This window comes from Colias philodice, chromosome 3 (assembly GCF_061535455.1).
Source record: "Colias philodice isolate Cphi_HAF_F1 chromosome 3, ilColPhil1 Martin Lab GWU primary, whole genome shotgun sequence".
Taxonomy (NCBI): domain Eukaryota; kingdom Metazoa; phylum Arthropoda; class Insecta; order Lepidoptera; family Pieridae; genus Colias; species Colias philodice.
This window is the reverse complement of record NC_143088.1, coordinates 8,648,754-8,932,811: the sequence shown is the minus strand read 5'-3', so window position 1 is coordinate 8,932,811 and position 284,058 is coordinate 8,648,754. Positions and strand designations below refer to the sequence as shown.

General features: G+C 34.0%; 21 protein-coding genes and 4 long non-coding RNA genes across 43 annotated transcripts; 14 read left to right on the top strand and 11 right to left on the bottom strand.

Annotated features, from left to right (window-relative positions):
• Nucleotides 1-2,567: 2,567 nt before the first annotated feature.
• Nucleotides 2,568-7,789, top strand: LOC149489880 (collagenase 3-like). The gene is made up of 6 exons (XM_089715084.1): nucleotides 2,568-2,631; nucleotides 3,158-3,320; nucleotides 4,847-4,895; nucleotides 5,068-5,154; nucleotides 6,420-6,551; nucleotides 7,562-7,789. The coding sequence occupies exons 1-6, from the start codon at nucleotides 2,568-2,570 to the stop codon at nucleotides 7,787-7,789; spliced, it is 723 nt and encodes a 240-aa protein (XP_089571210.1).
• Nucleotides 7,790-11,089: 3,300 nt separating this feature from the next.
• Nucleotides 11,090-16,481, top strand: LOC149489879 (matrix metalloproteinase-19-like). The gene is made up of 8 exons (XM_089714658.1): nucleotides 11,090-11,296; nucleotides 12,501-12,633; nucleotides 12,911-13,012; nucleotides 13,314-13,479; nucleotides 14,307-14,358; nucleotides 14,619-14,708; nucleotides 15,853-15,984; nucleotides 16,279-16,481. Exons 1-8 carry the CDS (start codon nucleotides 11,210-11,212, stop codon nucleotides 16,468-16,470), a joined length of 954 nt encoding a protein of 317 aa, XP_089570784.1. The 5' UTR covers nucleotides 11,090-11,209; the 3' UTR covers nucleotides 16,471-16,481.
• A 4,662-nt stretch (nucleotides 16,482-21,143) lies between these two features.
• On the bottom strand, nucleotides 21,144-39,434 carry Tmem43 (Transmembrane protein 43). Its single transcript, XM_089714677.1, has 8 exons — nucleotides 39,269-39,434; nucleotides 39,070-39,174; nucleotides 38,490-38,716; nucleotides 38,156-38,349; nucleotides 36,603-36,778; nucleotides 26,959-27,187; nucleotides 25,613-25,718; nucleotides 21,144-22,310 (listed from the first exon to the last, which is right to left on the bottom strand). Exons 2-8 carry the CDS (start codon nucleotides 39,172-39,174, stop codon nucleotides 22,193-22,195), a joined length of 1,155 nt encoding a protein of 384 aa, XP_089570803.1. The 5' UTR covers nucleotides 39,269-39,434; the 3' UTR covers nucleotides 21,144-22,192.
• LOC149489878 (uncharacterized) lies at nucleotides 23,584-24,316 on the top strand. The gene is made up of 2 exons (XR_016318361.1): nucleotides 23,584-23,828; nucleotides 24,132-24,316. It is a non-coding gene; the product is annotated as an uncharacterized LOC149489878 (long non-coding RNA).
• A 2,206-nt stretch (nucleotides 39,435-41,640) lies between the features above and the next one.
• LOC149489876 (uncharacterized) lies at nucleotides 41,641-42,582 on the top strand. Its single transcript, XR_016318354.1, has 2 exons — nucleotides 41,641-41,959; nucleotides 42,392-42,582. It is a non-coding gene; the product is annotated as an uncharacterized LOC149489876 (long non-coding RNA).
• Nucleotides 42,583-44,174: 1,592 nt separating this feature from the next.
• On the bottom strand, nucleotides 44,175-45,021 carry LOC149489875 (uncharacterized). The gene is made up of 2 exons (XR_016318396.1): nucleotides 44,677-45,021; nucleotides 44,175-44,409 (listed from the first exon to the last, which is right to left on the bottom strand). It is a non-coding gene; the product is annotated as an uncharacterized LOC149489875 (long non-coding RNA).
• Nucleotides 45,022-45,065: 44 nt separating this feature from the next.
• Nucleotides 45,066-50,318, top strand: LOC149489874 (transcription termination factor 5, mitochondrial-like). The gene is made up of 8 exons (XM_089714653.1): nucleotides 45,066-45,308; nucleotides 45,399-45,636; nucleotides 45,765-45,925; nucleotides 46,319-46,659; nucleotides 46,931-47,062; nucleotides 48,490-48,608; nucleotides 48,845-49,075; nucleotides 49,857-50,318. The coding sequence occupies exons 1-8, from the start codon at nucleotides 45,173-45,175 to the stop codon at nucleotides 50,107-50,109; spliced, it is 1,611 nt and encodes a 536-aa protein (XP_089570779.1). The 5' UTR covers nucleotides 45,066-45,172; the 3' UTR covers nucleotides 50,110-50,318.
• Nucleotides 50,319-53,786: 3,468 nt separating this feature from the next.
• Nucleotides 53,787-60,580, bottom strand: repo (homeobox domain-containing protein reversed polarity). Its single transcript, XM_089714657.1, has 3 exons — nucleotides 59,957-60,580; nucleotides 57,484-57,607; nucleotides 53,787-55,440 (listed from the first exon to the last, which is right to left on the bottom strand). Exons 1-3 carry the CDS (start codon nucleotides 60,310-60,312, stop codon nucleotides 54,787-54,789), a joined length of 1,134 nt encoding a protein of 377 aa, XP_089570783.1. The 5' UTR covers nucleotides 60,313-60,580; the 3' UTR covers nucleotides 53,787-54,786.
• A 9,997-nt stretch (nucleotides 60,581-70,577) lies between these two features.
• On the bottom strand, nucleotides 70,578-78,924 carry LOC149489872 (uncharacterized). The gene is made up of 15 exons (XM_089715081.1): nucleotides 78,734-78,924; nucleotides 78,296-78,517; nucleotides 77,764-77,979; nucleotides 77,088-77,231; nucleotides 76,195-76,320; nucleotides 75,740-75,960; nucleotides 75,594-75,651; nucleotides 75,322-75,478; nucleotides 75,092-75,162; nucleotides 74,790-74,924; nucleotides 74,295-74,454; nucleotides 73,646-73,789; nucleotides 73,219-73,375; nucleotides 72,637-72,823; nucleotides 70,578-72,355 (listed from the first exon to the last, which is right to left on the bottom strand). Exons 1-15 carry the CDS (start codon nucleotides 78,922-78,924, stop codon nucleotides 71,455-71,457), a joined length of 3,090 nt encoding a protein of 1,029 aa, XP_089571207.1. The 3' UTR covers nucleotides 70,578-71,454.
• A 3,113-nt stretch (nucleotides 78,925-82,037) lies between these two features.
• Bcs1 (mitochondrial chaperone BCS1) lies at nucleotides 82,038-84,682 on the top strand. Its single transcript, XM_089714655.1, has 7 exons — nucleotides 82,038-82,454; nucleotides 82,539-82,678; nucleotides 82,761-82,973; nucleotides 83,459-83,597; nucleotides 83,921-84,115; nucleotides 84,250-84,387; nucleotides 84,501-84,682. Exons 1-7 carry the CDS (start codon nucleotides 82,132-82,134, stop codon nucleotides 84,619-84,621), a joined length of 1,269 nt encoding a protein of 422 aa, XP_089570781.1. The 5' UTR covers nucleotides 82,038-82,131; the 3' UTR covers nucleotides 84,622-84,682.
• Nucleotides 84,648-97,781, bottom strand: LOC149489870 (uncharacterized). Of its 3 annotated transcripts, none has more exons than XM_089714651.1 (4): nucleotides 97,645-97,781; nucleotides 88,220-88,357; nucleotides 87,716-87,847; nucleotides 84,648-87,301 (listed from the first exon to the last, which is right to left on the bottom strand). In XM_089714651.1, the coding sequence occupies exons 2-4, from the start codon at nucleotides 88,340-88,342 to the stop codon at nucleotides 85,229-85,231; spliced, it is 2,328 nt and encodes a 775-aa protein (XP_089570777.1). In that variant the 5' UTR covers nucleotides 88,343-88,357; nucleotides 97,645-97,781; the 3' UTR covers nucleotides 84,648-85,228. The 3 variants fall into 3 exon arrangements, with proteins under 3 accessions (XP_089570777.1, XP_089570775.1, XP_089570776.1); XM_089714649.1 differs by lacking the exon at nucleotides 97,645-97,781 and adding an exon at nucleotides 88,747-89,040; XM_089714650.1 differs by lacking the exon at nucleotides 97,645-97,781 and adding an exon at nucleotides 88,450-88,690.
• Nucleotides 97,782-100,583: 2,802 nt separating this feature from the next.
• Nucleotides 100,584-105,097, bottom strand: LOC149489869 (uncharacterized). Of its 2 annotated transcripts, none has more exons than XM_089714648.1 (7): nucleotides 104,916-105,097; nucleotides 103,845-104,060; nucleotides 103,417-103,536; nucleotides 102,843-102,980; nucleotides 102,234-102,354; nucleotides 101,955-102,067; nucleotides 100,584-101,869 (listed from the first exon to the last, which is right to left on the bottom strand). In XM_089714648.1, the coding sequence occupies exons 1-7, from the start codon at nucleotides 104,937-104,939 to the stop codon at nucleotides 101,126-101,128; spliced, it is 1,476 nt and encodes a 491-aa protein (XP_089570774.1). In that variant the 5' UTR covers nucleotides 104,940-105,097; the 3' UTR covers nucleotides 100,584-101,125. The 2 variants fall into 2 exon arrangements, with proteins under 2 accessions (XP_089570774.1, XP_089570773.1); XM_089714647.1 differs by having other exon boundaries at nucleotides 101,955-102,070; nucleotides 104,916-105,096.
• A 2,493-nt stretch (nucleotides 105,098-107,590) lies between these two features.
• On the bottom strand, nucleotides 107,591-111,066 carry LOC149489868 (uncharacterized). 6 transcript variants are annotated; one of them, XM_089714643.1, is made up of 4 exons: nucleotides 109,396-111,066; nucleotides 108,706-108,873; nucleotides 108,477-108,630; nucleotides 108,195-108,381 (listed from the first exon to the last, which is right to left on the bottom strand). In XM_089714643.1, the coding sequence occupies exons 1-4, from the start codon at nucleotides 110,783-110,785 to the stop codon at nucleotides 108,333-108,335; spliced, it is 1,761 nt and encodes a 586-aa protein (XP_089570769.1). In that variant the 5' UTR covers nucleotides 110,786-111,066; the 3' UTR covers nucleotides 108,195-108,332. The 6 variants fall into 6 exon arrangements, 5 of the variants coding, with proteins under 5 accessions (XP_089570767.1, XP_089570768.1, XP_089570769.1 ...); XM_089714645.1 differs by having other exon boundaries at nucleotides 108,775-108,873; XM_089714641.1 differs by lacking the exon at nucleotides 108,477-108,630 and having other exon boundaries at nucleotides 107,591-108,381.
• Nucleotides 111,067-115,968: 4,902 nt separating this feature from the next.
• On the top strand, nucleotides 115,969-128,789 carry Nct (Nicastrin). The gene is made up of 15 exons (XM_089714652.1): nucleotides 115,969-116,188; nucleotides 116,354-116,455; nucleotides 116,911-117,106; nucleotides 117,575-117,778; nucleotides 117,867-117,968; nucleotides 118,132-118,222; nucleotides 118,333-118,402; nucleotides 118,552-118,656; nucleotides 119,561-119,802; nucleotides 120,294-120,561; nucleotides 120,659-120,813; nucleotides 121,160-121,390; nucleotides 121,829-121,931; nucleotides 122,293-122,518; nucleotides 128,377-128,789. Exons 1-15 carry the CDS (start codon nucleotides 116,143-116,145, stop codon nucleotides 128,399-128,401), a joined length of 2,166 nt encoding a protein of 721 aa, XP_089570778.1. The 5' UTR covers nucleotides 115,969-116,142; the 3' UTR covers nucleotides 128,402-128,789.
• A 3,820-nt stretch (nucleotides 128,790-132,609) lies between these two features.
• Nucleotides 132,610-145,757, top strand: Cndp2 (Cytosolic non-specific dipeptidase 2). Its single transcript, XM_089714654.1, has 9 exons — nucleotides 132,610-133,033; nucleotides 133,350-133,547; nucleotides 134,920-135,181; nucleotides 135,882-136,029; nucleotides 138,130-138,230; nucleotides 139,464-139,594; nucleotides 139,911-140,033; nucleotides 143,658-143,816; nucleotides 145,341-145,757. The coding sequence occupies exons 1-9, from the start codon at nucleotides 132,626-132,628 to the stop codon at nucleotides 145,389-145,391; spliced, it is 1,581 nt and encodes a 526-aa protein (XP_089570780.1). The 5' UTR covers nucleotides 132,610-132,625; the 3' UTR covers nucleotides 145,392-145,757.
• Nucleotides 145,758-150,676: 4,919 nt separating this feature from the next.
• Nucleotides 150,677-164,852, top strand: LOC149489865 (serine protease inhibitor 88Ea-like). Its single transcript, XM_089714640.1, has 8 exons — nucleotides 150,677-150,863; nucleotides 155,482-155,779; nucleotides 161,403-161,570; nucleotides 162,298-162,559; nucleotides 162,669-162,767; nucleotides 162,889-163,019; nucleotides 163,641-163,767; nucleotides 164,421-164,852. Exons 1-8 carry the CDS (start codon nucleotides 150,859-150,861, stop codon nucleotides 164,579-164,581), a joined length of 1,251 nt encoding a protein of 416 aa, XP_089570766.1. The 5' UTR covers nucleotides 150,677-150,858; the 3' UTR covers nucleotides 164,582-164,852.
• Nucleotides 164,853-173,862: 9,010 nt separating this feature from the next.
• LOC149489863 (uncharacterized) lies at nucleotides 173,863-233,407 on the bottom strand. 4 transcript variants are annotated; one of them, XM_089714630.1, is made up of 3 exons: nucleotides 233,040-233,407; nucleotides 203,712-203,745; nucleotides 173,863-179,187 (listed from the first exon to the last, which is right to left on the bottom strand). In XM_089714630.1, exon 3 carries the CDS (start codon nucleotides 178,771-178,773, stop codon nucleotides 177,055-177,057), a length of 1,719 nt encoding a protein of 572 aa, XP_089570756.1. In that variant the 5' UTR covers nucleotides 178,774-179,187; nucleotides 203,712-203,745; nucleotides 233,040-233,407; the 3' UTR covers nucleotides 173,863-177,054. The 4 variants fall into 4 exon arrangements, with proteins under 4 accessions (XP_089570756.1, XP_089570754.1, XP_089570753.1 ...); XM_089714628.1 differs by lacking the exon at nucleotides 233,040-233,407 and adding an exon at nucleotides 224,585-225,172; XM_089714627.1 differs by lacking the exon at nucleotides 233,040-233,407 and adding an exon at nucleotides 224,589-225,172.
• On the top strand, nucleotides 191,687-195,262 carry LOC149489864 (uncharacterized). Its single transcript, XM_089715080.1, has 3 exons — nucleotides 191,687-194,381; nucleotides 194,782-194,847; nucleotides 195,243-195,262. Exons 1-3 carry the CDS (start codon nucleotides 191,687-191,689, stop codon nucleotides 195,260-195,262), a joined length of 2,781 nt encoding a protein of 926 aa, XP_089571206.1.
• An 865-nt stretch (nucleotides 233,408-234,272) lies between the features above and the next one.
• On the top strand, nucleotides 234,273-249,571 carry msn (serine/threonine-protein kinase msn). 4 transcript variants are annotated; one of them, XM_089714623.1, is made up of 22 exons: nucleotides 234,273-234,558; nucleotides 234,734-234,799; nucleotides 235,379-235,586; nucleotides 235,968-236,144; nucleotides 236,597-236,828; nucleotides 237,402-237,530; nucleotides 238,031-238,258; nucleotides 238,764-238,837; nucleotides 239,177-239,261; nucleotides 239,558-239,675; nucleotides 240,102-240,122; nucleotides 240,215-240,311; nucleotides 240,545-240,674; nucleotides 241,644-241,749; nucleotides 242,970-243,914; nucleotides 244,966-245,088; nucleotides 246,420-246,621; nucleotides 246,871-247,091; nucleotides 247,381-247,571; nucleotides 247,886-248,012; nucleotides 248,289-248,423; nucleotides 248,531-249,571. In XM_089714623.1, the coding sequence occupies exons 1-22, from the start codon at nucleotides 234,493-234,495 to the stop codon at nucleotides 248,777-248,779; spliced, it is 3,930 nt and encodes a 1,309-aa protein (XP_089570749.1). In that variant the 5' UTR covers nucleotides 234,273-234,492; the 3' UTR covers nucleotides 248,780-249,571. The 4 variants fall into 4 exon arrangements, with proteins under 4 accessions (XP_089570749.1, XP_089570748.1, XP_089570751.1 ...); XM_089714622.1 differs by having other exon boundaries at nucleotides 246,240-246,621; XM_089714625.1 differs by lacking the exon at nucleotides 242,970-243,914.
• On the bottom strand, nucleotides 249,563-252,629 carry Pdrg1 (Pdrg1 prefoldin-like subunit). The gene has a single exon (XM_089714626.1). It carries the CDS (start codon nucleotides 252,413-252,415, stop codon nucleotides 252,020-252,022), a length of 396 nt encoding a protein of 131 aa, XP_089570752.1. The 5' UTR covers nucleotides 252,416-252,629; the 3' UTR covers nucleotides 249,563-252,019.
• Nucleotides 252,630-254,889: 2,260 nt separating this feature from the next.
• Nucleotides 254,890-262,446, top strand: LOC149489860 (uncharacterized). 4 transcript variants are annotated; one of them, XM_089714635.1, is made up of 9 exons: nucleotides 254,890-254,997; nucleotides 255,354-255,547; nucleotides 256,005-256,130; nucleotides 256,268-256,451; nucleotides 257,357-257,473; nucleotides 257,996-258,067; nucleotides 258,330-258,458; nucleotides 259,359-259,501; nucleotides 260,787-261,156. In XM_089714635.1, exons 2-9 carry the CDS (start codon nucleotides 255,367-255,369, stop codon nucleotides 260,795-260,797), a joined length of 963 nt encoding a protein of 320 aa, XP_089570761.1. In that variant the 5' UTR covers nucleotides 254,890-254,997; nucleotides 255,354-255,366; the 3' UTR covers nucleotides 260,798-261,156. The 4 variants fall into 4 exon arrangements, with proteins under 4 accessions (XP_089570761.1, XP_089570759.1, XP_089570760.1 ...); XM_089714633.1 differs by lacking the exon at nucleotides 260,787-261,156 and adding an exon at nucleotides 262,336-262,446 and having other exon boundaries at nucleotides 254,963-255,223; XM_089714634.1 differs by having other exon boundaries at nucleotides 254,963-255,223; nucleotides 259,362-259,501.
• Nucleotides 262,447-264,548: 2,102 nt separating this feature from the next.
• Nucleotides 264,549-266,167, bottom strand: RpL30 (ribosomal protein L30). The gene is made up of 4 exons (XM_089714638.1): nucleotides 266,057-266,167; nucleotides 265,917-265,960; nucleotides 265,543-265,688; nucleotides 264,549-264,741 (listed from the first exon to the last, which is right to left on the bottom strand). Exons 2-4 carry the CDS (start codon nucleotides 265,935-265,937, stop codon nucleotides 264,567-264,569), a joined length of 342 nt encoding a protein of 113 aa, XP_089570764.1. The 5' UTR covers nucleotides 265,938-265,960; nucleotides 266,057-266,167; the 3' UTR covers nucleotides 264,549-264,566.
• A 1,083-nt stretch (nucleotides 266,168-267,250) lies between these two features.
• On the top strand, nucleotides 267,251-276,387 carry Hacd1 (3-hydroxyacyl-CoA dehydratase 1). Of its 2 annotated transcripts, none has more exons than XM_089714636.1 (4): nucleotides 267,251-267,761; nucleotides 269,052-269,169; nucleotides 274,451-274,695; nucleotides 275,643-276,387. In XM_089714636.1, exons 1-4 carry the CDS (start codon nucleotides 267,667-267,669, stop codon nucleotides 275,896-275,898), a joined length of 714 nt encoding a protein of 237 aa, XP_089570762.1. In that variant the 5' UTR covers nucleotides 267,251-267,666; the 3' UTR covers nucleotides 275,899-276,387. The 2 variants fall into 2 exon arrangements, with proteins under 2 accessions (XP_089570762.1, XP_089570763.1); XM_089714637.1 differs by having other exon boundaries at nucleotides 267,255-267,761; nucleotides 274,466-274,695.
• LOC149489858 (uncharacterized) lies at nucleotides 269,938-270,809 on the bottom strand. Its single transcript, XR_016318352.1, has 2 exons — nucleotides 270,777-270,809; nucleotides 269,938-270,727 (listed from the first exon to the last, which is right to left on the bottom strand). It is a non-coding gene; the product is annotated as an uncharacterized LOC149489858 (long non-coding RNA).
• A 747-nt stretch (nucleotides 276,388-277,134) lies between the features above and the next one.
• LOC149489856 (uncharacterized) lies at nucleotides 277,135-280,954 on the top strand. The gene is made up of 5 exons (XM_089714621.1): nucleotides 277,135-277,335; nucleotides 278,935-279,121; nucleotides 279,198-279,350; nucleotides 279,829-279,980; nucleotides 280,702-280,954. Exons 1-5 carry the CDS (start codon nucleotides 277,253-277,255, stop codon nucleotides 280,898-280,900), a joined length of 774 nt encoding a protein of 257 aa, XP_089570747.1. The 5' UTR covers nucleotides 277,135-277,252; the 3' UTR covers nucleotides 280,901-280,954.
• Nucleotides 280,955-284,058: the final 3,104 nt, after the last annotated feature.

Sequence of the window (284,058 nt, the reverse complement as noted above, 5' to 3'; positions counted from 1 at the left end):
CAGCCTACCGATTATCCGAGTGTGGCAATATAAAATATGTATTGAAAAAAAAAAGTTTGCTTAAACGCGTTAAATTGCGTTAACGCTATTTTATCTAACTCTAACCCCCATTTGGAATCAATAGAAAGCATTATCAGACTTAAGACTTTATCATCACTATCACTACACAGTATAAAACAAAGTCGCTTTCTCTGTCCCTTTGTACGCTTAAATCTTTGAAACTACGCAACGGATTTTGATGCGGTTTTTTTTAATAGATAGAGTGATTCAAGAGGAAGGTTTATATGTATAATAACATCCATTAAATAGCGGAGAAGTACTGTTATTTTTGAGGTTTCTAATGTGATGTCGTAAAAAATTAAATTTTTTCCGCTTACATTGCAAACGCAGGTTGAACCTTACGAGTTTTATCAAAATAATGTACTAAGTATTATACACATTGAAAAGGTCTACAGAAAAGTTCGCGATGGTATATGTCTATCTCTTATGGATAACCCACAATAACTTTTTTTTGTCATTTACTTTTTACGACAAATAATGGCTAATTTTCGAAGCGATTTTAACCAATACAGCATTGATCCTTAACCAATTAAATACCTTGAATACATTGTTCATTTAATAAAGATCTATATGGCCCTTTACACCGTATGATTTAAGTGAATATTTTCGAAGATATTACAGATTTAAAAATTTGCGGGACGTAGCGTTTGCGCGGCGGTCCCGGCCGGCCGCCCGGCTATATATTTTACTAGCGACCCGCCCCGGCTTCGCAGTCTTCGCACGGGTGCAATGGCGGCCGGCCGGTACCGCCGCAAACGCTACGACCCGCAATTTTTAAAACTGTAATATCTTCGAAAATATTCACTTAAATCATACGGTGTAAAGGGCCATATAGATCTATATTAAATGAACAATGTATTCAAATGATTTAATTGGTTAAGGATTAATGCTGTATTGGTTAAAATCGCTTCGAAAATTAACCATTATTTGTCGTAAAAAGTAAATGACAAAAAAAAGTTATTGTGGGTTATCCATAAGAGATAGACATACACCATCGCGGACTTTTCTGTAGACCTTTTCAAGGTGTACAATACTTAGTAAATTATTTTGATAAAACTCGTAGGGTTCAGCCTGCGATTGCAATGTAAGCAGAAAAAATGTAATTATTTACGACATCACATTAGAAACCTCAAAAATAACAGTATTTCTCCACTATTTATTAGATGTTATTATACATATAAACCTTCCTCTTGAATCACTCTATCTATTAAAAAAAACCGCATCAAAATCCGTTGCGTAGTTTCAAAGATTTAAGCGTACAAAGGGACATAGGGAAATAGGGACAGCGAAAGCGACTTTGTTTTATACAGTGATGATAGTGATACCCGTGCGGAGCCGGAGCGGGCCGCTATGTTTTTAATTTTTATATACAACGTTCACAGTTTTTCTGTCTAGTGTATTTTTAGTATCAGCATTGCACCCGTGCGAAGCCGGGGCGGGTCGCTACTCGCTAGTAGTTTATAATATAGGTTTCGCCTCAGATCAGTCTCCTTCAATTTGCAGATAATAGTTACACATTGAATTACTGTAGTTATTTTATATATTAGTGCTATAATAGTTATAAGTATGTGTGAACCTGAACGACATAATCATTTAATTGAATAAATAAATGTTTGAGTTTGTAACAAAAATAACATTATTTTCTGCAAATATTTTTCGCCCATTTTGTTTTTTTTTATTATTAAAATAAGTTTCTGTGATTTGAATTATTATAAGAGCGCACAAAAATTAGATTATTTTTAATTATTACTCTTTTATTGTAGGAATACTTGACCCAATACGGCTATCTGGATGAATCGTCAATACAATGTAAACATAAATATTGCAAAGTTCCCAGCAATACATTGAGGGATGCTCTCAAATCATTACAACATTTTGCGCACTTGGAGGAGACTGGTAATATTTTCAGTCAATTTGTTGTTGATTTTAAATAAAAGAAAATAAGATTTATGCATGATTTACGCTATACTGTGTCGCTACCGGGCCGTGCCCCATCCTGGGCTCGATCTAAAATCCATCGTGGTTCTGGGTCCGGACGGGGCACGTTTTTGAAATGTGTACCTATAGATATTGTTTTATTTGTTTCCCTGCTTCGGCACGGCCCATCCCCAGCACGATGTGGCTCATGCTTTAAGGCCCCGACACAAAAACTTCTTAGAACATGCATAATATTCATTGCTTTTTTATTGGTAAGCACTTATTTTATTTACTTATTTCAAAAATATATTAGTTATTCATTTAAAAATGAATTTTTGTGTCTAGTAAGTATATAATATAATATAAAATGAATGTTCGTACTTCCTTAAATTTATTCTTTAAAATCGTAAACTATGCATCTGATCATATATGACGATCTTTAGGAAAGCGCTATGCATGAGCGCATGAAGCTATCTGAGTTGGAACAACCTTTCCTCGACAGTGAACCACAGGCATGCACACTGCACAGGTACTTGTCTACAGTTATTATTAACGTTTCAGGCGAGCTAAACTACAAAACCAAACATTGGATGTCATTGAGCAGATGCGCGTATCGCGACGCACAAAGGCGTTCCAAAAGATACAGTATTTTTGGTAATTTCTGTTATATTCTTGTAATTCAAATCGATATAATATGAGCTTAATTCCGCTTTAAATTTAATTTAGGTGTATCCACACACAAAAGATTCGCACGTAACAAAAGCTTGGTAGTAAGTACCTAGATTTATACCTATAGCTTATGTAGATGTACAGCACGGCAAAGTTCATCATCATCATCATCATCAGCCCATATACGTTCCCAATGCTGGGTCATGGGCCTCCCGTAAGGGATCGGGCAATAATCCACCAAGCTGTCGTCGAACTTTTTTGATTCTTCGACATGCCGGTTGAAAATTAAATTGAAAAATCAATTTATTTACTGCACGCCCTAGCCTGGTCTCGAACCCCGGTCTTGTCGATTTGAACTTTGAGATCCTCACCACCACTCATTTAATCAAAATCCATTCAGTAGCCTTGGATAATTCAGTTTAAACAAATATGAGAACATAAATATCACACTAGATATCTACTTATTCCAAATTCTAATATGAATTTTGTATAATTCATTTAAATCTTTCAGGAAAATGGCCTAAGAAATTCATTCAATACATGATAAAGTACACACCGAAGATGGATACTCGTTACGTCGACTCTATGATTGCCATGGCTTTCATGATATGGTCTCCCTCTTCTGGAATTACTTTTGTTAAGAGAGACAAAGGACCCGTCGATATAATAATTGAGTATGATATGCGCATTTAATATTAATATCACTGAAGAGGACCTTTACTTGTTATTTAAAAAGTAGTTACTGAGATTATCATGTTAAATAGACAAACAATCCGCTTAGCTTTATAATATTAGTAAGAACATATAGATAATAAAATCCATTCTGGGTTCTATTTTAAATACAGTGTGTCTGTCTGTCTGGTGGGCACTCACAGCAAAACCACAGGACCGATGTGCGAATCAAAATATGTAGTTCAAAGGTAAAATTTTTGGCTGTGTTTCAAATTCAGAGTGATATAACGTAATAGCATCTAGCGTCACGGTTAGCTGAGTTGGTCAAGCATCCGCCCCGGATTGGCGTGAAAGGATGTGGGTTCGAGTCCCGCCTTGTGATCGATTTTATTCTATTATAAATTTATACGTTATAGCATCTCTACAATTTTTGGAATGCCTTATGCCACCGGAAGGAAGTTAGCGCGGAAAGTTTTTTTTTTTTATTATTAATATCTCAAAAAATTGCTCCTTAAATGCTCCATCAGAATCAGTAATTGCTCCACTTCTATAATTATTAGTTTATTTATAATTAATTAAAAAAAAATACAAATACTGAAAACTCGACTTCCCTATAGAATGAAAATTCGTGTTTTAAAAAAAATTTGTATGTATTTCAGTCGATTGTTTCATGTTTCGCTGTCAAGTTGCTATCGTTTGTGTTAGCGGGAACTATGCGGGTTTTCCTTTGAAAACGCGGGCGAAGCCGCGGGCGGTTTCTAGTAAATAGTCTATAGAATATATCGCTGCAGTGCTGATACATGTAAATATGGCCCTTATGCGTCGCAACGACAATTGATGACGTCACAGCGCAGTAGTTAACTATGCAAACATAGTTTTTCAGTTAATTATTGTAAAAATTATCAAAATTAAATATTTTTTTTTGTAATTGATAGAGCAAATCGGGAGCAATTTTTTTGTAAAAAATTTTTTTATGAAAAGTGAATATTTTTCATTCTATAGGGAAATCAAGTTTTCAGTATTTGGATTTTTTTTAATTAATTATAAATAAACTAATAATTATAGAAGTGGAGCAATTACTGATTCTGATGGAGCATTTAAGGAGCAATTTTTTGAGATATTAATAATTAAAAAAAAAAACTTTCCGCGCCAACTTCCTTCCGGTCCTTATGCCACAAATATTTTGTTATTTTACTAGATACCAACCTAAGACTAAGACCTTTTAGGCTACTTTTTATATTCGGTATCCGGTCGAATAGGACAAGCTAGCGTTCGTAGCGGTATCTTACAACTATAGTAAGATAAAACCTTTTTTTATGTATTTCCTATTATTATCTATCTTTTTGCGGGCGGGCAAGAGATGGCATGCAGAGGTGAGAGGTCCTATTATAAGGGTTTTGCTTTTTTCTTTTTGGATCCGGAACCCTAATTATGAATAATAATTTATATGGGATTTGATTCACATCTTTACCTGTGCGAGCTGATGTAATTCATACCAAAGCATGCTCGACTCCCGATTTTTTTTCAGGTTTGGCAGTTTAGAACTTCACAAAGGTAAAATTGTGTTTGCGAATACGGTACGTTCAAGTCAGTAGATACCAACTAATGATATTCAAGAATTTATAACTTAAATATTTACTTTTCCCTTTTTTTTCAAAACTAACTAACTAGTTACGTTAACAAAATTATAAAAACTTACAAAAAATCTGATACATTAATAAGTGTGAATTATTTTTCATTACCTATCAGAATCATGCACAAATTACCAGAATTAGAATCAATGACGAGGTACCATGGCGCGAACATTTCAAATCAGATGCACCGAGCTTTTTTCAAGTAAGGACAGTGAATATTACCTATATAGCGTATAATTATTAATTACTGAGCTTAAATCGAGATATACTACTGTTGGTCTTAGCGTGATGATATAATATAGCCTATGCCCTATACCTATAGCCTTCCTCGATGAATGGGCTATCTAACACCGAAAGAATTTTTCAAATACGACCAGTAGTTCCTGAGATTAGCGCGTTCAAAAAACAAACAAACTCTTCAGCTTTATAATATTAAAGTATAGATCTTAGTATAGATTATGATAATATTAGTGATGAAAGGGGATTTTATCAAATGTTAATCAACCGGAGAGTTGAGTTCTTATTTTATGTTCTAATAAAGAAAACTAGGATATGAAGGCCTTTTTACATACGATGCCAATGTCATCTGCATCGGTATAAAGCTTATTTCACGCTACACCGTGCAATAATGGATATTGCACGGTGTAGCCTTTAAACGCGGTGTCTCGTCCAGCCCCCGGACGTGCACGGCCAGTTATTTTCATAATGTTTATGTCGTGGCCATATCGTAGGTTTGCTCAATTCATGAAATTATCGGTAGATTGTCTATTGGCCACATCATGATGTGGTTTGAGCAGATATATGATAAGAAATCGTTTCTCGATATGGCGAACTAAACGCGCGGTTTTTTCATGAAATGATCAAAATTCTTTGATCATATCGTAAAATAGTTACATTAATTATTGGTAGAGGCGCTGCAAGCGCTGTGTTTATGTGATAAGATGGCGGCCGCTTGCGAAAATTTTATTATTCGTAGTAAAAAACTTCATAGTTAATTCATTTAATTACAATATGAAGAAAGTCATAGCAAAGAATTTACGACGAAGAGTACTATGGAAACTGCGGATATCTTATATTGAAGAAAAAATGCGTCAAAAATCCTATAACTATATGTATCTACTATATTATTATAATTGATTCTTTTCTAAAAAGCGATTCGCTTCTGTCATTCGCCGGCCGCTGCCGCGGCACTAACTTGAATGACAATAATCAAATTCTATAAATATTCAGATTTTTTTAAATATTTTGTACGATCTGGCCAAATGTGGATGACAATATCGTAAAACATTGACGATGTAACGATGTGGTCAAACTATGTTGGCCACATCATGAATGGCGACCATTTCACGAAATGATCAATCATTTCATGAAATGAGCAAATTTACGATATGGCCACGACATTTCTATATTCGTGCAAGTGCAACTCGTTAAATTATTCGGATATGCACATGAAACTTACCGTTTCAGGTCGTCGCCCACGAAGTAGGCCACGCTATTGGCTTGGGTCACACCGATGTCGTGGGTGCAATGATGTATCCCGTGTACGATTATGGAAGAAAAATATATACACTTCACGAAGATGATGAACGCGGCGCTCAGGTTAATTATTTTCTTCTCACAACCTTTGACGTCACTACAACTCGTCTTTCGGTTTGACATATCTATACAGGGCGTCCCAAGAAGTATTGATGAACTGAAGCCAGGAGGTAGAGGACCTAGAGGGCTATCCGAATCACCCCCATGTATGTTATGCGATTTTTCGTAGTTTCGGAGTTATGACTTTTATCATGTTAATTAAATTTTTGCACTTACCACATTTCATTTCAATTTTTCGATTGAAGCCTTCTGAATAATAAAATTAAATTTTTAGGGTATCTACCTGATGGATAGAGCAAGTTTTTAAAAGCCAAACGGAAAACTTTTTTTATGTGATTTTTTTTACGGGCCCTTGAAGTTGTGAACTTACTGGATAATTTTATCTTTCTTGGCATTTAATTCTTTTTTTTTATTCCATTCAAAGATCTTACGATAGTAAATGTTACCATACTGAATTGGCCTATCTTTCAGCTTAGCACACAAAAAAATCAAGCATCTACCGCAATAATTGACGTCACCATGAGTAAAAATCTCATCGTACTCGGCGATAAGTGAAAAATTGAAAAAAAAAGTCATAACTCCGAAACTACGAAAAATCACATAACGTACATGGGGGTGATTCGGATAGTCCTCTAAGTCCTCTACCTCCTGGCTTCAGTTCATCCATAATTCATGGGACACCCTGTATATTCTGTATCACTTTGATATATCTATATTATTGCATCTTTATATAAAAAAGAAAGTCATGTTAGGTAAGTCAACACTTAAACTGAACGGATTTTAATTATTTTTGGTTCCTTTATTAATTATTTGTGTCCACTTGGATAAGGCTACCTAATCACTTTTATTAAATCAGAAACTTAAATAGCGACGAACAGCTAGTATGTTATAGGTATTTCTCCTCTCAACTGCCAAGTAAAACTTTTGATAAGTGGAACTAGCGGGTCATTCATTTTAAAATCCACCTTTTTTCTAAGTTTGATAATTTTAATTTTTAATGAATGTTGTTTCAGGTCGCCTACAACATCCAGGTTGGTTTAGTTTCGTATCCAGGCAAAATCTTTGAGGACGATTTGAGGAGTAAGATGAAACACGCATTTGGGATAGATATCAGGGATCCTAAGGATATGAAGTTTGTGACACGGATTGGATACGGATATAGGGATACTGGATACGGATACGGATATGAAATTAATTGGGATTATCCGTTAGTTTCGGATTATTTCGGTTACGGATATTAAAATTTTAAGGAATTTCAAAAGTAAAATACAAATACCTAGCTAAAATAATGGTTTTATTTATATGTTACCATTTGGTAGAAATTACAATCAGTCTGTGAGTTTTGAATTACAATCAGTGCGTATTTAAAATGAAAATTATTTTAAATAAAATATATTGAGGGATATCTTATGTACCTAAAATAAAACTGTAATGCGCGCGGCTTGTGTGTCGGCTGCGCCCGGCCGATCAAAACAACAAGTCATAACGGTAGTTTTCCAATTTACAGAGCATAATGCGACTCAGTGCCGCACAATAAGGATGCCGCGCTGTCACAAATCTGCGCTACTCAAATTTAGGTATTTAAGGCGTTACCCGGCAATTTCGACTATGTTCAACCTCTATAAAGTCTGGTCCAACATAAAGCACAATACCGAAAAAAATATATAAAATAGGATGGTCTTTGATCTTTAATTACTCGCGAGGACTTTTTTCCAAAGTTAATAGATTTCTAGAAAAAAAATGTGCCGTGGTCATCGATTTTTCCGCAAATACCTACTCTATAAACTTCGTAACCTGCTGACTTAGAGCTCTGAAAATTTTATGTTTAATAAATTATCAGTTACACAACAGTCCCTGACGAGGATTTTTTGTTTCACTGATTTATAGTATCTTTTTAAATACAAAATGCGAGGAAAAAAGAAGGTGCAGGGGGAGAGGTTTGAGATCCGTCAAGTACCCTCAAGGTTATTAGCGCATGTATAAGCCTTAACGTCGCAACGTGGTTCGCGGGAACATCACGCTCACGTAAACATAGCGCATTCCATTTTATAGACCATCTTCATACTTGATATTATTTTTAATTTTTAAATTTTATTGAAATTGATTCCAGAACATTAGTTATAACGAATTTTAAAAATTCATTTTCTTACTTTTATTAGTAGGTACAATAATTATTATTCTGATAAGTATGTTAGTTAGTAACTAACTTAAAAAGTGTGAGTGTTTTACTAAACCTCTAGGAATTGTATGCAATATCTAAGCTTTTTAAGAAATGTTTAAAATACTTTTTTAAGAATTATCATACATATTATGTTACCAGCAATGTATTAAATCCGGCATTGTATACAATTCTTAGAAAATATGCATGTTATTCCGAGATACGGTCGGAATTAAATAAATTAGATTCGTCACATTGTCCCCAAAAACCATGAAATTGACACCCATGACGAAAAGATGTAAAATTTTCGTCGGCGCCATCTTGGATTTTAGTTTTAACCTCATATTGGTTAATAGCTACCCTAAAAACCATGAAAATGACACCCATGACGAAAATATGTAAAATTTACGGCGGCGCCATTTTAAATTTTAGTTTTGACCTCATATTGGTTAATAGCTATCCCAAAAACCATGAAAAGGATACCCATGACGAAAAGATGTAAAATTTTCGTCGGCGCCATCTTGGATTTAAGTTTTGTCAAATTGCTTTACCCCACCAATCCGTTCAACAACCCATAAAAAAGGGGATCACAGTCAACGTAATTTTTAAAACATAATTTTAAATTACAAATAATCGGAATATGAAACTTATACAGTTTACTCTTATAAAGTATCAAATATTTCAAATCACGAAAACGACAGTGCACGCACAATAATCTTTTTCTAATTCGTTTTATTTTTTGGGACGAGGAGCGATACACCCGTCCTTCCAAGAGCGCTTCTGAGCGCGGTCTGACGACCCGCGAGAGCAAAATGTATGAAGAAATCGACAAGTATTTTTAATTTAGCTAATAATTGAAATAAAATTTTGCTTTAGATACAAAAAAATTATCAGAATCTATAAAGGACTGTATATCCCTCAATAATTTATAGGTAAGAAGATAGATTAGGCTTTTAATTTTCTTAAAATGGTAAGATAACTTTTTACTGTGATGTCGCACTTGCATTGAGCAACAGCGGGGTTATTTTAAAATTTTCTAGTAATTAAACACCTATTTATTGGTTTTAATTTGGTTTTAATGATCATCATGTTAATCAAATTTTTCACTTACCACATTTGGATTTCAATTTTTCGATTGAAGCCTTCTGAATAATAAAATGAAATTTTTAGGGTAGCTACCTGATAGATAGAGCAAGTTTTTAAAAGCCAAACGGAAAACCTTTTTTATGTGATTTTATTTTTTTACGGGCCCTTGAGGCTTGAAGTGGTGAACATACTGGGTAATTTTATCTTTCTTGGCATTTAATTCTTTTTTTTATTCCATTCGAAGATCTAACGATAGTAAATGTTACCATACTGAATTGGCCTATCTTTCAGCTTAGCACACAAAAAAGAATCAAGCATCTAGCTCAATAATTCACGTCACCATAAATAAAAATCTCATCGTACTCAGCGATAGATGAAAAATTGAAAAAAAAACGTCATAACCCCGAAAATACGAAAAATCGCATAATATACATGGGGGTGATTCGGATAGCCCTCTAGGTCCTCTACCTCCCAGCTTCCGTTCATCACTACTTTTTGGGACACCCTGTATATGTATTTGAAGGTTGTCCGAAGTGATTCAATATCATTCTAACAGCTGTAACAACAATCGTAGTGACTTTGAAGAATTTACCTATCCCTCCTTTTTTTATAGTGGGGAAATCTTCCAAAGATACCCACGGCCCCCGGGGATGGAGCCGTGGGTTATGTCGGATTCTTACCGACTAAAACCCTATCCCTCCTAAGACGGTATCTATTTACTTATGGAGTTCCCCCAGATAGTACTCGTCGCAGAACGTGTTCTGTGAGTCGATTCGACGAGACGATCCGTGGATTCTGGGAGCATCTTGCAGTTCCTTACGGTTCGTATGAAGAATGCAGAGTCAAACCGCTTTGTCCGGATACATGGAACCAACATCAACAAACTACAACAACCTACATGAATATAACAGTTTTGATTTGTTTTTATAATTTCTAATCTATCTCTTATAGAGATTGTGTCGTAAGGACTACAAAAATCAGGGCACCAATGAACTCTTTTCCTAATTTTTTTTCACATCAAGCTTTTTAAACTGGTTCAGTGTCGTGGTACCTGATGACCTGTGGAACTAGTCCCGCTCTTATTTATGTTCCTGAGCCTAATGAAGTAATGAGTATTTCTGTTTATTTTACTTTCATTTTATTATTCACATTTATGAGTAGTTAATAGGTATAAACTATACGCAAATATTTCAAATTATCCTTGTTATTTAGTTCCATGATATAACAGTGGTGTTATTATATGGTCTGGGTCAAACAAATTGGATTCGTCATAAACAGGGAATCTGTTATTTACAAACTTGTTTTGTAGGAGGAAAAATAAAGTAAATACGCGTCGCTTTGACTTCTTTCTGTTTACATAAATAAGACTGCAGCTTTGTATAATACCTAGTTAGGTACAGACCTCTTGAAATCAAACATGAGGTTATTACTAGTGACAGTGTTAGGTGTTTTATGTGAATTCAGTCTCAGTTTATATATTTCATCGAATGATAAACAATATGCGGTGAGTCATACATTTATGTTAATCAATTAACTGGGATCGTCTGATGGTTTTTAGAATTAAGAGTTTTCAAACTATGTATTCTTTGTTGGAAATTCAAAATAAAAAATAAAAATAAAATAAATGGTCGAAATCACGTAGAAATCGACCTTCTTTTTCTAACATGTACTGCAATATTATACGAGAAGACGAGCCACTGATTTGACGCATTCAAATAATTGAGTTTTTACCAATGTTTTTACAGCATTTTCTTGTCTGGAACATTCAACTGTAGAACAATAATACACAGGTTACAGGTACAGGTTCTACAGAACCCACTTCGGGCACGAGCTCTCATAAGGTTGCCTAATATATTATGTGTATTTTTCATTAATTGTCATTTTAACCCTTGTGAGAGAGACAAATAAAGGTTTTATTTATTTATTTATTTTAATAATAATAAAAATTATACCTTCAACCGAGTCCCAGTAAGTACAATCAATACTTATCTATATGAAATGGCAGAAGCTAAAGTTGCAATTTTTTAAATAAGATATATATTTTTTTTAATGTTTTCATTTATAAGCTTTTGAAATGATCAACACAACATAATCAGCTGTTATAGTTACATGTTTGTTTATCATATCTTATATATAAAAATGAATCGCAAAATGTGTTGGTAAGCGCATAACTCGAGAACGGCTGAACCGATTTCGATAATTCTTTTTTTATTATATTCCTTGAAGTACGAGGATGGTTTTTATGTAGAGAAAACGTAAACATGTACCACGGGCGAAGCCGGGACGGACCGCTAGTACCTAATAAGTTCATATAGGACTCATAAAGTCACTAATTAGTTATTTAAGTAATTACCACGGATTCCACAGATTTCAAAAAAATAAATAATGTAACGTCAAGTAAGTCACTAATATTATTGGTCCCAAGAAGCTTATATCTAATACACTGGAGATTTCAGTATGAACATTAACTTGTAACAAGAAAATATGACCTTGAATGACGCCTGTATGTTTTTTTATCCCTTTCACACCCACTTGGCAAGTTAGGCGGCTGAAATCTCCAGTGTATTAGGTATAAGCTTCTTGGTTGGTCCACAAGATAAAGGCTATCCTAATTTGGGCACCAATGTATCTTGAGTTAGTACTTTTTAATAGGTATGCCCAATAAATGGTATCTATAATTATTAAAATAATATTCCTTTATATCACAGCGATACTTGGTAGACTTCGGTTACCTGAGTAGAAAAAGTTTGAGCTGCAGTAATGGACACTGCAACGTTGACGATTCAACCTTCGCGAATGCCCTCCGATCTTTTCAAAATTACGCAAAAACTTCAGCAACAGGTAAAATTGTTTGACAACTGTTATTGAAAAAGTTATGAAATTACAATTAAGTAGTTATTGAAAAATAAGCTAAACCGCCTTCTTATGGTCATGGCCTCAAAATTTTAGTGGCACCAACCGGGAGGCAATAGCTTTGAGATAAAAAAATAATCCTCAAAATCGGTTTACCCAGTCGAAAAGTCTGAGGTAACAAACCCAAAAAATACAGTCGGATTGAGAACCTCCTTGAAGTCGGTTGAGAATAGAGTGAGATTTTATTCAATTCTATCCGTTTTAGGAACACTAGATAGCTCAACCAAATATTTGATGTCTCTGAGTAGATGTGAAGGCAAGGACATCTTGAGGGGTAGACGCCGCTCGAAGAGGTACACAACGAATGGTGAGTTGTTAACTTATTTCTGTTTAAACACTGTTAACTTATATCCGTACTAATATTATAAAGCTGAAAAGTTTGTTTGGTTGAACGGACTAATCTCTGGAAGTACTGTTTCGATTGGCCTTTTTTTATTCTGAATCTACCACGTTTAGGAAGGTTATATTTTAATATCAATTAAATAATCTTCCCCGATAAACGGGGCAGAGAGGCAAACGCTACGTTATGTTGAACTGAAGAAGCAATGACAAATGTTGCATTAGTTTTTCTTTGATGCGTTATTGATTTATAAGACCTTCTCTTATAGGACATTGGCCCAAGAAGCACATCACATACAAGATCACCCAATACTCATCCACAATGAGCAAGCAAGAGGTGGATTCGTTAATATTCTTAGGATTCTCCGTCTGGTCTGAAGCAAGTGGAATCACTTTCACGAAGAGAGACTCAGGGCGCACCGACATAGAAATTAGGTAACGAATTTTTACAGTCAGAAACAATAATATGGTCGAATAAGACCATCATTAATTAATCTATTAACTAGTTGACTGGCCGGTTGGCTTGGTTGGTAGTGGCCATGTGTGGCCATGCCTTCCAAGCCAGAGGTCGTGGGTTCGATCCCCACCCGGGGCAAATATTTGTGTGATGAACATTGATTCATAAGTTATCTCAACCATGTAACAAACTGTATTTCTGTGTATGTACAATAAAGAGTATTCATTCATTCATTCATTCAGATGTTTGCTCTTTGTCTGGGTGTTAATTATCTATATAAGTATTTATTTAAAATTATATTATTTTGTATGTTTATCAGCCATCTGGTTTCCATAACACAAGCGAAAGCTTAGTATGGGATCAGATCGTGCCGTGTGTGAAAATTGTCCCGAAATATTTATTTATTTAATGTATACTAATATTATAAAGCTGAAGAGTTTGTTTGTTTTTTTTGAACGCGCTAATCTCAGGAACTACTGGTCGTATTTGAAAAATTCTTTCGGTGTTGGATAGCCCATTTATCGAGGAAGGCTATAGTATCATTACGCTAAGACCAACAGGAACCACCGTAATATCACATTTAAACAATTTTATGAAGTGTAATTAAAAGAACTCTTATTATTATTAATTAATGTGTATATTTAAAATCAACATATGCACATAATTGCATGTTACTCGCTCTCCTTACTCTTCAATAAATCGAAATTAAAACCACGTTTATTTCCGCTTTATTTCTAACGCTAACTTAAATACAATTTTAAGCTCCACCACTAGTTCAAAATACAAATAAACTGCTTTATTTCAGATTTGGTAATTTACCCGCAAAGCCTGACAATAGAATTGCGTTCGGAAACACGGTACGTATAAATCTACTACATATATAAAAATAAGTTGGCTTTTCCTTCCTGACGCTATAACTCCAGAACGCACGAACCGATTTCCACGGTTTTGCATTCGTTGGAAAGGTATCGGGCTCCGTGAGGTTTATAGCAAAGAAAAGGTGTGTCTGGTGGCGAAACGGAGTTCGCCCGGTTTGCTCGTTATAAAATAAATATCACTAAATTTGTTTTTTTTTTTTTTTTTTTTATTGAAGCCTATTCTGATTTTTATTTTACAGAAAACAAAACATCAAGCCAGCGTTATAACATTAAATGACGACATACCATGGACACAGGATTTCACTAGAGGAGAACCTAATCTTTTCCAAGTATGTTTAAGTGTTTTTATTAAATTAGGCTTGCGATCTGTTGACGAATGTGTAGGTTCTTCTAAACTGTATCCAAATTAATTAATAAAAATCTTGATACTCTTTCAAAACATTAACAAACTTTAGCGTTGGCGTCTCATTTTTCACAATAAGTAGGTAGTACCTTCTTATCTACTGCTGCAAGTTGCAAGCTGCTGTACTTAGATATTTTTAGATTAGATTTAGGTTTTTCTTATCGGGAATTCCTCTTGGTATTTCATAATTCATACCTACTGAGATGTAAGAAAAGTTCAAAAAACCCATTCTTCATCTTGGGAAAATTAATTTAATAGTAGAATTGACATTTGAGAAATATCAAATAACTATGTATTAGGTAATTAATTTATGTGTTGTATTTTCCTGTTAATCATATTATATTAATAGCAAAGTTGCGGTCGGTATAGGTAGGTACTCTAAACATGATGAGGATCAACAATTTTTAACAAAGAAATAAAAAAAATATTTAAGAAGTTAATAATAATTATTAATTAACATTATGAATAAAATAATAAGTTGTTACCAACAAAAGCAACATACAACCTTCTTATCACCAATTTTGATGCGAAAAATAGACCGTACCTTATAGTAGGTAACAAGCTAAATTTAATTATGAAATTACAATTCACATATAATCGCTTTAACCTTACACTTCAATAAATACTTAATAATAATTATAGAAAGTCAAGATTCAATCGCCAAAATCCATGAAACTCAAACTTTGCATTATTATTTTTAAACGTCACAATTTATAATTAGGTACCTAACTCTTGTGTCACCTGTTTTTGTGACGTCGTCTATTTTTTTTGTTTTCTATTAATCATAATATATTCAGTTCTTGTTATGTGAGCTGGTAGAATCTTTATAACTTTCATTTTCAACAACTTTATTTATATAAGACAAAAATTTCATTAGTTTGATGAATATGATGTATTTTCCAGTATTTTCTGAGCATTTAAACCTGAATCTTGCTTGATGTATGATTAAAGTGATATATACGTTTCAAAATTACACAAGTGAAGTATCTATATGTATATTTGTTTAGAGAGGTACATACTCATCCAAAAAAAATTAATTAACATTATATGATTTTTTTTTATATTTTCAGACAGTATCCCACGAAATAGGCCACGTTATTGGTATGGGACACACCGACGTTACCGGAGCTATGATGTACCCTATTTATGACCTTGGGATCAAAATATTTTCACTGCATGAAGACGACATACAAGGCATTAAGGTAACCTCTTCATTGATATATGTATTATACAACACTTATATAATGCCAAATTTTAAGAAAAACTATATTCAGATCCGAAACTTTAATTAATAGTGCCTATAGGATCTAATTAAATTTCAATGAAAAAATCATACATTTCACATCATCCCCACAGTAATACAAAAGCAAAACATAGATAGCTACTGTAAAATAATCAAAATATACTAATGCTGATATTACATTGATCATTGAATAAAAAGTGTCTACTTTCCATATACCAGTACAATATCTTATCAATTACTCTTAAAATTTCAGGATAACTACAAAGATCTGAATGTAGTATCGTACCCAGGTCGGCCAATATACCGCAAAAACTCGAACCAACTCAGGAATAACTATAACAACTTTAAAGACAGTTTCACAAACACATTTAGAAATACTTTCGGAGAGGATGTGGACATAGAAGACATAGATTTACCCAAAGATTGGTTCTCTGGTGGTTTTTAAACAGCCCCTTTTTTGTATGGTTTAATGACATTCGAAAAGCATTTATTAGACTATATCATTGATGTAAACAGCCCCCCTAGACAAGTGGCTTTCTATTAGCGTAAAGTTGAATAGAATAGATTATGAATGTATGAGATTGACGTAATCAATCGTCGTCGTCGTCGTAATCAAACGTCAATCTCATACATTCATAATCTATTCTATTCAACTTTACGCTAATAGAAAGCCACTTGTCTAGGGGGGCTGAAGTGTGTGACTCACACATGATGTTTTAATTAAAATAAACGCATTTAAAAACAAATAATATGGATATGATTCATAGAACATACAATTTAAAGTCATTTAAAGTACAGTTACATAACTATAGGGAAAATTAAGGAAAAATATACTATTTCATAATTCGAATGACTGTACAAATGCATTTAATATTATTTTGATATAATATTATAAGAAATATTGCCATTTCCCTAAAATATTGCATTTCTATAAGCTCTTTAATTTTATGTTCATACTAGCTGTGCCCGCGACTTCGTCCGCGTGGAATAGTGACTGTATAGTAGTTACTACTTAATTTTTGAAGTGAAAACTTCTTTAGCGGCGTTGAGCACTTTTTCTGTAATGGGTATAAAATCTTAAACTCGCGTCAGGACACGTGACCTGATCGAAAAAGCGTAAGACGAATACCATTCCAAAATATCAAACATGCTCAACGTTAATAATCAAGTATTCACTTCTGCCGGCACTCCCGGAGTGCAAACCGTCTTTTTTATTGAATTGAAAGGAAAAACACGTACTACCATAAATAATACAAAGAACTGTTAGTAAAATTTATTACTAAACTGAGCTAAAAAATAAAAAAATAAATACCTAATTAATTTTCTACGTAAAATTTATTTTTAGGCACCAGAGGGGAAGGGAGCAAATTTATTTTTCTTCCTTCCTTGTATGGATGTTTTTGATAATAAATCGTGAAGCAACTGAGCGCCGAGACAAACGTCAAAACGCAAAGGAATAGAATCCGCTATCGATACTAATAATTGACATAAGCGTATGATGTTTTGCTAAGGATTTGTTCACCCTACCAACGACGACGACGACCACAAACAAAATTTTCATCCAGTCGCAATTTAACAAAATAGTGCTAAACACAATTAGAATAAAATATTAAAATTTCCTGTCGTTCTGGTGCTTGGATTTATTTTTTTTTGAGATCAATGAATGAAAAAATAGATTTTTCGTAGAAACGATAGCTCCTAGAAAATCGAAAAAAATCTATTTTTTATTAATTGACCTCAAAATTTTTTTCTTCCGAGTACCAGTATGACGGGAAATTTTAATATTTTATTTTGAACGAATTTGGTCTGGATGAGAATTTTGGTCGTTGTCGTCGTCGTAATTTTGGTAGTGTGACCGAACCATTACTAAAATGTGATGAGCTTATGTCAATAATAATTAGCGATAGCAGTTTCTATTCCTTAGCGTTTATTCTAATCTCTGCCGTCTCAGCCTGCAGATCTTTCCTGTCTCACGCCTGTAGTAACTAAACCGTTTAGACCGTGCAATAAAAATTAATAAATACCATTTTAAATATTTATAAAAATAAAAAAACAAAGTCGTCGGAGCTGCCATACCATCATTATCATATCATATATTATATTTGTTTTTATAATGGTACATAATTTTAAAGATCGTCGGGAAGTTTGTAAAATTATTATTTATTCCTTTACATTCGTTGCGTTGCTTTTTTTTAATTTTTAAATTTTTAACTTCGGTTTCTTATTTTCAAGTAAGCGAGACCTACCTCCATTTTACATTCCTACATCATATTGATATCTATAAGTTTGTTGCTCCTTGACATCTTTCACGGTTACGGTGCCCGTAACCGTGCACAAATTGTAATGGACCACAGTGACAAAAGAAGTGGTATCTTTAGGAAAAAAAATTGCCAAGGGCCAGGCCTATGTGGCTTTGAGTAGAGTTCAAAATTTCCAGTGTGTGGCTATCCTCCCGCTCCCATATCCCCCTCTTCTTTAATAGACTTTCAACCCATTCCCTTTCCACCCCTAGTAAATGGGATAACCGATTTTGATGTAAACCATATTATCTAATTGTACCTATATGTACACGTCATATCCTGTCGTTTGATGCTCCATTTGGTTTATTTATCTAACCACTGTCACCCCTAAAGTGCCCTATATGTAATAAACGGATGAACCGATTTCGATAAAACATTATTAATTTTAATTCACACGTTGCTCTTTCATATTTTGATATATCTACCGCTTGAGTATATTATTTGACAACATTCCATTATTGTTCATTCCCACTTTTACCGCTGTAATCTAATAGAAGCTGTAATGGATAAACCGAATTGGATAAAAATATAACTAATATTTTTTCCCACATTCCCACTTTTACCCCTATAAAGGTATAATAAATGGATGAACCGATTTTGATACACTTTATCTAAGAACCAGCGTCGGAAAATATGCTGCCTAACATCAAAACCGCATCTAATTCGGATTACACACACAACACACATACACATAGCGGTCAAACACTTATCACCCATCTTTTTGCGTCGGGGGTTAAAAATATAATACGACATAATTTAAAGGACATTTTATGTAGAAAATTTACCTAGAAGTAAGCATAATTCTAATTTGACCCCTCCCCCTACTACCTCAGCTTAAGTTAAATTTTTAACTACAGTTTTGGGTTTGGGATCGATTTAATAATTTAACCCCTGCTAATTATTTTTTTTACATATTTTCATTGTACAGACATCACTTTTCTAGAATTTTATTATATGTATTGATGATTGATGATTGATGATTGACCACGCGCAAGGATACTAATTTCCACTACATCGGTACATCCTCACGCAAATCGTCAATTTTTATTAACATTGAATCTGTTAATAAAAAAAAATCAAAAGATAACTGTACCTTATTTTATTAAAAAGCTACTAACAAATAAAGTTTTATCAAGAACTAAAGTGACCTTCTTTGGGCGTTTAATATAGTCTTGTAAAAGTTATACCTACATAAAAATAAAATTTCATCATTTTCTTATTTTGTCATACTTAACTTTAACTAATTAAAAACATGAGTCTAACAAAATAATTATAATTATGAAGAATAAATACAAAAGCTACAACTTACCTTTTGTGGGAACGCAAGAAGGCGAAAATTAAAAAAAAGCCGAAGATTTATAACAATGTAACGAATGAACACAATCACTGTTATCTACTATTACCTATATTAACTGTAATGGTGTCTTGTTTGATATCAAATAATAAACATCTACCCTCACTTATAAAAATTTAGTACATATATTCACATGAAATATAAGCGCACCTGAAATGGACTCTGAGAAGATATGAATTATTTATTTAACTTTAAAAAAAAACAACCTCACCAACATCATAATATTTAAATTATGAATTTCCAAGAAGCGTTAATATTATGTAAATTGATTTGATTTTAATGAAATCTCATAGATGGCGCTGTTTTAAATTTGTCTTTATACTACTAAGATTCATTATACTGTTTCTCTGCCAAAATTACTTAAATGACGTAGTTTTTATAGTGTAAAGGTAGACAATAGCATGGCTTACTCAAAAACAACATTTAAACATGAGTCTTTAGATTGTACGCTATCGTAGTACAGAGAATACGTAAGAAAAATAAAGGTTCACAGCTCCTCCCCCGCAGGTGATAGCTTGATAATATGTAGCCTATAGCCTGACCCGACCTGTTAGTAATATTCATGCAAAATTTGAAGTCAATCTATGCAGTACTTTTCGAGATTAGCCCGGTCAAACATACAGACAAACAGACAAACAGACAAACCGACAAACAGACAAACAGACAAAAATTCTAAAAACTATGTTTTTGGCTTCTATATCGATTATAGATCATGGATTATGTATTCTTTTAAAAAAATATTCAATGTACAGTTTTGACTTTCCTACGATTTTATTATATGTATAGATTAGAAAGTGCAAGTATAAGTATGATTGTGTTCGTATTTTGTAAGGTTAAAAAATAAAAGAAATAATTAATTCAAGATATTTTATTTAAATGCATCGGAAAATTGTATACAGTATTCTTATATCAAAATCTCATTTACGCAATGATCCACACATCTGAAGCATCCTTTCATAACAAACATCACTTTAATGGTTATAGGTTCATTACACACTAAATATTATGGTCAGTGCATTGAGATAATATTACTACGTATGGAGGAGACACCACGAACAGAATCTGTGCGCCATTTTTATGCTCTAACAGCTAACTAAGTTTTAAAAATTATTATCTAGTTAGGTACTTACCGATAAAAGTTATTCCTTTGCACTTTTCCGTATTATTTGTATTATTTGGGCAATATCGTAATACACAAGAAGGCATATTTGATGCGTTTCACTTTAAAACAAATAAAAAATGAGCGTGCAGTTACGCCATATGGCGTATGTTGAGCGGAACATAAGTGATGTAGGTGGTGTCGTCTCCATATGTGTATCTCAATGGGTCAGTGTTACAAATTCTGAAAATAAATTTACTATAGCTTGACCGCAACCGCTGTACCGCGTTCCTAGGTATGTGCGGTGAGGCGGGGTCCGGGTAAGAAAGAGCACGAGTTAGAAGTTAGAAAGAATTGGAATTTTATGAGAATTATAAATAACTACATTCATAGTAAGTAGTTAGGTAGTGAATAAGTATAAAGCATAGTTACACAATGCCCATACAAAATTGTACACGAGTAATAGCAGTATAAAAATACCAAAGGCATTAGTGTCAATGAAGATGATAATGATATGTAATACGTCACCCCTTCGCAAATGTTAAGTTTTTATAATAAGTACACAATATTTATATGATAGCCTTTACATTATTCGAGGCTATTAATCTACCTGAAAACCGAATTTAAGCCCAATCGGATAAAGAGAATAATTATACCGAGAATAATTATAATAATTATCACAACTCACAACCAGTCACAAATGCATGAATAGACACAATGCGTGTTAATAAATATAATATAATTATTTTGAAAATAACACTTTCATATTGAATATAAATAACAAAAAAACTTTGAAAGATTACAATGACCAGACAAAAAACACTTTACAACATAGTAATTTTACATTGTATTTATAATATTTAAAATACCTCAAAATTGTAGGATCAATTTCTTAAAAGACTACAAGTTACAAATATCTATAACTTAAAACATCAGTAGCACAGGATACACTTCAAGAACTTAACTTAACTTTTTGAGTCCTTTAAACCTATCACTTTATTCTTTCCACAGATTGAATATCTTTAAAAAGATACACAACACAGCTTACATAAATATCACTACCCACTGTACACATTTATAATGACAGAACAGAACATACATTCAATGTTATTTATTGAAGTGAAACTTCTTTATCGGGGTTGGACAAAAATTGAGTGTAACATTTTTGCGTTACGCAGTACGCGTGACATTTTTGCGTTACGCCGTACGCGTGACATTTTTGCGTTACGCCATACTCGTGATATTTTTAAGGTCATAAAGAAGTTTCACTTCTTACGTGTGTACTCTAGTACACGCATAAATTTATTTGTACACAAATACACATTCATCGTTCAACAAATTGGTACGCAACAAATGCGTACATGAGTGCCATAACGCACATCTCGACGAGGTGCGGTATCGCAGTGCGCATGCGTCAGCGGTCCTCGTACCGCGCGCGGCGCGTGTCGCGCGAGAGGAGCGTGGAATAGTGCGCGATTGGTAGTAACGCGCCGCCAAGCGCTAATGCGCCGAACGTGGCTTTGTGGAACAGCCTGCGTGCAATGGAAAGGCTAAGTAATTTTTAGGAAAAAATTGGTTGTTTGTAAAGTAGGTTTACGATCGAGATGTTTACGTGTTAACATAATGCAGTGGCAGCGCTCGAGATGAGACGGGAGATCGGTCCGTCTCTCTCTCGTTATACCTGCGATCGCGCTCGTGAGGTTTTGGTGTGACACGAGTTTCTGAACATGTCACCCGACTAAAACGATTTTAAAAACGTTATCACGTCAAAAATCATTTTGTTTTTTACAGGCCAAAAACACGCCATCTCTGAATTCACGGATAACTCCACCCATCTTCATTACTATCCCATACTATTCCCCTCTATGCTAATGGAAATACCTATAACTTATGTTATGCACGTCTATTCGCACCGTACTTTAACATCGGGCATTGCGCCTGCTCGTTTGCCTTCCCATAATATAAAAAAGAAAAACGCTTATATAAAGGTTACCAACACAACATTCGATTTTCAAAAAAGGCACAATAACGCAAACAAGATTGTAAGTCAAAATAAGATAGCGTGATTCGGTTATCTCTAATGTCTTGAGCGAAAAAGAGACAACTGAAGACAATTCTGGCTACATAGCCACATTTCAAAGTGTGGGGAAGTAATTGGAGAATCTGATAATAATTAATTATTATGATGAGAATGTTTAAGCTTTTAGTAAAAAACCCACTGTAACACGATACCAGGATAAAGATATATAGATAGGTTTCGATTTTTTATGTCATTTTATCTCAACAAGGCTTTTATCATTATGATGTAATCACAGGTTTTTCACCGTTATCGAAACTAAAATCTACATATTACGAGGCTCCATTTGCATATTCTGATTCAAGAATAAAATTATATGTTCAATATAAAGTATAAACCATAAATCAATTTCAAACACATAATCATAATATGCCGTATTTATTTTTCCTGTATGCAAAATGAGTTTTATTTAAATTTGAATTGAATGTTTTTTTTTGGCTACGCGTACGCTGTGTGGACGTCATATGGTTCAAATTATAAACTGGTACATACGAGAATGAACGTTGTTTTTTAGAAATTTACGCAATGCAGTTCACATTAATAAAATAAAATATTCTTCATATGAGAACAGAGCTTAATTTCGCGTGCTTAAATACGTTACAATATAAATAACGATTAATTGTAAATAAATTATGATATACACAGATACAGAATAAAATGCATAGTAATTATGTCGGGATTTTCTAACTTCCCCTGTTCGTTGTGACATCATGGTTTTTACGTATTGCTTTTAAAAAACCACAGAACAGTAAAGTAGATAGAAGTGTGATGTGGGCGTGGCCCACGTGTCACTTGTAAGGTAAGATCACCTAACTTGCTCTCAGTTGTGCGCAGAAAAATATTCGAGTCGGTTGTCAGCTGTCAAACCTTTTTTCCGTATTTATTCATTAATTAGGACGTGTTGTTCGGTATAAGAGTGCAAAAATGATAGCAGACGAAATAATATCAGCAATGGAGGCATTTCATACCATCGGTAAGTCTTATTTTTATTTATTTTACATATAATATTTTATGTTATATCTTCGCTTGTAATTTGTCAAAATTGTATACAAATATCTAGTCAAAATGAACCTTAATCCGTAAGAAATTAGTACTATTATAGATTGAACAGCAAACAAGAATTTCTGGAATATTATTGCAATAAACAAACGAATGTCGCTTTAGTGATGCTTGTGGCGCATATCGACAGTATCGATACTTTAGAAAAGACAAACATTATAAATATTAAATTTTATTTTATTTTTCCTTAGCTTTCATTAGTCCAATTTATTTACAGATTTCCCAAAGAGGCTAATTTAAAAGAGAAATGGATAAATGCAACGTGACGAGTTAACTGAATGCCGAACAGCACTAAGCAGTCTAACAAAGGCCATCGATACAGCAAACCTACGGCAGTTCCAAGATTTAAAATAATGCATATTTTCTGTTTGTATTTTGTAAATATAGATTAATACTATTCTATTCCGTTTTTTATTTAATAATAATAATATAAAAAGACGTACTTAGTAGTAATAAACATACTCCAAAATGTGACACATTATACTATACTCGTATAATAGAAAGAAAAAAAATACACAAAAAATATTTATTTGTGAATTATCGATATCTCGATATCGATAACAAGGCTGACATCCCTCAGGGCATAGCATCAGATAAATATCAAGTTAATGTCATTAATGTTGAGTGACACAAATTTCAACCTTATCTCTATGTGTTGAGGTTCAAAGTTATATCTATCGAAAACTAACGCCCTCTGTTGTGGAGTAGCTGAATGTTTTTCGAATTTGGAATTTCTGTGCAATGAGAAACAAAACAGCTAATATACCTAGAGATGTTATACTAAAATAAACCGTAACATGGTGCGTTAGGGTACATATTGAAATGCTGAATTTATAACCTAAGTCAGTTTTTACTCAAATTAAGCTGTCCAATCAAAGGCATAGTTTACTTGTAGTGTACTGTATAACTATCGGTTTAAATGTGTGGGTTTGGCGACACTGGTTTTCATACTAATTATGACATTATCGCACTTCTATTTGTTTTTATTGTTCTGTGTAAAAAACCGAAAGGTTAAGTATATTTAATTCTAAGCAAATAATAAATAATTTGGAAAATCCAAAAGTGCACGCCTCATAATTTTTTTTTTAATAATTATTTATTAATTATTATTTTTGTTTATTTAATAACAATTAAACCACATCGAATCAGACCCTGAAAAATGAAAGGGTTCTATTCCTGAGCATACTCAAGCGTAAGAGAAAAAAAAGACTCGATTAGTAAAGTATTTCGGTCGCTATCGTGTTAACAAGAAAATCCTCCGCACATACAGACACGGACGTCCAAGACAGAACTTTTTTAAACTGTTTTTTAACTAGTTTAAATAACAAAAATGACATCAAAAATATCATGAATGTTAAAAATAGTGTTTTTTCTTAATATGTGTGTGTATGTATTATCTTACAAGTGCAATGTATGATACATAAAGACATTTTAAGTTTGAAAAATCAGATGTTTTGCGCGAAGTGACAGTAGTACCCACCTCAACGCTTCGCTTATGAGGCGTGCAAAAATACAACGTAACGTAGATACTTGATAGAAATTACGGAATTTTTATCTATTCTTTAAATTTTTTTGTTAAGCTATAAGCTAAAATTTTGAACTTTATGTTAAAAAATCTGGATTTTTTTTGCATAGAATATACTTATAAATGTATGTATGTCTAGAATGGTAAAGATGTAAAAATTTCAATATGCTTACCAAGGAATGGAGATTATAAACAGGGTGTAAGAAAACGACAGAACCAAGTTGACCCAGAGTCGCGTACACCGTCTAAGGTTACTGGACACCCATTTACATTGGAGAACTGAAAATATGCAGTTATTAAATTATTACAATAAAAATATTAACAGAAAATTACAGGAACATAGAAAACTGTATTTTGCTTACTGCACATTTGCATGGTGCGCAGGTTTCAGTTGTGGGAACTATAGTAGAGCCATTTTAATAGGCAACATTTGACATTTCAACAAAATTCAACAACATAACCTAGTAGCGACGACATAGAATAATATATTATTTCGTTTTGTTAGAACTGCACATTTGCTTAACTATTTTCAATTGCGATTACAAATTTATAATAATAATGACCGAAACAAGTCATTTTAAGATTTGATTTTACTGATAAACCATTGTAAATACATATAATAAACAATTTCTGATTTAAAGAACTGACGTCGCTACAATTTTGTGTCAATAAATCTCTTTTCTTTTTAAATACCAGAGACGTTACTCTAAAATTCGAAATCTGACATCTAGAATCGAATGCATTGATGACTTGTGAATAAAAATCACCATAAATTAATAAATGCATTGCGTTTTTTTTTAATTATGTAGGTACTTCCGTACTTGACTTATTTTGCTCGAAAGAAAGTATACAACTGGGACAGGGATTCGCCTGATGAATTTTAAAATTGATATGTGTTTCAAGTTAGATTGAAAAATGTTTCAAGTCCGTATCGATTAATTCACTTCAATCGATGTTTTTAAGAAGGTTACCTCTCTTCAAAGATAAAATTGATATAGACGTCAAATGTTGCCTATTAAATTGGCTCGACTATAATCAAATTTATTTGTTATCCTCCACATTGTGTTGTATTTTTCTATTTAAGTAGTACGAGTCAAACTTAGCACTGAGAAAGGTACTCCCACAGAAGATCGGCGTCAAATACTAGCATGCGAATTCTAATCTGTATTGTGCAATGACTGGAGCATTTGGAGGCATCCTTCCCAGCCCATACTATTTATTAGCCCATTATTCCAGTCGTCAATACTTTCCTTATCCCTAATCCATTAAAAGCAGGCAACGCATTTGCGCAAATGTTTTTAGGCAGTGGTGATGGAATATCATCAGGCGAACCACCAGCTCAGGTGAAATTCAAAACGTATTTTTTCAGAATATAATTTCTTCCGCGAATTGTAAATTCTTTGAAGGCTTCTCTAAGGCTTACAATAACAGTAAAAACATCATAAATATTTCTAAAAGCATCTTATAAATGAAATAAAAACAACAAAATTTATATATGTAAGTATACAAATGTACTCACATAATGTTAGCCATTCTGGGTGTAGGGTCATGATAGCAGCAAACACTTGCACAAAGCCGAGCAGACGATATTTCCATGTGTGCGTGTTTGCGTCACGTTTTTCCAAATCGTAAAGCTGTTTTAAATTGTATGAGCCCTTTCGCATTAGGGAAATTGGATCAGCAGACGGGAAGTTTTTGGGAGAATATGGTTGTAGCGTGCCTCTTTCCACTAGTCCTACCGCAGTGTACTATAAATAAATTTTATTAAATAAAAATTATAACTGACCAATACACAAACTCACTTTATTACTTTTTATTTCTTGTACATATTAGCATACATATTTTTCGCCTATAGTGCAAGTAAAAAGTATGGCCGCACGCGCGAAGCGACGTTGCTGCATCGTGGAAACAGTTTTGATTGTAACCACGCAATTCGCAAGATGCAAGAATTCCTGAATAATAGGCGAAATGAGTTTTTTAATAAATTAAATAAAATAAGAATACCTATGAAATGAATTAAACATGACGATATTCGAAATGTACGATAAAATCCACATTATCAGCGCTAATGAAGAATGTTACTAGGTGTTACGGACGACAACCCCTTGTAAATAGTTTCACCATGTCTTAAGTATTTTTTAATGTATAAAGTTCCTTCGTGTGTTTTTATTGTAGAATAGAGTAACGTTTTATAGTGTGTTTTTGATTATCTTTTTATGTGATATTATTGTATGTAATTAGAGAGTTTATAGTACGTTGTTATTTTGCTATATTTTATTATTATATCGAGTCTATGTAAAGTATAACGTAGTAAATTCATTTGTTAGACGCACGCGGCACTTTTACCACCGTCGGGTGTATACTGTGTAAAAATGCACCACTAGCCTACGGGGTACGGCGTCTTACCCACCGTCGGGAGTAATCCCTATAGTTTTGTATAAGAGAAACGACTTTTGACCGCATAACACACACCACTCCGCACAGTCAAGAGCTCATCACTTGAGCAACAGCAAGAAGCAAGAAGTCTCATGGTCAACAGTCGTCGCTCAGCGTACCTACTACTATTGTATATAGTAATAAGAAGCTATTGTACGTCGTTATTAAGAAGAAATTGTACGTCGTTATTACCAAGAAATTGTACATCGTTATTAAGAAGAAATACAGTCCACTGAATTAAGAAAAGGCGGGTTTTATTACATCCCCAATTGGCCCCCCATAGAGGTTGGTCCTTCGAGCCGGATCAATAAGAAACCGGTACGAGCGTTAAGAAGACCTGGTTGAAGACCGAAGAGACCCAAGTAACATCAAGATCACCCAACGGTGCGACGGGCAGGCGTTTGCAGTGCAGAGCGGCGCAACGAGTCAGCGCAGCGAGCCAGCACAGCGAGTCAGCGCAGCGAGCCAGCACAGCGAGCAACGCAGCGAGTCAGCGCAGCGAGTCAGCGCAGCGAGTCAGCGGCATCGTGGTGATCCAGCTTCAATTAAAAAACGCGGTTTTCACCGCGCCTCTAATTCACAGCACCTAACGGTGTCAAAGGCTGTGAATTCAGAGCTTAACGCTGTTGCAAGACAGTGGTGCAGTGCGTGGTGTGACACTGCCGGTTCAGTCGAAAGGCGCAACGGGCGTCGAACCGAAAAGCACTGCTACGCCGGTAAGGTGTTGGACGGTATTGGGACCGGACTGTAGGTACTGCCAAAAGCACCGGACACTCCCGCCGGTGACAGAGCACCCAGTACTTTCCAGCACTCTCTGCCGGGTAGGCCCTCCCTTTCCTATCCTTATATTCCATCCCTGAAGGAGCATATCTCGGTGCGAGCCGAGCCCTCCTGAAGGTCTGTTAGGGCCAGTTAGGCAGGTAGGGGGGCACCAGCGCCCGAAGAAGATGCCAACAACGCGCAGTCAGACTACGGGGGACGCGAATAGGGTACACGCCGAAGGTCCTGCGTCGGCATCGACCGACACCTTTGAAGTCCCGGACACACACGTTGGGGTAGGCACGACGACACCCGCGATGACGACACCCGCGACGATAGTAGGAACGCAAGCTAGGCGCACCGCGGCGCCATCGGTTAGATCACAACGCTCGACAGTGAGCGTAACGGCTAGGATCAAACGGCGAGAGTTAGAAACCGCGGAAAAGCTAGCTGCATTTAGGCGGGAAGAGCTACGCATCGAGGCCGATTTAGAACGAAAACGACTCGAGGCGGACGTCGTCGATATTCGGGAAGAAACGGATAGGGAAAGCGTTGAGGGAGAGATTATTAAACATCGCGTGAACGATTGGTTAGAGCGAAGCATGCCACGGGGGGAGCCGGAAATCCCCAGAGCCGCGATAGGAGCAGAGGCGAAGACGCCGCGGAACCACTCGCCAGAGGCACGGCGGAGTACTACAGGGATTCGTGAGCTGACGTCTCGTCGCGTACCGGATAGGCATAGGGACCAACGATCACCGTCGCCGCGGCGACAGAGCGATATAGAAAAACTCGCGGTTACGTTAGAGCATCTAACGAGGAATCGACCGACATCAAGGCAAGCTATGGAGTTGCCAGGCTTTAACGGGGCCCCGGGCGAATGGCTACCGTTTAAAGCAGCGTATGTAGAAACAAACGCGCAGTATAGGTTCACGGCAAGCGAGAATATAGCACGCTTAAGGTCTTGCTTAAAAGGAGAAGCGAGGCAAGCCGTATCCGCGTTATTGTTTACAGCGAACGACCCGGACGTTATACTAAAGACATTAGAGCAATGTTTTGGGAGACCGGAGGTTATTATAGACGGCGCTTTAGAGGACATTAAGCGTCTGCCGCGTTTAGGGACCGCGCCCAACGAAATAAATCAGTTCGCGATAAAGTTGCAAAATATAGTTACGATAATATCGTGTCTAGATGAGCGAGGATACTTGCAAAACCCGATGTTAGCGCGAACGGTAGTAGACAAGTTGAGCCCGCACATGCGGTCACGCTGGTGCGATTATGCGGAAGACCATGGAAATTACGCGGAGCCAGAGATTACGACACTATCACGCTTCCTTATGCGAGAGGCGGATAGGAGTCTAAGGCACACTTTCGCGTCCTCGGGGCTCGCTATAGGCGGTCGAAGCATCGGTAGGTATAACGAGCCGGCACAACGTAACGAACGCAAACCGATGAAAGTATACGCCACCGCGGCGGTGGAGAGTAAGGACGTATGCTTTTGTTGCGGGGCGGAGCATAAGACGTTTACGTGTAAAAAGCTATTAGCGATGCCAGTTCAAAAACGATGGGAATGGGCGAAAGAGACACACGTATGTTTCCAGTGTCTGAATAGCAAACACAGACGTTTTCGATGCAAAGCAAAACGCTGTGGCACGGAAGAGTGCCGGGAAGGTCATCACGCGTTATTACATTTACAAGAAAAGAAAAATAGCGAACGTGAAAGCGAACACAGCGAGGACGTAGCCGTACATACGGCGTCCATCCACGCCACGACGGCTCTCAGTAAAGTACTACTTAAAGTTTGTCCTATCACCGTCAGAGGCGCTGGCGGTGAAGTAGAGACGTACGCGCTACTGGATGAAGGGTCCACAGTCACCTTGATAGACGATGAACTCGCAAACATCGTGCGCGCACAGGGGCCAACGCAGCCGCTAAGTATAAGGGGTATCTCGTCTGCTACGAATGAGAACGAAAGCAGGAAAGTAGAGATTAGTGTACGCGGCCGCGGCCAGAGCGATTTCAAACAAATAAAAGCGCATACGATGAGAGACTTGCGTATCGGTAGTCAGACGGTGCGAGCCGAGTATTTAGTACACTCGCACCTAACATCGTTAAGGTCACGTGACTTGTGCTACGAAAACGCGACGCCTAAAATACTAATTGGAACGGACAACTGGCACTTAATCGTTTCGCGACGCTTATTGGTCGGCGGGAATGACGAACCGGCGGCGTCACTTACCCAGTTAGGATGGGTCATTCATGGGACCGCGCCGCGCCGATCGATAACGCGGGACGATGAGAGGGTGTTACACGTCGTGAGCGATAAGGAATTTCAAAGTAACACAGAGGACGAAAACCTGCGCGATAGAGTGGAAGCACATTTCGGAATAGACGCGTTAGGTATTTCAATGCGTGTGAAACCGTGCGAGTTAGATGAACGCGCGGTACGAGCCTTCGAATCGTCGGTCGCGCTGAGGGACGGGCATTATGAGGTGGGACTGCCTTGGAAGAATAACGATATAATAATGCCACCTAGCTACGAAGCGGCCCGGCGACGATTACAAGGAATCGAGTTGAAAATGGATAGATCGCCGTCTTTTAAAGCGGATTATACGGCGCAAATAGACAGGCTCATCAAGGAAGGATACGCCAAGAAGTGTGAAGGCAGCACGCACGCGACGCACGAACTAGATACGCGACTTTGGTACTTACCGCATTTCGCGGTAACGAACCCGAACAAACCGGGTAAGATGCGGCTAGTATTCGACGCAGCAGCGCGCGTGGGAGGCCGCTGCCTCAATGACGTATTATTGGATGGGCCCGACTTGTTACAATCGCTCAACGGCGTATTATTTCGCTTCCGGGAACGACCCGTAGCAGTATCGGCCGACATAAGAGATATGTTTTTGCGAATAAAAATACGTCCGGAAGACGTGGCGGTGCAGCATTTTCTGTGGCGAGGGGACGACCGAGTAGGTCCGCCGCAGAAATACGTCATGACATCCATGATATTCGGAGCGAGGAGTTCGCCTTTCTTAGCACACAGCGTGCGTAATAAATGCGCTCAAGATCATCAAGAATCCCACGCACTAGCTTACGAGGCCATCACGCTTAATCACTACATGGACGACTGGCTGGATAGCTTCAGCTCCGCGGAAGTGGCCGCCCGCACCATACAGGAGGTTAGAGAAGTCTACGAACGCGCGGGTTTCCATCTAGCAGGATGGAGCGCGAACATAGAGGAGTTACTCGCACCTGTATGTAGAGAGGATAGAGCCGGCGCTCCGCGTGAGCTAGGTGCCAACGCCCACGCATATGAAAAAACGTTAGGCATCCTGTGGTTATCGGGTAGCGATGAGTTAGCATTTAATACGGCAATGAATAGGATTCCGGGCGACATTAAGAACGGGCAACGCGTACCAACCAAGCGAGAGGCGCTAGCGACGGTTATGGCGTTATTCGACCCACTCGGCTTGTTGAGCCCGTATACGGTCACAGCCAAGATTATGTTGCAGGGGCTGTGGCGCAAACAAGTCGCGTGGGACGAACCATTGCCCGTCGAGGAGGCTGAAGCCTTCAGCGAATGGTTATCAGATATACGGTACATAGAAGCGTTGAGGTTGCCGCGCTGTTATGAAAAGAAAGAGATAGCAAGTAGGCAATTACATGTGTTTTGCGACGCGAGCGAGCAGGCGTATGCGGCGGTCGCGTACTGGCGATTTGTGAACCATGACGGCAGCGTGTCCGTGGCGCTGATCGCAGGAAAAGCCAGAGTAGCTCCCATGAAGGCGCAAACGATACCGCGGCTCGAGCTGCAGGCGTGCCTAATAGGCGCACGCCTAGCGGAGTCAATTATGCGCGAGCATCGGGAACCGTGCGAAGCTACATTCTGGAGCGATTCGAAGACAGCACTGCATTGGATTAGGAACGAATCCGCGCGATACACGCCGTACGTAGCGCACAGGCTCACCGAGATCACCGAGTTAACAAACGCAAAGCAGTGGCGATGGGTACCAACAGACAAGAACGTAGCAGACGCCGCCACACGAGCAGGAAATACCGCACTTACGAGCACGAACAGCTGGTTTAGGGGACCGCGATTCTTATTAGAATCGCCCGAGACGTGGCCCCAAGAGAGCGTAGGAAAGCCAACAACAATTTCATGCGAAATCGTAGCGCACGCGACAGTAGTAACACCGTTGATAGACGTAACGCGGTTCTCAACGTATACCCGATGCGCCCGGGCGTTAGCGCGCGTTTTATTGTTCGTCGCTAAATGCCGTAAGCAAATACGAACTATGGACGTAACGTTGATGGAACAGGCAGAACGGACATTGTTGAAGCAGGCGCAACGAGAGAGCTTCGCAGATGAAATCAAGGCGCTCGAGTGCGGCAGAGGCGTCCCGCGCACTAGCCGCGCGTTTAAGTTGAACGTGTGTATAGACGAAGACGGGCTATTGCGCTTGAGAGGACGGATTAACGCAGCCGACGTTCCTGAATTAAGAAAACGGCCGGTCCTACTCGACGGCAAGCACCCGCTCACACGTCTCATCGTCATTAAAGAACACGGTGAAAACGCTCACATCGGTCGCGAACACGTAGTAAATAATTTACGGCAAAAGTATTGGATAATAGGTATACGCGCCGTAGTAAAATCGGTTATAAGTAAATGTGTCACATGCACGGTGAAGAGACGCAACCCAAGTGTGCCCATAAAGGGCAACCTACCGCGGGTACGACTAGACATGTATTCCCGTCCATTCGCGAGTACAGGAGTAGATTGTTTCGGCCCGATGACGGTCACGGTAGGTAGGCGCAGAGAGAAACGGTGGGGAATGCTATTCACGTGCATGACAACGCGCGCGATACATTTAGAGATCTTACACAGCCTGAGTACGGACTCAGCCATAATGGCACTACGTAGGATGGCCGCGCGACGCGGGTGGCCAGCGGTTATAATGAGCGATAACGGTACTAACTTTCGCGGCTCCGACGTCGAATTAAGGCGCGCCTACGCAGAGTGGCTGCCAGAGTTGGAAGGATGCGCACTGGGAAAAAGAACAAAGTGGAGGTTCATCGACCCGGGCGCACCCAACCAAGGGGGTAGCTGGGAGCGGCAAATCCGTACGGTTAAGAGCGCATTGACGGTTGTATTAAACGAGCAGGCACCCCGGGACGAAGTGCTACAAACGTTAATGAACGAGGTCGAGTTTACGGTAAACTCGCGACCGCTTACGCACGTCTCAGTCGACCCTGAGGACCCGGAAGCGTTAACTCCGAACCACTTCTTACTAGGAACGGCAGACGGTATGCCAGTGATAGGTTCCAGTAACCGGTTGGACAAGCGGGCTTGGAGGGTTGCGCAAGCGCTAGCCGACGCTTTCTGGGCTAGATGGGTGAGGGAGTATTTGCCTACGCTTACACCGAGGGGAGACGCGGTACGGTCGACACCGAACGTCAAGAAAGGGGACGTGGTGTTGATAACAGACGGCATATTACCGCGCAACGTGTGGCCTTTAGGGCAAATAGAACGTGTGTACGAAGGGACGGACAAGGTGGTGCGCAGCGCCGACGTAAGGACCAAGGGGGGGATTTTTAGGCGACCCGTTAGGAGGTTAGTCGTCCTCCCGTTAAATGAGGGCTCCGAGGTTCTGCGCCGGGGGGAGGATGTTACGGACGACAACCCCTTGTAAATAGTTTCACCATGTCTTAAGTATTTTTTAATGTATAAAGTTCCTTCGTGTGTTTTTATTGTAGAATAGAGTAACGTTTTATAGTGTGTTTTTGATTATCTTTTTATGTGATATTATTGTATGTAATTAGAGAGTTTATAGTACGTTGTTATTTTGCTATATTTTATTATTATATCGAGTCTATGTAAAGTATAACGTAGTAAATTCATTTGTTAGACGCACGCGGCACTTTTACCACCGTCGGGTGTATACTGTGTAAAAATGCACCACTAGCCTACGGGGTACGGCGTCTTACCCACCGTCGGGAGTAATCCCTATAGTTTTGTATAAGAGAAACGACTTTTGACCGCATAACACACACCACTCCGCACAGTCAAGAGCTCATCACTTGAGCAACAGCAAGAAGCAAGAAGTCTCATGGTCAACAGTCGTCGCTCAGCGTACCTACTACTATTGTATATAGTAATAAGAAGCTATTGTACGTCGTTATTAAGAAGAAATTGTACGTCGTTATTACCAAGAAATTGTACATCGTTATTAAGAAGAAATACAGTCCACTGAATTAAGAAAAGGCGGGTTTTATTACATCCCCAATTGGCCCCCCATACTAGGTATGCCAAATCCCTTGAAATTGTGTCTCAGTAAAGCCTGTATGTATACAAATACACTAGTTTTTGTCGTAGTCAAAAATACCAAGTAGTTTTGATTTTATACGCATTCAAAGTTTCGAAAAATATCGAGTCCCGCTAATAGTCACGTGACCGCTTGTGACGTCACGTCACAACGCGCCTCGCGGCCGCGCCCCCGCGCTTAGTATCAAGTCGGCAGCGCTGTAGTAGGTGTTATAGCTTGCGCAGTATTTTGATGGGTTTTCATCCGCGAAACTCGTTAATAGTCCAATAATAGTAATTACTAATTATTATTCGTTTAATAAAATAACAGTCATGCCAAAGTTTCATCTTTATTTAATAGTTTCTCAAAATATTCTATACAATTGCGTTTTTGCACTGCTGATCTCTGAGGTTTATCTTCATTTTCCTGTTGACATTTGAATTTGTGTGGAACTATACCCTGTTTTTGTTTAATTCTTCTCCCGACCAACTTATATTTTAGTATAGTTCTCCATATCATTCTCAACTTAAAACAAGAAAAAATCTTACTAGCCATCTACCTTTTACTTAGCCCATACGAGCAGAGCAGAAGCACAATCTAGTATAGATTAAAACTTGTATAGAAAACAAAGGATAACGCAAAACAGCTGCAATGTTCTCAAAATATTATAATATGTAGTACTATGTAAGAAAACGGAAAATTCTGACACCAAAGGCACCTCTGACCATTTTTTGTTTACGTCCTTTGCAACTATAAAAAACAATTTATCCGGCGAATTGGTAGTTGTATTTTTACATTTAGGAACAACACATGATTTTCTGGTATTTAGATTGGACATTTTTAAAAGTATTTAATTATAATTTCGACGGCACGGGCGTGCGATCGCTAGCGGACTGAGTGAGCCAGATTGAGCGTGTTGTGGTGTGACGTCACACCATCACCGGGCGTTTACAACTTGTTTTACTTCTAAATCGGAAACTAATTGACGTATCGAAGTAATTTTTTCACTAGTATTATTTATTTTTGACAGAGAATATGGATTGCTAATAATCAAAATTATAGTAGAGCCATTTTAATAGGCAACATTTGACAGTTCAACAAAATTCAACAACGTAACCTAGTAACGACGACATAGAATAACATGATATTTCGTTTTGTTGTAACTGCACATTTGCTTAACTTTTTTCAATTACGATTACATATTTATAATAATAATGACCGATGCAACTAATTTTAGGATTTGATTTTACTGATAAACCATTCTAAACATAATAAACATTTTCTTATTTAAAGAACTGACGTCGCTACAATTATGTGTCAATAAACCTTTTTTCTTTTTAAATACCAGAGACGTTACTCTAAAAATCGAAATCTGACATCTAGAATCGAATGCATTGATTACTTGGGAATAAAAATCATCATAAATTATTGACATGTATTTCAAGTTCGATTGACAAATGTTTCAAGTCCGTATCGATTAATTCGCTTTAATCGATGTTTTTAAGCAGGTTACCACCCTATGAAGATAAAATTGATAGACGTCAAATGTTGCCTATTAAATTGGCTCAACTATAGTGAACATTCTCCATTCGCAGTTATTAAATGTTTACTTTTTTGTTTCAATGCCAATGCACCTATCCTTTTCTATGGAATAAAAACTACTTACAATATCATCTTCTCGACCAGCATAAGAGAAATGTATGCGCAAATCACCAATCTCATGTTCCAGTGGACTATTACCATGGTAGTAAAAACCTGAATGTAGCTTTATATCATTCCTTTCTGGTCTTGAATCTGACCATATCTCATAATAATCATTTACCTTCCTTTTCACATCCAATCCTTAAATATAAAAGACAAGAGTATTAATAAAATTCAAATAAAATAAAAATATTAATACTAAAATATATTGTTGCTAATTGCAAATGGTTTATTCATACAAAAGAGGTGGTGGCTCAGTGGTTAAGACAATATAGTAAAAAATTTGGAAGTTTTGAGTCTTAATAATCTTCTATAATATAAAAATGAATCGCAAAATGTGTTGGTAAGCGCATAACTCGAGAACGGGTGGACCGATTTCGATAATTCTTTTTTTATTATATTCCTTGAAGTACCATGATGGTTCTTATGTAGAGAAAACATAAATATGTACCACGGGCGAAGCCGGGGCGGACGCTAGTGTAGTAATAAAGTAATTTGGAAAATCCAAAAGTGCACGCCTCATAATTTTTTTTTAATAAATATTTATTAATTATTATTTTTGTTTATTTAATAACAATTAAACCACATCGAATCAGACCCTGAAAAATGAAAGGGTTCTATTCCTGAGCATACTCAAGCGTAAGAGAAAAAAAAAGACTCGATTAGTAAAGTATTTCGGTCGCTATCGTGTTAACAAGAAAAAGGATCCGCACATACAGACACACGGACGTCCAAGACAGAACTTTTTTAAACTGTTTTTTAACTAGTTTAAATAACAAAAATGACATCAAAAATATCATGAACGTTAAAAATAGTGTTTTTTCTTAATATGTGTGTGTATGTATTATCTTACAAGTGCAATGTATGATACATAAAGACATTTTAAGTTTGAAAAATCAGATGTTTTGCGCGAAGTGACAGTAGTACCCACCTCAACGCTTCGCTTATGAGGCGTGCAATAAAATGATTGATTTTCAATTTTACTACAACAGGGTTTTAGGTGTCACATTTTGTGAAACATTTTCTTTGCTAGCATGGAAGATTATGGCCATTCATAACTTTCATAAGAGGCCGGCTAAACATCCCTTTTTGCATTGAGTAATAGCACAATATAAAGATACAACCAGTACGAATCTTCATACAAAACATTGGAAATGGCTCACACACACAAGCAAGTGTGTTCACGAGAATCATAAGGGTTGTATGTGTTGTATGATGATTCCCTTCAGATACAACAATCTATATATTGCGGTAATAGGTTCTTTATGACCATCCTACTACTATTATAAAGGCGAAAGTTTGTAAGGATGGATGTATGGATGTTTGTTACTCTTTCACGTTAAAACTACAAAACCGATTGCAATAAAATTTTGCATACATATAGAGAGTAACTTGGATTAACACATAGGATAGGTTTTATCCCGGAAATCCCACGGGAACGGGAACTATGCGGGTTTTACTTTGAAAACGCGGGCGAAGCCGCGGCGGAAAGCTAGTAACACATAAAATTCAACTTACCTAAATACATCCATCCAATTTTCACATTTTCAGCAATGTGTGTTTCACTAAAGAGTGGCATTGATGTAGGATTGTGATGTCCAGGACGAATATAAAACAGAGCAGAATCAACAACATAATCTTTCCACTCTTTACGGTACCAGTATGTCTTCTGTGATTCTTCAGCTGGTTCACTTAGAAAGTTCTCTGTATCTCTGAAAATGTATGTACTTACAAAATATAAGTTACCTTGTTTCTCTTATTTGAAATTTGGATATACATACTTTGGTAAAGCAAAGGTAGATTATTTGGTGAAAGATTGTTTGGACATAACTATAAAAGCAGTAATTCTTACGTAGTTTCTTCAATCCATTGGTACATCTGTACACGCTTCCTTAACTTCACCGCCTGCACTTGTATATTATAATCTGGTTCTGATATTGGCTCTAAGATTCTCAAGGGACCCACTATATGAACAATCTTATCTTCATACCGCGCCGCATCGTCTTGCGTATGAACATCTATACTCTGAGCTGCAGACATTAGCTCTTCCAACATCAAGTTACTTCTTATTGCATGACCCTAAAGCAAAAGAATGAAATACAGATTATTATAAATAAATAAATATTATAGGACTATATTACACAAATCGACCTAATCCCACAGTAAGCTCAATTAAGGCTTGTGTTGTGGGTACTAGGCGACGATAAATATAATATTTAATAAATACATATATAGATAACACCCAGACCCAAGAACAAATAATTGAGTTCATCACACAAATATTTGCCCTGACCGGGGATCGAACCCGGGACCGTCGGTTCAGTAGGCAGTTACTTTACCACTGCGCCAACCGCGTCGTCAAATTATTATTCCATTCATATCCGTATTGAATCTTATGATTGAACCTTGACTATGAAATATATGATACATACCTCAGCCCAAATTAAAAAATAAGTTACACCACAAAATAATATAAGACTCATTATAGTAGTTATCCAAGTTTGTCTGAAGTGATTTGCCGCGGCAGACCAAGCCATCTGAAAGCAATATTTTTTGGGAAAATTATCTTATAAATATTTTACAATAATAAAAGCTACATGTTATTGAAAAATTTTATTATTGATTACCTACCTTGATGTTATTTTAAATTGTTGATTCTGAATTATTAGTGCGTTATTGTTGCTTGCTTGGAAACTGGATAAAGAGCCAACTATTTACAGAATTATACTTCATTAGTACGTCGGCATTTTATAAATCGTATTTTAATTTCTTCAAATTTTTATCATATTCATTTGTGTATATATTTAATTTGACAGATGAAGTCATGATCGGCACAGAGCATGATGATCAGTGATCTCATGCCAATCTCATCTGTGCTCATCATTCATGCTCATGAAAAGTATTAACTTCCAAAATAAAGCGAGCCCCTAGCTTAAAATTAAACATAAATGCTATAAAATATAATAGAAATAGGCCCATACCTACATACACATAATTTTTTAACAAAAATAATTACACATGAAAAGAATATGGAAATAATTTTATAGATGGCAATATTATGAAATTTCTCAATGGAGGTGCGACAACACTGTCAAGCTCAGAGGAATAAACCTCAGAGGAATAAACCTATAAGAGTTCTTATATTGAGACAGAACAAAATACATATTTTCTAATCTACTTTCTCTTAGTCAATAACAGCATAAGTCAGATTGAGATAGCGATAGAGTATCTGCACTGTCTTCAAACGTAGCGCGCCGGCTATGTTTTGTTTGCCTTCCAGCTGGAGGTCTCGGTGCGTCAAGTGTTTTTAACGAAATATTTAGAAAATATAAAGTGTATAGTGTTTCTTTTTATTTGTCAGTGTGCTAAAATGACTATTGTATGTTTAGCTACCGGCTATTACTAGTCGAATGGGAGTTTTGGATGAAAACAATGAAAAAATATCTTTCCATCGGTAAGTGATTTTCAGCAAATTGATAAATATTTATGTTCTAAACCTATTTGAAGGTTTTATCAAGCGCTTTTTTATAAGTTTATGTTGTAACTGTAACATTTACCCACTTTATGGGGTTGTGGAATACAAAAGAATTAAATAATTTTTAAAAAATGTCACAATATTATCACGTTTGGCATTTTGTTTACCACCGTAGTGTTGTAACACATCTAGCGTATATTATCGATTTATGACAAAAAATCTATTTCATATTAACGTTGATTTATTTATTTTGTTTCTTATATCAGATTTATATGTAGTTGTTGTAGCAAATAATAGATGTAAATTTTCTACAGCAGGAAAATAAAAAATACCACGTGGTTGTTTTATTTGACTTATCTGTTTAGTTTGTTGTTTCTCTTTTAGATTATTAATAAATTCATTTTGTTTTAGATTTCCAGAGCTAAATAAAAAATGAGTATAAAACATGAGACGTGTAGATTGGACGCCGTCGAAATTTGCTAGATTGTGTTCACTGCATTTCGAGCCTGCGTGTTATCAAGATGGATACTCTAGAAGAATTGTGCAATCTTACGCTTAAGTTTTTTTTTTGTTCCTTTAGATAATAAATACATTTGTGTGTGAGTGAATTTTTATTTGGAAATTTTTTTACACATTTACTTTAAATGTGTAACTATGTGAAAATTAAACGGTTGATTAAATGACAGTTCTCATTGATGAGAAACTACTATTGAAATACATACTTAATATACATGCGTTTTCAAAGAAAAACCCGCATAGTTCCCATTCCTGTGGGATTTACGGGATCAAAAGTAATTTTTCCAAATTTCATTGTAATCGGTTTAGTAGTATTCGCGTGAAAGAGTAACAAACATCCATCCTCACAAACTTTCGCTTTATTAGTAGGATGTAAGGAAAATGTTTTCTTTAAGACTGTCCTTTTATGAACTTGTTAAAATTCATGCTGACTGTGCCTTTCTCCTCACTCCTTTAACTTTATTGATATCTTTATTTTAAATTAGTTACATTTCAAGTTTTAAAATTTATTTTAAAATATACTAGCTTTCCGCCCGCGTTTTTAAAGAAAATCCCGCACAGTTCCCGTTCACGTGGGATTTCCGGTATAAAACCTATCCTATGTGTGTATGTACAAAATTTCATTGTAATCGGTTCAGCGGTGAAAGAGAAAGTTATCCATTCTCGCATAATTTCGCATTTATTATATTCGTAGGATTAAACAAATAATGTATTCAACTGAAATTTTGTTTTTTTTTATTATTTATTATTTCACGAAACCGTAAATGCAAAATGCATTCACGATTTTATCGATTGAAGCACATCCCATCACTATCACCTTCTATCTATCTAAATACGTACCTATAGTAAAAATGGTGCCATGACTATGTTGAAACGTAGCTTGTAGTCTATAGCTATCTCATTCTTTCATACGACGTTTTTTTTAGATAGAGAGAAACAAATATATGTAAATTGTATACGCTCGATACAAGTACTCTATAGGTTTATTCCTCTGAGGAATAAACCCATAGAGTTCTTATATTGAGACAGAACAAAATACATATTTTCTAATCTACTTACTCTTAGTCAATAACAGCATAAGTCAGATTGAGATAGCGATAGAGTATCTGCACTGTCTTCAAACGTAGCGCGCCGGCTATGTTTTGTTTGCCTTCCAGCTGGAGGTCTCGGTGCGTCAAGTGTTTTTAACGAAATATTTAGAAAATATAAAGTGTATAGTGTTTCTTTTTATTTGTCAGTGTGCTAAAATGACTATTGTATGTTTAGCTACCGGCTATTACTAGTCGAATGGGAGTTTTGGATGAAAACAATGAAAAAATATCTTTCCATCGGTAAGTGATTTTCAGCAAATTGATAAATATTTATGTTCTAACCCTATTTGAAGGTTTTATCAAGCGCTTTTTTATAAGTTTATGTTGTAACTGTAACATTTACCCACTTTATGGGGTTGTGGAATACAAAAGAATTAAATAATTTAAAAAAAATGTCACAATATTATCACGTTTGGCATTTTGTTTACCACCGTAGTGTTGTAACACATTTAGCGTATATTATCGATTTATGACAAAAAATCTATTTCATATTAACGTTGATTTATTTATTTTGTTTCTTATATCAGATTTATATGTAGTTGTTGTAGCAAATAATAGATGTAAATTTTCTACAGCAGGAAAATAAAAAATACCACGTGGTTGTTTTATTTGACTTATCTGTTTAGTTTGTTGTTTCTCTTTTAGATTATTAATAAATTCATTTTGTTTTAGATTTCCAGAGCTAAATAAAAAATGGGTATAAAACATGAGACGTGTAGATTGGACGCCGTCGAAATTTGCTAGATTGTGTTCACTGCATTTCGAGCCTGCGTGTTATCAAGATGGATACTCTAGAAGAATTGTGCAATCTTACGCTTACGTTTTTTTTTGTTCCTTTAGATAATAAATACATTTGTGTGTGAGTGAATTTTTATTTGGAAATTTTTTTACACATTTGCTTTAAATGTGTAACTATGTGCAAAATTAAACGGTTGATTAAATGACAGTTCTCATAGATGAGAAACTACTATTGAAATACATACTTAATATACATGCGTTTTCAAAGAAAAACCCGCATAGTTCCCATTCCTGTGGGATTTACGGGATCAAAAGTAATTTTTCCAAATTTCATTGTAATCGGTTTAGTAGTATTCGCGTGAAAGAGTAACAAACATCCATCCTCACAAACTTTCGCTTTATTAGTAGGATGTAAGGAAAATATTTTCTTTAAGACTGTCCTTTTATGAACTTTTTAAAGAAAATCCCGCACAGTTCCCGTTCACGTGGGATTTCCGGTATAAAACCTATCCTATGTGTGTATGTACAAAATTTCATTGAAATCGGTTCAGCAGTGAAAGAGAAAGTTATCCATTCTCGCATAATTTCGCATTTATTATATTCGTAGGATTAAACAAATAATGTATTCAACTGAAATTTATGATTAATTTTGTTTTTTTTATTATTTATTATTTCACGAAACCGTAAATGCAAAATGCATTCACGATTTTATCGATGGAAGCACATCCCATCACTATCACCTTCTATCTATCTAAATACGTACCTATAGTAAAAATGGTGCCATGACTATGTTGAAACGTAGCTTGTAGTCTATAGCTATCTCATTCTTTCATACGACGTTTTCTTTAGATAGAGAGAAACAAATATATGTAAATTGTATACGCTCGATACAAGTACTCTATAGGTTTATTGCTCTGAGCTGTCAAGTATCAACAGCTGTCAGCTGATAATATTATGTCTGTCCTCGGAGCAATTAACAAGCCTGGAGAAGTAACAATTAATTGAACGTTTCTTATATAGTGGCTCTCTTTTATTCAATACCCTAATTAATGCGATAGAAAGAGACAACACACTGTTATCTGCTTGGCATTCAAATCCACATGTAGCCACTTTTTGTTCTAAAAAGGTAGTGCTTGCCTTTACTTTATCGAATACTAAAATATCGATAAATAAAAAAATTAAGTTATAAAATTGCTTGAAGATAATTTAAGATTCGTTTAATTTTGAATTATGGATCGGTAATTTCAAATTTTAAGATTCGTTTAATTTGGAATTATTCATTTACGATGCGTATTGACTGCCTTGCATTGTATGGGAGTGGTATTTATAAAAAAATATTATTAGGTAGTTATTTCGGTTTAGGTTGTTTTTATGGTTTCGTAAAAGGTACGTATTTTTTCCTGTTTTCATAGATTCATTCATAGAATTATACGGAACCCTTCGTGCGCGAATCTGACTTCCACCTAGTTGATCTTTTTACAAATCAATAGTCGTATCCTACTAATATTATAAAAGCAAATATATATAAGAATGGACATATTTTGATACTCTTTCACGTAAAAACTACTGAATGAGTTTTTATGGAACTTTACAATTATATAGTTTAAACATCAGAATAACATATAAGCTACAATTTACCACAGGAAAATAACTCATTCCCACAGGAAAAAATTGGTACAAGTTTAAAATAAATTGCTTCAAATAAAACAAATAAACATTTATTTTTTTAACAACATTTTATTTCGATACTTAATTACCAAATTACAATATTTATTATTTAAAATAGATGCCACCTTAAACTTGTGGCACAGCATCTCTGCAAAGCACTTTACTTTTCTTCCCGTCTGATTCGAAATGATTTGAACAAGGCCGAGAATGTTTTGAAGGCTTCCAATTTTTCCTGTGCTATAGCTTTAACTCAAACATCTTTTAATTGTTCTCAAGCCAGAAACCTGCAAATAACAATAAAATCCATACTTAAATACCTTTTTTTTCTCCTAACCTAAAGCAGTCATTATCAATGAAGTACTTCGTTCCTACTCAAGTATCGATAATTGCACAACACTATGGAAGTTATATTTTGCATTTTTTCTAAAAACTAAGCTGATTATGATTTCATTTCAATGATTACGGTTAGATAAAACATAGATGATTAAGAAAATAAGGTAAATTAACTTATTTATCATACAATTAACAAAAAAATTGATCAAAACACTAACCTGTGAAATGACAAATTTCTATCTTCGTCCGATTTCACATAACTACGGCTTTTACAGCCGTAAGCAACACAAGCCATGTTATCTTTAGTCAATTGTCTTTTCATAAAATAACAAATTAAACTAAAACACTCGTTTTTCACTTCATAAATAATAATTAAAATCAACATGCGTCCGTGACCAGACTGGTCACTGAAACAAATTGACATGGGCACATGTCATTTCAAACTGTCGAACTGACATATATCTGTCCTCTTTTTTCGCATGACATTTTGCCATAAGCCAAAAAGGCCAAACTAGTGCTATATTGTTCAATTAATTGTTACTTCTCCAGGCTTGATAATTGCTCCGAGTGTCTGTCACTGTCAGATTGTTTATTTTTATAGGTTTTGAACTTCTTGGTTTTGAATAATGAAAATAATGATACTATTGTCTTATAAAATAATGACTTGTGCCTTAAAATAAACGAAATTTGTTACCAAGTGGAGACCGATTCAAGATGCAGTTAAAGAGAATTTCATTGCTCATCGCCAAGCAAACTATCAAAAGCCAATACCGGTTCCTAAATACACACAATACTGTTTTCTTTAATAATTTTGAAATACCATTTGTAAATTTATACCAAAAAATCACAGGTAAGTAAGTAGTTATAAACTTTTAAAATTCGAATAAAGTGCCTATGCTTGAGTATAACCTAACCAAAAATATACTTATTTTAATTATAGGCCAAACATTATCTTCAAAATATCTTGAAGATTTGAGGAAAAAAGAACCAAACATAGCTCACATGACTACAGAAAATTTGCATCTTACATTGGATATACTTAAAAAGTTTGGAATCTCTCCGGAAGAAGCATGCTGCAATCCACATTTATTTTGTATGAATGTTATATCTATGGATAATTATGGAGAAATTTTCAAAGAATGTGGGTTTACTAAAATAATTCCTAAATATTTAATAAGGTATATAGATGTATGTTATTAATATTATATTACAAAAAATTGAAACAAGAAGCAAACAGCTTTTATTAATTTTATTCTAAAGTAAAATGTATAGACTATAGAGTATAGAGTTAACATTTTTTTTTCAGATATAATACAATAGTCAAATCAAGAACAATATCCTATTTGAAAAAAGAAGGTCTTCTCAATAATGAGTCTAATTTAGAAGAGGTTTTACTTGCCATATTTCAAGAGTGGCCGGATCAACAGAAATCCATGAAAAATTTTTCTGATGCAGATACAAGTATTTGTAAGTATTTTAATGTAGCTGATGTTTTGTATCTATTCATTCACTTATTACTTAAACTAGAGGTCCGCCCCGGCTTTGCCCCTGGTACATATTTCGCAATGAAAGGTAGCTTATGTCCTTTCTCGGGTATCAAAATATCTCCATACCAAATTTCATGCAAATTGGTTCAGTAGTTTAGGCGTGATTGAGTAACAGACAGACAGACAGAGTTACTTTCGCATTTATAATATTAGTATGGATTGAAGACCATTTATCAATTATTAGGATATAATATATTTCTCCCAAAGATTCTTACATTATAACATTAATTTTCAATTATTAATAGAATCACTTTCTTTGTTGAGTTGGTTCTATTTTGTGTTATTTTTTCCTCAAAGTACTTTAATTTTGCAGTGACTATACGAACAAGTGTTTTAGAGAGATACCTTGAGTGGAGACTACACATAAGCAATGAAGATTTTGCAAAATACTGTAAAAATTATTTGCCTCTAAGACATAGGCCCATGTCTGATATTCGACAAGCCATAGATATAGCTGAAAATATCATAAAATTCGAATTGAAAGTTATAAGAAGAAATGGTTTTATAATATCATCTGACCCTGTCAACACAAAGCTAATTTTAGAAAATGTTGACACATTGGGTGGGATTGAAATTAAAGAAGCAATACGACTGGAGCCTGCTATATTGAAAAATAACTATAATTCACTATTGGAAATTAGGGATTTGTTAAAGGTTAGTTCCCTTGTTAAATAATATATACTATGTATACTAGCGTTGTATATGTTTTAGTTCTGTATGTTTCTGCTGCGGACATAATCCATTCTGTTTTAGTTTACATAATTATTTTTACATTATTCGAGAAAAATTTTATAAGGTTTGATGTCGGCGCTTGCTTATATCTTAGTTTATTTTATGTCAATGTGTTAAAACCCAAACAATTAGAATTAGAAAAAAAGAATTAGTAAAAATAAAAAATAATATAAAAATAAATGCTTGGTTGCAGCAATACGAAATAACAGAAGAAGCGCAGAGGCGATGTTTGAGGGTGTTCTGTATGAATCCTGCTTCAGTGAGAGATCGTCTCAACGAGCTTGTCAATATGAAGGAGTATAAAGTACTAGCAACAAACCCTAGAGTAAGTAAGATAGCTGCTATCCTTTGAAAAAAAAGTATGTAATGTTTTCTATCCATACTTAATATTATAAATGCGAAAGTAACTCTGTCTGTCTGTCTGTTACTCAATCACGCCTTAATTACTGAACCAATGTGCATGAAATTTGGTATAGAGATATTTTGATACCCGAGAAAGGACATAGGATAGGTTTTATCCCGGATATCCCACAGGAACGTGAACTATGCGGATTTTTCTTTTACTGCGCGGTCGATGCCGCGGGTGGAAAGCTAGTTCTTTATAAATTTATAGTAACATGTCATACAATAAATAGATAATTAAACGAACTATCACGCTCAAAATTTATCTGAGGCAAAACTCAGCCTACGCGTGTATGAGGCAGAGTTTTTTTATGAGCAAAACAATAGACATTTAACATTCCTGAAACGAAATAATGTGGTTATTGCAACACAACCGTTTTGACGACGTATTATTTAGCGATTGTGTTGTTTTTTAAGAACCTATGTGATTTTTTTTATGAAAGTATTTAAATTCAAATCTGTTTATCTTCTACAAGTCTGCAGTATACCCTGTATTATCTGAATCTAATAATTCGTTGTGAGATAGAAAATTGATTTTTAAAAAAAAATTTAAATGAAAATAATACTACACAACTTCGTCAAAATGTTTTCGTTAAATTTTTATCAATAGAAAGCATTGAGACCTACTTAGCTGATAAAAAAATAATTGAAGTATTTCGTTATTAAAAGGTACTAACTATGTGAAAATAAAGTAAAATAATTTGGAAAATCCAAAAGTGCACGCCTCATAATTTTTTTTTAATAAATATTTATTAATTATTATTTTTGTTTATTTAATAACAATTAAACCACATCGAATCAGACCCTGAAAAATGAAAGGGTTCTATTCCTGAGCATACTCAAGCGTAAGAGAAAAAAAAAGACTCGATTAGTAAAGTATTTCGGTCGCTATCGTGTTAACAAGAAAAAGGATCCGCACATACAGACACACGGACGTCCAAGACAGAACTTTTTTAAACTGTTTTTTAACTAGTTTAAATAACAAAAATGACATCAAAAATATCATGAACGTTAAAAATAGTGTTTTTTCTTAATATGTGTGTGCATGTATTATCTTACAAGTGCAATGTATGATACATAAAGACATTTTAAGTTTGAAAAATCAGATGTTTTGCGCGAAGTGACAGTAGTACCCACCTCAACGCTTCGCTTATGAGGCGTGCAAAAAATTACAAAAAATCTCGGCTCTCTTTGTTATCAAAATTGAACCTTGTGTAACGACGCGACGCAATGAAAGATGAATTCAACATTAATACAATTTATTACGAAAATAACAATATTATTGTATGAAATCGTGTCGAAATAAAATCTATATATTGGATTAATATATGTATAGATTTTTCTCAACAGGTACTTACATTAGTTGTTCACCAAAAGAAAGTGATGAACAGACTATCAAAAATTCAAACTGCTAAAAAACAGTGTTTCAGTTTGAATCATCTTGTTTCGGCACACAGAATATTCAATACGTAAGTATATTTCGTATAAAAAAATTAAGAATTTTTATATTTGATTTTACGCGCCTAACTGCATTAAAGTGATTAGGATTGTTTTTTTTAGTCTTGATTCACATTTTACTTAATAACAGTAATATTTAAAGAGTTAAATGCAGAAATTTTCTGTCTTTTAGGACTAAAAATTAGGAATTATTTTAGATGGATATAATTTTTTAAATATTTTTATAGTCAAAAACATTTCTTTGCAGATACATCAATAGTTTTGGCAGCAAAGTCTGCAGCCGAGATATTGTAATACTAATAACAACATCATTGCAAGGAAGTAAGATGAGCAAAAAAACTATTTTATGTAATCTCAAGCGTCATAAGTACTGGCTGCATACTTCCTTGCACAATATATACGAAAATATTTGTTTGTTGAAACAACATTTTCCGGATCAAGTGATATTGGATAACTGCCATTTACTCGTGTACCCAGCGTAAGTTTTATTGTATACTTTTAGGCAAATGCTTGAGCTTTCAATGGGAATATGTTAGCTATACAGGGTGTCCCACTATTGGTATACTAAGCGCGAAGGAACTTGTAGTTTTGCATACACTGATCACGTAAAAAATACATAAACAACAAAATTACGTTAAAATTTTTTTGATATTTTTTTCCTGAAAATCCATGTTTTCTTCTCTAGCTTCGCGCAGCCGTCATATACCGCTTCTCTAATGTAAGCATTTTGTCTATGAAAACATAATCTTAAACGATAGCTCACGTGCTAGTGGCAAAAATGGGCGGGTTGCTTGCTATGGGTGTACACATAGAGTTTTAAGATTTCATCTATTTGAAAAAAAAATGCGTCTGGAATTTTTTAAGTATTTTTTTACGTACTCAGCGTATGCAAAACTATAACCTCCTTTGAGCTTAGTATACCAACAGTGGGAGACCCTGTATAGTTAATATGTAAAAATTAAAAAGTCAATTACCATTTAAGTCAAGTAAAAGAGCGTGTGTGCCCAGCACACGTGTCAGAAGCAAAACTTCTTTGGCAAAATTCAAAGATACCAAAATCGTCGCCTTACTCCATGATGTGACGGCATTGCCATGACGCGACCTTGAAATTTTACTCTCAACGCGAATAAAGAAGTTTCACTTCGATAACTTTTGCATATAATTTAGTATGAGACTAGATGGCAATTTGTGGAAAGGATTATTATTTTGATTTCTAATACCTAAGCGTTAAATTAAAAATTGGAAACTTTTTATTTTAGGTTAGAAATAGAAAAACATATCAAACACCTTCAAAAAATTCGAAACGGTGATTTGATGGCTAGAGAAAAATTCAAAACTGAAATAGATACGTATTACGCCAATTTGAATTACTCCAAGCTTTCCGATAGCCAGATTTTAAGTTTAACACTTTATGAAATCGAGAAAAAATATCATTTTAGCGGCGATGGAATTTGGAATAAGCAAGATGGCACGAGAGAAGAAAAACTAATAAAAAAATCTCAACAAAATTAGTACATATAACTGTATAGATAGATATAGTTGTTTTGTATAAAGTTGTAAGGAATTAAAATGAAATAAAATACGAAATTAAGCATATTTTTTTATTTATAAAATCTCTTATTGCTTTACAAACTTAAAATAAATATGAAACCATACTGTTTCAATAAAGTACAAAACTAAAATTTATTTTAGCTATTAAATACCCTGACTTATATAGAGTATTACATTTATATATCATACAAGTTTCTTTGGATTCAAAAACTTCAATTTTAAGATAAGCAATTAATCATATAATTTATATAAAATAAATGAGATATATATATCTACTATAATTTAGTCTACGTTTTGGCACAGAATTCACTATTCTTAAATGTATTTACAATGCTTAAAAATATGCTATTTAATTGTAAAATCCACTAATATTTAATTTAACTTATCAGTTATCGATATATTTTAAGGAATGGTATTGTGAAAAATCCTCGTCCTCGCGCTGGCCCTCACAGCGTATGGGGAGCGTCCCCCGGGTGGCGGATGGGGGAGTGGTCGGTAGTACAGCCTAGCTACACTACCGGCTAAGGCCGATGGCCTCGCTGACCAAAGTAGGGTGTGGTCCTCCAGCATTTCGGGGGTTGTGCGGGGGGCTGACAACCCTCCCACATAAAAAATCCATTGTTACGAAACCGACAGCAAAGAAAAAGATAAATAGACCTGGACTCAATTACGACAACCATTGGCGTGGAATAACGGATAGCCGATTTGCCTCATGGAATGTTAGAAGCCTTTACCGACCCGGTGCCATATACCAACTGACTACAGAACTTAAGCGATACGATATCAGCATAGCCGCGCTGCAGGAAGTAAGATGGCCTGGAAACGGGGAATGTGCTTTGGATGACGGATTTATGCTGTTTTATAGCGGCAACTTAAAGGGGAAACATACTAATGGAACTGGATTTATGGTAGCCAAGAAAAACGTCCCAAGTGTCCTTCGGTTTGACCCAATATCAGAGAGAATAAGTGTACTACGATTGAAGGGAAAATTCTCCAATATCACAATCATTAACGCCTACGCACCAACTGAACTCGCTGACGAGGAGACCAAAGACAGTTTCTATGACGACTTAGAGAGTGTATATGACCAAGTACCTCAATACGACGTGAAGATAGTTCTAGGTGACTTTAACGCCAAAGTCGGGAAAGAAGAGGTGTTCGTACCGGCCATAGGTAGACACAGTAAACATGATCGATCAAACGATAACGGCATTAGGCTTATTAGTTTCGCCACCTCGAAGAATATGGTCATCATGAGCACTGTGTTCCCCCATAAAAATATACACAAGGGTACATGGAAGTCTCCTGACGGTCAGACAGTCAACCAAATAGATCATGTCCTCGTCGATAATAGACACAAAAATAGCATAAAGGATGTCAAAACCTGTAGAGGAGCTGATTGCGACAGCGATCACTATATGCTTATAATCAAAATAGTTGCTAAAATAAATATAGCAAATTCAGACTCGAAAGGCACCGGACATACAATAGAAATAGAAAACACCAAAGACAAAGAACTTGCAAGTAAATTTCAAATAGAGCTGCATAACAAATTTGATAGTTTAGAGATAACAGAAGATGTCGACGCTACTTGGGAATCACTAAGTACAATAATCAGGGACGTAGGGATGCAAATATTAGGAAAAAGAAAGAAACGGAAGAAGAGAAAATGGTGGACCGACGAATGTACTAAGTCGTTTGAAGAGAGAAGGAACCTCAAAGTATTGGCTGAACAAGACAGTCAGTGGAAGGAGAGCTATGAAGAAGCCCGATCAAAAACAAGAAAAGTTATCCGAAAAGCAAAACGGCAGCATATGGATAACATAGTCACCGATATGGAATGCTTGCTCCAAGCCAATCTGGGTAAGAAATTCTACCAGGAGATAAGGTCAGTCAAACAAGACTACAAGCCGACATCGCAAATCCTAGCAGATTCCAACGGTAATCTCGTTACTGATTCGCCCACACTTAAAACCATGTGGCAACAATACTTTGAAGGTCTCCTTAACTGCCCGCCTCCTGAGCAAAGAGTGGAAACCTCAATCGAAACGATAGGTGAAGTAGAAGTTGACCCTCCAACCTTTAAAGAAGTGCAGGATGCCATTTATAAACTTAAGAATCACAAAGCACCAGGTATCGACAAAATACCAGCCGAATTGTGGAAGTATGGCGGTGAGACCACACAAAAAAAGCTGTTTGAGCTCATAAAAAGAATCTGGGATCTAGAACGCCAGCCGAAGCAATGGAACACGGGGATAATATGTCCAATTCACAAAAAAGGAAGCCGAAGAGAATGCTGCAATTACAGAGGCATTGCGTTGTTACCATCGGCGTATAAAGTTCTGTCATACGTCCTGCTGCGGAGATTGCAGCCACTTGCAGAAAACATTGTGGGAGACTACCAATGTGGCTTTAGGCGCAATCGTAGTACAGTAGACCAAATCTTTCTCTTAAAACAACTTATGGAGAAAAAGTGGGAATACGCACAGAGTATTCACACGGTCTTCGTGGACTTTGCTAAGGCGTATGACAGTGTGGATAGGAATGCTTTATACAATATCCTCAGGAATTTTCAGATCCCTTCAAAATTGGTCAGGTTAGTTGAAATGGCCACAAAAGAAAGCAAAATGGTAGTTAAAGTTGGAGCGGAACTCACAGATGAGTTTGCAGTCATAAGCGGTCTAAAGCAAGGAGACGCTTTGTCACCTCTACTTTTTAACCTTGCACTCGAATATGTCATAAGAAAAGTCCTCTGTCTTAACGGTGGAGTGAATCTAAACGGACAGCACAAGGTTATTGGATATGCTGACGATCTTGCAATGGTAGGGGAAACAAAGCAGCAAGTGACAGAAGCTGTGGCATGCCTCAAAGAAGAAGCCGCAAAGATTGGGCTGAGTATCAACGATACAAAAACGGAGTACCAGCACATGCGCCGATATAGAAATACAAGACAAAAGCGTGAAGATCTTACCGTTGGAGACTCCATCTTCAAGGGTGTAGCCACATTTAAGTATCTTGGATGTCCTGTAACCGACACTAATAGTAGAGAAGAGGAGATCGAACTTCGTGTCCAAAACACTTTGCGGTGTAACGCAGGCCTACACAAGATACTTGTGTCCAAACTATTAAGCAGACGTACAAAGTTCCGAATATACAAAACTGTGATAAGGCCGATACTTATGTACGGCTGCGAAACCTGGACGCTCACCCAAAAGGAAGAAATGAAACTCCTCGTAACGGAACGCAAAGTACTCCGAAAAATACTAGGCCCGATCCGCTCAGGTGACGACAGTTGGAGAGTGAGAACAAATAAGGAGCTAGAGACACTTTTCGACGAACCGAACATCTTAGGAGAGGTGAAAGCGCACAGGCTACGATGGTTAGGCCACGTAATGCGAATGGAAGATGATCGTGCTGCTAAGCGGGCTTACTTGGGACGTCCTTCAGGCCGCCGGCCAGTCGGCCGCCCTAAGTATCGCTGGGTAGACCAAGTAACCAACGATCTAGTGGCACTGCACAGAAGAGACTGGGAAAACATCGCTCCGTGCCGGGATAAGTGGCGTCTCTTGCTGTCGGAGGCCAAGACCCACTTTGGGGTCACCGCGCCAGATAGTAAGTAAGTAAGTAAGTAAGTATTGTGAAAAATGTATTAAATAGATAACTACATAACTCTATACCTAGTTATAAATTATGAAAAAAAAAATGTTTCGTCAAGTAAGGTGTTAGGGAGGTACTACTATGAAAAATCAAGATTTTTGATAATTTAATTATCTATATTCACAAATGCCAATTTGAATAGTGAAAAAAAATTAAACTTTACAACAAAAAAATTATTAAATAATACGTTGTTGGGTAACGAAATCTCTGAAGACATTTTGTTATGTTTTTACACAGGGTGTCCCAAAAAGTAGTGATATACTGAAGTTGGGAGGTAGAGGTCCTAGAGTCTAGGTCCTAGGTTTTTATTAGGTTATTATTTTTAAGAACTTATTCCCAATGTAAGATTTCTGTTAAAGTTATACGTGCCTAAAACCTAAAAAAAAAACTCAAATTGTTATATGTCCATGAATAGTAATAAGTTCCTACCTAATATAAAAATAATACGAATACTATAACTAGTTAGCTTTACGCAAGAAATTCCTAATAAGGCACAAGGAATGCACGGTGATGATTTAATTCTTATATAACATTTTATTCGATATACCTACGGTAAGTTTTAAATTAAATAAACTAGTTACCTAATGAACAGTTTAATTCTTTCGGTCTTATTGATAGACTTAACCAACTTAAATTATTATTGCAAATAAGCTTTGTTTTCAATTCGACTACCAATAGGTATTTATTTAGTTAATGAGATGATAATCTTTTTTTTTAGAAAGAACTTCAGCGAGAAGTAGGTTACTTTTCAGTGTTTTTTCACATTTCTATAAGTAAAATATATTTACGATAATACCTATTCATTTGTAAAAAAATATTTACTGCTCTTGTCACAAGCTCTGAAAAAACAAAAAATAATCATTTGTTCAAAATGCTGTTCCATGATTATTTCAGTTCCAAAGAGTCTTCCAATGAACAAAGAGAATAATACCCTTTTTCGAAATTAGTTGAAACTATCAGACAATTTCGAAAAAGAGTATTTCAATTCAAAAAAGGGGGCAGTGATGTAGTATATGCTTGGCCGGGGCTAGGTTCCATTTTAACGACTACAGGCTGCGCTAAGTCAGCGTGGCGATCCATGTCATAGTGTTTGTCGTGTTGGACAATCCCACATTTGTCATAGTCTTCTGGAGGGGCGCCATACCGCGGCTCTTCTTGCATCGCACACGCGGAGTATTTGTCTTCGTGTTCATGGTTACGATATTCCAACTTCTCCTCGTGCCCATGAGCTTCCATTTGTGGGGAATGAGCTGCTATCATTGGGTAATCTCGAACACCCAGTGGAGGTGGACTTCCTTCACCGTATTCGTAGGAATGTCTCGGAGCAAACATTTGACCGTCGTGACCGTTGAGAACTGTAGTATAAGAATATGCTGCCGGTTGAGTGTTAAATGCTGGGTACCCACTGCTACCAGAAGATAATAAATGATGAGAAGATAATTCGTAAGAATGCTGATACGACCATGAGTCCGCCGGAGCTGGCAAGCCATTCTGAGGAAAAGCAGGAAGATTCCCTCCAATTCCGGAAAAGCCACCGCTTAAGGTTGTGGAGCTAGGTGAACTGGAACCAATGTATCCAGTTTTGCGTGGCGGTTCCCGTTTTCGCCACTTTGCTCTTCTATTCTGGAACCATACCTAATAAAAGAGATAAAATGTTAAATATTAGAATGGACCTTTCGATGAATGTCGCTATATTAGTCCAAGATCCCAGAGCGATAAGACATAACTTATTTTCTAAAAGATGAAACTTTAAGTTCTCAGTAGTGTCTCCTGTACTATGTATACCTGCGTGTTTGTGAAGTTTGCCCAGTGACACCTGGGCAGGTACCAGGTGAGAAAGGTGACTAAAAATAAGAGTTACTTTACTTAAATTTAGATGGCTGATTTTTAGATATATTATATAGAATATCATTCTCAAATGGTATCGCAAGTATCAGACACTTTTCATGGGCCAAAACTTTTGTCAGACGCTTTAAAGCTCCACTTCCAAAAATAAATAAACTTTACTTATTTTTAAATGTCTGATTTTTTAATATGTTATCAACATAACTATTACAAAATTATATTTAATCAGTCAGACAAATTGGAATGACCAAAAATCCACTAAATACAAAAAATATTCGGCCGTGAGTACGAACGCGAGAGCATTATGCATGCGTTTCAGAGCGAGTATATATATATGTGTATAGACTATAGATACCCGGATCTCCTTCTTTAACTCACATTCTGTTTCAGTCTACTGTGTATGTGCGCGCAATGTATAGTATACATTATACCCGGCGCGGCGAATCATGATTCCTATGACAGCTCGTCTTAGTGATTGCTCGTATGATGGGTCGTGTCGATACTTTACTATTTTATAGGCAAAGGCGTGATTTGCATTCGGCGACGTTGGTAAACATGTTTTTACAAATATTATAAAATTAATTTTAACTAAAATTTTTGACGTCTATTATGTTGTTGTTGTATTAATTTAAGTTTTTTAGCATAGATTAAGTAGGTAAGTAAAACGAAAGTTTTCCAAAGCATAAAAATGCGCCTTATCATTTTCACGTAATTTTTAATCCGTTTAACACAGTGTATATTATTTTATCATGAAAATGGAAGCCCCCATTTAATTTGTCTAAAAAAATTATATTATCATAAGTAAATTAACGCGAGCGGTAATGAATGAATTAATTACGCTGCGATCTTCTGTTCCATTCAATAGTGAATGAACTGAAGCTTAAGCATGGAAAAAATGTGAACTCGTTTCCATTATCGAAATTGGTTTATCGATACTTTCCGCACTAGTCGATAAATGCCAACGATGTAAGTTTTGTAGGACGTAAACGCAAAGTCAGATTGATATAATTTCTCGTAAATGTTAAGAATGGTTATAATTCCAACGGAATATCATTGTTATGGCATAAAGCTACATAAAAATTAATAAATGCCATTTTTAGACGCCTCCAATACGTTTCTAATTTAATGTTGACGCCATTACAAGTTTGTCTCTTGAGAATAACTGCCAGTGTCATAGGAATCATCATTCGCCGCGCCGGGTATATTGTATACTATACATTGCGCGCACATACACAGTAGACTGAAACAGAATGTGAGTTAAAGAAGGAGATCCGGGTTACTATCTATACACATATATATACACTCGCTCTGAAACGCATGCATAATGCTATCGCGTTCGTACTCACGGCCGAATATTTTTTGTGTTTAGTGGATTTTTGGTCATTCCAATTTGTCTGACTGATTAAATATAATTTTGTAATAGTTATGTTGATAACATATTAAAAAATCAGACATTTAAAAATAAGTAAAGTTTATTTATTTTTGGAAGTGGAGCTTTAAAGCGTCTGACAAAAGTTTTGGCCCATGAAAAGTGTCTGATACTTGCGATACCATTTGAGAATGATATTCTATATAATATATCAAAAAATCAGCCATCTAAATTTAAGTAAAGTAACTCTTATTTTTAGTCACCTTTCTCACCTGGTACCTGCCCAGGTGTCACTGGGCAAACTTCACAAACACGCAGGTATACAAAGTACATGAGACACTACTGAGAACTTAAAGTTTCATCCTTTAGAAAATAAGTTATGTCTTATCGCTCTGGGATCTTACTCTATATTATTAAAACTAATTATCAGACATTGATCTTAAGTTATAGAAGTGTATTCTTACCTGAACTCGTGATTCCGATAGATTTAATTTTAGAGCCAACTCTTCTCTAGCGAAGACGTCGGGGTACGGCGCGCGCTCAAAAGCCCTTTCGAGCTCTTCAAGTTGATATGCCGTAAAAGTAGTTCTGTAAACAAATTAAATATTGTTATTGCATGTAGGAATTTATGAATAAATTGGTCTTATCATCCCGGGGTGAATCTATCTACCATCTGACGCGTGCAATATGGCTGCGGGCACACGCGCAGAAATTGATTGAGCGTGAAACTAAATTCACCCCTGTTGCGCGTGGGCACCTCTAATTGCCTGTCAATTGACGACACTTGAAATAGTGTAACGGTATGCTATTCAATTTAATAAATTTTTAATATCAAAAATTATAAATTTATATTTTCTACAAAATATACTCTAAATGTTCTCTTATAAATCCGCCCGAAATTTTAATTAAAAATATCAAGATAAGTCAATTGGCTCCCTATTGACATACGGGTAATTATGCCCTCGACTTTCGATTGAATAGTGTCGGCGCCTGCATCTACAGCTTTGTTAAATCTAAGACGGGGGACCAATGATTATCTTTGATCATTATTTCCCCTTCATTGACAATTTTATAAGCCATGATTCACGCAGTTTTTGATTTTAAATCATAATATACTCTTAAATATGTTACTGACGTGTATATTATTTACTAGCAGCTCCGCGCGGTTTCAACCCCGTGGCTCCACTCCTGTTGGCCGTAGCGTGATGATATATATACATATAGCCTTCCTCAATAAATGAGCTATCTAACACCAAAATAATTTTTCAAATCGGACCAGTAGTTCCCGAGATTAGCGCGTTCAAACAAACAAACAAACTCTTCAGCTTTATAATATTAGTATAGATTTATTTATTATTTTATTTATGAACCTAAGTACATAGATATACCTACCGCCATTGTTTGCTTTTGTTTCAATTGTTCAAATTAAAGTTGTCAAGTGATATAAATAAAAATGAATCTCTCGATTTGCTCCTGAATGCAAATGTTTTAAAGTTTTGTATAAAAAGGTGAAAAATATTCTGGTCATATAAAAACAAGAAAATAATTTAAAAAGTTCGATGTTCTTTGCGGTAACATATAGAACAAATAATATTAATATCTTACATATTTGTGGAATATTCAATAAAAAGCCATATGTGACTTGGTTTCAACAAATCATCGCGTTAGTTATGGGCCACTTGAAACGCAGTAGCCCTTTAAATAAATTCATTGTCCTACAGAGGGTGCATTCGGAATACCGACACATCATCCCTATTTAAACTTGTTGATATATGAAATTAGTAGCCAATAAAATTATAATATGAATGAAGTAGGCATCTTTTTATGCTACTCAAGTAGCTATGTTTAATGAATTTGATGATGTTTATGTTTGAATATTTATTTTATGTTTCGCACAACCATTTAAAAATCGCATAGCAACTTTAGTGCTGTTTTGTACGATTCTTTTTTTTAAATTTGTTATTTATTAAGTAGGCACTATTGCACGCCTCATAAGCGAAGCGTTGAGGTGGGTACCTACTACTGTCACTTCGCGCAAAACATCTGATTTTTCAAACTTAAAAATTAAAATGTCTTTATGTATCATACATTGCACTTGTAAGATAATACATACACACACATATTAAGAAAAAACACTATTTTTAACGTTCATGATATTTTTGATGTCATTTTTGTTATTTAAACTAGTTAAAAAACAGTTTAAAAAAGTTCTGTCTTGGACGTCCGTGTGTCTGTATGTGCGGATCCTTTTTCTTGTTAACACGATAGCGACCGAAATACTTTACTAATCGAGTCTTTTTTTTTCTCTTACGCTTGAGTATGCTCAGGAATAGAACCCTTTCATTTTTCAGGGTCTGATTCGATGTGGTTTAATTGTTATTAAATAAACAAAAATAATAATTAATAAATATTTATTAAAAAAAAATTATGAGGCGTGCACTTTTGGATTTTCCAAATTATTTTATCTTTAGTTTTCACGATTTTGAGAAATGTTTACGTGTCAAAATACAAAGCTAATTAATAGTTTTTGGTTCAGGTGTAAATGTAAAAATAAGGTTAATATAATTACATAGTTACCCAAAAATGATACTTGATATTATTTTTTTAATTAGGTAATCCAATCATAAAAAATAGAAACATATGAAATAAGTGCCAAATTTTTTATGTGTGAATTACAATCAATAATCATGAATAAGGTCAATTTAGATATACAAATTATCATACTTTTCCATAAAAATTGCGTTTGTATCAAACTTCACCATGTCTCTATAAAAGCTCGTTAACTCTAACTTAAGTAAGCTAACGTAAACATAATAGTGTACGTACTTCGTAATTATTAAATATGTACTTAAAATTATGAATTTAAGTTATTAGTTTCAGTAAGCATTTGTATTTTAATAATTGTTTTATAAGAATTTTAAACACAATGTCACTCACCTGGTCTTCTTCTTTTTAATGCCATTATTTTCACTCTTTTTCTTATCACTTTTCTTCGTGGTCGGTGGTGGAGGCGGAGGTGGGTGTGCCGCGTGTTGCGTAGGCGCTTCAACCTGCTGCAGAAGTAGCGGCTCGTCTTTTCTCTTCTGGTCACCACTAGACGCGAACACTGGTAACTCTTCCCGGTACTGCAGTTCACCTCCAGCTCCAACCACCACTTGCACTTGTCTGTCCTTGCCAAACTCGCTGAACATGTGTTCCTCGAAGGTAGGTTGGTCCATGGATCCCGGCGCTGGCTCGAAGGAGCACTCGTAGCGCGGGCCGGCACTGCCGGCTGGGTCCCCGCACACGTACATGTAGCCGTCGGCGGCGGGCGCCTGCGAGCCCGCTACCTCCGCGCCAACCTCTCTCGGCTCCGTCGCGGCGGCCTCGACGCCGCAAGCACCTACGTCGAGCTGCGTGAGCTCGACCTAAACTCAATTTATCGACGACGATATTAAACAATTTAAGTTCATTTAGCCGAACCCTCGGAACCGAGCCCGCGCCGTTCGTTTCGTCGTGTCCGTCCCGGTTAAATGGCTTTAATCAACTTTAACGAACTAACCGAATTTGCTCTACGGTTGGTCAATTTATATTACCATAATACGACGCTTAGAGGAAAACTCGCACCAATGAGTGCACTGACCGAGAGCACCGCGTGTTATGTTGGAAACGCTATTCTATTTCGTATTGAGTTAACTGAAAGGGGACATTGGATCGTATGGAGTAGGCGCTTACGACTGTAACGTAGTGGAGAGGGGGAACCAATAAGGATTGCGCTCAGCCACTCCCCTAAGTCGCTACAGCGGTGTACCCTCGATGTATCGTGTCTCGAACTGCGGGCTATCTCCGCGGCCGCCGTTGCCTTTCATATTATGAACTATGAGCACCATGCGGGATTCCCACAAACACATGAGATTTTGCTCCTATCATGTTTTAGGGAGCGAACACCCACATCATTATTTCAAAAGTCCACTAGGCATTATAATAAATCCGTATCGATAATACTGGTATGTCTGTTACATGATTTATAGCCGTGAGAAAAATATTGTTTGTAAAAAAAAACAAAATCACTTAAATTGAGATTTCGTCTGGAGAAAATATGCAAGACGAGACAGCGTAGAGGCAACGCGCGCTGCGGCTACGGCGTGCGCGCTTCGATTCCGCTGATTGACTCCGACATTGCTTAATTATCAATTAACAGTTATTGCTGGGGATTATTAATAAAACATTCGCCCTGACTATTGGCACTTAGATTAACGTTGAGGGAGTAATGGCGCATTTCAACAATTTCGGTTGTTATTTAATTGAAGTCAATTTAGATGATCAGAGTCTATTTAGGTTGGTGCTGGCACTCGCCAACGGGATCTCTGCTTCATTGGGCTCATTGGAGACTTTCAGACAACACGAATTGCACTCGTTGATGCACTTGTGCATCTGCAATTTGTGTTTTTGTTTAAAACGTATCACGAGGAATGTCTTACGTCAATTACATACGGTTCTTGCATTGAGTGACTCAAGTCAAGTCAAAGTTTTGGTGATGGGTTGAAAATGACTAACCACTATCCGGTTCAGTGTCTAAGGTGTTTTTAATTATATTGTGTAGTGTAATTAGTAGTTATAGGTGATAAAGTGCAAGTTAGAACTTTGGAATAAGCAAAAAAAATACTTTGGAAAAAGCTTTTACAGGACACAGATAAATGTGAGTTACATTTTCTTCTTTCTAATGAATGCCTATTAAATTTAAAGCGTAATGCAAGATATAAGAGCGTATATGATAATAAGCAGATCTTTTTGTCATACATTTACGGAATATAAAGATCTGAAACATTTTTATTTAACTTATTATGCAGTCTTCGCTTTGGTGCAATATACATACCTTTAATTACCTACCTTCTACCTACCCACGGTAAAACTTTAGAAAGACATTGTTACTATGACTTACCTATCTCTCAGTAATTCATAAACAAATGCCTTCTCTTATTTTGGAGTAATTCGTGGATTTTTTTTACATTGGTCGTTATATAATTCAAATCATAGAACATAGAGTCATTGTAGGGAAAATTGTTTTTTTACGCCCTGTTGTAGCTACAGGAAAACTTCAGGATCGTTCTCGAGTCTCAAATTACACCTTGTAAGGTAAACAGCTATAGGTACCAGCTAGTTGGTACATATCTAACTCTTATGGTTGATAAAAGCTTTACCTATATTAATATCTAAGTTATGCAATCTTCGATTTATTTGTAGATATGTATACTTCGTGGATACCTACAGCTTTTTTCTGGATATTCCTTAATAATTTAAACTCGAAGATTGATCGTATCGATTTCAATAGGTTGTTTCGTTTAATATGCGTTTCCATACGTGAAGCTCCTATATGGAGCCTCAATCCTCACGTTTACTTGCCATTTTAATAGATATTGTACATATTGTAAATGTGTACCATAGATCAAATAACTATACTTACCTTATTTAAAATATTTAACCATACCTACAAAAAAACCTACATATCTCTCAAAGGTCAGCAGAACAATCGCAAAGTCCCTAACGTTGCATATGGGCGTCGGTGATAACCTAACGTCGAGTGCTCCGCCCGCTGCATTGCTTGTTGTCGTATAAAAATTAGAAATAAAGATAAACATAAATAATAATAAATAGTAATAGAAAGATTGACATTACTTCTATCTAGCGAAAATATTCCTCCTTGGTACAGTGGTTATAACCATTAAGTTAGAACCATTGGTCATGGTTCTTCTGGCAGGACACAGATGACAGAAGGCTGATCATCTTCTTGTCCGTACAGTACAGTACGTACGTATAATAATCGCAATATTCAGAAAGCTATTTTTATTTCCCGGGTCAACCCAGAAAAGGCCCGGGTCAAGCATATTTTTGCGAGTAGGTATCTATTATTAGCGGTTAGCCCTAGCTTCGCCCGTGGTAAATAATATACTAGTATAGTACATATTATATTATCTGTGATAGGGCCTATATAACACGGGACTACGCGCATATCGAAAGGTGAAAGAATATTTGATATCGGTCCAGTAGAGTTCCTGTAGTTTCTGAGACAACTATTCCGCTTTATATTATTTATGTATTATTGCCGTTGCGACACAAAAAATATAAAAATAAGTAATAAGTACAATATCTAGGTAGTAACTTAATACATAAAAATCAGTAATAAGTAGATAGGTCTTAGATCATAGATCTAGCAACTAAATACCTACATACTGTAAAGAAAGATTTATTCGATTTTTTTTGAAATGCAAACAGTCCTCTGAAATCAATAAAACAGAAATATATGCTAAATCTCCCTTATAGCATAGACTAATATATTCAAGAAGACTTACAATCGCCATAGTAAAAAACGTAACTCGTTTCTCAGTTCCCAATTTTGTCGATAGATGTCACTCACAGTAGCATTTGGCATTTTTATAAGCTTTTTTATACGTTTAAGAACTAGATGTCGCCTTAGAGCATTAAGTCGGTTTAATGAAGCTAAGAGATGTCGCTACAAAAAAAATCAATGTGCCAAATAGTATCTTGACGTAAAATATAATACGCAAAAAACGTAAACTATAACGTAAAATATAATACGTAAAATATAATACGCAAAAAATATTTTTATTTAAATGTTATTTTTTGCTCTGAATCGCGCAAGCGAAATGTTTTCGCTACAGAGCATATATACAACTTTCCGCCATCAATAATCGGGGCCTTTACGGCCGGCCGGTCGAGTAGACTAGTCTCTCCCTTTTTCGATTGAGGAAATCCACCTCCCTACCTCCAAATCATTTTGTTTTAGTTTTAAAGATTTAATAAGCGTAAAATAATACTTTCTTCATTTTTGTATTTTGAGTAAACGTAACACTAATAACGGTTAGTTTGACCAGAGGCGACTCGTGACAAAATTGTATGGGTGTTTAATTAAGTATTGAACTAAAGTCTAAAACAAAGAAAATACAGTAGCGTAGTAAATTCATTACAAAAAAAAAGCACCACAATAAGGGTGCTATTACAGATTTTTAACAAAAAACGCTATTTTACGGTACAATTTTAACTCAAAGCATGTTCGCTGTTCGAGAGTGACTTCGTGACCACCATGGACTTAGATCATTAAGTAATCGATAACACTCGCAGGTGTTTCCCCTTTTGTCGAGGTATAAGATTATTCGAATCGAAAAATCTTATGCTTTCATAAAAACTACTTGCGTAATCGATTACAAACACTCTGCGTTTTCCTAGGCTAAAACATCGAAAGGACGTCTGCGAGTGCTCCGCTAAAAATGCCGTTTTGCACTGTCAAGCCTTGCAGAAGCAATTCAAACATGTCGAATATTAAAAAAGATGGAATAACCTTTCATTTGTGTATATTTTTTTAACGTACATTTCTAATTTAATGCAATTTCTAATAATCGTCGATGTATCGTTTAGCGATATGATCAAGACAAATAATCGAGTCGTTTACTCGATCATTGATGTGGCCCCACGAGACTATCATGGAAAGAAAATATACAAATTTAATCTTTATGAACTAAGAGATAAAGTTGAATTTAAAACGCGATAATGAACCGCATTCCTTACGAGTCTATCTTTTAGCCCCTTGACCACCGAGCGGCCCGATCGGACCACGGCCCACGACACAATAGATTTTCTATTGTGTCTGTGATTCCGGGGGCTGAGGCATTAAAGAAATACAAATTTAATCTTTATGATCTAAGTTATAAAGTTGAATTTAGAACGCGATATTGAACCGCACTCCCCACGAGACAACTTGGAATGAAATACAAATTTAATCTTTATGAACTTAGGGATAGAGTTGAATTTAAAAACTCGTCGCTTAAAAGGTCATAAATTTTTACGACTTTCGTGACACAAATTATTTTTGTGAATGTGTGATTGTGTTTCAATAGTGTGAGTTACCTTCCCCGCACCAAAATCAGCAGAAAGTTTAGTTAGAACATTTGCCAGCGTACTCCATCCATTACTTAATGATCTAAGACCATGGACCACGTTGCTATGAACTGTTTTTGTCAAAGAATTACTCGAACAATTAGAGCATAAATTTCAACGTAAGATGTATAGGTGCCCGTAGCTGTATTGATGAGTCTCGTACTTAAAAACCGATAGATGCTGGTTCAAATCATTGCCGTACATATTTTTTTTTTTCCTTTCCCGTATTTTATGGTCATATAAATAATACTGTTTACAAGGGAATAATTAAGAAGAAAAAAGATATAGACATTTTTTTTAACAGAAAATAAAGAATTTAAATAATATATATTACTAGCGGTCCGCCCCGGCTTCGCCCGTGGTACATATTTACGTTTTCTCTACATAAAAACCATCCTCGTACTTCAAGGAATATAATAAAAAAAGAATTATCGAAATCGGTTCAGCCGTTCTCGAGTTATGCGCTTACCAACACATTTTGCGATTCATTTTTATATATAAGACTAGCAGTCCGCCCCGGCTTCGCCCGTGGTACATATTCACGTTTTCTCTACATAAGAACCATCCTCGAACTTCAAGGAATATTATAAAAAAAGAATTAACGAAATCGGTTAATCCGTTCTCAAGTTATGCGCTTACCAACACATTTTGGGATTCATTTTTATATTATAAAGATATACACTACTCTGATCACTATGTCGAATGTTTGTAGTGGGCACGTAGTGGGTGTCGAAATCTTATTAAAGGTACTCTCTTCCTTAAGATGCTCCACAATCCTATATAAGTTACTCTATGATGCTCCACCACCGCGTTGCTATGAACTGTATTTATCAAAGAAATACTCGAACAATTAGAGCATAAAGGAGAATGACCACGGGTGGTATCGGTAAAATTTTAGTTGTGCCACGTATTCGTGATATTGTTAATTCCTATTTGTATTTATAATGATCATATGTATCAATATTAAGTCTTAATGATACCGGATAAATTGAAATAATAGTAAAAGTTATTCTTTTGAAACATGTATGAACTATGACCACGTATGGAATCGGTAAAATACTAGTTGTGTCACGTGTTCGTGATATTGTTAATTCCTATTTGTATTTATAATGATCATATTTATCACTATTAAGTCGTAATTATACCGAATAAATAGAAATAAAAGTAAAAGTTTCTGTTTTGACACATATATCTCTCTTGCAAGCGTCCTGCGTCATAGGTATGTCATAGTTGAATGAATGTGTTCGACGCATTGTTCGACGTTATTTATTTTGAATTATAATGTTTATTACGATTTACTTTTCACATTTGTCTTGTAAATTAAAATATTACCTATGTAATAAATGTAAAACTTAACGTTCATCGTTAGTATAAACTCGATAAAGTATTTTTTTGAAGCGTTGAATAAAACTATTGTTTTATTTTTATTGTCGTGAACTGCGGCTTATTTACATAAAAACTTTAATCGTTTCTAAAAGTACTAACATCAAGCTTTAAATTGAGCTATATTTCATCTTGACACAATAAGTTTGATTGCGATACCAAGTGCCATAGTCACTTGGGCAATCTCCTTTCAATGTAAGACGTATAAGTGCCTGTAGCTGTGTTGACTGAGTCTCGTACTTTAAAATCGATAGATGCTGGTTCAAATCATCGCTGTTCATCCACATTTTTTTTTCTTTTCCCGTATTTTATGGTCATATAAATAATACTGTTTACAAGAGAATACTTAAGAAGAAAAAAGATATAGACATTTTTTTTAACAGAAAATAAAGAATATATATTATATACACTACTCTGATCACTATGTTGAATGTTTGTAGTGGGTGTCGAAATCTTATTAAAGGTACTCACTTCCTTAAGATGCTCCACCACCGCGTTGCTATGAACTGTATTTATCAAAGAAATACTCGAACAATTAGAGCATAAATTTCAATGTAAGACGTATAAGTGTCTGTAGCTGTGTTGACTGAGTCTCGTACTTTAAAATCGATAGATGCTGGTTCAAATCATCGCTGTTCATCCACATTTTTTTTTCTTTTCCCGTATTTTATGGTCATATAAATAATACTGTTTACAAGGGAATACTTAAGAAAAAAGATATAGACATTTTTTTAACCGAAAATAAAGAATATATATAATATAATTATATTATATACACTACTCTGATCACTATGTCGAATGTTTGTAGTGGGTGTCGAAATCGTAATAGAGGTACTCACTTCCTTAGATGCTCCCTAAAAACTAAAATAATAATTCAAAAACACCGGAGTTTTTAAAACAACGCCCTCTAGATGTAATAATTGAAAATCGATAGTTTGCTGTTTCCTTAGTTCTAAAATTGGTCACTAGGTGGCGCTTTTAAAACTACAAATTAAATAATAAGCTCAAATGAGAGCGCCATCTAGCAATAAGCTGAAATTACGGGGTACGATCTCTAGTATGACAATCATCAGTCCTCTTTAGATTCTATTAGTCCATGCTTATAGGGAGTAACTTAATACATACTGTAAAGAAAGACTTTTATTCTGGTATTTTTGAAATGCAAACAGTCCTCTGAAATAAATAAAACAGAAATTATATGCTAAATCTCCCTAATAGGTAATTATTATTCTACTAGAAATTATACCTATATTAAGAAGAGCTGGAACGTCAACACATTTACACATTGCACATGTTAGGCCGGGAGATACTGACACAAAATTTCGGGTCATTTGTAACAGGATGGCGGTCTAGAGGGGTCTTAGTACGCAATGACAAAAAGAAAAATGATGGTCAGTGGGCGTTATTTTATTTTTTATTTACTTATTTTATTGTTTTTTTTAAATCAACGCATCGCGTCGGTATGGGGGGCTGTAAGTTACACTGGAAAAGTATGGCATGACACTACCGCCTACATCTTTTTTATGGGCCATCGGTAAATTCTAAAATTTTTGTGTTACAAATCGTTTGACTTTCGCTATTTATCCGAGGAGTTCGACTAACGCCCACGCGACTAGTCCGCCGGTACCAGCGTTCTGACCATCATTTTTCTTTTTGTCATTGCGTAATAAGACCCCTGTAGAACCGCCATTCTGTTACAAATGACCCGAAATTTTGTGTCAGTATCTCCCGGCCTATGTGTAGCTTTTATTTTGCAATTGTTTATAAATACAGGGTGAATGTGTGTAGTACGAATATCTAAAAATCTATGAAGAATTTTGTGATACAGTAAATGAAAGAATTTGATTTTGAATAAGAAAACGTCCGTTATTTAAATCATTATCAAAATAACCATCCGTGTGTTGGGAGTGAGCGTACACGTCTTATTTGTATTGTTTTTATGACCTGAAATTTAATTATTATTTGATAATTGAATGATTATTAATCCTTTTATCCAATTGATTATTATTAGAATAAATAATTAAGTTCATCAATTGATTTACTTTTAAATTATAATTTTACAGGTAAATTATGAGAGCTTTCATAATTATATTTGCATATATTTATCTACAACGCACCATTTTACAATTCAAGTCTAAAATGAAACTAGAGTCGCATTTATTTTTGAACATACTGTAAGTGAAATTGCATAAGTGTGAAAACTGTGAACATGCCAGCTTTCCTTAATTGACCGATACCTACCTTTATAATTCATCTGTCTTCGACAAGTTTTTCTCAAATCGCTCCTTCGTTTTTTAAAAACTTAGGTCGATACTCGATAGTGACAAATAAACAGAATTCTCGGTGTGAAGTCATTCAATAGATACTTATAGCTGCTCCCCGCGGTTTTACCCGCATCAGCAGTTCCTGGTCGTTGCTTGATATTGTGTAGACTATATTATTAACTAACATTCCGCAGTCAATTTACTATTAAACATTAAAAAAAATTAAATCTAGTAGTTCCTGAGATTATTCGAAACAAAATCAATTTTTAAATACCTACATGTATGATACATAGTGAATATTCTAATCATTCAGTGAATACTTCAAGTGTCTACGTCACAGGTCTACGTATTGCGGTTATCAATATCGATCAAATTAAGATTTTTAATAAATAAGCTTTATAGATTACAGGAGAGAAATTAAGAGAAAAAAAATGAAATAGCATGTTATCGAAGGGCCCGGTAAAGTAAAAAATATTTTACACTCTAATAAAGTGTAGAGTTAACTTAGGAGTTAGGGCATAGAGATAGTATTTACTACGTACTTAGGGCCGATTTTTCAATGCTTGGATGAAACTTAATATCCGTCCAATAAAGTATTAACACGATAATATTTAAATGTCACGTAAACTTTCAAATACGGGCAATTAGAATACGTTTTTAAAATGGTAGTTTTATACATTATTCGACGAATAAGTTTTATCCAAGCATTGAAAAATCGGCCCTTAGAAGCTTAGCTACGTAAATTAAAATGGCTGTTTTCCGGCTTTCTGTATAAAAAAATAATTTCTGGTTCACGATAAAGGCACAATTACAATAAACCTGCTAATTGTAAAGAGTTCAATAGAACTCAATTTTTAAAACGTTAAAAATATTACGTATTAGACCGGGAGATATTGACACAAAATTTCGAGTCATTCGTAACAGGATGGCGGTTCTACAGGGGTCTTAGTACGCAATGACAAAAAGAAAAATGATGGTGTGAACGCTGGTACCGGCGGCTTAGTCGCGTGGGCGTTAGTCGAACCGTCGGAAAAATAGCGAAAGTCAAACGATTGTATGTATGGAAGATATAAATCAATGGAATATTTTCCGTGTATATGTGTATCTCTAGCATTCTGAATCAACAATGATAAATTGGTACCTACAAAAATAAAAACTATTACACTAAATATTTTATACGATGTGTCATAAGTGTGTGTTGTACCTTATGTAGTCATAGATGATTATATTTTACTCTATCCCTCTTAAAATAATACATGCACAAGTCAGTTTCAGCTATCTACATCTTAGAGCATACAAAACTTTTAAATTACGCAGTCAGGAATAGTATCGATATGACTTCCTCAAAATTGTCGCACATATAATAAACAGGATCAACTGCAGATTCTACTATGTTACATTGTGTATGCATGTTCTATTGTGTTTTGTCTGCAAGTACATGACAATAGCAGTACGGCTGAGTCATGTGACCGAGCGCGTAGGCGCTTCACATAAAATCTCTCTGTGGCCGGCAACGTCGCTGAATCTGCCGCCCGCTCAATTGGATCCAATTGCTTTAATTGATTTCAATTGAAATGACCTCGTGCACCGGCTCCCACTTCTAGCTTGACACTTTTACATCTATCTTTTTGGAGCTGACATAAAAGCTATGATATACGTCATTGCAACTAATGATACCAATGTAGCGTTTGTTGTGTAACTTATGGTTTGGTTTAATTAAAGAACTGTATATTATTCGGTATTTGAAGATAATATATCATCTACATTAGCCATAACAATTTGAAGTCTTACTAAAATAATAAATAGTTTTTAATTGGCAACAAAAACACATGTACATGAAACAATAACAACATAGTAGATATGTATTGTATCGGGAAGGCACAGACTCCTGAAACACAGCGAAAGCTATATTGGGAGTCTGGGGTCTATATATTGATGTAAGGAACCTTGTTCAATAAATGATTTTAATTATTTTTTATAGTAGTTATATTTAACTGCATTTTGAACAATGTCTCTTATGCTAGGAGTGTTATAGGAGACATTCATCCATATAGACATTAATTTAACTGTTTGATATTAAAGATTTATCGTTTTATTATTTAAAATACAACCCATTGTAGAATGCTCTTATCAATAACAAATAGCCAGTTAATTTTTCAGTCAAAATATTTTTATTTCTGTGTTCGCGCTTAAAAATTCGGTATTCATGTAATTTAGTAAAACTAATGCTTTAAAGTGAGCTTTATCGAGAGCGCTTAGGTACTTCTAACTCTTTAGCAAACTTACAATTCGTTTAATTAATAAAATTCACATAAATTAATTTCTATAAACAGGATATATAAAGTTGGCGCGATGACGAAAAGTCTAAAAAGCAGCGACATACTTTTTGGCACGTGTCCTGTCCGGTGCACAATTGAAGTTAATTAGGAAATAGCGGCGCGATGAGCGTTAGGTACGATCATCTTGGAATATGTGGGCAGATGTGTAAACTCGTTTATAATGTACATCGTTTTGTTTAGTCACTTCATTATGTTTGGAATAGCCCTTTATAATGTTTACTTAATTCATTTCGGTTTGTTATTTTTATACAAATACTAGCTATCCGCCCGCAGCTTCACCCGCGTTGTCTATGATTTAACAAATTATCACTTTACAAAAAATTGGCCATTCCAATAAAAAATAACGTAAAAATCTAGCGCGTTGTTTTAAAGAACTAAACCCATAAATAATAATCATAGATATAGGAAAAGAATTAAATCATTGCTTTATTCCAATTGTGTAATTAGGATATCAATAAAATGACAATAGTTACACCTATTATTCATTTATTTTCAAATAACTAAAATCAGTAGTTATCTACCGTAAAGATAGATGAGATTTCTTCTGTGACTTCTTATTTTTGCCACTCCGCCAGAATCGCATAAAATCATTGCTGCTACTGATATGTTCGTCGACCTCTTCAATCGTGGTTAAATGACGACTAGAACCAACACCGATAACACTCTGATGGCTCTCACTGTCATCATCTTCATATCCTGGTGAAGGAATTGTAGTTATATCTTCGTCGAATCTTAAATGTTTAGACAAAACTGGTTTAGGTTTCACTGCGTGAACTTCAGCCACCGTAGTCTTCTGTATTTTCTGTTTCTTTGCAACTGAGGTACTAGGCTCGTATAAAGTACTGTGCAATTCTTTTTCTTCTTCTGTAACGAGTATTTTATGAGAAGCATCGTCCTCTTTTTTATTTACAAATAAATTTGACTCATCAGATGGTTTAGGTGATATTTTTAGGTTTCGAATAAGTTTTAATATGTTCAGTTCACTGCTGTTATCACTGAATGCTTGATCTAAGTCTGATGAAATATATGCTTTATTTCGTGTTCGTGTTTGATAATTCTCATTTCTATTACTAGTGTCTCGTATTTCTAAACTGCTTCCAGTTTGCACCATCGCGTCCTTAATTACGGGTGTAATATCACGCAACTCATATTCCGTGAAGGAATATATTTTTCTAGGAATTGATGGCATGTTCAACATGTCGTGAGCAGCTGGATCATCAATGCACTCCTTGGCAATTGTTTTCTTCTTAAATAATATACAAGACAAAAGAAACGATTTTAATCTGCTACAACGCGATGTTTTTGTGTTCATTTTCATAAATTCCTCATCATCGTCGAAAATATTGGCTTGATAGAATAATTTGGAATAATCGTCAGTGTTATCATTGGGTGAACGCATAATTGAATCCAAATACAATCTGAAAGATACATATTTTATGATTTTAAAAGCCTGTTGTTAGCAAGAATTGATTATTTTTAATAATAGGCTTCTAAATCAAATGTTATTTGCTTAAAATATTTAAAAAATATATCTCAACAATCAGTAGAGTAAAATCTAGATCAGCATCATTGATTGATTAACATTTGGACACTGATTTATCTTTTAGTTACATATTTCAATCGATTTTAATCTTTTTGTTTACCAATTCTCTAAATAGTCTAAACAGTTACTACATTTAGATTTTATAAAACATTTTACGTGTTTTCAGATGTGTCGCTATAAACGAAGAACGCTTCGGAGACCCTGGGGACGCATCTCTTGAGCCAATAATGAATTGTGTACAATATGGTTAGAATAACTGCGAGGAAGGTGCAGGCAGCCAAACATACATTGTGCTGGAGACCTAACGACCAGCCGCAGCGGAGACGGTCCTCGTCATATATGTCTGAAAGAATGAACCAATAGATATCTATATAAATATACGTTTGTAAGGAAAATCGTAGTTTTATTTCAACCCGGCAAATCTTTTTTCGTATATGCCTATTTATTAGATACAATTTCTTCCTCTGTTTTCAAGACCAATGAAATAAACTAATATTTTGTAACAAAATGAATAGCTGATGGCATATAAGTATTAAAAATTTAGTAGGTATTTATAATATGTATCAGTATCCCACTGATTTCGGCTGAAAGTTGGTATGTCTTGAAAATTACTAGAAATATAACGATTAGGTACGATAAAAGAATATTTTTCTTTGTGTTTGCTTGTTTATAACTTCATCCCGATTCAAATCAGAAACCTCTTTGAGTATTAACTAAACCATTTAAAAATACTCATACCATAAGCCCCACAGTTTGGCACACCGTCGCATTCGTTCGTCGCATCAATGCAAACCCTAGTGCCTGCAACCTGACACTCGAGATGCGCTGGCGGACACCTGCCGACACTGCTCATGAGAGTGCTTGCTGGTGTCACTACTAGTGTCATTCTGTCCATCTGACAGGAATGGAGTTAGTTCGTTATAGAATTTTAAATCGTTGGTAAGTTTATAATTGAATTGGGTATTTGAAATATTAAAGTATCAAAATTGGAATGTGTAATACTTACATTACATTTGGTTTTACATTATAATTTCATAATACGTTAATTATAAACCATTTCCTTTAATCACTTAATTGATTTCCATTATTATCAAAAAGTATTTTTTATCATTTTTCTACTCTTGATTCTTAAATATTATAAATTAATTTTTAATATTTTACTAACCGTAAAATTACTTATAGCTATAACAATTCTGGACGAATTGAACAAATAAACTTGACGAGCCTTTGGTTCGTTGTAATCGCATATATTGAATAGCGCCGAGCCTACGTACTTTCGTAGATACCGTAGCGCTACACGCCCTTGTATCTGAAAATAGAAACCTATCAATGAATTATTCAAAACATCTCATTATTAGTAGTTAGTAGATACTATTTTATTGCCATTATACAAGGCTACTTTTATTTATTATTTAGCGACTTTTTGCACCTAGGAGATACCTTAAATCTTGATAGAAAACTCTAAATGAGCTTAACACACAATTGGACAAAACTTTAAGTAACTAGTTATGTAAAGTTTTAAGTATAATGTAATGACACAATGTTAGTTATACCTAAACGTTGAATGACAAACTTGTTAAAATACTTAATCTACATAAATCTTATATGAAAAAGCTGTATAGAAACATTTTTATATGCCAAATGCTGAAGTATAAAACGTAGCAGTTAGGTTATCAATCTATAGATATGAGGAGAGCAACATAATTTGATGCTTTAATAAAAATTACAGGCACTAGGCAGATAGATCTGCATGAGTACTCTATTAATCTTACGTCATTTATGAGTAAAGTAGGTACATTACTTAGTTTCCATACCTCATCATCTTCCAGTTCCACTAGCTGTGCAAGATCTTGCATATCCGAGTATCTATATACTTTCTCAGTTGTTCTTGTCATAGATTTCAGAGTAGTGAGATTTCGTGGTCGTGCGTTCTCTATTTCTAATGCTTTGATGTAACGCTTTTTACGAACATGACTAAAATAAAGAATTATTAAAACATTCGAAAGAAACAAGTGAGTTTTTATTGTTAATTAACCAAATTAAGACTATCATAATATATCAACTTCATCACACTGATCATTATGTAAAAGCGTACTTGTCCTTAATATTGTAATTATGTCTCCGAAACATAAGCCTGAAAATGGTGCCAATAATTTTACATAATGGGCCTTCTTTGTTAACATCTTACTATATTTTTTGTTTAATTTAAGCCACAAAACATAGCATTTGTATTAAAATAATTACATATCTATTGTGCTACGTAACTAATCCGTCCTATACAATAAAATTAAAATTTATATTTCAGTTACCTTGTCACATTATCTTTTTGTTTAGGCAGCGACTCTACATTATATTTATTGAGTAACACTGCAATATCCGGGGCTGCTTGCACCACATTCTCAAACGATTTGTGATTTACTAGAGATCCACTTTCATGTTCAGTTCTAAAATAGTTTAAATTAAACTTAAATAAATACCATGGCATATATAAAACAAGATAGCGAATTTAATTCTCTTTAATTATTTTTCGAGAATTTTTCTAGCAAGGTAATTCAGAAATATCTTAAATACCTAGTATAATAAACGTTATTAATAGAGAATCGATACATACGTTTTCGAAGAAGTAAAGAAAATTTTAACCTCGTCCATAGAATCTGAAATAAAAAAAAATTCACTAGAACTCTTTTTTCAAGCTTTAACTTTACCAACATTGTGTATACTTTTATGAAGGGAAATGATACAAAATTAATTTTTATTTTTTAATAAATAGGTACTTGTACTTATATACTTAGGTAATATTAAAATCTATAGACATAAAAAAATACCCGAAGACTCTCCTACAGACGTAAGGGGTGTCTCCGTTGTTTGCACTGTTGATATATTCTTTTTTAAGCTGTTCTCTATATTTTTTGTCATGTTATCCGAAGAAATATGTTCAAGTAGTGTTGATTCTCCAGATGATCTACTCGTTTCTGAATAGGCACTAGGAATAACTTCGCTATAAGAAGGGTGTTTTTTTAACGATTTCAGCCATGTTTATTGTATTTGATACTACATCAAGCCACCAAATCACACAATTTTATACTCAAAAAAATGTAACAATTACATCTTACCTTACTGAATACTCCGTCGGAATGCTACTGTATGTGTGTGTCAAAAGTGTAGAAGGGTCTGAAAAAAAGAATTAATAGATATATTTACAATTAATTTGGTTTTATACATGTAACAATTACGTATCTCTAAAAATATGTCAGTGCACCTGATTTAGAAAACGGATTGGTTGCATTTTCAGTAATTATTTGAGAAGCAGCCGTGAAATTAAATGATTCCATAAGGTCCTCAATAAACTCCCACGATTTTCCACTTTTAACTGCACTATTGTTGTATATAAGAGATAATACATTTTCGTGAATAGTTGGCAAGGGAGTAAAGGTCTCATAAGATTTTGTTGTGGGAGTAGAAAGCCTGGAGTAGTATGGCCTGTAGGTGCAATCAAAGTTGTCAAAAATTATGTCCGTATGATTTATTTTAAATTTTAAGGCTAAGAAAGGAGAGACTATTTTTAACCATAGGTATATCTTAATCCACGGTCATAAAATGCATTAATTATTTATGGCTTTCGTAGATAAATTTTTAAATAACTAATGAAAATGGCATCACAAAAAATGAACATTTGTATAGTTAGCTATTAGTAATTAGTAAATTAATAATCACCTCAAATTTCTAAGTGGCGTCGTCTTTGCTCGAAATAAAGATTTATTTTTCCTTCTAAATTTTAATCGCTTCGTGACCCTGTATTTTCTGGTAACTTTTTTCTTATATAACGTGTTGTATGAGATCCTAAGAAATTAAAAGTACTTATAGCAAATTAGGAATCGCGGTACCTACCAGATTTGAGTGAAGCTCTTAAGCGATTTAAATAGACACTTTACAAAAATAATTAATTAGGCTCTATATTTAAGTTAGTTATTTTCAATGAGGTATGTAAACACGTAGGTATATGAAAAAATCTGACTTTCTAGTTTCTACCATTGTGTTCTTCATTCACAATAATTTAGATATACCAATGGTACGCCTTAATTAATTCACTTTATGAGCAGCTGAGTAATAATATGATACTAATTTTCTATCCTTTTTTGTTCATTTCTTTTCAATTTCAATGTGCAATACCTACTTGATGAGTTTATTTTACAGTGGCGCCAATCCCCTTTCATGTCGTTTCGTGAACACAATAATAACTTTTGTAGCAGTAATAAAATGTTGCTGTTGATAAAATTGCTCCTAAATATCTCTACACCCAAAGCACTTAATGTGAATTAAATGACAATGTTTCATAAAAATGATATTAGTTTAATATCGAGCACTGCCACCAATAAGACGTTATCACGTAAACATCTCTATCGTAAACCTACTTTACAAACAACCAATTTTTTTTTTGTACAAACTTTCTAGCTGTGCTATGTGGTGTCCCGTGTCACTCGCGCTGGAAGCGGCGGGCAAAAGCATGTTCTTTAGCTAATTATTGCCAAATATCATCAAAATCTGCCCTGTGGCTTTCGGAAGAAAAAGTAAGAAACATCTATCAACAAAATATTTGTAAAGCTAACCTTGAATCTGGCGTGAATCCTTGATAACTGTAATCAAGCTCATATTTCGGTTGTAAATAATTTCCACGACGTTGATCCTCTGTTTGTTTCTTAATTGAAAATTGTACAAGAGGTATAATGCTTGTGTCATAACTAACTCCATTTCTGAGAAAATAAATACATTGTGAAATAATCATATTCAACTTGGAAGGAGGAATTGAAGTGATACTACAAATTATAGGTAGGTACCCGAGAAAGAGATAATGAAATAGACGCATACTAGTCGCAAATAATATACTATAATATCTAGGAATGTTTAAAAATATTTTTTTGCCATACACGGTTCACCTCAGTTTGCCCATCAAGCTTTTATTATTTATAACAGCTTAGATTTCGCTTCGTATCATTTTCATATTCATTCATCGAGATATATGTACGTAGTACATACTATCTCGATGTATTCATTTAGATTTTAGACCATAAAGAACTAAAGAAGAGGTTATTCAGTTAAAGTCTTTTTTGTTTTAAAGCACTCGCCATCACAGGATGTTGAATTTTGAATAGACTTTAACTATAATCCAGAGGTGGCGCTGTTCGGTGCAATGACACCGCACCATGCATATCGCCCTACAGGCGCGGACCTCTGGATATTTCCTATAAACTTTGAAGAATTTTTTTAATATTGCGTTATAAATACCTAGGCGTCACATCATAAATCAAATCAAAAAGTTCATCAGTATCAAGCCTTCTATGGGAAGAAATCTCGTCCAGTCCCAAATTACCAGTAATATTAACTAAAGGCACATCTATTCGTATGAAATCTTCCTCTGTTTTAACATCAGTAGTACGCGAGAAAAGAGGTTTCATTGAATCTGTTTCTTGGTCATCATATTCATATTCATAATCTGTAACACTTTTTAGAACATAAAATATTAACACTACATTTTCTTGTAGTTAGTCACTACAGTTTCATGTTCTACAATATTTTCTCAAATTTTAAAGATAAAAGAATGGAACGTGATAATCTAGCGTCTAGCGCGATCCTAATTGAACTTGATTCGTAACTGCTACAAATGTTTTGTGTGTTTCTTCTTTCCAAAAAACGTTGTAATTTTGAAATCAGGGTTTGCTATTATGGACATTATTTGTGTAAACACTCTCCATAATAAGTGGATAATCATTTCAAAAAACCTCTTAGGTGTATGTAAAGCAATGGAAATAAATCTTACGTAGTTTTTTCAGTCTCAGGTGTAGTTTTTAAAGTGTAATATTTTGTATAGTTTTGCGGTTGCAGTTTTATCATATTATCGGGGATAACACCCCAGTATCCTCCAAACGTTTCTCCAAGTTCATAAATTAACAACTGGTTATTGTTAACTAGACACGACTTCGCCAAACTTCGTTCTGATAATAACTGAACTACTAAAATTAGATTGTTGCCAAATTCAGTCCTAAAAAAACACAGAATTAAATTGAAACATGAAATTAAATAAAAGCAAAATATACTGGCATAATACATTGGTATGCAGGTACTTCGTAGCCCTATATACTATATTATACTTGTGTATGGAAAAACTATGCCTAAGTTTTATATAATAGAGAATACCGGATAACTTTAAGGTAGGTAGAGCAAACTACGGAGTAGGTAATATAATAAAATACGTTACCTAACACTAATAGAGCAACTATACGGCATTTCTAGTTGAGAAAAGTGCAATATTTGTGAATTGGCTTCCACCACATGTTTACCAAGGAATACAGAAGGTACAACACGCCGTCTACAATATTCTGACATATCTTTCTGGTGAACGAATTTTCGTACCGCTATAGCTAAATGTACTTCTTCAAAATTTAACATACAATTTAATAGTATGAGATAAATGTATAACATAATGCTATATTTTTACTTAAGCCTAAACTAGCTTAGACTTAAACCACGACCACATAGAGTGGAGCGACTAACGAGTTGAGGTGGCATTGACTGTGAAACTTTTCTTATTAAAAAAAATGAATTCTAAATGTTTGCAGATAGATACAGTATAATTATTGTGAAAGTATAATTTATTTCCACGGTAAGAAAATTGTACAGTAAACCAAACAAGTAGGTATACTAGGCTAGGATTAGATACCCTGACATCTTGTACAAGTACCTACTTAAATACAGTGAAAGTAAAACTTGATTAAATAAATGTTTCTTTTTCTTTCTAAAAAAATAATAATAACAAATAAATCGCTGCTAGATTTTATTTTATTGTGTCGTTTTGATATCGATTTCGTTAACGGCAACAAAAATACCTAGTCTAGTGAGTAACAAATTTATGGGCTAACAGAAAACTTCAAACAGTAAATTAAGATGACCTGACGTCATTCGTTGACGATAGGGGTCGCGTGACCCGCACCATCAGCTCGTACAATAGGGAGATCTGTGTACCCGCTGTGGTAAATAATACCTACAATGTTGTATTATTAGACGGAAATAAAAAACAAACTTCACATGATACTTTTTATCGTGCGTTTTTAACTGGTTGCAATAAATAATAATAGCAACAGCAGGCAAAATGTACTGAAGGATATCGTTAAGTATTCGTAATCAGAATGTACCTATGTGTTATGAAACAAATAAACGATTTTTATTTTTTTTACCTATACTTAGTTATTATTAAACGTCTTTCCCAAAAAAGAGGTTTTCAATTAGGAGCGTAACCATTTTTAGGGTTCCGAACCTCAAAAGGAAAAGGCAGAACCCCTATATAGTCTGTCTGTCTGTCTGTCAAGAGACTTTTTCTCAGGAACGCCTGGAGGTATCAAGCTGAAGTTTATACTGTCTACGGTTCCTTGAAGCGAAAGACAAAAAAATCAAATTTATACGCTAACGCAATCAAAAGATTACGCCGGAACGCCGTTTATGCTGCAAATTTTCGCAAATTTCGACATTCGCAAGAGAATCAAAACCTACAGGGTACTTCCCGTGAACACAGAATCTTGAAATTTTGTTAAAAGTAACGTCTTATAGTACGGATAAGGGACCGATGAAGGAAACATTTATAAAAGCATAAATTTTGCTAAAAGTTACAACACAATATGAAATAGGTTTGTTCGGAGCTCTTGGTTGGTCGGTCGGTTACTAATTATAAATGAAAACATGTTAGGATTAAAATTTTATTACAATTCCTAAGTTTTTTTTTAATAATTTAGTAGATAAATACGTACCATTGACTTATTAGATATACAGGGTGTCACACTATTGGTATACTAAGCGCGAAGGGACTTATAGGTTTGCATACATTGACCATGAAAAAAATACTTAAACAACAAAATTACGTCAAAAATTTTTTGCTAAATTTTTCCTGAAAATCCATGTTTTCTTCTCTGGCTTCGCGCAGCCGGCATATAACGCTTCTCTAATGTGAGTATTTTGTCTATGAAAACATAATCTTAATCGATAGCCCACGTGCTGGTGGAAAAGCTGGGCGGGTTGCTTGTTATGGGTGTACACATAGAGTTTTAAGATTTCATCTATTTGAAAAAAAAATGCGTCTGGAATTTTTTAAGTATTTTTTACGTACTCAGCGTATGCAAAACTATAACCTCCTTTGAGCTTAGTATACTAACAGTGGGACACCCTGTATAACTAACTGTGCTAATCTTTATATATAAAAATGAATCGCAAAATGTGTTGGTAAGCGCATAACTCGAGAACGGCTGAACCGATTTCGATAATTCTTTTTTTATTATATTCCTTGAAGTACGAGGATGGTTCTTATGTAGAGAAAACGTAAACATGTACCACGGGCGAAGCCGGGGCGGACCGCTAGGTAATAAATGTCTCTCATAATACACATATATTTAGCAAACAGTACGTATAAGTGGAACGAACTGAAAAAAAATATATTGCACATTGAAGTATTATTATAGAGAGGACACCACGAACAAAATCTGTGCGACAAGCGCGGCGGCGCGGGGCGGCTAGTGAGTCATAACACTTTGTAGATATTCTTTCTGCCTCTTATTACTTATAAATTAAAACCAATCAATGTAACAAATAAATATTGGTTTGAGACGATTGACTCTAACTCGTGTTACAAATATGTAGTGTAGTAACGATGTCCTCTCTAGTACGTAGTACATAGTAACTCAATGATATTGCAGCTTTTTTTATAATATTTTTTTAAGAAACCCAGTCAGCGTTGATGACTATAGAAATTATAATGGAACAGATAGAAAGGAAAAATAGCCAAAATCAATATAGGTAATTCATATACCTACTAAATGTGATTGTAGTGTATACTAGTGGTCCGCTCCGGCTTCGCCTGTGGTATCATGTTTACCTTTTTTTCTCCATAAGAACCATCCTCGTACCTTAATAGGGAATATTATAAAAAAAATTATTAACGAAATCGGTTCAGCCGTTCTCGAGTTATGCGCTTACTTACCGACATATTTTGCGATTATTTTTTTATATTCTAGATTGGCTTTCCGCCCGCGGTTTTGACCGCGTTGTCTTTAACAACAAATTATATAATATACTAAAACCTTTCTCTTGAACCACTTTAACTATCAATAAAAAGGCATCTATCCCTTTCACAGTTCAAAGATCTAAACATACATAGGGACAGACGAACAGACAGCGAGAAACGATTTTGTTTTATATACTAGCTTTCCGCCCGCGGCTTCGCCCGCTTTGTCTAAAACCTTATAAATTATATACCTACTAAAACCTTCCCCGAGAATCACTCGATCACTCTATCTATTAAAAAAAACGTATCAAAATCTGTTGCGTAGTTTTAAAGATATGGCACACATAGGGATATAAGTACAGAGAAAGTGACTTTGTTTTATACTATTTAGTGATTTTTTTGAATTTATCCTCGCCATAAATACCGTAAATTCTCTACGTGTATAGGAACGCCTGAATCACTAATGACATTTGACAGATAAAAGAATCAGCTGATTGTCAGTGGTCATATGTCATATTTAAAACTTGAGTGTTGAGTCTCCTGTGGCGTAACATTTTATATTTTTATAATGAAATAACTATTTCCTGATAGAAATCGAAAAAATAATTATGCCATTAACGGAATATGTGGCTTCGTTGTCCCAAAACCCCTATTTTGGGGCAGGGTTCGGTCTTTTTGGTGTCGGAGCTGGTGCCGCGATTTTACGGAAAGGATTTCAAACATCTATGATGTTATTTAGAAGACATTGTATGATAACACTTGAAGTTCCGTGTAGAGATAAGTCTTACCAATGGTTGTTGCAATGGATTACACAAAAGGGTGCAAAGCAAACACAGCATTTAAGTGTTGAAACATCATTCCTGCAAAAAGATACAGGACAGATAAAAACCAAATATGACTTTATACCAAGTGTTGGACAACATTTCTTTAGGTAATATTGTTATACATAAACATATTTGAAGTCTTAAAATTCCTCCCCTAACCTTACAAAATTATAACTTGTAAAATACATCAGATATCGTGGCGCATGGATAAAAGTCGATCGTGCAAGAGAACAGCAAACTCTTGACTTACACCTGGGTATACCATGGGAAACAGTGACTCTCACATCCTTTGGTAGAAACAAACAACTTTATTATGACATTCTTGAGGAAGGTAATGTTGCATAAACATGTTATATTCAGACAGAATATTATTGTACTATATTTTTATTTAAATTCTGATTTATTATTTCTAGCTAGAACAATGGCATTAAAGCAACACGAAGGTATGACTATAATGTATACAGCCATGGGATCGGAATGGAGGCCTTTTGGTCACCCCCGGAGAAGGAGGCCTCTACAAAGTGTAGTGTTACGTAATGGCTTAGCTGATCGCATTTTAGCTGACTGCTTAGATTTCATTGATAACCCCAGCTGGTACACAGAGAGAGGAATCCCATACAGAAGAGGTATTTTTATAATTTATACTTCGCAGTTTCACCCGCGTGGTTCCGCTCCTGTTGGTCTTAGCGTAATGATATATAACCTTCCTCAATAAATTTAAGGCTATCTAACACCGAAAGAATTTTTCAAATCGGACCAGTAGTTCCTGAGATTAGTGCATTCAAACAAACAAACAAACACTTCAGCTTTATAATATTAGTATAGATACATAATTATGTTTGTTTAGTTAAGAGAAACCTGTAAGAAATAGACAAAAATGATATAATGTTAAATTAAATACAAACAAAGTTTATTGCAAATATCTGGGACATCGGAACAAATTTTGGAATTTTTTTTATTATCTAAACAAGGGTTCATTATTCCTAAAAGGCTATATTTTTATTTGTCTTTCTTAAGGAGTACTGTTTTCAATATGAAGAAGGAAATTTTGTTATTTAAATTGTTATCAATATGTTAATGATCATAAATCCCTTATTTAAATATTTTTCAGGGTATTTGCTATTTGGACCACCAGGCTGTGGAAAATCATCTTTCATAATGGCTTTAGCTGGTGCTTTGGAATACAATATTTGTGTTTTAAATCTATCTGAAAGAGGCCTTACAGATGATAGATTAAACCATCTCTTGAGGTGAGAAAAGATTTCTGTAGAGTTGAATTGAACATTAACATTTTCTCATTTAATGTAAATGAAGCGTTACAAGATGCATATAACAAATTTACTATTTATTAAAAACTGAAACTTTTATTACATCGTTTCAAACTTTTTGGTCTGTGTAGCGCATGTCGCGTGTATCGCGGCTGCCGAGTAGGTATACGTACTCGGCAGCCGACCGTCACGCGAAATGCGCTACACAAAGCAGTGTTCGGAACCGTTCGAACAGTTTCACTTTTACCGTGGTTTCATAAAACCACACAACATTTTTTATTATAAAATTAAAAATATGTTTCCAGTGTCGCCCCCCAACAGTCGATCATTCTTCTCGAAGATATAGACGCGGCTTTTGTATCTCGTGAGGACACCGCCGTTCAAAAGGCTGCCTATGAGGGACTAAATAGGGTGACCTTCAGTGGTCTCTTGAATTGCTTAGATGGTGTAGCGTCTACGGAAGCAAGAATAGTTTTTATGACAACAAATTACTTAGATAGGTATGATACTGCCCATATTTTATAAAGACTTGACATGATGAATTTCCTGAAACTATTATACGCAAGGACAAACAAATAACTGTAAAAAAGCTCTTTTGATTTCTTTAATGACATGTTTTTTTTTTTAATTTTAGACTTGATCCAGCGCTCATAAGACCAGGCCGAGTGGATATGAAAGAATATGTTGGCTATTGTGATGAGGGTCAAATAGAGCTCATGTTCCTACGGTTTTATAAAGATGCAGCAGATCATGCAAGGACTTTTGCTAAAAAGTTGGTACTATGTTCTCTTCAGGCATATTACAAAAATTAAGCAAATCAACATTGAAATTTTTTCTGGATTTTTTTTGTTTTCTGGACTGCTAATAAAATTTTATATATTTCAGGGTCTTGGAGAAGAGAAAGGATGTCAGTCCGGCACAAATTCAGGGATACTTTATGTTCCATAAACATTCAAGCCCAACTGAAGTGATTGAAAATGTAGATGCTATATGGACACTTGGATGATAAAAATAATTACTATAGTTGTACATTATGTAATAAATAATAAGATGTTTATTTAAAAAAACTAGTTTTTTTTATTTTATAATAAAACTAAATCACTTATTCACATAATATGTACTTCACAGGTTGCATCAAACTTTATAGAATTTGCATGATGTTTCTCAATCCTTATCCCTTAGGTCTTATAAATTAATATAATTTATTAAAATAACCTTGGTAAATTGAGAAGTACATCTGAACAGCCGACAATTTTTATAGATACATATAAAATTTAAATTTAAAGGAAGTTGAAAGATGTTGGCTCTGTAGACTAGCAATAAAAGTCAATATTAATTTTCAATGCAACCAATAGAGTAAAAAAAAAACAACAATTGTTCGTAAAGTAAATCACATATTTGTTTCTGAACAAAAGTAACAATTGAAAAACTTAATATATAGAGAACTTAAAACATATTCAGGTCATAAGAATCATACATTCTTTGCAACTTTTCGTTGCTACAGATAAACAAAAATAAATTCACGGAATATGTTATACATATACCTACTGGAGAACAATAACAACAGACATATACCCAAGATATATCATGGTCATGGGTAAGAATCACGTCTTTTAGTTTTTTCGGAACACAATAGTCCTCAGTAAGCTTACAAAATATCCGGTGGCATCGTGCAGTTGTTTGCTAATTTTCTTTGCATTTTCCAGGAACCTTTCTGCGATATCATCTCTAAATAACTGAAGAATTTCCCATTGCCAATGCGGTGGCAATGACTTGATATCAATTTCTGAAGTAACATCTTTTATTTTGATACAAAACTGTTTTGCGTTACTAAATAAAGCCATACATAGTGTTACGCCAGCTTTATTATCTTGGTTAAATATAGACTTGAATTTGATCAAACATATAAAATCACTAGTTATAACATCATTAGAATTCATCAAGATTAAATTGTGTATTTGTAACAAATTTTTTAAATATAAAAATGGCGAAGATGTTTTCTGGTTTGGTATTTCAACGGTGTGCATGATCACATAGTCATTACCTAGTAAATTCTCTTTAGTTTGCGGTTTATTGGAAGACGTTGGAACTTCTAAGGGCAAATGTTTATTGGATTTTCCCTGAGCATTCTCTGATACAGGCACATTCCATTTGGCAGCTTGTGTGAAACTTGAACCCATAAAATTATTAGATGATCTTTCAGGCATTAATTGTGACACCGGTTTTACTTTTATCCGAGGCACAAATGGTTGTGTAGTACTAGCTTCGATACTAGATTCTTCTGGCCTTTTTTCTGCCACACTTTGATTCTCTTCAGTGTTTAATTCTGCTAAGGATACAGTACTTGTTATTATGGGCATGTGTAAAAGTTCACTGCTACAGCTCGAGAAAGGACCAGAAATCATTTTTACATTTTGATTTTCCAGCAAATTACTTTTCTTTGGAAGTTGTTTAGGATTGGCAACAGGATTAGGGTTTAAAAGTTTGTGCGAATTATAATTATTATCATTTACCATTTGAATTAAGGTTGCTGGTAATGCTGAACTAGAAGGGGGCATGTTATTAATCGAAAAATGCCTGTCCATTGTATGAACCTTTTCCAATAAACTATTTAGAGAATCATTTTCTTTCACTTTTGTTACTGCACTTATGCTTTTCCATCCAGCATCTTCATTTAACTTTCGATTTTCTTTTAATTTCGTTCTTACATAAACTAAATCCAATTTTTTATTGTTCCAATGAACAGCCAAATGTTTATTCTCCAAATAGCGTAACATTCCATTACAATTAAACCTTTTTTTGTTGATTACTTTCCTTCCCATACTAAGAATTTTATGTTGAAGAAGGTCATCTTTATTAGATTTATAATTTTCAGAAGAATCATTTCTATTAATAAACTTTTTATAACAGGCTGCTATATTGTGACTTATTAAATTCAGTTTCAGGTGGTCCTCGACTGCTGTGTTGGCATTAGATTTAGTGTCATTCCCATGATCGTCTGAATCTGAAGAATCGCCAATATCAACACATTCAACAACATCATTTGCATTTTGATGTGGTCCATCATCCTTTTTGGTAAAACCTTCTAATATGACAGTCTCATTGGAGCTCTCGGATATCAATTGTAACCTCTTTCTTTTTTTTTTATTCACAATATCATCATCAGAAGGCTCTGGTGAACTTTTTTTTTCAACATCAGAACAATATTTCGATTTAAGTTTGTATAGAATGTTGTAATCTGAATTATATTTTTGTAATATATTCTCACGATCAATTGCTACCGTATTTTCCATTCCTGTTAAATTCAATTTTTTATCTATACGAGGTATAACTATAGAAAAGTTATTCATTAAGTTTGAGTATTTCGCCAATAAGCTTTTATGATGTTCTATGTGCTGATTACTTTTTCTATCCTTATAAGCACTGGAACAGTATCTACAAATGAAGAACTTATCATATTTTTTTCTCCATTTTCTTGAGGTTTTTGACTTTTTGATAATTGAGTAGCTAGATGAGCAAGATTCACATTCTGAATCTGGATTATTTTTAGCATCATGAATGGTTTGCTTCCTTTTTAATGTTAATTTAAAAGATTTGGGAATAGGGGTTGATTCTTTAGTTTCAGGTTGAGACTCAGTTTGTTCAGTCGAAGTTACAACATTTTGTTGTGAAAGAGCAGAATTATTCTGAAATTTAATAATATCAATTATAAGTGAATACAAGCAAGCAGTGACTAGTTTGAAATCAAATAATTAAAAAAACTGAACAAAAAAGTGTAGATCTTAATTTATCATTGGTTTGTCTTGGTTTATTGGGAGCTCAATCATTATTTAAATTAATGAAATAGAATTATTTACTGAGCTCTTAGCCATTTATATATGTATTGTTAATAAGAACATAGTAGAGTGAGAAGTAATGAGGAATTTGATATAATAGATAAGAATATTCAAAAAACATTATTGGTAGTGCCAAATAATAACACAAACATTGTAGGAACTATTATCGAGTCAGATCTTAGATACAATTTGTAACGGTAAAAGATGTAAATCAAGAACATCCAACATTTTTTTTACCCCATGGAGGATCAAACAATTACTCACAATACATCCTTTAATGTCAGCTTTGAGGTCATTTTGTTTCTCTTGATACTTCTTCTTTACTGAATTAAACTGTGTCAAAGTCGCTTCACAACCTCTGCAGATCAGTTGAGGTAAACCATCAAAAGGATCAACCTGTAGTTTTATAAACATTATTATTATATAAAAATAATACCGTAACCAAGAAAATTTTCTAACATTACCACCTCTGTTATGGTACGTTCAGACGCTTGGCAAGCAGCCTGGCAAGCAGCCTGGCAAGTAGCCCGGCAAGCAGTCTGTGCACTTACAGTACAAACGAACAAACACAGGCGCATGCACAAACAAAATGTTTACATGCTTGTTGAATGTCACTTTGAACGCAAGCGTCTGAACCCACCACTAGACTCTCAACATAGCATTTAAATGAAAGACATAACAAAACAAATGTCTTTATGAAAAACTGAAGACAACGAAATGAAGACATATTATGTAGAAATTATCAGCATATGATGGTAATATACTTACATCAATATCAAAACAAAATCTAATCTGTTGTTGTACACTGGGTACAATTTGATATTGGCCCATTTCCTCCAAACACAAGCGACAAGTAATAAAGAGCTTTGGATCAACTTCTAGTTTATCCATTGTAGAGTAACATACCTGTAACAGCATATTTGTTATTAAGCATTTGTCTCTGTAAGGTTTAACTGCTTAATATGATAATTCTTCTAATCACTTTATTATTTACTTACATATGTAATTTCATAAAAGATATATTTCTTAGAATATTGCAAAATTTTCTTCTGTTTGACGTGTAAGATTTAGTTTGCGCAAATTCAGGAAAAAATTACAACAATATACTTTTTTTATTCGTAACTACCTACGGTAGTCGTATAAAATATAATGGAGGCTTCAATTTACCAACAGGAAATAAACATTATCAACATTCAAATGACACTTAAATCAGCATTTACGTTCCTACCTACTTCATGTCAAATATTTGGTTAATAATTTACTGTTTTTAGGGTTATAAAATTTTCTCAACTTACCAGAACTTGTGCTTAGCTTGTAACAAATAATTATCACATAATTAAAATTTATAAATTATTAGACACTTGTAGATATTTGCATTTTGTGAAGGATTCTTTCTTTGCTTGACATAAAATAAAATTTCTCGACAATGTACCTGCACCTACGCAATTTTAAATTAACCGCCATCTTCTAGAGATTTAATAAACTATTACATTTATCAGCTGTCAGTATGTATTTGATTTAAGCGCCCTCTAGTAGGCAATAGCGAAATAAATCAATCAATATACTTTTTTAGAATACTAGCGGTCCGCCCCGGCTTCGCCCGTAGGACATATTTACGTTTTATCTACATAAGAACCATCCTCGTACTTCTATATATTATATAAAACTCAAAGGTGACTGATATAGTGATCTATCAACGCACAGCCCAAACCACTGGACGTATTGGGCTGAAATTTGGTATGCAGGTAGATGTTAGGACGTAGGCATCCGCTAAGAAAGGATTTCCCGAAATTCTTGCGGGAACGGGGAAAAACGGGGATGCACGTACAAAGTCGTGGGCAGAAGCTAGTTAAGGAATATAATAAAAAAAGAATTATCGAAATCGGTTCAGCCGTTCAAACGTGATGCCGTGACAACGCGAAACGGGTTTCATTTTTATAAATTGGTAAAACGTTATGTTTTTTCGCCCTTTACGACCGCTGCACTGGTATTTTGAAGTTTTTAGGTGTACAGAAGCTACATAATGAATTATTTCATATTGGGCACCAGCTCGGTCAAAGGCTTAATTCAAGACAGTTCATACCTCCGTATCTTAGTTAACCATTACGTTTAATACAGATAATCAGTCCCCCCCGGCTTCGCGTGTCTTACCATCTATACTTCTATACTCATATTATAAAGAGGAAAGGCTTGTAATTATGTAAGTATGTATGGTTTTCACGCATAAACTACTGGACCGATTTCAAAAATTCTTTCACCATTAGAAAGCTGCATCTTTACTGAGCAACATAGGCTATATTGCATTTTCAAAAAAAATTAGAGATCCTTACCACAAATGCAATAATGTAACCCAAGGTGTAAAAAATTCCTTAATAAAAATTCTGTCAACGCGTGCGCTGCGGAATCTATTGAAGATAGAACAAAAAAATGTTCTACACACACATATTAATCCTTATCCCATTAAATTATGTTTTATTATAGACTGTTTCAATACCAGCAAAATAATTTTTAAATTAAAAAAATTGGATATTCCATTCAAAAGATATAAAGAATTTTTAAGTGTCAATCTACAGAAAATAGTAGGTAAATACAAGCAGGCGTAGTCCGACCTATAGTAGACTTTTCACTGTCACGATATCGCTATCTATGCGGGTGAAACCGCAGGGCATTGCTAGTAATATATATACAGATTACGTTAAAATACAACGGTTTACGGTGAATGAATTTTATAAATGAGTCCAGTACTTCCTGAAATTAGCACGTTCCCACAATCAAACAAACTCTTCAGCATTATAGTTATAGGTTTACTGCTTAAGTCGATCAATTTACTTTAAGGCCGTATAGTTTAAATCGTTTCTGCCCACAGATCACAGAAACTAAAGGGAGATATGGTTGGGGCGGGGCTGTGTCGCAGCAATATGCCCAAAAAAAGAACACATGCTGTTTGTTGCATTCAGTTGACGTTCGACCGTCGGCCGGGTATTATTTGACAATGCCGTGTTGTCCCGTTAAAGTTTGTAAAAACCGAAGTGAAACCAGCATCATTAAGTCAAATGGAATCACATACCATCGTTAAGTACTGAAAATTATACGATTTTCTTACTAAAATTTCAAAAACAATAATACGTAGAGTGATTTCTTGGTTTCTTATCTTTTATATTATGTGACAGAACGACAGTCACAATAATTTATGTAAATAGTTTACAATGCTTCTTCTGTACGTGACTCTATTCAAAAGCGGAGTTCGAATACCGCAGTGTATAATGAACATACTAAAGCCAACAATCGTGTAGTACGGCCGCTGCTCGCGGTTGTTAGTTAAGGATGCGAATCGAGTGTGTCCATGTCGATAAGATTCGGATTTTTACTACCTTACTACTTTATTTTTATATCATAATGTATTACTATTAGCTTAATATGTAATTGTATTATTATTATTTGATAGGTACTCGAGCAATAATTTTATAGTAATTATTATACATGGATTAAAAAAAGAAGTCACTTATTTCATACTTATTTTACTTTACAATAAGTCAATAAGCAATGCTTTATGGACTTCACATGACATCACCATGAATGCTACACCATCAAGGTGTCCATTTCTAGCCTATAAATTGTTTTAATTTTAACGTTTCTCATTTTATCGACAAGCAATCCCTATCATAAACGCATATCTTGCGGCTGTAGTGGTGCTGTATACGTACGTCACTTACAATCTAGTGTGCGAACGAATAGTCGCTCTCAAATTTTTGTGTGATGACACGCACACAACGCGAAGTATTGTTTTTGAAGTGAAAATTTCTTTAGCGGCGTTGGGTATAAAATCTTAAACTCGCGTCAGGACACGTGGCCTGATCGAAAAAGCGTAAGACGGATTTTTTTTTGTAGCCCTTATATTCCATGCGTAAGACGGATACCATTCCAAAATATCAAACATATTGAATAATCAAGTTTTCACTTCTGCCGGCACTCCCGGAGTGCAACCTAACCAAAGTCTTTTTTATTTTGTTTACTGTTGTGTGCGTAAATTTGTAATGAGACACCAGGTTTCGTACTCAGCGCAAGCGATTGGCATCTCTCTAGATCTCTATGTTTCTGCCTGATTTGATCATTTGTATAATAAATACCCTATCCGAAATTTTACTACTTTTGAGATATTCAATGTTGATTGTTATTCATGAAGATTATTTGTATTCGATTTGCGATATATATTGAGCATTAGGCTACTCGCGTATATCACGTATCTAAAATCCAATGATCCTTTTTAGTGATCGCCAGTACGGTTTCCAAGAAGAGATCTACAGGTGACCTTCTAGTTCACGCCTCTCATTAATGGGGAGAAGCTAAAATAATCATAAGAAAGCACTTGATATATTTGGCTTTGATAAAGTCTGGTATGGTAGCTTTATTAAACAGGCTTCCATCCTATAGACTACATTTGAATAGATGATTTCCTCAGGGAAGGATCAGTGAGAGTCAACAGCTGTTTTCTGATGAATTGGTTATAAATGCCAGAGTTGATGTTGATTGTTGACTGCGCGGATGTTGTGATTGATGTGTTGCGAGTTGCGACAGGGAATGGAGTACATTATTCCATTCTCGGACGTTGCCATGTCCGGCAAAGCCCAGCCCTAGTTCAGAGCTGATTGCAGACGCGCTAAAGCATGAGGCATATCTGGCTCAGGTTGATACTTGACACTGCAAAGCAAAGGACGTATCAGAAAATAAGAAAGCCTTTAACCGGGCCGCCAAGTCCTACAAGAAGGCTTTACGGAAAGCTCGATTCGACCACGTTAGTCGTATTGAGGTTGAATCGAAATACTACCGCCCCCCACTTCCTCCACTGCTGAAACCTGACGAGACGCTGGCTCACACCGCCGTAGAGAAAGAAAACCAATTTGTTACCCTATTTGCGGAAAATCCCGCAAGCGCAACACCTCCCGTTCTACCTGGATGTGAAGTGAATTGCCGGAAATTCGCATCCATCAGATGGAGGTTCTTAAAACGCTGCGGAATCTTGACGTGAATAAAGCCAGTGCCCTGATGGAATTCCATAGTTCTTAAAACCTGCGCCTGAACTTGCTCCTGTTTTGACACGCCTCTTTCGCCTATCAATCGATCTCGATCTGCTGAAATATGTTATCTATGGGTACGCAGACGATAGCACTGTTGGAGAGATATATATCCAGCGCGCAAGCCAGTACGGAACAAATTCAGTCTCTACGGGAAGCAATGGTCGATCGCATGAATTTGTCCTTACAGGCGAGACGATTGGGGCGATGCCAATCTGGTCAAACTCAATGTGACAGACATAGGCGTGACTATTATCTAATCCGATAACTAACCACCTCGAGCTTCTTGGTATCACCTTAACGCCTACTCTGAACTTTAGTTCCTTCATAGAATCAAAAGCTCCCAAGTAGCCTCAAAAAAGCTTGGAATTCTGGCGAAGGTGAGATAGTATTTCAGCCCGGGACAGTTGCTCAATCTTTATCAACAAGTCCGATAGAGCATGGAATACTGCTATCACCTCTGGGACGGTTCCGCCAAGTACCAGTTGAAGGCGCTTGAGGCGATAGAGAGGCGTGCCACTAACGACGATGATCTAGTATAAACTCCAGAGCCTCGGTCACCACCGCAGAGTGGCCAGCTTATCGGCTTATCAGTGCGCTGCGTAACTGCACAATCTTCTTCCGCCATCACCATTCTTCCATCGATCATCGAGGCACACAGATACTAGGCATCACCATATGGCGGACGTTCCATGTACCTGGACTAAGCGGTTCGATTCTACATTCTTTATCCGAACCACGAGGGACGGGAACATGCTTCCTGAGTCTCTGTTACCCGATGAGAACAATATGGGGGTTTTCAAGCGTATAGTGAACAGGTACTTTATTGGGAAGCGCGTACCATCTTAGTACCATCTCAGCTTAACATCAGGCAAGATTGTAGCCAAGCGCTTCCCTATTCAAAATAAATAATAAAAAGTAAAACAACTAAAACCCAACTACGACAAAAAACGACGCTGAAAAAGTATAAAACAAGATTTTCAGAATTCCACTATGTAGAGATAAATTTTCATGTTTGGAAAGGCGTAGTCACACATTACATATATCTACCGTAGCACTTTGACAACGTGTGACTACGCCTTTCCAAACATGAAAATTTATCTCTACATAGTGGAATTCTGAAAATCTTGTTTTATACTTTTTCAGCGTCGTTTTTTGTCGTAGTTGGGTTTTAGTTGTTTTACTTTTTATTATTTGTACTATTTTGGTGTTAAAGTGTATTTTTGGCGCATAATATTGACAAAAGTTAAATTGATGAACTAATAAAGAAGCTAGGAACGAAAAGATGTGAATTATATGCAATCAGCCCATGAATACAGGTAAAGTCACAAGCAAATGCTAGTAATATATATATATTCAAAATGTGCAAGTAAAAAGCTTTCAAATGATACCAAACACGGCATATTTATCTTAACTTTATTTTTTTACTCTGTATGTTTTGTCCGCTAGAGGGCGCCACATTAGATTTTGTGAAACCCCATATAGCCTATAACCAGCGGACAATTAAGACGCTTCTAATGATATGTCATTTGTCGAATTCTGATAAGTAGTTTAGAAGTTATGAGGGAACAGATGAACATACATACATACATACATACATACATACATACATACATACATACATACATACATACATACATAGCCTGTCAAAATCATAACCCTCCTTTTGCTTTGCCGTAGTCGGGTAAAAAAAAATGTAAGACAAGTTGGGGACGGGAACGCTCTTACTCGGACCGGTTTTTGCGTGATAGACATTCTAGTTAATAGTATGACGTATTTCGGTCAATCACATAAAAAAAATGTTTATCAAGTATTCTAACTTTAAGATTGAAGCACAGAGGCACAGTAAGGTATTATTTTACCTCAAGTAACTTTTGTATTATTTTGAAGTTTACTAGGCAACGGCGTGCGAACGAGTCGATTCATCACGACTGTCGATTGAATAGTCGTGACAGCATTGCAAAGGGTAGTGTGCGCCCACCCGCTTTTTAAAAACTTCGACTCATTATTTTGATTTGCTTCAGATTTTGATCGTTAATATATCAGCCATTTTTTTAGGCGGCATTTTTAATAACAAAAATATATGTTCAAACTGAGAATGTTACAATACAAGTTACAATAACAAGTAATACGACCAAATGAAGTAGGTCAGTGATGCAAGCGTAATAAGAACCGAGTGTATGTATTTCCAATATGGTCGGATTATAACAGCGGATCGCGGAATGTACTCGATAATCCATACTAATATTATAAATGCGAAAGTAACTCTGTCTGTCTGTTACTCAATCACGCCTTAACTACTGAACCAATTTGCATGAAATTTGGTATAGATATATTTTGATACCCGAGAAAGGACATAGGATAGGTTTTATCCCGGAAATCCTACGGGAACGGGTTTTTCTTTGAAAACGCGGGCGAAGCCGCGGGCGGAAAGCTAGTGATAATATAAATTTCGAGTGCGGGTAGCGGGTAATTAAAATATGATGTAATATGTTCGATTTATAATGATTTTAGCGTTATAACTGCGGATAAATGATATGAATATAATTTTAATTAACTATTTTAATAATAATAATTATACGCGTAACTTAATGTCACGGGCGGAATAAAATATATTTTAAGCGGAAAATAATAGATGACGCAATGTCGATCTATGCGGTTATAGTTATTTCACAATGAATGTACTATTAAATCACTTATTAGGGCCTACAATGAGTATCCTAATAAGGGCGGGTTTAAAATATATTGTAAGAAATTAAAAGCGAGGCAAGGTTAAATATTAGTTTGAATGTAATAAAAATGTACTGCGATTCTACACAGCTACCTAATTGATGTAGGTAGTTGATAACAAAACGCAGCTAGTCAACGACTATTAGTAAAGTGAGGGTAGTTGGGTCGAACGTCGTATAAACAGCGTCCGAGCCCCTAGGCACGATTCGTACGAATGCGCCACGAGTCAAAGGAAAGCGGCAATTTATAGTATTCGACAGCTAAGCATGTTCGGACAGGAAACAGTGACAACTATATTGACAACTATTTATCCACAAAAATATTAAATCAAAAGTCACGTCTAACACGGCCATACTGACAATCGTACGTCCTCGTACGCCTTTTCTCGTATTACAACACTACGGTAGTTCATCTCGGGATTACACAACCATCCTGCCTCGGCCACACTGACCTGACAGAACAATAACCACATCCACAAGACATAGGCACTCCGTTCGCGTATCTTGGTATATCTACGCTCGTACGACTAGTGAAATACATCACTACGATACGTCAGCGACTAGACAATACCTCAACGCCAGAGTTCAACTAGCGATTTGGATCACTACACACAATTCCTTCGATGAACTACATTCCCGTTACAATAATCCACGTAACAAACTTTTACTTTACACAACGCACGAAAAAACACAAACGCCAGTATGCCGTTACAAAACTACGTAAACTTTAAACACATTTAAAAAGTATGGGCTTGAATTCTATCCCGCTTCTGATGTAAGAAATTAAAAGCGAGGCAAGGTTAAATATTAGTTTGAATGTAATAAAAATGTACTGCGATTCTACACAGCTACCTAATTGATGTAGGTAGTTGATAACAAAACGCAGCTAGTCAACGACTATTAGTAAAGTGAGGGTAGTTGGGTCGAACGTCGTATAAACAGCGTCCGAGCCCCTAGGCACGATTCGTACGAATGCGCCACGAGTCAAAGGAAAGCGGCAATTTATAGTATTCGACAGCTAAGCATGTTCGGACAGGAAACAGTGACAACTATATTGACAACTATTTATCCACAAAAATATTAAATCAAAAGTCACGTCTAACAATATTTTATATGAATAGTAGAAGACGCATTGTCGTTCTATTATATGCGGTATATTAAATAGTATTTCGCATTGAAGATACTACTAAATCGCTTATTAGGGCCTACACAATGAGTATCCTAATAAGGGCGGTGGAATCATCAGGTAATGTACGGTTCGTAAGGACCAACAATGGTTCTTATCCGGCTCGAAGGACCAACAATGGTCGCGCCAATATAAAAATATACGTAAATATATTTTCGATATGAAAGTGGACTGTATTTTGATCTACGTGGTGTTAGCAAAGACGGGAGAGACGGGAACACACGGCACATACCTCGTTGGAGGGAGTAGCGTCCAGAACACACGCCGCTGCCACGCGGTCAGGGTCCTCCAGCTCGCGGCGGGGAAGAACGGGTCCAGTCCAAACACTCCACACAAACACACACGCAGCGGTGAGCGCAACCAAGGGCCGGGGCACGGGATGCCCCGGTGGTGTTACAAAAGCACAATGCCTGAGATCTAGAGAGCCTCGTGGAAGCTCTCCGGCGGTTGTTGAGTTCCGATCCTCGCTAAAGATCGGAGAGAACTGTCGAATGACCTTCGTGACATAGGTACGTCACGTGGCGAGCGCTAAATAGCGCGCGGTGATTGGTTGTGCTCGTATGTAGGGAAGGATGAAGGAGTACACCACAAAATAATAAACATTTAATTTCTACATTTACTATTTTAATTATATTGGCGTTACCAAGCCGATTTTTCAGATTTATTAGGCATAGGCATGGAAAAGTAAAAAATGTTTACGTAGACCCATTACGATTCATAGTAATTCAAGCTTACTCAGATCCGACAAGGGTCAATGACTTTTTATTTCACTATTGATCGGCCCCTCCGCGTACACCTTTTCCAGATCTATGCGCTATGCATAATATTGTAGGAGCACTTTTATAGTAAGGTTTTATTTTTTTATAAATTCACTAGCTTTAAATTAATATTTACGCCATCTAGTAGTGAGTAGGGAGTATAATAGTTTACAGTTTGAGAACACTGCCATCTACATGAAATTCATATAACTGTGATATATAATAATATAAATATATGTTTATATTATATAAGTATGTATGTATAAACTTTACTTTTAAACGAACCAATAGCAGCAAGCCACATGTCCTCGCCATTATTGCTTCATTAGAAAATAAATAATATTGGTTTGCAAGGTTTGCATATAATACCTTTGGTCAATACAATGTATTTGTTTTGAATTAATACAAATTTTGCTTGGGAAGCTTGTTATAATTCTAAATTACTCACAAAGTTTCTGTAATAATGTTGAATTGCGAATAAATATCAACCCTTTGCGTAGTCTCTGCTGTATGTACCTATGATGTATCTGTAGCCGGCCTTGCTATCAAGTCAAATTTTCTACGCCACGAATGATGTCGCTGATGTCGATTTTAGTAGTTCCAGTTTTTGTCAGTTTGTGGCACTCAAGGCACACCCCGGACACTCCATACAAAATGGTCGTTTTGACAGTCACACTGTAGAGACTGCAAATGTGTGTGTTAACGCTTTATGGTTGGCACATTTGTGTACACACAAAATAATAAAATTACTTTAAGTCAATTTGATTAATGTTGTCAATCTTCGTTGCGTATCGTCCTTGCAGAAAAATATGGCCCATTTTATGTCTGATCGCGCGGGGGTGAGGTAAGTTTAATTTTGGCGGGAGGCGGAGAGTGTCCGTTCTGTAGCGTTTAGCTACTATTATGTATTCTGTGCTCAAGGTGGCACTATACATCATCACGTATCGTGCTCTGTGGTATAGGTAAACCAGAATGTGCCAGAATCAGATGGAAATTAGAGAAATCAAAATTTTGAGTGTGCAACCCTAGGAAAAATGGACTGAACGATTTTGATACTGCTTATTTTTTATTTTGTCCTCAATATCATATTATAGGTAGTCACATTACATACTTACTGTACTTTATAATGAGATATCCACATAATATTATGTAAGTATATACCTACTTACATGACGTATAATATACATATTACTTTTATACAGGGTGTCCCACCGTCGGTATTCTAAGCTCAATGGAGGTTATAGTTTTGCTTACGCTGAGTACGTAAAAAATACTTAAAAAATTCCAGATGCATTTTTTTTCAAAGAGATGAATCCTTAAAACTCTTTGTGTGTACACCCCTAAGAAGCAACCCGCCCAACTTTGCCACCCGCACGTGAGCTATCGTTTAAGATTATGTTTTCATAGACAAAATGCTCACATAAGCGAAGCGTTACATGCCGGCTGCGCGAAGCTAGAGAAGAAAACATGAATTTAAAGGAAAATTTTTTGGCGCAATTTTGTTGTTTAAGTATTTTTTACGTGATCAGTGTATGCAAAACTACAAGTTCCTTCGCGCTTAGTATACCAATACTGGGACACCCTGTATAGGTAAGGGTAAAGCATATTAAGTATTTACACATACCTATATTTGTATGTATCATTATCATTATTCTATGTGAAAATATGGATGTAATTCGATTGCTTACAATTTTTTTTATAAAATAAAATAATGTTTATTTTCATAAGTATTAACAGATACACACATTATAAAATTGACTTGTACACCTTGGACTTGACAAATAGCCGAATTGGAAACTCCTGTAGTAAGTTTTCATAAAATTATATTTTAATCAACAAACAATACCTATAAACATATAATTATATAACATTTTTAATTTAAAGTATCAAAACGGGTAAGTCCAATTTAGCAATACCTCTTGCTTGTGATCGCAGCGGTTTTATCGACATTTCGAAGACAATCATCAACACAAATAATTTGACAACCAATTTGATAGTTGTCAAATAAAGTTGCCATGTGAAAATCTTTTATTTTTTAAATATAAATATAAATATGCATCAGAACCAAGAAGCTTATATATTGTATCTAATACACTGGAGATTTCAGTATGAACATTAACTTGTAACAAGAAAATATGACGTTGAATGACGCCTGTATGTTTTTTATCCCTTTCACACCTAGGTAGTTAGAGATAAACTACGATAACATGGCGCGCCCCTCCAAAATTCAAAACGTTTGAAAGTATTTGTGAAAGTATTTACAATGCACCACCAAGATTCACAACGCATGTGTGCGTAATGAGACGGCCGTCAAACAAAAACAATTCCACGGATTTGTTTGCTCGACTAGTCACGCTCTAATCGCTCATTATTATTAGTAATGGCGCTGCACTGACGTATTCTATGAAAACGACACGTGCGTTGTCTTGGGCGCTCGGCAACTTATGATTAGTTGACCAACAAATCTGGACGTAAAGTACTAAAGACGAATACGTACAACTACATACAAACTCCTTCGTAAGGATGTCACTACACACATTGAAACAGTAATTTGGAGGGGCGCGCCATGTTATCGTAGTTTATCTCTAGTTAGGTGTGAAAGGGATAAAAAAACATACAGACGTCATTCAAGGTCATATTTTCTTGTTACAAGTTAATGTTCATACTGAAATCTCCAGTGTATTAGATATAAGCTTCTTGGGTAGAACTATTACAACATAGAATTTTTATGATTGGTAATAATTTGAATGTATTTTCAAGCTATTGCATAACTTCTATCGCGGGGACCGAATCCAGAAATTCCGTAACGAAAACAACCTCACGCTCCCCCCCCTCGCGGGGACGGGCACGACGGTGTGGCTTGAAGGCATAGCATGCAATAGCTTTACCGCGGCAGTCCACGAGTGCCACACGTCTTTTTTTATATGGTAAAGGAATATGTCAAGATATTTTCCTGTTTGTCCATGATTTCAGATATACAATAGCTGCAACTATTGTATATCTGAAATGAAGAATACAATCGATCGTGATCCAAAGATACATAGACTGTGCACTATGGCGCAAAAACTGGAGGGTTTGAATGTGAATTGTCTCTTTCTAATAATGTGACCATGGCCCAAGAAAATATGGGACAAATTGCGTAAAAATCGATCAGGTAAAATTTATCAGATAATCTCAGTCTACTAACTTTACGTTTACTTTTTAATGGTCCGCCATTAAAAAGTAAACGTAAAGTCACTTGGGACAATATTTGTCAATTATTTTAAAATTTTAGTCGTTTCCTAATTTTTTATTTTCTGACTAAAAAATTTGCAGCAATTTGTTATGAAAGAAAATATCCGCCCCGGGATCGCCCGAGTCGATTAAAAAACAATAAAACAAACTAAATTTACTTATAGTTATGTATTTATAACTAGCATTTGTCAGTGATTATTATTAAACAATAATATTCTACATCAGAATTCACGATTATGATATTAATAAAAAAACAAGCAACATCAATTTATTCCTAATTTAATACTATACTTATTCATATTATAACGTCAATGTCATATAACATAATAAAAAGTACATAAACCAATTCAATTTCATACATTCATGAATTTCATCCTAACTAAAGTAATTAGTTTCATAACATTCAATTTAAATATGCATCTATCTGTATTACCACAAATTTCTTACTCTGGGGATGATCAGAAACCTGTCATTAGTCTTAAGTAGTATTTAATTTGCATGATTCCCACACGCATATTTTTATCACAGCACTTATTGCAATATTGCAGTGTCAAAAGACGGAGTTATTTACATTAATATAAAAAGGTCATTTAACAGTAAAAACCCCCAGAGAACACGTCTGAGACTCAAAATTAGAGTAACATAATCGTAACTATTCAAGTACTTCATCAAAATAAGTATTGAAAATTGTAAATTTATCTACGGTGGCGGCGTCCCTTTCTGTTGGGTCTCCCATTGGCCGCGGGTTGCGCCTGTCCGCTGGACGGGCCGCTGGACGAGGACGCCTGGGGGAAGTTGGGGGGAGGCACGGGTGGCTCTTGAACTATCGCTAAGCCGGTCATCACTTGTATGGGGTTATTATGCACTAGACCGTTCTGTCTCTGCGGCGGGTTCTGCCCGCGCGGCGCGGGGGCGGGCGACTCGCCGGGGGTCTGCGGCGCGTTCAGAGCCGCGCGCAACCGTTGCCGCATGCGCTTGCGAGCGTTGCGCGACAGAGGTTGCGCTCCGTTGGCCGTATTGTTCTCTACGACCGGCTGCGACTCGTTCTCCGACGACGCGGCTGTCCTGTCGTTATTCGACTGAGTGGCGAGCATAGAACGGATTTCGGCTTCGGTGCGCGCGATCGTGTTGGCCTCTCGCCCCATCGCGGCGAACACGCGAGACAGCCGCTCGACGTCGTTTTGGAAGTCTTGCAGGAAAGGCTCCATGTTGCGCGCCACGGCAAAGCGAGTCGCGTTCTGTGTGTTGCCGCGGTTGGCGACTCTGAGTACGGCGCGTGGCTGGGTCTGGTTCGTCAATTGGTCGACTGGTAATCTGCGCACCGACAGTTTACCACTTATAGTCTCAGGTGCCAGTAAAGCCTCTGCGTCCAAGCCCTTTACGGCTAAACAATGCCCTCGTTTTTTCAACGAGCCCTCGCATGATCTCACGGACCATACCTGTAATAAAGATAATCATCAACATAAATTTTAATTTATTTTACCCATTCCCATAAAATAACTTTAATATAAGAGTGATACTTACACAGTCAGAAAATATTGCTTCACGGTCATTACCAGATATGGTAACAGTGTAGTTAAAAGCATGAGCTACCCATGGAGAGGCAGCCATTGTCAACCAAGCGTACAACGAGTCATCTGCTAAAATAAAATTGCTTTTGTGATTATGTGAATAAAGTTTGATTTTTATTTTAAGCTGAAACTAGTCAGATCTACTAGTTATCAAACTAAGTATTAAAAATTGTATACTGTTTATCAGTAAATATAATTTTGGAAAATATTTTATAATACATAGTTTACTTACCATCAATTTCAATAATTAAGAAAAATACACCCATATCAGCAACACGAACTGCCGTTACGAGTCTACCAGGAACTGTAGGGAATTGCCAAGCTTGTAAATATTCCCCATTTTCTGATTGACCCTAAAATATTTAATCATTTTTATATGTATCCATAAAATACTTTTACAGTTAATGTCTAAAGCCTAATGAAATCAAGCTTAGAAAACTAAATGTACATAAGTAAAACATACTTGCTTTTCTTGCCAGAAAAATAAGGAAATATATGTATAAACAATTATTTCAATTGCAATACTAGAGCACTATTTAATAAAAGTCTAAATTTGTAATTATGAGCAAGCAATAATGAGCTTATTAATTATTATTATTCAAATTAGGTTTCATAATTTGTTTTTTTGCTCAAAGAGCACATTTCTTAATTAATTTCATAAGTTTTTAATTACTCTACTAACAAATTAATGCATCTTTGCTATCTAATATGTAATTTAAAGAAGTAAATAAATATAGATACATACAAATATTTCCTAGATAAATTTTCTAACATTATTGGTACACTCGATAATAAAAAACTTAAAAGAAAACCTTAATATTTGAAGTATTATTATATTTACCTCAAGGAGATCAGGACGATGAAAATAGCGAAGATGATTTAGGAGTCTGGCAGCAGGTAAACGTTCTGCATTACCATTTTTACAGCAAAGACAACGGAACAAACCTTTACAGGCTTGTGGCGGAGCTGGTCTAGATTGCTGTAAGGAAAATTATCTATGTAAATATGTACTGAAATGAGGGCACCATTATCTGTTATATTCTCACATTCTCACAATAATATTTCAATATTTTTCAATTGACCTTGAAAAAAAAGTGCAAATATAGTAGAAATATTATTTTTAAAAGGTTGATTATTGAGATAATCTATACTAATATTATAAAGCTGAAGAGTTTGTTTGTTTGTTTGAACGCACTAATCTGGGGAACTACTGATCCAATTTGAAAAATTCTTTCGGTGTTAGATAGCCCATCTATCGAGGAAGGTTATAGGCTATATTTCATCACGATACGGGCAACAGGAGTGGAGCCACAGGGGTGAAACCGCGCGGAGCAGCTAGTAGTAATATAAAATAGTAAAAGGCAAATTTCTGCTGTGTATACTGAACTCCACAACTATAGTATCCCTATACTTACACTTGAAGCATTTGATTGACTATCCTCATCTTCGCCAACCTCATCATCAAGTTCGGCAGTAATGGCTTCTTTGGCTTTGCTGCTACTATCTGAGGAGCCAGAACCTTTGGTGCTGGATTTCTACAAACAAACAATTTGAATATAGTTTAAAGAAATTTCCATATAGATTAGATACAAATAGATTATATTATGTAGTTTAGAATTTCAAAATCCATACTAATATTATAAATGCGAAAGTAACTCTGTCTGTCTGTCTGTTACTCAATCACGCCTGAACCAATTTGCATGAAATTTGGTATAGATATATTTTGATACCCGAAAAGACATAGGATAGGTTTTATCCCGGAAATCCTATGGGAACGGGTTTTTCTCTGAAAACGCTGGCGAAGCCGCGGGCGGAAAGCTAGTTTCATACACAAATAACTTACAATTGAGCGTAGTTTCCTGAAATTAGATATCAGTTCCTCCATAGCATAGTTTCTTGTACCAAAGAAAAATGCTCGGCAAACAGGGCACACGTCCAGGCGCATCTTGCAGCGGCCACAGACATGGTGTCCCTCATTGCATTGAAATATCTGACCCGTCGGAATTTCATAACATACAGGGCATTGTAATAGGTCATCGAGGTCTAACAGTGTTTCAGCCTAAAATAAAAAATAGCGTAAGTAAAACGTCACAGTTTATCATGTGAATTACTATAACTACTTTAGCTTGGAACTGAGTGGGTCAATAGAGTTTCTATTCAAAAATCTATAAAGGTTATTGAATAGGTTTTAAAACTTGATATCAAGTTATAGTAACTGTTAACAATTCCTTTAAAAAGACCTAGAGACTAAAATGAACAGACTATGTTAAAATCAAGTTCGAACTTTAGTCCATGAGTTTTTCTAAAGATATACATGTTTTTTTTTGTATCTATTAACAAAGACATTTTGATCAAGGGCACAGTAAAATTACTGAACCAACATTTTTTACCAAACTACTACCTAATTAAAAATGAAAAATAGAGATAAGCAAGTTGTAGTTCTCTTTTTTTATATATCTCGTTAATATTAGTGTTGAAATAAAGTGATAAGATAAAATATTGTTTTATTTACAAGCTAATGTGACTACCATAACAATTTAAATAATTTATTCAAAAATCTTCTACCCTACAAATATGATTTATATGCGATTATAGTTTTTAATTAACAATGATGATTTTTTACCATATGCACATAATGCACAAAGTGTAAAGCGTGGTATTTATTGCATTTCTCGATGATGAAGTACATACCTACGTAAAAAACAAATAACACATATACAAGCACACATGTACATTAATAATTGCTTTAATAAAAGTATAACAGACGAGGATAATAGAACAAGTAGTAAGAAATTAAAAAAAGGACACGTTAATGATAAATACGAATAAAAATATCGACCAACGGACAAGGTTGAAACAATGGAACATTTTATTCAAAACGTAAATTATAATACTGTATGGTAGGAATACTTGCCTTTACTTCTACTTTTTCAGCCATGATGAAAATTAAAGAAAAGATAAGCCCAAATTAAATAAAATAGTAACAATAAAGTTAACAGATGCAAAGACAATACGAAACTGATAAAATAAAGTGAAGTCTGAAACACAGCTGTAGCTTTTTGCAAATGGCCGACAAATTCACTAGAGATGCTCTGTACTCTGTATTCTGTTAAAATTTTGATCTACCTCTTTTATCGGTTTTTAAGAAATGAGGTAATAAACGAGAACCCTTCCTTACCAGTGCAAACTTAGCACCCCATCTATGGAATTTTGGGTCGAAAATGACCTTGATCGTTAGGTCCCCGTTAGGTCCTTTAAGGTCCACCAATTTTTTCGTTAGGTCCCCTTTAGTTTTTTTTTTAATAATTTTTTAAATTTTAGGTATAAAAAAATTACACTTTAGCACCCCATCCATAGAATTTTGGGTCAAAAATGACCTTAATCTATAGGTCTTCGTTAGGTCCTATAAGGTCCCACAATTTTTTCGTTAGGTCCCCTTTAGTTTTTTTTTAAATATTTTTTTTTTAATTTTGGGTATAAAAAAATTACACTTTAGCACCTCATCCATATCAAAATTGGCGAATTTTATCAAAATCGTATTCTTTACCGTTAGGTCCGTATAGGTCCATCATTGAAATTGTTAAATTATTTATTTTATTAAAATCTATATATTTATAAGAAAGTCGTGTTAGTTACTCCACTTATAACTCAAGAACGGCTGAACCGATTTAGCTGAAAATTGGCAGGGAGGTAGTTTAGAGCCAGGAGAAGGATATAGGATACTAAATATGTACCACGGGCGAAGCCGGGACACTAGTTATAAAATAATTGAAACCTGCGCATGCGCCTTAGAGCATTAAGACATGCGCACATCATACATAAACAGCGCGAAATTTAAATTGGTATCGTTTCATTTATTAAATCAATAAATAAATCTATACTAGTCACGTCTGGTTCGAAAGATGAGACTGGCTTTTTATTTCGAAAATTTATTTGGCAACACTTAACAGTTAACTGTCATTAAAACCTGAGTTGTTGATGTGTCAAAGCTTGTCAAAGTGATTTTATTTTCTGCGATTTTAGCTTAGGATTTTAGTGATTTCTAATAATTGAAAACTGAGTTGAAAACATGACGAAAACTTTAAACTATGATTGATAAATTTAAAAAGAAACAATTTGAAAGAGATGTAGTTTTCAAGGAAAAACACACAGTGTGACTTGATATTTTGATACTTTTCATCTTGATTGCATTGCACATTATATGATTTGTTTAATATTATTATTATTATTTTGCATGGATGATACCAGTAATCCAGTTATAAACTATTAAAGCAACAATATAAAATTGAACGATCTGTCCGTTCAAAATGTTTAAAGACACAAAATCAGTATCTCAACGAGATTTCTTCTATGACCGAACCATGTTATTCATGTTGAAGAGCAGTACAAAAAAAACAAGATGGAATAATAGACTACAGGCCCATGTTGAAAAAATTATGGGTCATTTGACCCACCACCTGACCTATCTAGAATGATATAAGAGCATAAAATAATAAGATTCAGCACTATGACGTCACTCGTAAGCTGTCCACCTGAGTGCAGGTGAGAATTCGAAAGTTCAGGTAGAGATTTTCTCCCCTTGTCTCCATGATTTTTGTACGGCGTTGCGGAATAATGGCTTAAAAGCAGTATAGAAATAGTATGACACAGATGCCGTACAAAAATGGTGGTCCACAAAGTCGGAATTTATTTTTATTTTTCGACAGTTGCCGGGGTAAATTTGGTCATTTTATTTTGTACGGCAACTGTGTCATACTATTTCTATACTACTTTTAATCAATCATTCCGCAACGCCGTACAAAAATCATGGAGACAAGGGGAGAAAATCTCTACCTGAACCTTCGAATTCTCATCTGCACTCAGGTGGACAGCTTACAAGTGACGTCATAGTGCTGAATCTTATTATTTTGTGCTCTTAAATCATTCTAGATAGGTCAGGTGGTGGGTCAAATGACCCATAATTTTTTCAACACGGGCCTGTAGTCTATAACTGCAGAAATGGAAGAGTTAATGATGTCAGAGATAATGATAGTGATTCTTATTCTTTATTCGCGGCTGAACGCGGCTTTTAGATTTAATATGATTATATTGATTAAACAAAATTTAATTGTATTTTATTATGTTTTTTATTACTTTCACTAGCTGTTCTTTTTTTTATCTGTATCAGATAACTGTACCAGATTACATATATATAATATTATATAGATGAAGAGTTTGTAGAGGTTGTTAATCTCTCAAAAAAACAAAGCTCGTAATAATAAATTAAAGTATCAAAACTTTATTTCCAACTATAACCTAAGTTACCATTAGGTTACCTTAATATGATGATTTTTTGAATTTGCCGCCTTTTCCAGTCTTATCTTTCGTTAGCCGGACTATCACCACAGTATCACCATATTTCCTACAGTATGGCGACGAATGTACTTGTGCAGAGAAACGGAGGGGAACTGGCGGGGGGTCGGGCGACGCGGGCCGCTTAATGCAATCACGCTGAGTTTGCATTAACTATCGCGAAAGGACGACGCAGTCGTATTTTTTGTGTAATAATTTTATTATACATGTGGGGATGGTGTAAATAAAAACGCCAAATTAGCCCAATCAGTTTATTTCCCAGACACCGAACAAAAATACATTTTTAACAATCCTCCATTTCTTTTCGTATCCAGACACAAAGTCAAGTCACAGATAAACATCAATCTACAGACAACATATCCACAGAGTAAAAAATAGAAAAACACAGACTAAAAATAAAGCTAATTATGAAATACATCTCAATATTTTATCCTATTCCCACACGGTCATCCTGCAGAATCATCTGTCCCAGATGAGTCAACAGTCGCTACCCATGGCTTCATCATATCAGCTGAGCTTGAGCTTCTTTCTCTTTTTATAATTCTTATTATTTTCATCTTGTATATTCTGAATATTTGCTTTCGCCATCCTTCTTAGTTCTTCACAGTCGTTGTAATTTCTATTTATTAATTCCTCAGTTTTAACACAACCAAAATGTCCGTTTTCATGATGTTTTCTTATAATTTCATTTTGCATTTTCTTAGGTACAACCATTAATTTATTTCCATCCTTAATCTTCCATAACATTCCATTCTCTAAAACATAGTCATCATAAGATTGCTTTTCTAATACTTTCTTTATTAGTTTTATTTGCAGATCATCGTCTTGAGCTCTTCGCAAACGTGCTGCCGTATCGGTAAGTACAATTATATTCTTTATAGGCTGTCGGCTGAGAGCATCTGCATGTTTCATCCTTGCTGCAGGCCGATGTTCAATCGTGTAGTCATATTCTTCAAGTAAGAGTGCCCAGCGAGCTACTCTAGGAGGTAAGTCCTTTTTCTGCAATGTCATAGTCAAGGCGGAGCAGTCTGTAACAATTTTAAATTTAATACCTAGTAAGTATACTCTGAACTTTTTAACAGCTTCAACAATAGCTAACATTTCTAAATAATAACTGTGATACTTTTTTTCAGTAGCGGATGTCTTCTTGCTCATGTAGTAAACGGGATGCATCTTATTATCTGTTAAACTCCTTTGCAATAATACAGCACCATATCCTTCAGCACTTGCATCTGTGTGTAGTTCTGTTTCTAAATTCGGATCATAAATCTTCAAGACTGGAGATTGACATAAAATAAACTTTAATTTCTGAAATGCTTTTTCACAGTCTAAGTTAAAATTAAAAACAGTACCTTTCTTTAGTAGATCAGTCAGAGGTTTTGCTGTTAATGAATAATCCTTTATAAATTTTCTAAAATAACCTGTTAGTCCGAGGAAACTTTGAAGTGATTTCATATTGTTAGGAGTCTGAAAATGTTCTACAGCGGCAATTTTCTCCACTGAAGGTTTAATTTCACCTTCTGAAACAATATAACCCAAGTAATTAATACTTTTTTGCATAAAATAACATTTATCCCAGTTAAATAATAAACCATACTCTTCAGCTCTGTCAAATACTCTTTGTAAATTAACAAATCCTTCCTCTGCAGATTGAAATGGTAAAATGAGATCGTCAAGATATGATAGAACAATACCATCCATAATAAGATCCTGAAAAATGTCATTAATAAATCTCTGAAAAACAGAAGGAGCAGTGCATAAGCCAAAAGGCATCTTAATAAATTCATATTGACCTCGTGGTGTCACAAATGATGTATACTTCTGACTATTAATATGAACATTCACATGTAAAAATCCATTTTTTAAATCAAGCGAGGTAAACATTTTAGCATAAGTTAATCTGTCTAATTGATCTTCAATGAGTGGTAGTGGATATCTTTCTTTAATAATTTTCTTATTCAATTTCCTGTAATCAACGCACAATCTATAGTTTCCATTCTTCTTTTTTGCAAGCACAATTGGACTAGCATAATCAGACTTACTTGTTTTTATTATTCCTTCATCAAGCCATTCTTTAATCTGTTTGTCAACAATGTTAAGCTCCAAAGGTGACAATCGTCGTGGATTCTGATAAACTGGTACATCATCGGTTAATAATATTTTAAGTTTTACATTTGATTCTTTAGTACATCTTTTGGGGTTATATTCTTTTATAATATTCTGTATTTTATTCTTATATTCTTTGTTTTCAATATTTGTGATATCTTCATTTTCATTCTCTAGCATTGTAAGGTGTAATATTCTTGTTGCAGTGATAGTTCCAGCCTTAAAATTGATTTCTACTTCTTTCAGTACAGGATTTCCTAATATAATGTTGACAGGGATAGCGCCATCATCAACAACATAAAATAAAGTTTCAAAATAACAATCATCAATTTCAATTTTTGCTGTGAAAGATCCTTTTGTATAAATTTCCTTTTCAGCTATTCCAGTTAAAGTCTCTGTGGTTCCTGAACTATAAGATAACAATTTTTCACCTTGAATCTTCCTAAAATAAGACATAATTATCAAATTAGCATCGCTTCCGGTATCAATCAGGGCTTCTACATCAATATTGTTTATTTTCAGCTTCTTAAAAGGTCTCACATCAATATTATTCTTAGTTGACATAATTTCCAAACTCTTCTTTATACTTTTAGAACATTCAGTTGATTTATGGCCAAACAAGTTGCATTTAAAACATTTAATGCCTTTAGTACAATTAGGCGACTCATGATCTAAATCTCCACAATTGAAACATCTCTTTACTCTTAATGTTTTTTGAATTTTCATGCCAATGGACTTTGATACTGAATTACTTTGAATCTTATTAGGTGAATAATATGATTTTTTCTTAATTTCTGAATAAATGTCTAACTTCTTTCTGAATTCTTTAATGTTACAAGCGCCATATAAAATATTTTTGTTGGACTCACTGTCTTTAATACCGTCGATGACATATTCCATCAGGGCTTCATCTTCAACATTCCCAAGTACTGCAAGTTCCTTCATATGTAAAAAATATTGCTGATGAGTCTCATTCATCTTCATCCGGCGTGTTGAAAGTCTCTTGTGAACAGTTGCACTGTTCAACTTCTTACCAAATTCCTCGCGGAGCTCAGACTTAAGTGTATCCCACGTGGTGGTCCCACTTAGTGAACGTAAAAATAGCTTGGCGGTCCCCGTGAGGAGCCGCTTCGAAAATATGAGTTTTTCTAATTCGCCCCATTGCATTAGAGAGGAAACGTCTTCAAATTCTCTTATGAAAGCTTCGACGCCATAAGCATCATCACCCGAAAATGGCGTCATTGATTTTTCTAAATCAGTAAAGGAAATACGCGGCGATGGTTCACCATAATCATCATCATCCTTTAATAGTCGTTTCGGCGGCATGTTGAATAATGTAAATAATAAGTTTTATATAGTCTTCAAGTCGTAATCGTATAATCATAAGCTTCTTTAAATCTTAGTCTTCTTAGTGCATAATTCGTAAAGTTTTAATCTGGTTTAATCACCGCAATCATAATCTTCCGCTGTTTTTCTTTATTCCACCATCCCGGACGAGCCCCCAAATTATGTGGGGATGGTGTAAATAAAAACGCCAAATTAGCCCAATCAGTTTATTTCCCAGACACCGAACAAAAATACATTTTTAACAATCCTCCATTTCTTTTCGTATCCAGACACAAAGTCAAGTCACAGATAAACATCAATCTACAGACAACATATCCACAGAGTAAAAAATAGAAAAACACAGACTAAAAATAAAGCTAATTATGAAATACATCTCAATATTTTATCCTATTCCCACATACATAGGTACTTACATATTCTATTATGGCGCGCAAAAACTGTTCCGTTTACGGATGTAAATCTACATTGAAATCCCAGAAGGAAACAATATTTCAGAAAGATTGTATTAATAATTGTATCTGTTGAATTAAAATCAAAGCTATGTATATGTTGTCCTCATTATTTTCTAATCAGATTGTACATCCCAATGCGAATGCATTACTTCTTAAATGGTATAATATACAATTAAGAACATCCAAAAATAAAGTGTCCACGTAAATAATATTTAGCAGTGCAATATCTGTAATTATATATTTATGAACAAATGATTACATCAGATTTAATAATCGCAATTATTTTGAATGTACATATGAATAAATGATTTCATCATAATATTAATAATCACAATTGTTTTATTTCCCATTTGTTGCAACCCTAGCGTATTTTCGTGTGGCAGCGTAAGTACCTACGCTGGCGGCGGCATCGCGCGACATCAAAGGCGTTTCCTTACTGTAGGAAATAATATTGTAATACTGTGCTATCACTATCATTATTATATTATACATAGTATAAAACAAAGTCGCTTTCTCTGTCCCTATGTCCCTTTGTACGCTTAAATCTTTGAAACTACGCAACGGATTTTGATGCAGTTTCTTTTAATAGATGAGTGATTCAAGAGGAAGGTTTATATGTATAATAACATCCATTAAATAGTGGAGAAGTACTGCTATTTTTGAGGTTTCTAATGTGATGTCGTAAAAAATTACCAGCCTTACTTATAAAAACTGACTGATCTGTTGCATAAACACCTCTCAGTTAAATAACTCTCAACTCCTTAAACAATGATTAAAATAATCTTAGGTACTTATAAACCTATCTCAGCAGTCTCTCAACTAAGTTACGTCAATATATGTATTTTTTTCTAGTAACATTATCGAAATAAAACCCGCTATTCACGTAAAACTTGACTAAAAATGTACTTTTTGACAAATATGAATGGTAGACTTTATTTTGTATGACGTTTAACTGACAGGATATTGATAACTTTCAAATTTCAAACATTTGTACAGATTTGAGATTTTTGATAAATTCAAATTCAGTTTTAATTTAAAATGAGTTCAATGATCAATAAACGTTCTCGTTCGACGAATTGGAGTGAGGAGGATAAGGTACGTAATGTACACAAGAAATCTAATAGAATGTACTTATTTCCTTACATGTTTTAATGCTTATTAATAAATATATATTGCTCTTTAGAAAGTGCTTCGAAAATAATTAGTGCTCGAGCGAGCACATATTATATTAGAGAATAAGGATACGTCGACTAATACAAATACAGCAAAAAAACTTGCATGGGAAGATGTTTTGTCTTGGTTATTTTAGTTTTACTTATTCTAACAGTTTCTTGTATTTAATAAATTGTTACAGTGTAATAACATTATTATTGTATTTATATTTCAGTTATAATATCATTTCACTCCATAAAAGGGACTTAAGCCAAATACAAAATCAGTGGAGGAATTTGAAGAAAGCTAAGGCTTCGGAACACAAATTTAGAACGGCAAGAAACATGACAGGCGGGGGACCTCCGCCACCAAGTCCTCCGCCTGAAGATCAAGAGCTTATAGCAGCTCTTCCTAATGAGTTTGTGGTTGATAACAATCCTTTCGATAGCGATGCAACACATGGCCAACAGGTTTATATTTTTTACATTTTCTACTGCTATTATTCCTTAATTTGGAATATCCATTAAGGGATAATAGCGCTATGCATATATAGTTTTTTATTGTGAGATTGAGTAATTATATTTTATATATTTATAGGAAGTTACTAAGGAGTCTGCTGATGATACATTGAAATTGAATGAAAATGATGAAAGCACTGCACATGCATAGGTAATCATATTATATAATAATTTGTATAATATTTTTATCAGTTATGTTATACAAAAATATCAGTATTATAAATAAAATTTATATTATTTTAAAATAATTATTATTTTTTTATTTTTAGCCTGAATTGCCAAATTTCTCCACTGAATTGCCACGTATAAATCCTACACATCATATTTTCAAAGCTAAACCAAAAAAAACGTAAGTATGTAATGTTGAAAATAGAATTTCATGAAATTTCCTGTGCTTATTGTTCAGCTGTGATTTATGTGAAATAATGTTTAATGTTTATGTTATTTTTACAGTGGGAAATCAAATTCCAATTACGAGCATCAATTATTCCTCCTTGCAAAAAAAAGCAGGGAGGAATTAATGAAGCAACAACAAGAGTTGCATCTATTAAGAATAGAGCAAGAGAGGGAGCTTCACCTATTAAGAATAGAACAAGAGAGGGAGCTTCACGAGAAGAAGCTCCAAATACTTGCATTAGAGGAGGAATATTTAAAAAAAAAAAAATTTTGAAAAATAATAAAATATGGTTTTTATTGATTAAAATAAGTTTCAATATAAATGGCCCTGTTTATATTTTCGTCTTCATCTTCTATATTATCAGGGATAGTTGGATCGATTAATAATTGATTTTCAAGGCCTGAAGGATCTAGAAAAATACAAAATAAAGAATTAAAATATGCTTATTTTTTATGTATTGGCATTATTAAATATACTTTGTTTACATATTAGTTTGCACAAATACCTTGATTTAAAATAGACTCATTAAAGAGTATTGCTAAATTGTGCAAAACTGCACAAGCAACAATAGTGGTCTTGATCACTTGCAGAGACCCTCGCATTGTTTCGTTGAGTATGCGGAATCTTTGCTTCCACACCCCAAAGCAACGCTCTACAGTATTCCTCGTTCGTATGTGACTCAGGTTGTACCTTTCTTCTGCCTGTGTCCTTGGTCTTAATATTGGTGTTAGAAGATGCGAAGTACAAGGATACCCGCTATCTCCAATCAGCTTCCCATGAAATTCATTCTCCTCAAACCTCCGCTTTATTGAGCTTTCTCTATATATGCGGGAATCATGTGTACTTCCTCTCCAGTGACACACAATATCGCAGATTTTAAGGTCAGAGTCACATACTACCTGTAATTATTGTCATCAATATTATTATAAATTAGAAACACATAATAGCACACATAACAATGAAAATTTATTACTTTAAATACACTATGATCAAACTAAAATGTTATTGTACAATGTTCATACTTGAGTGTTAATGGAGTAATGTCCCTTCCTATTAACATAGTACTGTCCAGCCTCTCCACTCACTTTGCGTATCTTAATATGAGTGCAATCTATTGCACCAATGATACGCTTCATCCCGCATATTATGGCCTCAAATTTCCTAATTGCTTTGGCTTCCTCGGTTGAGTTCGACGGCATATTAATATAACGCGAACTTTTAGAAGCTAACGCAATAGCAACATTTCGGGACAAACGGGAAAGTGTCTGTTGACTCATTCTGTGAATGTCAGCACAATCTTCTTGGATCTGTAATGTAATAGATCGTTATACAGGCTTTTCTATTGTATATATCCAAAACTAGAGCACAAGTCACATCTACCTCATGCCGGCCCCAATATCGAATAACTGCCATCACTTGCAGTTCCACTGGAATACCGCCCCCTCGAGTGTCCACGCGAAGGTCATCCCGAATCAAATTAATGATTTGTTGCATGTTATTCTTTCCGAATCTATACCTCGACCGTAGTGTGGCCCTGTGGCCGCTACAAAAAATATATTGACACCATAGATTGACACTAATACCAGGTTATTTTAATTCTAGGTTGAAAAGTAGCACAGAGCAAGTGGAAAAGTAGGTTTTTAATAAATAAGCACTCTCAGAACAATAGATTTATTTAATAAATGAAACGATACCATTTTAAATTTCGCGCTGTTTATGTATGATGTGCGCATGCCTTAATGCTCTAAGGCGCATGCGCAGGTTTTTATTATTTTATAATTTTAATAAAATAAATAATTCAACAATTTCAATGATGAGCCCATACGGACCTAACGGTAAAGAATACGATTTTGATAAAATTTGCCAATTTTGCTATGGATGGGGTGCTAAAGTGTAACTTTTTTATACCTAAAATTAAAAAAAAAATATTTAAAAAAAAACTAAAGGGGACCTAACGAAAAAATTGTGGGACCTTATAGGACCTAACGGAGACCTATCGATTGAGGTCATTTTTGACCCAAAATTCTATGGATGGGGTGCTAAAGTGCATTTTTTTTTATACCTAAAATTTAAAAAATTATTTAAAAAAAAACTAAAGGGGACCTAACGAAAAAATTGTGGGACCTTAAAGGACCTAACGGGGACCTAACGATCAAGGTCATTTTCGACCCAAAATTCCATTGATGGGGTGCTAAGTTTGCACTGGTCCCTTCCTTTTAATTTTCAAGGATATATTTTTGTGATTATTTAAATAATATGATTTAATTTGGAATTTATAGCAGAATAGGAGTAGGTATACCTACTCGGCAGCCGACCGTCACGCGACATGCGCTACACAAAGCAGTGTTCGGAACCGTTCGAACAGTTTCACTTTTACCGTGGTTTCATAAAACCACACAACATTTTTTTTTATGAGAACATTTTTAGATTTGATACGCCCATGGAGCTTCCCACAATACTATAGAAATAAAAAGATTATATAAAAATTGAAATATTTCAGGAATTTATATTATATTAATAACGGCATCACTTTTTTTTATTGGTGACCACAGGTTATAATGACTCATAACATACTTTATATTCTGTGACGCATACTGAAAAATGAAAACTTCAAGGTGACTGGTGAGTAATGACATTTGAGTTTTGACATTGCGATTTGCGATCGACATAAAATACGGCTGATAGTGTTTATTTATATTTTTAACTTTAGCGTAATTTCTTAAATAATAATGAATTTAATTATATAAGTTCCTATTAAAAAGCTCCAAACAAAAGAACAATTAAAAGATATAATTCAATAGATTATAATTCAAGACAATGAATTTAAACATAATTATTCTGTGTGTCGTGGTTCTCGTCACAGGTATTTTTTTATTTTATTACTTTCTATTTTCTAATGTAATTCCAAAATATCATAACATAGATTTTCAAGTTTTCAATGCTGTTTGCGATCACATTAATTTCATTAGTTCTCATTATTTTGATATGTATTGCATATTAATTTTAACCGTACCTACATTTGATTTAGATATAAATGGTGAACGACTACATGGTCAAATTTATTCGTCGATTGAAGGAAGTGCAGCTTGTTTCAGAAGACTCAATGGCACACATCAAATGGGATGTTCATGTAAGTAACTTTCTCAGTAGGTTATACATCTATACTAATATTATAAAGCTGAAGAGTTTGTTTGTTTGTTTGTTTGAACGCGCTAATCTCGGAAACTACTGGTCCGATTCGAAAAATTCTTTCGGTGTTAGTTAGCCCATTTATCGAGGTAGGTTATAGGCTATATATCATCACGCTATGACCAACAGGGGTGGAGCCACAGGGGTGAAACCGCGCGGAGCTGCTAGCTGATTATAAGTATCTATTCCAGTTTACTCTTTCTCTTCATTACGACGTCAAGTTGAGAGGTGTCAATTTTGTAATGGTTAGCTATTGTTCAGTGGAATTAAAATCTAAAATTTCAGTTGACAGTAACTTTTAGTTTTTGAGTTATGAGTTTTTGAAAAGCAGAAGGTTACTGCATTTTGTTTTTAAATGCATATTTATTGCAAATATAGAAATTCCTTTTATTTCAGCAACGGATAATGGTGCGGTTGGTGTAGTACACATGATATTTGATGTAGCTGATGCCGAGTGGATAGTTCATAATTCAACTGCGGGACCCTATGTCGGAGTTGTCAGTACATCACTGTTTCACAGTGTAATAGATCTTTTGATTAGTGAGCCCAGTAATGTAGCTGGAATTCTGCTTTACGATAATGCAACTATGAGGTAATTTTGTTTATCAGGCTTTAATTATAGTCATAGATTAGAGAGTGGTACTTAACTGTTATGAAATACTTCTTGAGATTCTATAAAAATGAATTGCATTTCTTGTGACTATAAAATCTCATTTATACACAACACTATTCTCTTCTTTTTTACTGTATACACAAATTAATTATCCATTAATCAAAATTATACCTATAAGCACTAATTATATTGTTATAAAATACTAGCTTTCCACCCGCGGCTTCGCCCGCGCAGTCAAAGCCTATCCTAATGAAACCTATCCTATGTCCCGGGGAAGAAGTAGCCTATGTCCTTTCTCGGGTATCAAAATATCTCTATACCAAATTTCATGCAAATTGGTTCAGTAGTTAAGGCGTGATTGAGTAACAGACAGACAGACAGAGTTACTTTCGCATTTATAATATTATAGTACGGATATGGATATCATTAACATTATATGAGTTTCAGACCTAGCTCATTCAGTCAAGAGTCGAGATGTCCAAATGAATACTCCGCAGGCCCTGGTAGTACCTGCTCATCCTCACAAGCAGGTGGTATTGTGTGGAATGACCATGGCACAGGACTGCTCCGAAGGGATGTACCATTCCCTATATTCTTCCTGCCAGAATCGAAAGCCGATGAAATGGTCAAGATTGTCAAATGTTACAACAAGTAATTAGTTATTTTACTAGTTTATATTTTGTATGCACAAACAATAGCTTGTAAATATAAAAATTGTGTTGTGTTTCTCATTTCACAGATACAATATTGATAAAACGGAACAGAAAGGACAACCTCTCTGCTCACTTCAACTCAGTTCATTCATGTATGCTGCAGTGAACAGTGCAGTATGTTTACGAAGGTATGTCATTTAATATAAACAATTTATGATTTTAAAATGTTCTTCCCATATTCATAGTTTGTCTTCTGAATGTATAGATATGTATATGTGAGGAAGTATATTGATAAATTTGGTATATTTTATAAGAAATTTTTTTTTTACTTTTACTTTATTTATTTATTAGATCTGCATCATCGGCTTTTCTGACTCCAACCAAAGTTTGCGACCCACTCGGCGACTATAATGTTTACTACTCACTGTTTCCTCGAGTACAAGTATGTATCTTTTTACAGCTAAAAATTTCCCGGTAATAAATATTTCAGAGTTATTCATTATTTCATAAATTCGTTGTCGTTCTATGAACTTATTAATTGTTTAATTTTAGGAAACAGGAGTGGAAAGCAAACCAGTGACTTTAGTAACAGCAAGAATTGACTCGGCTTCAATGTTTGATGGTTTGTTTCTAATTGTTGCTTTTTGTATAATAGAGCTACTTAAAAAAAATCGCTAACTTATGCTCATTTATAAAAAAACAAAGTTGACGCGGAATTGAATTGTATTTTTATGCAATGAGAGCAAAATAATATAATTATTATTATTTTAGGTATTGCGCCAGGAGCGGCCAGTTCAGCGGTCGGTATGACAACGCTCATTGTGGCAGCAGCTACTCTATCGCAAATGATACCCGTTAATGATTCTAAATTGTACGGTAAGTTAAATATAATTTCAATATATACTACCTTTATAAAACGAATAGTTTAAAGTTTACGTAGGAATTTATCAAGTAGCACTTGTAAATAAAAAAAAAAATTGAAATCTAAGTTCTAACTTTACTAATTTTTGGCAGTCATTAATCCTCCTTTGTTACATAATTGGAAGAGAAAAACCATAGAAATCTAAATAACAAGACACTAGAAGTCGTAAGCGTGCGTGACCTTGTCGCCACTCAGGTGATTTGCACAACACCAGTGCATTCGTCACTGTTCAGTTGCTCTGGAGACGTATGAGTGTATACATGGTGTGTTTCAGCAATTCCCATTGCGGAAATTCTTCCACAAGTTGTAATTATACTTATAAAGGAATAATATTTCATCGGAAAATATTTTTTTTTAGAAATAATGCCGTTTTTCCTTAAAATTATAGAATATTTACAAGTATTACGAGCGTCACCATAGTAATCGAAATAACAATGAATGACACAGTCGACCATTCTTATTATCACGTTTGTTCGTATTGGAGCAAAAAGTCTCATATACTTAGGGATGTTATTCTAAAATAAACCGTAAATTCGTGCGTTAGGATACATATTCAAAAGCTTAATTTAATAGATAAGTTAGTTTTCACTAAAATCAAGCTGTCCAATAAAAGGCATAGTTTACTTGTGTGTATTGTTTAGCTTTCGGTTTGAATGTGTTGATTTTGGCGACAGCGGTTTTCATACGAATTATGACATTTTAGCACTTCTATGTGTCTTGTTATTTAGATTTCTATGAGAAAAACTCTAGTATGTCTAAAATAATATAATACCTACATATACCAAATATTTTAAATATTATTTTTGTAAAAATTTTCTGTGTCCATGTTTATGATATACCTTTACTTTCCACATTCAGCTCGCAACGTCCTATGGACGCTATTCAACGGCGAATCATTCGACTACATAGGTTCCCAACGCGTGGCCTTCGACCTCAGTAGAGAGATGTGGCCCGCAGTGAGCCCACTGTCTCCCAGTGATATCAAACTGCACATAGAGATCGGTCAGTTGGGCGGGGCTTTGGATGCGTTCAAAGATAACGCATCGTGGCCTATGTATGCGTTCGCGCCGTATGCTGATGGAGATGCTATTCCGCCAGAGGTTCGTATGTTAATTATAAAAGTAATTAATATTATGACTGAATTATAAAAACCGTGTTTAAATTTGTTGTTGTTTTCAAATGATCACACACATTGTAAATGAAATAAAATCTTTTTTCTCTCTAATTATGCTATTTCCATTATAAATAGCAGTCAAATAAACTACTAAACAAGTTAATTTTGTAAACCCCATTGGTTTTAGAAATGTCTAATAAAAAAGAGCGTGTGCGCCGAGCACACGTGTCAAAAGTGAAACTTCTTTGGCAAGATTCAAAGATACCAAAATCGTTGCCCTATCATTACGTATTACATGTATTGCCATGACGCGACCTTGAAACATTACTCCCAACGCGCCTGAAGAAATTTCACTTCAAAACTTTTTATTTCAAAATACTTTGATAATCAGAATTTTTGTTATTTACTGAACATTTTGACATTCTTTTTCATGATTCAACGTTATTGATATAATTATTACTTAACACTTTTTTCCAGATAACAGAATTCTTAGCTGAAATGTCTCAATCTGTCACCAAACACAACTTCACAATAGAGCCAGCGTTTACCAAGAATTTGCCGCCATCTTCCCTGCACTCATTCAGAAAGATACTTCAGAACGAAACACTTAGTGGGAAATTACCTGAAGTTCTTTTGGTGGATCATATGGACACTTTTACGAATATGTACTATGAGTCCGCGTTGGATGTGTATGATAAGATTGACTACTTATACCACAATTTAAGTATTAGTACTGATGGAAAATGTTAGTATGGTTTTAAATTTTTCGATGTTTTACTTTTTATAGCCTATTTTTATGAAACGGCCTATTCAATTTGTGACACTACATTATTTACTTTTAGTTATACCAACAGAAGAATTGTTAGCAAATGGAACAATGACACAGAATGAAGCACAAGTAAAGATAGCTCGGATTGCAACTGCTTTGGCACAAACTTTGTATCAGCAAGTGGCTGGTAAACCGTACGTCGGTTCTGTTGAAGCTTCGGCTCATTTGGTATGTCGATTGTTATATTATATACTTATTATACTACTAGATTTCCGCCCGCCGCGTTTTCAAAGGAAAACCCGCACAGTTCCCGTTCCCGTGGGATTTCCGGGATAAAACCTATCCTGTGTTAATCCAAGTTACCCTCTATATGTGTGCTAAATTTCATTGTAATCGGTCCAGTAGAATTTGCATGAAAGAGTAAAAGAGTATTGTTACTCTTTCATGCAAATTCTACTACTACACACACACACATCCTCACAAACTTTCGCATTTATAATATTAGTCGGATTTGGTGTTGACTTCTACTGCTTTCATGCCTAATTTGTTCTGAAATATTCTAATATAATTCCAGGTGGACGAAATTCTATACTGCCTGTTACAAAGCCAAGCGTGCCGGCTGATATCCGCCGCGGACTACGCGAGCAACACAGAGGAAGTGACCACAGAGAAAGCGGCGTCTCTGTACGTGGGCGTGGCCGCGTGGGCCAACACGCCGGCTGTGTATGCGGGACACGTGTTAGCGCTGCTGACCGGGGAGCGGGTGAACACTAACCGGACGGCGTGCGATGCGCTCGATACGCCTGTGAGTGCTTGGGGATGAGTGGAAATTGTATTTGGTTGGGTTATACGCCCCGTCCGTGAACGTAGGTCACGTGATCGTACTGCTCGCAGGTGCAGGGTAACCGGACGGAGTGCAATGCGCTCGATACGCCTGTAAGTAATACGGCGATATGGGGTGTTTATGTTTAGTAGGTTTATAGTATAGTCGATTGTGTATGCGGGCCACGTATTACCGTTGCTGACGGGAGACGATTAGTGTTTACCCACTAATCGAACGGCGTGCGATGCGCTTGATACGCCTGTAATTATTGCTGGGGAGGATGATGCTAGTTTTTATTTTATTATTGTATATATAGTAGCCGTTTACGCTGGTTATGTGCTCGCGCTACTAAGTGGCGAGCGGGTGCATGCTAATAGTTCTGATAAGTTATCCATTAACGAACGCATTTTTATTTTCAAGGGATACTCATATTACTTTTTGAGAGGATGGAACCACACTGGCGTGTGTATTCAGACTACAATGAACTTCAGCCAAGCTGTCAGCCCAGCGTTTATTAAAACTGGTATAGCATTTTAAATTATCTTTTTTTTATAATGTAAACATTTTTTCCACAGTAATTGATTTTGGCAATTCATTGTTAGTAATTATAATTTTATTTTTGTATCAACATGTGAATGTTGTTTAAGATAACTTTTAATGATTACATGCAATTTTTTTTTATATGAAAAAATGAAGAAAAAACAATTTAACTCACATTCAAATAAAATGTCTAAGAGCTTAGATTGTTGTGTGGTTAAAGATTTGATGTCGTGTTTTCCATTTTAGGTTTTATAACTATATCCATGAAATATCCATGAATTTATTAACATAACTGCATTATATAGACTATATTTGAGTACACATATGGCTATTAAACATTTTAGACTACGACTTTTCATCGGGCGAATACTCCACATGGACGGAATCTGTGTGGCAAACGATGTGGGTGCGCGTGTTCGTAACAGCGGGGGGCGGGGGTGCTCGCCTCGCAGCGATCACCGGCGTGTTTGCTACGCTCGTAGCAGCGGTCACTACGTACTGGCTACAGACGTACTCGCACGTGATATTCCCAGCGTTATCGGCTACGCTGGTCGCTGATACGGCACCTGGGTGAGTTTGATATAGTACTGATTTAATACTGATCCGCTACGCTCCACAGTATTTTTTTGACCCTTCTTTTGCGACAGCCTAATTTTATTGAATGAACGTATGGATATATACATGACAAACGCAAGAGTAAAACTCCCATGAAGCTCACTATCATACTTTTCGAAAAAATGCAATCTGAATGAAAAGTACCGGTATTTTATATAATTCAATTTTTATTTTTTATTAATTTTTCTACCATTATAACACATTTTTTTGCTTTGCGAGCGTCAAGGCTAGCCATAGGGCCAATTTTTGATCCATTCGGGGAAGAGCTGTGACTTCGCAATTTCGAGATAATCGCATAAATAACAAAATTTCATTTCTTTTTTTGTGACTGAACTTTTAAGAATTAGCAAATTATTTTTACTTCAAAACATAGTTATATGTATGGACTACTTCCACAAAAAAAAACCAATTGCGAAAAAAGCGGATTTCGCGAGATATTAATTTCTGAAAAAGTACCGGTACTTTGACGATTTTTTGGTATAAAATCCTAAATCACACTTTATCAATATTTTTATTTCATACTTTCATATAAAGGTAAGTAGGTAGTAGGTACCCCAATTACCATTTTTTTTTCTTTATTTATATATACTTATACCACATTATACTATGAAGAGGATCACATAAATTTGTAAGTTTCCTTGTTTGTAAAATTATTAAAATAAACTTGACCTCGGATTTGGCAGGAAAAAATATGTAGCATGGGAGTCTAAGGGAGTGAAATGAAATGTGAAAATGTCTAAACTAAAAATATGTCATTTTCATTTGTTATTGTTGTTTCATTTGTGGCAATTAACTGTGGTCTACCGGTAGACTCAACGAAGTTCGGAATTTTTTGCAGAAATTTAGCCAAAAAATATGTAGCTAATTACAACTGGCACCCCATGACGACGACAATGCACAAAATCCTCATTCACGGCCAAGAAATTATAGAAAACTCGGTACTGCCCGTAGTTGTTTTATCCGAACAAGCTGGAGAGTCCAGAAATAAGTATTGGCGATATGACCGCGAACATCACAGCCGAAAAGACGACAGAAAACACACAATGGAAGACTTATTTCATACGGCATTGGAATCGTCCGATCCAGTTGTATCAAATACACGTTTGAGTATGCGCCAAAACAGCATTAAAAAATTGCCTTTGCCCTCTGCTGTTATCGAAATGTTAAAACCATTTCAATTTAATGAAGAAGAAGATGAACACAACGAAGAAGAAGCAGAATCATGTTGTACTGAAATTGAAGACAGTTCACTCATTCTAACAAATGAAAATGACATATTTTTAGTATAGACATTTTCATATTTCATTTCACTCCCTTAGACTCCCATGCTAAATATTTTTTCCTGCCAAATCCGAGGTCAAGTTTATTTTAATAATTTTACAAACAAGAAAACTTACAAATTTATGTGATCCTCTTCATAGTATAATGTGGTATAAGTATATATAAATAAAAAAAAAAATAGTAATTGGGGTACCTACTACCTACTTACCTTTATATGAAAGTATGAAATAAAAATATTGATAAAGTGTGATTTAGGATTTTATACAAAAAAATCGTCAAAGTACCGGTACTTTTTCAGAAATTAATATCTCGCGAAATCCGCTCTTTTCGCAATTGGTTTTTTTTTTGTGGAAGTAGTCCATACATATAACTATGTTTTGAAGTAAAAATAATTTGCTAATTCTTAAAAGTTCAGTCACAAAAAAAGAAATGAAATTTTGTTATTTATGCGATTATCTCGAAATTGCGAAGTCACAGCTCTTCCCCGAATGGATCGAAAATTGGCCCTATGGCTAGCCTTGACGCTTGCAAAGCAAAAAAATGTGTTATAATGGTAGAAAAATTAATAAAAAATAAAAATTGAATTATATAAAATACCGGTACTTTTCATTCAGATTGCATTTTTTCGAAAAGTATGATAGTGAGCTTCATGGGAGTTTTACTCTTGCGTTTGTCATGTATATATCCATACGTTCATTCAATAAAATTAGGCTGTCGCAAAAGAAGGGTCAAAAAAATACTGTGCGCTCGTAGTTAAATTCGCTACGTGCTGGCTACAGACATACTCGAATGTGATATTCCCAGCGTTATCGGCTACGCTGGTCGCTGATACGGCGCCTGGGTGAGTTTGATATAGTACTGATTTAATACTGATCCGCTACGCTCGTAGTTAAATTCGCTACGTGCTGGCTACAGACGTAAAGCATAATCGTATAGGAGCTACCAACGTTGACAAGAGAGCATTTTAGTATAGTTGGTTCTTTGATATACTGTTCCTCTTGCTATTTCGGTTAGAGTCCGGGCTGTCTGGCTGGTCGCAGTGGTTGCGTTTTTTAGTGCGCATCTCATCTGCACAGGATAATTTCCCTAATTTGAAGTCATTTTTTAACGCGTAATTTTTAATATTTTACCTTAAGATAGATCCATCAGACATAATTTTTTTATTGCAAGACGTTTTTTTCGTTGTTAAATAGGTACCAGACGCAATTTTTTATTTCGTTTTTATAAAAAATTCAAATTATTTTAGAATGTCTGTAAATTTCATATTATGTTCTTCAAACATAATATAATCTAAAATTAATTAGCCAGACGCTAATTCGATTGTTAAGTATTAAATAATGTGTATAAATAAAAAAAAGTAATGAAGCATGCAGCTCATCAGCTAGTGTATTTTAACTATGCGACAGGAAATAATTGCAAGAATACAATATTATTTACACCTGTTCTTATAAATAAAAGCTAAAATGAAAAAAAAAACATAAAAGTGAAAAATAAATTAAAGTTACCATACATTGAAAAGAATGGAATAAAAACTATATCAATGAAGGTTAAGGCTACGCGCAGACATACAGCGTTCTGCGTTCCGCGTTCTGCGTTCTGCGTTCGTCAGTTCTGCGTTCTGCGTTCTAGCGCACACAGGAGCACGTTCAAGATATTTGCGTTCTATTTCGCGACTCTCCGCACGTGAAACATGTCTCTCGAAAGTTCATCTTCCGAAGATGAAGCCTTGCTTTTGTGGAGTCTAGAGGAGTCAAAAAAAAGTAGAAAATGTTGGGTACACCCTATCAACACGAAACGAGATGATATGGGAGAATTTAGTATTCTTATCCCTGAGCTGCTTCAAGATGAAGAGAGATTTTATATTTATTTTCGAATGTCAATAAATAGCTTCAATGAGTTACATGACTATGTAAAATCTGAAATAGAAAAACAAGATACCAATTGGAGAAGACGGACCAGCCATAGCGAGAACGCGAGTTCTTTGTAATTCTGTACAGAGAACGCGAGAACGCAAACGTTCCGAATGACCGCCGCGGTCTAACTGCGTTCTGTGTGCGCCGGCGCTATAGATCCTTCACATTACAAAGAACGCGGAACGCAGAACGCAGAACGCGGAACGCAGAACGCTCTCTGTCTGCGCGTACCCTAAACAATTACATTGTTAAATTTAAAAAACCATCTTCATAATCATCATCATCATCATCTTTCCTCACACTGTCAGAATTATTTATGTTATCGTCTAAGGAATTGTTATTGTTTTCCAATATTCCATCATCTGTAAACAACTAGAAAGTTTGTTTCAATATTATTGATGTACACACGTACACACACACAACACACACACACCACACCACACACGACACACACACGTGAACACACACACACACGCATGTTTAAGTTTGTATTGAATTTAACTAAAGTAGTTAGCATGAATTTATATAGGTAGGTATACTAGCGGTCCGCCCCGGCTTCGCCCGTGGTACCTACATGTATAAACTATCCTATCTCTCAAGTTGAGTCGAACTGCACATGGTGTGCGAATTTTATTATAATCGGTTAAGTGGTTTAGGAGTCCATTGAGGACAAACATTATGACACGAGATTTATGTATATATATTAAGAATTAAGATTAATGAATTAATATTGTTATCATCATCACTACATAGTAGGTATAAAAAAAAGTCGCTTTCTCTGTCCCTATGTCTCTTTAAATCTTTGAAACTACGCAACGGATTTTGATGTGGTTTTTTTAAATAGATAGAGTGATTCAATTGGGAGGTTTATATGTATAATAACATCCATTAAATAGTGGAGAAGTACCTACTGTTATTTTTGAGGTTTCTAATGTGATTACGTAAATAATTACAATTTTTCCACTTACAGTGCAAACGGAGGCACCCTACGAGTTTTATCAAAATAATGTACTAACTACATTGAAAAGGTCTACAGAAAAGTCCGTGATGGTATATGTCTATCTCTTATGGATAACCCACAATAACTTTTTTTATCATTTACTTTTTACGACAAATAATGGCTAATTTTCGAAGCGATTTTAACCAATACAGCATTAATCCTTAACCAATTAAATACCTTGAATACATTGTTCATTTAATATAGATCTATATGGCCTTTTACACATGGATTTAAGTGAATATTTTCGAAGATATTACAGATTTAAAAATTGCGGGACGTAGCGTTTGCGGCGGTACCAGCCGGCCGCCCGGCTATATCTACACTAATATTATAAAGAGGAAAGCTTTGTTTGTTTGTTTGATTGATTGTAATGAATAGGCTCATAAACTACTGGACCGATTTTAAAAATTCATTCACCATTCGAAAGCTACATTATCCACGAGTAACATAGGCTAGGTTTTATCCCGGAAATCCCACGGGAACGGGAACTATGCGGGTTTTTCTTTGAAAACGCGGGCGAAGCCGCAGGCGGAAAGCTAGTATTTTATACCCGTGCGAAGCCGGAGCGGGCCGCTATGTTTTTATATTCAACGTTCACAGTTTTTCTGTAGTGTATTTAGCGATTATTGCACCCGTGCGAAGCCAGGGCCGGGCGGGTCGCTAGTTAATATTAGATATATATTAGAAAATTTAACTTGTATTGGCAACACTGTATTTTGTTTGTGGTTCTTTTTCTTCTTGTACGCGGTGTGTAATGTGTGGTATTAGGCAATGTGCTATTGGAAACAATATACATAAGTTTATGTAATCGCTGTTTTCATTTAAACCCATAACTTAATAGATAAGTAATAAAAAAATTGTTTTGTATAGAAGATTGTTGATGTACCCTAATAGTTTATTTTTTAGCCTAAGGAATAAAATGTACCAATGGAAGGTACTTGTTCCCACAACACAGGGAATCCTAGAGTAGGAACAATTCAATTTCTATGCATCTTAGGTATATTTTCAAAAAAAAGAAGTTATTTTTTATTGTTATTTAATTTTCGCGGCCGACCCTTTCTATCTCTCTTGCACTTTAAACTATCTCTCCATATACACAATCATCAAATTGTTATACTTACCTACTTTCACTACGTTTTTATTTGTACATATTTAATACTTAACAATCGAATTAGCGTCTGGCTAATTAATTTTAGATTATATTATGTTTGAAGAACATAATATGAAATTTACAGACATTCTAAAATAATTTGAATTTTTTATAAAAACGAAATTAAAAATTGCGTCTGGCACCTATTTTACAACGAAAAAAACGTCTTGCAATAAAAAAATTATGATTGATGGATCTATCTAAAGGCAAAAGTTTAAAAATTACGCGTTAAAAAATGACTTTGAATTAAGGATAATTTCCTGTGCAGATAAGATGCGCACTACTGAACGCAACCACTCCGGCCAGCCAGACTGCGCGGACTCTAACCGAAATAGCTAGAGGAACAATATATCAAAAAACCAGCTATACTAAAATGACTTCTTTTTCAACGTTAATAGCTCCCGTACCATAAGGGATTGTACTTCTTGTGTACTTATATGCTTTACTAATTCAAAATTTTTTGTTTCAGGATTTTACGGACTGTAAACTGTTAGAGTAATTAATATTGAATGTAAGTTTTATTTAACTGGATTTAACCCTTCAACATTCCATAGAATAATGTATAACATCACCTATACAAAGTAAAAATGCAAAAATTCTTTAAAAATCATTTAACAAAATTAAGAGTTAATTAATTTGATTTATTTGTTTTGTATAATGCTTTAATGAAATAAATAATATTCTGACCATAATATTTATATGAAATTTGTATAAGGAAAGAGAGTATTAATTGTAGCATTGATCTCCGTAAATTGTACTCAATTATTGAAATACATAATAATATAGTTTAAGTAAAAACACTTAGCAAATTTTCTTGGTTTAATTTTTTATTTAATTTAATGTATAGATTTAATGGCTATTTAATAAATATGTTTTTCTTAATTTTGTTATTTATTCATAGCATTATATAGAAATAGTTGCCCAATTTTTTTCAAAACACGAAATTTGTGCAAACTTTAAGAGCGTATACGCACTATGCGGGTAGCCGCATTGCGGGTAGCCGTCCGGCTGACCGCAAGCACAATTATGTATGTAATATTCATTTCTATGCGCACTGTGCGGTCTGCGGTAGCCGCATCGCAGTGCGCATAGAAATGAATATTACGTACATAATTGTGCTTGTACGCAATGCGGCTACCCGCATAGTGCGTATACGCTCTAAGATACACATAAATTGCATCAAATAGGAAAATAGAAAAGCGTATTTAGAAAGGTCTTTGTTAAATCTCTTAAGAAGATTTTAACAAAAGTCGTCGATTTTAACGGCTCAACCACATTTCTTAGGTATTTTACTGATGGATCTAGGTTCAAAACTTCATCAAAACAGCTGCATTTCAAAATGTACGCTGAAAAATCAACTTTAGTTCTTAAGGAGTCGCCACATAGGTCTGCTATCCAGAGGCTGTTATTAAAGGGGCTTCCACATGACTTTTTATCATCGTCAAATTTCGCATTCCCTCCAACATTAGCAGTATTTGTTGCTCTGTTATTACATTTTTCATGACTTGATTCTTTTTCATAAAGTTCTATTATTGAAGCAGACTCTGGTACTTTGAACTGAACATCAGAGATCATCTCTTTATTTTCCTCAAATGAAATAGTGTTAATTATATATTTTCCTAAATTGCTTTCTTCCAAAACCTTTGCATGCTCTTTGGTCCAATTCAGATTCTGATAGGAAAATATCTTTTCCGTCACTAAATTATTCAGACAATCTGTAGTATATAACTTGAAATGTATTATAATGCGTGTCGTAGTGTTGGACGAATATAATTCGATGAAATCTTTCAAATAATTGACGAGTAACGAGTGTGGGAAATGTAAGTATTTAGATGACACCATCAATGCCCAAGTATCAGGATCCAATACATTTATTTGGTTCTGACTTTTCATATTATCTGCATACATTCGGTATGCCACCAACAAATTTAAAATGATATGAATAGTATATTCTATATTTAGATCTTCATATTGGAGCAAAAGAGCGTTGTAAAGTGACATCATGGCATCTAGGTCTTGAAGACTGCTTTTCGGAAATGTGTCCAGATATATTGAAGCTATTATTTGAAAGTATGCGAACATAATATAGTTAATGTTATTCAGCTGTTCACACATGCTTTTCTCGTATGTATAGCCTATTAAATAATTGCTTAGTGCATCCTTGTCTATTATTTCTAGTAGAAGAAACGAAGTAAATTCATTTGCTATTGTATTTTTCAAGGTAGGTGCAGCAAGTTCTATATTATGTGGATTGTTATCCATTTTATATGCAGATAGTAAGTTTGGTATAACACAATCCAGGTAATACAGGTACTTTGAAATCCTCCTCCTTTTGGTTTTTTCTTTAGAAGTGGTTTTTATTTTCTTTACTGCCGTCATTTTTCGCCACACTTGAGTTTATTAAGTAGGTACTTTGATTCGACAAGAATAATTATAAGTGCTATATCCCAGCTTCAAAGAAATACATAGATTACCTGGATTTATCAAGACCTAGATGTCATCACTTAATAAATAGATACCTACTTAATTAATGCAGCGCATTTTTTATTAAACAAATAAATTATTTTTAGACAATGCATAATTTGGAAAAAATCATCGTTAACTTGTCATTATTCCATCGATTATTATTTATTAGGGCCACTGGCCACAGATTAGGGCAATAAATAATAATTGTGATGTTAGTACGCATTAAAGAGTTTTTAAATGGATTTATCGAATTACGGAGTGTAACTTGTTGGGAGGATATAAAAGAATGAAGCTATCATTATTATCACGTTTTCCAGACGTTTTGGAGGGAAAGAGGGCTAAGAGGCCTCAGTCTCACGGCAATGTTGACGCATTTATTATAATCGCGATAGCGAAATTTTAAGTTTACTTACATATTAAATATTGTTATACTTCTTGGTTATACTTACTTAAATAGAAATACTTACGTTTCTTATTTTTCTTCTTCGTTAATTTTTATAAAGTTAGTATGTACCTACATATAAAGTTAAAAGTTTAAAAATTATCGATGGATCTTACCTAGGTACCTTATATAGGTAGGTAGGTAATTTTAGATGCTAAAACAGTCGTCCGATATTAATGCAGGTCGCCTACAGCCGATTGTAAATTCAGTACTTACGTGCTTATTTTGCTATCTTTTGAAAAGATTTAGAAAGAAAGGTAGGAAAAGATTCTTTTCCTACCTGGTAATTAATTTATATACATATCCCTTGCCATCTAGACCAATAGAGCTATCGAATTGTCCTTATTTCTAATTAAATTCTAAATCTCACCCTTGAAAGTTGCTAGCCACGTAAAAATAATATACAGTGTTATGTATTTAATGTATGTAAGAAAAAAAATATTTGCTAATGTCGTCTTACACCTGTGGGTTTAGTATTCATTAATCATTGTGGTATTATCACCTTATGCACGACTGGCAAAAAAGTGGTAAGTGGTAACATCATTATCAAATTTTTGCTTCTAGTAACTCTATACAACGTCAGTTCAGTACGGTTCAGTCGTTGTCAGGTGTCATGATCACTGTCAATCGTTGTTCAGAGCTGTCAATATTGTCGAGATCTCGTCGAGATCAAGGTCGAGATACTGTTGTCTACGGTTGTATCGATAAGTACCTATATTATAACGTTCACGGGTATCACGATGGTTACGTTATCGTTGTAACTGAACCGAAACTATACGAGCTTCGTAATTACTACTAATGGTCTTTCTTTACTTTTAAAGTTTTAAAGCTGATACAGAAAAATTAAAACAAAAAACTTTTAACTCAATATAATAGAGATCGAGATAATTTTAATAGAATTAAACTATTAAAGGAAATTAATCATGCCTTTACCTACGTTTTGCATTTTGATGAAGGTAGGTAATTAATAACAAATAAGACACGACCTCACTTCTATATCGCCTCGTCTAGTATACCACATGATAAATAAATATATTTTTTTGGTAAATAATTTAGTGAACATTAAACATACTCTAAAAATAAAGAGTCGTGAGAACTTCCATTTTGAAGTGGTTGGTCAATTCTTTATCTTTATGCTCCTTTTGAATATAGGATGTATTTAGGTATTTATGACTAATGAAATGCAAAGTACATTCATTATTCAAAGTCACACCGAGGTTTTTAAACATCACCAAATAAACTCTTTAAATTACATGATAACATTTTTTTTTAATTAAACTTGTAATTTGGGAGTTGCGATAATGTATCGAAAGTCGTAATCCAATACATTAATGTTGTTAATAAAATAAAAATAAGAGAAAAAACAATTTTAAAAATCGAGGAATGAAATAAGTGATGAATAAATGTAATTAAATACGTTACTTACTTATAAATTAGGTACCTAAAGGATAAGTGGATTTGAATATAAATCAAAGAGTAAAATACTGTGGTAAAATATAATATGATATAAATGTTATGGATACTTTTCTATCCCTTGTACTAATCTAGTAATTATTAAACTTACCAATAAAACACCTACAATCTCAAAAATTTGAACGCGGTAATGAAATAATAAATTTTTTAAACCTAATAGGTACTTAAATAGGTCACTGTGTCCGGATTAAAAATAATTTTTGCCTACGTCTAAAAATAAAAAAAGCACAAAGATTATAGATTATAGGTTCTAATATTATCACGTTTCACGATCGACGTTATTCCGTATTCGGTTATTGATTTCCCATCACTAGTGACAGGAATGTAAAATAATGCAATGTCTTCTATATTACGCCAAGTGCTGCGTGTTTGTTGTACAGTTTCGAATTTGCCGGTGAAAAGGCGCCCCGTATTGACTTATAAATTACGCCCCTATTATAAATTTTATTCAGTAACTCATCAGGAGGTAACCAAGAAAATGCCTTCAGAGAAAGTATTACCACAGATTTTTAAGTATGTTGACCAGAATGTTGATTCTTATAAGAACCTTTTAAAAGAAGCTGTAGCAATTCCGTCTGTATCATGTGATGTAAAATACCGCGATGACTGTGTTCGAATGGTTAATTGGACAAGGGAAAAATTGAAGGAGGTTGGAGCGAGTACCGAACTGCGAGACGTTGGATATCAAACAATTGATGGAAAGGAAGTTAAATTGCCTCCTGTCCTGATTGGTACTTTGGGCAATGTAAGTTTTTATTTATTTCATACAAAAAACATTTAATTATGAATTTTTAAAATTGTAATAAATTGGGAACACATTTCTTTTAAAAGTATGACATTCAGGTCCTTTGTAATTTATGAAGTACCTACAATAATTTATTTAATTCAAGCACTGTAAAAATAAAAATATAAAAAAATCAAATCAAATGAAATCCACACCTACTAAAAATCCCCTTTTTATAGACAAACTGAAAATTAGATTGGATGGATTAATATAATGTGTAAGAAACACTTAATTTAGCATAAACATAGTGTGCTCTAATGAAATGTTATATTACTAGGACCTCAAGAAGAACACCATCTGTATTTACGGGCATTTGGATGTACAACCAGCTTTAAAGTCTGATGGCTGGGAGTCAGAGCCCTTTGAACTAGTTGAGCGTAATGACAAACTGTATGGTAGAGGTTCAACTGATGACAAGGGACCAGTGTTGGGATGGCTTCATGCCATTAATGCTTACAAGGGTGTTGGTGAAGAGGTAACTATTTTATTTCAATATTTTGTGTAAAAGTTTTTTCATTAACTAGCTTATAAACCTTCCTCTTGAATCACTCTATCTATTACAAAAACCGCATCAAAATCCGTTGCGTAATTTTAAAGATTTAAGCATACAAAGGGATATAGGGACAGAGAAAGCGACTTTGTTTTATACTATGTAGTGATACTAATTAGTAATTACTACTAGAAAGCTTTCAGTACAAGTAAACAAATTCATATAACAGTGATGAAGAGTAATGTAATAATATGCAAAAAATAAGTCAAGAAGCAAATTGATAAAAAATATTCTATGATAATAAGATAACAATAAATTCATTACAAATTTTTGTACCATTATCAAGACTATCATTATTTAATGATAACAAATTGTTACCATTTGTGGATATTATATTATTATTGTTTTTATCTCTGTTCATGTAATTAAAATCTAGAATTATGATGCATTGTTAAATGTATGATTGAATTATCTATACTAATATTATAAAGCTGAAGAGTTTGTTTGTTTTAACGCGCTAATCTCAGGAACTACTGGTCCGATTTGAAAAATTCTTTCGGTGTTAGATAGCCCAATTATCGAGGAAGGTTATAGGCTATTAATCATCACGCTACGGCCAACAGGAGTGGAGCCACGGGGGTGAAACCGCGCGGAGCAGCTAGTAATACATAAATGGTGTGGCTATTCAGGAGGATTTCTTGGGTTGAAAATTGAAATATCAACCACAAACATAATAAAAAAAAACATTTTTAAAAGCACAAAACACTTATCAAGCATTATAAAAATGTTTGATTCAAGTTTTGCTTATGTACATTTTAGGGCCGATTTTTCAATGCTTGCATAAAACTTATTCGTCAAATAATGTATAAAACTACCATTTTAAAATATATTCTAATTGCCCGTATTTGACATTTTAATATTTTTGTGTAATACTTTATTGGACGGATAAGTTTTATCCAAGCATTGAAAAATCGGCTCTTAATGAAAATTAATATAAGGTATTTTTATCGGATGATGATGATGATCTATGGTTTGCCAGATTAGCAAAAAATTCATTCAAAAATTTTCATTCCACAATAAAAATTAAAAACTCACTACTATTATAGTACTATTTTCACTTACATATCTCTGGCATTATAAATCATATATTAGGCTTAGGGCTGATTTTTCAATCCTTGGATAAAACTTATTCGTCGAATAATGTATAAAACTACCATTTTATAAACGTATTCCAATTGTCCATATTTGACAGTTTACGTGACATTTTAATATTATTGTGTAATACTTTATTGGACGGATAAGTTTTAACCGAGCATTGAAAAATCTGCCCTTAGATAAATAAAGCTATTTTTTACAGCTGCCAGTAAATCTGAAATTTATCTTTGAATGCATGGAAGAGTCTGGTTCGGAAGGATTGGATGAGCTTCTAATGACAAAATTGAAGCCTGAAGGGTTCTTTGATACAGTTGACTATGTTTGCATTTCCGATAACTACTGGCTAGGAACAACTAAACCATGCATTACATATGGGTTGAGAGGAATCAGCTATTACTTCTTAGAGGTAGAGTGTGCGAAAATGGATTTACATAGCGGTGTCTATGGTGGAACTGTGCATGAAGGTAAACTTATGGTGGTATATTTTTTGAATATAAAATTCTATCTCTGTTACCTTTTTTCATAATATATCTTCTTTATATTTAAATGAATAAAATTCTTTCTCTTTGTTACCTTTATCATGATTGATTTTCCTTAATAGACTCAATAGACTAGTTGAAAGATTAACTGCAAATAAATAAAAACTTAAAAATAATAGCAAATAGTTATAATAAAGTTATACTTACTAGTTATTATAAATTATTATTCACACTAATTGAATGTAGTTATTCCATTTAACCGTTAACATGCCTATGTTGTTTAATGTTTTTTGAATATTTGTTGTCATGGTAAACTGCTTGCTTTTATATTTATGTAATATAAACGTTAATAATAAACAGGATGTTTAATTAAAAGTTTATAACTATTTTTGATTTGCTGTACAACGCAGCCAGATAAAAAAAACACAAAATTCAAACATTTATTCATTCATATTATCATTATTAATAGACTTCTTCTAGAAGCACTTTTGAATTGTCATAACATATTCTTACCATTTACCACCGATTCGGAAAGCAGTATCTATGAAGAAGAACCAGCAAGAAACTCCATAGTTGCTCTTTTAAAATCAAATCATATAAAATCCAAAAACGAATGTAACATTGTTTTAATATAAATAATTATTTTCATTTCCATTTTATGTATTTTTATTGTGTTATTTTGCAGCAATGACGGACTTGATTTACTTGATGAACACACTAGTGGATAAGAATGGAAAGATTCAAGTTACAGGTGTTTATGACTCTGTAGCGCCCTTAACGGAAAATGAAAAGAAGTTATATGATACTATCGATTTTGACCCTGAAGCTTACAGGTATGTCATTGTTCTTTGTTATACTGAATACATCCCTAGTAAAATAGCAGATAAATAGGATCGATCAGGTTTAAAATAAAACAATCTTTAAAATCAGTTCACTCAGGCCAAAGTTAGGGCCAATAAACTAAAAAAAAAAAAAAACGATACTGTGGACCTCCTCCATTTATTGAAGTCGGTTGAAAATTCACCAGCGGCGCCGAATGTGATGACGTCATCCAAATTAATCTAGCATTTTGGGGTTCTAATTTTCTAGCAGGTTCGCGGGCAAATGTGCGAGGTTTCAAGATTTTATGTAAAGAATTCTAAAGTTCGTTTCGTTCGACGAGTTCTTATCGAATGTGTGCGTTCACCTGTTATATTTCTTTTTTATACAATTTATTGTACTTTAATCATATGTTTTAAAAGTTATTGATGGCAAACCATTATTTTCCAAGTACTGCTTAGGGCAAAATAATTTCTAAATTTATTTCTCGAAACTGTATGCGGAAAGTGCTTTATATTTATACAAAACCAAAATTGTTTTAAATCGCAGTTAATATGTTGTTTTTAATTTCAACGCGCATTAGTGTTTTTTTTTGTCATTTATACCATTTAAGTAATAACTCATAATAAATGATAATACTATACTAATACTAGCGGTCCGCCCCGGCTTCGCCCGTGGTACGTATGAAAAATAGATGTTGGCCGATTCTCAGACTTACCCGATATGCACAGAAAATTTCATGAGAATCGGTCCACCCGTTTCGGAGGAGTATGCAGACTAACATTGTGACACGAGAATTTTATATATAAGATTATAAAGAGGAAAGGTTTGTATGTATGTATGTATGTATGGTTTTCACGCATAAACTACTGGACCGATTTTGATGAAATTTGGCACAGATAATCTTTAGACCCTGAGAAAGAACATAGGCTACCTTTTATTTCGAAATATGTACCACGGGCGAAGCCGGGGCGGACCGCTAGTAATAAATGAAATTAAAGCCATGTTTTTTCTATAGATGATGGATGAAAAAATATATTTGATCTTTTCTATAAGTATTTATATTCTAGGATAGCTATTAGCCATGCGAAGATGTTAATATAGAATTAAAAATAAATGTGGTTTTAAAACGAACACTCGGATAATCCCATAAAATAATGGCACTTTGCGGATGTCGTAAAATTCTTGTGGTTAACGGCAGATTAACATTAAATAAAATAACGCTAAAAGCGAGGGGCTTTATAATTTAAAACGCGTCTGACTATGCCTCTGGTATGATAGCTCCCAAACGGATGCACCGATTTTCTTTTATTTTTTGTGTCATAGATAATTTTTTATCAAAATTTGTTCAGTCGTTGAATATCATGAGCTCTTTTATTTTGTGGTTGATGAGGGGATCTGGTCCCCTGAGCTTACTTCCTTATTTCACAACTCCCGCAATATCAAAGAGTAAATAAGTACATAGTACAATACAATTGCACTAGTAAAATACTTCACACAATATTAAATTCAAGATAGAAGCGAAGGCTCACAACACATTGGGTCGGGGGATATTTAAATTTAATGCTATATTTAAAATAATTTTAAGTGTAGATCACTTTTAAAATGTTATTGTTTGTTGTAAGTTATGTAAATTGGTGGTACACTTTCAGGATAATTCATACTAACAATTTGATATTTGAGCAACATACTTATCAATGTATTAATAAATGAATGTTAACATGTTGATAATAATGTAATTGACATTAAATTATGCAACATATAAGGACTCTGTGTGATTACATTATCAGTGAATGTACTTTCTGTTGATAAGCTGCCTGTTGTACTTTTAAAATGGAGTTTTAATAAAAAATAAAAGTAATTTAGACATCTTGAGACAATACTTACTTAATTAAAAAAAATATGTCTTGATAACATGGATTATTCCAAATCAAATGAAATAAGTATGTAATTCCATTTGATTTAGAATATTTGTTACATTCTTTTTATTCCTAGGAGTATACCTATTACGATTTGTCGCCAAAAATATTATCGAGCTTATCCTAAAACTAAATTAATGCTGAACTCGTCAATTTAAATATTTACTTAGATAAAAATGTAAAATATTTTTACAGGCAATCGATCGCGGCCCACAAATTAGCGCACAATGGTGTAAAGGAACAGCTTCTGATGCACAGGTGGAGGTACCCGAGCCTATCTCTTCACGGCATTGAAGGTTCGCATATTTAAGGGTCTTTAAGTGTAGAGTGAAAGGGTACCAACTAGGGAAGCGCATTTTAGGCCACATCTTAGCTTTCCATCAGTCAAGATTGTGGTCGAACGCTTCCCTATCTAAATTAAAAAAAAAATAAAAAATTACAGAGCATTTACATCAAACGAGCAAATGCTCATTCTAACCCCACTATGAAAGAAATTGACTCTTTTAAATTAACCAGGCGTTGAACATTCTTTCGTTGTTCTTATTGCGTTCGAAAAGATTCTACGCAATGTTCTAATACTTAACACTGAATACGAGTTTACGTTTACAATAAAACTAAAAGATTACGAAAGAGTGCTCTTGCTCTAGCTCTATGTTCGTTTGATGTAAATGCACCTTTAGTAACAAATATATTCAATACTATTTATACAATTAATACAAATTATTTCAGTACAATAAATAATACAAAACACAAGTTTGCAAATAGTAGTATATAAACCGTTGACATAAACAGTATGATTATACAGTAATTTTGGTGTATCTATACTAATGTAATTATGAAGCTGAATAGGTTTGTTTTTTTCAGTTAAATGCGTTTAGTCTCAGAAGATGCTACATTTTTTGTCTTTTTAGCAAAGTTATAAGACTATAACATAATAATACGATAAATAAAGGTGAAGCACCAAAAATGTCTCAAAACTATTCCTTTTAAAAGCAGACGAAATTGCGTGTATTGCTAGTACATTATAACTTCATGGACATATCAATTTTAAATCATCAACTCATTATATCAATTTATCAATGTTTTTGTTTACTCGCAAAAAGCGTCAAGTGTAAGCCGTTTAAGATGTTTTTGTGCGTAAATGAATACGTAAAAGTTAGTATTCGTATTTGGATTTATGCTATTTAAGCTAATTAATTAATAAAATAAAATGTGTGAAATTTTTTTTGTATATATCTATATTTTTTTTATAATTAATCGATTCAAATAAAAATAAGCTTACATAACTGTTTCTTTAATCATTTAGCATTACCAATTTATAAATGGTTACCTTATTTTTATAACTGATGTCTGAAAACATTCAGTTGTAAAAAAACATATGATAGCTTATTATAACTGTGTCGTAATTGATATACTAAGTATATTAATATCCTTTTAAATAACATAATGTAGTGTTTGATTTATTTTATCTTTTTACTACAAATTGTAATGAATAATAAGTGTAATTAATTCTGGAATATTCGATATAGGTGCCGCTTTTCAACCGGGAGCAAAAACCGTGATTCCCGGAAAGGTGATTGGAAAATTCTCCATTCGTCTAGTCCCCAACCAAGAGCCGAAGGAAATTGAACAACTCGTATTTGACTATGTTGATAAAAAGGTGCGTATTTGAATGTTGTAAGATGTCAATAGCTAGATGCTTAGCATAGCTAGCTAGCTAGCTAGAATAGCTTGATGTTTTATTAATTTGCATTGAGTATGGATGTAGACCTACGCATATATTTGCTCTTTTCACTCTGAAATTGTTTTGAATAGTTTGTTTTGGCAGATCATGTGCAAGCGAGAGCGCGGAACGAGCGACAAAGAAGCACAATCGGACGTTGTCACGTTCAACTATCGTCAGTAAACCGACTTTACAGACAACCAATTTTTTGTAATAAATTAAATATATTTTCTCCCTTTTTTAACCTCCACAGTGGGCAGAGCACGGATCGCCGAACAAGATGCGCATCTGGGCGCAGAGCGGCCGCGCGTGGACCGAGAACCCCGACCACCCGCACTACCAGGCAGCCGCTAGAGCCACTAAGATGATTTACCAGGTATACAATAATAATATTGTCGCGGAACAATTCGAACCAATACCCGCGGCCCCATCATTAAGTCGGTAAGAATCCGACATAATCCACGGATTTCTCCACTTAAAAAAAATGTATAGAATAATATTAATATTATCCGATAATTTTACTTACAATTCAAGAAAATGGGGCCATCAAGAAAAGAGCTTATCTATACTAATATTATAAAGAGGAAAAGTTTGTAAGTATGTATGTATGTATGTATGTATGTATCGTTTTCACGCATAAACTACTGGACCGATTTCAAAAATTCTTTCACCATTAGAAAGCTGCATCTTTACTGAGCAACATAGGCTATATTGCATTTTCAAAAAAAATAGAGATCCTTACCAAAAATGCAATAATGTAACCCAAGGTGTAAAAAAATCCTCAATAAAACTTCTGTCATCGCGTGCGCTGCGGAATCTATTGAAGATAGAACAAAAAAATGTTCTACGGTATTATAGAATGGATCAATATCTACAAGAAAGTCCGCGATACCATATGTCCATCTTCAGTAGTTATGTTACTACAACAACTTTTTTACGTTTTCAAAGTAAATAGAAGTGCCGACAGTAATCAAACCATGTTATCCATACATATATATATTAATCCTTATCCCATTAAATGATGTTTTATTATAGACTGTTTCAATACCAGCAAAATACTTTTTAAATGAAAAGAATTGGATATTCCATTCAAAAGATATAACGAATTTTTAAAAGTGTCAATCTACAGAAAATAGTAGGTATACTGTTCGAGCAGGCCGTAGTGCGGGGGTCACGGAGGAATTCTACCAATTAAATATGCGTCTTGACGGAACACAGTGGGGTTTTGGTCGGTAGGAATCCGACATAACCCACGGGCCCCGGAGTCCGTGGGTATCTATGAAAGATTTCCCCACTAAAACAAAAAAAAAAGGCCGTAGTGCGGGACGGGGTAAAGGTGATTTTCATGTGATTAAAAATTAAACCTATAGTCCGACCTATAGTAGACTTTTCACTGTAACGATATCGCTATCTATGCGGGTGAAACCGCAGGGCATTGCTAGTTTGTCCATAAAAGGCTGACAAAGCACATGTAACTTTTAGTGTTACAAGTTTTATGGGCGGTGGTCACTTAACATCAGTTGCCCACCTGCTGGTTGGCTTGCTCTGACATAAAAATAAAGAACTTATACTTTTAAGATTTACTTAATATTAAAAGGATAACTATTAAAAGTAAAATAAAAGAATTGTAAAAAATGTTAGGAATTAATTACAAGTTAATATCGCGATTTATGTTTTTAAAACACTTAGTTTTAAACGGGTTTTAACATTCTTAGAGATAAAATACGGATTCTATTAGGGAAATTGCAGTCCTGTTTGTGTTTATTTATTGTTGGCTTTGTATTCGCAAATCGTTGATGAAACGTTTTGATTTCAAATACAAAAGTAGTAGTATATAAAAGAAAACTCATTTCATGAAACCCTTATCTGTTATTGTATAAATAAAATAAAATACATATACATATAATATTTTTAAGAAATTCCACAATGTTATGTTTGTCTCTGTTTGTACGTACTAATAGTATAACAGTATGTTTTGATCGTTAAACTGAATCATAAAGCAAATAATTGCACAATTTTACCCGTGATAAAACACATGTTCGTGTCATTGACCGCTATCAATTTACAATAGATATAGGAATATATTCAATTTGTGTTAGACCATATGACATTAACATACTGAATAAATAATATAATTACTTAATTTCTTGTGGTTAATTTCCTTTTTATCTAAATCTTTGTTCATTCACTTTAAAGTTAATGGGAATATTATTCAAGAAACTTCCATTAACACGTTTATAGCGTTATTTGAAGAAGATTATATTTATAGTGGAGCCAATTTAATAGGCAACATTTGACGTCTATCCATTTTATCTTCATAGGGTGGTAACCTGCATAAAAACATCGATTAAAGTGAATTAATCGATACGGACTTGAAACATTTGTCAATCGAACTTGAAACACATGTCAATAATTTAGCATAATTTTTATTCCCAAGTAATCAATGCATTCGATTCTAGATGTCTGATTTCGATTTTTAGAGTAACGTCTCTGGTATTTAAAAAGAAAAAAGGTTTATTGACACAAAATTGTAGCGACGTCAGTTCTTTAAATCAGAAATTGTTTATTATGTTTAGAATGGTTTATCAGTAAAATCAAATCCTAAAATTACTTATATCGGTCATTATTATAATAAATATGTAATCGTAATTGAAAAAAGTTAAGCAAATGTGCAGTTCTAACAAAACGAAATATCATGTTATTCTATGTTGTCGTTACTAGGTTACGTTGTTGAATTTTGTTGAACTGTCAAATGTTGCCTATTAAAATGGCTCTACTATAGTTTAAATTTGTCATTTATTTACTTAGTTATATAAAACCTTTAATAATAAAATTACCATGAATGGTATAAAACTTAATATCCAATTCAACAAAGGCCGCGTTCCATCGTTATTGTAATCTTCGAAATAATGTTTTATATTGGTTTAGAGGGCTGTTGAATCATCTCAAAAGATGGCGCGGGGTGTCCCTTAGACACATGCCGAAGCCGCAGGTAGACCAGTAGACCCGCGTTACATAGTCCCCTGGCCTATCCGTCGCCCCCTTCAATCCGACATGTCTATAAATGCTGAATGCCTATTTTTGTAAATTTTTACGTATATCATCATTTAACGTGCCACCACTATTGTGCTCTACTCGAAGATATTGTTTTAATTCCAAAATACACAATGAAACATGATTTGTAACTACTTCTGAAACAGAACTACCTATAACATCTTATCTTATAATTACTTCCGTAATCTGTCGAATTACAAGATACTCTTGCGTAAAAACATTCGATACTTCGACAAGGCCTTGCAAAACGATTGTCGGAATACCGCGGGTCTACTGTACTTAGGAATATATTCGTTTGCTCTGGCAGGATCACGGGTGGCCGAGATAGGCATTGCCCGAGCATGGCGATAGACGCGGGTTCGAATCCCGCAGTGTGATCGATTTTCCATTATTTAAAAACTTTCCAATCTTTATTTTTATAAAGTCCGCTTTCAGCCTGTATTTAACATTTATTTCATGTTTATGTACACAAAATATTCAAAAACCGGAGCCGAACTAAGCAACTAGAACCTCGTATTTCGGCTTACAGCACTATCTCCAGTTAGACCCTGTAAAAAAAAAAATATCAGCTGTAGATTCTCTACAGATAAGAAAAAGCTTTGAAGGGAGTCAAGGGATACCCGGATGCAAGAAGCCAAGTTAGGTGTGAAAGAGATAAAAAAACATACAGGCGTCATTCAACGTCATATTTTCTTGTTACAAGTTAATGGTCATAGTGCAATCTCCAGTGTATTAGATATAAGCTTCTTGCCCGGATGGAACGAAGTTTTAAGTTAGAGAGAGAGACAGAAATTTAAACACGCGCACGCCGCTTACAACTGTAGCAAAAAGTGTCGTTACAACTTTTCGTCTTAATTTTTTCCGTCCCTTTCGCAACGCGCGATAAGGAACTTCGTACCAAAAAAAAGAGACAAAAATTGATGAAATCTTTATTTCCAAATTCCAGACGGACCCAGACATGTCACGTGAAGGTGGTTCAATCCCAGTTACAATCACGCTCCAAGAGGCGAGTGGTAAGAACGTGCTGCTGCTGCCGATGGGCGCCGGTGACGATATGGCGCATTCGCAGAACGAGAAGCTCAACGTGAGGAACTATATCGAGGGGGTGAGTGGGATTGTTTATTTATTTATATACTAAAACCTTCCTCTTGAATCAATCTATCTATTAAAAAAAACCGCATCAAAATCCGTTGCGTAGTTTCAAAGATTTAAGCATACAAAGGGACAGAGAAAGCGACTTTGTTTTATACTATGTAGTGAAGAGGAATATTCACTAACATAAGAAAGAGATAAAAGTGGGTGGAGTGGTGGGGGTGATCCTGTGTTGCTGGTGGTTAATCCAGGTGATCGAAAACAACTTTCAATAATGTTATTATCATTTCTAAAACGTTAAAAAATATTTTCAACTTAAAAATTTTCCAACTTTTAACAACAATTAGCCCAACAAATATACGGTCTACAAATTTAAGTTTTCCTCGGTATATGATTTTTAGAGTAAGCGTGAGAATGGTCCCGTCCTGATAAACGGAAGAGCGAAATATTATTAAATTAGATTAACGGATAAAATAAATATTAAGAATACGATTGACGTGAACATTGAACAACTCACGATAGTGTCTTAAATATAACTTAATTTTTACATATAATACCATATAACAGATTAATAATATGTAGTTTAAAAAAACTAAAAAACACGCTTTTCCTAGAAAACCGAACTAAAAAATAGAAAATTTTATCAAATTATTGTATTGTCATCGGTCCTCAATAAATCTACAAAGTTTGAACGAAATCTGGCCGTTTAAAGTGGGTCAAAATCGCGCCCAAAGAAGTCGGTTACAAACATACAGTCGGTTACAAACATACAGTCGGTTACAAACATACAGTCGGTTACAAACATACAGGTGAAGCTAATATAAAGCGTGTAAAAAAAACACTATAACGAACATGATTGACGTGAATGACGCTCCAGTATTTTAAGTTCGATAAAATAACAAGCAATCCAGATAAATTAACAAATCAAACGCATTTGAATAGTATTAAAATGAAATAATAGGATTCAAATGAAATACTCTTATAAATCAAGGACAAGAAAACAACGTATGTATTATTTTTATAATTTGAATTGTCTTGTCGTTCCATTGTCGTTAGTGGATTAGAACTGAGATCTTTAAGATCTGAGACGATTATTAATTTATTAAATGTATATCCGCGGATTACGAATTTTACTCTCGACGCAAATGGGCCAAAGACCACAGTCACTAGTGGCCAACAACAGCCACTAGTGGCCAACAACAGCCACTTTTCATATATTTTGTAGCCGGTAGCGACTACTCGCTACAGAAATGTCGCTGGCCACCGGTGGCTGTGTTCGTTGGCCAATTTGCGCCAACGACCAACCCCCCAAGTTTTATTCAAGTGTCAAAAGAATATAATATACTCACATACATAAATACACATTACGAATCCATTTATCGAAATTGAATTATGAACCGAGGTTCTATTATTTCAGAATAGTTTTGACATGCGCGAGAACTAGTTTATTTATATATTATTGAGTTAATTATATGTTTAATTATTATGATTGGATTGATCGCTTTTCAAACTTAGTAATGGTAATATTTTTTTCCAGATAAAACTATTCGCCGCATATTTGTACGAGGTCAGCAAATTACCTAAATAGGGAGCGACATCTACAGAAAATTGCAGCCACTGTTTCAGTTGAAATTTAAAATTGATCAGTATTTTTTTCAATTATTGTGATTGGTCCTGCAAGAGTTTATTAATTTCTTAAAATTAGCATACACAAGCTGCCTTAGAATTTATAATTTTTGATATAAAAAAGTAAAAGTAAAACATTCCATGTCATTGAGTACAATGTGGAATTACTATGTAATACTCTTTTACACGAACGCTATTTTTTAATGTCTTAATTTTTTGCATAATATCACTATGAAATATAGTTTAGTTGTATGTTCATAATATTCTGTTAAACAATCATAATAAAGTTGAATTTATCTAATGGTGCATAATAAAGGTTTTGTATTAATATGTTGTGTTTTATTCATCGTATTCCTTTCATAGTTAATATATTCAAGTAATATATATACAGGGTGTCCCACTGTTAGTATACTAAGCTCAAAGGAGGTTTTAGTTTTGCATACGCTGAGTACGTAAATTAATATATTCAAGTAATATATATACAGGGTGTCCCACTGTTGGTATACTAAGCTCAAAGGAGGTTATAGTTTTGCATACGCTGAGTACATAAAACATACTTATAAAATTCCAGACTCAGTTTTTTTCTCAAATGTTTGAATTCTTAAAACTCTATGTGTACCCCCTGACAAGCAACCCGCCCAACTTTGCTACCAGTACATGACCTATCGTTTAAAATTATGTTTTCATAGACAAAATGCTCACATTAGCGAAGCGGTATATGCCGGCTGCGCGAAGCTAGAGAAGAAAACATGGATTTTCAGGAAAAATTTAGCAAACATTTTTTGATCTAATTTTGTTGTTAAAGTATGGTTTAAGACTTAAGTATTTTTTACGTGATCAGTGTATGCAAAACTGTCCCTTATGCAAATGCAAAAGTCCCTTCGCGCTTAGTATACCAATAGTGGGACACCCTGTATATAGAGACTTATGTATATAGTTGTATCTAGTATGTCTAGTTTGATATAACAAAAAACAATTACATACACAATATGTACTATACAAAGAAGAAGTTAAAACTCTTCAAATGTGTTTATCAAAAATCTGGTTGAAAGAAGCAAACGTTAAAGCACAATCAATCTTAATGGTTTTACTTTAAGGTGTATAATGCCGATTGGACGATAGGAAGTATGGTGTATGGCCAGCATTAAAAAAAGTACCAAGAGTTATAAATTCGCCTAAGACTGGTCCATATACACATATGTATAATTAATCTTCAATCTTTTAGAATGAACTTGATCCGCATTTACAAAGTCAGACATTTGTATGTTGGAACAATCAATGATTTTTTTTACACGTTAAGTTAAGTTAAATTTGAGTTTCAGTTAAGTTAAATTTGAGTTTCAGTTCATGAGAAACTGAAAGTATTCTTTTTCGTTTTTTTATAAAAAAAATAAGAGGGGCAAATGAACTAGCCTGGTAGCGAGCGATTACCAGCCTCAGAAGGCGTTGCCAGTTTGCAAGATACAAATTACTAACTTATCATCAAGTAGTATTTTAAAAACGAAGTTATTCAAAAGTTTACTCATAAAACCTTCATAAAACACATGAGACTCTTAGACCGTCGACTTGTAGACCGTACTAGAGTGCTGAAGTTATGGAAGAATAATAATTAATATGTACATACAATACCTACTTGGTTTAGGAGAATCTGTCAATAGAAAATATCCCTTAAAGCTAAGCGATAAATAATAACTAGAACGGCTAGTTAAGTACTTAGATAATACTAAGATAATAATAGAAAATGTCAATCAGTAGAAAATAATTGCTGTAACAGAACCCAGATAAGAAATTGTAAACACCGGAAAATTAACTACTAATATTAGAATAATATGAGAAAATCGTTCTCTTATCCGACTATATGTGACGATTTAACATGTGTAAAATCTTTGAGGCGAGTATAACAATATATTTTCCTTGTTATTGTTCGTTTCCGATAAATACAAATGTATTATTTAAAGACATGATGTTAAAGAATTTAATTATATTATTTGTGGTTAACTAAATAACAATATTGATAAATGATGTAATTTTTCTCCGTATCTAAAAATATACGTACCCATCTGGTTAGTAGGTAGGTACCTATTACCTAAAATAATAATGTTTAGCCTAAATATAATAATATACATACTTTAGATACTATTTATATTGCTAGTAGCTTACTTAACCAGTATCTATTAATTTAAAACAATAAACCTGTATTTTTTAAACTTTCAAAGAAGCCATTTTCAGTTATAATCGAAGGCTAATCGCCACAATATAATTTTTAATTTAAACGGCCCTTTCACAGATGAGGTTATTCACTGGGTATTGGAGGTACATACTTACCAACCTTATTTTTACTTGTGTGGTTATCGTAATGGCAATCAAAGCATATACATAATCTTGATTTTCAAACAAATTAGCTATAAAAAGAAAGGCTAACTAAATAAGAATTAAGAGTATTGTTTTTATTATATCAAATGTATCACAAGTGTTTCTAACCTGGATATACTAACCTGTATCTAGAACATTTACGTTCACTTATAGAAAGTTCATTATTCTCACTATTATAGTTGCATTTATCTGAACAATCAGTGAAAACGCTACAGGCGAAGTAGGTATCAATGAATTGAATTTCTTTTTAGAGGACAAGTAGATGCCTAATTAAGATCAGCCTCGTAAATGATAAGCATATCGAATTCACTGTCTGGTAATTAGAATTAGGTTCATATTGTTATGTTCGTAGAATTATTTTTAATTGATATGAAGTGTTAAGTCCATTATGTATCCGTTTCATGATTTTACAGATTAGGCCTTCTATCCTTTTATGCTCTATAGCATCTTAGATCTACATTTTTTCGGATTTTTTAATTATTTTTAATTAAAAATAACAAACGATTATCTTTAAAATGGCGTTACATTTATGGCAATGAACACGTTAGGGATTTTCCTGCCTATGCATTTTGACTTGGGTATTCCCTATATAAGAGTTTGAAATTTCACCATTTAATGAGCATGCAAAACAGCGATTTCTGGTGTATTTTTTGCGAATAATGTATTCATCTTGGCCATTAAATAAAAATTGGTAAAATTCGTCCAACAATTTATCGTGAAAAAGATCGAATAATATCATCAGAAAGATTACTATTAATATCTAACATTGGTTCAGTTATAGGTTTACGCAATTACCTAACTATAATTTAATTGGTAAGTACAAAAAAGACAAATTATAATAATTTTGATGAATGATGCGAAATGAATTTCTTAAAATTGGGACCTCTTAAGGATAGAAGGGAAAACGGAACATAATGCACTTGCAATAAATGCAAGAGGGAATAAATGAACTCATTGTTTCATGGAATTAATAATTACTTATAATTATTACCTAATTGCGTAATTTGTGCAAAATAAATTATGCACGTGCGTATAATCTTATTTATTGTGATATATCATTCGATAATAGTGTAGATATAATTTTTAAGTTTTTTTACGTTACTCTTGATAAAAACATGTTTAATTAATGTTAGATAAAAACATTAGTACCGTATTATTAAATGACTATTAAGTAGGTATGCCATTTCTATGGAATAAGTAATTTTGAATGAACTTTTATCGTAACCGATTTTTTTTTTCAAATATAACGTCGCTTTGATTTCTCTATCTATGCAAACATTATAAATTGCTAGTGGTGCACTCCGGCTCCGCTTGTGGTAGTCTATCGAAATATGGCTTACCAAGTAATAGAAAATTTCGTGGGCTCACGCACTCTATAAATATAGTCACTCTATAAATGACATACATACATTTTATTCATTCATTTTTAGGGTTCCGTAGCCAAAATGGCAAAAACGGAACCCTTATAGTTTCGTCATGTCCGTCTGTCCGTCTGTCCGTCTGTCCGTCTGTCACAGCCGATTTACTCGGAAACTATAAGTACTACAGTGATGAAATTTGATGGGAATATGTGTTGTATGAACCGCTACAAAAATATGACACTAAATAGTAAAAAAAAGAATTGGGGGTGGGGCCCCCCCCCCATACATGTAACTGAGGGATGAAATTTTTTTTTTCGATGTACATACCCGTGTGGGGTATCAATGGAAAGGTCTTTTAAAATGATATAAAGTTTTCTAAAAAACATTTTTCTTAAAGTGAACGGTTTTTGAGATATCAGCTCTCAAAGTCGTAAAAAGTATGTCCCCCCCCCTCTATTTTTATAACTACGGGGTATAAAATTCTAAAAAAAATAGAGGTGATGCATGCTAATTAACTCTTTCAACGATTTTTGGTTTGATCAAAGTATCTCTTATAGTTTTTGAGATAGGTTGATTTAACTGTAATTTATTATATTTGCTGCTACGGAACCCTTTGTGCGCGAGCCCGACTCGCACTTGGCCGGTTTTATTATATAATACCAGCGGTCCACGGCCACCCCTACTGTGGCCACCCCGGCTTCGCCTGTGGTACATATTTAGTATTTACGTTTTCTCTACATAAGAACCATCCTCGTACTTACTTCAAGGAATATAATAAAAAAAAATTATCCAAATCGGTCTATTTAATTGAATTATCATTAAGCACTAATCCATACTCCATATTGTACCTATTACGATTAAAAATAACAATTTGCCGTACCTACTATTTTATGATATTTTCTGTAACATTAAGTTGTCCAACTCGATCTTTTTTTGCTACGAAAATTGATATGCGATATTTAGTTAAATCTAGGTAAGTTTTCCAAACAAGTTAATAGCTAAGAAAAAATTAAATCAAAATAAGTTACGAAAATGTAGGAATGCGGGCATTTTACGAAGTGTCTCGTGGGCTACATATTTTTATAGGTCAAGAGGGGCAGTGTTTCACCAAAGTGAATCCTTTCACAAAATGTTTGCAATTAAATGCTTTTAAAAAAATATGTTTTTAAATATTATGTGCTTATAGAGCAGAATTCTCTATGTACGATTATAATAATTTGAATGAATTCATATTACTATAGGCAAATGTTATACTTAAACATATTATTTACGTATTTTTATAACTATGCATTAGTTATTTGTAACGAGGAAGTTTATTTCACGTTTTCTTTAATTCCAGTGAATTTGAACAAATTCGTGGGATTCTTGTAAGATATTTTAAATGTTTTTGTGTTTTCGTGAAGGTGGTTCATCCTACAACAATTAGTATGACCATATAATATGAATAATATAAAAGTATACAACTCGTGTCACCGCCTGGTTTCAAACGTACACCAGTCACAAACATAAAAGAGGATAGCGGCCGGTTCTCAATCAGTTAGCCTCAGAGCTCCGCTACAGAATAACGTTACGTTACTTTCACATAAACAAAAACATTAAAACAAGTTAAAAATAACAGTGATTTACGTGACTTTTACATTTTTACTTCTCAAATATATTTGACGGACGAAAACAATAGGATTTTTCAGACAAAGGATGAGGTGAGCGTTGTTTTTCTCCATGGATGATATTGTTTATCCTGTTTGTTAAGGTTACATATATATGTATATTAATGCATGTAGGTATTTTTAAATTACGTTTTAGGTAAAGCATTTAATTATTTAAAATTAGGTATTTAAAAACTGTTCCTACCGCTATTAAATACTGCATTTTGTCCATTACATAAGCAAACAAGAGATCAAAATATATTTTGTTAAATTTATAATAGATACCTACTCCTAATATGTATTATCTTATCAATAGAAAGCTCGAATATACACAGCTTTAACATCAGAATTAAGTTATATTTACAGATTGCTTTGGACTAATCAGTGTTTATATTATACTGTAAATACAAATAACAATACCACTCATGCTGATTTTCATGCACGCTTTCTAATGTCTATGACGAATTCGCGTTGAAATTACAACATATGTTTATGTCGTAGTTTATTCATAGAATCAGTCATTTTATATAATGCCATATATTTTGGTATATTATTACTTTTGGATATTATGACTACAATGCTTACTCTTGTTTGTACACAAATATTATTTTAATCGTTATGTGCTCTCGTAGAGCATTGTTGATCAATTATTATTGTATGAAAATACGTTATGGTACATAAGTAAATAAGGAAGGATGTTCAATATTTTAACTATATTAAACTAACTATACCTACTTAAGCTTTTAAGACATACATAAGCCAATGTAAAATATCCCTGTAAAAAAATTGTGCTTCATAAAAGATGCTACAGCAATTTAACACTATCTATACACACAGTATAAAAAAATTGTATAAAATTCAGTCAGAACAATGATAAGCAATCAGGTGTTATTAGAACTAATCTGTACATTTTCAAGATGCACATGCACAATGCATATCGTTAGTAAAATATTGTTGATGCTTACTTAATAATTAAGAGGAGGCTCCCTAAATTTTATGTGAATTTGCATTAATATTCTGAAACAGTCACACATACAATCAAAATGGAACTTTAGTATATGATTTATTGGGTCTTTTTCTTGTTCCATGTACAAGACAGTTACGTTATTGTAACATTTTCGTTTATTATCACAATTATGCCTTTTTTAAGGATTATTATATTTTTGAAGTGAAACTTCTTTATCGGGGTTGAAAAAAAAGTAGTGTAACATTTTTTCGTTACGCGCGACATTTTTCCGTTACGCGCGTTTTTCTTATCCCTACCACGCGTGATTACACGTATTTTTGTAAAGTTCCTAGTAAATTATTCTTTGAAAAATAAGGTCATAAAGAAGTTTCACTTCTTACGTGTGTACTAGTACCTACACGCACACATTTTTTTAACATTTACTTGGACTTTATGTCTAAAATAAATGTTAACCTTAACAGTAAGAAAATATAGTTTACTATCCAATGACCAATCCCAAGATATTTTTTCTCTAGATCAATTATTACTTTAGTTATAAACGAAATAAGAATTGAGACTTACGAGATTTAATTTCGAGCTCGATCGCGATCAAATAGCGCACGCGATATTCAACTTTATTACGGCTGTGTTAGCGTCTAGCACCGTATCGGTCTAACCGGTCTCTCAGTGCCAGAAATTATGTTAGGGAGCCTCATGATAAGAATGAGGAATACAGAGGAAACGCATTTTAGAATAAACATACATATGTCCCAAACACGTCTAGACGACTTTAAGTTGCCAAGGCCTAAAATCGTCTATTGACCCCAGTGGAACATAATATAATATTCAGAAGACATTTTAAGGTAGAATAGGTACCTACATGAAAATAATTATACCTGCAGCAAAATGGCAGCAAACTAGATTTTGTGTTTACAATAAAAATATAAAGCGTCTCATTTTAGTACCTATTTTATATTTTATTCTATAAGTAAGAGTAGGTTTGGGTGTATGTAAGGTGTATGTCTATCCTCTTTTACGCAAAACGGTCAATCGATATTACCGTGGATTGGAATGAGTTGTTCGTATTGAATCTCTACTTGATATTGTTGTCTCTTACATTTTTAAATAATAGGTTAAGAATTCCTTACCTATATTACCACAGTATATTACCAAACATTAAAACATAAGAAATATTTTTCATGCAAGTTAAAATTTAAAAAAAAACATACAACTTTTGAGAACGTCTAGCTGGGTCTTATATCAAAAATGTTTATAGGTCATGATTTGGCAATACCTTTGAACTAAGCCTTTGAATTATTAAATATATTATGTTACATCAATTGTTTGCAGTGAATTAATATTTTTTTTACTAATAGGCCGTCAATTATTGGAAAACAATAGAAGCAATTATACTTGCAAGTTCTTAACTATACTGCTGTATAGTGTATCCTTGTGTTTATATTGTTAAATTTGTATTATATTTGTTTATGTTATAACACGAAGTATATTCAAACACGTGTTTTTCATAATATAGGTCACTAATATCAGATCATAATCCGTATGCTATGCTGTCTGAAAATATAACAACAGAATCAAAATCGGCTGAGATTTTTTATAATTTAGCTGATATTGAATAATCAAATAATTTTCACTTCGAACGTTAGTTAATTCTTCAAAATAAAGCAGCCCTTATAATAGTTAGTTAGTTAGTTAGTTAGTTAGTTAGTTATAATATATAGATAGGTACTATAATATTAATATTACGTTCCCCAAGAATATTTGTAGGTGTAATTTAATGTTCAGAATGTCTCCCATTGCAATTTAATTATTTATATAGACCGCGGCAGCCTACACCGTACCTACACGTAGAAAAATATAAACCCATTATGCAGTACCAGTGTCATAATAATGACGTTGTGTTTCATCGATCAATATGTCCACAGCTGATAACACCAGTCTTTGTTTGTTGTTTCATATTCCAGTAGCGTACATTACCAATAACGTAGTAAGTACATACAATTGAATCTTATGCAAACGTTACGTTACTTTAGGCGTGACTGGTTTAAAAAACACGAAGGTTTTTAAAGGAATTACAAAATTTTAGGTAGCCCTTTGAAAAGAAGACGTAACTACAAGATTAAATTTATATAAAGATGTATTAAAAAAAAAATTGTGTCTAAAACCGTTAAAAAATCGCATTTACACTTCCAACTGATTTATTTTTAAAGCATAAAAACATCTAATAAAACATAAATGAAATTTGCAATCCACTTTTTAAATTGCAACGGTTAATTCTTAACGGTGCTGTCATAAAACATTTTTACGTTTTCTGAAATCATTACCGTAATCAATGATTCGCAATACACCGTTATATGTATGGGAATATGTAGGTAACGTATTTTCCCAGCTGGGCTTACTTTTACGATGTATCGATTACCTTACAAGCGTAACGTAAACATGAATTGCAATTTAATTATTTTTAATATGACACAGGGTTTTTACATTCACATAATACTCTAATTACATACTGACAATCATCCGATATTATGATTAAATTAAATGGAAATGTACTACATCCAGTTGAATGCATGAATTTTCAATTTGCTGACTGAAATAGGTCATCGCCGTAAGTTTCTCACATATTAGTGATCTAACGAGTTCACTGCGGTCTGGACAATGAAACCTCAATTCTCTCAACTAAACGTTTGACGCAGGTAATTATGTGCTTTTAGAGTATTAATGGTATATTTTGTCCTCAATAAAGTATAAACCGCGTTCGCGGGTACGAATGACACGCTTTAGTGGTCCGGTTGTTGTGTAACAAATGCGCTGACGTGTCTGACTTTCTCTGCGCTGATGATCTCCAAAGGGAAATCCGTGCATTATGCTCGAATTCTATTGTTCACATCGGAATTCCCTCTAACAAATTAGAATAGAATGAAGGTTGTGAAAATCCAGCAGTTTATTTTATCTATTTCACTAGTATATATATGTAAATGTTACGAATACTTCAAGGAATAAACAAATACTTACACTGCATTAATAGCATTGTTGATAAAAGTTATTTGTTTAGATAATATTTGAAAAAGGTCGTGATAAATAATTGTAATAGTGTGTCATAAATAACAAAAGCATTAATGGATAAGGTATTGGAATTCGTCGAATAATAAAGCTGGTATTACGATTAATGTAAAATAAATATTGCCTTGACATACAAATAATATAATTCTGCGTATTCATATTATGGATAATATGCAATGTAGAAGAATTCGTCTTGAAATGCATATGTTATGAATAAAACACGAGTCGCTGGGTTTTCCCAGTTTCGCGCGGGGACAACCGCGCGATTCCGTTCGTGACCAATCCTTTGCTTGCTTTAATATAATAGCGTTAAGGTTAAACGTTGACGCATATTTTACAACTGCAATTATTATTTTTACAATAACTATTATATTTACATGTCACTATTGGATGATTATACACAATACAGGCATTTACTCAACTCAACAAAACGAGTTTCCACTCAATTTGACTCTACATGGAATTCTAACTACTGAAATATCGGATTATGCAATTAGTTTTATTTTATTAATTAGCATGATTACTAACTCAATTCTGTTGCTCCAGCTTTTCTATTGCCAAAAAGACATCTTCATGTGTAACAAGGCCTTCCTAAATAAACCATGAACGTCCTACCTATTAACACTTAAAAATTGTTTGTTTCAGATTTAAGATGATGAAATTAGCACTTTTGATCATCGCATCGGCTGCGGCGGTGAACAGCCAGTGTTTTTACAAAGACGATGCATCCAAAAAACTGAACCCCGACGATCGAATAAATATGTACAAGGGTCAACTACATTTTACTTTAGACCTGTTTAATGCAATCAACAAATATGTACCGGATGACAACATCTTCTTCTCACCATTTTCGGTGTACCATGCCCTGCTCCTTGGTTATTTTGCAGCGGGCCACCAAACAGAACAAGGGCTGAAACAAGCCTTGAAAATTGCTGATTCTTTGGTAAGGCTTATTTTTACAGGGCATTTTATTATTCAAAATAATATTGCATAGAGCAATCATCATTAGGATGTAACGATGTAGAGGTGTTGTTGATGTAAATCTTAATTACTTCATATTTAATAATATTAGTTATCTTAAAATAACAAATGAACAACATAATTAACACTTCGACAATATATATCTGAAACATCTTTCTTAGACATCCCCAAGTGTATTTACTATTGTAATATGTAGATATTCTTACGTTTAATTCTCAGAACAATCGTTTCAAGAGCGCAGCTAACACAACATGACCAAGATATTGTCATCCTTCCCCCTCGGATCTCAGTCAGAGTGGACGTGTTTGTGTTCGTTTCTCTAAAAATATTTTTATTTGCGAATAATTAATTAAATTAAATCGAAACTAAAGTCAGCAGTACCAGGCGAGCATAAACCGTACGAAGTTATTTAGCGTCGCTGTGGATGTGCGAGTGAAACAATCTGTGAGTAAAAGAGCAAGCGTTGAAGTAAAATTACAAATAAATGTACTAGGAGAACATCAGTAAAAGAAATTAAAACCCTAAAAACTGTACAAAAAATTCACAACGTCCATTAATGTCGTCTTAGCTAGTTGGACCGCAGTACGGACGAGACAACGTCTTGAGGAAAGCGAGTTCTAGTCCCAACAGAATATATTGAATTTTTTATATTTTATTTTTATTATTTTCTATTTATTTATTTTTTGGGACTCATAATGCCCCTTAAAAGAACACCACCGACTGGCTCATCTAAATCAAAATGTGATACCGAATCGGACTCAAATACTCCGTCTTATGGAAGACAAACTATAAATATAAGCCAAAGACGTAAACGCAAACTGGAGCACGGTGAAGAATTGAGTGATTTAAAGGAATATTTTAAAAAGGTGTTTACGGAATTTAAAGATGAACAAGAAAAGAAATATGCCTCCTTGCTTAACAGATTTGAAGAAATGAATAAATCACTATCAAATTTCTGTAAGACAACGGAATTCATTTCAAAACAATACGATGATTTAAAAGAACAATTTAATACCTTAATAAGCGAAAAGAAAGCACTTCTTAATAACACGAATATGCTCGTAGATAAAATCGAAAACTTTGAAAGGCATCAAAAAAGAGCTAGCCTAGAATTGAGAAACATACCTTCACGTATACCGGAATCCAAAGAAGACCTTTTTAAAATAGTAATCAACACGGGCAAATTCCTAAGTGTTCCTGTCGCTCCTTCGGATATCTTTGATGTATTCCGTACTAAAGCAAATTCTCAAGGCATGAAATCTCTGATAGTTGAATTTAATTCAGTTATAACTAAGGAAAAATTTTTACAGTCATTAAAAAAATATAATCAGATAAATAAACCTAATTTCTTCAACTCTACAAATCTGGAAATTGAAGGACCGTCTAAACAGGTCTATATGTCAGAATCTCTTACCGCAAAAACAAGACACCTTTTTTATTTAGCCCGAGATTTTGCAAAAACCAATAACTACAGCTATTGTTGGACATCCCGAGGTTTTGTTTATTTGAAGAAAAAGGAGGGTAGTCAAGCAATTCGCGTAAACTCGCAAGATATTCTAACATCCTTATGTATATCAAAATGACTAATTTTTGTAAAGTTTAATTGTTTTAGTTTTGTAAACTATTTTTTACTTCCAACTTATTATGTATTTATTGCTAAAATGAATGTAAACAATTTCAACAAACACATTACATATACACATATTAATTATACATTAATTATTTTCAGAAACACATATTTTTATCATTTTATAAACGACACCAAATTCATCCTCCAGTACTACATCATAACTACCATTTATATTGATTGTGGATCTGAATGTTATTTGCACTTCCACTACAATACAACCGCTTTTATAATCCGTTTAAAAAAAAGTAAATATTGCTTAGCTAATTTAGACACAACTGCTTGTTGTTGTAAGGCTATAATATTAGGTTTTCTCTTGGTCGCAATTAAAAAAACCCCAATTTTAAATACACTATATACGTTTCTATGTACAAATGTAGAAGGTATCGTTATTTTGTATTGTCTTAAAAAATCGTCTACGCCCTTTTATATAATGAACAATCAGTATTATATCATATTATTTAAAATTCGATGATGTTAATCAAATACACAAAGACATAGATTCCTTTAACATAGCTGAATCTACTATGTGTGATATTGAAGACTGTCGGTCTCACCTTCCGGTTTCTAAAAAATGTTTAAAAATTTTCCAGCAAAATATACGTAGCTTAAATTGTAATTTTGATGGCCTATTAGCGATTCTTACCAGCAGTGGAGTTTTGTGGGACTATGTTGTCTTGACGGAGTGTTGGCTGTCACTTAATTATAATATACCAATTATGGAAGGGTACCACCATCACGCTAGTACGAACAATCGTACTCAAAACGAAGGCGTCGTGGTGTATTATAGAAATGAATTAGTTACTCTGGTATCGGAACCACAAATAGTGGACGCAAACTGTGTTATTCTTCAACCAGATCGTAATACTATCGTTATTGCTATTTATAGACCTCCAGGGTATAAAAATATAAACAACTTTATTCAATCTCTAAACAGCATTTTGATGAATTATTCTTCCACTCAGAATATAATTATCGTGGGTGACATTAATATTGACATTAGCGAAAATTGCTCGGATATAAACGCCTTCACTTATTTAGAAATGCTTGCATTCCATGGCATTCAACCGGCTCATTCTCTTCCTACTCGCTATAAATCATGCTTAGATCACGTTTTACTTAAAACTAAACTAGCTGCTCATTGTCTTATACTTCCAACATCTCTTACTGACCATAATAGTGTAGTTCTTTATATTTCCATAAATAAAATCTTAAAACCCAGTAAACATGTAACACATATAAACTATGATAAATTAGGTATTGATTTAAATGAAACAGATTTTAAACCTCTCTACACATTTCCTGATATAGATGATGCTGTTAACTTCTTTATAAATAGTCTTCGAACTCTGATAGTTGCGAACTCTACTGAGACCGTAAAGTCTAAGAGAAGGAGAATTCTTAAGCCATGGATGACACAAGGAATCTTAAAATGTCTCAAAAATCGAGATAATCTATACAAAAAAACTAAAAAAGAACCAAATAACGATATCTTAAAAGTTACTTATAAGAGATACAGAAATTTTTGTTCGTCCTTGATTAAAAAATTAAAAAGAGATTACGAGAAATTACAACTACAAAATGCTAAAAATAATAATAAAAGACTATGGAAAGCCATCAAAGAGATCACAAATACATCGAAAATTAAAAATAATTCATCCGAACTCCTATTAAGCAATAACTCTAAGCAATCTATAAATGACGTTAATAGCTTCTTTGTTAATATTGGCGAAAAGTTGGCAGAAAAAATAAACCGAAACAAACATATCAGACGGACAGGCTCTTCAGCACATGTTTCCAACCCCCATTCTTTTGTTATGCTACCTACCACTGAAGATGAAGTCAAATCTATAATAAGGAATCTAAAAAGTGATTGCGCTGTTGGTCTCGATCTGATTTCTTCCAATATCCTAAAGAATTTTTGTGAAATTTTATCTCCTCATATAACATATATTTGTAACTTGTCAATATCAACAGGACAATTTCCTAAAGTTTTAAAAAAATCAAGAATCCATCCAATCCACAAGGGCGGAGACAGGGACTGTGTTAATAACTACAGGCCAATTTCTATCCTTCCAGCTTTGTCAAAAATTTTGGAAAGAGTCATGAATAAAAGGCTTGTTGACTTTTTAGAGAAGAATAAGCTTTTGTCTTCAGCTCAATTCGGTTTTAGAGCTAACAAATCGACTTCTGATGCTGTACACGAACTTACAAATTTTATTGTGACTAATATGGATAAAAAGAAGAAAACATTAGCAATATTTCTGGATCTGGCCAAGGCTTTTGACACAGTCTCTGTCCCGATCTTGATAAACAAACTTGAATGCTTAGGTGTTAGGGATATACAATTGAATCTGTTCAAAAGCTATTTGACTGATCGAACGCAATGTGTAATAATTGACGATGTTATCAGTGATGAGGCTCCTATCAACTATGGCGTCCCACAGGGCAGTATTTTAGGCCCTACTTTGTTTCTCGTCTATATTAATGATCTGTGTAAACTTAAATTTCCATCAGCTAAAATCATTACCTTTGCTGATGACACATCTTTGGTATTCAGCGGTGATACGTGGAATGAAGTATTTTTAAATGCCCAACAAGGACTAAATGAAGTTACTGAGTGGTTACATGAAAATTCCCTAACATTAAACATCGATAAGACAAAGTATATAACTTTCTCTATGAAAAATACTGATAAAACTGATATGCATAGTTTAATTACACACTCTTGTAACAAAAATGATCCAAACTGCACATGTCCTAGAATAAATAGTACTGAATCAATAAAATACCTGGGCGTTATTATAGACGATAAATTGAATTTTCAATCACACATTAACTTAATAGCCACTCGCACCCGTAAGCTTATCTCAATTTTCAAAAACTTAAGACATGTTGCTGATGAACAACTCATTATAACAGTATATAAAGCCCTATGCCAGTCACTGTTGACCTATTGCATAACATCTTGGGGTGGTGCTCCTAAAACTTATTTTATTAAGATAGAAAGAGCACAACGAGCTGTCTTAAAAGTTATAAAATTTCTGCCTTTCTTTCACCCTACAAAGGACGTTTATGTGATGACCAGGGTACTAACTGTACGACAATTATTTATTCTTCACACAGCTGTACGCCAACATTCTCTTACTACCTTCAGCCTTGAGCGGGCTAACGCGTCACGCAGAAGGGGCAAAATTTGTGAAACAAATAAGTTTAGTACAAAATTTTCACATCGCTTTTTTTGTTACCAGGGCCCTAATATCTACAATAAATTAAACGAAATTCTCTCAATTTTTTCACTAACAACTGACAAGTGTAAACGTGTGGTAAGGGAATGGATTCAAAAATTGGATTATGCTGCTACAGAAAACTTGCTTTAAATTGTGAAATTTGTGATGTTAGTAAATATGAAATTAATTATTAATAATATATCTAATAATAAATTATTTATTACAGTAGGTAAAATGATAAAATTGCTTTCAGTGTAAATTATTTTTATTTAAAATATAAATAAACAAATGGATGAATTTTAAAATATGTATGACACACTAACATAAACGCGCGCACACACACACACACACACACAAACATACACACACAACACACACACACACACACACACAAACACATATGTAGGTATATTTTTAATTTTTATTTTTGTAAATTTTAAATAACAATAAACTTATGTCGTTCTCACTACCTAACCACAAACTTATGAATTATGTGAAACATATTTTTGTAATTGTTTTTTGGTTCCGAGGGCGGGGACCTGGTGATCTGTGATACCGGTTAAAACCCATTTCAGACACCAGCTCCTCCAACTCCAACTTATTGTTTGATAACTTTGTATGCATGTAGATTAATTTATGTGATTGGGAATTGTGAGGAGAAATAAATAAATGATTTGATTTGATTTGATTTGATTTGATTGTATCCTAAATTTACGTTTCGTTTTCAGGACAAGGTGAACCTGCTGACGGCTTACAAAGTGGACAAGAGGTCGCGGACTATGAACAACAACAGTGACAGCTATGAGTTCACAAACGCCAACAGGATGTTCGTCGACAACGGGCTGCACGTCAGACAATGTTTGCTCGACCTCCTTTCTGGGGAACTTGAAGCATTGGTAATGTTGTTACAAATGTAATTGATGTTATGCTTATGAGTTGGGTGGCTTTTGATCGTGGATACATTCTCAGATGTGCGTCGTAGAGGCTTCTATGTTTAGATCCACTTCATAAATACAATTGAATTGTCAAATGGGTAGCGTAAAACTCGAGAACTCGTCCAATGTATAAAAAATAAGGTTTTTGTCAAGGCACAAGAAAATTCTTATAGAGAGAAAAAAGTTTAAAATATCTAATATTCTTTCTTTCTTTTTAAAATTCATAATATCTTTTCACTCTGTTCGGGAAAAGGCTGTATGCTATATCCTACCATGGACGAAGCTGGGTCGGACTGCTAGTAAATTATAAAATAATGAATTGTACCTACATTGAGATGGATGGCAGGACAGAAGAGCTTAATAGGAATCAGATTGTGCTTAAAAGATTCGATACGCCATTGAAACTTTCTCTTTCATTGCACTCTCTCAATTTGTGACCTAGCAAAATACTTTTATGGAAATTTTAAACGCTGTTGCTATGTAACGCATATCATAGTACAGCGTGACTGATGATAGCCTAATTACATTCAATAACATTTATATAAAACAATAGTAAATTACTATATTGTGTACGGAAATATTTTTATTTACTTATTCTATACGTCATCAGTCATTGATTAGGTTACTCATAAAATTTATTAGATCGTTCTTTTTAGATACGGTAATGACTTTTGTTGCCTTCTTTCAGAACTTCCAAGACCAACCAGATCAATCAAGAGAGCACATTAACAGTTGGGTCGAACGCGTTACAAAGAACAACATCAAGGATCTTATTCCCGCAGACGGCATCTCACATTCCACGAAGCTGGTTCTAGCAAATGCTGCGTACTTCAAAGGCGTTTGGGCCTCAAAATTCCCCGCTGAAAGAACAAAGAAGCAAGTTTTCTACGTCTCCGAAACTCGCCAAACCTTAGTACCGTTCATGAGGCAAAAGGGAATATTCCACTATAGTATGTATTTTCCTGTATGATATAGAAAAACAATTTAATTATGTATAATGCATTATAATTACACTGTAACTGCGTTTTATCTGTATTAATTAATTTATCAACTTTTCAGTGGTAAATGAGGACCTTGGAGCTCAAATTCTAGAACTTCCATACAAAGGCAATGACATCAGCATGTACATTCTTCTTCCACCCTACTCAATGAAGGAAGGTACGTAACTTATATTACATTTGCTTATTATACCTCTGTAAGCAGATGTTTTACGTTAGCGATTGTAGCATATGTTTTAAAAGTTTTAAGCATTTCTTATTCATCTGCTCGTATTTTTCAGGTGTATCTAACATAATCAACAATTTAACTCCGGAGCGTCTTGCCGCTGTAGTTGAAGAAGGTTATATGGGTCGCGAGGTTGTCGTTGAAATACCCAAATTTACCATTGAAAGATCTCTAGAACTTAAACCCGTAAGTAATCAAAGCATTGTATTATATTATTACTATACATACATTGCACTGTTATTTACAACGATCTCTAAGAAATTGTTACCTACTTGCTGTAAGGGTACTGAAGGAACATCTCAGAGGAACATTATTTAAAAACATTTTTTCCTCACATTTTATGAGGTAGGTACCTACCCTGACGAGTTAAGGACATATTTTCTGATTCATGTATTTTATCGTCACTCGCAGTACGATAAAGTAGATGACTTGGTTATAAGTAAATTAGAGTGAGAAATTAGAGGTATTATTATGTAACTTAAGAAATAAAATTTTAAAACACATATAAACAGAAGAGCCCAATTTACGCAGTCTGTTGATCAATAGATATCCTCACTCAAATATAAATAAAAATAACCCTGAAGAGAAGCAATTTTGGTTGATCGATCAACACTTGAATTTTATTTGTAGTTTTAAATTGCAGAGAACCAAAAAAAGGTTTAGCGACCTAAAAAGAATCACGTTATAAGCTACTATAATTGTAACTGTTTAATTAAAAGTACTTGTCTCTGCGTAGCAAAGTAGGTACCTGTACGTATACAATAATGTATAATGCATAATTTAAATATCTGTATGTATACATTTTAGATTCTTGAAACTCTTGGTGTTGGTGATCTTTTCAACGCGACATCAGACTTCTCCACTCTTACTGATGACCGCGGTATTGTCTTCGATGATGCAGTCCATAAAGCAAAGATACAAGTTGACGAAGAAGGTAATTATTCTTTCATACTAGCTGGCGTATATCTATTTTTGTTCAAAAATTTTATACATATTTGACAAAAGTTTAATATTTAAAGAGTGAAAAACATCTATCCATTAAAAATTTCATGTTTATTATATTTTATCTGCCTTTGTACATGAATTTCATACATTTATATAATGAACTGTGGGAGAATTTATTCCTTCCTCATTTATGGATTCCATACTTGGTATAAATTTCGAATCAGAACCATGTACCTTCTTGTCTTATATTATTATTCCATGTGCCATCCATTAAAATCGATTCAGTCGTTGTTTCATTTTTAAAATCATGTTATTATGCTCGAGTTGAAAATTGTAATAACACACTCTTTACCAACCAAATGTTATCGATCGAAAAGAGAAATAATACGGATATAGGTTTCATTGGAGACATTTTGCATACTTACTGATTCATATTCATATCCAATTATCCCCTATTACTGGTACACTAATGATAACTGGTACACTGGTTACTGGTACATACCTACAAGCATACCTACTTCTAAACACACATTAATTATCGTTTACCAATAATTTATCAAAGATGTTCTTACAACAACTTTTTAAATAATTTATCAATGAAGTTTTTACAACAACGTTGTAATTGTAAATTCTATTTTCCAGGCACGGTAGCAGCAGCGGCAACAGCAATATTCGGCTTCCGATCATCTCGTCCAGCAGAACCAAGCGTCTTCATCGCTAACTTCCCCTTCGTTTATGTCATTTATGAGAGACCCACCAACTCTATACTCTTTATGGGTGTTTACAGAGATCCTAAGAAGTAAAAAGCGTAGATACTAATTATTTAAAACATGTTATTTTCTCTTTATTGTACGTATACGTACCTCGTGTGAGTGAGAACGCTGAGAGGAATATGGAATGTATGGAAATAGGACTACTAAATACAATGTATTTATTCTAAACTAATCTCTCGATTCAATGTTTATTTTACGGAATAGTGAAATGTTGCACTTCAAGTATTATAAAAACTTATGAAGATGGGAAAGACGTTCTTTTATATTTTACATTAATTTATTATAAAAAATTTAATTAAAATATTTTGTTTTATTTCTGTCTATATATCTCCATAACACAAACAGCTGATCATATAAATTAGAATATTTGAAGGTAATTCATTCAGTAGTAAGAACAAAATGACACACGCGTTTTGGAAAATGGATGCTATTTCCTATTTGATCGAAAAATATCGAGCAAAAACCAGCAGGACAATTTTTGTTCTTAGATTCATACAGGAAAAGAAAATATATTGACGTAAAATAAAATGTAACTAAGTGAAACAAAAGGCAACAATCTAACTTAAAATAGGTAGTACTTATAGGTATAATCATGATCATTTCCATCAGTAATTTGTGGTAAACATTACAAATATAAAGTATTAACTATTTCAATAATTTATTTGATTGTTTATAATCTTTATTATCTATACATATAATAAAATCGTAGGAAAGTCAAAACTGTACATTGAATATTTTTTTAAAAGAATACATAATCCATGATCTATAATCGATATAGAAGCCAAAAATATAGTTTTTAGAATTTTTGTCTGTTTGTCTGTTTGTCTGTTTGTCTGTTTGTCTGTATGTTTGTCCGAGCTAATCTCGAAAAGTACTGCATAGATTGACTTCAAATTTTGCATGAATATTACTAACAGGTCGTGTGAGGTTTTTTTAAACATATTATCATGCTATCACCTCCGGGGGAGGAGCTGTGAACCTTTACTTTTCTTACGTATTCCGTGAACTACGACAGCGTACAATCTAAAGACTCATGTTTAAATGTTGTTTTTGAGTAAGCCATGCTATTATCTAGCTTTACACTATAAAAACTACGTCATTTACGTAATTTGGGCAGAGAAACTGTTTAATGAATCTTAGTACTATAAAGACAAATTTGATTCAGCGCCATCTATGAGATTTCGTAAAAATCAAATCAATTTACATGTTAACACTACTGAACACAATGTTAAAAATTAATAATTTAAATATAATTATGTTATTTATTTATTTAACTCTTTAACCCATAATAAATCTTCCCTTCCCTATAAGGTGCGCTTATATAATTCGTGTGAATATACTACATTTTTAAAAGTGAGGGTAGATGTATATTATTTTAAGTCAAACTAGACACCATTACAGTTAATCTAATATTGATTGTGTTCATTGGTTACATTTTTAAAAATCTTCGTGTTTTAATAATTCGATCACGAGGCGGGACTCTAATACAAAAAGGTTAGTTCGTTGATAATTATTATTCCTTCATCATTTACATGTTGTTAGTAAAAATATACTTTGACTGTTAATACTTTTGTTCAGTATTTATCTGTATGATTATTGCTTGGTAATTATACTCTGTCCATTATATTATTTGCTTTTTGACAGCTTCACGCCTATGAAGGATTGTATTGTCTATGTTAAAATGTCATACAAATAATTATCGTTCTTCATGGACAGGTCCCGCCTACTTAGTGATGTCTACACAGAATTATTCAATGATGGGTCGATAGATTATAATAATCGATAGAAATACTCTGTAAAATATATCCGATGCAGAATAACTCTTCTATTATGTTATATAATTTAAACGTAAAGACAACCAAATTGTAAGATAGAAACCAATAAATAATAAAATATTAGTTTAGTTTAGTTTTAACATACAATGCATAGATATGTGGTCTTATTATTACATATCTTATTAGTACGTTTACGTTGTAATTATTATTTACGTACCTGATTCGATTTATGATAATATTTTTAATTTATAATTGAAATGGTATCACAATCGATAATCTTTTGAACATCACTTCTGGTATCACCCGTCGAGCTGTCAAAAAGCAATTCTTATAGTGGACAGACTATAAATATATTCATGTCGTATACCTAATTATAAACATAAGTGTGATGTGAAACTAGCTGGATTTATTTTTACACACTCATAGTCTTATATTTTGTGTTAATGTTAAAATAGTATTAATAGTGTAAATCATAATATTTTTTCAAAGTTAAAAATATTTCCTTTTTTCTGATGGTGTTGCCATCGAATTAAACCGCGCTGTCGTTTCGTTCACAAAAAGTCATGTTATTAGGACCGAATATGTAGCCGCCTCAACTTACGGAAACGAGAGTAACCTGCGTTGTCTGTTAGTTATTGTATAGTCGAATTTAACGTTACATGGAAATTGGAATCTAAATATATGTATACCTACTTATATTAAATCTGTAGAAGTCAATTCTGCACATGAAATATATTTCCTAAATAACTATCACGAGGTGATTAGAGATCGACATCGACGTCAAAAATGTTTGTCCGTCTGTCTGTCTGTATAACCGTTATAGAAACAAAAACTACTCGACGGATTTAAACGAAACTTGGTACAATTATTTTTCATATTCGTGAGCAGAGCAGCAACTCCATTTTTAAGCTTTCGTCGCGTGTGCGTTCTTAATGCGTGTATCTTAATGGTTAAAGCTACACAGAAATCAAGTATGAAAGAAATGTTCTGTTATATTTCTGTTATATAAAAAATATCTCCCGACATCATAAATGTCTATCTTTTATGGTTGAGCTTAGCTTTCTGATTATATTTGTCTACTAGCTGTCCCCGCGACTTCGTTCGCGTGGAATAGTGACTATGGGACCTATGACCATGGGCTCAGGGTGGGGCAACAATAAAAAATCATTTTTATTTTCATGCTCCCACTCCCGCGCCCACTCGCACTCCCACGCCATATGCCACGTTCAGTCCCAATCCCACGCCCACGCCCACTCCCCTTCACAATTAGTACCTACCAGATCAAAGCCAGGGTAAGCGCCCCACCCAGCCCCACCGTGGCTACGCCCATGCTGAATTACTATTTAACATACAATTATTGAGTAAATACGTACAACCATACTGTACTGTTGTACTACCATAAATAATTAAAAGAATTGTTATTAAAATTTCTTACTAAACTGAGCTAAAAAACTTACGTACCAAATTATTAAAGAAAATCAAGAAATGAAATGCCTAACCTATACCAAATAGTTACTACATATTGTAATTAAAAATTATGATTAGTATATAATATCGAAAATCAAAAAAGAAATGCCTAACTAATTCTACGTAAAATTTCTTTTAAATTATGTCATATTATTTTTTAGGAACCAGGGGGGGGGAGAGGAGCAAATTCTATTTCCTTCCTTTCTTAAACAGATGTTTTTAATAATCTATGGTGTAGCCAGTAGCCACTGATCAGCTTAATCGATACTCAGTTTTTATCAAATCCAGAAACAAATCCAAATTAGATCTTTCCTGTCTCACGCACGTAACTAAAGGCTGAAGAGAGAGAGAGCACGTAACTAAACCGTTTAGACGAAGAAAAGTGTATAGAAAAAGGAATAAATAATTTCATAAACTTCCCGACGATCTTTAAAAATAAATTATAACTTTCATTTTTTTCATTCCCACTTTTACCCCTATGTAGGTATAATAAGTGGATGAACCAATTTTGATACACTTTATCTAAGAACCAGCGTCGGAAAATATTCTGCCTAACAAAAAAAACCGCATCTAATTCGGTTTACCTGTTAGCCAGCTACGGTGCCATAGACAGACACACACACACACACAGAAATACATAGCGGTCAAACACATAACACCAGTCTTTTTGCGTCGGGGGTTAAAAATATAATACGACATAATTTAAAGGACATTTTATGTGGAAAATTTACCTATACACCAGGGTAGATAATTTTTGAAACAAAAAAAAATCGCAGTAGGATGAAACCCATTAGAAAAGGATATGATAAAAATGTAAGGAAAAATAAATTACGGTCAATCGGAGTTCGGGAAGTGGGAGGGGGGGAGCTTTTAAGAGAAAAAAATGGTTTCTCTCGATTTCTCGATAATAATAACACCTGCTAATTTTTTTCTACATATTTTAATTGTACAGACATCACTTTTCCACAATTTTATTATATGTATTGATGATGATGATTGAGATTATAACACTCTTAGTCCGTTTTAATTTTTATTCACCCGCATCAGTGCCACCTTTTTTTTTTTTATTATAGTGGGGAAATCTTCTTAGATACCCCCGGCTCCCGGGGATGGAGCCGTGGTTATGTCGGATTTCTACCGACTAAAACCCCACTCTGTTCCATCGCGCTGCTTTGGACGGAACTGCGGGAACGGTTACGACTCTACCGCGTGTCCCGCCCAGCAGATGCCCGTTTCCAGGCCCACCACTAAAACCCCCCTCGCTGGTGGCTGCTGGAACGAAGGCTTACGCCACCAACGCGCAGACAATGGATCTTTCCCCGCTCCATCATCCGCGTTCCCCCGAACCCCCGACCCCAACACCGTCCGGCCGGAGGGTGCACGCCGGAAGGTCCTCCGATGTGTGAAATACACGTCGGGGGACCCTCCGGCGCACTTTTATAGAGATTACCTCGCAGCCCCCTCCTCACCAGAGGTGGCGGCCCTCGGTCCGGCCCCACGGACCGGATTACGAGTTGGCAGACGGCCGTTTTACAGCGGCCGCCGCCCCACACCTCTCTGCAGGAATCTCCGCGCGTCATCACAATGACGCGTCGGGATCCCGCCCTCCGCTGCACGGCGTGGCTTGCTAAACCAGCGAGCCCGCCGCGCCGCGACCTCTGGCCGCCATCCACCGCCGCATAAAAGCCGGCTCCTCTCTGGCCCACAAACAGGACCTCTGCCGTCGGGTCAGTCGAGGCTTTTTAACCCCAACTGCCGTTCAGCGCCACCTTTGCCTAGTGGACACGGGGTCCGCCAAGCCACGACCTCTGGCCGCCATCCCACGCCGCACACAGCGGCCGCTGGGCCACACCTAGCCCTGGCCGTCGGGCCGGTCGAATCTCCCCGACTCTAAACCAGCCGTTCAGCCCCTCGCTGGTCCAATTTCGCTTCACTCAGAGGGCCATAACTCTGAGCTACTGAGCCCCTCCGCCGCGACAAGGCCTGGACCGTTGGGGGGGGCATCAGTGCCACCTAAAAAATCTTTATATATCGAAATTCGAGCAAAGTTAAGAAAATGAGAAATAAGAGTTCTCAAGGATCGTTAGAGATAAGAGGCTTACTATTGACCGAAAACAACATGTGTTATGCCGAACCTGAAACCGCTTCACAACGAGAATTGCGGCTCACAGCTGACCGCGAACGGCATGTACTATCCTGTGAGACCGAAACCTTCACTGAGGGTATATATAACGTCTCACAGCTGATCGCAAATGGCATATTGTACTATCCCGTGAGACCGAAACCCTCACTGAGAGGGAATTACGTCTCACAGCTGATCACGATCGTCATATTTTATCTCGAGAATTCTGAAACTTTTACTCAATATGAAGACCGTTTGACAAATAATAGGGTGCACCATAATATTATTCGATCTCTCGAAGATGAACATGAGCATAAGCAATGACTAGAGTAGGGACGCGAATATTACCATTATTTGAGACAAGAACGATTAATAAGTTTGTTTAATGAAAGATTAAGAATTGAAACTATTGGTCTCTTTAAACGGACGAATAGCGAGAGGCCCGTCTTATTGCAGACAGATTTCGACATAGTCTTAATGACTTAGAGGTAAACATAGAAGATCAATCTACAAATTCGGTGGTGTGGTCCGACAAAATAATATAAAAGTGGGTTTGCTTATAACCTCACAATTGATTACATATCATCTTCTGTATAGGCGATATTAACGTAGTATGTTCTTTTTGTAATGCTTTAAAGTGGAGTAAGGAGTCGGCTTTCGTTTGAAGATACGCCGGAACCTTTGAAATCACTACTTTTAAGTTTTAGAGGAACATGTGCAATCTAAACAGTTCTTAGACAATATTAGCTCTTATAGTATTGCGTTTTAAATGATCCTTTGGTGCTCAACAATTATTAGATGCTCCTTTCATTCTTACTTTTAAGATACAAGGTCAAGTTTATCATTTGATAGGATCCCTTTTGCCTGAAGGCCAACCTAAGTTTCTTTAAATATATTTTGTATTCGACTACGACGAATAATCGAATACAAGAAATCAATATTTCTCGAATTTAAAACTGAACTCATTTCACAATTTTAGAACATGTTAATTCATCAGGTTAATCCGTATATATGCGTTTTAAATCGACATTAGAAGCTTTTCCTCAAGATGGTGATATTAATATAAAATTGGTATAAATGCCGATAGACGGAAGTCTATCAGCACTCAGGAATTCCCTGAGCGTGTTATAACGCCCAGGCCGCAGTATTACAATTTTTCCTACAGTAGGGCGACGAATGTATTTTCGCATAGCAACGGAGGGGAACTCGTGGGGGGTAAAGTGACGCGGGCCACGTACCACAAACATGTTTAGTTTGTGGTACCGAGCGCGAAAGAAAGTCATCGTGTTTTTAGTAAAGTTACTATGTAAACTAACGTAATTTATTACTTAGGTACATATTCTATAATGGCGCGCTCAAACTGTTAATCTACATTTAATTTAGATTATTATTTTAATTACTAAGAAATGTAGAATTTAAATCACATTCATTCATGTTTTCCTCAGATATTCGATGTCTATGATTTTCGATGATTTTAAGATTTTCTTATCAGAGAATTCAATTTTAATGTAGTTAAATTTTATAAGAGACAATTAAGAACATTCAAAAATAAAGTGTCACGTATTTTTTTTAAACGACGAATGACGAAAAACGACCGAATCGCGGACGAAGTCGCGGGCAACAGCTAGTACAGAAATAATTCTGCAGGATATATTTTAATAGATACATATGCCCGAATTTTGGCCCTAAAATCAATGACTCATTCTCATATGTATTAAACTGTTTATTAATTAATGATATCAGATATAATCCTTATTCGTGAAATTATATTGTCGCCATTTATGTTAAAAATATATATGAAGAAAAGTTCCAGAGTCAAATAAAAATGAAGCTTTTGAAACGTTTGTAGGGTAGGAATACATCAGGAACTATGCAAGCAACTATTGAGAAAGATAAATTATTAACTAAAAATTAATAATACATCGATGATCAATGCTACCATTCAAGTCTATGAAAGGTAATGACACCCATAACTTAATAATATATTACTTCAAATTGACATTTTGTAAACATTCAAATAGTAATATGCATGAACGTAACTTAGCTGATGCTTAGTTGTATACGTGAGGTTCGTGACCCTCCTAATAAGTGCTGATTACTTACTGGAAAATCTATGATAAAATTGACGACCCATCACATTTAGAAAGTTAGCGTGTCAAGTTATAATCACAGGCCAATGTTTACATCTCGTAATAAGCATTTGTGAGTTAAATTTCTCATAAATGCAATGTGCGTGGTTAGATTCATTTGTTCTGTTTAGTATATGGCTGCAATTTCCATTTACTGCGTTCCTACAAGGCGACAACTTAAACGTTTCCGCTGTCGCTTTTTACAATTTAATATTCATTTGCATTCCTTATTCTAAAAGCGCTTTACCAAATATGTACGCGTTGAATATGGAATATTCAAACTAGGAATAGCTTATATGAAAACAAAAAGTTGCAGCTTGATGCACCATAGATGAATTCTTGGAAGGAATGCTAAAGATGTGCTAACTTTACCTTATAAGAGCCCAGAATATGTGTGTTATAAAAGCCATTTGTAAAATTAAAGTCCAAATATATCAATTGATTTTATAAATAATTTATCTTATTCGTAACTTAACTCTAAGAATAATAATGGAAAGACCATATTTACACACTCACTAGCTTAATGTACTTATTATAAAAATGTTATTTGACCTAATTGGCCTAATGTGATTGATCGTTTTTGTAAACTTGTGTAAGCTTTTATCGTTAATTCAACAAGATCGATCGTTTCAAACGTTCTACGTTTTGTATTTTTTTTTAAACTACTGCGACGACTACTGGATAAAATCTCCACATTAAGACCTAAGCCCACTAGTTATTATTCTGTGTCTAAGCCAATTATTGCTCTACACCCAAGTGCACAATAAATTATTTATTACTAGATTTCCGCCCGCGGCTTCGCCCGCGTTTTCAAAGGAAAACCCGCATAGTTCCCGTTCCCGTGGGATTTCCGGGATAAAACCTATCCTATGTGTTATTCTGATGTATAAGCTATATTGTGGTAAAGTTTCATTCAAATCCATTCAGTAGTTTTTACGTGAAAGAGTAACAAACATCCATACAAACTTTCGCCTTTATAATATTAGTAGGATTTTTTTTGCGTTTCATTTTGATATAAAGTGAGACGTTTATCATGAACCCAGCAAGTCATGAGGCAATGCAAGCAATGAGGAAACAATTGACCGCTCGCAGCAATAACACTAAATTTTATACCAATTTTATTCATATATATAGGTCTGCTCGGAGATTATATTTGAACAATGAGTGGAAAGCGTGTAGCAAGGTACGTAAATCCATCGGAAGTGTTCACGTCGTCGATAGGATCGCTCTGCCTACAATGGAGCTAATTACAACGTGTGGCCGCCGCACATCGGCCGGAACACGAAACAATGGCCGGCCGGAGACTGACGCTATTTCTATTTATTTACATGCCTTTTGTTTGATCGTCTTGCTATCACAATGCAATTGGGGTACTTGTACATTTGCACGTTGAATTTACTGTATGAATACTAAATCAGAAGAAAATTTTTATTAGTCGACTTCTTCACTAAAACAGCTAGGATAAGATCGGCTGGTGACTTTTATAAAATTGTCAATATTTGGCCAACAGTCTCTAACTGATTAAAAGTCTAGTCATAATTTATAACTAGGGTTAAAATTATTAAAGCACGGATAGCACAAGCAGTTAGTAATAAAAACAGTGGTAGGTCACCTATGACTGTGTTATTTTTTTTAGATACATAATCACTGGCCAAGGTTTATTGTTAAATGACATATTAGGCTTACTCATAACTGTTCCTTATAAATAGGAAGTATGAAGAAAGTGAATATATGAAGGTTTTGCGTTTTGCTATGTTCTGGAATTGGTTGAATGAGGTTTCTTTCCCTAATTAAAGGATAGAACATAAAACAACAAAATATTATAAAACATTTTATTAGCAAACTTAAGTAGGAAAGTAAAAAATATAGAAATTCCATATAAAACTGAAAATATTGTAAAATTATGGTAGCTACAAACTGTATTCACATAACGGATACTTCATACTGTTGTTTGAACCAGGCAAACCGTGTTCGCTCATTATATTCGCATACAACGAACCTTCGCGGTCTATACAAATTATAATAATAATAATATTGTAAAAAATGGAATAGTTAATTAAATCGTGGCATTGTGACTCGTGTTTTATATTCATATTGAGTTAAAGTTAAATTATATATGGTGAATGGAAATGATTACTCTTATTTTGTGCAACGCTGAAACGTATAGGTCCCACAAAAGGTTCGTGCGAATACAATCCTTATCAGTTGGAAGACTACGATTGTAGCAGTATCGACACAAGAAAAATGCGTTTTTGTGACGATTCTGTTACTTCAAGCACAAAGTAGCATTCGTTAAACAGTCATACATAAACAATAATCACAGCTCGGATTAAATCAAAATTAAAATCTTTTTCGTTTTCCTTCTATCGTCTTAAATATAAATCTATAAATAAATAATGAAATTATTGTACAGGGACGGCATCTAAGGACGAAGTGAACAATTTTTTAAATTTCACGATTACATTTGAGCAATAATATTTCCAAATAAATTAAATTAAAAAGTATTTACAACTGTTCGTCATTATGCCGACATTAATTACAAAGTAATTCATCCACGTCCTTCTCTATAAAATGTATCAATAATATTAAATTATCAATCATACATCGAGCTATCATTAAAATCTTAACATTAGATTTAATAAAATCTAAAAATCAACTCAGGAACAAATGCAATATTAAGTAATTAATCGATTGTAATGAAATAAATCCCATTTCTCGAATAAGATCCAAAAACAAACAATAGATAGTTTTAATATTTTACAAGTTTAATATATTAACAACCATTTATGCGAATTGTATTCTATAATTAAGGTAGAGCCATATTTCTTACATCTAACTGGTAAATCTCTCAAAAATCTTATTTGCTTAATGTACATATAACATTTATAATATAATGTCTATAAATTCGCTAATTCAGATATGATCTAATGAGATACAAGTGGTAGAGTTTACGCCACAAATTACAAAATAATTTCCCTTAGACTTGATCAGTTGTTATTTACAACGATTGAGTATTATTTAAAAATACTTAATAATATAAACATGTTGAAATACACGTAAACTGCTATAAAACTATAAGCTTCCAAAAAAGTACATAATTGTAAAACGAGTATTAAAATATTATTGGTGTAAACATTACGAAAACATGTTTCGATCAAAATTGTACATTACAGAGGAAGAGTAAATAATACTTATTAACTTAGTAAATATTTTACCCACAATATATTTCGCACTGTCGGTAAAAGTATCTAATAATAATATTTTTTCTAAGAAAAATAGTCTCTCGTGTAGGCAGAGAGATCACAAGGCAGTGTTTCGTTGTCAAGTTCTTATAGTAAGCACACATTTTACCAAACAACATTGGCAAGATACATAATATATTCAATATACAGAATAATATAAAATAATCTCAACATAATATAGGTAAATAGATATCATGCTCCCTAAATAATTACAAGTCTTAAAATATTTGTTTTGGAAATTTAAAATATGTAGAACGTGTTAAAATCGCAACGATAAACATTTACGATACTGCTTTGTCACGATCCATTTCTATTGTTAAACCAAAGACCTACAGAATAACTTGATACTTGTAAAGTTGTATTGAAAGTTAATAATGTTTGTAATTAATGTTAGAATTGATAAACAACTTATCGTTATTAAATAAAATATGCAAAGTTAGTTAATGACCGAACCAGAATGTTAATAAGAAAAATAGTTACAATCAGAGAAAGTATCAATAATATGTTAAAATTAAGAAAACACGCTGCGCGACATTCTGTAGATTGGACATTCTGTGGATTGGACTATAATAGAAACAATGATAACATCGTAAAAATATAAATAAAATGCTAGTATCACTTTCATTCTGAGGATTATATAAATCATTAATTATTGAGTATTGTTCGGAGTATCTTAGTAATAACTAGGCGAGGCTTCGTTTTTAAGTGCACGAGTGAAACAAAGAAAGTTCAATTTATTAGACGAGAAAGGAAGAACAATTTAAAATAAAGCGATTGAATCGCCTCTTGTATCGGAAATTTATAGCAATCGGGGAGTAATCACGCCTCTCGTAAAATATAAAGGGATCAATTTAATGTTGCCATAAGAGTACCCTTCACTGTACTACCTAGTTTATGCGGTTAGTAAAGAAAAACACATTGTTATTTTAATACATGTTATTATAGAGAAATTACAAGGATACGTCTTCTACGGAAAATAATAACTAACATTAATCAAGCTAAATATTGCCATGTCAATTTAATGTACCAATGTCTAAAGTTATTATTATTTTTAAGATGTGTATTCGAAAGTGAATCGTTCGCATTCATGGTCTGACATGAGGAAAAATAATCCATATAGTTGAGACCAAGACTTCGTAGAGATACGATAGTTGAGCGGTGAAAGATAGCAGTGGGCAATGAATGCTCGTTCTTTTACACTGCTTTTTTTTTACTATTTTTTAGAAAGTTCACTGTATCTAACATTGGCCGCAAGAGAAATTATAGTGCGAGTAAGAAATAAGCAATCCTAAAATTGTTAAGCATCTTAAATACCATCGATGAAAAGTTTGTTCTTTTATGTAAAGACTTTTTCGACAGAGCATCGCAGTCTAATTATACACTTACATGTAAAAGCTTAAGACTTGTAACACGATTCTTACATTTGCAAACATTTATAAATTATACATCTGAAACATTTAAGTTTTAATACGTTCAAAAAATAACTTAAGTATTACTCTATTTTATACTAGCTAAAGCTAAAAGTTATCGGTAACGGACGGAATTACATACAAATTAACAAATACAGTAACGGTCAAATATTTATGGACACGTGTCATATCAATCATATCACTTACACTCGCCTTATTTGTCTATAGAACTATTTAGCACCTTACCAAATTCATGTGTGATCAGCCTTCGTGGATTCGTTTATTTTAATACATTTATTATCACTGTGACAATATACAATAATTGACTATCAGGCAAAATGAAAATGTGGAATGGGCAGTTATCTTTGTTTTGTCGTTTTTGAAGCACCGTTGGCAGCGGCACTTTTCTGTGCAATATGAGTCTGATAATGTTTCGCTAGATGCGCTTTTTGTCGAAAACTTTTACCGCACAGAGAACACGTGAACGGCTTCTCGCCGGTGTGCGTTCGAACGTGCACATTTACTGAGTATTTATCCTTAAATCCTTTTGAACATATGGAGCAATAATGCAATGATCTTTCTTTTCTCACGCCGTTAGATGTCGACGTTGCTGCTTGAACCGCTGTCCCAGATTGGGTTTGCGATGTGGGGGATGTATTTTTGCTCGGAAACCGTTTGTGTTTTTTCCCCATTGATTTCGTACTGGTAACAGTAGGTGACGCCGTCATCATCTGTAAGTGTTGGGAAAGTTGGACTTCACCGGCTGGTATCATTGTTACCAATTCACCACTGACATGATGAATATTGTAGACGTTTCGCGTAGGATCTATGGGCTCAACAGTACAAAACGGTTGTACCGATTCACCTAATTCCGACGCTATTCTTTTCAACTTTTCATAATCGTCCGAGTATGTAGCATCAAGCTGAGAGAACAATATATCGTCCACGCTTTGTGAAGGTGTTGAATTATCACCATTTGCCACTACTGTAGCTGTCGGGTCTTCTAACAGTATTGAAATATTTACATTGCCATTTTGCGGTGCTATTGACATGAGAAGCTCTGCGTCGGGTTCTTTCGTATCTTGATACATTGAAGGAACATCAGCTTTGTTATTGTTGTTTATAATAACTCTTTTTAGTTCCGTTTCCGCATCAATTTTTGTAATAGCATTCTTTTGTAAAGTACTGTATCTTATGAAGGCTTTTCCTTGCAATGCGCTTCTTAGTAGAGAGTCATTTGATTCTGTATTCTGATCCGTCAATTTCCAATCATTATTGTTGTTATTAAATTCAACTTGTGCATCCAATAACGAGGAAGTACCAATAATAGGACTACGCGTTGAATCATCCTTCTTGTCATTGCTTTGAAATTCAGTTTCGGTATAATTATATGCTTCTACTTTCACTAAGCTATTTGCGCTCAACTCCGTACTTCTATTTTCAGATTCATTTTCTTCGTAGTTAAAGTTTTCTACTTTTGGCAATATATTGGGATTCAGAGTGTCTTGATTGAAGTCATGTGGAAAACCATTCATATTTAATATTGACTCGAGATCTAGCGAGGGATTTGTTTCTATGTCCGCTGGACTGGACATGGATACATCTTCATCCTTTACCCAAGTATCTTGATTTAGGACAGTCAGTGTATAAATTTGACCGTCTGTGTTGTTACTTATGAGTTTATTTGAAATAGCAGTATCTGCACATGGATGTGTTGCACTTATATCGGTGTCTTGATTCCAATAATATTTATTTAAATCTTCCAACATGGCTGTTTCTAAGCGATCGCGATCTCTATCCACGTTCCAAATTGAATCAAAACTTTGAAGGGGGTTCGACGTAGTTGCAGCGGTCATGCTGTTGCTACTAGAGGATTGGTTACAGGTTACACTCAGTAAGCTGTTGTTGTTTTGTTCCTTTGGCTCCTCTGATAATAAGGGATTCGAGCGTGAATCTGGCGATTCCATGAAGACATTAACTGATCGCATCTGTTGTTTATATTGAGCGTCAGTTACTTCATTAGAAGTGACAAAATCAAAAAAGTCTGATTTTGATAATTCAGGAGCAGTGGCCGTCATGACTACCGTTTAGGCGAAACGACCGAGAACAGTAACTCGGTTAATATTATAACTTAACCACATTAAATAATCTCGTGCGATATCAACGTTCAGTTCTTTGTACTAAAATAAATACATCTAAGTAAAATACGTGTATTATAACCCGATATGACTTGTACTTTATTGGCAGTCGCTAGTGCGGCGGTAACTGGTAATGTCTTAAAGCGTAGGCTGGGATGCTACTCAGATGTGTCTAGTAGGTGAACAACAATAGGCGGACCAACGGAGTGTGCAATTTTGATCCGAACGTTCCTCTTTCCCATTATTCACCCCAACCTTGTGACTGCTCGTTAATAACTCAGCTCTTTTGACGTCTACAACGATACGCTTTATGTCGAGTTATTGTGTCCATCATATCTTGAAATGTTGTAGAATCTGAAACGAAAAAATACAAATATTAGAATAATGTAGGACAAAGCGTTACAAAAATTAAGCCTAGTTTGATGGTCAATGAATTATAATGTAGTCGTATCTGAATATTTAATTAACAAGTTTATCGATCCGTGTGCTTAGATCCTGTACAAAACCAGGGCGAGCGAGTCACGCAGCATGCCTACCAGACGTCACGTAATGCCTTCGTTAGTGTTCTCAGATGTCATTTTTTATTTTTATTACAGAAAAGGTGAACTATTTAAGCTTTATTATTATATTTTTCAACATCTTTGTACTAATTTTTTGAATTTCTTTAAGATTGTTCGGCATAATAATAGTTAACAGTTAACACACAAGGTTTATGTCTTATTATATTAGGCGTGTAGTAATTTTTGTTCAAAAACTACTGATGAATAAAGACTTTATTTAGTTTTTTTTTTGCAAATAAGACTACAGATTCAATAAACCGTAAACATTTTTATAACAGATACGAAACCATATAATTGCCAAACCTAGTTTAACCGTAGGCACCTACTTAAAAAACTACCAGTTTTACACCTGTATCGAATATCAGAACATTACATAAAAATATGTTTATCTCATGGCAGTATACTGTATACCTATATAGTATAAGTATTTATAGTACTTTATTACACGTAAAACGAGAAAGGTTTGTCAAATGACACGACGAATTGGAGCGAGCTCGCGGACCGAAACACGCTGTATTATATTTCATCTGTCAGGTTACAATATTAAACACGTTCTTAAATTATTTCTTAAAATATCAAAATATTTTCTCTGTGTGAATTTATATTGTACCTATATTTTAAAGTATAATTAGGTTTTTGATACTAAATTAAGGTTCTAATTATATACAGTAATGTAAAATAGGTTTAGTTGTGCAAAAAATAGATTGATCACCAAGGAAAATTTACTACATATTTATATTACTGTGGTTCGCAGTTTCACCGGCAGAGGAACCGCCGCGGCCGCCCAAAAGTATCACACCTAACTTTATCCGTTCAAGGATTGATCTCTGACAAAAAGTAGCCTAAATTTGACCTTTTCATATTTTTATCCCAAACGTTCAAATCAGTGTCGTGGATTATCCGTGAAAGCGTAACAGACAAATAGGCAGACTTTCGCATTTATAATATGTATTAAATTTGAGTTTAATAAAAAAATACTATTTTAGGTAAGTATAATTACATAGGCGCAAAAAATATTCATTATTAATATGCATATATTTAGAATAATGTATCATAAACCTAATTTTAATACATAACTAGGAAATGAAGTATTTAAATTTACGAATGATTTTGCAAAAGTGTTGTTATAAGGCAGTTGACCTTGTTCTAGACATAAAATTTAACTACACTAACAGACATAAAATCGTAAACAGCAATTATAAAAGTACTACAATCGTTAATAAATACGAAATAAACATTTATTATAAGATGTATTTGTATTTATTTATTAATATGTAGAATGAAAAATAAATCATGCGTGTGTTAAATTATTACTTCATAGTTCATACACAATATGAACGATAGCAAATTTCCTGATTTCGTGATAATATGACTTTATTAGGATTATGATAAGCTAATGAATATTTAGAAAATGCATGAAATTTGTATAATATATTGAATAATGCATAAAATAAGATAAAACACGGTTCTTGTTACTCTTTTTTACAACCACGTTGGTAAGTTTTAATGAACTTACCACATTCTTGCAAATTAATAAATTAGAATTTTGAATTTAAATTTGAAAGCAGATTGGTGAGTTTTCTGAGAGAGCTCAGCCGTGCTACCACCGTGTTTTAAAAATTTCCTTTTTTATTAAACAAAGTATTTATTTTTTAAATATTTAATGAATAATTCAGAAAAGTGAATTAATTTTCATGATCATATGCTTACATTGCAATAAACTTAAACTTACAAAAAATTACGTACCAACTAACTTTTAACTTACCTACTAGATTTTTTTGACATAGATCTCACCAGAAACATGCTTCTGGAATTTATTAAGGCGTACGTATAATTCATCAATTAGCGAATAATCTTAAACTGAGTACTGGCAGATCAAATTACTGATCGTCCTAAACCTAAATACCTTGCTGAAATGATATGATCACACTCCTAGTACATCTACCTTAAGGGGGCGCATAAAGCAAAATAACCAATCTTCTATTAGATGATACGTGTAATATGCAAGACCAAATCTAAAAAATAAAATATATATCAAACTAGATGATATGTTCAACGATTCTGTTTAATCAAAAAAATAAAATATTAAAATTTACTCGATAAAAAAAAATCACCAAGTTAGCTCTAATTTTCACACTTTTACGTTTTCTACTTGACATGGTAATACTTATTATGATTTTTTTTTCATAAACAATTATATTAAAACATTTGCAAGATATTTGTCAGAGCATTTTGTGTAATTACTTTTAGTTTTGGTTTTATCTGCGATAAACCACTTTTGGCGCTCTTTTTTTCTCGAGATAAACGTTTGATTTTGTCACGATAAAAGTGGTTTATCGCAGATAAAACCAAAACTAAAAGTAATAACACAAAATGCTCTGACAAATATCTTGCAAATGTTTTAATATAATTGTTTATGAAAAAAAAAATCATAATAAGTATTACCATGTCAAGTAGAAAACGTAAAAGTGTGAAAATTAGAGCTAACTTGGTGATTTTTTTTTATCGAGTAAATTTTAATATTTTATGTTTTTGATTAAACAGAATCGTTGAACATATCATCTAGTTTGATATATATTTTATTTTTTAGATTTGGTCTTGCATATTACACGTATCATCTAATAGAAGATTGGTTATTTTGCTTTATGCACCCCCTTAAATACGAGTATCGGTGCTTAATGGTCTATTGATTACTTATACTAGAAGTCATGATTCGGAAGAATTCTAACAAATACCCGCGGCCCCACCATTAAAGCGACTCGACGGAACACAGTGGGGTTTTAGTCGGTAAGAATCCGACATAACCCACGGCTCCTTCCCCGGGGGCCGTGGGTATCTTTGGAAGATTTCCCCACTATAAAAAAAAGGCTCAGTAATCATTAAAATACCTATAGTATTAATAGTCTTACGTTGTTAGTTAAAAATTGAGAGGAGTTTGTTAAATTAATGATTTAAGTTTAGTACTCTGAGATAAAATTAAACACTCATTAAATAAAATATTTTTGGGGGAATAACGATTGTTCGAGTGTTACAGTGACTGATAAATTAATCAGTCAAGATAATTTCTTTTCGACTTAAACATTTTAGTTACAAAGTATGTAGTTATTAAAAATTAATTAATATTTCGATGAGGTTAGTGTTTCATTTTTTACTGGTATGTAATGATGACTTTGGTAGTATCGCGCATGTGGGTTAACGAGCGTTGCGCCATTGCGCCTGCGCAGCGCAGTCGGCGGCAAAGTCAATTGGATCGACACTAGCTTTGTTGTGCCACATCGATATGAAAACGAACGCTTTACTACAGTTTTATGATGGTCATATAGATGGAATTAAACAGAAATTATGTAATGGATTTCACACTATATTGCACGTTTTGTAAAGCTAATTTGCCTTTATGTATTAGGTTTATGTATATAAAATGTAGTAGTCAAAAATTTTAATTAATATAAGCGCTGTCTGCTTGCTGTAATACCTCAGGTTAAGCTTTATTTTATAGGACGGCTAAGTAAAGGTTTTGTGGTTTCTAGTCTTCAATTTTATGTATTTAACTAGTGTGCAATCAATATTAAATTTAAACGAGTCTCATGATTAGTTGCATTAACTTAAGGTTAGAGTTTAAAGCTCTTAAACAATGCTTAGTGCTTACTGTCTAATTATTATTATTATGAATCCACGGGTCCGATTATATTAGATACATTTTATATAGAGCTCATTACGTCAGATGGAGCTGTTAGCAGTGTGAGAGCAATGAATATAAAATATTTTATTATTTGAGCAATTGGTACTTGGTAGTATTATGTCTATATTTTCATTGCATTGACCTTTACCGGCATCGCAAAAATACGTGTATACGCGTAGATATGTTAAGAGTTAGACCCTGTAACCTTTAACTACTTCATTGAAGTCTGTAATTTTAAGTGCGTTCCTTACATTATGTCTCATTTATATAATAATCAAACATTCCTTTACGATTTCAATAAATGAGTTATTTTTACTTTAATTTATATCAAAACCATAGGTAATAGGTATACATTTCACTTTTAATTAAAAGACTCTCTAGGAAGCCTCTACATGAATTTCAAAATATCGTGATTCGGGATGTGTTATAGGAAGGTGTGTCTAAGTCCATAATTAATGGTTAATTTGTCACAGACTTAATTAAAAGCTAAAATAGCAAGGAATATTGTACATACGTGATTCACAAGCAAGCGGTTCGACCGTTTACGGAAAACTTGTCTGTACCGTGTGAAAATAATGACTTGCCATACGTTTATACGTAGAAGTTATTAATGTTTATATAAACTGCAGTTATTTTTATATCAAATGTATATTTCCATAATTACGATAAAGTAAACGACGTTCTAAATCAAAAAGATAAATAATTCTCATGGCCAGTACCAGATTAAAATTTACACTGTTACTAGAATCAACAAAAGCATCAATAAGTCTCCAGCAAGTCTAGCAAGTTAAATTACGTCGAAACAAGCCTTGTTCGGTTATCTCGCTATCTAACAATCTAACTATAAACTAAATACTTGAGCAACGAATGCACCTACGACGGCTACCTATACCTATCTCGTTATCTTAATTAACATGAATCTAAACGGCCTCGATCGGTAATACAAAGTATCTAGACTTATCTCCGGAAAGATCGAATGATGTCTACAAATTGTGTTCCATTTATTAGCAAAAATAAGCGACAATTAATGCTATTATTTCGATAAGTGCGATAGTGCCGAGAAGTGGGCCCGGCGGTTTCGTGGGCCACGCTGCGAGCGGCGATTTTCACTTGAGATACGCGTTCACGACAATGCGACGGATTTAATTGGTGCTCTTACATAGACTACATGTTTCGCATCGAGTCGAGACGCTGTTCTCGAAAATGGGCCATCGGAGAGCACGCGCACCTGCGCCACGAATTACGAGTGATTGGCAACTACATTTTCAGCTGTTTGCTTTGATTTATAAACAGCATTTGCATTACAAACTTCTAGCTGAAATATGGTAATTTTTACGCTCAGATTAAGTTGGAAGATTTAAACGGTTAGTAATATAGTCGACAAGAAATGTATTTTATCTGACAAGTCATGGTTCTTACATATCAATACATGTTGCGGCGGACCAAATATGGAGCGTAAGTGAATTCCAGAACGTCGTCACGTCACTCAATATCGAAGTACGCTCGGTCGCGTAGAGCTCACCTCTGGCATTTTGCTGAAGATGACCGTTTGCTTCGAACAGCCTTTGATCTCTCTCACACATGCGTCTGTCGCAATTTTATATCAGATTCTTGTCTTCAATTTTGGAACCAATAAACGTAAAATTATCCTTAAGCGCAATTGAAATCGTTTCTTGCAACGTCTTCGGAAACAAAGTGAATGAAATTTGAAAATGTATTTTTTTATGTTTCGACGTTCGTTGCGTGTCGAAACTTTATTTTTATTTGCGCTGCTATCAATGCAGACGATATACAGATAAAGTTGGATTCCATTAACACAATTTCAGAACACAAATTCGCTTCTGTATGTGTAATTCGCTTAATGGCTAGTTTAAAATAATAATGACAGCTATGACTTAACTATTAACTTACGTTCCAGTAATAAAATCAGAATTCTAGTTTATTCGTCTGCAATTTCTAGAGCTGAATATAATTTGTTACTTTAATTAGTTGGCTGTAAGCTAAAGACGGTATTGAATGTTAGTATGAGAAATCTGGTTGTATTAGCAAGGATTCACGATCGGCTCGCAGCTTTAATAGTGGCCGAACGTGCCCGTTTAGCAACTAGAGTGCGTCGAATTCTGACGTAAAATATGGCCGTGTATATCGAACAGTGTTGCTTGCTCGGGTTCCCACGCGGCTAGCGGCCTGCCACCGTCGTATAATGACTAGCATTAAATACACGATCGTATACATGAATTGTGGGAGTATAAATCAATATCGATACAGATACCTACCTACTAAATTTGATCAAACATTTTGTGCATTATTCAAACAACTACCTGCTAAGCTATTGTTTATGGCATAGAATGAGTGAATCGACTTAAAATCTATATATATAAAACTCAAAGGTGACTGATATAGTGATCTATCAACGCACAGCCCAAACCACTGGACGTATCGGGCTGAAATTTGGCATGCAGGTAGATGTCATAACGTAGGCGTCCCCTAAGAAAGGATTTTAGAAAATTCATCCCCTAAAGGGGTAAAATAGGGGATAGAAGTTTGTATAAAACTTTTTATTCCCTGGATGTATTTGCATGAAATTTATCACACATATAGAGGGTAACTTGGATAAACACATAGGATAGGTTTTATCCCGGAAATCCCACGGGAACGGGAACTATGCGGGTTTTTCTTTGAGAACGCGGGCGAAGCCGCGGGCGGAAAGCTAGTGTATTATAAAACCTTACATTATGAATAACGATGTTCCTCTAAGAACAGTCAAATTCATTAACAAAAAATACATATGGGTTATGCTATATAGAGTCTTAAAACTTTAAATATTCCTAGAAAGATATTGTGGTAGTCTAGGACTCTATCCTAACATCTCATCCATTAATTTCATTAAATGATAAACATTGGAACAACTTCCCAGACTAGTTTGAAGTACGTGGGCGATATTGACACCAGATTGGCCACTGGCTGTGATGTTGGAAAATTTTACAGAAGGTATTCTGAATAGACCCAGCTAAATCGTTACTCAACCTATACAGTACAAATTTTAGTGACGAAATCTATACATGGTTATCAAGTGATTCGGTGTCAGGGAGATATATTGACACTAATTAAATGTTATTGTTAAAACATTAACCGTAAAGAAAAGAAGTGCTTGAAGCTGTTTGGAGTTTCCTACGAAATTTTTCTATACACAATCACACATTATAAAAGCAAGTTTTAATTGTAGCCACGGATTGTGACAATGGCCGGTGTTATATTGCATATCGAAATTACACTTAAAATATAATTTGCCCGATAAGCGTCAATCATGATATTATTTCGAAACAAGGCAAGACTGCCCCACATTGCAGGTGTACACAAAAAAGAGAAACCGTCGCAATACAGTGAACGAAAGAAAATCTTATTATCGACATAAGGGGCGATATTTGAGCCGGCATCGGCACTCTGCTCCAGTTACAGAAAACGTTCCCTCCGATTTGGATCCGGTTTGCTCTCGTTTCGTGTGAACCACCTACCTTCACTCTCTTATGGTATTTAATCACTGTTATCCCGCTTTTCGTGATATTCTCATTTCTCTTACAGACAATGCAAGCTTTATGGCGATGGGGTTTCAATTTTCTACAATTACAAGTTTGCACATAACCGGTGGAAGCAAGGCTAGTTCGCTGTTAAATTATAAATTATATATCTACCATAATAACCACAAAATTCTCTAAATTAAAACGACTGGTTTAATAATTCTGTTCAAGTAAATAGTTAGTTTCTTTATTCTGTATAAAAATAAAAAAAATAACAACCAAATAAGATAACTTAGTATATATCTTATGAACTGTTAGTAATCGTAACTTAGTTCATAAAATTATCAAAAACATTGTTTTATGTAACGTAAATAAAATACAGCCACCGCAAGGACATGAAACTTTCAACAAAAGACAAAAACTGGATACATTACCTACTACGGCTTCTTGTATAGTGCTTCCGTGATAATTGTTACACTTAGTATTAAAAATACGGCACATAATTGGAATGTTATGATAATATAATTTAATATCCATTGCATTACGTTTTTTACAGCAATAAATAGGTGTTTATGCGTTTTGAGTTATGACAGGTTGTGGCTATAAATATGAGAAAATATTTCTGCAACTGATGACTCGATTCAAATGCTTTATAAAATGTCGTATCATTTCATATATTTATTAAATCACAGAACATAATGGACAAACATTAAGACATATATTGAGAATGGCAATTATTCAAATAGTAAGTTACATTGAACAGTATAGATGACTTGAAGAATGCAAACAAAAGATTGAAACAGCATTTTGACACGCGATGCGAACTTACAATATTATGTATTACAAAAGCTTATAGTAATATTCAATGTCAGTTTATTTGATGATTGTATACAGAAGCAAATAAGTGGTGTAATTTCTTTATAACAGAACCATATTAGGTAATTATGATACAACGTAATAAGTATCTAATGTCCATTCAAAATAAAGGACACAAACCTTTTTGTTACGAAGGTTGAAGAGTGATTAGATACAATTGATAGTTAAACCAGAAATGATTTTCTACATTGTTCAGTTTTATATTAATATTTAACGAGTTGTACGAATTCTTTGGAATACATATATCAAATTGTGAAAGCAATTACAGCATGCAAATTGTTAGCTAGGAAGCAAATGAATACGGCAGTGGACACCTTAATTCATTCCACAGGCCTCAAACATAAACTTGGTCATAATGTTTCAAGTAAAAACAAGAGATTAAATTAAATTATAAATATGCAATATTGTCAAACATCGCAACAGCCTGCGGTGATGCTCTAAATATCAATGATAAAGTTATGGAAATATAATATATTATAATAATTTTCAAGTCGTGATCTTACACCATCAGCTTATTTCGCCATTAACAGCATGTCCTTATTTATAGGTATTATCTCGTCTATCGGTTGGTAATATTTCGAAACTGCAGTTTAGCATCATTTGCATATTCCGTGATGGTGTCGACGCGCCATTGCCTTGTCTTTGGGGACACGTTATCCGCTGACGTCGTGCCCCGGTCCAAAGTGGAAAGCTGCAGCAAAGCTTTATTTAACACTGACATCGTCTTAAGTTCTATGAAATACTTAGTCGTACGAAAAAAACAGATAATATAGTGACGTAAAAATCAATTGATCATAGGTGTAAAAATCAAGCGTACGGATATCGCGCAAATGTTAAATTATAGTAGATATTGAGAAGTCCATTTGCATAGCGCAGGATGGTCGGATGATCCAGATTAATGGCGGATCCTTTCACTGTGTGCAGCCTTGAGTACGCGAACATGGCGACTGCTGACCATTACCGATGCACTGTTAATGTCCCACCAAACGATTAACATAGATCGACAGATGCTGATACACCGCTGCCGACGTTCTGTGATCTAATTGTGCGTTCTATTCGGCGATCTCTTATTATTACGTGACTTTATGTTAACGTCGCATAAATAGGCATTGTTTTCGAACAAACATTTATGAAACGAAAACACATTGTGGAAATACGGCTCTGCATTGCTTAAAGCTTAGCGCACTTTAGGAATTTCAAATTCTCAGTAGATTATTTAAGATATTCGTCGGTCAACAGCAAAATATTTTTATACCCGGACGTACAATTAAATTATTGCGGTTACTCGTTTAATGTAACAGAAAGGGAAAATCCTCGCTATTGGCAGAATTCAATGAAAAAAAACTAATCAATCTTACGGATACTGAGGTAAATGTATTTTAATAAGTTTTTGATGGCATTAGTCAGCTATAAATCATAACTCATAATTGAAGGTCTGTTGATCCCTACTCGTTTGTATTAATATGGTACCTAAATTCATAAAATAATAAATATTCACATTAAAAGTTGAACTTTCATTCCATATCTGTCCTTTTACAAGTTACAGCTTTAAAAGCCTCTACTGTTACCACTAAAAGCGTGTAGTTTAGTAAACAATTGATCGCGACTTAAATGGAGCATAAAGGATATTGCATGTAATTTGACAACGAATTTATTTATAATATCGACATTTTAAGCCACCCGGATCCGCGACAGCCGATCAAAACCCAATGAATACTCGGATAATGATGTTCAATCTCAATATACGAGAGTGCTATGTATCGTATATTTTAATATCTGAACATTACATTTATCGATATTGGCACTTTAATCGAAAACTTCCAGTTTACAATTTTAAATAATATGTTAAGCTTTGTTTTCTTGTTGAATTTGTTTTCTGGGCTTTAATTCAATTTATTATTGCTACCGTTTTCGTTTATGTATGAACAATGTTATGTTTATGTATGAACTTTAATAGTATATGTGGGTACTTTTATTAAGAAAACATTATTATGATGAATACTCATTTACATTTTCGTCGGAATATTTCGGTAAAACGTTTTGAATTAATTAAAATTAGTTTTAGCAAATTGTACGGGATTAAAATTGCGAACAGATGATATCTATGCTTCTACTTTTTTAAAAGCGATTGTTAGACCTAACGGCATATATTCAGAATAATTCTAAATCTCATTTGCAAATCTGTTTCATGAAGAATACAAAACAACGTTGTCGAGAAATTTGCGTTGTCGTAGTTTGCCGCATGTAAACCGGAATTGTAGGTTTTAATTGAAGGGTTCCTTGGTTTTGTGAAGGTAATTACGAGAATGAAGTGAAAACAATTTTATTTATAACTTTCCTTTTGGTGCTCCAAATATTGACATTTAATTTCACGTACCGGTTGCTTTTAACGATCTTTAAGCAATGATATTATATATAGAAACAAGAGGTAGATACGTCATCAACGCACCAAAACTGATTCCGTGAATTGGTCCTATTTGGATCCAATGCAATCAGTCAGATTGTCACCGGTCCCAGTGAGCGTATATGCCGATAGGTACATTAAAGTTGTCGAAAATGCCTTCCTGTGTGTTCAGAAAGTGCACGTATTCGTGCAAAAAAATAAAAAAAGATAAAGGAATATCATATCACAGCAAAATATATTAAATTATTTGTTTCGTATCAATATCCGGAATCCATCTTGAGTCAAGCACCCCCTCTTTGTGCCTTGAGTCAGCGTTTCCCCTACCTCTCCGCTGGTGGCGCCCTCTGTCGTACGGTTTTGGTACTACTTACAAGGCGCCTGAGCACCGGGTGAAGTCTCGTCATTATAGCGTCGTTCTTTGTGCCGTGCACAAGTCAGCTAGAAGTGTACTTTACGTTTTTATTTAATTAGTTTAAAAGTTTAAACGTTTAAAATTAAAATTTAAAACTATCAAGTGTAAAGTGCAACCTCTCCGTTTTTGATAATTATGGAGAATCAGGACTACGAGCACAATGAGGAACCGGTTAATAAAGAATCGGGTTCTGGGAAGCGTCGCCAGTCTTCTCCACCGAGTTCGGATTGTGAAAGCGTCTCTTCGAGCAGTGACAGTGATTTGCAGCATACACGTGTGCACCGAAAAAGGTTTAAAAAGGCGGGTAAAGAAGAACAAACCGTGAGTTTTGAACACTTAAACATGCTATCGTACCAAGTTGCATATCTAACGGATTTAATTACCAAAAATGCCGCGTTTGCCAACGGTCTTCCTACTAATCAGAACGTTGAAAATGTGCTTCATTCGAATAGCGATTTAAATTTACGCCCACCTACCCTAAGTACGGAAGGCGCGTCTACATCTCAATTAAATTTATCCGAATTAAAAACTACCGTCAAAGATCCGATTTATTCGCAATCAAGTGAAATTTATCTAAACAAATTGCACAATTTACAACGATTTAACCGCGATGATTGGTACGCTATTCGTTTTGTTGATGTACAAAAGAAGTATTTGACAACACCCGGTTTTGTGGAATTGAGTGTAAACGATTCTTTAAAACGGTATGAATCGGGTATGCTGCGGGAGGACCCTCGTTCTTATTTAATTGAGCGGTCATTTGCAGCTTTAACTAATGCTATACTATGCCAGAAAGATGAATTACAAAAAACGTTGCAATCATTAGTAGATTGGGCTAGTCAAGAAAAAGAGTCGTTAACGCCAAACTCAATGTTTAATAAGATAGAATCGTTATTTTCTAAAGAATCGGCATACAATAAAGTTACTGACGATTTATTACAAATAGTTTGCGGAAGACGGGCAGACTGTATTACTTTACGCCGCGAGTCGTTGCTTAAACAAATTCCGGAGGAATTTCACCGTGACGTTTTATTTAAAATACCTCCAAGTGCGTCAACGTTATTTAATGACGAGTCAGTGCAAAACTATCTCCAAAAAATTGGGGGGGCCGAAAAATTAATAGCATTACCTCGATCAGGGCCTCACATAAAAGATAATTTCATTCGTAATCAGCACAATCAATCTAAACCGTCAACAAGCTCACAATCGAATGAACATTTTTTTCGACACAACTCGTCATCATCATCAAAAAAGGGTAAGCGCACATCTAGGCAACAAAAATACGCAAATAGAAACAAATCGGGTAGTTATAAACAAAAAGAAAAAGGATCGCGGCCTTCGTTTAAAAACAAAAATCGCGAATGACTATCAATTATTTTACGGCGGCTGTCTCAAACAATTTCAATGTGTCTGGAGCAATTTCGGTGCACCAAAACAAATTTGCAAACTACTAAGTGGAGTATGTATTCCCTTTATCCAAAAACCGCCGTTGATATTTCCAAATTCGATTATAATGGAAAAATATCGAACACAGACGTCTCCAGACATGACCTTACAAATAAAAGACATGTTGAAATCGGGAATATTAGAACTAGCAGAGACAACTCCAAGTTACCTTTCGACTTTCTTTTTGATACCGAAACCCGACGGCAGCCACCGTCCAATTTTCAATTTGAAACGGTTGAATTTCTTCATCAAAACAAAGCCATTTCAATTATTCAGCCATTTTCGTGTGCCAGCCTTTTTGCAGGATTCCGATTGGATGGTGAAACTGGATTTGAGCCAAGCTTACTTTCACGTGCCTATCTGTCAACGCCATCGCAGGTTCTTAAGACTCAATTATCACCAGGATCCAAGTCGGCACCAATTGCTGCAGATGACGTGCCTGCCCTTCGGTCTCTCCTCGGCACCAAGAACGTTTGCCACGTTGACCAATTGGGTGGCAGAGTTTCTCAGGAGCAAAGGCATCAGGTGCGTAGTCTATTTGGACGATTATCTTCTAGCGAGTCAGTCCATGCACCAGCTGGCAGACGACATAGCTCAAACAATCAAAATCATGTCGCTATTGGGCTTGAACATAAATTTCGAAAAATCTGTGTTGGTACCGACCCAATGCCTCGAGTTTCTCGGCATTACCTGGGACACAACGCTCAACGCAAAGTCCCTGTCGGTGCCGAAGTGCCTAACGCTACGCAAAGCACTTCAAAAACAGATCGAAACAGGCAGTTGGTCCCTAAAGCAATATCAATCCTTAATGGGGAGACTCAACTTCGCCGCATTTGTCGTTCCGAGGGGACGACTTCACTGTCGTTCACTGCAATGTTACAGTCGACAGTTGCCAATGAACCATCCTTATCGCAAGATTCAAATCCCGAAAAGAGTGATAGAGGACCTGGTATGGTGGAAGGACGCAATCGGGACGAGCTCGCCAATTCATCTACCTGCAACAACTCATCTTTTAACGACAGATGCCTCGGATATCGGTTGGGGGGCTTGTCTAGGAGGCAAAAACATATTCGGTCACTGGACAGTGCGCCAATTAGCGTGGCATGCCAATCAAAAAGAGATGTTCGCGGTATATGCAGCGATTTTGCAGGAACAGAACCAGTTAGCAGATGCTCATATTCTTCTGCAAACGGACAATCGAACAGTCGTGGCATACATAAACAAGGAAGGTGGGACAAAATCAAAAAAGCTCCTAAATTTAACTCGACAGCTTCTGGCGATTTTGGACGGGCTCAACATTCATCTTCAAGCGCAATACTTTCCGGGCAGGTACAACGCCGAAGTGGACGCTCTGTCTCGTCAGAAACCTTGTCCCGAATGGCATCTGCTACCACCTGCCACGATGAAGATATTTCGAAGGTGGGGAACTCCAGTAATAGATCTCTTTGCCTCAACGTCAGCTCATGTGATCCCAAACTATGTGACAGTGGCCTTGCAAGACCCCATGGCGCAGCATCACAACGCCTTTTGTCACCAGTGGAATTACAGTCTAGGGTGGTTGTTTCCCCCGCCAAATCTCATCCCGACAGTCCTACATCACCTGAACGAAGCTACGGGGAGGTACATTCTGATTGCCCCCAAATGGCACAAAGCGTTTTGGCGGGCAGATGTACAGCGGAGAGCGCTGGATCATCCTTATCTCATTCCAGATCTAGCACAGGTGTTAATCGACACGACAACGGGTGTGCACCCACCACAAGTACAAGACCTGCAATTGGAAGCCTGGTTGATGTCGGGTGGCAAGAAATATTAGCAGGTTGGACGAATCAGGAACAAGAACTTTTAATGTCCAGTTGGCGAAGCTCAACATTGAATACTTACAAATCAGCATGGGTTAGATGGAAGAAATGGTGTGAGTCAAATTTTATTAATTTTAAATGTCCGAGTGCCGATCAGGTGGCGCGATACCTGGCACATTTACATTGCGATGTTGGACTTGCATATAGAACTATATTAGTACACAAATCAGTTATTTCAACATTTACTAGTGTTTCTACTAATATTAACATGTCATCAAATTTTTTCATAAAGCACATGCTTAAAGCTATATCTGTTGCTCGAAATAAACCTGTAAAACCGCCTATTTGGAATCCAAAAAAGTTGCTAGATTATATTTCTTCACATAGTATAGATGAAAATAATATTTATCAGGTTTCTAGACTTACATCTACTTTATTATTACTAGCCTCTGGTCGTAGAGTTCATGACCTTACTTTACTTCGCATTGACAGTGACAGTTTAGTGGATGAAAATAATTCAATTGTATTCTGGCCAGCTTTTGGTTCTAAGACTGATAGTATTAATTATAGGCAGTCTGGGTGGAGGCTTAGAGAACACCCTATTAAGAACTTAAACTTGATTTTTTGGATAAGACAGTTGTTGAAAATAACAGTACAGCGTCGAAATAACATTAATCATCTTTTCATCACAGCTAGAGGTGAATCTAAGCCTGCATCTAGAACTGTGATTGGCGGCTGGATAAAATCCCTTTTGAAAGAGGCTGGTATAGAGGCTTCTCCAGGTTCTGTAAGATCTGCTGTAGCCTCTTTAAATTGGATAGAAAATTTTTCAATAAATAAAATTCTTAAAACAGGTAATTGGAAGGCAATACATACTTTCCAAAATTATTACCAAAAAGAATTGATTGAATATAATAGGTCTAATTGTAATGAATCGGTATCATTGTCTAATTATTTTGATCCTGTTTAAAATTAATAATATTAAGTACATAAAATTAAAGATTGTACATTCACATTGTATGTTGATTAGTAAGAATAAATAGTTTATTAAACATTCAATGTTTATTATTTTATTACATGTACACATTATAGCGTCTATTACAAGCTATGTGCATAATACATAGCTTGCGCACCAGGTGATAACAAACAAATCACTCAAGATGGATTCCGGATATTGATACGAAACAAATAATAGAGAGTTTTACCAACAAATAAAACTTACCTATTATTTTTTCTTCAATATCCGGAATCCAGGTAATGTCTACCTGGTGCATCATGAGTGCCATAATGACGAGACTTCACCCGGTGCTCAGGCGCCTTGTAAGTAGTACCAAAACCGTACGACAGAGGGCGCCACCAGCGGAGAGGTAGGGGAAACGCTGACTCAAGGCACAAAGAGGGGGTGCTTGACTCAAGATGGATTCCGGATATTGAAGAAAAAATAATAGGTAAGTTTTATTTGTTGGTAAAACTCTCTATTATTACAGTTTAAGAGTAAAAATAACAATTTACAATTCTTTATGAATGACACTTGCTTGACACGTGTATTGAAATAATGAAAGGGATAAAACATTGCTTCAATCACTAGTGTGACAAAGCTAGCGTACACTGTGTTCAAAGATTATCATGTAGATACGATTATTGAAAATAGAACGGTTATTTTATTAATTTCGATTTTGGTAAATACTTGATTATTTTTATATTTAAATCCACAGTTTACATCCAGTGCATATAATTAACAAATATAGCTATTTATTATATACAATGAAATCGTGATGGCAAAAATGTTTGTTTGCATTAATAAAATGATTATCGCTACTGACGAAAAATGCTATTTGCTTTTCTGTAAATAGCTATTGAACATAAATTTTATTTGTGTTTTAGATAAAAAAGGCTTATACTTCATCCTTTCTTTTATTTCATCCTTTTTTTCATCTAGGCACCACTATTATTATAATTATCCTACAAGTTGGAGTACCTTGTACGGGTTTCGGGAACTGCCTTGAAACGAATAGCGTAAGATCGGTCCTTATGGAGTTCTATAAGGAGGATTATGCTTTATGCAGTATGCTCAGCAGTGGGTGTTTATCGGGTGAAATGATGATGACCGAAAACGAACACCACAGCTAGTAATAAATACTTAATACAGTTATATCTCCAAAAAAATTTTTTTTTTCATTGTTATACGACATCATAATAATCATAAAATAGTAAATGAAATTGTCACATTTATTTACTTGTGCAGGAAACCTAACATCTATATTCTATAACATTGAACCTTCTGTGTCGTTAGTCTATGCCAATTACCATGGCAACTATTTGTTTATTTATATTTAATTGGCGAATTCTTATGACTTTTGCTTACACCTGCGCGGAAGTGACAAACTATCTTTGTCTTTTTTGTTTATATCATTTTATTAGAGCCATCTCTCTTATACAGTCTGTCAATGTAATAAATTAAGTAAAATGAAAATTGTATTTGTGTGTGCCTGACACTGCTTAGGAAGCATTTTTTTTGGATATATTGTGAGTATATAACGTATCTATACATAAAATATCATTGTCTTTAAGATAATATTTCGTGATCAATGGTAGGTATATGGAGCACAAAGTTGCTGTGTTCTCTCCAATTAAATTACCTTATTTGTCAATTTTAAACGGTTTTTAATTTAAGAATCATACATCAAATATTAAAGATTGATGAGATGCATGAGGTAATGCATTTATTGTTTTGTAATTGCCGATATCTTCACATATCCATGACAGTATAATGCACACATTAATACGACATAATGATGATAAGATGAAAATTACATGTTTTTTTACTTGAAATTGACTTTGATTTACATGATCGACATTTTCTCTATACAAGCTCGTTTACAAGGAGTGGAAAATAACTAGCTATTAAGTTCAGTTTTATTACGAGAGTGTATTATTAAAGCTTTAAGCTTCACTGATTGCGATACATTTATGCACGGAAGTCGGAAAGTATAAAAATAACACATGTTTATATAAAAAGACTTATTTTCTGCGAGGTGAAATGAGAAATCATATCTTTGACTTTAGGACGAATTGAAGTCTATTGCAGTATAATAAATCGAGCCTTTCTCTGACAATAAAGTCAAGTATATTGCGTGTGAGGTCATTGAATATTCAAAGTAATATAATGTAACGTTTGCAAATAATTTTCGATCGTAAATCTTAATATATTCTCTAATAAGTCTGAACGGTTTACAGTCAATTTGAAGCCATAATATACTTACGATTTCAAAAAATTACGTCACACGTCTTAGTGAGAGTGGTTTGGAAGATAGACTTCATAATAGTCTATATTCTGTGGTATAGGAAGTTAAATTTATTTAGCAGACTCCTAGTACTAAATATTACGATAGTTACAACTAATATTATGTATACAACTATACATTTTGTGTATGATAATAAGGAAGAAACTGCAGTGCTCTATGTACCTAATGTAATTTAGAGGAATTTGACGTAATGGAATTGTGTAGCTACATAAAAAAATTATGTTAGCATGAAATGTTGAGAAATGTTGTTCTTAGTGGTTTTATATACCAATAATTTATTTTGTGATGAACCAATAAATTTAAATCAGGCGAATTAAAAGTCAAAACTTTGTTAATACTGATATTACAGAATAAAAAAAAAACAACTATAACGAGGATTGAAGGAAATGAAAAAATTCAAGATATAAATAATATGTCAAAATTACCACTAAAATATACCGTGTTAATAAATCATAACCCAATAACATTTCATCAGAAAAGATCATTTATTTGTCTAAAAAGGCCACATTAGTGAACTTTGCTATTTGCAGAAACACTTTGACCGAAATTGAAAAAAAATGACGAATGTAACAGCAAAGTGTTTACTGCTTGATATTAAGCGTCTCGTTATTTATAGTTGTAAAGTCACTTGTCGTATTTATAAAGCACATGTTTCCTCATAAATAAGGTGACGTACGTACACATGAGTTGGGTCATCTCAGACGTGCCTGTATCGATGTACTCTATCCGGATTAGATACGGTAGAATCAAGAACCAATCTTGACTCGTAATCGGTTTTGCGAAACACGCCTCGTCTCATCTAAAGTCGTTATTATGTTAGACTGCGCCGAATATGTTTGCACGGCTTAACATCAATGCGGCCCGTTAGTGAGCAATGTGAAAGTTTATAATAATCACATGCTCTTTGAGTTAATTGCTGCACTGCAATTAGTCAAAAAGCCAAGAATTATAGATCGCTTGAATCTCTCCTCTAATAGGTATGTCAAACGTACAAATAATTTAGCATTTGCTATAGCTACTTTCATTCCCTCACGGTTATTTCAGTAAACAAAAATCTAACCGACATTTATACGAAAACAATAGATATAACTTCTAAGCACTTAGTAGGTCATGCTATACATTACCTAAACTAAAAAAGAATTCAAAAAGTAGTCTAAGATAGGTGATCTACGAGCTTTAAATAATAGATTGCCAGACAAGACAAGATCTCTATCTGCATTAGAGTACTCGGTAAAAAAAGAGACGAAATAGTACCCACACAGTTTCACTTCTTATTAATAAAAACAAAACAACTCGATACACTTTCTGAAAATAAACAACTAACCCCCGATGAAAGATATTAATGCCAACAATTGTTTGTACGTATAGTTGTTTTAACAATATAATAAGTTGATTAGGTAATTGTTATTAAAACATATTTAAAATACGTTGGTAGAGCAGCAGCTGAACAAATCGTGCAAGGTTGGTCGATTTTAGTTGGCTACTCTATATTTTAAATTCAACAAGTAAAAAAGTAAATGATGCAGTCGCTATGAAAGAGAATTCTATTGAAGACAGATTGCTGTCACTTCGTGTGCACGCAATCAGAATGGGGAATACGCACGCTGATCATTTAACTGGAAAATCAATCTTACTTGCTTTTTTAACGTTACGCGAATTGTTCGAAGCAAAAAGTTTTAAGGTCACTGCCAAATACCCAATGATTAATAGACCAATGAGTGTGTACTTACAAAAACGTGAACAGGATTCGTAGTAAAATCCGGATAACAATGACAAAGGGAGACATACAGTCAAAGTCAAATTTTCTAGCAAAAAATTACAGCCAATGACCCGACGTCCGGTACTAATGTTTCACGTCGTCAATGTCATAGAACTTCCCGTTTCTAATAAATTTCTATATATCTAGAGACACCACAAGAGACACGTTTCATTTAGTTACTCCGCAATACAAATGAGTTTTACTACAATATGCAAATGTGAGATACAATTCAGTAATGACATGTTCGACTATTATGTCTTCATGATTAATGATTTCTATTCACTATGACTACACAAATGAATCACAGAAGCACAAAAATAAACTCACATCTTATACGCTTTGAACTTGAAAGATAATATTTATAAAAGACGAGAAAGGTTAGAATATGTAATAGCAATCTAAATCTATTTAAATTTTAGTTTTTCCGCCTTTGATTTGAGTTTCTATATTTGATAAAATATTTATCCAAGTTTGTAAAAATAGTGCAATTTATCTTGAATTTTTTATAATAAAACATTACCATAGACCCAATTTTTATTAAAAAAATTAAATAGAATAAGAGGAAAAAGTTTAGTGTCGAACAAAAAATATTGTTCGCTCAATTAGAAGTGCTCCAGTTTTTCTACTATATGAACTATACTACTATTAACTAGAAATACGCGTGTACCGAAGGTAGTTCCGTATCGGTTGACGTCCGGCAAACCTTCGACATTTCCGAGCCAAACACTTGGAGATATGAGGGGGAGGGGGCTCAGCGGGAGGGCGCGCGGGGGTGCGGAGGCGCGGGGGCATCAACCGACAGTGTGCGAACCGCGAGGTCGCTGTCTTTTTACTCAAATTACCTCCTGACATTCGATTTTAATGGAGTATTGAATTTAAGCATAACAAGTACCGATGTAATGGAATAAAATTAGGTTATCGTAACAAGAAAACGGTCCACGAGTGGCCATCTTTAAACTCACGGCCTGCCCAATAAGAATTCGAAACATTTAACATTTGCCTCCGTAGCGAACGTCTACTTGTCTCGCTCGTTACACTACTAAAAGCTTGTTGTTAGAGTGGAACAAATATAGGAACATGCTTCTATCGACGAATAGTCATTGTTCTTGATCGTAATGGAACAAAATAAAGACAGAGCAGCGGTATTCGTGACTACGAGACAAAACTATCAAGATTAAAGTGTGCGAATGAGATAGAGTATAAGGTTTTTGGGTCGATGTCCGGACGGAGGAACTTAAAATTGAATTAAACTTAAGAATTATGTCTATTTAGAACATATTGAATACCAAGAAGTAAGTGTTTTTAGAAACTATTAATGATTATATTTTGACGTGAAAACAAGTTAGAAATGATCAATAAATTATTATAAGTACGATTGTTGAGAATCGTTTTATAATAACAATAACTAATAAAAATATAATATTTTTGGAAAATGATTTATTTTTTTGTATAATGGTTGAATATTTGAAATCCATACTTTTAAGTCAATATAAAAATTGATGGAGTGGAATTCTTATAAGAAAAAATACTAGTAATGACGTAGTGCATCAACTTCCTCTGTAACCATTCCAGATGATGACGTAACGGGACGTCGAGTGTTCCGTCTCTGTCTCTACGTCCCGCTCATACCGTTACGCCGGCGTCCTTGGCTGAGTTCTTTCTTGCGCGGGCGCTGCAGGTCGCTCTCAACTCGTTCCGCGCTGTAACCACTAGCTGCGCACGTGTGTTCCACGCTTCCCATGTGTGAGTTTTTTATTATGTTAGTGTGCGACACACCCGCGCTGTTTACGGCTGTGTGCGTGCATTGAATTAGTCCTAACGGATATTACGGAATTTGTCAGATAAATATTTCAAATATAGTGTAACAAGAAATGCTGCGTGAATCGAATAACTTTAGCCTGTGGTCTACTGAATAAACTTTTATTATAACTTTAAAACTGTTTTTTTTTAAGCTTGGACCTTAATGATTACAATACGCTCTACATGTATGTTTATAATACATACGCATGTAAAATAACTAACAAACCCATTATAATATTATAATCTCTAAATCTTTTAGTACCGACACAGGTATATTTAAAAAGGTTTGACATTTTATTGTAATGGACTTGTCCTTTTTTATGCTGAAATGAAGCTTTTATTATTTTCATACTAGAAATTGATTTAAGCTACCTTGATCATACATTAAACCTTAAACAAAACAAATTGAAGTCAGAAACTAAATCTGGACCATTTAGTTATATTTTTGCAATGTTGACCTAGATTCTTTTATTAGGAACTCAAATCGCTTAATACATTTTATCGAATCAGTAATGACATTCGTCCACACAACCTTGTCGGGTAACAATGCCCGGTTCACGTGTTCAACAGATATAACAATTTCGAAATTATAAAGGTCAGTATCACAGTCATGCGTAGAACAATTACAATTTTTAATTACTTCACGTTCTGATTTTTTTTTATCTCAAACGTATTTAATACGATGAGGCTAATATCTGTAGTTATCGAGAATTGAGCAAGCGACAAGGACGTTGATCGGCTTACGAGTTACGACGTTATTGCGGCAATCGCTCGCAAATAGGAGCTTAATACTATTGCCAGTTTATTTTATCGAACAAAGAATCAAATTCTTTTATTTCATAAACGTAATTGGTTCACTTATGTTATCTCGTCAACATTTGTTCTCTAAATTACTTTTACATTGCTTAATTTTTGATAAATATTAAATAGAAATAGCCTACATTTTTCAACTTATAAAAAACGTGATTAGTGAGTATTATGAATCAGTTTAATCCACCTTTGTAATAGACACGATAATACTACGTTGGGCCGCACACAAGCACGCCGTGTCGGATATAAGTTTGATAAGTTTAGGTAGAGGTGTGCGTTGACACACACATACACCCGCAGGAGGTTCAACGTACCAGTTGCCAACTACGAGAGTTCCTTGTTCCACTTTACCACTGACACTGCCTCCAAAAACTTCCCAATACAAATCAGAACATGTACCATTGTTACATAATCTTAGTAGGTAAATTAAATAGTTCGTTATCTACTCATAAATATTTAGAAACTCAACGTTATGAATAATACTAACTCAATTAAACCACTCGATGGTTATTCGAGAAATTTAAATTGTTTTTACGTAATATATGTTTCTATCTAGTCATAATTGAAATAAAATATATTAATAATTTAAGTGCATAGCTTTTCATATTTTATGAGTAAGATAGTCAAGATAAAAGCAACAAATCTGGAATGAAATAACTCTGCAATAGAGCGCGCGCCGGCGATGTTCTCTCGAGCGCCATACAAAAGACTTCAACGACCGTCTCAGTGTTTTATGTTCCTTTCAACATTTTATGCCCCGTGATATTATAATAAAGGTAAACCTATGTGCAGTAAATACCTCCGCTTTACTATATATCTTTAACTTATATCTTTATAAAAAATCTTTTTAATTATAGAATACTAATTACATAAGCACGATTAATTTTCGTTATACTCAGCAATGTTTATTTAAATTCACATTATGATATAATGCTCTTCTAAATATGAACTATAAGTTATAATAAAGCGGTTAAGATTTATCACAGATGAAATTGATTATAACTTGTAGCTTCGTTAACATACAAGTGGCTACAACTACACAATCGAACATCTAAGTAATTACGACAAGAGAAATTTTATGATCTGCCATAAATAGTAACTATAAATATTTCTTCTCCGTAATTATAATTAGATTTGCAATTTTATACACTGCTATAAATTAAACTAAGTTATTGGTTATCTACATCGTACAGGATTATAATAATTTAGTTATAAATTTGTCTGCTTTAGTGAAATGATGAAATTACTATTGATTGAAAAGTATTTTAAAATCGGGAAGAATAATTATTAATTAGTAACATATTGCAGTAGGTATTAAAATTTTATATTATATAAATTTAGTACATTATTATAATAAGTATGATATTTATTCTATAACTTAATCGCACATTATTATATATAATAGACATAATAATATCTTTCGGTGGAATATTTGTAAAAGGTATTCGATAAGAACGACTTTCTACAATTCATTCCAATACGTAGGTATACTTATTATAATATTAAAAATAACTTGTACCAAATCACTCATTTTAATGGATAATGTTTGCGTATGAACTGATACAATGCAGTGAATTGTCATCTATAATGCATCTAATTTGAAACGTTTTCAATGGTATGAGGAAAATGGTGAGCTTAATTCATACACTACACAATCATGATCTCTATGTATAGGTAATAGTGAATTTCAATTTCATCTCTTTTTCCTTATATTTAATTTTTATTCTGTTCATTCTTTTTGTTAGCTATATATTGCATAAACCAGAAAAGAATTTAATCTAACTATAAACTTCAAAACTCTAAATACTCTCTAATCAAATAAATAAATTATTTTTCATTACAGTAACTAAAATTCTAAACCTTTTCTCATTGTCTTATTTTGCGTCGTTTAAAGGGTACGCATAAACAATAAGTATCAATTAAAAAGTATACTTCACTTTTAATAAATGTCTCAAACTAAATGTTATCACAAAAATGCAAAAAAAATTGTTAGGCGGTTTTATACAAACAAAATATTTTAACATAGTTTAAACTTTAAATGCTACGTCGAATAATGTCTGCATATTTCAATTTCTCCAATTTATGAAGTATTTTAAGGTATGTAGAATAAACAATAAACAAGAGTATATAATAATAAAAAATGATTAAAAAACGAAAGAAAGGACCGACCCACCTGGAGAAAACTACTCATTACCAGAATAAGAGCAAAGTAATTTTGTTGTTCTTCGAAGTCAAACTTTAAAGTAGTTTCTGTGGAACGGGCATTAACCTTCCTAGTAATCAACATTAGTTTGATAGAAATCAATATAATAAAACCGCATATAAATTATCATGAGAACAGTAGGAGTACCTTTTATTGTTTATTGTTTGTATATAGCTACTTGGTCATATTAGTTTGACGATTCCATAACATTAATATAAGTCGTACCTACTGTTTTGCAGATATCAAACGTGAATTTAATGAAAATAAACTATAATATGTTAAAATAAATCAAAAAATAAAATCTTACCTCAATATGTGCATGTGGCAGCTATTTAGGTACACTGAAAAAAAAGAAAAAACTAATCAATCATCATTCATGATAATAACAAATTTACTGAATTGAATAATTTGAGAAATTGTATATCAAAAATTTTAAAGACGTCAGTAATATGATAATGAAACTTCAAGTCCGGCAAAGCATGGGTCCCTCGTCATCGTATCTGTTGAAAAAAAAATTCTGAAAAACATAGGTTGTAAAAACCATAATATTGCAGATAAAAACAACCATAAAATTAGAAAGCGGTAATTGATTGATGTCCGAAATTGAACACTTTTTTCGATACAAGTTAGAAAAACACTTTGGCACCATGCAGGTGGGTCACTAAGTGTCTTCGCTTGTACTCGTTGTGCCAATCATTCATACATCAAACATTATCTTTTCCATTTGCATCGTTTTATGTAATCATATTAGGCTTTATGCTTTCGATTGACGACCGAAAACTTTACAAAAAATACATATCCGCACTAAGATACAGCATGGAAACTTGTTTTATTATTTACTTTGAATTCACTAAGACGTCGATGTAGGTTGCACACGTTAAGTTAAACATACTTCAATTTCGTTACTATTAAATGTTATATGTACATATTTTTCTGTTGAGATCGTTAGTTGAGGCTTTCTGTATACATAGCACTCACTGTCTCGTTAATATGCATTTGAAATTCCTTATGATGAAGAATGTAAACATATTGATACGTTTTTACATTTGTATATTTATCACTTATTGTTATTTAAATATGCTGTGGAAACATGTTCTCACATTATTTTTAAATACTTTTAAATATTATGTAGACTCAAAATAAAGGCTATTTAGTATTAGCTAAAAGTTTTAATGTTCTTTTTTTTTTTCATTTTGTCAATTTTACATACAGTTCATAAAGAATAGACATAATCTATCGTTCTAATTTATATTTGTGTTTGTTTATTTCACATATGATACAATAGGAATTATCTATAAAGTTATATAATTTGATAGGCTCTGTTAACTTAAGACATTTTGATGAACTTTAATGAAAATAAATTGAGTTAACTTTCTATGGTTTATAAGTTTCCTGTGATAGAGACGTCAAATATCGTATTAGGTGTCAAGTGTTGATGTATAGGAAATTATGAGGTAATTAAAAGCCATTACACCTATGCACCTGTAAGCTTACGAGGTATATACTTCTAATTAAAGTATTACATATTATCCCTTTCAAATTTGTACTCAGGAGATAACATCTCGTACGAGTTTTCCTTTCATATTTTTATAATTTATCAGGATATTGAAATATAGGAAAAATATTATTCTAGAAATAAGAATTTAAATCTAAATTAGCTATAACAATTGTCCTATTGAAAATGACATGTACATACAGTACATTAAATCTATAAATAGTTATCTCATTATAAAGTAATTATGTTTATATCCACACTTTACTAAATAACCTTTATGTTGAAGTGTGTCTGTGTGAGTAATGTGTATATTTACAATTAAGCAATATCCGTATATATAACAAAAATGTTATAGCTTTGTATTACAATAGCTTGTAAAGATATTATTATGTTATGTTTGCTGAAGCGTTTGCTGTCCTTGAATTAGATTCTGGGACAACAAGCGTATGCTATTTGATTTCATTACTGTAACGTAACAAACTAATTGATGTAAAACTTTGCTTTAGTAATCTTTAAAATGGTTACTATTTATGCAATAAGCCTACCGCGAAACTCCTTAGCATGCAAATTTATACGCGTTGAGTAAATGTCTAAGTGTTGAGAAGGCTGTGCGCACTTGATGGAAACTGGTGCAGTATAAAGTGGTGCAAATAGCAGAACCAGTCCTGCGGCAGGAAGCGGCCTCGAGAGCCGCCGCGACCGTGCGCCCCCCGCTCGCCGCCCGCCCCGCACCCCACGCCGCACACCCCGCACGCCCTCACCACCTGATCCAGACAAAGCGTGTCCTTCGTGTCACTCGTGACGCATACAAGTGCATTGCACTAATAAATAAGTCCTTTCCATGTCCGGTTACACATATCGTACTATTCGGTCAAAGTAATGCGGCAGTGAAATTTTCTCCTCTGCAAGCGTGCTTTTGATATGCCCATCTAAAGGTTGTGTTGCCCATCGTACATTGTCTTATATGTACATCATTTGTGTACTAGGTACGATAACAATGTTTAATAGCGAACAAGGCGCATTCCATGAACGAATCATCATCAATCATTGCTCCATGAGGAACCGATGACCTGACAGTTACAAGTCTGCCAATTTATTATAATGATTTATACGTTGGGAAAAATTATCATAGACCCTGATCACTTAATTAATAGACGATGATCAGAGTGGCGTAGAAGGCGATAACGCGGAATCTCTAAACATTTACACCATTAGCTTTTATAAAAATAACAAGCGCTTACAGTGCACGATCAACTTTTAAAGCTCTCTATATAGAACGGAGAGATTTAAATGATTGCAGCTTTATATAAGAAGTTTTATTAAGAAGCATTTGTTGCAAGTAAATCGTGACTCAAATGTATCTAGATGGAATCGTAAAACGGTTTCGTGAATACAGAGCAACAGACCAGCGTTGGCTAAGAGCACGCGGTCAGAGAACACGTGAGCGGGCATCGGCCCTGACAAAGCCGCGTCTACGTCACAGGCGAGCCAGCGTGTCTCATCGGCCTGCCAAAGAAACGATCTCATAGAAAGTAGAGCAAGTCATTTATTTATTCAGTGCAGCGGCGGGTGTGAGCGAGACGGCGCCGCGAAACTGGCTCATTAAAATAAAAATCCGATTTCCGAGTGCAACTCGCGCGGAGCGAAATAAAAGTTTCCGACGAAATTTGCTCGAGTTATTCCAAAAAAGGCGCACGAAACGCCTCCGCGCTGAGATCGCGAGATACAAGTGCGAGAGAAACCGACCGCAATAGCCTTCGACAACACGCGCCGATTCACGACTAAATGCTTTCGATTGCCGCCCCGTACTACACAATGCTTCACATCTGTAATTACCGATCCTTTTCGCATACTATCTGCTGCCCATTTCGCTTATCTTCCGTGACGCACTATAGCATTGGAAAAGTTAAAACACCAGTAATACACGGGTGCTGTGTCTTTTCCGTGTTAATGTGCACCGGTGCTCGGTTTTCACTGAGCAAAGTAAACTATTGTCTGAACATTACGCAGCAGCAACGTTGCATTATCGGCACGATAAAAGGCGGCTCTATAATCATCGTCGCAAGTCACGAGATCCGCACGCGCATATTATGCTATTTAAATAACACCATGCACGACATTCTACAGCCGTCCGACTGAATGCTAATTGTATCATAAATTTTAATTCAATAATTCTCGCCAATCTTGACAGCGATTTATATAGGATGAACATTAAATCGTTATATGTAGATAATCATACGAAGACTGCATTCCGGTAGCGACTTAGGTGTAGCATAGTCACTTTTTATGAAGAAAGTTGTCTCTTGATTGCATTTTCATCGTTAATTAAATACAAATGATGATTCCATATAATTGAGTATTTTTATTAAAAAAATAATTTGCCTTTCACCTCTTAAGTCCTAGCGTTTAATTTAATATCTGAACAAATTTTATGATTTACTGACGTATACGAGCGCTTTACAAAGTAATGGCTCATAAAAATGATGTGGAACAACAATGTCTTTGCTTTAATTATTTTCGAGGATTACTTTTTATTTATTATTTGAGTGTCATATAAAAATCGATTAAAAACGTCAAGTCGTATTTTAAATATCTTGACCTACATCAATGTGATTTATATCAGAAGCGTTAGGATTGTGGTACGATAAGATAAAGCAATATTTAATGAGACTATCAAGTTTACGGAGACCAATATAAGTGTAGTTTAAATGACAATTATAAAAGGAATTTATTTAATAACATAATTATGTATTTTCGATCAATAAAAACTTGCGATGACCCTTAATGTCAGAGAGACGAGCAACGTCTTAATTTTAATGACTCCTGCATAGGTCAATAAGGCATTTTGTATTATTAACTTATAAGAGTGGACGCATTTCATGTGACCTTAAGAACTGCTATGGCCATGTCCACTTGTAGCCTGACTCGATTCAGTTCCGTTATTGATATTTAATTGATATTCTTTGTCAGTATAAACTATATTCAGACTTCCTTCTTGCCATTATGAAATTGCATGTGTATAAATGTCTCGAAACTCTTTTACAAATAATAAAGGCATACAATATATACAAACGATTTAAGTAAATGAATGTTAAAATTAGACACGCGTCGTTGTAACTAATAATGTTACCATTGTATTCGGAGAACCATTGTAAATAGTCTTATAAGTATTATTATTTTGTTTGAAAAAGCAGCACTTCGTTGACTTGGCTTTCAAGTATATATTTTTATTATACATATATATTTTTATTACTAAATTTTTTTTTTAATTTTTATTACTAGACGTTTTTTACGAAAATAAATTATAACTAAAATATTATGTCGAGTATGACTGAAAACCAAGATAATTTAGTGCTATATTTTTAACAGAACCAACATTGGTACACTATTTTTAAGCTGTAAATGTATATATTTATATTCTAGCCCCCGTTACTAAAATTATTGTTAGATATGCATAAACATTGTATTTAATTACATACATATATCATTAAATGCTATATAATATTATTTTAATAACCCCAACGAAGATCTAATAATGACAGAAAGCATTCCCACCTCACCTGCAGCTGCGGCACGTTATGCGTTTCTACTTAATTGGAAATCAAGTATAATTTCTAACATTTTATATGAAACTTTATACATACTACTATAATGAGACAACATTACTATATTATATTATTCCTATAAATTACATATCATTTGTAGTAGGTATAGAACAGATCACTCGTAAATCGTTATAATTCTGTAGACTCCGCGTAAATTCCGAGCTAAAAGGTTGGCATAGTAAAGTTTATTAGGGTACTGCGAGCATCGAACGATATCTTCTAGATCAAGTCACGTCGCTCGTGATATAAATATTATAAATATTGTCCTGGGTCCGGCTCGTTGCATAATAATCGCTACCGGTACCTGTCATTAAGTGTTTCTCGGTACTACAATTGTGTTTATAATTACATAGGATTTATCATTTACATTTCCATTATATACTGAAACTATTTTGATTTATACACTTAAAGTATATAAGAGAACTGGTTTAAAGCCGGTTGTGTTCTGCGTAAAGTGACAAGTTAACTCGCTATTTTTTACACACGTTTCATGTTGGCTTTTAGGTTTTTTTGATACTTTTATATGTTTTATTTACTTGTTTCTTTTTATGCTCCTATGATTTACATATAGCATAGAGTACACACAATGTTAATCGAATCTTAATATTGTCAACACATAAATCCTTGCATAAATCAGATGAGACCACGTGTCACTGAATACATTTAGTTAATAAACAAAAACTTGAACAGTGACATTCTATGAAGATGTAGAGTCTCTCTTGTTCCATTATAACATTCACTCTTATATTCATTATTTCCTTATTTTTATTTCCTTATTTTTCTAAAATACGAGGAGTTACTGGGTCGTTCATATAATTGTATTAATAGTAATTAAGTCGATTGAATGTAAGAAATGATTATTAATATCCCGGAGAAACCATCAGTTATACGATAGCGAAAGCTATTAAGTCAGCTTTGCACTTCCACGCCATAATTCATTACTTATTTACTATAAATTATAATTACTCAAAATACATAATATCGGATTTGTACTAGGATCTTCGTTATAGAACTAAATTGTAACATTTACCTGGAAATTACTTATTACTTTGAGGTTTATTAGAATCAATCAAACTATACTTTCTAAGCCATGACTAGAATCTATCAAGATATTCTATTATAGCAGTAAAATTGGAAGAATTTTTGAACACAGATTTGATCTCTCCTAACGTTGCCTTAGTTTAAACAAAACAAAGTTTAAAATTGACATTTATATTTTTTATGGTGTATTCATTGCATATACATAATTAATAAAACTAAGAAACCAAACTCAAAAGCTTTAAAGAAGATATGTATCTGCATTAGAAGGAAATGAAAACAATTTTTAGTCTTGCTGCTTCAATTTTTAGGTAAATACTAAATAGCTAAATAGGCATACATGGATTTAACGGTGTAGGCTAAAAAATATAGCGTATGTATTGCATTTGTTGAATATTCCAATTAGTTATTTGCATGTTATTTAACTCTACGTAGAATGACACATAGCGTTTTTGACCTGTCGATAGATCTGACACAAGTGGGTCAAAACGCTCAACAAACATCCGGGTAGGAGGAATCAAGGTATAAATATTTTTATCAAAATAACTTCTAACAAATTAGAAACTTCATTATCACATAAAAATATGTTTTCTTGTTATTAATACATATTTTAAATTCATAAATATCCATTCTAAGTAGGTAATAAATATATGTATAACAAAAATATGATTGTGTTTTGCTGTCGTTAACAATGACTCATGTATAAAACAAAAAAATAATTGATTTATCAGATTAAATAAAATAAATTTAAGAGACATTCATCAAATAAAATAAATAGGAAGCGGTGGTCAATTCAGAATAAATTATTTAACACGTATGTTGGTAAGCCTATGACTCATATATACGACAATGACAAAAAACAAAATACCTATCGTCCTATTAGAGCTGTGCCGTGGCTGTGCAGACCGCAACCGGATACCCTGACAGATGCACAATCACACTAACACAAAACTCTCACGAATTTTTCTCCCAACACTTTCACGACTTCCACTAATTATTATCCACTTTATCGGGCATCTACAATTTGATTTACGTCTACTTCTTGTACACCTCGATCCGTACACTTTTTCTTTTCGGTAAGGTAATTTAAGCGGGTCTTACACGGTGTGACCCCGACTATGTGGTTAGTGTTCTTATAAGCAATCATTCAAGCAGCCTCTAATGATGAGCGAAATTCAATTTGTGTTCTCAATTAACACGATCATCATTTAATGTGCTCGTAACCTTTTCTCGAAGCAATTTTAACTAAATAATTATGAATTTAATTAACAATCCTCCATTTCTTAATCGCTTATTAAGCCTTTCCGTTTAATTAAATTTCATATCGCACTACTGTTTATCTAGTAATGGTTTCTGTGAATATTTAATTGACATAACTGGTAACGAATAAAAAGGACACATATTAAACTTTAATAATAATTGAATGTCGCTAGACATGAAATCTATATATAAAACTCAAAGGTGACTGATATAGTGATCTATCAACGCACAGCCCAAACCACTGGACGTATCGGGCTGAAATTTGGCATGCAGGTAGATGTTAGGACGTAGGCATCCGCTAAGAAAGGATTTTAGAAAATTCATCCCCTAAAGGGGTAAAATAGGGTATGAAAACTTATTCCATGAAAATTTATCTTTTCCATGCAAGCGAAGCTGCGGGCAACAGCTAGTAATGTATAAAGCACTTAAATTTTTTTTTTTTTTTTAATAATAATAAATTTATTTATTTCTTTCCAGATCTTACATGTACATTTATGGTACAAATAATTCACTTATATTATTATCGATTAAGCAATAAAGGACTGTGTAGTGTTGTTAAAGAGAAAACTTAATGAAAGGTCAATCTTTCGATTTAAATTATAAGCAAATAAGCTTACCAACATATTAAGACACATTACCAACTTTAATGCATTCTAAACATTTTACTTTGTCGTTAAGTTTTCTTAATGACTTAATAGAAACATAGAGCCCTTAATAACAAGCAAATTATACCACATATTTGCTTATTATAACATCAAAATTATTTAACAACATTATTTAAATACCGAATAAATAATATGTATTATACATTTAGTAAAAAACCTAAAAATTACTCAACCACGGATGAAATCGGTGTTGTATATTGCATTCTTACTCGCTATAATACGTTTAAGCAATTAAAATTTTTAAATTTAATTTTATACATTTTTAATTACTTTTATATGGTTATTACAAAGTCACATTTCGCATTCAATTTTATTTGGGTAGTTTCATATAGATTATGGTTACGATTGCGGACGCGGCTAATGGAAAGATGCACCGATAATATAAGTCGTGAGCGGCTGCGATGAAAGTGGTCTTAGTCTTCGCTATGGCCACTGACCCACAGCTTTAAACATCGACGCCTTGCCTTTATTAAGAACTGAAGTAATCCTCCAATCGACACTAATGCTACAGCTGACCAACTTCAGTCAATAACAATGCAATCTCTTAACACTTCAATATTTACACATTTACCTCAATGCACCTAACCATGTTAATTAGTTGGACATAATCCTACTTCCTAATGTAAAACTAACTTTTCCTAAACGCTACAAACCATTCCTCAAAACTCTCTCCTAAACTTCATATTTTCTACAGAAAACATTAATTACCTAAATGTCTTTCTTTGTAGAGTGTTATAAACAACTAAGTTAGATTATGCGGCGATAAAATGTAAAACATGACAACTAATTTACATCATGTCTTTAAAAATAATAAGATAGATCTGACATAAGACTGTCTATGCTATTAATACATTTCTATTCATATAACAACCAAAGGAGATTAAATTTCTAAAATATGATGCAAAACACGTCTTCAACTTATCAATCTAGTCTTAATTGGCAAAAAATTGAATTACCATTATTATTAATGACTGTAAGCAAACACCAGGTGAATAGGGTATTTATCTATGTTACAATAGAAGTGTAAATAAATTAGCAATAAGAGGCGAGGTCAAACGGTCAATAATGATGAAGCATTGACAAGCAATTGGGTAATGAAGAAAGCGCCTAGAGCGGCCGGCGAAATTCATGTCTATGAGCAAAAAGTTTATAAAAATGCAACAAAGAAATGTTCAGGGCACGATTCGACTTTTAAAGATCACAACATCAATTCACGATTATTAAATTGATGGTTCCCATTATTGCTATTAAAGCACATTTTCTACGTAATGAAATTCCATTACATATTTATCGATTCATGGAATAAATATAGATGATATTAATAAGATTTTACACTCTGATGATATTAACAGTTTTCATATTTTAATTTATCAAAATAAATTAAAATATGAAATTGGGGATAATTTTAATTTTTAATGGCAACTGGCCGTGTTAATATTTTCAGCAATCAATTTGAGTGAATGTATTTAATTGCAGACGCGCCGAATGCATCGCATTGCTTTCGTCATGACTTTCCTCAGTTGTCTCTTTCAGTAGCGATGTGCGAGAGCTAAGTATGATGCAAAATAACCGTAATACAAGTTGGCACGCTATGCGCTACCTCCTCACCGTGCGTAGTGCGCAACTCTGCCTACTGACTCACGAGAACCCAGCACACAGACACACAGACGTGAGAGTCATGTCAAACGGATCGTGATGTGTCTAGATAATAACACAGACTTTGCTTTATTTGCATGATCTATGAGCCATCATGTTCGCTTGTCATTGTGCGTTTTCAGACTTTCCATTTCAGTCGATACGCAATGTACCTACACTTGAATAGCTGGAACGAATTCAATTATGTACTTTAATTGCTAATTTAGCACCGCGCCGTCCATCAATATACTTAATTAATTAATTACTTTATTGTGCACCAACTTTTTGGTAAATTTCCCGTTAATATTGTAATAATTTGTATATTTTCTAAATATCGTTGGTAAAATCACGAAAATAAATCTATAGATTTGACCATTTTATCAATATAAACAACCTAACTTCCTTATTTATTATCTTACAATGTTCAATAATTAATTATAGTATATTGAACGAAAAAATTATTTGAAATAAAATGTAATCAAATTTAAAGTATGAACGTAACAATACTAAGGACGTATAATTGCAAAGAACAAAGTGCCAAATGATTGCTTTACTTCGATAAAGCAAACTAAAGACGTGGGTGCCGCTAAACGGTGCAAACCGGATCTTAGCTCGAGATAAATCATGCTTGGACCGAAACACCGCGCGCCCCGCGCTCCTCCACGCCGTGCTCTGCTTAAAGTAGCTTACATTACGAGCTAAACGTTGTTACTTTTATTTTAATTAAGTTCAATCAATTCAAATTATCAAATAATTTGTCCGTACTAAGAAAAGCATTTAATAAACTTTTTAACTAAGACTCTACATTGATAGAAATCAGTTTAACTGCCCAAGCAAGAGTATCACTGATACATAACTAGATATATTATGTCAACGGATGTAATGTTCGCAGGAAATCGCTAGGATCATAATATTATCATCATATCAATGTTTATAACGACGTGTATGATCCCATCTCAAACGAATAACAATGTTCCTCAGATTTGCCGCTGACGTTATCTAAGCATTGCAAAATGAATACAAATTGCGTGATTGAACGAAACACTAAACCAGAACATGAAGTTGAAAACATGCAAAAAAATCTCAAATCCTACTTATAATCCACAAAGTTTATTCTTTAATTAATTTTATTATTAAGGAAGGCGACATCGGGTCGCTATGCTAAATATAAGACGAGAAATTTAGTCATATAAAAACTTACAAATCACCGACTCGTTTATATTAATAATTATTATTGTGTTAAGATAGATAAAATAATCTTTTAATATTTTTATATGATCACGAAATAATAAGCAACAAAAAAAACATACAACGGTATATTATTGTGCGTAAGGATTCTAATATTAGGTATGCGGTCCAAACGAGTTAAAACTTCTGTCAATAGTAGCTTGTAGCTGGATTTAGTAAACAAATGACGATGATAATGATGCAGATCAATGTGTGTGGTTGTCGTACGAGTCTCGGTGGCCGCTGCCACCCGCCGGCCACTGCACTCACTTCGATTTCACTTTTATTAGCAATCCACTTAATTGGATACCACTGTTGCGGTTTTATTCATTTTGTAGATCCATCTAACCATTGTTTTTAGCAACAATATCATTCAGAGTGTGCATTAACTTACTTTAATATTTAATCTGAATATGCTCTAGATACTAAAAACTCAGCGATGTTCGACTCGGTTCAGGTTTATGGCTCTTTGAATAAGTTTCTAAAATTCTAATAAGGTACTTATTATTCTTATCAAAAATATAACTAATGTTCTCACATTTTTAAGAATTTTATTCTCGTGTAGTGTAATAATCTAGTTTAAATGTATCTACATTTTAGAAAGATTAACACTTTTAAACTGTTAATAAGCGTAATAAATCTTTAAAAATAGCTTATAAATTTAAAACAATAGCATTTTGGTAGGTTTCCATTTATTGAGATTAATAAATCAGTCTTTATCTTAACAAACTCCATGACAAATGTTCCGGCAATACGCTAAAAGCTGAAGGTCAATCAGAAAAGTACACGGCAACGAATTAAAACTTAATTTATACCTAAATCTGTTCTCGTAATCCCACGCTCGATTAAATACTACTAATGCTGTTTTTGTTATACCAAGTAAACGACGTGAACAGTGCAACTCTATTTTGATGAAAGATATTCGAATAAGAGTCGGATTTTTCCACAAAAAATTGAACTAATAACCGAGCGTGTCTACAAATATAGTGAGAAAGTAAACGAATTTTGAACATTATGTGAATACAAAATTATATAACGATTCATAATTAAAATCTTATGAGTGGAACTGTAGCGTTTAGTAACGCTATATTTTGCTGTCTGCATACGGAATGTAGGTAGTAATTTAGTCGTTTAATTTCCGCGTCCAATGCCAATGAAGGACATTAGTCTATTATCGACGCTTTGTGCTAAATTCATATTTAACGTTTAAGTTTTTAAAAAACGATATATTAAAGTGTACAGTATAATCCGCTTATTTAACACACTTATTAAATTAACGCTATTAAATTCGGATTTACTTTCACTATAAGACAACAATTCAACGCCATTAATTTTAAAATGAAGACCTACGCCAAGAAGTGTTATATTGCTATTTTTATTTTATTAGAAATACACAGAACACGTATGTTAACAAAAGTTATGTTTCTGCAAGCTATTTTAATTTATACAATTTGCCAAATACTGTTGCAGTCAAATACCAAGCAATTAAGTAATTAAGATGCTAGATATAATAAAAATAAAAGAGAAACTAGGGTAGACAAGCCAACAAAATGCAGCTTAAATTTTTGCAGACATGTGTACGAATTATGACCACATATTTTAGTTGGTATAAGTCTCAAAATTGCAAATATATCACAATTTGCATAAAATGCAGTATCGGAGCGTTTGATTTTATCACTGGACTGTATGCTAATCAATCGTATTGATTTAATTACTTCGAGGAGTGACAGAAGGCAATTAGTGCCATCGTAGAAATTTCTAATTAGCAGTTCCGTATTGTATATGAAATTATTTTCAGCCATTGCTTACAAAATGTTATCTTTTTTGTTTTGTGCATTATGAGCATACATATGCTTAATGATCTTAAAGTTATCTTTTTGTGTTCATGACTAATGTCTGGTTTAAATTCAAAATTTCTTCAATATTTATTCATGCATGCATTTGTTGGTACCTAATTTTAAGACAAAGATTAAAGCGATTAGGTATTAGGTAATATTCTTAGCAAATGAAAAAAGATAAATTGAATTTAAAAACCAGCTGTATGATGAATAGATAATATGGACTAATATGTACAAAACAAGACTGCTATAATATAATATGCAAAGCTATCAATCAAAATTTGGCCAAGAACATAATTTATTACTTTCTCCTAAAACCGGATCAGGCTAGCCATCTCAGTTTTACTACGAGATTTTATTTCTGCTACTATAATTGCTTGATAAATTCTTTCTGTACAAATCCTATTTAATTCAAAATGCGTATTTGATATTAGTGTGAACGGATTATTGAATGATCGATTTACTGGATGCAATTTGAAAACTGGTAAGGTGATAAATGGTTCCGTCAAGTTTTTAGTTCATGTATAGATTAGCAAGATGAAGAATAAAACTTAATTAATAACTGTAAGGATTTTGTTATTTTATCTAAGGTTTTATTAGCAGTTATAAGTTTAATTTATAGTTTATTTATTTCCAAATATACGCACATGTTCAATTTACAATAGAAAGGTGGTAAAAATCTTTATATTGTATAAACACTAAGTATTAAATGTAGCCGTACTGAATACATGTTAATTTGTTGCGGAATCCGAGAGCAATAACCGACTGCGTCGCTAGCGGTATTCGGCGGTTTCTTCGTCTAATATTCGACAAAAACAACCGAATGTCTGTGTGTGCTTTGTAGTACATGGTGAGATAGAAAATATGCTGAGTGTATTTCAACATATTAAAATTTAATGTACAGATTAGTCACGGGTAAGCCTTTAGAGTGATTTTTTCGTGGCCGGGTTAATTGAGTTGTAGAGTTTTGTACATTTGGTGGGTTATATTTTATACCAGAAGAAATTTCTGTTTTGATTTTATTACATACTAGCTTCCGCCCACGACTTTGCACGTGTATGCCCGTTTTTCCCCGTTCCCGCAAGAATTTCGGGAAATCCTTTCTTAGCGGATGCCTACGTCCTAACATCTACCTGCATGCCAAATTTCAGCCCGATACGTCCAGTGGTTTGGGCTGTGCGTTGATAGATCACTATATCAGTCACCTTTGAGTTTTATATATATATATATATATATATATATATATATATATATATATATATATATATATATATATATATATATGTATATATATATATATATATATAGATTTTCAATACATAATTTTTAGTATATTCTCAGACCAGAATCATGTAAATTGAAAACTAATAATTATCGACTATATTTTCCACATATGCATGGCAAGACATTAGGTGTTATTAGTTTTATTTGTGTACTAGGGACATCCACAATTAAATTGCTACCAGCCTGAGAGACATTGAGAGGAAATAGAATCTATAACTCAGTTATACCAGTACCTCTTTATACGAGTTTCGAAAAAAAATATAATAAGTGTGACGGAAATAGAAAGAGGAAATAAAATGTAGGTCTTTACTTCCTTTGAAATCAAGTAATAAGGCATATTATATTGTAATAAATTATGTATATTGATAAAAATATCCCATGAGATGGTTTATATTTTCTTATAACTTTAGTTTATTTTATCTTAAGATCCCGTATGTTCATACTCTGGTTCGTGTTGTCCGTTACAATATTTGAAATATAAGTTCAATAATTTCAAAGTCAGATTAGGGTTAAACAAATATCGATGTTCGGTTCAACCTATATTATAAGCTACAAAAAAAAAACAAAATCTCATTTGTATAACCTCAGTTACGCAATTCAAACTCAGCAATGCAAATTTAAAAATTATATCACGTTGGAAAATTCCAAGCACAACTTATTTTAACAATAATCCTTTTTGCTGCACTTTTCTTTTTTATCCACGCCAAACAAGACAATCAGTGTAGATGATTAACCCATTAAAAAACTTGTCAACATTTATCTTTGGGTATTTAACTCAAGGTCAAAGGTTAGACATTGTGAAATCACAAGGACGGGCATTTTCTACGCAGGACCGGGTCGCGGTCGAGTGAGCACAAGTCTTCCGCCTTGCGCCTCGTGAACGCCCGCAAAGGGTCAAGGCATCTACTCGGTCATTTCACTTTAAATTATCTTCTCACTTCAATTGAACCACTTTTGTATCCAGACACGATTCGTAAGAAAAGCAATTTGGAATAACACATGTTTCATGATAGTTATGAAATTCCCAATCGTTAAAGGTCACTTCCTTTGTAGTCGCGGGGAAATTTAATTTCATTAGCATCTCTACAGGGGATTTTCCAGTAAGGTAAAACTTTGTCTGTTTGGACTTTTTTCATGTGATACGTGAAATTTTGTTAAAAAAGTTAATTTTGTTACTTATTCTGAATCGGGTAGTTTGTTTAATAGACAATTCTGAGGAGAATATAAGTACCTTAGAAACTTTCTTTTTCAATTGATACTCAGTTAAATACTTTAGTGCATATTATGTCCAATTGCAAATGTTTGCTGTATGATGATTCACGACCATTTTCATGATAGCTTTATATTATTTATGAATATTTTAAACAGCAAATACATACGCTATTCTATGCAGTTACGTAAAGTAAAGGTTGCGCATCAGCTTAGAGGATGCCTACCTTCGAAGGTGATAGTTTAATTCGGCAAATCAATGAACACTTGTGTATATTGTGTAATGTCGCCATTTCACGACGTGGATGGCTGAGATGAATCTGTCATGAATCATAGCACAGTTCGATATGTCAGTTGTTGATGACTAGATTGCACTTGTTACTCTACACAAAGCTTGCAAAGACTAAATAGCATTTTACAAAAGAAAACTGAATCCATGGACATGTAAATCACGTGTGATTACTTCACCTAATGAGTCAGTTTCGTGTTCCAAATTAACTTGTAACAATAACGTAGTGATAATATCTATGTGTAAGTAGGTTTTTGCCATTTCATTATCAATATTTTAAATCCAACCACTGATTATAAATCTAATTGGATCAGCGAAGGATTTATTAATACAGCAAAGGGACTAGTGCCGCATGCTTTTATAAGTTATTTACTACCCCCTGCCTACTACTAAGAAATGTTTAATCTTATAATAAACTTAATGTACCTCTTTGTTTTCATATACTTCTATTAATTAGAATTTGCGGAATTATATGAAGATTTCTAATTATTCAATATAGGCACGTAGCTCTCCTCTCCATCTTTTCAAGGTATGGGATTAACTTTCCACATCTGCATAGGGCAACAGTCAATAGATACCACGGCACGATGCGAGCGTGAACAATGCAAGTTACGCCCAGCCGCGCCCGCTGACTGCTTTAATGCCATCTTTACGTTAGCGGAGCTAATTTCAATAATTTCTATATAAAACTTATTGATAAAAACTGCTCATCTAATAGCACATTGGACGCCAAAAATAAACAAAACTAAATATCGGTAGTAACCTACATTTATTTTTTTTTTTTTTTGTTGAATTTATATTTTTGGTTTTATGGCATTCAAATGCTTTATAAATTTATAAACCTACATTTAATCAAAAATTCTCGGTTCATAGATAAGGAAATTACCTGCTTATCCAAAATATGTATTCAAATGTAATTATAAAGGTCAGGAGGAGAAATAAAACAATAAACTCGACAACAATATTCGGACGGTAAAGTCGTTTATATTATAACTAGCGACCCGCCCCGGCTTCGCACGGGTGCAATGCTGATACTAAATACACTACAGAAAAATTGTGAACGTTGTATAGGTATAAAAATATAGCGGCCCGCTCCGGCATCGCACGGGTATAAAATACATAGCCGGGCGGCCGCAAACGCTACGTCCCGCAATTTTTAAATCTGTAATATCTTCGAAAATATTCACTTAAATCATACGGTGTAAAGGGCCATATAGATCTATATTAAATGGACAATGTATCCATGGTATTTAATTGGTTAAGGATTAATGCTGTATTGGTTAAAATCGCTTCGAAAATTAGCCATTATTTGTCGTAAAAAGTAAATGACAAAAAAAAGTTATTGTGGGTTATCCATAAGAGATAGACATATACCATCGCGGACTTTTCTGTAGACCTTTTCAATGTGTATAATACTTAGTACATTATTTTGATAAAACTCGTAGGGTTCAGCCTGCGTTTGCAATGTAAGCGGAATAAATGTAATTTTTTACGACATCACATTAGAAACCTCAAAAATAACAGTACTTCTCCACTACTTAATGGATCTTATTATACATATAAACCTTCCTCTTGAATCACTCTATCTATTAAAAAAAACCGCATCAAAATCCGTTGCGTAGTTTCAAAGATTTAAGCGTACAAAGGGACATAGGGACATAGGGACATAGGGACAGGGAAAGCGACTTTGTTTTATACTATGTAGTGATGTTTCAAGTATATTGTATATTAACGATTTATGGCTGGACTCGGGGATCCCATTTTATACTCTATATTCAATACAACATTTTGCTTATTTCTTTTTTTATTGAGATAAATACAATATCAAAGTATATGGAAGTAATAAAGCTCATAATATGTGCGTAATTTATTGGCAGCGCTGCGTCACCACGGCTGTCTCATTGTGTCAGAAGACATTTACTCTCAAGTAATGGGGTACTTATTAATCACGATACAATCAAGATTTGTATAAATATTTACACTTCATTCTTAACAATTCCAAGTTGGTATGACTCGATGGCGTTTATGACATTCGATAAAAAATTAATAGATCTTTTTTCTGAACCTTTCCATCTTTGTTTTGTTTTTGTTAATTATTAGTTCAGTTAATCACCAATAGTTCGACTTTGCATGAAACCGAGAGAATAATTCAGAAAATATGTCATCCATGTACCTTCATATTGTGTGTCTACAAGGGCACGTGCTCTTATAATTTTTCTCTATTTGGTACTTAATTTTGGGAACGTTGAAACTTTTGTCAAAAACTGTTAGAAAGTTTTAATTCAAGGACCCAAAATATAATAGATTCTTACTCAAAATTGGTATAATTTCAAATAAAATAATGATAACTTACATAACATTTCTAAATTAAAATTAAAAGCTACGTTCATCGTAAGAATTAATGATCTAAAAAAGACCGCAGACTTTTTTCTCAATTTGACAAATTGAGATACCTCACGGAAACAATAAACAGAAAAGGGGTTATTTTAAATTTTAAAGCTTCCATCGGTTTATGTACGTCTGTTCAAAAGAGTTCAACGCGTTGTGCATCGAAAAGAAAACTTTCCATTATAATATTGCTGTAATTAATATGCACATATAAATATTTATGCTTATGTTATGGCAAGATCGTTTTATTTAGGAATGATTTGTATTCCATAATAATAATGGTTTATAATGCAGGTATATAAAATATTTGAAATCCCTCAACTATGGAATCGTGCTTAATACACGAACAAGTCACGCGTTTAAAAATATTTGATATTTTTCGGTCAACAATGTAAAGTAAATAAGTATTTTTTATAAATAAAGTCAGCCGGGATATGTTAACTCTTCCTGTTTTATACTTGTACGATTAACGTATCAGTTTTAAATACGTAAGCCGATAACCTTCGTGTAATTAATACCATTTTATTTTTTGTATAAAAACGTAATACCGATAATATATTTTTGTATTCTTTCTAAAGAATGCAAAATTATGTTTTTAATAAACAGATTTTAAGTGCACAATAAAATGAATATTAAAAATTTTATTGTTAACAATTACGACTACTGTATTTGCATTTGTACGTGGCCGGAAGGTTGTCATTTTGCTATGAGATTTTTGTAGTAAATGATGTATGAAAAAATAAGAAACTGAGTTACATAATCATTAAAGAACTGTATCGATATTACATTAACGTCCGACGTAAGTACAGCTAAAATTAAAGTAATGAATTTCGAAACAACTGTCTTGGACATTGCTACAATTATGTGTAACAATCTTAAGGCTATAACATTAACGATAAATGAAATAAACTGTATTACGCCTTTATCAATATTTTAATACGGTAATATTTACTTTATTATTTATTTTAAGATATCTCTTAGCGAAATATAAATATGTACTATATCTTACGTACTCTTTAGTCTATTAAGGGCTTTATGCTTTGTACAATTGTAATTTGTACAAACGAAACTTTTTACCTACATTTGATAAATTATTCTTACGTGTCAAACAATTAGTGTTCGTACTTTGAATTTTGAAACAACTTGTGAAAAAAGTTTCTAGCCGGGGCAATACCGCAGGTCTTGCCGGTGCAGGTTTTGAAGATTAAATCAATTTTACGCGTCAACATGTATGTAATAATAATATATTGTCTTATTCTCCGTTTTATTTGTATTTAATACCAACTTTAATCTCTCATCTGACCCATAATAAATATGCAGGGAATTTATTATGTCAGTAAACTGCTTCCTAGGTCTACTTGTCAGATGTTATTACTATGTCACGATTTTACTCCTGATGAATATGAAAAAATGTTATGTAAATCTATCATTTATATTTAATAATGCTATTCATAACATGTACCATGGACAACTCTTCATCGATCCATAGATAATTGTTATATTTCTTTTTATGTGCGTATACACAACATAGATAAGCATTTTTGGCAAGAGTGTAGGTGTATCTGTAATTTTAACAACTACCAGTTTTTACTGCTTTACTTACTTCAAAGAACATAAAATAATCATGATAACTAAATATATAAAATTAAGATATTCAGATTTCTGTGCTATCTTTTTTTTTATTTTGTACAGCTAAAGTGGAAATTTGCATTCTGTATACCCATTACACGTGCTTTTAATATATCCTAGCTACTTAAAATAAAAGTAAATTTTAAGTGCTATGTTTAAAAATAATATAGGTATATCCCTAGAAATAAATAGCTGCCTGGTAATAACGTGAATAAATACATGCAACCAATACAATTTTCTTCGAAATCCTATTACAGCTGATTGATTGTTTATAACATAATACCACATAATACAACAATGTAGTTTAACAACCTTAGGATCAATTATTTTAAGATTGCAATTAATAACTATGATACCTACTCTGATAAATAAAAACTGACATATTCTACAAGGTATGAAGGTATACAATATACATATATATGTAATTTTCATAACACATTTTATTGACTTAATTATAACGTTCTTTAATTATAATTATATAGTAATTTGTCAGCCTTTAGTGCATTCAAGTGGACAATTATGGATCATTGTCTCTACTGTATGTTAAAATTGCTTCTCAAGTGAAGCTCACGTGGAGTTTTTCTTCAATTTGAATTGATACCGGATGAATTCATACGTACAACAGGTTTCAATTTTATTGCCGCTGATACTTTATATACACATTTTATAGATAAATAATAAATGCAGTAAGATATTTGTCAATATTAAAACATAAAACTATATTATTAAAATATATATTATAAGTATGTACATTGTGTACATATACATATTATAAGTAAGTATTAAAATATATAGTATAATAATTATTAACTACAAATATACCAAGAAATTATTTATTAAAATGAATTCAATACGTGGCTACCACGTTGAACTAGAGACATTTGGCTTCAAGCAGTTTTTAATATATTATACACTCATGATAAAGTTAATTTATTCGTGACTACGACAACCTGCTTCTAGAAACTACTTTAAGTTAGTTTAAGTACTTATTTGCTATAAATAAAGAAAACAATATCAAATAATAATTAATAAAAATTCTGCATTATCTACACGGAACATTATAAAAACTTAAAAGAATTCATCTGCTGGCTTGTAATAAAGTATAAATTCCATTGTCCAAAAGTTGCCATACTAAATGTCAAATTATTATTATGTACGGTCTACACGGAACGTGCTGCCGTGAGTTTTACTTCAGGCAATTAATACTTAATGAGTTGGAAATAAACTAGTTCAAGTAATGACAGACAGAAAAGAGAATTAACAAGTACCCAATATGTAGATAATAATGTAGATCAAATTTCACCATTGTTGTATCCCGTTTGAATAATATTATTAATACAATATGTAAACAATATGAAAAATGTACACGTTATAGGAGATAATCAATAAAAGCGTAATATAACTATATTTCAAGAGAAATCGTATCTAATAGTCTTTTTATATCATTGTCAAAGCTTGAACGGTTGCGATGCATACATATTTATACTGCACAGCTTTCCAATGGGACTTAATTCGAAAATAATGTTAGGTTTTATACACTGCAATCAAACACCGATTAAAATACTCAATACTCCTGTTTTTACTATTTACTAAAATAAAACACATCGATCTATGAGACTTACCGTAGATATAGAGACGATCCAATAAAGAAACAGAAATGGGAATTGCACTTCAGTGAAATATGCACGAGTTGTAGCACTTCGTCTCTAAGTTAGAAAACAAGGCTCGTTCAATCAGTCCATTAACACCCCTTATGTACACAACGATTACAGTAATAAAGTCCCGGTGGCAAGTCCAGGGTGGTGAGGGCAGTGGGTGCAGGTTGCGGAGGCCGGTGCTTCAGAATGCCGGCGGCGCGCGGGTGACGGTCGTACGTCCGGCCGCACAACGCGCCTTGCAACGGTAAACTGCCAGGCCGCGGCCCGCGCCAACACAGCCTCTCCCTCGTTTGTATGAGTGCCTCAACCTCCCTCCAAACAAATAGTACCGTACACCGCACTTCTGTCTTGGCGTCTTGGTAACTTTTATTAGTGTTGGCGCGTCTGCGCATGTGTGTTCTATAACCCCAACACAGACGTAGGCCGATGAATTCGTGTGGGTGTCAGAGTTAGTAAAGTACCTATGCGTGCTTTTATCTTACGATTCGGTATGCACGGCCGCACAGCCGCACGTAGCCACGTAGTACCGACTGGCGAGGCTGTATTTTACTTCTATAATATCTAGTCAATAATTTAAGTTAGGTGTTTGTGCAATAACACACGCTTAACTGCTTAAGCCACAACTAGGTCAGTACTTAATCTGTCTAGACTACAGATGCAGTATCTTCACTACCAAAATTACCACTGTCGAACCACGTCTCGGTGCGCGCAATCATTATTTTAGTTGCCTTAGATTCTTTGTTCAGCTTGATTGCAACCTTCGCATATTTAAGTAAAATTAGATCACGTAATGATATAGATATCAATGAGATCTTGAACCCTGATCTAGTCTGACGAACAAATATATCAGAAGGCTGGTATTTTAAATTTGACAACCAAGGCTGTCTGAGACCACGAAATAGCAGGACCTTTAGTACTTATGAGCATTTATTTCTTAGTAGGTACTCATTGTAAATGTCTGTATCCATAATAATGAACGAGTAGGTATTGCTGTGTCTACTGCAATCAATCAACAAGCATAGCCTTTGGCGCTTAAATTTTCAAGCTTTTGGGTGTGAGTTTATATGATCGCTTGCAGGAATTTGTCATTTCATAATGTCGGTACGATTTGTGAATTCCATATAATTTTCGGAAACCTTTAATATACTTGAAAGACGATGTAAATAAGAAGTTAAAGTTCAACGTATTTCCTGTTTTATAAAGATAGACATATAAAATTATATGAAATGTGTCTTAGAAGAAATATATCTATACATTTATCTAGGTAATTCTATCCAAATTATAGTGCATCAACACTTTCTATCATAATCGTGGTCTGTGGTAAGATTATAAAAACAAGAAATCTTAATCTAAAGCAATTTAAAAAGATAATTTGAACATATGTTCTAGATTGCAGTGCACTCAAATTTACTGAATTTATTACAATTTTTGTGGCAAAATTGTTCTCTACTTACTAATTTCATCTCTAATTTTACGTTAAGTGCATTTAAATTTTAATGCATATAATATGTCTGTTCCTCTGAACATTTTAGGCTTAGATAGCTAGCTACTATAGTTATTATTCTGTGGCTTAGATTACAAACTTAAAAATTAATATTTTTTATATATTTTTTCTTTTACTTTTAATTTTGAACTCTTAAGGCTGCAGTCTAGCAAAATTGCGTTTTCAACAAGTTATTTGACAATTTTTTCCCGGCTAATGAAATGATAAACTGAATTTTTTTTTCTTGTTTATCAATTAGTGTTATATACGCAATGCGCGTGAATTTTTTCACATTTATAAAGTTACTTTATGTTACCTTAATCAGGCCTTCAAGATAAGTCTCTTTCCCCCAAAGACATTTCGAGCTAAGTTTGTGCACTCACTACGTTGCAACCGATTACAATTTACACAATCTGATCAGCGCATTATTATCCTTATATAGTCGTTATTAAAAACTGCTGAATACAATTGCCGAAAAACTTATGATTTTCTTAATTAGAACGTTATAAATTCATTAAATTTCCCATTTTTTGCCTTACAAAATCTATTGATAAATACTGCTAAAAGTTATTTTTTCCATTAATTTATTCGAGTTGGTTGAAGACCAATGAGTATTAATCCTTTAAAAAATGTTTTTTTTGAATTTTGATAATTCTTTAAATATTAAAAAAATATTTAAAATAATTAGGAAAAATCCTAGCGAATTTCTTTAGTCGCGCTCCTTGGGCCGGAGCGTTCTGACGTGTGCTCTACGCTCGATTTTCCTTCATACCGAAGTGAAAGTTGCTCTACTTCATTAAATTTAATATTTTTGTTAATTGATTATTTTTATCTTAGTTTTGTGCAAATATTCGTATTTTTAAACATTTGATTTCGATATGGAAAATAAACGAAAAAAATACGCGTGTAACTACTAGAAAAAAAATTATCTTCGAACATAAAGTTAATGAAACCAAATAGATTGCAAAGGTGATTGGCAACAATTTCTTTATTTTACGGGGTGTCAGTAAAGGGGATGTATATTAATTCTTTAAAACTAAAGTAAGCTCATAAATTTTCTTATAATATAATTTTTTTGAAGTTCCAAAAATGTTTATTTTTCGTTTGAGAAATACGAAATATAATATAAACTTGTATTGAGAACTTGAACTTCCCAAGTTCATCCGGGGAAATCCCCATACGGGGAAAATGATTTGTTTACTCCAAAATTGATCCGAGGTGTTTTAATTTTTTCTTCTAGTCATTTTCAACGTAGCGGCATGTTGTAAGATTATTAATTTTGTAACTTAAATACAGGATGTTGGTTTTATATTCTGATCTTACAGACGCGCTGACAAATTTAGTCCGCCATTTCTAGTTTAGTCTACCAACTCTAAGTACCAATATTAAAACGAATGGATTATCATCACATCATCAAAACTCAGATGTAATGGAAGATCACAATAACATAGAAAATTCAGTGGGTGTTGAGAAGAATAAAAAAAGAGGCCGAAAACGATAATTCGTTGATGCTTTCCCTTTTCGACGTATTGTTAGGGTACATCACCAATCTGCAAAAAACAAAACTGATGATTCCCAATTGCTGATTAAAAATGAAAAACAAATAATCGACAACAGTGGTGAAAATTTGCTGATCACAATGAAACATCCTTCAGTGGTAGCAGATTTACTCATTTCAAATGTATCGGTGAACAGCGTAAAGTAGAGGAGGACAGGAAAACATTATGAATGTGGATGGTGGATTGTATACAGGGTGTAACCGATAAGTATGTGCAGCCTGCAGGCAATTATGACGTTATTATTGCAGGTATCAAAAAACTTAAAACTGATATCGAAATTACTTTACCTAATGAGCAAAATGACAATAATAACTTTTTAAAAGTATAACGAGAAATATCTAAAAAATTTACTTTTAAATACACTCCCATATCAAAAAGGGAAAATGGGACTAGTAGAAGTTAAATGTCTAATTCCGGCAAAAGACATGAATGCGGAAGATGCGGTTAAAAAAAATTTAATATATGAAATACAATGCAAATAATAACACTTTTGTCATAGATAAGAATCATGACTATTTTTTCTAAATTCAGGGACAACTAAACGTTGCAGAAGCAGAAGTCTGCTTATTTGCTGTTTGGACTGGAGTGAATAATTCGTTAAAAATAGAATATATAAAAAAGTATGTAACGTTTAGGCAACATAAAATGATGGACCATTATCAAGATTTTACATAAATTGCCTACTGTCAGAATTGATTGATTCGAGACTTCAGCATTCGATGCCCATCAAGGACCCATCCTATATCATTCAAGCGATTGAAAAAAAAGAGATAAATCCAGTGCAACCGATAAAGCATCAGAATGCTAGCAAAAGATTTATTAGGTATATCAATATAAATCTATATATTAAACATAATATAATAAATCTATAGAAGACGCGAAGACTGACATCCGCGCGGACGGAGTCGCGGGCGGAAGCTAGTCAGAAATAATTATCTTTTGTTTTCATTTGCGTATTTTTCATTTTTGGTACTTATTACGAATATTAAATTATGCATACGAATGATTTAATTTTTAAAAATTAAGTGGAGCAACTTTCCCTTAGTACATTTGTATTATTTACATATAGGATGACAGGATGCATTTGTTTGCACTACTAGACCAAGCCCTTAAGGCTGCAGTCTAGCAAAATTGCGTTTTCAACAAGTTATTTGACAATTTTTTCCCGGCTAATGAAATGATAAACTGAATTTTTTTTTCTTGTTTATCAATTAGTGTTATATACGCAATGCGCGTGAATTTTTTCACATTTATAAAGTTACTTTATGTTACCTTAATCAGGCCTTCAAGATAAGTCTCTTTCCCCCAAAGACATTTCGAGCTAAGTTTGTGCACTCACTACGTTGCAACCGATTACAATTTACACAATCTGATCAGCGCATTATTATCCTTATATAGTCGTTATTAAAAACTGCTGAATACATTTGCCGAAAAACTTATGATTTTCTTAATTAGAACGTTATAAATTCATTAAATTTCCCAATTTTTGCCTTACAAAATCTATTGATAAATACTGCTAAAAGTTATTTTTTCCATTAATTTATTCGAGTTGGTTGAAGACCAATGAGTATTAATCCTTTAAAAAAATTTTTTTTTGAATTTTGATAATTCTTTAAATATTAAAAAAATATTTAAAATAATTAGGAAAAATCCTAGCGAATTTCTTTAGTCGCGCTCCTTGTGCCGGAGCGTTCTGACGTGTGCTCTACGCTCGATTTTCCTTCATACCGAAGTGAAAGTTGCTCTACTTCATTAAATTAAATATTTTTGTTAATTGATTATTTTTATCTTAGTTTTGTGCAAATATTCGTATTTTTAAACATTTGATTTCGATATGGAAAATAAACGAAAAAAATACGCGTGTAACTACACTAGAAAAAAAATTATCTTCGAACATAAAGTTAATGAAACCAAATAGATTGTAAAGGTGATTGGCAACAATTTCTTTATTTTACGGGGTGTCAGTAAAGGGATGTATATTTCTTTAAAACTAAAGTAAGCTCATAAATTTTCTTATAATATAATTTTTTTGAAGTTCCAAAAATGTTTATTTTTCGTTTGAGAAATACGAAATATAATATAAACTTGTATTGAGAACTTGAACTTCCCAAGTTCATCCGGGGAAATCCCCATACGGGGAAAATGATTTGTTTACTCCAAAATTGATCCGAGGTGTTTTAATTTTTTCTTCTAGTCATTTTCAACGTAGCGGCATGTTGTTTGAGTATTAATTTTGTAACTAAAATACAGGATGTTGGTTTTATATTCTGATCTTACAGACGCGCTGACAAATTTAGTCCGCCATTTCTAGTTTAGTCTACCAACTCTAAGTACCAATATTAAAACGAATGGATTATCATCACATCATCAAAACTCAGATGTAATGGAAGATCACAATAACATAGAAAATTCAGTGGGTGTTGAGAACTACACAAACAGAAGTAACAGAGACGCGAAGAATAAAAAAAGAGGACGAAAACGATAATTCGTTGATGCTTTCCCTTTTCGACGTATTGTTAGGGTACATCACCAATCTGCAAAAAACAAAACTGATGATTCCCAATTGCTGATTAAAAATGAAAAACAAATAATCGACAACAGTGGTGAAAATTTGCTGATCACAATGAAACATCCTTCAGTGGTAGCAGATTTACTCATTTAAAATGTATCGGTGAACAGCGTAAAGGAGAGGAGGACAGGAAAACATTATGCATGTGGATGGTGGATTGTATACAGGGTGTAATCGATAAGTATGTGCAGGCGATTATGACGTTATTATTGCAGGTATCAAAAAACTTAAAACTGATATCGAAATTACTTTACCTAATGAGCAAAATGACAATAATAACTTTTTAAAAGTATAACGAGAAATATCTAAAAAATTTACTTTATACACTCCCATATCAAAAAGGGAAAATGGGACTAGTAGAAGTTAAATGTCTAATTCCGGCAAAAGACATGAATGCGGAAGATGCGGTTAAAAAAATTTAATATTTGAAATACAATGCAAAAAATAACACTTTTGTCATAGATAAGAATCATGACTATTTTTTCCAAATTCAGGGACAACTAAACGTTGCAGAAGCAGAAGTCTGCTTATTTGCTGTTTGGACTGGAGTGAATCATTCGTTAAAAATAGAATATATAAAAAAGTATGTAACGTTTAGGCAAAATAAAATGATGGACCATTATCAAGATTTTACATAAATTGCCTACTGTCAGAATTGATTGATTCGAGACTTCAGCATTCGATGCCCATCAAGGACCCATCCTATATCATTCAAGCGATTGAAAAAAAAGAGATAAATCCAGTGCAACCGATAAAGCATCAGAATGCTAGCAAAAGATTTATTAGGTTTATCAATATAAATCTATATATTATACATAATATAATAAATCTGTAGAAGACGCGAAGACTGACATCCGCGCGGACGGAGTCGCGGGCGGAAGCTAGTCAGAAATAAATATCTTTTGTTTTCATTTGCGTATTTTTCTATTTTATAATTTTTTAACACAAACATTACATTTTTTTTATTATATACAAAATTTGTTTATCCGTTTTATTAGTTAAACTGAACAACTTTCACTAAGAAACTTAGGTCGAAAAAAATGTACAGAGTTATGCATTTTGTATGGAAAGCTTATTTTTTTTTTATATTTCGTCCAAATTTCTTTATAAAAGTTGATCAGTTATATAAACATGAAGTTGAAGATATCAATAGAAAGTATTCGCAAATTTTGTGTACTGATAAAAAAAAATCACCCGGTGTAATTTTCACGAAAATTGTTTCAAATTGTCATTTTTGGTACTTATTACGAATATTAAATTATACGAATGATTTAATTTTTAAAAATTAAGTGGAGCAACTTTCCCTTAGTACATTTGTATTATTTACATATAGGATGACAGGATGCATTTGTTTGCACTACTAGACCAAGCCCTTAAGTAGACTGTAGGTTAGTTCAATTTGTTGAAAATGCAAAGACTCTCTCTCTCTCTCACAATTTAATTTTCTCAGAATTTTGAAATTAAAATAAATTTGTGATAGGTATTTGCCGTAAAGGTCGTAAAATAAGAAGACCATGATTTTCTAATAATCTACACTAATGTTATAAAGAGGAAAGGCTTGTAAGTAAGCTTGTTAGAAAACTACATTATTTCGGAATGACTGAATATTATTTTTGTCATGAAAACAATAAAAGAAGGGTGTGAAATGCAAGAAAAAATATTTTCCGATCGTATACCTATCCCGCGATTACGTGAAGTATAAGAAAAATACCTATAGAAATTTAAATAACATGGCACTGTTATTTAGATTTCTGTAAAGAACAGTTTAAAAAGTGAAGTCCCAATATGTCCCCTAGTGGGGTAAGGGGCAGATGCATTATACATCTGTTTCACTGATTGATTTTCTTTACGGACAAGTAGGTGATCAGCCTTCTGTGTCCTGCCAGACCGAGACATTTTTTTTTCTTCGTCTCCACCGGGAATCGAACCCCTCGGTGTTACGCTCACGCGTCAGCCACTGTACCAAGGAGGCGGTCCAAAGAACAGTTTACTATATATAAACCACTGAAAACTATCGTTTTAATCAGCAGCTTGAAGCTTTTCTCGTGGGCTTCAAGTTTTAAGAGATGTATTATGTTCTAGCTCTTACCATTTTTTATGATATAAAAATAATTATCGAACCGACTGCGGTCAGATTATAGTCAGGTATGTATTGAAGAGTTTTACATTATGTAGCTATCATTAAAATCTATGGATAAAACTTTAAATCGTAGGTATTTGCTACTGACATTTAATATTGTTCATATCTTATGTTGTTAATTGTAATCGTAATTTTCGTCAATTATATACATGCATAAAACCATAGTAATAACATATGCAATATGGATATAGTATGTTAGCTATTTATTATCACACATTTTTTAGCCTAGATATGAGTATGTTTATTTTGATGCAAGAAAATACACTCTCCCTTTTCTTATCTAATATGTGATAAAAAGAATAAGCACTTGATAGAGAAAGTTTAAATAGCGTTGTTTTCAAATCAAAACAAATATTTAAAAACAAATACTTTTTAAAATCTTTCGCACCTACATGGCACCTACCCTCTTTAAATTTTTATAATAAGGAAGGTAGTTATGTAAATAAAGGTAAAAAAAACATAAGATTTAGGTTATAGATACTTTGTACGCGTTCCAATTAAATTACTGAATAATTATGTTATATGAATTTCAGGAATTGCCCGACTCGTGTAGGCGTGCGAGGGAGATTTGTAAGTATGTATAATATAGGTACCTAAATATTTTTTCTTTTTTTTTTGCGTGATTGACTCGTAAAGTAATATCAAAAACTTATTACGTAGATACCTGAAAAATTAGGAGAAAAGTTGTAGATCTATGATTACATTTATAATTCAAACGTAAATCCTGTGCGTAAATCCCATGCCATCGTCTTCATTTTCGACAGATAACAGGTGTCCATTTTTGCACATAGCACTGGCAAAGCCTTGTGAAATGTGAAGTCTGCAAATTGCGATCTATTTTTGCAATATAAATAATTGTTGCTCTTTTCTTATTCTTACGGATTAAGCTTTGATAATTTTCAGTAGTATTTCACATCTTTCTGTGTTTTTGAGTTTGTTGCTGCTAACTTGTAGGCAGCCTTTTTTTGTTCTATGACAGAAACATTTATTATTTTTCATGACCTCATCTGATCACCCTAAACATCCTGAGAAAAAAAGCAAACAGAATTAAATAATAGAGAATAAAGGATGCGTGAGATATTTCAAAATTCACAGGAGCAAGATGGTATTTTAGTGGGGATGCAAAAAATGGAAAGATATTGAAATAAAAAATCCAGTTTATTTTTCCATTACTAAACAAATCTCACACTGTTTCCTCTCCGTGTCTGTAATAAGTTATAAGACGTACTTAAAGACGTACTAATTAATTGTAATAAGATTTAAAACACATATGACACACTATAGTAGCATTCAGAATAATATTTTTAAAACGCTGCGGCTGGTTCGAAATCCGAATTTATTGCAGATTATTTTCAAAGAGAATACAAAATATACTAAATTATTTTCAGTAGAAGCAATCTTGAGAAAAGAAAAGGCGGTAGTTTTTTTTTTTTATAAGTTGATTTCATCATTCACAGACCTTGCATAAAAGTGTTCATGAATGTGAAATATACCAAATTCAATCCAATATGATTAAATAAAGCGAAAACTTATTCCATTCGTAATAAATAATTACTAGAACAATATAATAAATTATTATCGGTAAGATAATACTATAGCCAAGCCAATTAAAGCAATATTAATGCTATTTTTTATCTGTGATATCTATTTTTGACGTTCACCATATTGTTACCAGTTAGTTCTTTGAAACCTCCCATTCAGATGCAATGCCATCATTTACAAAATATAGTAAATTTTGATGCTACTACCATGATATTATGAAAGAACAGAATGTTTTAATAAGGAATTCTTAATTTAGTAATAAAGAATTAAATTTACAGTATATTTTAACTATATTTTATAATCTATAGTAGAAGAAAAGTCTGTAATGGTAGAATTTAGAATGTTGTCTGCAAAATCTGGCATCCCTGCCGGGTGTGTGTGCGGCATATAAATTGTGTATCTGTAAATCACTGTAAATTTAATTGTAAACAATGTGTTTTATAAATTATTCAGACGTACAATAATAAATTCCTACAAATCTCTACATCAATGTTATAATCTAAGAGCTTTTGTAAGTTTTATATATTGATGTGAGGATCTCGTGCTTTGTCTTCGTGTGTGACAATATACTCAAAATGGCGCATCAACTGGCACCGTCTGTAAATTGTTCATTAGACGACATTGACCTCAGTGCATTAAAGGTAAATCTAAAAACATATATTCTATTAGCAATATAACATACTTCCATTCCAAAGGCCTCTTTGTCTTAACTAGCTTAGAGTGCAATGATCTCACGGGGTGTGAATCATAGGGAAGGTGTATTGGGGAATATAATTAGCTTTTATCTATACATTTCTCGCATATACTTATTTTCAGGATCCTGCTGGTATATTTGAACTGATAGAAGTCGTCGGAAATGGCACGTACGGTCAGGTGTACAAGGTAAGTGCTGCTGTCATAATATAATCATGATTTTATTCAAGTTCATTTTTTAACATTTTATCAAAAATCTTCTTATTGGATTATATTTCGTTCAAGAAACATTCAACTCATTAAGGCAAGCTCTTGTAATCATTTAATCTAATTTAATTATTTACAATTATTACAACTTGACCATTTGAGGACAGTTATTAATGTCAATGAACATAATTAATTTTCATCTGTCTTCTCTAATAAAGTAGTGGCCTACTATTGTTGGATTTATCTTGGACATTTCAACATTTGCAGTTTTCTTATTTTTATAAACAATGATTCTATTATACTTTTGTTATTGTTACAACATTGCTTTTAAAAACAATATTGAATCTGTTGAAACATAAATTTTCATTCATATCAAAAATGTAGTTGTGGCAAACTCATATATAAAATAACAATTAACTAACTTTCTCACCTACACACCATTCAAGTTACACTCTTGCATAATTATACAAAATGAGAGCAATTTTATTATAATGATGTTCTGAAAGTATGAGAGATATATGTACATAGACATCAACAATACTGTTGTATGGAATGTTTTAGGGACGTCACACAAAAACAGGTCAACTTGCTGCCATCAAGGTGATGGATGTGACTCAAGATGAAGAGGAAGAAATAAAGCTTGAGATTAATGTACTCAAAAAGTATTCAAACCATCGCAACATTGCTACATATTATGGTGCTTTTATTAAAAAGAGTCTGCCTGGTAAAGATGACCAGCTCTGGTTGGTTATGGAATATTGTGGTGCTGGTAAGAATATCATTTATATTATTTGAATGTACTAATTATATTCTGTAATAAGATTAATTAATTATAAAAATATACTAATTATATTTTTTATGAGATTAATGAGGTACACTTAGGGAAAGTATGAGGTCAATGACCTTTGTTACCGATTTACATTATAATATACCCTTTCTCTGTTGAGAATATTTTGATAACAGTGTGTTTTTAAAATCAAGACCAGATTTATGTAAACTTTAACAATGCATCTTTCATTATTATAATGTATGTACTCAAAACCCTATAGGTTTTGAGAACCTGGTAACATTAAACTTAATATAGAAATATTTTCATTATACCCATTTACTTATTTTCAACACAATATCTTTAACTTTTGTATTATTTTAGGATCTGTGACTGATTTGGTTAAATCAACTAAAGGACAATCCCTCAAGGAGGAATGGATATCTTATATCTGCAGAGAAATCCTTAGAGGTCTCAGCTATTTGCATTCAAACAAAGTCATACATCGTGATATTAAGGGCCAGAATGTTTTATTGACTGACAATGCTGAAGTGAAGCTAGGTATGTTGATTTTTACTTAAGGAAAAACAATTTATATACCAATAAATAGTTATTATAAAATGAACTCATCCTCAACATCTGTTTGTCATGTGAAGAATCTTAAAACATACACCATATTCTTTAAATTCTCTCATCATCAGATAGATTTCCCAGAAAATGTATTTGATGAAATCATCCTTATTAACATATTATATTTGTGCATTTTAGAGATTTAAGTAGATAACTTAATTGTTTTTGTTGACTGCACAATCTTGCATAGATACCCCCAGGGAGGGAGTTATGTTGGATTCTTACCGACTGAAACCCCACTGTGTTCCGTCAAACCGCTTTAATGATGGGGCCTCGGGTATTGGTTGGAATTCTTCAGCGACGTTGTTGACTGCACCTGAGCATTGCCTATTATTGCTGACTAGCTAACTTCTCATATTAACAATTGAATAATGTTTCCCTAGTGGACTTTGGAGTGTCAGCTCAGTTGGACAGAACAATTGGAAGGAGGAACACCTTCATAGGAACTCCATACTGGATGGCACCAGAGGTGATTGCATGCGATGAGAACCCAGAAGCGACTTACGACAATCGATCTGACCTCTGGTCCCTCGGTATCACTGCCCTCGAGATGGCAGAGAGTCAACCACCTCTATGTGATTTACATCCTATGAGAGCTCTGTTTCTTATTCCAAGGTAAGAGACTACAATAATAACTAAATTTTCCAAAGTATTAGAGAGTGGTTGTTATTGCTATTATTCTTTAATGGGATGTACATTTCAAGCCTTTCACTTTAAAATGTATATATTTAAAAAATTAACAAATCTTTGAACCCAAAGGGATATTTGTAATTCTATAAAAGATTTCCATATACATAATTGTATATTCTATTTACAATTACATATTATTAAAAAAAAAAGAATAAATACTACTTCATTTTGATACGAATAAATACTGGATTGTGATTTGTGATCCATATCCCAGTGCATTACAATGTTTCTGTTTATTTATAATTTCATATCTTATAGTATTGTACATTGTACAATATTTTATTTGTTTTGAATATGAGATTATGTTCACTTGTTATGAATTTATTATGATATTATGCATCATCTTATAGGCATTCCTTTTATAATAACTTTATTTTGTATTTGTTGTGTAGTTGCCATAAAATTTTATTGCTATTTTGCAATTCAACCATTTAGAAAGGCAAGCAAAATATAATGAATAATTATGATTTAAGTTTAATAACTGTAATTTTCTTATAGAAATTCTCCTCCTCGCTTAAAGTCAAAGAAATGGGCAAAGAAATTTCATAGTTTCATTGAAACTGTACTTGTGAAGGATTATCATCAAAGGCCTTACACTGAGCAACTGCTAAAACATCCATTCATAAGGTAAACCTTTTATCTAATCTCATTATAGTAAAATACATTTAATATTTTCAATTGGTTTAAAATTAAGTATAAAAAATATGGAAAGTGAAATGTGTTTTATTCTTTCATTTTTGTTTTAAATAAAATTTATAAATATTATTATATTAACATAAGTGAAGTCCTGTGTCCCCTAGTGGGGTAAGGGGTACATCTGTTTCACTGATCAATTTTCTTTACGGACAATTAGGTGATCAGCCTTCTGTGTCCTGCCAGCCCGAGACATTTTTTTTTTATCCTCTCCACGGGGAATCAAACCCAGGACTTTTATGACATACTTAGTTGTTTTCAATGCATTCTTATAATATTCAAAAACAAACATTAATCACTATAAAAGTGAACACTGAGTTCATACATTCTTAATAACTCAGGCCCCAGAACCACAGACACAATAGATTGTCTGGGACTGATCGGGCCGCTTGGGGCTCAATGGGTTAACAATTTAATATTAATACCTATTACAGAGATCAACCCACTGAGCGGCAAGTGAGGATACAATTGAAGGATCACATAGACAGATGCAAGAAACGCAAGCAAGAGAACTCGGTGCGCGAAGACTACAAGTACTCTGGTTCGGAGGGAGAGGAGGAAGACAATGCGATTGCGGGAGAACCCTCGTCCATTGTGCATAACGCTCCGCACCAAGGAGGGGATACTCTACGCAGGAATTTCCAACAGATACAAGAAGGAAGGTTAGTAGATATATCAATTTTTGAAGTGAAAACTTCTTTAGCTGCGTTGGGTATAAAATCTTAAACTCGCGTCAGGACACGTGGCCTGATCGAAAAAGCGTAAGACGGACTTTTTTTAAGCTTTTATATTCCATGCGTAAGACGGATACCATTCCAAAATATCAAACATGATGAACGTTAATAATCAAGTTTTCACTTCTGCCGGCACTCCCAGAGTGCAACCCGTCTTTTTTTTTTATCTGTGGCTTGCCGCTTGCAATACTAAATCTTAAATAGCAATGTATAAATTAAATAAATATAATTATGATATAAAAATTAATTTGCATTAGTTCTATGTGGCAGTGATGTCCTATTTCATTGTGGTGTTTCAAAGCAAGGATTTTTATTTAGATTGCCGCAAATGATTTTAAAATCCATGTTCATTATAGCGTATTAACAGTTATTTAAAAGAAATACTAACATTTGATAAGAAGTGTGTTAAATAATGCTTTATCATGAAATATAGAGCTGCGGAAGCGCAACAACCCCAACCGCCGCCTAAACGCAACAGCAAACGTGAGGAACGTGAGGAGATTCCAGGTAAATTGACATTTGCTTGCTAGATTCATTCATTCATTCAATATTACACACCTTATATTAATTATAGTTCTTCTTAGGTATTTATGCATTATCTCTATGCATATGCACCTTATAGGAACTAAAATAAGTGATTACTCTGTCAATACACAACAGATATAAGAAAGTCCTAATCAATATTTTTTCACTATTTCTGCAATATTGTTTTCCTTAAATAAGGATTTTATTTCGTACTTTTCTACAATGAATTCCTGATACAAACATAATATAGACAAAATTATAATAATTTTCAAGATATTATTGTTATTTACATTCCGTTAACATAAATGTTGTTGCATATAGAACCTGGTCCTCCAGCAAGACCATCCATTCCACAAAGACTGATTGTAGTGCCAGACCCACAGGCACAACAGCCTAACAGATATAGGTAATTATTATTATTTTAAGTTAAGTATATTAATGTACAGAATTGTCTCAAAATAAGTAATCAATTTTCGATAGGTACCCAGATTTATGTATATCAATGCACAAGATTCTGATTTACTTTTACTTACATAATATCTTTCTTACTAATACTATATTTTAATTTAAGTCTTTATTCTATTGTATACATGTTTTTAAAAAATTCGTTATATATATAAAAAAAATAATTTCCGTGTTCAGGTATCACTCGTTTAAAAAACCGTTATACTATGAGTATATTTTGAATCTGTACAATTTCAGGCCTCTGCCCCCGACGCCGAAATCGTCTGGATCGTCGAACAGCTCTGGCTCTAACAACGGCACGCCGCCCGCCAGCGGGCCCCTGCCGCCGCAGCGATCTAACAAGTTTATTCCTATGGTATGTACTTTATATAAAAATTTAATTAATGAATTTAAAATTTTATTACAGCTATCTTCATAATTAAAAAAAAATTAAGTCTATTAAGGAGTATTTGGAATAGAATGAACATACTTCTAATATTTATACCATTACCTAATCAAACAGAAGCAGAAAATTCGGCGAAATAAGAGTTTACTCCATACTCACTGACCATAGAGTACAATCATTCTTGATTAATTAATTGCCTTTGAAAATTGATTACTTTCATTTGGAAGAATGAATGCGTGACGGTGTATTAAAAAACTATAAACGAAAACTGGTGTAATATTGAATTAAGTCTTTCGAATGTTTTAAATTGTATGTTTTATGTTATTTTATTGCTTGTATTTTTGTTTTCATGTCACGCTGTTTTTCTTTGCACGGTTGATTTAACTTCGAACGCAGGTTCCGCCAAGAAGGCCAGAGGTGTGTTTTGGTTTCGTTTTTTATTTAATTTTATAAAAATTTAAATTATTCTAAATTGTTAGTTCGATTATTCACATAAAACATATTTTTAGGATTTGGACAAACTTGCTGCTCAGCTGAATGAACTTGGAGTGGTTTCTGGAAACGAACCTCCGAATCGACCGCCCCGAGCACCAACGAATGGACAAGGTATTTCAAAAGTATTACCTATTTAACATAATTTACACATCGATTTTTTCAAGATATAACGTATATTGTGTATAACGTAATTATTGACAAATTAACCTTTTTTTATGAGGTGGATTAAATTTTCAAATTATATCAGCTTTCAAATTCAAGTTCGATTTTTTCCATTATAATTAAGTAAATAAATAAATTGTTAAATAATTTTTATTTCATAATAATAATAATAATGTTTAAAGGTCCGCCCGTGGAGCGAAATCCCCCAGAGCCAACCTTTGAGGACTCGGACAGTGACTCTGACGCCGACGAAGGTGGTGGCCGAGTTAGGAACGATGGCACTTTGCTGGCCAGCGATCCGCCCAAGCCCCTGTGAGTGAGATTTTTATTAACATAATATAAATAATAATATTATTTTTGTCAAAAAATTAGGCATCAGTTGGCGACAACTCTTGTTGTAGCCAGATACTTTTATATTCGAAGTTATTTTTTCTAACTTCTCATATAAAGTTAAAGGCTATTTGTGTTTGAGTCCAATTTAATCCATCAGGCCCCGGAATCACAGACACAATAGAAAATATATTGTGTCGCGGTCGGATCTGGCCGTTCGGGGCTCAATGGGTTAATTGTGTAATGTCTAATATTAAAAAATCTTGAATTTATATCAACATTTGTTTCATATCAATTTACATTTCAACTAATGACATTTTTCCATTTCTTTTTTCATTTTATTTTGCATTTTACATTTATTTTTCCCCTTGTCACCTTTATTTTTTTTTTATCATCGCATTTGCACATTTCAATCTCCCAACCCCATACAATTCATCATCATACTCATTCTATGAATCCTATCTACACTGTGATAATAAATCTTTATTCCATTCTATTAACTATTCATACTATTAATATTCAATCATCATGATATTTTTTTACATTTCTATGTGCTTTCCATCAAACTTAATTTTCCACTTTCATTAAAATTTTGATCCATCATCCCTTTCATATCTTTATTACTATTGTAATTTAAATTTCCATTAATAACACTTCATCATTTCTCACGAATCATTACTTTAATTCTTCTCTTTTATGAATGCTATTTTCTATCCAATTACGATTCGCAACCGTGTATCCTCTACCTGGACGTCCCATTTTAACAAACTATCTCGTTAAACTCCCTATCCTAACCTTTACCTTTTATACAAAACCTTGCGCCCTTATTCCACCACTCCCCTACCTTTTGTATACCTTACGTTTCCACATCCACCGCTCCCTACCCTTTTACGAACCGCTGTCCCGTGCACGTTATTGTTTGCGGCTTGTCAGCCCCGAGTTGTGCTTTAGGCCGGGCCTGTCGGCGGTGTCGGAGGACGGCGCGGCGCCCACGCGCCCGCTGCCGCCCACGCCGGACGACGACGATCCGCACAAGGACCGCACGCTCGTTAAACGGGTGAGTTTGCTTGTATGGTGTCGATTGGGGATATGATTGGATATAGTACATATAGTAAAACGAGATTTCCGCCCGCGCAAAGAAAAACCCGCATAGTACCCGTTTCCGTGGGATTTCCGGGATTGCGTCATTTTCCCGGGATAAAAAGTAGCCTATGCCCTTTCTCGGATATCAAAATATCTCCATACCAAATTTCATGAAAATTGGTTCAGTAGTTTAGGCGTGATTGAGTAACAGACAGACAGACAGAGTTACTTTCGCATTTATAATATTAGTATGGATGTTAGTTCTAACGTTCAAAAACAAAAAAAAATAAAGCATTTGAATGCTATAATGTTAGGAACTAATGAAAGGGAAATGGTGTCTACTTTACTTGCAAAAAATAAGACGACTAGCTGCTGAGTGAATTAGCTGTGGGATTTTTGGGATAACTTGATCAATTAATTTATGTACCTATTTTTTTATTTTATTATTACATTTTAGGGAAGCGCGCTCCATCTTAGGCCACATCTCAGCTTACCATCAGGCGAGATTGTGGCCAAGCGCTCCCCTATTGTACAATAAAAAAAAAAAAATATTATAATGTCAGTATTCTCACTTTATCTTAAATCTATTTTTTATCGAAGCATTTATAATATTCAATGCTATATTGTCAATCATATCCGCATAACATAGTATAATCGTGCTTGAGATTTTAAAAGAAACTGGTTTGAAGGCACATTTTAAACAATTATATATTTTGTTTAATCATTCATTAAATATTCCAATTTAAAACATAATGTTTGGTATATGCTCATTATTTATTGCATTCAAATTATAATATACACTCAATTCTATTGTTTTAGCATTTTGTCATCTTCATTAGGACCCTCATAAACAACACAGTGATAATAAATCATTATTAGAAATCTTACATAAATTGTTGATGTCTAGGGGTAAAATGTTTAATTCATGAAAATACTTGTATTGTTGTTCACCTCTTTACAATGTCATTAAGTTTGAGTACATGTTAAAGTGAGCATTTAATGTTTGTGATAAAAATTTAGCATGTCCTCGGCTTCCAACATTTTATCCGCCTTTGGCTCTATAGTTTGGTGAGGTTAATGCATTAATTTGTTAATTTTCACGCCAAAATAAGATAGTGAGCGATCATATCTATTGTTTATAACAATTTTATTTATATGTGGCTTTTATACTAAACATGTTTTGAATAACATCAGAGGGAGAACACAGAGAACGATAAGAGGCAATCGGACGTCGACGAAGCGGTATTGTTAAAAGACTGGGACTTTGCAAGATTTTTCCCTTCGAAAAATGCTGAAGCCAAAGAGGAGAAACAAGACGCTAGCAAGGAGACTGACCAAAAGCGCGCCCAACTCCAACGTCAATCCAGAATTGAAATGGAGGATGCATGGGTCAAATATAAAGCAATCGCGACTCCGCCTTCTCGCCACAAACAACTATTCCAAAAACCTGAAAAGTCCACACAAGAAAAGCTGTCGGATATATTGAAATATAAAAAAGAACAAGAATCAGAAGTTAGCTCTCCGAATCGATTTTTCAGAGGGTTCCGACGAGAGAATTCAGACTTCTTTCCTCTGTCTAGTACACGGCATTCAGCCATATACTTTCCTAAGCATGAAAGTCCAATTGGTGTTAATAAACAAAGGTCTAGCGGAATTTTCAATCATTCAAGAAAGCAAAGCAATAAACCACAATCCTCTGGTGAGCCTGTACTGACAGATTTCATAAAAATGAATGACAGTTTAAAGTTTTCACAAAACGCAGCCAAACGAAACGATAAAAGAACCCCAGATAGAAAAGTGCCGGGTAACAATCCCATTGATGCTCTGAAGAACGTCGCCGAATTAATTCGGCAAGACAGTGAAAATAACGGTATGAGTCGCCAGAGCAGCGTGAACAGTGATTCTCCGGCGACTAGCATCTGTTTCACTAGTGGGGCTTCCTTTGAGAGAACTGGAACTTTAGATCTAACTGCTAATACGTTGGAGAATAAGCCAGCCCCCAATATACCCGACAGCTGCAATATAATGAAACCTCGCAGAGAAAAGACAGAATCCGATATCGTTTTCCGAAGGAATTGTAATCGGCACACAGAGGTTTTGTCAAGTTGTGGGCAGGAAGCGGTAAACGCACAGGAACAGGTAATTGCTCACTGCTCGGGATAGTTTGATTAATATTTTTATACTTACTTACGTTTTGGTATGAGGGTTACATTAATCTTTGTATATCTAACAACTGTATATGACTAACCTGAGTAACTTGCAATGCTATTATACGTATATTTCAAGCTATGTTTGACTCTGTAGCTATGGGTGTGGTGGTTGAGGCAAATATGGGGATTGTCAAGTTTTCATACGTAATTAATGATATCATCAGTAATAACATTGTGATATGTTTCTTTTGAATAGATTGTATAGTAGATAATTATTTATTTCTAGTCCTTGCTCATAAGTCTTGTATTTTGGCGTGATATTTTATATGAAACTTATAGTATTGTAAGCATCTGTATTATGTAGAGTTTACAGTACAATATTGCAAATGGTGTATATACAAATGTAGAAACATTTTTATAAATATTAGCTCGGTAGTTGACATTAACCTAACCACTGTTAACAAAGCACTCTATTAATAAACTAACAATTTCTACCATCTGTGCGCGGATACCGTCTTCCTGCCGAGAAATGCGATGTGTCCTGAGTGATGAAATTACAAAATTTGTGCCATTAAAACGATATTTAACATAACTTGGGAATGATCGCCTAACGAAATGTCACAGAAGCTGGAAAGAAACATTATACATCAGATTTGTGAATGTGTTCCACTTGCATGTTTTGCTACTGTTTGTGTTTGTCTCGCTATGCCGCTATTGATGCAACGTTAAAACATTAATGCACAGTTTATAGCTCGATTTTATCGCCATTATTTTAGATGTAACTTTTACATTATTAATCATTTTATAGCGTTTATAAATTATATTTAACATAAAGATATTTTTCCAATAAGTAATTAATGTCATTATTTTACACAAATGATTTTATACAATTGACTTTTAAATTTTATAAGCAAAACATTGAAAATATGTACTTTTGTATTTATCTACATATTTACATTTATTTAACCACATAGAAACCATACATATAACTCTACTATTTATTTAAGAATAATAGAGTTATAAGTGGATATCCCTCCCAGGGTCGTTCGGGTGGAAATAATGAGGGAAGTGGGTCTCGCACGAGTTCCGTACTACCCGACCTCTTGAGCCAGGCTGGACAACCCACAACACCGCCGAGACATGACAAATCCACCAGTGAAGAGGTAAATAACAGCCCAAATACTCCCCCTATATTTATAATGTTCCATACATTGAGCCTCCTCATAAAATATATCAAATATCATCATGGGTTAAATATGTTATACATTTACATCTAGTAATCAGAAGCATTTTAAAATACATATACATAGTATATTTACGCAATTTTGCCAATATATTCATTCATACCGTGCTTATTGTGATAAATATTTAAGGTGTAACCGGCCGCGTTACCCATTTAACATTCCCACGGGGCTCCCAACTTTATAGGCTATTTAATTGTTCTTTTTTATTAAGATTCTAATACGTTCCTAAGAATACTCCTAATTTTATTTATGCTTAGATTAAGATCATGTTTGGAGCCCCAAGTATATTCGCAAATTGCCGCGCTGAGCTTATAGTATATAGTATTAATGTAATAATGGTTGTCAATCATGCAAACACACATCGGAGCCACGGTCCGCGACCGGTTTGCAGACACCCGATACCACCGCGTAAGTACGAAACGTATCGCAAAAAAGACATGCTTCAATTCAAGCGTATATAGAATGTTGTTTGTTTATATACTCCCATTTCTTCTCTATTTATGCATACTCATAGATTTGCTTACATGTAATCGACTTGACTAAACAGCTTTCAGGTAGATAATCGGGAGAGGTTTGGATAATAGGATATGTTGTAAAGATTTACCGTTCATGGTACTTTAAAACTTGTAAATGTAACTGGCAATGAAGTAAAAAAAAGTTAAAAACTAGAGTCAACATTTCAAAATAAAATTCCCCTACTATCGAGTTCCCGAACGTTAAAAAATAAATTAGTTAAGACCCGAATAAATAATAACCATTTTTCAATACCTCTTTATCATACTGTCTCATGAACAATACACTTCATATTTACACATGCAAAATCATTGCCTGCTACAATATTATACTCTACATCCACATTCAATTAAACATGCGTCACCATAAAATATAGATACTGGCCATGTCGCAAATAACTTTCCGACCATACTTGAGATGTTGACTAATAAGCGGGAGGTGGATTTATAATGAACTAACAATTCACAAAACAGATTGATAAAAATAAAATCAAATGTGTTTTATTTCTTGATTTATAGTCGCTACTAATGAATTGACATTGTATATTTCTTTTCCAGTATAGGCAGGCCATAGCAGGATGTACGCCGTCCCCCGCCCCCCACCACCACCACCCCCTCCCCTCGTCCGTCCAGTCGACGCCGTCCAAGTCGTTCGTGGTGCAGGGCGCGTCCCCCCTGCAGCACTCGCCGTCGAACTCGTCGGTGGGGTCGCAGCAACAGTTTCTGCCCTTGCAACAGAAGCAGCGCTCGTTTCTCACGTTCGGGTTCGGCGCGGGCTCGACGGGCAGCGGCACGGGCGGCTCGGGCAACGCGTCGCGCCGCGAGAGCCACGTCAACGTGAACGTGACGCCCACCGGGCACGACATCTCGTCCGACACGCCCGAGATCAGGAAGTACAAGAAGCGGTTCAACTCGGAGATCCTCTGCGCTGCGCTATGGGGTCCGATTTTGTTTCTGTATCTATTTACACGTTTTATTCGACAGCTGCCAATACATTTTATAATACATGTAATAAAATAAATTATACTGAGATAAACAAGGCGGTCATAAAGAAGTGTTATTTTCAAAGTAACCAACTTGATAGTGACAAAACAAACAGACAGCAGCTATTTTGATTCAATTTGTACTACCAAATATTTATTTTTAACACATTTTGTGACACAAGCCTAATTTATCGTTATCTTTACAGGAGTAAACCTACTTATTGGTACCGAAAATGGTCTCATGTTACTGGATCGTTCTGGACAAGGCAAAGTGTATCAATTAATCTCTCGACGACGCTTCCAACAAATGGAAGTGTTAGAAGGACAAAACATCTTAGTAACGGTGTCTGGGAAGAAGAATCGCGTCAGAGTGTACTATTTAAGTTGGCTGAAGTCTAAAATTCTGCGCACAGACGGACTCAGTGACGTGAGTATATTTTATATATTGATTTGAATAGTGGAATTTGCCCATTGCTTCGAGATTTTTGAATTCTAAAGTCCGCTTTCAGGACATACTCATAGAGCCATATGAATAACCTACTTAACATTATTTGACCTATATTTTTATATATTTTGGCCATTTTACATGGCAGTTAAGCTATGCTAAACATATTCGAAAGTTGTATAACTGACTATAAATATTTCCACTTATGAGCGACCCGAGCATTTGTTTTTATAATAAACAAAACTGCCAATAAAACTTATTTTCAACACAGCAAGTGGAAAGGAGGAACGGCTGGATCAACGTCGGTGAACTCCAAGGCGCAGTGCACTTCCGTATCGTGAAGTATGAGCGGATCAAGTTCCTTGTGATCGCTCTCAAGGACTCCATCGAGATATACGCGTGGGCGCCCAAACCGTATCACAAGTTTATGGCATTTAAAAGCTTTGGTGATTTACAACACAGGTAAAAATTATTTAGTAGCTAATTTGCAAGTTATTATAAACTTGAATAATCCAGTAGTGTCTCAACTACCTTTTTATACATACTTACAAATAAGAAGTATGAAAAGAGATAATTAATGATAAAGATGAAGCTAAATGTAAAACTAAAATTAACAATACTTTGCTAAATATTGGTGGTGCAAGTAATCCTAATGAGCACATCACTAACATACAATTTTTTGATAAATTTATGTAATGCAAGTAGTTCCAATGAGAGCATAAATATAAAAGTTATATTTCCATATAAGTAAATACCATGTTTTTATTATGTTTTAGGCCTTTATTAGTGGACTTAACAATAGAAGAAGGCACCAGACTGAAAGTAATTTATGGATCTGCTGATGGGTTCCATGCTGTTGATCTCGATACTGCCAGTGTCTATGATATTTATATTCCAAAACATGTAAGTATACACGATTTAATAAGAATAAGTGTCATTTCTAAAGTAAACAACAATAAATAATAACAAGTTTTATATTGTGTCCATCTTTATTCCATAATATCAAATTCCTTGTATTTCAAAATTTTGCAGAATTCAAAATGCATAATAGATTTCCTTGTTAAAACATTAATTTAATAACTGTAGTGCCTTTTTTATATTACAAATTAGAATTAGAATTGTATATCACATTTTCACAGCAGAGTGCAGAGGTAAAATGTTTCCTTTTGTTACTTTTAGACCCAGGGAGCTATAGTTCCACATTGCATTGTTCCACTGCCCAATTCCAATGGTGGACAGCTCTTGCTATGCTATGATAATGAAGGCGTCTATGTGAACACATATGGAAGAGTTAGCAAGAACATTGTACTTCAGGTAATGTTTTATTCTTTTTTTTTATTAACTTTCAGGAAGACCTTGAGAAAACACAACATTGGCCATTTGAGAAAACATAAAGACTATAAGTAAACTTCTTTTTTCAGTGGGGAGAAATGCCAACGTCTGTAGCTTACATCGGCACAGGACAGATAATGGGGTGGGGTAACAAAGCTATAGAAATACGCTCCGTCGAAAGCGGCCATCTTGACGGCGTGTTTATGCACAAAAAAGCCCAACGACTTAAATTTTTATGTGAGCGTAATGACAAAGTATTCTTTTCGTCCGCAAAAGGCGGTTCTTCCTGCCAAATATATTTCATGACGCTCAACAAGCCAGGGATGGCCAATTGGTAGTGAAACGACGTATAGGCGAGAGACGCCTAGGATCTGTGATGTAGCACTAGGCCCTCATTGACACACAATATCGATCACAATGTTATTGAAAGATTTTCGGCTAAAAAGCAGCTTGAAGAATGAGTATTACCGGTTTAAAATGTGCTCAAAAGACAATCCACAAAATATAAAAATTAATTTGAGGACCTTCTTCATATGTGGCATTTTGTACTGAATAATGTAATTTCAATACAAGCTACTAAGATATATATTATATTATTAAGCAATAACCTATAGAATAAAGTTTTGATATTGACAATTATTGTTAAGTAAGTTAATAACGCTTAGATTTTATGTTGCAAATGTTTATTTCTGAAAGAGAATGTAATACAAATCAGACTAGATAATCACATTATGCCATAATATATTGTTTATTTAGCTAATTTGGTGATGATTATTTCATTGGTTATATCATTATTTACTTGTTCAAATAACAATGCCATTTTTAATAATTAAAAAATGATTATGACACAATCGTAAAAATATACTCGTAGGTGATGTAAATTATCATTTTAAGGATACTCCTTTATAAATTGGCACTTAGTCAAGTCACTGTATATGGTAATTATCACACCAAACTGCAATAATTTTAATCATGGATGAATCCAAAATTTGGTACTATTTATTATTTATTTGTTATGTACTATATTATTTACATGTATAAAGATGTAACTGTGCATATTGAAAATTATATATTTGATGACTTTTTTATTTGAAATTACCTTAGCCCAATAAAACACAAAATATTATAAATATCTTTTATTTTAACATTTATTCTTAGTATCACATATTTTTAAAGCTAGATCACAAATTCACTCGTTCATTCAAAAATATAAAACCAATATAAAAAATGAAGAATCCAAACATAACCCTTGCATAATTTCCCCACTAAAAAAAAGATCACTGGAATGCTAAGTGCTGTGTCACTGAAAGCTTCTGAAATTGAATTGGAAGTTATTGGTAAATATCCAACAAGCCCTTGCCCAACTATTTCGAATTTATATTATATTGGCCCAACAGATACTTTGAAAGATCAAGAAACCATAAATGAATAACAGAGGAAATAGCTAAGCAATCACGGAAGAATTGAAATTAACATCTTTGTTGAATGAATCAAAACTTCTAATTATTCTAAACCTATTGCTAAAACAAACAGACAAGGTTACGGTTACATGTTATATTATGTATGTCTACATCCTGAACTAAAAAGAATGCAAAAAAGGATATTTTGTTGAAAAGCAATATGTATATTGTGGAAATATTGAAATAATTATAGATCAAGTGAAAGATTTGTTTATCACGCACGCGCAAGTGAAATCTGAAACTTTCAAATTTAGTTGATTTTTGGATTCTGAAAAGGTGATCACATTTATTAAACATTGAGTTGTTACCATGTACTACGTAGTTACGTACGTAATAATACCTCAATGATTGAAGGTCCTCATCTTTTGATTTTTTATCGGAAACTGAGAATATCTTACACGAGAAGCTTGTAAATTAGACCTATTTAGTCGCACACCCATCTCACACTGCGATTCATCGGAGGAAGAGCAAAAAGTAAATTCGCAAGGTCAACTGAAAATTGATTTCAATTATTTTCTTTAAAAAAAGACTAGAATTTTGTAAGTCAAAATTTTTGAATAAAGGTCATTTTTCGCTCTTCATCATGTTTTACGCCAAGAATCGCCGAAGCTGCCTGGAATAAACTGCATGATGCGAATCATTCCCTTCATTCCCTCTCTGTTCACTGTTTGCCTTCTGTTTGCACGGAAAGAAAAGCACTCATCTAATGCATCCGTGGAGAATGTTAAAATTGAAAAAAAAAAATTGCTGTCAAAGCTGGGCATTTCGTAAATATAGGTTCAGTGGCAAGTAATATCAACTCAGTATAACAATAATAAGATTTACCGATAACGAAAGTTGCGGAAGCGACGTGTTATATGAGCCGGACAACATGCAAACACAGGAAGGATGGAATCGTGAAAAGGCGAAAAATCAAACAAGCTCCAAGGATTTCTTACCAAGGAGGAAAAAGGTTGAAACAAGTTACTGCCAAGTCGAAAGCTCTGCTCTGATATTCTATAATAACAGTACAATAAAAAATAATGATGATTATTATCCAAACAACCCTTTGTGAATATACCGTCGCTCTAACCTAGAGCCTCAATGATGATTCAATTTTGAAATTGTACAAAGAAGATTACAATACTTTGTAGTTTTGAACAACAGAGCATGGTTCTTGAACTTTACCCGTGTAAGTAAAGTCGAGTGTAAAATTAAACATTACTTTTACACTCGCCAGAACATTCAAAACAGCTTATGTTATCTAAAATTGTCCTAAAATTAAAAAAAAATCGGCTGATAATTTTGATCAGAACTTTTACCTCAATATGAAAAAAAGTGAAAAAAAGCAATGGTCTCGTAAAAGTTAAAACCCATCTATTTCTTCCGTGCCAGGTTCAGAACTCTCATTGTTGAGGTCCAATAAAAAAAAAGGAAATGCAATAGTTTTGAATTCACATGTGACCTATGTAGGAAATGGTTTATGGAAGATTGATACATAATATATTATGTAGTAGAATAATTAAGAATGTGTTATATACAGACTGAATTATTTTATTTATTATTTTACTTTTTTTGGCTAATTATTTATTTTCAGTTGAATTGCCTTCTCAATAGGTAGTTATGTATTTTTTTTTATTTAATAAAATAATAATAATTCATTTATTTGACAAAAATATGACTTTTCATTTTTCATTAAAAATTAATTTAACCAGAATATTCCAAGCCCAAATGAAAAAAACGAACATTTATAAAACAATTTGGAACATGATGAGAGCTTCTTAAAATATTCTTTATGACCTGTAGGTCAAATCCATGACAGACAATTTCCAACTTGGTAAAGATGAAAAACTTAATTTCGCTTAGAGATATCCCAATCTGAAATTATCTTTTGTCTGCTGTCTGCTAACTTTAGGGTCACAATAAATAAGATAAATTAGTGTTTCCAAATCCTTTTGAACCAAGCTTCTTTCAATTAATAATAATTGTAAACTAGGTTAAAATTTAGTAATTGAAATACAAAACACAACTCTTCTATTTTAGTAATTTCTTCAATAACCCAAGCATCATTTTCTGTAGATTGCTAATAATAAAATTTAGTTCCATTCACTCACTGCTTTCATAGTGATTTAATGTGCATTAGTACTTTATAAGTCCTGCTCTTGAAAAGGCTTCTGTTTCTTTATTGGACATTGGTACTAACATTAAGCCTAGTACAGGTGGCTGCATCTCCAAATCCCTTAAATCATTAACTTTTACTTTAAGATTACTTCGCAGCTTATTTATATCTATGTTAAGTTGCTTCTGATCAGCTTCCAACAATGCTTTGGTAGCTTCAATGTTATGTTTAACAAGTACTGAACCAACAGTAACCCAGCACTGCTTTTGATTTGTCTTAGTGAGATCTCTTAATGCTTCACGATTCTGGTTTCTTCTCTTATCCAACAACACTATTTCACGTCTGTCGCTTAAAATTTCATCCGCCAACTTTTCTACCGACACTAAATACTTTAGTGATTTAGCCTGGTCATCCATGTTGGGACAGTCACAGCCCACAGGGGACAGTATTTATTTTTCTTTGTTTAACATAAGTATTTTATTTTTAGTTAAAATATTTTAAATATGCTTATGACACTGTAAATTTATTATTGGACGTTGAATATATTTTCAAATTAATATACAAAAATCAAGAATATAATATCAAGTGAGTAAAATCAAAAATGGTCTCGGAAAATGGTAAATACTAACTGTCAAAAAAAATATTTGACATTGACATATATGGTACTCTGCGCCAATGACTAGTTTACCCACAGATTATACTTTCGAACATAATACCGCATGTACATTGATTGTACACGAGTAAAGAGTAATGCGCGTGAATTGATGCGTGCAATCGATTTATCGTTAGTAATAATTATTAATTGTTGGAAAAAAATTTAAAGCTTTCGTTTCATTGTAGTTTTTTCGAAATAATCAAAGTTAATTCAAATTGTGTTAAAAAAATAAATATAAGTATGGATGAAGGTCTTAGATCATTAAGTAATGGATAACACTCACAGGCGCTTCCCCTTTTGCCGAGGTATAAGATTATTCGAATCGAAAAATCTTATGCTTTCATAAAAACTACTTGCGTAATCGATTACAAACACTCTGCGTATTCGTAAAACATCGAAAGGACGTCTGCGAGTGCTCCGCTAAAAATGCCGTTTTATGCTGTCAAGTTTTGCAGAAACAAGTCAAACATATCAAATATTAAAAAAGATGACCTTTCATTTGTAAGTATTTTTTTATTTTTTTGACGTGACAACGTCTTAAATTAGGTTGCGACTGGGAGTCACTTATGAAAAAGTGCGCTCGGTAACGTTACGATGAGTCACCGAACGAGAGAGAGGCCCGCCGAATGCCTTGCGTCTCTCTCCCACTCAACTATGATCGAGAAAAAGACGTTGTCACGTAAAATCTTCGCCCGTAAAACCGACTTTACAGGCAACCATTTTTTTACGTAAATATCAATTTAAATGCAATTTCTAATAATCGTCGATGTATCGTTTAGCGATATGATCAAGACAAATAATCGAGTCATGTGTTTACTCGATCATTGATGCGGCTTCACGAGACTATCATGGAAAGAAAATATACAAATTTAATCTTTATGAACTAAGAGATAAAGTTGAATTTAAAACGCGATATTGAACCGCATTCCCCACGAGACTATATTTTAAAGAAATACAAATGTAGCGAGACTATCTTGAAAAGAAATACAAATTTAATCTTTATGAACTAATCGATAAAGTTGAAGTTAGAACGCGATATTAAACCGCACTCCCCACGAAACTATATTTTAAAGAAATACAAATTTAACGAGACTATCTTGAAAAGAAATTCAAATTTAATCTTTATGAACTTAGGGATAGGGTTGAATTTAAAAACTCGTCGCTTAAAAGGTCGTAAATTTTTACGACTTTCTTAGTGACGGACTGCTTTTAACTTGAACGTCGATAAAAAAATATTTTTCTAAGTATAATTCGAAATGAGATGAGAATTAATCTTTATTATATTACAATTTTATACAACTGCATAAAAAGGAGTATAATGTTTATTTTGTAAATCTTGTATATTATATTTATTAAAATTAACGCTCGGTTACTTTTAACTGGCAGAACATTTTAATGGTACGGAACCCTTCGTGCGCGAGTCCGACTCGCACTTAGCCGTTTTTTTGTAATGTTAATCTTGTAACCTTTCTATTATGTAATTTGTTTATATGTATGTATTAATACTGCGTATATTTCAGATTTACAAAAAATCGAATTACAATTTTTATTATATCTTTAGCGACACCTCGGTACAGAAATAAAAAAAGACGGGTTGCACTCCGGGAGTGCCGGCAGAAGTGAAAACTTGATTATTAACGTTGAGCATGTTTGATATCCATCCGTCTTACGCTTTTTCGATCAGGTCACGTGTCCTGACGCGAGTTTAAGATTTTATACCCAACGCCGCTAAAGAAGTTTTCACTTCAAAAAAGACGGGTTGCACTCCGGAAGTGCCGGCAGAAGAGAAAACTTGATTATTAACGTTGAGCATGTTTGATATCCATCCGTCTTATGCCTCCTCTACACTACTCGCGAAGTTCCTCGGCGAAGTACTCGGCCGAAGTCCACGGTGCTACACTACACAGTACACACTCGTTCAACTTCGCGAGAGCGCATACATTTATATTCAGAACGAACTTCAGGTAACTTCGTGCCCTTTGACTCGGGCGCAAAAACCAACAACAAACGGAAGTCGGCCGAGGCGAGGTAAAGTTGGACGAAGTAAGTCGAAGTGCCTCTCTACATTATTCTATTCGTCTAACCTCGTTCAACTTCGCGAGTAGTGTAGAGGGGGTGTTACGCTTTTTCGATCAGCTGGTGAGTTTCACGTTCCAATTAAGCATCAGCATAATAATTCGGCATTGTGCGCCACTGAGTCGCATAATTATTGGAAAACAGCCATAGTGTGGCCGCGGCATAACCAAATTACCTATCTGTGGATTACATATATACTCTGTGGAAGCTACCGGCGACTCGCTGCTGTTCGCGCCTTGCGGGCCGCGCTTTCCGTCGCCATTTTGTGTAAGTCGAAGTTTAGATCGAATGTCGCTTGGTGTTTTTTAAACAAATTAATAATTATTTAAGTTGAGTTATGAACTAGTTTATGTAGATTTTATTCATAAAATTAAAGTCAGATCGTATCGATCTAAATATTTATCATGGACGGTCCAAATCGTGGTTTTCGCGGAGGACGCGGTGGGCCACCCGGGGGCCCTCGCGGGCGAGGAAACTTTGATATGAGAGGACGGTATGATATATCCTTTATTTTTAATTTATTACACGTTTGTTTCACATAATTTCATGCTAAAATAGTCAGCAATTTTTTATGTAATGACGATGACGTCTGATTTGCCATAACCTCTAAATACTGTATTCAGGGGCGGACCTGGCATGCGGGGCAGAGGTGGTCCGCCGCGAGGTGGTGGTCCACCTATGCGAGGTGGTCCTCGACCATTCCGCGGCGGACCGATGCGTGGAGGTGGTGGTGAGAGAGGTGGCCGATTTCCACCCGGTCCACAAGGTCCTGGCCCACATCCAGTACCGACCATTGAGAGTAGAGGACCTCCACAAAGTAAGTTTATTGATAATCTTCTTCCTATCTTCTTCTCTTATATATAAAAATGAATCGCAAAATGTGTTGGTAAGCGCATAACTCGAGAACGGCTGAACCGATTTCGATAGTTCTTTTTTTATTATATTCCTTGAAGTACGAGGATGGTTTTTATGTAGAGAAAATGTAAATATGTACCACGGGCGAAGCCGGGGCGGACCGCTAGAACTTATATAAAAATGAATCGCAAAATGTGTTGGTAAGCGCATAACTCGAGAACGGCTGAACCGATTTCGATAATTCATTATATTCCCTGAAGTACGAGGATGGTTCTTATGTAGAGAAAACGTAAATATGTACCACGGGCGAAGCCGGGGCGGACCGCTAGTATAACAATATTATTAAACAAAACATGTGTTGCCTTATTCAATATATTTGATTTGTATTTGCTTCTGAATCTAACCTACAAAAAATTTAGATACAGGTGGATTTGTCAACAACAGAGGTGGTCCCGGAGGAATGAGAGGGCGTGGTGGTCGAGGAAGAGGCGACTTTGTGCCTCGAGGAGATAGGGGTGTGGGGCGTGGAGGTCCTTACATGAGAGGTAATCTATTTCTTTACAAGGTTTTCAATAAATTTAACTGTGCTTTAAAATGCATCTTTAAATCATTCAATCAGTAATCAAACCTGTCCATATTGATAAATTCAATACAATGTAATAAATTTTCATACTTTAATCAGGTAGAGGAGGGCGTGGCGGTCATGGCCCACCAGGAGGCCCGGCAGCTGGTCCTCACGGAGCCCAACATGATCAAAGTGGGCCCTTACCCAGACCTGCGCCACAGGGAATTTCACCTCCCCAAGTTGCATACAAAAGAGGCGGTGGACCTCCACATGGTGGCCCTGGCGCTCCAAAACGTGGAAGGTAACTAGAATAAAATTCTTATCAGTTAGTAATAACTTAATGATTGATAATATAATCCATCTCTCGGGAATATCACCTCCCCAAGTTGCATACAAAAGAGGCGGTGGACCTCCACATGGGGGCCCTGGCGCTCCAAAACGTGGAAGGTAACTACAATAAAATTCTTATCAGTTTGCATAGTAATAACTAAATGATTGATAATATAATCCATCTCTCAGTTAAGATTTAAAGTAGGTACTTATTAGAAATTAAAGATTTTAAACGCTATTTATTCCTTATATTATTTTTCCGACGTTTTGGACACTTTGCAGCGAGCATAGTCACGTGGAGACACTGTCTCCCTACTTATTACTTATCCCTCATAAAGCAAAAATATATGACTTCAATGCAAAGTCATTACCAACCAAATTATCTTGTTTTAGAATATTACTCAATATGTCATATTCAATGCATAATTGAAGTGAAACTTCTTTATCGTGGTTGGAAAAAAATTTAGTGTAACATTTTTTCGTTACGCGTGACATTTTTCCGTAACGCGCCATCTTTTTCTTATCCCTACCACGCGTGAATCGACGTATTTCTGTTGCATATAGTAAATCATTTAAAAATAAGGTCATAAAGAAGTTTCACTTCTTACGTGTCTACACTAGTACACGCACACATTTTTTTTGAAGTGAAACTTCTTTATCGGGGTTGGACAAAAATTTAGTGTAACATTTTTGCGTTACGCCGTACGCGTGACATTTTTGCGTTACGCCGTACGCGTGACATTTTTGCGTTACGCCATACTCGTGACATTTTTAAGGTCATAAAGAAGTTTCACTTCTTACATGTGTACTCTAGTACACGCATACATTTTTTTAAATATTTTGTTGTGATATTCTCACTAATCCAAATTTAACCAGGTTTGAAGGCCCACGAGGCGGCGGCGGAGGCGGTGGAAGGCCACAACAATCTGGAGGTTACCAACAGGCACCGGCACACAATCCAGCGCCACAACCAAACGGATATGGTCCACCAGCGTAAGTTGTTAAATACCAGGTGAAAGGTAAGACATTAGACGAATTTAGACAGGAGCTTCTACTCATGAAACTGAACAACTTTTATTCTACAACTTTGCTGAATTCGTAGAAAAAAATTTGGACTTTGTATAGAAATCGGTCGGCTGATTAGCAAAGTTTCCTTACAAAGTCCAATATTTTTTTTTAGAATTCAGCAAAGTTGTAGAACAAAAGTTGTTCAGTTTCATGAGTAGAAGCTCCTGTCTAAAATCGTCTAATGTCTTACCTTTCACCCTGTATAATTTATTATTGAAGTTATTTAAGCACTTATTTTGTATGTTTTGCAAAGAAAATAAGTTATCTGTATGTAAATCTTAAAACTTAAGAAAAACATATAATTTTATGAAATGATGAACCCTTTATCTTGATAGGAATGTGCCGTCTGATACACACATGACGCTAATTTTATACTGAACAATTAATAAAAATAACATAAAATACTTGAATAGAGTTAAGATGCTAAACAAAAGTTGTTTGTTACAGACACACAGGTTACCAACCATATGAACAGCCAGCGGCAGATCCTTATGCAACATCTTCATACAACACATCTAGGTAATAAGCTGTTATCATTTATACCTTATTCTAAATATCTCAAATTAATGTAGTTATTAAATAGTTTGTAGTAATTATTATTTACTTATTAGTCAAATTTAGTCTTTGATATTAGTGCTTGTATTTACATGATGAAACTGTTTTGATAGGAATTGCCGTCTGATACTTAGATGCAGATAGAAACACAACTGAATATAGTTATTCATAAGTAAATTTAGATTTGATTAGGAATATGTTTGTAACGCGTTGTTTGTTTGTTTAGTTCATATCAAGGTGGTAGCTATTCATCACCGGCTCCCGCCCCTGCAAGCACTGGTTATAATTCAAGTGGTTATGGCTCAAATTATGGCTATTCCACGGGACAAGGGGGCTACGAAAATGATGGCTATGGGTAAGTTCTAAATTGATAATTTTTTGACGTGACAACGTCTTATAAATTGGTTTGCCGGGTGACACTTCAAGAAACTGCGTTACGCTCCGCTCACGTTATGCGCTCACAATGAGAGCGAGTGAGAGGCACGCGGGCATGGTAAGCCCGCCTAAGAGCGAGAGAGACAGACATAAAAAGTCGTTGTCACGTACACGTCAAAAATAAGCTGTATATTACACATCACAATTTATATTGCCTGGAATTATGCATACTATTTATCCTTTAACCCATTGAGCCCCGATCGGTCTCACACAATAAATTTTCTATTGTGTCTGTGGTTCCGGGGCCTGAGTTATTAATCTGTGCATACATTCATAGCAAAGACATACCTTTATTTAACACCAAATGAAAAAAAAAATTGGTTGTCTGTAAAGTCGGTTTACTGACGATAGTTGAACGTGACAACGTCCGATTGTGCTTCTTTTTCGCTCGTTCCGCGCTCTCGCTTGCACTTCAAGCCTTACATGGAACGCCTCAGAGCGAGGTAACGCCGCATGAGTCTTGTTTTTTCGTGCGTGCAACCGGCTCTATCGAATTATAAGACGTTGTCACGTCAAAAAAAATACTGACTTTTTTTAATGCCATATTTTTTATATTAAAATGATTTGAAATAATGTTGATTTATAATAATAAAAATATGTTTGTCACCTCTGCAAGTTAAATTTTAATTTATTTTACCTCTCTAACTCAAAATTTATAAGAATAAACTTCAAACTCTTTATGTCGAATCAAAATCCGCCTAAGTCGAAATCCTCCATAAGTTGAAAACTATAACTGGAATTTTTTGGCGTCTCCTTCGAAGTTCGACTTATATAGGTTCTACTGTAGTAATATCATTAAATGTGAATGTTGTTGGTACAGCAGTGCGGGAGGCGCGGGCGACGCGGGCTACGGGGCGAGCGAGCCGGCGTACGGCGCCGCGCCCGCGTACGACTCGTACGCGCAGCCCTCGTACAACTCGTACCAGCAGCCGCAGACGCAGTACAACGCTAGCTATGGCGGTGGTAAGCGACCATTTGATTATAAATAAATAATAAATAAATTAAAGGACATTATTACACAAATCGACCTAGTCCCACAGTAAGCTCAATTAAGGCTTGTGTTGTAGGTACTAGGCGACGATAAATATAATATTTAATAAATACATAATATATAGATAATAATACCAGACCCAAGAATAAATAATAATTGAGTTCATCACACAAATATTTGCCCTGACCCGGGATCGAACCCGGGACCGTCGGCTCAGTAGGCAGTTACTTTACCACTGCGCCAACCGTGTCGTCTAATGAACTGATACATCTAAGTAAAAATTTAAAACAGACGCAGTCCCGCCACCTGTGCCTGAATGTTTAGATCTTTAAAATACGCAATGGGATGGGTTTTTTAAATAGATAGTGATTTAAGAGGAAGGTTAGACAAAGTAGGCGAAGCCGCGGGCGAAAAAACTGGTTATGTATAAAATAATATACTTTGGTTCACTGGAATAATTGTAGGTGGATCATATTGATCTTAGTTTAAGTAATGATTGATTATGATTATATTAGGTAGGCTTGGTAGCTGGAAAAATGAGACAATTGAAACAGCTAAGTGTTATGATTTGATAAAAAACACTGATTGACTGAAACCAAGAGATGAAAGTATAAAACTAGGCTTAAGATTTATTAGTAGCATAATTTAATTGTAAAACACCAAAAGTGTTGTTATGAAGATTTATTATCTTAACAGTTAAGTTACGAAAACGTTGTAACGCCGCAGATACGCAATACTGAAAGTTGAATAATATTAATAGGACATTACCGTGTAGAAGTTTGTAGCTATTCACTTTTAGGTGGAATTGAAATAAATTGTCCTTATAGATTTAATGGTATTGAACATACAGAAACATGCAGTAATATTTTATTTGAGACTTATGACAAGACTGATATATGCTAAGCCAAACTTATTTCAATGAAAATTGTATTTACAAGGGAAGGCTCATACTGATATCAACAACAAAAATTAACAGGCCAATAATAGTTTTAAGTGCATTTCATAGGTAATGTAAGAATATTCAATTAGTGCAAGATTTTACCAAATTGAAAGCAACAGTTTTAAGGAAACAAAAATAATGACACAGTATTTAACACCTATTATTACATATTGGAATTTACAATTAAGTAACATGCTGCTGAAACGAGATAATATATTTTATAAGAATGTAGTCAATAATGTAGGAATTACTGTAAAATAATAAGGCCATACATTGATAATTTAATATTAGTATCTATGTAATTGTTTGTATTACAGGCAGTTGGTGATTGGTTTGAGTGTAAAAGAACCTAAAAACATCTCGAAATATATCTAGCTGGATCGCTTAATGCAAGTGTTTAAGGAATATAGAACAGATAAAACATAGTTTTATTAGTTTATTTTTTTTTTACTGAACAAGTGCAAAGAATTATGACATAATAAAATTTTACTACAAGTAACGTAGATTCTGAATAATTTTTGTTTAACATATAAATTGTAACTACTTAATACCTTGACGTCGTATTCTTAAATTATACAATGACATGCCCAATGTGTATTATTTAATATTAATTTGTAATGGTATTGAACATACCATGTCTTAGAAGTTAAGATACTTTTTTTTTATAAAATAAAACTATGAAAGAAATTGTGTGCAATTTATTTATGCTGGCCAAATTATGAAGATACATATAAAATATAAGATGAATAAAAGATACATAGCAATAATTTAAAGTTCATCTCAATTTTGTTTTTTCTTCATTGAAAATAAATATTTTCATTTTAAGTTTGATTTAGTAATATTCAATTAAGAGATGAAATTATATTCTAGAATCATACATAAATTTTAAGTAAATCAAACAATTATCAAATATAACTTACTATGTAATAGTATTAACTAAGTAAATGTTCAAACTTCACACAAGTATTTTTATTTAGATAAGTAATAATATAGAAATGGTCCTATTTACAATAAAGATAAAATTTAGATGATACATGACCATAACTGTTTAAACAGTATTAATTTATTACAAGAATGAACTACCAATGAATGAATGAGCAGCGAGATATCAAAGAAATGTTACAAATCATAGCTTTAGCTATCCATGGGAGAGGTTTTTATATGATTAAATTGAATACAGGTAACACATTTTATTACATAATTTTAAAAATAAGTTTAAAAGCAATATCATAGCACTACAAGATATTATAATATAATAACTTATAATTTGTTTATTATGAACAGTAAATATTCATTATATATCTTGGTGTTATGATTAGTATTATAACTAGTTATTACAAAGAAACTTCATAACCGAAAAGAATATTCTAATAAAAATAAGTCATTCAATAAATGTTATAATATATTTGTTGTAGTCAATAAGAAATTCTTTAACGCTTATTTTAACTGAGGAATAATGAATCTTAATATACAATTATTATCTATAATAATTTTCTACTGAAATATTCTTTGCACAATCCTATTATTAAGAAATAGCCAGCGCACATTTAATACCGAAAACCACTATATTATGATAGATATTAAATATAACAAAAGAAAAATATCGCAATAGTATTGGGTATGCTATTTATTCTAGACATTATTCGTACAAGCTATGAATAAATAAAATTAAAATAATATTAAAAGGTATAATTGAATTCAGAAACTTAGCTGTAAGGAAAATTTCAATGATACATAGTATCACCAAGCATGACTAACGCAACATAATTTCAATAGTAAACTGTACATAGGTAGGCGATTAACAATAAGTATGTAGTTCTAAGTATAAAGGTCGAATGGGTTTTTTAACATTTATTAAATTTTCAGAATTTGGTTGAAAATCATGACAAAAATGAGCTTTGATAAACAAGAATTACATTAAAGATCAACCCATTGAATGGCTCAAATGATGGAGAAGCGGGAGAGCAACGTGATTCGGTAAGTGATAAAAATATTTATTTGCAGAAATTTTTGTAATTAATTAATAATTATTAATAAATTATCTTGAAAAATGTTTGTAATGTTAAAAATAACTATTGTTAAATGTTTCATATTAGTTAATATTTTATTCATCAGTCATTTCCAATAGACATTGCAATATCTACATATCTAAAATAAAAAGGTACCACTATGGTTAAAAGCAAATCAGATTTCAGTGACGGAAGTCGCGGGTTTAAACTTTTTAACTCGTTCATTTAATTTGTGAAGCAGTCTTGAATTTACTAACTATACTTTGTGATACACACCTAGATAAATATTAAATACTGAGAACTGCTGAACCGATTAGAACATATTATACGAACAAATTGTCTGATAGAGATTTTCTATTTAATATTCTAGTTCTAAAATAATTTTTTGTTCACAGGTTTCGGAATATCGTTTTACCTGATCACGAGAATCGGCGATACGTGACATAAAATTCGCAAAGATTGTTATTTATTATAAATGATTGATATTGAAATGATTATTATTATAAATGTTTGCAAAATAAAAAAATATTAAGAAAATTGTCTTGTTTTATTTTTTATTCAGCTGCGCATATTGTTAAAAGATAATTCGAATTAAACTACCTGCACATTACTGCGCAAGACCGCAATTATTATGAAAGCCCAATTATATCATGAGAATGTCATGCATAGAAACTAAATATTTTCGGAATACCTACTTTTTGTGTATAAACTGAAGATGGAATATCACGTGGAGGGAGAGTACTCTTAACACGTTAAGGGTGCTTTTCCACTAGAGAAATGCTATGCTACCGTTGCTGTGGATGTGTTTGATATCCAAAAATCCAATTCATTGATGCATAGAGCAGCACAGGTGTGCGCCATTTATACATGCTATAGATTGAATGCATGGATTGTCACGAGCGGTGCAATAGCTTGCTTCACATAGCTTGAGTTGCGTATTTTTCTCGCGCAGCTAAATGGCACATCCTAGTATTCGTGGAAACGGTCGCATAGTTTCACAGCATAGCACATCTCTGGTGTACAAGCACCAAAACAGTCCACATAAATTTTTATACCAGTCACCTGACCACCCGATAAATCCAAAGGTTATTTATTATGTAGGTACATATTTATGTATGTAAAGCTAACTTGTCAGGTTAAATGTTTCTTTCGTTGATTTTTCCATCCATATTATCTATTATATAAAAATAAGTCGGGTTTTCTTTCCTGACGCTATAACTCCAGTACGGACGAACCGATTTTCACGATTTTGCATTCGTTGGAATTATGTCTCGGCCTCCGTGAGGTTTATAGCAAAGAAAAGGTGTCTCTGGTGGCGAAACGGAGTTCGCCGGGTTTGCTTGCTTTGTATATAATATGTAATTGTAATTTTAAAACAAACCAAAAATACAGCTAAGGGCTAGCGCATACATACAACTATAAGTAGGTAATTGAACAACCTAAAATTTGTCATGTCTCATATCATAAGTATATGAGTAGGTAGGTATATATGTATGGCAATCTTAGATTAGCAATATATGAACGCGCGCCGTATGGCTTTGCTTTTTATTAAAAAGTTGGACAATTACTATCGATCCCACGCTCACTGTGTATTGAAGTAGGTACGCATAAAATCGACTAAACAGTTGATCCCCGACCGTTAAAGACTCGCTTTAGCATTGGAAGCGGATTCGAATTTTCCTCTTTTTTTTAGCGTATGTAAAGCTGAAAGCACAAGCTATAACTTAATGGTTAAATGGCATGGTCCTTATCACCTTGATTCGAGAGTTGCCTACAGAAGACTGTTAGATTTGTTCGGGATATAAATATGTAAGACTGATATCGGTTATATGCGCAGTGCGCACCTCCATCGAATAAACAGTTAAGTCGTGTGGAATTCAAGAGGAGTACACAACTCGACTAAATAGTTCAGTCGATACGAAAATTGTATGTATGCGCAAGCCACGAGATACAATTTTTAATGATATTGAGCCACTTAATATTTAATTGTAACATTTACTTCTAGTTGGCTGTAGCACAAACTTTACATATTATTAACTTTGTGTAGGAGAAGGCAAATAAAAACAAATATTAATTTAAACTTATTTATTAAACGGTTGCCTCAGGCAATGTGGTGATGATGTCAGAATCACCAGGGTCTGTGATGGCGAGTGTGCACACGCGGTAGTACTTTCCGCAAGCTGTGCCCAGCTCAATGTTGTTTCCACTGTAGTGGTGGACTCCGGTCTTGGCCAACAGAGCGTAGTACTCAATCTCTGATTTCCTGAAAAAATAAATTGAGTTTAAAAATGTTTACTCCTATTTTTACTACTACTAGGTACTCTTATTGTTTCATTGAGAATATTTTTCAATGCTACACATTGACAGTGTATAAAAATACAATAATTGTTTGATTAAATTGACTTGTTTTGATACGAAATTTAAAAAAAATGTGCTTATCCCATATATTTTTCACAAAATAGAAAATTTCAGTTTTCAGACAAACAAATGAATCAGTGAATAAGTGTAAATAAATGAGATAAAATAGTAAACCGATCATAGTATGCATAAGAAAGATAACGTATCAATTAATATGCTTTAAGCACTGTCCGCGTCACGTAAAAAGAACGCTGGATGAAAGTGATGGGGTGTGTTTTGGCATGTATCGAGTTTAGCACAAAAGTTATTTGCTGCTTATTTTATTTTTGAAGTAGGCTCTCGAGTCGTGGCTTCGCAACTACATATTTCTTATACCACCTCACCAAATAGACCAATAAATCGCCAATGAGATCAGATTAACCATCTGCATTCTTTTTACATGACGCGTGTAATATACACAATACATACATTAAATTTATGTCTACCTTTAAGTTTTAAGCCTTACCTCTCTAGAAAAGCACATGGATCACTCCAAAGACTACTCCATAGGGTTCCCAGTTTAATCAACTTAACATTTTTACTTTCAAAGAATTTAGTAAACCAATTGATAAGAATAAAGGGGAAACCATACTTCTTAGTCCGGAGACTCCATATGCTTTCCTTTAATTAAAGCAATTTGGGGAACTCTACTTCTCAGTAGTCTCACCTTAAGGGAGGAGCATTCTTGGCAATGATGACTAGTTTAGCCTTGCCCTGTCGCAATGTCTTCAGTGTCTGTTTGTAACCCAAGCAGTATTTGCCAGATTTCATTACTAGCGCCAGCCTTGAGTTGATAGACTCAATGGTCTTTTTCTGAAATAAAGAAACAAGTGTAAAAATGGCAGAATAGGACCATGGAAAAAAAATAACCTCTTAGCAGTAAACTGTCGGCTACAATCTCAACCTCCCATATTAAAAAAATAAGCGAGCCTATCGAGTAGCCATTAATCTGGGACCACATTTTAAGGAGATTATCCACAGAATTGTATAAATAACCATGCCAAGGGTCCGGACAAAAGTGTGACACGTGCTCATACTCACTTGTTTCTTAGCCGCGACCATTTTGATGGTTCGTTTGAATCACACTGTAAAATGAAAACAAAGTATTAAAACAAATCTACAATTAAATAAAGTTCGACCGAATCTTAATGCGTATAATAAATTTTAACCATCAAACCTACCCGATCGACACGAAGCGTAAACGAAAAAGAAGTATAGATTCTGTGTTGCCAGTAATTTACGGCAGTCACTGCCAAGTGCCAAATATGTTCTGTGGGCACTGGGCAGTGGGCTATATAGTCTATGGCAGTGGCTAGTTTGCCAGTATTACCTCGAGTATTACAGTATTAGCTGTTTATTAAAAACAGTATATTTTAATGTAAATATCTTAAACAAAAATAACAACATAAACATAAAATTACTATGATTATTTTGTTTATTTATTACATTATATTACTGTTACTTCTGCTCGACTATTGGGACGATTACACCTAATGAGTACAGTGGCGAGTCAGTAAATAAGCTCTCGGCCGAGAGAGTTGCCGAACCGAGTGGGTGTTTACACGTATTTACACTAGTGGCGAGTCAGTTCAGTTTTGATCACGACGCGGACGTCTGCAATGGATCGAAAAAAAAAAGAATTTAAACGGGTTTTAAATCGGTTGTTACCAGATATTATTAACGAATTGTGGGATTTATTAGAAGAGGAAGCATTAGGCTTGTCTCTGCTTTTGTAATCGGGTGACGAAAAATTCCTTAAACATTCATGTATTTTATAAAACTGTATAAATTTTAATGTCGTTTCCAAGCTCCATTTGTTATTAGCGGCCATTTTGATTGAGATTTCGATCAATAATTGTTTGAAAAAATACAATGACGAAACGAACGAGTGGCGAGTGGCCGAGTGACAAGCGACGAGTGCGTGTTTATACGTGCCGGGCGGGATAGCGAGTCGCTGCGGGGGCAGCAGAATGAAGCGGGTTGGTGGGTACTAGACCTAGTAAACAAATTGGAATTCTAGTGACTCTCTCGCCGCTCTTCTCAGCCGAGTACTCAGCCGAGCACTCGGCCGAGGACACTGACTCACCACTGTCAGTACTCGTTAGGTGTAATCGCCCTATATGTTTTGATTCTGTTAAATCATTGATCACAGTGGTCCACGAGGAACTTTTCAGTATAAAATATAATTTAATGAGATGTAATATTTAAATAATTTATTGCACTCCGTATTTTTATTTTTTAAATCATAATTTTCAAATGAAAATTGACACGAACGCACTTAGCGAACGCACCAAAGATTGCACACTCTACGCGGTTTTGACGTATGTCAACCATGTGTCAACCTATCACACATGATGACATGACATAATACATATTTTTTTTAGGTTAATTTAAATTTTAAATAATAATTATTAATTAATATTTAATAGGTACACTGCCTAAAACACTCATTAGTACGTATGTAGGAATTTATTAGGTTTATATCATGACTATAAGAAGGATGGAAATATATTCATTTAAAAATTAATTCATTACATTACGAGACACGCTTGGTCGCTACTCGCGTCTCGCTAGTTGCTAGTTACTTGACCATTGATAGGAACAAGATAGAAATAACCAGTAAATATAAAGTTACTAGCTGTGAATTGTGATGAGTGATGACGCAGACGTGATACGGTGAAACTGCACATTACGTACACGTAGCGTATGCCGTTTATTGAGAATATAGCTTTCTTTATTGCTAGATTTACGATTTAAATATATGATATAGTTTGTCGACTTTATATTAAATATGTCGTCCAAAACTGTAAAGAAGCCAAAAAACACAGAATTATCAGCTGTTGGAAAACTGTATCTTATCGCCTATAACAGTGTGCAAACTTTAGGGTGAGTAATTTTTTTAAAGAACCTATAATAATTGAGGTATTTATTTTAACATTATTATGTAGCATGTACTCTAATTTGAGTAACTAAATGAAAAATTGAACGTCATGAATTTAATAAATTATCATAATTAAATCACTGGAATGATAAGATTATTCATCTATTGATATCATGAACATAACAAGTGATTAAATATAGTAGAATTATGTAAATAAAAATTTCCCTATGATTTAAAACTTTGATATTATGTTCAATTGTAAACATGTTATATTTCTTTTTAATCCACTGGGCCCACTAGGGTGTATTTGGCCAACCGCATAGGGAATATTTATGTATTATGCTTTCCTTAAAAAATTCAAAAGAATCATAATTTTTCTAAATTTTGTTCTATAACATTTTAATATTCTATTCAAATACCTATGTTCAGTGTTTACAAGAAGTCGGTTAAAATGGTGTAAAATTTGTTTTTAATTATTTTTAATTAATAATAAAATATGCAACTTAAAAATAATAATAAATCAAAAAGAACTCTATAGATAAATATACATTTTACCTGTTTAATAAATTCTCACAGTAAGATGTAATATGTGATATACTTGCTTGATTTATAAATAAAATAAATTGTATACTTATCTAATTAATATGCCGTTAACCGCTCCAACCTTTGTATGACCTTGTTGTTATTACTTAGTTTTAATCATTACATATATACATGCTGTAAACCAAAAAGGCTTAAGTTTTTTAAACATTTTTTTGTACTATGGTCGTCAAAACATGTTTTTTTAGAATATAAAAAAGTAGATAATGTTGTTAACAAATTGCTTTTATTAATTAGTGCTTATACCATGTAATGTGTTTGATATATATGTATTTTTCTTTTAATTTTACAGAAAGCAATAAACAAGTATGACAATATACTTAATCTTTTTTTTTAAAGATATTGAAGGAAAATTTACAAAGTTATCCATTTTATTTATTTTATTTATCACACTTTACTATGCTACTAGGGGCCGATTTTTCAATGCTTGGATAAATCTTATTCGTCGAATAATGTATAAAACTACCATATTAAAAACATATTCTAATTGCGATTGACATTTTAATATTATCGTGTAATACTTTATTGGACGGATAAGTTTTATCTAAGCATTGAAACATCGGCCCTAAGTATACTAAATGTAAAATATGTATATTTATATTATTACTTAAAACTAAAACTTATACTTAGCTAGACTAGCACACATTTTATCTGTATCTAGTATCTACTGTGGTTAATATTTTCTGTTGTTACAGATGGTCATACATGTTATGGCAAACACTTGTCCACTTCCTGAACCGTGGAACCTTGGACACTTTTTGGGAAGAAATTAAATGGACAGTGTACATATTTCAAAATGCTGCAGTATTAGAAGTATGGACTTTATTTAATAATCCTATTATGTTATTTAATAATTAGCCTATTTTTTGACTGCGGAGAAAATCAATAAGGGCCTAAGAATAAGTTTACCAGACTTATCCACTCGGTGGTGTAGCATGCCTTAAGGTGGTCCCATATAAAAATTTATAGGGGGCTATAAGGTTTGACATCTGCAAATATTCTCATTGACATTATTTCTGGACGTAGATTATGATATACCCATTTTAGAGCCTTAGAGGGCCTCCTTATAATTGACATGGCTGATCCACTTTGTTAGATTTATTTATCATATACTTGACAGTATAATATGACATATTTTTTTCAAAAAGTATACATTTCTTAATAATTATTATGTGAACATGCAGTGTGCGTTACCCAGGCAAAATGTTTTGCTTTAGAGAGATGAGACTTAAACAAATAATTAGTGTATCATGAGGAGCAATTTGTTTACTAATAGCAAAATTTGTTTGAATTGTAGTTTTTAAGTTATTTAAGAAAAACAAATTTTGCTGGAGTAACGTTTGAAACGTTACCCAGGCAAAATCGTCTTTCAAAAATTAGTTTCAGCACGGAACCAAATACATGAATAGATAGCTTTTGTTGCGTAGTAAATGTTTATAAATAGCAAAATTTGTGTGTGGTATAGTTCTTTAGTTATTTAAGATTTTGCTGCGGTAACGTTTTGGGATTTCCCAGATCTCGAAAACGGCTCAACGCAGAAGTTTGAAAAAAATACCAATAAAAGACCTCAATTTGTTTAAATTTGTTTAATCATTAGTTTTTGATTTGGTTGACGTAAACCAATGTAATTAAATGGTTTCAAAAATCAGAAGAAACGGGTTTGCAAGTAAACCAATACACTTATAACCAAATAAACAGCTGTAAAAAATACCCGTGGTTCGACGCTTGTTTACATCAGAAATATTAGATTTCATACTTTACACATTAAGAAGATAAAAACAAATTTGATTTATTTTAGACTGGTCGTACTTTAGCGATCAAATACGCAGTTCCCATAACATTAAGAAACATGGCATACTTTAAACAAATTAAAATGATTCCTGAAAATTCCTTCCTGTTAATTGCAGCTTTGAATTACGGCTCTAATGAAAGTTATCTCAAAAACAAGATTATGTCAGCAATTCTCTAATGAGCCGACCAAATTGAAAAGGTCACATAAAAGCGACCGCACCATACATAAGCGCAACCATCTGAAATGAACAGGATAATATAGATGTTTTGTTAGTACAGTTGAATACAAAAGTTTTCTGGTCAGGTTAGTTAAAATAATAAAATGGTTAAGATTCATTATTTTTATTTAAAAAATCAGTCTCATACAAATTATATGTATTGCTTTGCCTTAGCATCAACATTTTTGAGTTTTGTTACGTGTTACTTAGAGTGAATATTTTAACATTACATGTGACTGCCACAGGTGGATAACCCGTGAACCAATCATTGTCAAAGCGTCGTAACCTTCTTTTAACTTAATGTTGAAATATCCACTCTAAGTAACACGACATAAAGCTCATATTTCAATACCACAGTGTGACTTGAGTCTTGTGGTATCAAAATAAAACATTTGGTTTAACAGAAACAACAAATTAAGTACTAAAAATATAGCTACATGTATATATGTTAGCGCGTTTAATTTAAAGATAAAATTACATATTAAAAGTAAATCAATTGACGAACTTAATTAATTATTTTAATAACAATCAAATGGATAAAAGTATTAATAATCATTTAATTATCAAATAATAATAATATTACATGTCATATTCAAAATAACGATCAAAACAACACAAATAACACCTGCGCTGACTCACACAGTCACGCCACTCGAATAGTCGTCCTATAAATAACGGTCGTCTGCAGTTGCGAGTCATTCTTGTACCGACTTTCGTCGGGTGAAGATGTCTAAGAAATATTATATCAGTATTTAAATACGTAATACAACAACGCTTTAACATCAGAAGTAGAAGATGAACCAGCCCTTCCTCGGAATCCTGGCAGGCTGGCACAAATTCTTCCATCATACTACGTGACAGTGTGCAACTGTCACTGTCACCATCATGACAGTATACCACTGTGGACTTCAATCTACGAAAAATTGGATTGAATTGACTTCAAGTAATCAAGGATGAAGGAACTCGCACAATGTGTGTTTTCTTGTGCGTTGTATGAAGTAAATGTTTGTGGTGTGGAATATTGTAACGGTAATGTAGTTCATCAATATTATAATGTGATGTGCAATCCGGGCGGTTGTCCAGGATATTTGAGCCTTTAATCATTGTGGTAAGCGAACGACGTGCTTATGTCACAAACTCACAAATAATAAGTTTTTGATCCCATGGAATTTGGATCCAATGTGGTGCCTTCGATGGCGCCCAGTGTAAGCTATTGTGGTGGTAAATTATTATGTTTCTGTATTTTGACGATTGAAAAACGCTTCTAAGCGAAGTCCAGTTGAATAAATCAATATTTGGTTTGAGTTCATCATGTTGATGTGATGGTGTTCTATAAGGTCAGTGTGGCCGAGCGGTTATGTTTATGTTATAATACATTGTGTTTTGACATCACGAGATAAATTACCGTACTCATTTCAAATGAACGTACGAGAACGTTTTGTGTTATTGTTTTACTATGGCCAAGCCGGATATAACTTGTGTTTTAACTTTTAATTATGTTCCAGGACTTATGGTTATCACTTGAGAGTTGAGATACAGATGAGATACAGAAGTCGCTGTTCGCAGCTGGAAAAACTCGTTGAGCTATCGAATCCTATGTAAATCACAATAATACTCGACAATGATTGCTATGAAGCGAAAAGTACAAGCAATTGCTAGACTACTATTGTGTCCTATGTACTTACGTGTAAGAATAGTACCAAAGCCAAATTTAGATGACCGTGTTAGCGGTAATGGAAACTAATTATGATAATCGACTGCCACTTGTCTGTACGGGTCTTCTGTGACTTAGTCTGACAACTGGGCAGATAATAATACAATCGAATGCCACTTGTCTGTACGGGTCTTCTGTGACTTAGTCTGACAACTGGGCAGATAATAATACAATTGAATGCCACTTGTCTGTACGGGTCTTCTGTGACTTAGTCTTACAACTGGGCAAATAATATAATCAGATGCCACTTGTCTGTTCGGGTCTTCTGTGACTTAGGCTGGCAACTGGGCAGATAATAATAGAATCGAATGCCACTTGTCTGTACGGGTTTTCTGTGACTTAGTCTTACAACTGGGCGGAAAATAATAATAACCTGATAGATACTTTTCAGTTTGGATCCAGACAGTGCACAAATAATTTGAATATTATGTACTTAAAACAAGTCTGAATGTCACCAGCTGAAGTGAATTTATACCATTGATATTTTGAGTTTTGAATTACCGCTCAGAGCACGAGCTTTTTTCAGAATGGCCGTGTTAGCGCGTTTAATTTAAAGATAAAATTACATATTAAAAGTAAATCAATTGACGAACTTAATTAATTATTTTAATAACAATCAAATGGATAAAAGTATTAATAATCATTTAATTATCAAATAATAATAATATTACATGTCATATTCAAAATAACGATCAAAACAACACAAATAACACCTGCGCTGACTCACACAGTCACGCCACTCGAATAGTCGTCCTATAAATAACGGTCGTCTGCAGTTGCGAGTCATTCTTGTACCGACTTTCGTCGGGTGAAGATGTCTAAGAAATATTATATCAGTATTTAAATACGTAATACAACAACGCTTTAACATATATGTTTGTATTGTTTTAAATCACACTATAAATTATACACTATGATATTACACTTTTATTAACTAGTAAAAATTGTGTAATATGGTACTGCACTTAAAAAATCGGCTTCACGAATAACGTTTTTCTGCTTAACTGTACAAAACATCGGTTACCAAGCTGCTAATTTGCGAAGATTACCCGTACGTACGGTGCAGTCGCTTTTACGTGACCTTTTCAATTTGGTCGGCTTATTAGAGAATTGCTGACATATTCTTGTTTTTGAGATAACTTTCATTAGAGCCGTAATTCAAGGCTGAAATTAACAGGAAAGAATTTTCATGAATCATTTTAATTTGTTTAAAGTATGCCATGTTTCTTAATGTTATGGGAACTGCGTATTCGATCGCTAAAGTACGACCAGTCTAAAATAAATCAAATTTGTTTTTATCTTCTTAACGTGTAAAGTATGAAATCTAAAATGTCTGCTGTAAACAAGCGTCGAACCACGGGTATTTTTTACAGCTGTTTATTTGGTTATAAGTGTATTGGTTTACATGTAAACCCGCTTCTTCTGATTTTTGAAACCATTTAATTACATTGGTTTACGTCAACCAAATCAAAAACTAATGATTAAACAAATTTAAACAAATTAAGGTCTTTTATTGGTATTTTTTTCAAACTTCTGCGTTGAGCCGTTTTCGAGATCTGGGAAATCCCAAAACGTTACCGCAGCAAAATCTTAAATAACTAAAGAACTATACCACACACAAATTTTGCTATTTATAAACATTTACTACTCAACAAAAGCTATCTATTCATGTATTTGGTTCCGTGCTGAAACTAATTTTTGAAAGACGATTTTGCCTGGGTAACGTTTCAAACGTTACTCCAGCAAAATTTGTTTTTCTTAAATAACTTAAAAACTACAATTCAAACAAATTTTGCTATTAGTAAACAAATTGCTCCTCATGATACACTAATTATTTGTTTAAGTCTCATCTCTCTAAAGCAAAACATTTTGCCTGGGTAACGCACACGAACATGCACAGATATTATAAAAAAAAATGTATGCTAGCCTGCCACACAGAATGTAAATTGAAGCATAGCATGCCCAAGTCAGTCCTGACTTGGGCATTGTATCTGTATGTTTATAACAATTAGTGTGGGTCATAGGAAGGTTAATCAAATGCATGAATAAATTGCAATTCCTTCCAAAATATTTCCATTTTTTGTGGAGTCATTATATAGATAATTAAATTCAGTACTTAATATGTAGTAAGTAGTATGGATGCAAAGTTCATGTTTGATGATAACTATGTAAACTTCCTTATTGCTACGCTCATAACTGCATTACCTATATGATAGTATTGCATAATTAGTACTTATTTTGAAGCACTTAGTGATAATTAAAAATGGCACTTTTCATAACTCCTCAACATAACATACAAGAAGATGGGTCCTTCAAACTACTACTATAAAGTTTCAAGTTATATTTAAATTAAACCCAGACGATAGTAAAGTTTTTTTTTTTTCAGATCCTCCATGCAGCCGTAGGCTTGGTACCGTCAGGGGTATTTTTGGTTCTCATGCAAGTGTTCTCAAGGGTTTTCCTGGTGTGTGGTGGATTTATGATAGCACATGGACCCACGGTTAGCCCTGGACTCCCAGTATGCGTCTTTGCTTGGTCCATCACCGAAATAATCAGATACTCATACTATGCATTGAATATTATGAAAGTGGTGCCTGAAAATCTACTGTTTTTAAGGTGAGCTATGGAACTAAGTTTGGAATTTAATTACTCCACAATCACGACAGTATAAAACAAAGTCGCTTTAAAATACGCATCAGATTTTGATAGGTTTTTTAATAGATAATGGTTAAAAGAGGAAGGTTTTAGAATACATATATAACTTATTAGGTTTTTGACAAAGCGGATGAAGCCAGGCACATCAAGCCAGGAAATCTAATATAATATATTTCATAGTTAAGGTTTTTGAGACAATGGATTAGTAAAAACTCATTATATACCTAATAGTAATTTATAAATATACTACATAATATTATGTACTACTAAAAATACGATACAAAATAAAATTTATTGGCTGAAATTACCTATAGCGTAATAATGAGATGTCTACGTCCGCAAAGATTAGAAAATAATATAATGCTCAAATTACTAAAATAGATAATATCTCGTTATCGGACGGAGCCGCGAACAAAAGGTATACAATTAAATAAAAATATCTTGCACAAAACGAAACGACATTTATTTTCGTTATCGATGTAATTAAGGCGTCAGCCAGTTACCAGTTACCACACCTGCATAGAAGGTCAGCTTGTGGTGTCGAAGTTCATTTACTTACATTTTATTTTCAGGTTTATATAAATATATTAAATCAGTGCAAAACCTTCGATTATCATTAAGTAGGTCGTAACATAAAAAAAATTTTAAGCATAAAAACATTGAGGTATTATTACTACGTATAGAGAGAACACCACGAACAATATCGGGGCGCGCGTGGGGCGGCTAGTACACTTTGTATATATTCTGCCTCTTATTACTTATAAATTAAAACAAAAAAAAATTGGTTTGAGACAATTGACTCTAACTCGTGATACAATTAATAGTGTAGTAGCGAAGTCCTCTCTAGTACGTAGTAAATAGTTGTAATGAAGTAGTAGAATGTATAAAAATTATTTTTTTTTCCACAGGTACTCAACCTTCCTGTTTCTCTATCCAATTGGTATAACAGGAGAGTTGCTATGCTGGTATCACACGCTTGACGAAGTCGTAGAGAAGCAAATCTTTACCATCTCTATGCCTAACACATGGAACTTTATATTCAACTATTATTACTTCCTGGTTATTTACATGCTGTCCTATATTCCGTTATTCCCTGTTCTTTTCGGACACATGTTGAAACAAAGGAAAAAGATGCTGTCTGGTGAACCCAAAAAATCGAAATAGTACTGTTATATTCAGTGAATTAGAGTATAATTTAACGGGTAGTCGGGTTTTATTTATTATTATTATGAATTTTCTATTTAAAAATGCTTAATACAATGCGAATCTCTAAAGTATAATTTTCTTTAGACGGGCTTACTATGCTTATCATATTGATAAGTAGGCAATAGGAAGTTAATTCACCTGTTTTGAGTTTCGTATAAATAAGAAATTTATAGAAGCAATGCTGTTATTAGTTTTATATTTTTCTAGAAGATAAGTGGGTAATGTGTCTATTTAACTTTTGTTTTTGCACAATTTTGATATTAATTAATGTTGACTAAGATTCATTATGTTTAAAAATCGCAATGATATCTGTTCGTACTGTATCTGTATATAAATTTATATTCCCATTTTGTAAATAACAACTGTTATGATTATTATTTATTACTATATTATGCTGAGGACATTTGAATGGGCTATGGTGAAATAAATTATTTTTATGACATATCATGTGTGCATTTCATTTATAAGTATCCTAAATTTTTACCATTCCCTTTCTATTTTAATTTTTAATTAACAATAAATACATATTACTATGTAACATATTACATAAATGGTATAATTAATCATTATAACTAGCTGCTCCGCGCGGTTTCACCCCCGTGACTCCACCCCTGTTGGTCGTAGCGTGATGATATTTAGCCTATAACCTTCCTCGATATATGGGCTATCTAACACCAAAAGAATTTTTCAAATCGGACCAGTAGTTCCCGAGATTAGCGCGTTCAAACAAACAAACTCTTCAGCTTTATAATATTAGTATAGATTACGAATTAAAATGTATGTACGATCATAATATTATGCGGAATCTTATGGCGCCTTATGGCCAGCAATATACGTTACATACGAACTTTACGTGGGATAAGTACCTAATATCATAGAGCTAACACGTTAAGAGTAATACAGCCCCAAAAGCTCTGAAAATATCGAATAAAGAACGAAGTAAAAAAAAAATTATCTTTTGTGTTTTATCAAATCTGTTGTTTTTATTATTTAATTACAAAACGACTCGAGGTATCATTATTAAGGTAATAGGTACCTATTTCACATAATTCTCTTATCAAACGATTGAAGGATATTTGACTATCTAGTTCATCAATTGTTTGTGTTTAAGATAAACGTTTTAATTAATGATAATTTTTATATACAAATCAAATAATTACGATTTTTATCGTCAATTAATAATCAGCCCTGTTTTGAATTGGCACCAGTGGTAACTGATAAAGTGTAAGATTTATCATTAATCAAGGGCTCGTATAAAGCAATCTATTATTGAAAAATAAGTTAATTCATTATTCAAGTGTACGTTGAAAGCATGAAGGGTACGAAGACAACAGCGTTGCTTTTGGCGGTGCTGCTTATTGCCGCCGAAGGCAATGTTGCCAAATATAATCCTGTGTGAGTACAATGTTCGATAGCATTATGTATTCTAGATATACACTTTGTAATTTATATAAAGAAGAGTAGAATTTAGAACAATATTGCCAAAAATATTGTTTAAACGTCATACTAATTAATATTGAAGCTAAACAAAATCATGTAGGTAGTTGGTGTATTTAGATTTTTGGAATAAATTAATTTAATTCATTATTTATTTTGCATTTTAGGTATTTAGGTAGTTAGATACCTAGTGCACACTAAAAGTTTTGCGTTTCTGGCCACCCATAAATGTTTGAATTTCGAGTGTTATATTTTTTTAACATATGAAGTCTCATAAGTTGAGGAAAAAAAAATTTGGGGGGAAGCGCTTGTCAATTTTTTTTTATCTCAAGTTGAAGTTCGTTGTCCGTAGCAAAAACGGAACTAACACGAAATAATTTTAGGGCGATGATTTTTAATGATTTTAAAAGTTCGCTTTCTCCGAAAGCTTGCACTCCTCACCTTCAAAATACTTTTGGGAGGGAAGCACCTCATTTGAGCACTGTAAGGCATTGATATGCTGAATTTCATCGCGGCCGTGTTTCTCTCCATGATGAAATTCCTGAAGGTCGACCCTCAACTGCGATCGCGGAGGAAAATATGGTTACCGTCAGACGACTAATTTAAGAAAATTACCATATCACTTATTAGGAGATTCCAGGACATTTGGGGATTGGTATGAGACAAATTCAGAAAATTTTACATGAACATTTCAAAGTTAGGAAGCTTGGTTGTCGGTGGATTGCTCCCAAACTCACTCCAGAACAAAAACGACATCGAGTAGATTGGTGTTCAGAAATGCTATTTAAGTACAATTACGGACATTCTAATGCCGTGTATAATATCGTGACAGGATATGAAATATGAATATATGGTTATATTCCAGAAAGTAAACACCAATATTCTTTGTGGGTGTTTGAAAGTGACAGCAACCCAACCAAATTGAGGCAGGCGAGAAGGGTTTGGCAAACAAATGATTGCATTATTTTTCTCTAAGACGAATCCTGTCTGCACTATCCCACTTGAGTAACAAAAGACTGTTAATGCCGAGTGGTACACCACTATTTGTTTGCCCAATGTCTTAGAAAAAATAAGAGAATAGCGACCCAGAAGTCGCATCTTGCTGCACCATGACAGTGCTTCGGCGCACACCGCGAACAAAACAAAGTCATTTTTGGCTTCTGAAAATATAGAGCACGTGACTCGTGCCGCACGCAGTACTAACCTAGCACTTTGCGATTTCTTCCTTTTCCCAAAAATCTATGATTCAATGAGTGGTTCGACATTTACGAGGCCAGAAGAGGCCGTGGTTGCTTTGAAACAGCACGCAGAAAACATACCCTCGGACCAATGGTCCTCATGTTTCCAGTAATGGTTTAAACGGATGAAAAAGTGTTTTAAATGTAACGGAGAATACTTTAAAAAGTAGTAAATATAATATTAGACAAATAAATTGTTTTATTTATTAGTTACGCAAAACTTTCAGTGTGGCCCACGTAGTAGCTAGATATTTTTTATTCTCGATTCGAATATTATTTTGTTTAATGCAAAATCAATAAGTACCTATTTTTATTATAGAGCAAAGTTGTATTTTGATGATATTTCACCATCTCTTGGAAAGGACATAAGTCCAAAATGGAATCTGGGACAAACGGCAACAGTCAATGATTATGTGGACAATACCATCTCTATGCTTGTACCTTTCATGCAAGAAAATGGCTTGGATCCCATGTTTCTACCCGATATTGTTGAAGGTTTTGAAGTGGTAAGTTATTATTTTAGTGTGAAAATAAGTTTTTAAGGAATATCTTCACTTTAAAAAGTTTATTTTAACATTTTAGCGTCTCTTGCTCATCACATATAGCGCATGGTTGAAGCTTCAAAATGGAAGTATGACTGGTCTCGTTAATGTCTCTCGATTTGAAGATCAGCTTGTAAATTACTTTGCTAAGATGTTGCGTGTTAAGGTCCAGCTTCAATTCAGCGATCTTGAGGTACGTGCAACAGAAAGACTGAGTATCAGTTTGTACTTTGGTACTACATTATTTGCTCTGTTTGGTACTTATTTAGAAGTGGCGCTCGCACGGGCTTTGTTTAAAGTAACCTCAGGACAAAAAAAAATAGAGAGGGATAATAGAGTAGGTATTTTAGTTTTATAAAAACAACTATTAGCCATTGAAATTCCTGTTAAAATTGGTCCAGATGTTTCAAAGATAAGCTGGATTTGTTCCGGTACAGACAGTAGGTAAATTTTTGTGTTCGTTAGAGCATTATGACGCATTTGCATATATTATATAATATGTACATTTTATATAAAGTTGTTATTATGAAGTTACAACAAATCACGGTAATTAATTTTGTTTGTGCACACGTCACCACTCGCTTTAGACACCTTTAGCTCTACCATGGCTCTACCTCATCTACCTAGTTACGGTAAGAAATCTATGCCTATAATTGATGCCTTTTTTTCAGTTCAATTATGATTACCTTGTGAAGGTCATGAACATTGGTCCCACGGGACGAATTGTTGGTTCATTGGATCGCTTCAGAATAGTTGCCGATATCTTAATAGATTTCAATAATGATGAAATTCATTTACAACAGTTCTCGCTAACGGATGTCGGGTAAGTCAATATTTTCAACGAGTTAGGTAAGGTCGAGGGCAGACTGCTGAATACATTTCCATACATATAGCACAAGTCCATTTAATTATGCTAAGTATACACGATGATGAAGCTAAAACCACTTGGTCAAAACGGGCTGGATTTTATGGAAAATATTTATATGTTCTTAACTAAAACGAACGATATACCTACCTATACTGTCTATGAATCGAATTAGTAATAACATCTCCATATAATGCCTTAGAGCATTAAGTTGATTTAATTCTCTAAGTTATATAATAATAAGCAGTTAATTCCAACTTCATTATGAAAATGAAGCGATATTGTATTGATACGATTAAGAGATTTGAAACGGACCTAATAGATAATTATCAACCTCCTAATTTACTATAGATAAAAATATATAAATAATAATGAATAGGAATATAGTTAATCTATACTTAATATTATAAAGCTGAAGAATTTATTTGTTTGTTTGTTTGAACGCGCTAATCTCGGGAACTACTAGTCCGATTTGAAAAATTCTTTCGGTGTTAGATAGCTCATTTATCGAGGAAGGTTAGGCTATACATATATCATCACGCTACGACCAACAGGACTCAGGAGTGGAGCCACGGGGATGAAACCGCGTGGAGCATAGGTTCAGTCTACAGGGCGAAATCCTTATAATCTTTACAGATTTATAACTTATTTTTATAATTAATACATATTAATATTACAGACGCCTACGAGTAGCACTACGTGGAAATGTTCTCACTGATTGGCTTGTCAACCCAGTTATTAGAGTCTTCACGACTCTCTTCAATGGTATCATCATGTGGACCGTTGAGCTAACAATACGTAATGTGGCTCAATCTGCAATCACAGAAATCAATTCTGCTATTCGCGAAGTTATCAACCAGATCGAGTCTTACAATTAGATGTAAAATGTGTTAACCAATTACATTCTATTATTAAAAAACTAATATCAGTAATGTCGTTTACTTTTAATACCTACTTATATTTACCCATTTCGGTGAGTTTAAAAAAAGATGATCTATTACTACCTACAATCTTAACTTCGTTTTTTATTTTTTATTTTTATGTACTTACCTAACTAAGTACCTATACCTGCTATGCGATTCAACTGAATGAGATCGATTCAGCGCCATCTAATGTCGTAGCTGTTAATTCAACAAATTAATAATCCAAGTAATTAAAGAATACTAATATTATGTATGCTTATTATATATATGCGTAAGAGTCAGGAAAAACAAAAAAAAAGACGGTTACTGAAATGCAAAAAGAATTTCTAAGTAACTAACTACTTAAGTACCTAAAAGGCCATTTACAAACTTATTTTCCTTTCCTAGTCAAATCGCATATACCTACCTAACCCAATCCCACAGCCTAAACCCATTTTATTTTAAAGGCTGGTATCTTCCTACTAATCCTACTAATATTATAAATGCGAAAGTTTGTGAGGATGTGTGTGTGTGTTTGTTACTCTTTCACGCAAATACTACTAAACCGATTACAATGGAATTTAGCACACATAATATACAGTGGACGTCTTAAAAGGCTGGAACGGAACGGAACGGAATATTAAATATAGAGGGTAACTTGGATTAACACATAGAATAGGTTTTATCTCGGAAGTCCTGCGGGAACGGGAACTATGCGGGTTTTCATTTGAAAACGCAGGCGGAAATCTAGTTATTTATATTATCACATACCTGTTATGGCACAAGTTATACTCAATGCTTTACGTTACTCAATAAGAGTATGTAAGCCTTACACTATTGCAAGACAAGACAAAAGCATAATCCTTACACAGCCTTACATCGTAAGGCGATTATGCGTTCCACATTGCCTACTTTGTCTTAACTTATGAATCAAAGCCAAATTCTGTCCAGCAATGCTGTACTTCGTCCCTCAAAAAACTTTAAATAAAAAGTAAACATAGCATAAAACAAAAAAAATAAAAATTGAAACATACCTACTGTTACGGCGTAAGGCGTTAGTATATAAAAAATAAAAATACATATTATAATCTCGCCCGTCTTAATTCTGCAAGTACTTACATATTATTTAAAACAAAATAATGATTGTTCATTCAAAGGGGTTTGGGTACTTTTGTACGGGCTAGTGGCGTCCGTCGGCCTTTCGCGGCCAGTGATGATGCTTGTATATTTTAAAAGATTATTGCTCTTATTACACTACACTAGCGGTCCGCCCCGGCTTCGCCCGTGGTACATATTTCGCAATAAAAGGTAGCCTATGTTCTTTCTCAGGGTCTAAAGAATATCTGTGCCAAATTTCATCAAAATCGGTCCAGTAGTTTATGCGTGAAAACCATACATACATACACACAAACCTTTCCTCTTTATAATATTAGTATAGATATTGCGTATACATATAAGTATTCATATAAGTACATCATTTTGATTAGAATTCTTAAATAAATAAAGGAGAAACCTAAAAAAAATCAGAAAAATCTTATAATAAATCATCTAGATTCTAGGTAAGTAAATGAATAATACAAAACCAAACCAACAAAATATTTCTATTCCTAATACATATCGAAATTTATGTCCGTAATAACTTTTGATGACAATTTATTGTTCTTTTAAAATATCTAAGTTTCATCCACTGGTCGCGAAAGTTTATCACGACGCCAACTTTATCCAAACCCCTTTCCAACTATTAAAATTCCGCGTGGAATACCTGTGGGAATACCGCTTGCTTTACCCCATAGAGGATTATTGTATAGCTGAATTTACCCAGAGGCGAATAAATTATTAACTCTAACTTAAAAAGAATCTCAAGAAGTGAGGAAGAAAAGACGAGTTTCACACTTGACTGTGATACCTACATTATGAAAAAGTAACAGAGTCGTTTCTTATGCCTTTTTTGTTCTTCATAAATCATAATATTATAGCGATGGTTCAAGCTTCTCAATAGTGCCAATCTCATGGATCTACAACGACGCTATTTACGCCTTGCGTCGTTGTAGGACTGAGCAATATGCGCGAATTTTATTTAGTGCTGACCACTCACCACAGTGCTGACATACGGTCACACATACCGTCCGCGGTCCGTACTTTGTCCTGCAAGATATATTCGCGCAGAAATAGTCAGCACTCAGCACCTATAGTAATCCTAATTTATAATTCTAATTTAATTATATTGATAAATAACACGGTGCATTTATTTCCATAATATGATACCATAACATGAACAACAACATAAAACTGCCCCTTTTCGAACTGCCATGTACACAAGCATGTACATCATCATCATCATCATCATCATTAACAGCCCATGTTTGTCCACTGCTGGACATAGGCCTCAGCACAGTCATGGCACGCCATTGAGCCCGGTCATTCGCTCGTTGTCGCCAGTTTTGCCCCGCAACGCTGCGGATGTCGTCACTCCACCTTGTAGCATGTACCTACATGATACAAATTAATATGTTATCTTTGAAATCATAGACAATCTGTCATTGGAATTGGTAATAATCTAAGGGCGTATTCAGAAAGAAAGCTTGAAACTTATAAGCGCTTATCGGCGCTTGTCATGTTCATATATTTTCCTGCGCGGGTTACCAGCACTGACAGGAAAATATATGAACATGACAAGCGCCGATAAGCCTTAGATCATTAAGTAATGGATAACACACGCAGGCGTTTCCCCTTTTGCCGAGGTATAAGATTATTCGAATCGAAAAATCTTATGCTTTCATAAAAACTACTTGCGTAATCGATTACGAACACTCTGCGTATTCGTAAAACATCGAAAGGACGTCTGCGAGTGCTCCGCTAAAAATGCCGTTTTGCACTGTCAAGTCTTGCAGAAGCAATTCAAACATGTCGAATATTAAAAAAGATGGAATAACCTTTCATTTGTGTATATTTTTTTATTTTTTTAACGTACATTTCTAATTAAATGCAATTTCTAATAATCGTCGATGTATCGTTTAGCGATATGATCAAGACAAATAATCGAGTCATGTGTGTACTCGATCATTGATGCGGCCTCACGAGACTATCATGGAAAGAAAATATACAAATTTAATCTTTATGAACTAAGAGATAAA

Excerpts from the sequence above, each read along its gene's own strand:
- LOC149489864 (XM_089715080.1), top strand. The coding sequence starts at position 191,687 with ATGTGTCTGGAGCAATTTCGGTGCACCAAAACAAATTTGCAAACTACT. Across the intron at positions 194,382-194,781 it reads AAATAAAATTCTTAAAACAG|GTAATGTCTACCTGGTGCAT; the intron begins GTAATTGGAAGG and ends TCCGGAATCCAG. Across the intron at positions 194,848-195,242 it reads ACCCGGTGCTCAGGCGCCTT|TTTACATCCAGTGCATATAA; the intron begins GTAAGTAGTACC and ends TTAAATCCACAG.
- Hacd1 (XM_089714636.1), top strand. The coding sequence starts at position 267,667 with ATGTCGTCCAAAACTGTAAAGAAGCCAAAAAACACAGAATTATCAGCT. Across the intron at positions 267,762-269,051 it reads AACAGTGTGCAAACTTTAGG|ATGGTCATACATGTTATGGC; the intron begins GTGAGTAATTTT and ends CTGTTGTTACAG. Across the intron at positions 269,170-274,450 it reads AAAATGCTGCAGTATTAGAA|TTTTTTTTTTTTCAGATCCT; the intron begins GTATGGACTTTA and ends ACGATAGTAAAG.
- RpL30 (XM_089714638.1), bottom strand. The coding sequence starts at position 265,937 with ATGGTCGCGGCTAAGAAACAA. Across the intron at positions 265,689-265,916 it reads TGGTCGCGGCTAAGAAACAA|AAAAAGACCATTGAGTCTAT; the intron begins GTGAGTATGAGC and ends TCTTTATTTCAG. Across the intron at positions 264,742-265,542 it reads AAGAATGCTCCTCCCTTAAG|GAAATCAGAGATTGAGTACT; the intron begins GTGAGACTACTG and ends TTATTTTTTCAG.
- Nct (XM_089714652.1), top strand. The coding sequence starts at position 116,143 with ATGAATTTAAACATAATTATTCTGTGTGTCGTGGTTCTCGTCACAG. Across the intron at positions 117,107-117,574 it reads TACGATAATGCAACTATGAG|ACCTAGCTCATTCAGTCAAG; the intron begins GTAATTTTGTTT and ends TATGAGTTTCAG. Across the intron at positions 120,814-121,159 it reads TTGAAGCTTCGGCTCATTTG|GTGGACGAAATTCTATACTG; the intron begins GTATGTCGATTG and ends ATATAATTCCAG.
- LOC149489870 (XM_089714651.1), bottom strand. The coding sequence starts at position 88,342 with ATGGATAAACTAGAAGTTGATCCAAAGCTCTTTATTACTTGTCGCTTG. Across the intron at positions 87,848-88,219 it reads GATTTTGTTTTGATATTGAT|GTTGATCCTTTTGATGGTTT; the intron begins GTAAGTATATTA and ends ATAAAACTACAG. Across the intron at positions 87,302-87,715 it reads CTGACATTAAAGGATGTATT|AATAATTCTGCTCTTTCACA; the intron begins GTGAGTAATTGT and ends ATTAAATTTCAG.
- LOC149489856 (XM_089714621.1), top strand. The coding sequence starts at position 277,253 with ATGAAGGGTACGAAGACAACAGCGTTGCTTTTGGCGGTGCTGCTTATT. Across the intron at positions 279,122-279,197 it reads TTGTTGAAGGTTTTGAAGTG|CGTCTCTTGCTCATCACATA; the intron begins GTAAGTTATTAT and ends TTAACATTTTAG. Across the intron at positions 279,351-279,828 it reads TTCAATTCAGCGATCTTGAG|TTCAATTATGATTACCTTGT; the intron begins GTACGTGCAACA and ends CCTTTTTTTCAG.
- Tmem43 (XM_089714677.1), bottom strand. The coding sequence starts at position 39,174 with ATGGCTTGGTCTGCCGCGGCAAATCACTTCAGACAAACTTGGATAACT. Across the intron at positions 36,779-38,155 it reads AATTGGATGGATGTATTTAG|GATTGGATGTGAAAAGGAAG; the intron begins GTAAGTTGAATT and ends TTTATATTTAAG. Across the intron at positions 22,311-25,612 it reads TTTATAATCTCCATTCCTTG|GCTGTTCCACAAAGCCACGT; the intron begins GTAAGCATATTG and ends CATTGCACGCAG.
- LOC149489869 (XM_089714647.1), bottom strand. The coding sequence starts at position 104,939 with ATGGCTGAAAAAGTAGAAGTAAAG. Across the intron at positions 104,061-104,915 it reads CTGAAAAAGTAGAAGTAAAG|GCTGAAACACTGTTAGACCT; the intron begins GCAAGTATTCCT and ends TTTTTATTTTAG. Across the intron at positions 102,071-102,233 it reads CTTAATTATTGAAATTGATG|CAGATGACTCGTTGTACGCT; the intron begins GTAAGTAAACTA and ends ATTTTATTTTAG.
- Cndp2 (XM_089714654.1), top strand. The coding sequence starts at position 132,626 with ATGTCTTCTATATTACGCCAAGTGCTGCGTGTTTGTTGTACAGTTTCG. Across the intron at positions 133,548-134,919 it reads ACAAGGGTGTTGGTGAAGAG|CTGCCAGTAAATCTGAAATT; the intron begins GTAACTATTTTA and ends TATTTTTTACAG. Across the intron at positions 138,231-139,463 it reads ATCTCTTCACGGCATTGAAG|GTGCCGCTTTTCAACCGGGA; the intron begins GTTCGCATATTT and ends TATTCGATATAG.
- LOC149489865 (XM_089714640.1), top strand. Across the intron at positions 161,571-162,297 it reads CTGGGGAACTTGAAGCATTG|AACTTCCAAGACCAACCAGA; the intron begins GTAATGTTGTTA and ends GCCTTCTTTCAG. Across the intron at positions 162,560-162,668 it reads AAAGGGAATATTCCACTATA|TGGTAAATGAGGACCTTGGA; the intron begins GTATGTATTTTC and ends TCAACTTTTCAG.
- LOC149489874 (XM_089714653.1), top strand. The coding sequence starts at position 45,173 with ATGCAGTTAAAGAGAATTTCATTGCTCATCGCCAAGCAAACTATCAAA. Across the intron at positions 46,660-46,930 it reads AAATTAGGGATTTGTTAAAG|CAATACGAAATAACAGAAGA; the intron begins GTTAGTTCCCTT and ends GCTTGGTTGCAG. Across the intron at positions 48,609-48,844 it reads GCACACAGAATATTCAATAC|ATACATCAATAGTTTTGGCA; the intron begins GTAAGTATATTT and ends ATTTCTTTGCAG.
- msn (XM_089714622.1), top strand. The coding sequence starts at position 234,493 with ATGGCGCATCAACTGGCACCGTCTGTAAATTGTTCATTAGACGACATT. Across the intron at positions 234,559-234,733 it reads TTGACCTCAGTGCATTAAAG|GATCCTGCTGGTATATTTGA; the intron begins GTAAATCTAAAA and ends ACTTATTTTCAG. Across the intron at positions 236,829-237,401 it reads GCTCTGTTTCTTATTCCAAG|AAATTCTCCTCCTCGCTTAA; the intron begins GTAAGAGACTAC and ends ATTTTCTTATAG.
- repo (XM_089714657.1), bottom strand. The coding sequence starts at position 60,312 with ATGTACGTGTGCGGGGACCCAGCCGGCAGTGCCGGCCCGCGCTACGAG. Across the intron at positions 57,608-59,956 it reads ATTAAAAAGAAGAAGACCAG|AACTACTTTTACGGCATATC; the intron begins GTGAGTGACATT and ends ATTTGTTTACAG. Across the intron at positions 55,441-57,483 it reads TATCGGAATCACGAGTTCAG|GTATGGTTCCAGAATAGAAG; the intron begins GTAAGAATACAC and ends CTCTTTTATTAG.
- LOC149489863 (XM_089714630.1), bottom strand. The coding sequence starts at position 178,773 with ATGACGGCCACTGCTCCTGAATTATCAAAATCAGACTTTTTTGATTTT.
- LOC149489880 (XM_089715084.1), top strand. The coding sequence starts at position 2,568 with ATGTCATTGAGCAGATGCGCGTATCGCGACGCACAAAGGCGTTCCAAA. Across the intron at positions 3,321-4,846 it reads CCCGTCGATATAATAATTGA|GTTTGGCAGTTTAGAACTTC; the intron begins GTATGATATGCG and ends ATTTTTTTTCAG. Across the intron at positions 4,896-5,067 it reads AAATTGTGTTTGCGAATACG|AATCATGCACAAATTACCAG; the intron begins GTACGTTCAAGT and ends ATTACCTATCAG.
- LOC149489879 (XM_089714658.1), top strand. The coding sequence starts at position 11,210 with ATGAGGTTATTACTAGTGACAGTGTTAGGTGTTTTATGTGAATTCAGT. Across the intron at positions 12,634-12,910 it reads CGCAAAAACTTCAGCAACAG|GAACACTAGATAGCTCAACC; the intron begins GTAAAATTGTTT and ends TATCCGTTTTAG. Across the intron at positions 13,480-14,306 it reads CGCACCGACATAGAAATTAG|ATTTGGTAATTTACCCGCAA; the intron begins GTAACGAATTTT and ends GCTTTATTTCAG.
- LOC149489872 (XM_089715081.1), bottom strand. The coding sequence starts at position 78,924 with ATGTTAAATTTTGAAGAAGTACATTTAGCTATAGCGGTACGAAAATTC. Across the intron at positions 77,232-77,763 it reads ATTTATGATGTGACGCCTAG|AAATGGAGTTAGTTATGACA; the intron begins GTATTTATAACG and ends TTATTTTCTCAG. Across the intron at positions 72,356-72,636 it reads AGCGACACATCTGAAAACAC|ATTGTATTTGGATTCAATTA; the intron begins GTAAAATGTTTT and ends TGTATCTTTCAG.
- LOC149489868 (XM_089714641.1), bottom strand. The coding sequence starts at position 110,785 with ATGCCGCCGAAACGACTATTAAAGGATGATGATGATTATGGTGAACCA. Across the intron at positions 108,874-109,395 it reads TGAAGGAATAATAAAAACAA|AAGGTGAAATTAAACCTTCA; the intron begins GTAAGTCTGATT and ends ATATTGTTTCAG. Across the intron at positions 108,382-108,705 it reads GACTGATCTACTAAAGAAAG|ACTGCTCCGCCTTGACTATG; the intron begins GTACTGTTTTTA and ends AAATTGTTACAG.
- Bcs1 (XM_089714655.1), top strand. The coding sequence starts at position 82,132 with ATGCCATTAACGGAATATGTGGCTTCGTTGTCCCAAAACCCCTATTTT. Across the intron at positions 83,598-83,920 it reads AGATTAAACCATCTCTTGAG|TGTCGCCCCCCAACAGTCGA; the intron begins GTGAGAAAAGAT and ends ATATGTTTCCAG. Across the intron at positions 84,116-84,249 it reads ACAACAAATTACTTAGATAG|ACTTGATCCAGCGCTCATAA; the intron begins GTATGATACTGC and ends TTTTAATTTTAG.
- LOC149489860 (XM_089714633.1), top strand. The coding sequence starts at position 255,135 with ATGGACGGTCCAAATCGTGGTTTTCGCGGAGGACGCGGTGGGCCACCC. Across the intron at positions 255,224-255,353 it reads AACTTTGATATGAGAGGACG|GGGCGGACCTGGCATGCGGG; the intron begins GTATGATATATC and ends TACTGTATTCAG. Across the intron at positions 258,459-259,358 it reads TACGAAAATGATGGCTATGG|CAGTGCGGGAGGCGCGGGCG; the intron begins GTAAGTTCTAAA and ends TTGTTGGTACAG.
- Pdrg1 (XM_089714626.1), bottom strand. The coding sequence starts at position 252,415 with ATGGATGACCAGGCTAAATCACTAAAGTATTTAGTGTCGGTAGAAAAG.